The 273562-nt window shown below is 45.6% G+C and overlaps 32 protein-coding genes, 5 long non-coding RNA genes, 5 other non-coding genes and 3 pseudogenes across 57 annotated transcripts in view; 26 read left to right on the top strand and 19 right to left on the bottom strand.

The window, feature by feature from the left end:
* Positions 1-20428: 20428 nt before the first annotated feature.
* Positions 20429-24838, top strand: LOC117844573 (uncharacterized). Of its 5 annotated transcripts, none has more exons than XR_004637892.2 (5): positions 20429-21542; positions 21638-21777; positions 23370-23555; positions 23677-23747; positions 24349-24838. XR_004637892.2 is itself a non-coding variant. In XM_034725286.2 (3 exons), exons 1-3 carry the CDS (start codon positions 20709-20711, stop codon positions 23497-23499), a joined length of 1104 nt encoding a protein of 367 aa, XP_034581177.1. In that variant the 5' UTR covers positions 20429-20708; the 3' UTR covers positions 23500-24838. The 5 variants fall into 5 exon arrangements, 3 of the variants coding, with proteins under 3 accessions (XP_034581177.1, XP_034581180.1, XP_034581179.1); XR_004637895.2 differs by having other exon boundaries at positions 23370-23551; XM_034725286.2 differs by having other exon boundaries at positions 23370-24838.
* Positions 24839-28212: 3374 nt separating this feature from the next.
* LOC140222045 (uncharacterized) lies at positions 28213-31326 on the bottom strand. The gene is made up of 3 exons (XR_011897586.1): positions 30984-31326; positions 29436-29557; positions 28213-28437 (listed from the first exon to the last, which is right to left on the bottom strand). It is a non-coding gene; the product is annotated as an uncharacterized lncRNA (long non-coding RNA).
* Positions 31327-52440: 21114 nt separating this feature from the next.
* On the top strand, positions 52441-56610 carry LOC117843915 (monodehydroascorbate reductase 3, cytosolic). Its single transcript, XM_034724676.2, has 10 exons — positions 52441-52664; positions 52794-52865; positions 53466-53517; positions 53613-53693; positions 54166-54284; positions 54445-54664; positions 54841-54959; positions 55050-55175; positions 55426-55566; positions 56067-56610. The coding sequence occupies exons 1-10, from the start codon at positions 52611-52613 to the stop codon at positions 56388-56390; spliced, it is 1308 nt and encodes a 435-aa protein (XP_034580567.1). The 5' UTR covers positions 52441-52610; the 3' UTR covers positions 56391-56610.
* A 76-nt stretch (positions 56611-56686) lies between these two features.
* On the top strand, positions 56687-60521 carry LOC117843916 (uncharacterized oxidoreductase At1g06690, chloroplastic). Of its 2 annotated transcripts, none has more exons than XM_072292130.1 (9): positions 56687-57002; positions 58299-58383; positions 58475-58591; positions 59104-59168; positions 59286-59374; positions 59463-59542; positions 59628-59739; positions 59826-59945; positions 60066-60521. In XM_072292130.1, the coding sequence occupies exons 1-9, from the start codon at positions 56702-56704 to the stop codon at positions 60246-60248; spliced, it is 1152 nt and encodes a 383-aa protein (XP_072148231.1). In that variant the 5' UTR covers positions 56687-56701; the 3' UTR covers positions 60249-60521. The 2 variants fall into 2 exon arrangements, with proteins under 2 accessions (XP_072148231.1, XP_034580568.1); XM_034724677.2 differs by lacking the exon at positions 56687-57002 and adding an exon at positions 57532-57844.
* A 2052-nt stretch (positions 60522-62573) lies between these two features.
* Positions 62574-63060, bottom strand: LOC117846336 (uncharacterized). The gene is made up of 2 exons (XR_004638283.1): positions 62927-63060; positions 62574-62850 (listed from the first exon to the last, which is right to left on the bottom strand). It is a non-coding gene; the product is annotated as an uncharacterized lncRNA (long non-coding RNA).
* LOC117846335 (histidine-containing phosphotransfer protein 2) lies at positions 62962-65979 on the top strand. The gene is made up of 6 exons (XM_034727480.2): positions 62962-63305; positions 63418-63551; positions 63675-63743; positions 64649-64720; positions 65100-65172; positions 65614-65979. Exons 1-6 carry the CDS (start codon positions 63246-63248, stop codon positions 65641-65643), a joined length of 438 nt encoding a protein of 145 aa, XP_034583371.1. The 5' UTR covers positions 62962-63245; the 3' UTR covers positions 65644-65979.
* Positions 65980-71349: 5370 nt separating this feature from the next.
* Positions 71350-77522, top strand: LOC117842863 (fatty acyl-CoA reductase 1). Its single transcript, XM_034723388.2, has 7 exons — positions 71350-71574; positions 71727-71830; positions 75138-75337; positions 75512-75612; positions 75714-75918; positions 76039-76288; positions 76704-77522. Exons 1-7 carry the CDS (start codon positions 71481-71483, stop codon positions 77262-77264), a joined length of 1515 nt encoding a protein of 504 aa, XP_034579279.1. The 5' UTR covers positions 71350-71480; the 3' UTR covers positions 77265-77522.
* A 761-nt stretch (positions 77523-78283) lies between these two features.
* Positions 78284-83720, top strand: LOC117842861 (protein HIRA). The gene is made up of 10 exons (XM_034723386.2): positions 78284-78709; positions 79378-79653; positions 79818-80069; positions 80158-80555; positions 80630-81614; positions 81924-82134; positions 82256-82490; positions 82583-82705; positions 82892-83012; positions 83143-83720. The coding sequence occupies exons 1-10, from the start codon at positions 78602-78604 to the stop codon at positions 83377-83379; spliced, it is 2946 nt and encodes a 981-aa protein (XP_034579277.1). The 5' UTR covers positions 78284-78601; the 3' UTR covers positions 83380-83720.
* A 103-nt stretch (positions 83721-83823) lies between these two features.
* Positions 83824-88279, bottom strand: LOC117842864 (GDSL esterase/lipase At5g03600). Its single transcript, XM_034723389.2, has 4 exons — positions 87398-88279; positions 87023-87286; positions 84564-84844; positions 83824-84491 (listed from the first exon to the last, which is right to left on the bottom strand). The coding sequence occupies exons 1-4, from the start codon at positions 87462-87464 to the stop codon at positions 83961-83963; spliced, it is 1143 nt and encodes a 380-aa protein (XP_034579280.1). The 5' UTR covers positions 87465-88279; the 3' UTR covers positions 83824-83960.
* Positions 88280-89692: 1413 nt separating this feature from the next.
* Positions 89693-93120, bottom strand: LOC117846612 (probable uridine nucleosidase 2). The gene is made up of 9 exons (XM_034727840.2): positions 92789-93120; positions 91682-91797; positions 91534-91593; positions 90904-91086; positions 90703-90807; positions 90512-90608; positions 90310-90417; positions 90084-90219; positions 89693-89969 (listed from the first exon to the last, which is right to left on the bottom strand). Exons 1-9 carry the CDS (start codon positions 92874-92876, stop codon positions 89861-89863), a joined length of 1002 nt encoding a protein of 333 aa, XP_034583731.1. The 5' UTR covers positions 92877-93120; the 3' UTR covers positions 89693-89860.
* Positions 93121-97054: 3934 nt separating this feature from the next.
* LOC140222046 (uncharacterized) lies at positions 97055-101433 on the top strand. Its single transcript, XM_072292131.1, has 5 exons — positions 97055-97501; positions 98234-98942; positions 99536-99908; positions 100221-100869; positions 100956-101433. The coding sequence occupies exons 1-4, from the start codon at positions 97237-97239 to the stop codon at positions 100269-100271; spliced, it is 1398 nt and encodes a 465-aa protein (XP_072148232.1). The 5' UTR covers positions 97055-97236; the 3' UTR covers positions 100272-100869; positions 100956-101433.
* A 2499-nt stretch (positions 101434-103932) lies between these two features.
* LOC117844133 (large ribosomal subunit protein uL1) lies at positions 103933-106309 on the top strand. The gene is made up of 6 exons (XM_034724898.2): positions 103933-104060; positions 104191-104223; positions 104554-104773; positions 105055-105220; positions 105741-105946; positions 106087-106309. Exons 2-6 carry the CDS (start codon positions 104219-104221, stop codon positions 106138-106140), a joined length of 651 nt encoding a protein of 216 aa, XP_034580789.2. The 5' UTR covers positions 103933-104060; positions 104191-104218; the 3' UTR covers positions 106141-106309.
* A 640-nt stretch (positions 106310-106949) lies between these two features.
* LOC117841990 (uncharacterized) lies at positions 106950-109245 on the top strand. Its single transcript, XM_034722319.2, has 3 exons — positions 106950-107176; positions 108459-108686; positions 108766-109245. Exons 1-3 carry the CDS (start codon positions 106988-106990, stop codon positions 109009-109011), a joined length of 663 nt encoding a protein of 220 aa, XP_034578210.1. The 5' UTR covers positions 106950-106987; the 3' UTR covers positions 109012-109245.
* A 554-nt stretch (positions 109246-109799) lies between these two features.
* LOC117841991 (DNA polymerase II subunit B4) lies at positions 109800-111714 on the bottom strand. The gene is made up of 3 exons (XM_034722320.2): positions 111268-111714; positions 110670-110788; positions 109800-110177 (listed from the first exon to the last, which is right to left on the bottom strand). Exons 1-3 carry the CDS (start codon positions 111531-111533, stop codon positions 110041-110043), a joined length of 522 nt encoding a protein of 173 aa, XP_034578211.1. The 5' UTR covers positions 111534-111714; the 3' UTR covers positions 109800-110040.
* Positions 111715-114409: 2695 nt separating this feature from the next.
* LOC117844134 (pentatricopeptide repeat-containing protein At3g09650, chloroplastic-like) lies at positions 114410-115437 on the bottom strand. The gene has a single exon (XM_034724899.2). The coding sequence runs from the start codon at positions 115435-115437 to the stop codon at positions 114682-114684; it is 756 nt and encodes a 251-aa protein (XP_034580790.1). The 3' UTR covers positions 114410-114681.
* Positions 115438-116397: 960 nt separating this feature from the next.
* TRNAP-CGG (transfer RNA proline (anticodon CGG)) lies at positions 116398-116469 on the bottom strand. The gene has a single exon. It is a non-coding gene; the product is annotated as a tRNA-Pro (tRNA).
* Positions 116470-116616: 147 nt separating this feature from the next.
* Positions 116617-118837, top strand: LOC117845497 (ubiquitin-ribosomal protein eL40z fusion protein). The gene is made up of 4 exons (XM_034726556.2): positions 116617-116813; positions 116900-117089; positions 118400-118466; positions 118592-118837. Exons 1-4 carry the CDS (start codon positions 116711-116713, stop codon positions 118619-118621), a joined length of 390 nt encoding a protein of 129 aa, XP_034582447.1. The 5' UTR covers positions 116617-116710; the 3' UTR covers positions 118622-118837.
* On the top strand, positions 117458-117547 carry LOC117846662 (small nucleolar RNA Z266). Its single transcript, XR_004638389.1, has one exon. It is a non-coding gene; the product is annotated as a small nucleolar RNA Z266 (small nucleolar RNA).
* On the top strand, positions 117667-117755 carry LOC117846660 (small nucleolar RNA Z266). Its single transcript, XR_004638387.1, has one exon. It is a non-coding gene; the product is annotated as a small nucleolar RNA Z266 (small nucleolar RNA).
* LOC117846659 (small nucleolar RNA Z266) lies at positions 118065-118153 on the top strand. Its single transcript, XR_004638386.1, has one exon. It is a non-coding gene; the product is annotated as a small nucleolar RNA Z266 (small nucleolar RNA).
* A 1645-nt stretch (positions 118838-120482) lies between the features above and the next one.
* On the bottom strand, positions 120483-121835 carry LOC117844135 (germin-like protein 9-1). Its single transcript, XM_034724900.2, has one exon. The coding sequence runs from the start codon at positions 121436-121438 to the stop codon at positions 120677-120679; it is 762 nt and encodes a 253-aa protein (XP_034580791.1). The 5' UTR covers positions 121439-121835; the 3' UTR covers positions 120483-120676.
* A 1496-nt stretch (positions 121836-123331) lies between these two features.
* On the bottom strand, positions 123332-124269 carry LOC117846126 (germin-like protein 9-3). Its single transcript, XM_034727238.2, has one exon. It carries the CDS (start codon positions 124164-124166, stop codon positions 123531-123533), a length of 636 nt encoding a protein of 211 aa, XP_034583129.1. The 5' UTR covers positions 124167-124269; the 3' UTR covers positions 123332-123530.
* A 4989-nt stretch (positions 124270-129258) lies between these two features.
* LOC117846301 (small ribosomal subunit protein eS25w) lies at positions 129259-131033 on the bottom strand. Its single transcript, XM_034727446.2, has 3 exons — positions 130891-131033; positions 130590-130799; positions 129259-129536 (listed from the first exon to the last, which is right to left on the bottom strand). Exons 1-3 carry the CDS (start codon positions 130891-130893, stop codon positions 129423-129425), a joined length of 327 nt encoding a protein of 108 aa, XP_034583337.1. The 5' UTR covers positions 130894-131033; the 3' UTR covers positions 129259-129422.
* A 275-nt stretch (positions 131034-131308) lies between these two features.
* On the top strand, positions 131309-135109 carry LOC117845221 (uncharacterized protein At2g27730, mitochondrial). Of its 2 annotated transcripts, none has more exons than XM_034726182.2 (3): positions 131309-131531; positions 134196-134234; positions 134526-135109. In XM_034726182.2, the coding sequence occupies exons 1-3, from the start codon at positions 131427-131429 to the stop codon at positions 134736-134738; spliced, it is 357 nt and encodes a 118-aa protein (XP_034582073.1). In that variant the 5' UTR covers positions 131309-131426; the 3' UTR covers positions 134739-135109. The 2 variants fall into 2 exon arrangements, with proteins under 2 accessions (XP_034582073.1, XP_034582074.1); XM_034726183.2 differs by lacking the exon at positions 131309-131531 and adding an exon at positions 131579-131738.
* Positions 135110-141288: 6179 nt separating this feature from the next.
* Positions 141289-142691, top strand: LOC117842290 (chlorophyllase-1). Its single transcript, XM_034722680.2, has 2 exons — positions 141289-141639; positions 141858-142691. Exons 1-2 carry the CDS (start codon positions 141364-141366, stop codon positions 142527-142529), a joined length of 948 nt encoding a protein of 315 aa, XP_034578571.1. The 5' UTR covers positions 141289-141363; the 3' UTR covers positions 142530-142691.
* A 1099-nt stretch (positions 142692-143790) lies between these two features.
* LOC117846638 (chlorophyllase-2-like) lies at positions 143791-145101 on the top strand (annotated as a pseudogene).
* Positions 145102-146189: 1088 nt separating this feature from the next.
* Positions 146190-150498, bottom strand: LOC140221835 (uncharacterized; annotated as a pseudogene).
* On the bottom strand, positions 147843-148999 carry LOC140221986 (uncharacterized). The gene has a single exon (XM_072291949.1). It carries the CDS (start codon positions 148503-148505, stop codon positions 147843-147845), a length of 663 nt encoding a protein of 220 aa, XP_072148050.1. The 5' UTR covers positions 148506-148999.
* A 1225-nt stretch (positions 150499-151723) lies between the features above and the next one.
* Positions 151724-153701, top strand: LOC117845711 (5-amino-6-(5-phospho-D-ribitylamino)uracil phosphatase, chloroplastic). 2 transcript variants are annotated; one of them, XM_034726775.1, is made up of 2 exons: positions 151724-151880; positions 152157-153701. In XM_034726775.1, exon 2 carries the CDS (start codon positions 152274-152276, stop codon positions 153420-153422), a length of 1149 nt encoding a protein of 382 aa, XP_034582666.1. In that variant the 5' UTR covers positions 151724-151880; positions 152157-152273; the 3' UTR covers positions 153423-153701. The 2 variants fall into 2 exon arrangements, with proteins under 2 accessions (XP_034582666.1, XP_034582665.1); XM_034726774.1 differs by lacking the exon at positions 151724-151880 and adding an exon at positions 151906-152065.
* Positions 153702-155226: 1525 nt separating this feature from the next.
* On the top strand, positions 155227-159576 carry LOC117846563 (beta-amylase 2, chloroplastic). Its single transcript, XM_034727784.2, has 10 exons — positions 155227-155763; positions 156459-156749; positions 156839-156916; positions 156994-157197; positions 157372-157566; positions 157922-158086; positions 158196-158456; positions 158637-158855; positions 159038-159257; positions 159356-159576. The coding sequence occupies exons 1-10, from the start codon at positions 155371-155373 to the stop codon at positions 159382-159384; spliced, it is 2055 nt and encodes a 684-aa protein (XP_034583675.1). The 5' UTR covers positions 155227-155370; the 3' UTR covers positions 159385-159576.
* Positions 159577-159945: 369 nt separating this feature from the next.
* On the bottom strand, positions 159946-163665 carry LOC117846564 (uncharacterized). Its single transcript, XM_034727785.2, has 5 exons — positions 162401-163665; positions 162265-162323; positions 161471-161599; positions 160950-161085; positions 159946-160439 (listed from the first exon to the last, which is right to left on the bottom strand). The coding sequence occupies exons 1-5, from the start codon at positions 163112-163114 to the stop codon at positions 160101-160103; spliced, it is 1377 nt and encodes a 458-aa protein (XP_034583676.1). The 5' UTR covers positions 163115-163665; the 3' UTR covers positions 159946-160100.
* A 186-nt stretch (positions 163666-163851) lies between these two features.
* Positions 163852-171810, bottom strand: LOC117846562 (cleavage and polyadenylation specificity factor subunit 2). The gene is made up of 18 exons (XM_034727782.2): positions 171520-171810; positions 170499-170667; positions 170242-170338; positions 170043-170169; positions 169850-169965; positions 169276-169370; positions 169042-169193; positions 168645-168702; positions 168468-168575; positions 167831-168083; positions 167341-167522; positions 166906-167001; positions 166630-166728; positions 166106-166237; positions 165711-165755; positions 165007-165171; positions 164484-164555; positions 163852-164259 (listed from the first exon to the last, which is right to left on the bottom strand). The coding sequence occupies exons 1-18, from the start codon at positions 171666-171668 to the stop codon at positions 164161-164163; spliced, it is 2214 nt and encodes a 737-aa protein (XP_034583673.1). The 5' UTR covers positions 171669-171810; the 3' UTR covers positions 163852-164160.
* Positions 171811-171858: 48 nt separating this feature from the next.
* LOC117846567 (uncharacterized) lies at positions 171859-174263 on the top strand. Of its 6 annotated transcripts, none has more exons than XR_011897589.1 (5): positions 171859-172000; positions 172133-172232; positions 172688-172800; positions 173552-173719; positions 173989-174263. XR_011897589.1 is itself a non-coding variant. In XM_034727787.2 (4 exons), exons 2-4 carry the CDS (start codon positions 172142-172144, stop codon positions 173627-173629), a joined length of 282 nt encoding a protein of 93 aa, XP_034583678.1. In that variant the 5' UTR covers positions 171884-172035; positions 172133-172141; the 3' UTR covers positions 173630-173756. The 6 variants fall into 6 exon arrangements, 1 of the variants encoding a protein (XP_034583678.1); XR_011897591.1 differs by having other exon boundaries at positions 171863-172005; XR_011897590.1 differs by having other exon boundaries at positions 171876-172052.
* An 11783-nt stretch (positions 174264-186046) lies between these two features.
* LOC117845482 (LYR motif-containing protein At3g19508) lies at positions 186047-186635 on the bottom strand. Its single transcript, XM_034726533.2, has 2 exons — positions 186367-186635; positions 186047-186274 (listed from the first exon to the last, which is right to left on the bottom strand). The coding sequence occupies exons 1-2, from the start codon at positions 186559-186561 to the stop codon at positions 186203-186205; spliced, it is 267 nt and encodes an 88-aa protein (XP_034582424.1). The 5' UTR covers positions 186562-186635; the 3' UTR covers positions 186047-186202.
* Positions 186636-192571: 5936 nt separating this feature from the next.
* On the bottom strand, positions 192572-199848 carry LOC117845285 (uncharacterized). The gene is made up of 6 exons (XR_004638048.2): positions 199441-199848; positions 197519-198210; positions 195530-195811; positions 195228-195339; positions 193408-193770; positions 192572-193325 (listed from the first exon to the last, which is right to left on the bottom strand). It is a non-coding gene; the product is annotated as an uncharacterized lncRNA (long non-coding RNA).
* On the top strand, positions 193443-198997 carry LOC117845284 (U-box domain-containing protein 33). Its single transcript, XM_034726260.2, has 9 exons — positions 193443-193791; positions 194206-194330; positions 194648-194760; positions 195214-195318; positions 195450-195834; positions 196605-196736; positions 196931-197401; positions 197486-198226; positions 198550-198997. Exons 1-9 carry the CDS (start codon positions 193443-193445, stop codon positions 198736-198738), a joined length of 2610 nt encoding a protein of 869 aa, XP_034582151.1. The 3' UTR covers positions 198739-198997.
* A 7800-nt stretch (positions 199849-207648) lies between the features above and the next one.
* LOC117843449 (U-box domain-containing protein 33) lies at positions 207649-212494 on the top strand. Of its 2 annotated transcripts, none has more exons than XM_034724031.2 (9): positions 207649-208075; positions 208435-208556; positions 208733-208854; positions 209150-209263; positions 209421-209610; positions 210003-210143; positions 210386-210853; positions 210969-211736; positions 212002-212494. In XM_034724031.2, exons 1-9 carry the CDS (start codon positions 207664-207666, stop codon positions 212188-212190), a joined length of 2526 nt encoding a protein of 841 aa, XP_034579922.1. In that variant the 5' UTR covers positions 207649-207663; the 3' UTR covers positions 212191-212494. The 2 variants fall into 2 exon arrangements, with proteins under 2 accessions (XP_034579922.1, XP_072148233.1); XM_072292132.1 differs by having other exon boundaries at positions 207649-207970; positions 209150-209254.
* A 57-nt stretch (positions 212495-212551) lies between these two features.
* LOC117843453 (uncharacterized) lies at positions 212552-214475 on the bottom strand. The gene is made up of 4 exons (XR_004637745.2): positions 214237-214475; positions 213261-214122; positions 213058-213162; positions 212552-212962 (listed from the first exon to the last, which is right to left on the bottom strand). It is a non-coding gene; the product is annotated as an uncharacterized lncRNA (long non-coding RNA).
* Positions 214072-218899, top strand: LOC117843451 (U-box domain-containing protein 33). 3 transcript variants are annotated; one of them, XM_034724033.2, is made up of 10 exons: positions 214072-214228; positions 214323-214481; positions 214780-214901; positions 215480-215574; positions 215713-215790; positions 215894-216011; positions 216119-216181; positions 216481-216633; positions 217321-217653; positions 217910-218899. In XM_034724033.2, exons 2-10 carry the CDS (start codon positions 214340-214342, stop codon positions 218621-218623), a joined length of 1818 nt encoding a protein of 605 aa, XP_034579924.1. In that variant the 5' UTR covers positions 214072-214228; positions 214323-214339; the 3' UTR covers positions 218624-218899. The 3 variants fall into 3 exon arrangements, with proteins under 3 accessions (XP_034579924.1, XP_034579925.1, XP_034579926.1); XM_034724034.2 differs by having other exon boundaries at positions 214073-214228; positions 216493-216633; XM_034724035.2 differs by lacking the exons at positions 214072-214228; positions 215480-215574 and having other exon boundaries at positions 214469-214481.
* A 596-nt stretch (positions 218900-219495) lies between these two features.
* Positions 219496-232046, top strand: LOC117844136 (uncharacterized). The gene is made up of 19 exons (XM_072291810.1): positions 219496-219717; positions 219916-220084; positions 220224-220360; positions 220989-221033; positions 221354-221407; positions 221518-221622; positions 221704-221913; positions 222008-222093; positions 222222-223123; positions 223516-223570; positions 224016-224079; positions 227264-227474; positions 227588-227819; positions 228744-228823; positions 229060-229213; positions 229306-229384; positions 229744-229828; positions 230184-230230; positions 231645-232046. Exons 1-19 carry the CDS (start codon positions 219511-219513, stop codon positions 231801-231803), a joined length of 3081 nt encoding a protein of 1026 aa, XP_072147911.1. The 5' UTR covers positions 219496-219510; the 3' UTR covers positions 231804-232046.
* On the bottom strand, positions 224314-224433 carry LOC117846699 (U5 spliceosomal RNA). Its single transcript, XR_004638425.1, has one exon. It is a non-coding gene; the product is annotated as a U5 spliceosomal RNA (small nuclear RNA).
* A 347-nt stretch (positions 232047-232393) lies between the features above and the next one.
* LOC117843452 (probable anion transporter 4, chloroplastic) lies at positions 232394-236651 on the top strand. Its single transcript, XM_034724037.2, has 11 exons — positions 232394-232614; positions 232884-233443; positions 233572-233679; positions 233786-233941; positions 234291-234506; positions 234746-234955; positions 235071-235208; positions 235313-235414; positions 235526-235591; positions 235752-235836; positions 236078-236651. The coding sequence occupies exons 1-11, from the start codon at positions 232560-232562 to the stop codon at positions 236173-236175; spliced, it is 1794 nt and encodes a 597-aa protein (XP_034579928.1). The 5' UTR covers positions 232394-232559; the 3' UTR covers positions 236176-236651.
* A 3742-nt stretch (positions 236652-240393) lies between these two features.
* Positions 240394-244577, top strand: LOC117844137 (uncharacterized; annotated as a pseudogene).
* A 3909-nt stretch (positions 244578-248486) lies between these two features.
* On the top strand, positions 248487-259257 carry LOC117844138 (uncharacterized). Its single transcript, XM_072291811.1, has 17 exons — positions 248487-249146; positions 249258-249376; positions 250331-251161; positions 251249-251570; positions 251885-252050; positions 252621-252723; positions 252840-252953; positions 253759-253899; positions 254117-254148; positions 254567-254755; positions 255469-255648; positions 255750-255934; positions 256040-256135; positions 257431-257476; positions 257584-257690; positions 258161-258262; positions 258357-259257. The coding sequence occupies exons 1-17, from the start codon at positions 248679-248681 to the stop codon at positions 258933-258935; spliced, it is 3780 nt and encodes a 1259-aa protein (XP_072147912.1). The 5' UTR covers positions 248487-248678; the 3' UTR covers positions 258936-259257.
* A 9203-nt stretch (positions 259258-268460) lies between these two features.
* Positions 268461-273562, bottom strand: part of LOC140222047 (uncharacterized) — a 10615-nt gene continuing 5513 nt past the window's right edge. Inside the window, exons 2-3 of the long non-coding RNA XR_011897592.1 lie at positions 271607-273562; positions 268461-270231 (exon numbers count right to left, since the gene is read on the bottom strand). The exon at positions 271607-273562 is cut by the window's right edge and continues 3323 nt beyond it. This is a non-coding gene — a long non-coding RNA (uncharacterized lncRNA). The remainder of the gene's footprint in view (positions 270232-271606) is intronic.

The following is a 273562-nucleotide window of genomic DNA, read 5'->3' on the forward strand; positions in this document are numbered from 1 at the left end:
GATGTGAGGTAGAAGACCTTGGAAGGCTATATCAGCCAATTGTGCATCAGTCAGGGCCAGGGAGTAGCACTTATTTCTGATTTCCCTGAACCTCTGTACATAGGAGGATATCGGCTCGTCGCTTCTCTGCCTGAGGCTGGTCAAATCGGACAGCTTCATCTCATGTACCCCAGCGTAGAAGTATTTATGAAATTGCCTTTCCAGATCGGCCCATGTAATTATCGAGTTGGGCGGTAAGGTGGTGAACCACTGGAAGGCCAACCCAGACAGGGATGACGAGAAAAGACGCACCCGTAGAGCATCCTGCGCCGCTGCTTCCCCGCATTGGATGATGAATCTGTTCATGTGTTCCACGGTTGAGGTGTCGTCCAGCCCCGAAAACTTGGTAAAATCAGGAACTTTATACCGATAGGGAAACGGCAGTAAGTCGTATGTAGACGGGTACGGTGTCCTGTATGTGTAGGTTTGCACCTTCGGCTTCAAGCCGAATTGTTCCTGAATCACCTCTGCTATACGTGCCGACCAGTCCGGCTGTTGCTGGTAAACCGTCGGCTGAGGGACTAGTACGTGCTGGTATATTGGTGGCGGGATGACTTGATGCTGAGTGAAAGCATGTGGCATTTGATGTGTCATAGCCGGCTGCGTATTCAGGGTCGGCTGTTTGAATGCGCCGCTTGTTTCGTCATATAGTACGAGCTCTGCTACCTTGCTCATCTCTGGTGCGACAGGCTGGTACTGTGGCATGGTTGGTCGAACGGCCGCCTGGAAAGACGCCTGGAATTGGGGACTTCCATGGTTGGCCGATTGATCCTGGACGGCCGTCACTGATGGTGCCCCCCAAGGCGCTGGATTAACTGGAGGAAATTGCGCAGAGGACAACTGAATGGGACGTGGCTGAAGGTGTTGCGTGCCATTAAACCCCATAGGGATCGATGATGAGGAAGCGCTAGAACCCCCAACTGGAAATTGGATCGGCTGAGAAGCCGAATAAGGTGTATTTGGATAACTCTTGTTCGGAGCTGTAATCGGCGGAGCATACGCCAGCCCCTGGTACCCTTGAGATACACCATTAGCCAAGGAGCTGATGACGGCATTGTACACCGTATTAGAAAGCACCGAGGATTGATCGATGAAAGCTTGATAGACGGATTGGTGAACCATCTCGGACATCTTGTCCGAGTCCTCGGTGACTATGATCTGGCGGGGAGTTGGAAATGAAGCCTTTTTGATAGTCTCCCCGCTCCTGGTGCGACTGAAGGACTACAGACATGTCTTCCGGTAGTATGCCGTCTGCCTCTCTAGTTCTTCCTTCTGGTCATCCTTGAGATCTACCTCTGTCACCTCGATGATGTTATCTTCGGAGACTTCAGCAGCTTTCGACATGGTGGCGGTTGTATTTGTCCCACCGAGCGTGCCAAAAGTGTGTTGGCGCTAGAAATCATTGATCGAATTCCCAGCGTCGGACACACGACCCGGGAGAATCTGCTTAGCTCCTGTTCGGGTGATCACCCTGGTGCGGTTCGCGCGGCGTGCCAGCCAATCTGACCTGTTGATTGGCAAGGAAATAAACGTGTTAGTTCCCAGAGGTTGCGATCGGCTAAGGTTCCGATCTTGAGAAAGCTTATCAGCGAATCTGCCGATTTGCAGTAATAAGGAAATCGGCTATGAGGCAACCGATTACCAGGCAACGTTTATGAAGAAAACTACTAGAGTAATCTAAACAACGCTACAGTAGCAACACTAGGAACAGATCTAATCGGCTATGCAGAAAGCGGTAAATTAAGTAACAAGGTATAAGAAAGCCGAAAGTTCTAATTCCAAGCTGGATAACTGGTGATAAAACCAGAACAACAGGTAAAACCTAGAATTCTAGTAAATATCGATAACTGGTGAATAAATCTAAACGAAACGACAGCGATGCGCCCGAAGTTAAAGCTTAGAAATTACTCGATAAACGAAACTTACAAGATCAGCCGGAGGTCAAGTTGATGCAGCCCCGCCAACCCGTACGAACTCGTGAAAAAGGAGAAAAAGTATTGGCGAAGTCGCCTGCTTGAAAGTAAGTACGAGGAAAAAGTAGTTTGTTGTATTGAGTTGATCATGATTACAGATCTACAAGGGTGGCTATTTATAGTCCCGTACAAACGACTTCTTATCCGACTAGAACTCTATCCCTAAATTTAAAAAGAAAAACTTCTCAGCCGACTAGAACTCTATCCCAAAATTTAAACAGAAAACGAATATTTACATGTACGATTCGTACTATTTTCACGCGCTTCGTGGGCTGACCCCCTCTTCATCTTCATAATCCTCTTTAAGCCCACACCGGCCCAACTATTCCAACCTCCCAATCCTAATCGGCCGATCACCTCTTTGGCAAGGGGTAGCCGATTAGGACTCACATGTCGAGGACTCGGACTCATTCCGACGTTGGGGACTAAGGTCGAACGAGGCGGAGATCCTCCCTTGGAGGGTCGGGCGCGTCCGATCCCAAACCTCAGGGGTCGAGCGAGGTGGAGATCCTCCCTTGGAGGGTCAGGCGCGTCCGATCCCAAGCCTCAGGGGTCGGGCGAGGCGGAGATCCTCCCTTGGAGGGTCGGGCGCGTCCGATCCCAAGCCTCAGGGGTCGGGCGAGGCGAAACTCCAAGGATAAATCGGCCGATCCTCGACTGTAGCATTAATTGGCCGATCCTTGACTGTAGCACCAATCGGCCGATTTCCAATCGTCGCCCTTGTATCTCGCCGCATCTCCTAATTCCTTCCACTTCCAACGCCGATTTTACACGTGTCAAAAATCTGGCGTCAACATAAGTATATGCCTCTACTTTCCCATCCTGCATAAGGACACACCCTAATCCTTGTCAGGATGATCACAATAAATGACGAAGTTCCGCTGAATGTCCGGTAGGGTTAATACTGGGGCGGTCATCAATCTTTTCTTCAGCTCTTGAAAACTCCTCTCACATGACTTTGTCCAAGTGAATTTCTTATCCTTCCTAAGCAGCTCCGTCATGGGTCGGGCTATCTTGGAGAACCCTTCAATGAACCTCCGATAGTACCCAACTAAACCAACAAAGCTTTTGATTTCACTAACATTGGTGGGTTGCTGCCAGTTGAAAACGGCTTCAACTTTCTCAGGATCAACTGCTACTCCTTCTGCGGTTAAAATGTGACCAAGGAATGCCACTTTCTCGAGCCAAAATTCACACTTGCTGAATTTAGCATAGAGTCGGTGAGCTCTCAATTTCTCTAACACCACCCGTAGATGCTGTTCATGCTCTTGGACACTCTTGGAGTAAATAAGTATGTCATCGATAAAGACTATGACAAACTTATCTAACTCTTCCATAAACACCTTGTTCATGAGATTCATGAAGTAAACAGGTGCATTGGTCAGCCCAAAAGACATCACCGTGACTCAAATTGTCCATAGCGGGTGGCAAAGGCTGTCTTCGGGATGTCACTTTCCTTAATCTTGAGCTGATGGTATCCTGACCTCAAATCTATCTTGGAGAAATACTTGGCTCCTTTTAGCTGATCAAACAGATCATCTATTCTAGGGAGTGGATATTTATTCTTGATAGTGACCTCATTCAGTGCGCGATAATCCACGCACATCCTCATGCTCCCATCTTTCTACTTGACAAAGAGCACTGGGGCTCCCCACGGGGATGAACTAGGTCTGATAAAGCCACTCTGTTGCAATTCCCCTAACTATTTCTTCAGCTCTGCCAACTCAGACGCTGCCATTCTATAGGGTCTCTTGGCTACAGGGGAGGTTCCAGGAATAAGGTCGATTACAAACTCTACATCCCTGTCTGGAGGCATTTTAGGTAGCTCCTCAGGAAAGACATCCGGGTATTCACTTACTACCGGGACTCCTACTATGGCCTTGGCCTCCATGCTAAAAATCATCGGGTCGGGCCCACTCCCCCGGGTGTGACAAGTTACTTGCACACCGTCCAGATTGACCAGGCGTACTACCTTATTTGCACACACTATATGACCACCATGTAGGCTTAACCAATCCATTCCAAGAATCACATCTATACCCTTAGACTCAAGTACTACTAAGTCTGCTAAGAACTCTACCCCACTTAAATTGATCCTTACCTGGAAACAACCTAGTCGACACTGGATGTCGGCTCCAGGCATTCGGGTTAACAGGGGTAACTTTAGTAGTACCGTAGGTATGTTGTGCTTATACACAAAGCTTGATGATATAAAAGAATGTGATGCACTAGAATCAAAGAGTATTGTTGCCAAGACTGAGCTGACTAGAAACTCACCGAGTACCACGCCCTGAGCTTCTCGAGCCTCTTGCGCGCTGATGTGATTGATGCAGGCTCGTCCAAATGACTGTTGGGGTGGCCTCATCTGCTGGTTGTTGTTGTTGCTGGGGTTGTTGTTGCTGCGGACTGGGACATGGTTGGCTCCTGACAGTGCTGCCCTCGGTTCAGTTACTGCGTTGGAAAAGGCCGACGCCGCTGGCTTGGTGGCATATGGGCAGTTGGCGATGAAGTGCCCCGGCTCACGGCAATTAAAGCATGCCATGCTGTTATTGGTGACTTGGCTGGCACTGTTCTGTGGGGCCTTGACAGGGTTCTGGCTCCTGAATGGGGCATTGGGCTGATGAGAACCGGATGCTTGGGACTGGGTCTAGTACTGCATAGGAGCTTGGGACCTAGGTAGTGCGTGACCGAAGCTCCTTGGCTTCTGGAATCGATCCTTATGATGAGCCTTACTTTCCAGGAACCGACGGTTGTTGTCCCTCCGTTCATCTACTTTGGCCCTCTCAGTCAGGATGGCCATGTTCATCAGAGTGTTGAAGTCAGAATAGATCTGAGGGGTAAGCAGGGTCCTCAGTTCCGCATTCAAACCCTTCTTGAACATATCCTGCTTCTTCTCGTCCTTGTCCACTTCCTTTGGAGCGTAGCAGGCTACTCCATGAATTGATAGGTGTACTCCTCCACAGACTTGTTGCCTTGGTGCAGTTCACGGAACACATCCGCCTTGCGCTTCATGGTGGCCGCGGGAATGTGATAGCGGGTAGAATTCCATCACGAACTCATCCCAGGTGATAGTAGAGGCATCCTGGGTGGTGGTGCAGTAGTTCTCCCACCAAGCTAGAGCAGTCCCAGTGAGCTGGTGGGCAGCCAAGAGAACCTTATCCCTGCTCTCACAACCAAATGGCTCTAGCTTCCTTTGGAAGACTTGCAGCCAATCATCTACGTCCACAGGGTTGACAAACCCGCCAATGGTAGGTGGCTTGGTCCGGAGGAAGTCCGTCAACTTCTCATTCATGCTCTGTTCACGGGGCCTCTGGCGAGTAATGGCGTTGGCCAAGGCTTCCAGCAGAAGGGTCTGGTTGTTCATCACTTGTACCAGATCAATGACCGGTGGGGGCGGTGGCTGCTGTGCTCCCACTTGGCTTTCTCCTCTACCCTCGGGTTGATTCACTTCCTGCTCTCATGGTGCACTGCTGGTGGTGGTCCTTGCCCTTCTAGTTGCCTTTCTGCACTAGGGGTGGCATGGGCTTGACTCGGAGAGGTCCTGGTGGCACGCTTAGGAGGCATCTGCAGATTGAGCAAACTTTTTATGAGACTTGGATTCGGACTTAAGGTGATGTTTAGTTAATTAAATCATGTTTTCGAAAAGACAGAATCCACCTCCTTGCCGACCAAAGACAGAATCCACCTCCTTGCCGACCAGCACACAGACTAACAAACAACAAGCACAAACGATTTTATTATTTTACCGAGGCGGTTACAACACTTGGGGTGAGGCCAAAACACGCACTACACGGCCGGTACAACAACACAACTGGGGTACAACTCTAGACTCGGGATGACTTCTTGACTAGGGTACAACTCTAGGTGGGGCATTCTACTTGCGAGGTGATTCCCCATCCTGAACCGAGTGGTCTTCCCGCGGGATGAGGAGTGCCAGCACATCGTCCTCCACCGAGGGCGGAACGACAACTTCAGAGTCTCTCCTGGAAGTCTCTGTAGGTGGTGGTGCCGGCGGAGCATTAGGGCTCTTCCACTTGCCAGACCCTTGGGCAACGGGAATCCCATCCAAGATCAAGGCCTCGTCGTCCTCAACAACCCGCATCTTCCTTCTCGCACGGTTCGCGAGATGGGCATCCTTCAATTCCCGAGAGTGCCGATCCTCGGCCTCCTTGAGGGCCTCCATGGCGACAGCCTCATTACTTTGGGCGGCCACTGCTCGTGCCTCGGCTGCTGCCAACCTCACCTGGAGCCTCCTTACCATAACCTTTGCATCCTCGGCTCTACGAATCTGCTGCTTTAGCTATGCAGCCTGCTCATCGTAGAGCTCATCCAAGGTAAGGAGGTAGGCAGCCATGTGGAGCACGGTGGGGTCATCCTCACGCTGTCCACGTCCTTCCAAGATCCTCACCCAGGCCAGCCAAACCGGGTGGTTCTTCTTGACAGGCGGGTAAAATCTCATCGGTGTGCGGCCGATGTGCCTCTCATAAATCTGGCACAGGTAGCGCAGAGCCTTACGGGCTGCCACCTGGTAAGTGTCCTTCTACCGAAAACTAGTGGCAGACATGTTCCATGGATGAATGTCGGGGTAGCGGCTGCTTCTGCCGACGTAGATGGTCATCTCACACCGGAGTGTCCCACGGTCTTCATACTCCCTGCTGGTGTACTCCGGGCGCTCATAAATCCCGAGGCGGTCCATGCAGGTGAACAGCAACCTGGGAAAACCGGGTTCCTCTAGGCAGTGGCTGTTGACCCATCCTTCTTCATCCATCTGGAAAGAATCGGGGTGTAAATCAGTTTTGCAAATGAGCAGGGGAAGCCAAAAATTTTGTAAATCATTTATTTTGGTCAAAAAGGCTGTTCCGATCCTAATGGTCGCGTCCTACAGCCAACGACGACTCTGATACTATCTAAAGCGTCCCCACATAAATAGAGACTAAATGTGATACAAATATCAGTCCCAGGAGGCTGATAACATATTTATTCAACAGATGGTTCAAAAACCGTACAACTCCTGAAGGAGCGGGCGGGCAAGCCACACCCAAAGAAGAACTAAACCAACAATGATACAAATCCAAGTTGCAGTCCAGTCGGATTCCGGGCTGCAATCGGAACTAAGCGTCAACGGAAGCATCCTGCAAAGGCCAACACCACGGGCAGCATTGGGTGCGGAAACAACATCCTACTCGAAATCGTCAGCGACGTAGTCCGGGTCTTCCTCTGAAGCAACAAAACAAGGGTGAGTACGAAAGTACTCAATAAGTCCAACCCCACCACGGAGGGGATACAAGCAAGAGTATGCATAGGATATAACAAGGATAAGTTTAAGGTTCATTTGCAATAAAGCTAGATTTTTAACACATGCAAGGGTTCATTTTCAAAAGAGTTTTCGCAAAGCATTTCTTTTAGTAACCAAAACATTAAGTGGGGTTGATCCTACACAAAGGATCCAAATTTTATTGCTATCGGACCCCCATCTGCCATAGCTCACGGCACAACTGCCGGACACTTCCAAAATCCAACACACGCCACAAAAATTATCCATCTCCAAGTGCTAGTTATGTGACCAAGCCGTAACCTGTCCAATGCCGTGGACACGGCTACTCGGATAGGTTTTAACTCTGCAGAGGTTGTACATTTTTCCCATAAGTAGGTTACCGCAGCATGATCACCTTAGTGCCGGTGCGGATCCTAACAAAGCCATTACCCACCTTAGCTAAGCCTGACTAGTCAACACGGAAGTAACCAAAGGGTTAGTGACCTCCCAACGAGGTCTTAACCGGGACCTAAGTCACGAAGATCTTACTCCTTTTCCATGGACTCCCACTGCTCACTAGCTCTCCTGAAGACTAACAGTTTAGCTAGTGGGATTTATGCTAAGCCGTTGCCGCATACAACGGTCGAGTGGTTGCACAAAGGTTGGGTTAGGCAAGATGACACATCAACTCGATCCTTAATTTGTGACAAGATATATATCTCCCAACCTTGCTCAACCACACAGGTTCGAGCCCAACTCATTGGCATTTCACACAAGAAACACCCATCCATCCCGTCTAAACATTTCCTTCCTTTATTTCCAAAAAAAACCATTTTCCCTTTTTGAAACACTCACACCATTATTCTTTAACAAAGCACATTGTAGTCGTAATTGAATTGAGTAACAAGATCCTAAACATTCTAGCAGTAATTATCATCCAAACAGAACAAGTCATATTTAGAGATAATTATGGGACAACAAGGAATAATCATAACAATCAAGGGGTGGCTATCCAACCATGTTTCAGTAGTAAAACAATATGCAATTTTATAAAACATGCCAATAGGTTGTGTTTGAAAAATTAGGATAAATATGCATCAACGGGTGAGATTGGACTTGCCTTTCTCAAAGCCTTCTGGAAGTTCCTGCTCGTGGTACTGGTCCTCGGGCTTGGGCTCGCGGTCAAACTCCTCCTCGCACTTCTCCTCGGGTACTCCGCGATCTATGGCACACCCAATTGAGCACACGATAAATAAAAGGAAATTAAAATTTTACCCGTTGAGCTATGAATAGAGAATGCGAACGAAAAATTGAAGGAGTGAGTATTTTCATGAAATTTGGATATGCTTCAGCGGAAGTATATGGGAGGAGGCCGTGGTCGAATTTGGGATCAATTGGAGGAAGTTTGGCACATGAAATGATGAGTTAAAGGAGTGTTAGGGGCTTAAAACAAGGTTTAGGACTAAGCTGCGAGAACCAGAGATCTATTTGTAATTCTTTCTGAAAGGTGGAAGGGCGTATCCACGAGACTTCTTTGAGAGAGGTGGGAGGGCCGATTTGCGAATATGGAAAAGGAGGATGTTAGATCGAAATTGGAGGCTTTCTTCCTCCTTGAGTCGTGATAGGGAGATGGGGAGGAGGGGAAAACTGGTGGGGGGAAGGGCGACCGGCCGTGCCATGCCGGCGGTGGCCCAGTGGTGGAGGGGGTAGAGGAGGCCGAGGGGACTCCATTTTTGCCCTCACCTTGGTGGATCGGCGATGGGAAGCGAGGGGGCCGGCATGGGAAAAGGGGCGGCCAGAGCTCCGCCGAGGCGGGCGGTGCACTGGAGGGGGGCGGTGCTAGGCGGCGATGGCGGGTGTGGAGGAGGGTGGCAGGGGCTCGGCCCCCTTTTATACGTGGCGGGAGGGGTGACGGCACACAGGGCGGCGGGGCGGCGAGCTTAATGGCGGCCGGAGTTTCCGGCCGGTGGCATGCCGGAGCAGATGTAACACCCAGTGTTAATGATAACTTAAGTATGACATCAAGCAGCAAGGGTGAACTTTGGATTAAAGGAAGGTAATTTGAGTAAAAATCGAATTCGAGCCGAATTTGACCAAATTTGCAATTTGGAGATTTAAATTCGGAAAAATTTACCAAAAATATGAAGTGGAGGCCTGGGAAAGTTTAGAACTTAAGGGAATGAATTTGGGCATTAAATTAAGTCCCAAACTCCTTAAGAAATGCAATTAAAAATCAAAACCAAGTAAGTACTATTCACTATCCGAAAACAGGAAATTCAGAAAAACATGATGAGTATCCATTTTGGAAATAGAATTCTGCCTAATTTTTCAAGTAAGTGGACAAAGGAAACTAAACAGCAGTGAAGTATGATCCTTGGACATGATTAATAGGGTGTTGTTGCTCAGGAATAGTGAAAGAATCAAATTCAAATCAACGCTCAAAGTCAGCACTCTGACCATTTCGGCCTAGCTATTGACTAGCAATGTTTGGAGTGAATTTCAGAAAAATCCAGTGCAAAGGTTATGTGGTTTCTTGTGCAAAATGGAATCCTTGCTGGTTGTAGAGCACGAATGGGTAGTGGTTGGACTATATGGAATACATTTGGGCTACTGAAATTGGTTCCAAAGAAGGGTAAATGACCATGTTTTAGGACTGTCGAAACTGAATCAATAAAGTTCAGTAACAGTACATGCTGACAGAAACTTTGAGCTTCAAAATCTCGATCTTAGGGTGCTTATTTCAGTTGGAGGCCAATCTATCAAATGGAGTACTTGGACTACTCTACAAGTTCACTTAAAGGAGTTTTGCGAGTTGAGATCGAAAAGTTGGAGAAAATGAGGTCTGAACATGACGGGTGGGGGAAGATAAAGAAGAGCAGAACGGCAAGAGCCATGCCGCCGCCGGCACTTCTGTCCGCCGGCCAGCACGACAATTTCATCCGCGCCACACACACCCATGAGCCGTCGAGGTGGCCGTCATGCACGCGGTAAAAATTTGTATATATACCGCTCCCGCCTCATCCGTTCACCTGCCGCCATTTTCACTCGAGCAAGCAGAGCCGGACAGTAGCGTCGCTGCCGGCCAATTCCACTGCCCCGCCGCTCCTCACCGCAATTCCTTCCCCATGAAGCTTCGCTAGCACCTAACCAACACCCCATACACCTCCGTTTTCCAGCTTTCCACCGGCAAGCCCCGAGCCGCCGCACTTTTCTGTCCGTCGACCCCCACCACCTACTCCTCCGGTGAGCCTCCGCGCCACCCCTTCTTCCACTCTTCTGGTCGGGTTTAGATGCTTCGTGGGTCATGTAGACACCGTAGGGTGCGCCGCCGGCCGTCCTTGTGCCGCCTCCGTGCGTCGCTAGGGCCGACCGATGGCCGACCGCGGCCGCCCGTGGAGGGGCCGGCTCGGGCCGCCTCCCGGCGAGCTGCCGGTGGGCGCGGGTGCGCCTGACCTGGGTGCCGCCACCCCGGCCGGCTCAGCCGCCGGAGAGCCGCCGTTGGCCGGGCCCGCCCCGTTTGCCCCCGCCGGCGCGTGCTCAACCTTGGCCAGGGGAAGAAGAAGCCCCTGACCAAGGGGGCCCGCCCGTCAGCCGTAGGGGGGGGCGCCGGGTAGAAAAGCAAAAGGAGGAGGGGCCGGCCCAAGTGGCCCACGAGTCGGTGAGGGTGGGTAGGAGAGCCCCGGTAGAAAAAGTTTTCAAGGGTTTTTCGGATAAAGTTTGTTTTCCAGTTTTAAAAATCGATTTAAATAACAACCACACTATTTAATTCACTGTAAATTGTATAGGTACCCAAAAATAGTGAAATAAATTTCTTTAGGTTTGTTTTAATCTTACACATTAAAATTTTTAAAACTTATTTGCTTATATAAACATTTTTGGTATTTATTTAAGTGCCTTTAATTAAGGATATTAAATAAATACTTAATAATTCCAAAATACATAAAATATGAATTAATCCTTTTCTAATTACAAATTAACCATCATCTATAGTAATTAGGAGATAAGGTTAGAAAATATGTTTAATACTTTTCAAAAATAAAAAGAAAAGGCTTGCTTTTAAAAAGATAAAGATTTAAGTATTTACTTAATACATTTCCTTAAAATATTTAAATAAATGCTTAAACTTTATAAATAAATAAAATTCTGATTAATGTTTTAATTAATTCCAAATAAATGTTAATCTATAGTTCACCATTTTCTTTTACATTAGAAATTATTTCAAATGCTTTTCAAAAATAAAAGGAAAAGTCTAAAATGGGTTTAAATAAGGGAGTTTAAAATCGTAAGTTAAACGTTATGGGTAGAGTTTGGTTGGCTTGCAACTTTATCATGAAGTTAGGTTGTCTAAGTCATTATTGGCTTGCAACTTTATCATGAAAGAAGTTGTAAAGTCCTGTACTTAAAAAGCTGCATCTCCGACTCATGCATACGCTATATCGTAGGCACTGAAGCTCCCGAAGCGGAATTTCTGGAAATTTCTGAAGAACCTCCGGAGTTTGAGGAAATTGTTGAGTTGATCCCTTGTGAAGCCGGACCGTTGGGCAACGCTAACATTTTTACAGATCCAGGCAAGCCCCGGTGCATCTATGCCTATCTATTTTGGAGTTATTATTTCATGTGTCCAACTATTGGTTATTTCCTTATGAAAGCATTAAGTCTAGGAGTTGATTGAAACCTTACTTTTATGCACAATCCAACCTTGTCATTAAGAACATCTTTGCCACTTGTTCAATAATTAGTAAGTAACCTCTACTTAACCAAGCATAGTCGCGCTACCTTCACCATTCCTGAGTACCTATGGTACTCAACAACCTAAGGTAACATTGACATACATAGGTATATTAGAGAAATGACCTGTTTTGAAAGAGAGTGGACGGAAGGTGAGAGGGAATCAAGAAAGGAGTCTTGAGTTCCGTAGTTTCGTCTACTCGATTAATTTGATTAAGGACCGATCGTTGTTTTAACCCGTGATCAAGTGATACTACCTGGTTGCTTACTGCTATATGGGAACCAGCAAGCCCGGTAGGTTAGTTGGCTCTCTGATCAGAAATATTTCGTACCCGTGCTTGGCGTGCAGTGGAAGGGCAGGGCGTAGCCTGAAACTCACAGTGGAGAGCCAGACGTGGGGTTCCATGTGGGGGTGCGGCCCTGGGTTTGAGTAGTCATATTTCCGATCGTTGGGTACATCTAATCGAAAGGTCGTTATGTGCAACCCGGACAGTTGTACATGGCTGGTGGTCGGGTATCTCCTGCAGGATGTAAATCGATCCGGATCGCCGCAATTCTTGGATATGAATGCACTTGATCATTGCTTAAGCATCGTAGTGTAACAAAGAGAAGGGAACCGTTGCTTTCGAATAAATATATTGTATGACTTAGTTCCATCTGGTTGCTAAAATATTTTTCATCATCTAGACGGATCAGGTAACAAACTCAATCTGAAGTAAAAGATAAAATTAAGGTTTCACTTATAGTAAGCACTTTCTGCAAAATGTGAGTCAGCCAGTACACCATAAAGCTATCATACAAGGTATCAATATTAATTATATTGGTTAGACGGGTCAGACTTGCTGAGTACTTCGTACTCAGGGGATCCTTTGTTGTTGTTTTCAGAAACCCAGCAGGAACCCAGCGAGGAGGAAGCACCGAAGAACTAGGGTATCTTATGAGTCTCATGATACCCTAGAATGAACATAGATGTTTAATTACTTACCCCGGACTGTTTTATATCTTAAACTCTTAGCAATGGTTTAACTTGCACTATTAAGTTTCTTCAATCTATGGTTTGTAATAAATCGTATCTCTGTTATGTATGTAAAAATATAATGTTTGTTGATGCTATCCCATCGTGGAAGCGATCCTGATGTATGGCTATGGAACACACCGTAGAGGTTTTCAAGGAGTTCTGTGAACAGAATCCTTGACGGACTACCGGACTTACACTGTTTTAAGTGTGTTATGAATAATTGTTGTTTTGAATGCAATTAGGCACACTTAAGCTAGTTTAAGTTGGGCGGTTCCGCCTCAGCAGAGTTCCTCGTGGATGGCGTGGTGGGGACCGGCTCGGTCGACGAGGAGTACAGGGACGACGACCGGCTTGGGGAGGCACGTCGGTGAGGGAGCGGCGCACAGGGGCCAGGCGAGCGGGCTCGGCGCAAGCGGTGGCGCGCAGCACGGCGCGGGCTAGGCGCAGCGCGGGGTCGGGCATGGGCCAGATGCAAGCGGCGTGCGGGAACGCCCCGGGGCGAGCGGGCATGGGCGCGGGTGGCCGGGCGCCAGGCGCCATGCGCTAGGTGCCAGAAGCGGAGGAAGGAAGAAGGACAGAGAAGAAGGAGGAAGGAAGAAGAAAGAAAGGAAGGAACAAAAGGAAGAAAAAGAAAAGAGGAAAAAGTATAAGGGGAAAAAGGAAAAGATAGGAGAGGGAGAGTCGGCGAAAATTTCGGAATTGGTTGGGCACGCGCGACGGATTGACGGCCACGTGGCAAAATTTGTGGAGGACAGAAAAAGATGACTGCCGGCGTTTGGTGTCAGGACGGCGGGGTCGCCGGGAAGGGAGAGATTTTTGGGAGCTTAACGGTTGAAAGATTTTGAAACAAATTTTTAGCGAGTGATTTGGGTTAGTAAAGTTTACGGATGTTACATACACGCGAAATGATTTCTAAAAATAATCTTTCTATCCTTTTCCTTTGGGTCGAGCCTTGGGCTCGACCCACACTAGCCAGGCAGGCCATCGGCCTTTTTCATCTGCCGACCCGGCCCAACTCCCTCCCTTCCTCTCACTGACAGGTAGGCCCCACCTATCGGGCTTCTCTTCAACCTTCGGCTGGCGCCGCCGCTTGAGCTCCAGCGCCCAGGCACCGCTCGATCTTCCGTCGCCCTGGCTTCCTGACGCCCCTCGGCTCCCCACGACCCTCCACCTCCCACGCGCAAGCTACCACCCCCTCGTTTCTCCTCCCTTCGATCGGAAACTGCCGCTCCACCAACCCGCTGCCATGAATGGCACCGCCGCCACCGCGATTCAAGTCCAGGTGCCTCAACTCCCTTCCTCCACCCCTATAAAGCACCCGCGCCTCCTAGGGCCTCCTGCTGCCGCTTCTCCTTTCCGCCGCGGCGCTAACGCCCCTGCATCGCTCCGCAGTGCCGCCGCCAACATCTCCAACTACCGTCAGCCAAATCCCACGCCACCACTCCGACTGCCGCCGCCTCGCTCCTTCGCCAAGCGCTGCCACACCAAGCCTCCGGCCACCGCCTACCGCCAACCCCGCAGCTGCGCCCCTTGGTCGTCGGTCGTCGACCGCCGGAAGGAGCCCCCCCACGGGGTGTGTTAGTCAGGCTTGAACTGTCGGTTGGAGGATTGTAGGAGAAATAAGGTGTCTTTGCAATAAAGCCCCTGCAGAACTTGTAAATCTCTACCTCTTTCTTTGTGTCTTGCACCTTTCATAGAAAAGCCCTCGAAATCTTCAGTTTCCTTGCAATCTAATCCAAGCCTTGACTTTTTGCAGACCTGACCCTAGGTTTTCAGCTTTTCACGGGTCCTGTTCTCTGAGTCTTGGTAATCTTCTGTGCTAACCCCTGAGATCTACGGTTAATCTTGTTTAGGTCATTAGAACCTTGCTTAGTCCATAGATTCCACGTTTTAGCTCTGTTTTAATCTATTTAAGATGTGTTGCATTCATAACAGCTTAAAGTACACTTTAGTAGTGATATCATCCTACATTTCATGTCTTTAAAAATAAATTTAGTATTAATTTGATTAATGCCTAATGAACATGTGTTTCTCTAAATAAAAGTTACCAAGGGTCATACACCATTTTTCATAATAAAGATCAATATGATAAATACCTACTTCATATCCTTTGCTAAATAAAATCCAATTAGATTATACACCGGTTTTTCATAAACCAAAGATAAATTGATTAACGCTTATTTAAATAATTCTTCCAATTAAAAGCCATTTAGAGTTAAACCTCGGTTTTTCTTAAATCAAATTTAATTTGATTAATATTTATTCAATTTGCTTTCTAAATAAAAGCTAAATAGATTATATCTTGATTTTTTCATAATTAAAGGTTAATTTGGCTAATATAAATATAAATACATGTTTTAATATAATTTGCTTAGTTAAACTCAAAATATAAATTATGCGCTTAGATGCTTTTACATATTTCTTATAAAATTAAATGCTTAATTTGCATAAATTAGACTTAAATATTTATAAATAAAATTTGACTAGGCTCTACATCGTATTTCTCATATAAATATAAATATAACGCGATTAATTCCAAATAGGGTATTTCTCTGAAATAACCTATGTGCATGTTTTATTTAATTAAAAAGGATCAAGCATATAGCCTTTTTATTTCTTTTATAAATCAAACCTCTCCTTTTTATTTTTTTTATAAATCAAACCTCTCGATAGATTTGCTTTGTCAACCTTAGTCCCGTTTTAAGCGTTTCTTACGTTTACGAGATGTTAGATCGAGCCTTGTCCTTTAGTACGCTCTTTTGAAGCCTTTCTATTATTTTTATGTATTGTTCTTAGTTATACTTATTTGCTTGCTAGTGCCGATATTTGCTTCGAGTAGAAGGATCGCCGTTCGAAGCTTTGAAGATTTAAAGTTTCAAGAAAGTAAGATCTGAAAAGCAATAAGAGTAACTTTGCGTTGGAGAAAGGCAAGTGTCCCTAACCATCCTTCTGCCTATGCTTTATTCACAATAACATGATAATGTTAAATGGAACATGGAGAACCACCCGGAAAAACAGTACAACCACAAGGACTATCATGGCTCTGGTCTTGGCTAATTCATTAGAGACTCTAGTCTAGGGTAATCTTATCGAAAGGGCAAGAGGGGCGGCAGTTGATGGGGTATAACTCGGTCCTCTTGGGAAGTGGGCTTTGCTAAGATACTAAACCCACTAGGAAGGGTTTATGCTCTACTACTGCTCCGGAAACCTTAGCAGGTTACCACTTACTAGAGAATCTTTGTAAAGACCTCGTAGCATCCCTATGCAATCACACCTTGGAAGTGTGGTATTGTGCCTGATCAACACAGCATGGTTGGGCCCAAAATCCTCTAAACTTTTACGCGACTTGTGGGTAAAGATGTACAACCTCTGCAGAGTGTAAACTGATATATCAGCCGTGTTCACGGTTAAGAGCGGTCTGGACCCTCACATGATTAATTAAACTTGAAGATGGATTAAATCGTTATTCCGGTTAGCTCCTGTGGCCTTGCTGAGTACCAACCATAAGTGTACTCACCCTTGCTCACTACTGCTCAGAAGAAGAAGATGCTATGAAGATGTTGTGAAGATGCTACTGAGTTCTAGGCGTACGCAACCCCCAGTCGAGTGTCTGTGAAGTTTGGAGCCTCCGTTTCCAGAGTTTAAGTTGTGTCTCTCTGAAAGTCTTGTAAGTCTTTTTTATCTTTTTACGTGATACTGTTCCTTTTATTCACTTATGACGTCACTATATGTATGAAATTTGAACTTGGCATACATATAGGCAATAATTGGTTTTGTTTTAAAACCGAGTGTGACAAATCAGCCCCCTCGTAGCCAATACCTGGGTACGCCCCTGCCGATATCCATGTTTCTCTCTCTCAATATTCATATACAACTTGATTGAAGTGATCAGTAGGCTTTCAAACTTGGTTTAGTAGATGGGAGAAAATAAATTTCTGTTTACTTATTTAGGACTGACTGTAATTCTCGTTGTTGTATGTGCGCAACAAATTTCCTACTATCTCGGTTCTATTCGCAAAGCTCTTTTCATAATCCTCATTTCGAAGTACATATGCTGTTCATTGATGTTTTTTTTCTGTTTATCTTACTGACATGAGTTACACTTTTCAGATGGATTAATTCAACTAGTACGGCTTACAAAATTTCTCCAGATATATGCGTTTTCAGATCAACAGCTAATAGCCCGTGTGCACAGCTCCTAGTTTAAATAGGTACCTATTTGTCCTCGCAGCCCCGATTATGTCGCTTGGCGCCATCATGATGAGGCACAAGGGTGAGGCATGCCTGCCAGGACGGCGGGTCAGCGCTACAGCGCATGCCCCCACGCTCTACGCCCGACTGGTTGGCGCCACTGCCCACATAAGAGCTCGTGGGAGGGAGCAAGGCTGTCCCGTCGGGCAGATCTATCTGTAGCTATGTTTGAAACATCTATACAAATACAACTATGGCACTATTAATCAAACTTGACCGTCATTAAAGTGAGAGAGCAAAAATATAGTATTATGGGATTTGCTGGTATTGAAAAACCCTTTCAGTTGTTAGGTCAGTGTTATAGGCCATATAAACCGTCGACCGTTCCGAGAACGATAAGCTAAGGATAGACTAATTTCATCTGTAGCCGCAGTCGCTTTTGAACAGTACATTTGTTGTTCTGTTAGGTGTTGCACCAAAATTTCTCTTAAATTCATGTCATTGCCCGGCGCTATTACATATACTTGTCAGATATTTAGCGGATAAATAAGAAGCTGATTTGCAATTTTCTGATTTCAGCACATATTGTTGAAATAATTGGGCCTAGCCCATTAGTAATTTCATAATTTCAATTAAATCTCAAAGGCCCATGTGGGCAAGAGGTGGAGTGCAAGTCTTTAGTCCCACATTGCTAGTGGAGGGAAGGGATGACCAACTTAAATATGGAAGTTGTCTCCACTCCTCCAAGCTATGTGTGTGGGGAGGGAAGAAAAGCTCCACACACGCTCGCTCGCCTCGCCGGGCCGGGCCGGGCGGGGCGGGGCGGGGCGGGGCGAAGGGCGCGGGCGCGCGGCACCTGCGTGAATGGTCCGCCGAAATCCGGCCCCTCGCCTTGCGGGGGCGCGGCTTCCTTTTGCCGTTTTATTTTTTGGTTACTTGGTCGTTAAGTCAGCGAGATATATGGAATCCTAACCGGTTTAGATCACGATCGCGACGTGATAATCGTGGGCTCTTCTATATATGCGATCTACCGGCCTCTACCAGAAATAGATCTATTCGAGCTAGGGTTTTTGCCTCCTCTCGCTGCTGCGCCGTCACCGTAGTCTACTCCATCCCGATTGTCGGCGTGCACCGGCGTTTGGGAGAGCAGGTCTCCGGAACCGTCGTCTTCAGCGATCCTGCACCGGGAGAGGGCGAATAAGGTTTTTGGGAAGCGCTCTGCGCGACTGCTCGATCGCTTCCTCCGCTTCGTCAAGTTCTTCGTCGACTCCTTCACCACGGCTCGTCTACCTCTTCGTCGCTCGGGCCTCACTCGTCGTCGCGAACAACGTCAGACAGCTGATCGTCGTCGCCTGCTGTATCCGGTTGTCGTCCAGGAGCCGGTTTTCATCAAGAAAGAAACGTACGTTCTCTTAACTCACATTATGTCTTCCATACTAGCTATTTTGATCAGTTGCAGTCTGATAGCACTGGATAGTATGGTAGAATGCCTGATTCTGTTTGCAATGATAGACTTGTCTAGGTCTTGCGTAGACATGTCTAGTTTAATCTGCTGCTTGTTCATCATATTCATGATTTATTTATGGATTAAGTTAAAACTAAAAGTGCTTATATATCCAACAATCCAAAAACCTTATTGTAGGCACTTTAGTTTTATGGCTGGATTTCTTGATGCACTGAGGCCAGCACCGTTTGCTGGCGTGCACTTCAAGAGGTGGCAGGTGAAAGCCACGCTATGGCTTACTGCCATGAAGGTGTTCTGGGTGTCCAATGGCAAACCGGAAGGGGTTCTCGCTCCTGAAAAGGAGAAAGAATATTCGGAAGCCAACACAATCTTCTTGGACACTGTGATTGGTGCACTTGCAGAACATCTACAGGATGTGTACCTTCATCACACGGTCGCAAAGGAGTTGTGGGATGATTTGACTGCCAACTACGGTGGCTCAGATACTGGCACTGAACTGTACATCATTGAGCAGTATCATGACTACAAGATGGTTGATGGAAAATCTGTAGTCACTCAGGCTCATGAATTACAGTGCATGGTGAAGGAACTTGATCTGCTAAAGATTGTCGTGTCCGACAAGTTTGTGGCTGGGGGCATTATTGCCAAGTTACCTCCATCCTGGAGGGATTTCGCCACTTCTCTCAAACACAAGAGGACAGAAATTTCTGTTTCAGACTTGATTGCGTCTCTTGATGTTGAGGAGAAAGCTCGGGCTAAAGATGGACGATCTAAAGCTGTTGAGGGTCAGACCAGTGCCAATATGGTGCACCAATCACATCACAATGGCAATGGTGGTAAGGGCAAGGGCAAGAACAATAAGCCTAAGCAGTCCACTACCTTCAAGAAGAAGAAGAACAAGGAGAACGAGGGATGCTTCGTGTGCGGTTCTACTGACCATTGGGCAAAGAAGTGCCCAAACCGCAAAGGAAGAAAACCTCCACAGCAGAAGTCTGTAAGCATGGTGACCAGCGCTGGAGATGGAAATAGTGGGTATGGTAATTTACCTTCTGTTTTTTTCAGTGTTTCATTCTACCAATACTTGGTGGCTTGATACTGGTGCTAATGTTCATGTGTGTGCTGATGCCTCCTTGTTTTCATCTTACCAGGTCGCTCGGGATTCCTCCGTCCTAATGGGGAATGGGTCACATGCTTCTGTTCATGGTGTTGGTACGGTAGATCTGAAGTTTACTTCGGGAAAGATCGTGCAACTGAAGAACGTGCAGCATGTCCCTTCTATCAGGAAGAATCTAGTTAGTGGCTCCCTTTTGTGTAGGGATGGCTTTAAGGTAGTGCTTGAGTCTAATAAAATTGTCGTGTCTAAGAGTGGACAATTTATTGGTAAAGGCTATGAGTGCGGAGGCTTGTTCCGCTTTTCCCTTACAGATTATTGCAATAAGTCAGTGAACTATATTTGTGATGGTATTAATGAGAGTGATGCTAGTGTTTGGCATTCACGTTTATGTCATCTGAATTTTGGTTCTATGTCTCGACTTTCCAGCCTGTGTTTAATTCCAAATTTCTCCATTGTCAAAGGTTCTAAGTGCCATAGTTGTGTACACGTATACCCAAGATTTTCCGTTAAAAATAATATCATTTTAAAAAAATCTCCGACCAACGCGGTTACTCATCGGAGTCATCGCTCATCAGCAGCTCAGCACCGCAACAGAAGGAACCTAGCCCAACTGGTGACAGGTGGGGCCTACCTAATTTAGCGTCAAAATCAAAATCACTTCCAGTCTTCCACCTGAGAGTCGGACTCGGACTCTCGGAGCCAGCCAGGCATGAGGAAATGGTGCGCCGTCCGTACGCCTCCGCCGCCTTCCACCGCCGCCACCGCATCTATGCAATAAAAATCCAAATCCTCGGATCCAATCTCAAATCATCCGCGAAGCAATTCTCTCGGCAACCTAGATCGCCCGCATCGCGTTCAATTCGTCCCAGCAACCACCGCAAAGGAGAGCCTTGCTCCCAGCAACCACAGCAGATCCGGCGAACAAGATGCTCTGCCTCCCCTCCTCCTCCGCGTTCCGGCCGGCCGATCCGGCGGCGCGTGGCGCCATGGCTTCGCAGCAGCAGCGCCAGAGCTTTCCTCACGCCTCCACTGCAGCTCGAGGCATGCTCAGCTTCTCCTCCGCCGTACCGTCCGGGCCGGCAGATCCTGCGGCGCAGCAGCAGGACTTCCGCATGCGGGAGTTCGACTACTTCGTCGTCGTCGACTTCGAGGCTACCTGTGAGAAGGATTCGCGCATCTACCCGCAGGAAATCATCGAATTTCCTGCGGTCCTCGTCGACGCCGCCACCGGCGGCCTGCTCTCCTCGTTCCGCACCTATGTGAAGCCGCGGCACCACCCGGTCCTCACCGCTTTCTGCTCCGAGCTGACGGGGATTCAGCAAGAGCAGGTCGACGGCGGCGTGGATCTTGCAACGGCGCTGGCCTTACACGACAAGTGGCTGGCGGCGGCGGGCGTCGCCAAGAACCGTCTCGCCATCGTCACCTGGGGTGATTGGGACTGCCGGACGATGCTGAAGTTCGAATGCAATTTCAAGAACATCTCCAAGCCATCGTATTTCAACCAGTGGGTTAACCTCCGGATCCCCTTCGAGACCGCGTTTGGCGCTGGGCGGCGCAACCTGCAAGAAGCTGTCCGGGAGGCGGGTCTGCAGTGGGATGGCCGCCTCCACTGCGGGCTCGACGACGCCCGCAACACAGCGCGTCTCCTTGTCGAGCTGATGCGGCGGGGAGTCCGTATCTCCATAACCGGCTCTCTGGTGCCACCGCCTCTGCCAGAGCCAGAGCCAGAGCCGGAGCCGGAGCCGGAACTCCAACATCAGGTACAGCTTTCACCGGCGAATCGCAACTTAAGCTGGTGTGATGATGGTGCTGCTACTACTGACTGCTTCTACTGCTACTGTGGTGTTCCTATCAGAGGCGGTGTGGTGACCACACCAGGACCAATGCACGGACGATTCTTCTTCGCTTGTGGGAACTGGACGCCGACATGTCGTTTCTTCCTCTGGGCTGCCTGATTGCCGGCCATCTGGACTCCATCGCATCATCGGCGTTAAGGTTAGCTAGTTACTACTCACTTGTACACACACATGGAGTGCATGCTTAGTTAGTGCTCAGGTAGGTGCTGCACTTGCTCAGGAGTTTGTGCTCTGTGAATCTGTGTGAACCAGTTAAGAATTTTTTACGGTCGGTAGCAGTGTCTCTGGGGTCTCAGGGGACTAATCCTGTTGAGTTCTTGATGCGTGCAACAAAACTTGCCATTACCTTTTCTTAAACCTAACTAGCATTTGGTAAATAAAGGTTAGCAATGCCAGGGGTAAGACAAGCTAAGTGAGTTGCCTACCATTTCAGTTTATAGCAGAGAGGTATGATGTAGGAATGTGCGGGTCAAATAGTTAGCGCAGCTAGACAGATGTGAGAACAGGAAGTAAAGAAGGCGGTAAGCCAGATGAGCAGGCCCAAGACAAGCAAAGGCGGCGGAATGCCCAAGAGAAGCAAGGCGAAGAATGCGGTTACGTCTGAAAATCCATTTTACATTCCATGAAAATATCCACTTCAAAATTTACTTTCTGTTGAATGGTCCTCTTCAAAATGAACAGGTTTTCAAACAGAATAAATGATTTGAGCTAATTTCTAAAAAGTTTGATCTTCCTCTTTACTGCCATTGAAAAATTGATCTCCCAATTCCAAAAATTACCGGAAATCAGATAGGCTGGAGCGTAAAATGCAGCCATTGTCAATAAGTTAATAAATTCACATGGTATGTAAAATGCAACAATTGCTAAAAGAGTTGTTCTTTGACCACTTGGAACGTAGCAGATAAGAGGAACTAAAAAAGAACTGAATTATGAGCCCTTGATCATTGTGAGTTAACCTTAGTTTTTTTTTGTTTTTGTGTTTGTGGGTGGGGCGGGCAGGGTGGACTGGTAGAGGCAGTCTGCTGAGTACCGTGTAAAATACTTCTGGTTCATCAAGATTCACAGAGCACCAGTACGTGGTTTTGCGGTATCCTGCGTTTGATGTGAATAGAAGCACTCCTATGTGTGTGGTGAGGTGTCTAGGATATAGGGTCTTCAATCAATGTAATCCAGTTCCTACCTTGTCTTTAATCAATGTAATCCAGTTCCTACCTAGTTTTGAATCAATGGAACTGAGTTCCTATCTGGTCTTCAGTCCATGTAATCGAGTTCCTACTTGGTCTTCAATCAATGCAATCAAGCTTTGTCTTTTCAATGATTTATATGGAAGTGAATGGAGGTTGTTTGGCCCAGTGCTTCACAAATATTATCGTGTCCAAGTCATTTTTCCTTGTGACAGTTTGAATCTTTGATGCGCTCACATCCGACTCCAAGCTTCGCACACTGGGAACAGGTCTTTCGACTGGCCAAGGATTAACTATTAGTGTGTATGTGTTTGTAAATATCCAGTTCAATTCCCTCTGGTTATGCAAATTTTGAATCACGAGGGTTAAAAGTTATGGAGGCCATATGTCAAAAAATCGCTTGCTGGAAGGTGAGCAGTTAAGATAGCCTGGACCAGGATAGTTTTTGTTGGCGCAGGACAAAACGACAGTTGAAACTTGCAAGCAAGGGCATTTTTGGTTTCTGCAGCAAGGCTGACGTCGCCTTGACAAGCGATATATGTCGCAGCCGCAGGTTTCTTCATCGCCCATCCAATGGCAGGAAGCAACGCTGCAGAAAACAGAGTGGAACTGTTGGACCAGGATCACAATGCGGCCTAGTCAGATGTAAGCAGAGGAGCAAAACAGCGCGAGGATGAGAGAAATGGCATGGAGTTGATCACCGGAGGGACAAGCTGCTTCTTCAATCCTGTATGTAAGTCTTATAATTTGCCTTCTCCTGCAGTCTTCAGCATGAATGGCTCACTGGTATTGATAGAATTCCATCATCAGATTGCTTTGAATTTGATCAAGTTTCCCCTTTCCCCAATAAGCAGCCAGTTGAAATTGTATTCTGTAGTATTGAGATGGAAGAAGAGGCTAACACAGAGCACCATGATTCCAATATGTAAGTAATGCAAACCCACCTTGTTATTTCTTATGAGACATCAATGGATATTAGTTGTCCCAACCCCAAGTACTGCTATTCCTTGCTTGTTCTCTGCAATTGCACAAGTCCCTTGCTCATGTTATTTTTGTGTTGCAGAGCTATACTGCCTGATTTGATACCCCATGTTGACATGTAATTTAGAAATTCAGATGTGCCTTGGGCATTTAGATTAGAAAAAAGGTATACAGACGAAAGACCATCTGATGGCAAGATCACATTGTGTAAATCATGTAAATTTTTGAAAGCCTGTTCTAAAATAGCCAGAATGGGTAGGTCCATAACTTATGCAGAAGCCAGAACAAAAATTCCATTTTCTAAAAAATTGCAGTACAAAAGGGATCATTTAATAGAGTGCCCTCAAGCTGAAAGTGGAACCGATTGTTAAGTCCGCATGAATCTTAAAATGGACCGATAAGAAGGAAACTCTAAAGTCTCTGAACTGGTTTTGGAATACAATCACGCACTACACCATCTAGTGTATTGTTCAGTCCCATGTTTGTCTGAACCCTTACAAGCACAAGTAGCAGGAGATGATGCTTCTGTTTATATTGCTTTGCAGGGACGGAGGGGCCAATTAGTAGCAGGAGATGGTGCTTCTGTAAAATTTTGCTTTGCAGGGACCAATTACTGATAACCTTGATGGTGAATTGTCTTTAAGGGATAAGGAGAAGGATCCTGAAGAGAAGATGTCCCTGAAAAGCAGGGACCAATTACTGAAGACCTTGATGGTTTATTGTCTGCAAGGGACATGGAGAAGGATTCTGAAGAGAAGATGGCCATCAAAAGCTTCACTCAATTATTGGCTGGACCAATCAGTGATGATGTTTTTACTGGAGATTTCGTTTTATTTTAGCTACTCTGGTTTTGGTACGAGTCATTTTGCCACAAATCATTGATCTGCTCACAAGTGGATATATATGTTCAGTTTTCCTTTTTCCATTTTGCAAGCATCCTGGAAGCACGCTAGTTCTGTATATATGTTTAGCTTCCAGTGATGTGCCACCTGAATGTTTGTGCTGATAGCTGTGATGATCCATCGCATTCTCTCTTGTAGCTGTGCTGAGATCTTGACATGACATGGCTATGAACTACTGTCAAAGTGTCAATGTTTTGGTTCTTATCTGAGTTGTTCCTTTCCTCACACCTGCATTGCAAACATACATCGAAATGACAGCATGCAGGAATCTCACTCAATTCACACAGAGTGATTAAAGTCTCAAATTGACAAAAACATTTGCCAAAAAAACAGTCTTCACTTTCTCAAATTGTCATGATCCCATTTTACAATCTCAATTCACATCAAATTACATTTCGAAATTAACAATCAAGTCACAGCATCACGTTTTTTACTTTTGCTATGTCAGTTCGGCAGCAACTGAAGCTGCCATTGCACAGCTACTGGTATCTGAAGCTGTGGATTTCTAAGCATGCTGCTGTTGCCCTAAACCCTGTGGTGCGGCCGTGCGGGCATGGCAGCACCAGCCGCCCTCCCCGTGGCGGTGCGGCACCTGGGCGAGCGAACCCGCTTGCCAGCCGCAGCTGTGACCGGGCCCCTCGGCGGCGGGCCGGCGACCCGCCGGAGCCACTCAGCGATGGCGGATGGCAGGGCCCAGGCGATGGGAGCAGAGCGAGCGAGGCACGGCATCCGGCGGCGGTGGATGTCCAAGAGCGAGGCGCGGCGCTGGGCGGTGGTGGACGGCGACGAGCGAGCAGCGACACCCGGCGGCGAGATGCGCGGCACCCAGCCAGCGGCGCTGCGTTTTTTTTCTCTCGCTGCGCTAGCGAACTGAACGGGAGCGCGCGCCTCCACTCCGTGGGCTGCAACCTGGGCTGTTTATTAGTTAAAATTGGGCCTGTTTATGGGCCGCATTGTCATGTGTTCGTTTTACTGCACGTGCGCGCACCGTGGGATGTCAGAGGAGGATCTAGTTCCGTGAACGGGGACTATGGGAGGCAGAGATCATCTTAGGCCTGCTGGCAAATTTTCTGCTTGCTTGTAATTCGAAGCAATTCGAAGGACTCGGACAAAAAAATTCACAGATCGTAAATGGGCAAATGAATATGCTGTTTGTTTTAAATTGTAGGTTGTTTTGACTTTTTTATACATCATGAAAAAACCAAAACAACCAAACGGAGGAAGTAATTAATTAGCGTTTTAAGTTCGAAGCATGTTGAGCCTGAGCATTAAGAAGTGAGCCTGAAGGCACGTAGAAGGGCATTAAGAAGAAATACACGTAGACCTTGCAGAAACATTCCAAAAAATCCTCAACTTTTACTCAAAATGTGCTAAATCGGAATCGTTACTCTGAAGCGCAATGTGTTTCATATGCTTGATGTTTGCTATCAGAAAGCAAAGACTTCCTTCCCCTAGCTTAATTGAAGATTTTGCCGGGTAGACATGTATGACATCATCGACACGCTCGAATCTGACAGTCCGATCGACCTTGGCTCAATAGCAAGATTTGCCATAGCGAAGACCAGTAAGAAATTGCTATTTCATTATCATAACTAGCACCTAAAACCTGGATGGAACAAACTACACAGACACCCGTAACCATCTCTGTTAGGTTTACCCATTTATGTGTCATTTGAAGCTTACATTTTCTTTGTTTCTATCTTTGTAGCTGAGGAATTATGAGAGCAATAATATACTATGACACCAGCTAGGTCTCTGAGATTTTAGTCCGTCAACTGTCTAAGTTTTTGTCTGTTGGAACAACTCCGGCAATTGCAATAACTAGGATCATGCTCATGGGTTGCTACGGACAGCAAAATATTTATATTATAATACATGAAGTATTGAATAAGATAATAGTCACGTGAAATTAATAAGTACGAATATAAAAAAGTATTCAATCTAGTTATTGGATTAAACAAAACTATGTAAACTACACAATGATGTACGTGTATGTCTTGTATTAGAACATTATATGCACCGCTCCGAAGATTTATAAACAGAGCAGATTTATTATGAAATGCATAGAGCACCAATAAAGGCAATAGTCACGACATCAAGCTTACGAACTTTCATGAATCTCCAAGCTCAACCCCAAAACACTAACATGGATTACCGGCTCACCTCGAGGAAGACGGACGAAGCTTCGTGAAACAAAATTAGAGATTAGAACAGGCCAAAATGTCAGTGTTCTTTAGCTTTTCCCCAAAAATATTTGAACTTGTTTCAACCTCGAACACTATTCATCTAATGCGGTAAATAATACGATAATTTTTTTTAAGAAAACAAGAATATTTGTCATCCGGAAGGAAAAAAAAACCTTCCGGATAAAAATCCTATAAACTGTGTATGCAATCCAAAACACATACGTTTTATTTCAGCATGATTTCGTGTTAGTTTTGGAAAGAACTCTGATATAGTTGAATCAGTTTGCAGCAAAAAATCAAATTACAACACAAAATAAAATGCAAAAGAAAATTGCAGCGCTGAGTCTGCCTCTCTCTCGTTGGCCTCTCTCCTCTGCTCTCTTTATTTCTCCGGAAGCATCTCACACACTTTGCTCCTCTCTCTCCCTCCCTCTCTCTCAACACCAAGGGGTAGGGGCTCTGTTGCGCTCTCTCCCACAGCAGCATGGGGTAGGGGCAGGGCGTCTCGCTTTCTCCGATTTGCAGGAGGAGCAGGGCGCCGCCGTTCCCAACGGCAGGAGGTGCCCACTGCTCCCAATCGAGGAGATTTGAGGGCGGCGACATGGGACGGGAAGCGGCAAGGGCGAGCGGAGCCAGACGGCCTATGGGGCGCCCGTGGGGACATGGCGACACTACCCTCCTGCGGCTCAGGCAGATGGCGAGCATCGAATGTCGAACTCCCTCTCCTGAGCAGATCTTGGGCAACGGCGTGGCACGGCCTCTCCCAGCTCGCGAGGGTGTAACATCCGTAAAATTTACCAACCTAAAACACTCGCTAAAAATTGTTTTCAAAATCTTTTTACCGTTGAGTTCCCAAAAATCAAATCTTCCCAGCGATTTCGCCGTCCCGGCACCCAAAGCCGACAACCATCATTTTTATCCTCTCTGTAAATTTCGCCGCGTGCCGGTCGACAAACCGCCGCGCGTGCTCCGATCGCATTCCGTAATCACCGCCGACTCTCCCTCTCTTTTCCTCTTTTTGTCCTATTCCTTTTCCTCTTTTTTTTCCTCCTCTTTCTTCCTTTCTTCTTCTTTCTTCTCCATTCTTCCTCCTCCTTCTTCTTTCTTCCTCCTCCTCCTTCCTGGTTGGCCGCACGCCAGATGTGGCGGAACCGCCCAACTTAAGCTGGTTTAAGTGCGCCTAATTGCTGTCGGAACAGCAATTATCCGAAACGCACCTAAAACAGCATAAGTCCGGTAGTCCGTCGAGTGTCCCTAGGACTCCTCGAAGGATCCACGACGTGTCTCATAGCCATACATCAGGATAATATCCGCGATGGGATAATATCAACAAATATTACATTTTTAAAGACATATCAGAGGTACGATATATTACAACCATAGTTTGAAACAATTTAGTCATGCAGGTCAGTGTGGTTCTAAGAATTTAAAACCAGTCTGGAAGAAAAAAAAAACAAATATTTAAGTTTCAATCTAGAGTATCATGAGACTCATAAGATACCCTAGGTCTTCGGGGCTTCCTCTTCGGTGAGTCCCTGCTGGCTTTCTGAAAACAACAACAAGGGATCCCCTGAGTACGAAGTACTCAGCAAGTCTTACCCGACTAACCAATATAATAGCTTTTCTTTGGAATGCATGTTAGCCTTTGGGTGTGCTTGGTTGACACAATTTTTGCCGAAAAAGCTTACTATGAGTGAGACCTTAGTTTTATCTTTTATTTGAGTTAAGTCATTACCTAAACATTCTAGATGATAACAGAAGTAAAATAATCACAGCTGTTAAATCATACAGTACTTGGCAACAGAAGATTTTATATCGCATGAGTTCATGCTACGAAGCTTAACAGCGATCAAGTGCATTCATAACCAAGAATTGCGGCGATCCGGATCTAATTACATCCTGCAGGAGAGTACCCTGATCACCAGCAATATACGACTGTTCCGGTCGTATCTCACAACCTCTCGATTAGCAAAGTCAATGATTAGGAATACAACTACCCGGACCCAGGGATGCACCCCCACATGGGACCCCACGTCTGGCCTGATCTCCATGTGAGTTTCAGGCTACACCCCTGCCAATCTCCAGCACGTCAAATGCGGGTACGAAGCATTCCTGATCATAGAATTTACTAATCTACTGGGCTTTACTGGTCCCATACCCAGTAAGTGATCAGATGTTATCACTTGATCAATGGTTAAGACACGATTCGGTCCTTAACCAGATTAATCTAACAGACAGAACTACACCTCTAGCTTCTGTCCCTTTCCATATCCCAAACTGTCCTTCATAAGCAACATGTATGACTTAAGAGTTTTCCTTAAGGTTAGTAAACCAATCATGTAAGCAAGTAAGCAATTCTAGACTTGGGTAGTTTCTAAGGTTTGAACAAGTGGCAAAGATGTCCTTAAATCAAGGCATGATCATACACAAGAATAGGTTTCATTCAACTCCTAGACTTAGTGCATACATATAGCAAATAACCGATAACTGGACACATGAAATAATGACTCCAAAATAGATAGGTATAGATGCACCGGGGCTTGCCTGGGATCAACAAAGGTTAGTTCTTCGGAAAACTTGTTTATTGAAAGAGGCACTCCACACTTCGCGAACGCTGTCCATCTCCAGCTGAATTCCATGAATTCCCACTCCAGGAGTTGTGACGTCTACGATTCAGTATATGCAAAGTTAGAGATGCAAACTTTTGAATACAAGACTATACAACTTTCCTTCATGATAAAGTTGCAAGCCAACACACAAAAACCCGAAAAGATTAGCCCACCATTTATTTCCTTTACTAAACCTACCTTAGACCTTTTTATTTATTTTTAAAAGCATTATAATAATTTTCTAATCTCAAAAACCTAATTCCTATGAATTAATATTAATTTGTGGATAATAAAGCATTTTTCAAGTTTTATACATTTAATAAAGTTTAAGCATTTATTTAAATACCTTACACAAAAAGGCATTAAATAAATACCTAATTTTTTATTATTTTTCCTAGGGTTTAAGAATTTTAATGCATAAAGAAAAATAAAACAATCCTAAAAAAATTGGTTTCACTAATTTTGGGTACTTCTAGAATTTCATGTGAATTAAATGGTGAAAACAGCATTTAATTTATTTATCTAGTAAAAGAAAAACCTAAGGTTTATTTATAAACCCCCGGCCCAAACTTCTCTCAACTAACCTTCTTCTACCCACTATTACTTCCACCTAGGGCCCATCTGGTCTCCTATTTTCTCCCTCTTTTCTTCACTGACAAGTGGGGCCCACGGCCGAAATCTTCCCTTGGGCCGGTTCCCCCTTCTCTCTTCTTGTTCAATTCCGGCCGGCCCATCTCTTCTTTTTCTTTTCTTTCGCCGACAATCAGCCTGCTTAATCCGGCCCATGGCCTTTCTCTCCTCCGCCGGTCCCCTTCTTCTTTTCCACTCCACCTGGGCCGCACGGTCCATTTCCTTTCAAGCCATCGGGCAGCCCACCGGCTTCCCCTTTTCCTTTTACTCGCGCGGGTCAGCTGGGCCAATTCCTCCCCTTGGCCCAAAATGGGTGACCGGTCCCTTATCCTCCTTGCGCCTGCCCCCTTCTCCTCTTATGCCGCGCGGGCCAGTTGGGCCGCGCCTTTCCTCGGCCCAAAACGGCGGCTGGCCTGCTCCTTCTCTCCGCTTCACCTGGGCCTTTCCCACCGAGGCTTGGCCTCCCGGCCCAAGTTTACCAACCGGCCTGCCTCTCCTCCCTTTCTCCTTCCAATCCCCTGGCGCCTCTTCTTCCTCCCTGCGCTCAGAACAGGGGCGCACGCCGGCGGGGCAAAACGGGACGGGCCCCGGCCAACGGCGGCTCGCCGGCCGCCGAGAGGGACGGGGTGGCGGCGCCCCAGGCCAGGCGCACCCGCGCCCACCGTCAGCTCGCCAGTAGGTGGCCCGAGCCGGCCCCTCCACGGGCGGCTGCGGCTTGGCCAACCGCCGGCCATGGCGGCGCATGTTGGCGGCACAAGGACGACCGGCGGCGCATTCTACGGCATCCACATGACCCAAGCACCCCCTAAACCCGATCAAAAGAGTGAAAGAAGGGGCGGTGCGGAGGGCTCACCGGAGGACAGTGGTAGCGGCGGGCGGACCGGAGATGCGGCCGAAACTTGAGCTCGACGACGGAAAACTGAGCAACGGAGCGGCGTGGGGCGTTGAGGAGGATCTTGCGGAACCTCGGGTGGGTGGAATCGCAAGGAGAAGCAGCGGCGTGGGTGAATCGGTCGGAGGCGACACTGATTTGCTTGAACTTGTTCCTGGCAAAGTAAAACGGCGGGATGAAACGGATAAGCGCGGGGGATAGCGATGTCGTGATCTTTCCATCGCGCATGCGTGCCACCTCGACAATTTGAACGCCTGCGTGAGCGTGGACGTGGCCGTGTGCTGGCCGGCGATTCAAGATGCCGGCGGCGGCACGGCTCTCCCCTGTTCTGATCTTTTCTTCATTTCTTCTTATCCCTTCCCATCCGATAGGTTTACGCTTCAATTACTCAAACCTTTTGATCCCAACTCGCAGAAATCCTGTAAGAAAACTTGTAGATTAATCCGAGCACTTCAATTGATAGATGGGCCTTTACCCGAGATGAGCACCCTAAGGTCGAGATTTTTGAGCTCCAATGTCTCTGTCAGCTTATACTGTTACTGAATTCTACCGATTCAGTTCGACAGTCCCAATATGGTTATTTACCCTTCTTTGGCACCAATTTCAGTAGTCCAATTGTATTCCATATAGGACAACTACTCCCTATTTGTGTTATACAACTAATAAGGATTCCATTTTGCACCAGAAACCATATAGCCTTTGCACTGGATTTTCCTGAAAATTGCTCCAAACATTGCTAGTTAACACTGTTTCAGACTTAGAATTTACGCAGCTCGAGAGTTGGCCGAAATAGCTAAAGTGCTGACTTTGAGCTTTGTTGTAAATTTGATTCTTTTGCTATCTCTGAGCAACAACACCTTATTAAACATGTCCAAGGATCATACTTCACCACTGTCTAGTTGCCTTTGCTCACTTACTTGAAAAATTGGGCAGAATTCGGTTTCAAACATGGATACTCGTCATGTTTTCCAGACTTAGACTTAATTCGGCAAGGAGCTCGAAATCCGCTCAATTGCTGACTTTTGGCTCCAATTTGAATTCAAACCTTCCACTTTCTCTGGACAACAACTATTCATTTACCTTCTACATAGTCCATATTACACTAATGTCCAAAAACATCTGCTCACTTTTAAGGAAATTTCTCCAGAAATTGGTTCTAAAGTCATGTACTGAATATGTTTTCCAGACTTAACCAAAAATTCAGCAAAGCTGCCGATTGTGACAAAGTGCCAAATTTAGGCTTCCATTTGAAATAGTTCTCTTTGCTAGTCCTGATCAATAACATCCAAACTTTGGAGTCCAAAGCTCATACTTTAACATGGTATAGTTGTCCTGATTTACTTATTTGAGAAATTCATCAGAATTAAATTTCCAAAATGGACTCTGAGCTGTTTTTCTGATTTCTTGTTTTCGTACGGTGAATAGTAAACGTAGTCTTTCATTTCCTTCTCTGATTTCTTTTGAGTGTTTAGGATCAAATATTATTCCAAATTGTTGAACCTTAAGTTCAGATTATCTTTACACTGCTATTCTATATTTTCGCCGAATTTTTCTTAATTCCAAATTCAAAATTCAAATTTTGGCCAAATTTGACCCTAATTTGATTTTCGGTCAATTCCTTTCTCTTTTCTTCTCGACTTGCTTTCAATTCTTCAAAGTCACTTTGATGACTAAAAATGGCGGGTGTTACACCAGACCCCCCTTCCCCCTGGCGCTAGCATCCCCAGGCCGGCCCCCCTCCCTCCCCTCCATGTGGCGTGAGGCCCATGGCCACCCCTCTTCCCCGGCACGCCGCCCAACCCTCAGCGCCCGGCCCCCCTCCCTGCCGGCCTCGGCATCCGCGCACCACACCCGTCGGTGACACTAACGCCCCTGCAGGCCACGCCCCGAGCCCCCTCTCCCCTCCCACACGCCGACGCTGTCCCCCCCCCCCACCAGCACCCCTCCCCTGCCCCCACGTCGGCCCATACCGCGCCACCCGAGCTCGCCGGCCCCTATTGACGGGAGCTCGTCGTTTCCTCCATTCATCGCCTATAAAAGGGGCCTCGACGCCCGAAGCTCGTCCCCAACTCGCCCTCACCCTCTCCAACACCAGCGCCACCCCCCTCCCCCGTGCGCCGCCCTTCCCCCGTGCGCCGCCCGTCTCGCCGGAGACGCCGTCACCCCTGTCCACACCGGCCCCCTCGCTTCCCGTCGCCGATTCGCTGAGGTGAGGCCTCAAACGAACTCCCCACGGCCTCCTCTACCCTCTCCCGCCGTCTCCCCTTACCGCCGGCGAGCCTAGGCCGGCCGCCCCTTCCCCCAAGTCCATGTACCGTACGATACAGAGGAAGAAGAAAGCCTCCTCCTTTTCGATCTAACCCCCTGTTATCCCCTGTTCGCAAAATAACCCTCTCACCTCTCTCAAAGATTGTCTCATAGATCTGCCCTTCCACCTACCAAGAATATTTACAAACAAGTCCTTGGTTCTCGCAGTTAAGCCCCTAAGCCCTGTTTTAACCCCTAAGCACACAGTTATCTCCTCATTTCATGCGCCAAACTTCCTCCAATTAATCCCAAATTCGACCACGTCATCCTCCAATATACTTCCGCTGAGTCATATCCAAATCTCATGAAAATACTCATTCCTTCTATTTTCCGTTCGTGTTCTCTGTTCGAAGCTCAACAAGTAAAATCTTATTTTCTTTTATTTATTGTGTGCCCGATTGTGTGTGCCGTAAATCGCGGAGTACTCGAGGAGGAGCACGAGGAGGAGTTTGACCGCAAGCCCGAGCCCGAGGACCAGCACCGTGAGCAAGAACTCCCGACCAACTACGAGGACGGCAAGTCCAATCTCACCCTTTGATGCATATTTATTCCTAGTTTTTCAAACACAACCTATTGGCCTGTTTTACAAAATTGCATATTATTTTATTGCTAAAAAAAAGGTTGGATAGCCACCCCTTGATTGGTATGAACATTCCTTGATTGTCCTATAATTATCTCTAAATATGATTTGCTCTGTTTGGATGATAATTACGGCTAGAATGTTTAGGACCTTGTTACTCAATTTAATCATGACTACAATGGTTTATTTAAAGAATAAATGTGTGAGTGTTTTCAAATGAGGAAATGGATTTTCGAAAATAAAGGAAATGCTTAGATGAGATGGATGGGTGTTTCTTGTGTGAAATGCCAATAAGTTGGGCTCGTACCTTTGTGGTTGAGCAAGGTTGGGAGATATCCATCTTGTCACAGTTAAGGACCGAGTTGATGTGCCATCTTGCCTAACCCACTATCATGCAACCACTCGACCGTTGTGTGGGCGGCGGCTTAGCATAAATCCCACTAGCTGGTCTGTTAGCCATCAGGAGAGCTGGTGAGCAATGGGAGACCATGGAGAAGGACTAAAAACTTTGTGAACTTAGATCTCGGTTAAGACATCATTGGAAGGTCATTAACCCCTTGGTTGCTTCCGTGTTGGCTAGTCAGTCTTAGCTAAGGTGGATAATGGCTTTGATAGGATCTGCACCGACACTATCTAGATAGCCGTGTCCGCAGCATTGGACGAGTTACGGCTTGGACACATAACTAGTGTTTGGGTGATGAATGGTTTCCATGGTGTGAATTGAATTTTGGAAGGTGTCTGGCAGTTGTGCTATGAGCTACTATGGACGGGGAGTCCAGTAGCATTAAAAATTGGATCCTTTGTGTAGGATCAACCCTCTTATAGATTCGGTTACTAAAGAAAATGTTTTGTGAAAATCTCTTTGAAAATGAACCCCTGCACGTGTTCAAAAAAAACTAGCTTTATGGCAAATAAACCTTAGCCTTATCCTTGTTATATCCCGTGCATACTCTTGATTGTATCCCCCTCCCTGGATGGGGTTGGACTTGTTGAGTACTTTTGTACTCATCCTTGTTTTGTTGCTCCAGAGGAAGACCCGGACTTCATCGCCGAGGATTTCAAGTAGAAGGTTGCTTCCGCACCCAACGCTACCTGTGGTGTTGGCCTTTGCAAAATGCTTCCGCTGTCGCTTAGTTCCGATTGCAGCCCAGAGTCCGACTGGACTGCAACTTGGATCTGTATCGTTGTTGGTTTATTTCTCCTTTGGGTGTGGCTTGCTCGCCCGCTCCTTCGGGAGTTGTACGGTTTTTGAACTATCTGTTGAATAAATATGTTATCAGCCTCCTGGGACTGATATTTGTATCACATTTAGTCTCCGCTGATGTGGGAACGCTTTAGAGGGCCTGCAACGTTGAGCTCTTCTTGGCTAGCGAGTGCCGGCGATGTTGGGCTCTTTCGTGGCTCGCGAGGGCCGACGATTGCAGCTTCTCCAGGCGGTACAGTGGTGGAGCTGCGGGCCCTTTCCTACTCCAACTCCGCGCTCATCTACAATTGATCTCCACATCGTCACCCTATAGATCCATGGGGGCCGGCCAACTCTAGCATGTAGGGAACTAGTAGGCTATAGCTAGCAAAACAATTTTAATCTACCGTTCAACCAGGAAAGACGCGCAGGCGGAGTGAAAGCGTTGTTGAAGAGGCTTGGTCCAACGTAGTGGCGCGTCGATGTAGAGGAAGCAGATGATCACGTCTTGCTCCACATCCAGCCGTCTAGCACCGCAGCAACAACAGTAGCGCCTCCTTGCAGTATCCACACGTACGGGGTTGGAGCACCGTGCTAGCACCAGCGGTGTGGCCTAGGGTTTCATGGGAGGAGAGTAGAGGCGGAGGCTAGGTTTTGAACATGCCTGGGCCCTAAGCCCTACCTCTACTTATATAGACCCCGCTAATGGGTTTTCACGTAAAGGTCCATTAGTTGTCTAACCCCTCTCAGATCAATATCTATATGTCCATCAAATATGGATCAAATCCATATTGTCTCTTAGGAGCATATCCAACAATCTTCCACTTGCACTAGAGACAATCTCATAGGCAAGTTACTCGATGTTCCAACCCGTTAAGTGTGTGACCCGTTAGGTTCACATGTACACGATAATGACATGAAAACTATTTTTCAAATCATAAATCAATAGCGACACCTAGTAGCACATATTGACTCCCGTGCACACATAAAGATCATATCGGGTGAACCTTAGACATACACATGCACCGATCCCTTTGCCTCATGATATCAGTCAAGCTCAGGGCGAGATACGTGCCATCCCTGTGGTAGCTCGACCATTGACTTGAACAAATAGTGGATTCATCATGACTCACTCTTAGTCATCGTGATTAACTTTTTAATCACATTGGCATGACCATGCACTTCCAAATCCAACTATCTCGAGGGCCCCAAAGATATCTCTCCTGTTATTAGGAGGGACAAATTCCATATTGATTGCTCACATCTCATGACATATTTCATAGCATACCTGAAAGCTATCTTTTTAACTACCCAGTTATAGGGCAACGTTTGATAACCCCTAAGTGTGCTACTACATATTCTGAGAATCAATGACAATCTCAAGTCTAAGGATCCTGAAGGTACATCATATAAGACGACAACTGATGGCACAATAAATAACATCTCAGCAGAGTCTATTAGTGGGTCGATCCAACACCATGTCCTCTAACATGTGTCCACAGTATTGATTTGACATCTCTATGTCTATGATCTATGAAATGTGATCATCTATCAATACATGTGCTAGTCCATGAATCATTATTGTCCCACATAATGATAAGAGACTAGGGATCCTTTAAGATAATATCATAAGTGAACAAAGAATTTCACAAACAAGTCATGTACTTATTGATCAATGCAATGATTATTATCCAAGGGACTGAATAACATTTTATTCCATTACACATAAACATGGACGCAATACAATCTCTCACATACAATAGTCTTGATCATGCAAGTATCTAATACCCATGGATCTCATATGCGCCTCATGCTTGGGCTATGAGAGAGGCTTTGTCAGCGGATCAGCAATGTTTAAATCCGTGTGAACTTTACATATCTTCACATCACCTCGATCAACAATGTGCCGCATGAGATGATAACGTCGTGGTATGTGTTTGTTCTTCTGATGCGATCTAGGCTTCTTGGCTTGCGCAATGGCACCACTATTATCACAATAGAGGTCCACTGGACTGGAGGCACTAGGAATCACACCCAACTTAGAAACAAATTTTCTGATCCAAACAACTTTCTTTGCAGCTTTAGAAGCTGCAATGTACTTGGCCTCCGTCGTGGAATCAGCAACTATGTCTTGCTTGGAACTCTTCCAGCTCACCGCACCTCCATTGAGGCAACAAGTATCCAGTTTGCGATCTCGAATCGTCTTTCGCGATTTGGAAGCTAGCATCGGTGTAACCACTTACAACGAGCTTTTCCTCACCTCCATAGGCTAGGAATATATCCTTAGTTCTTCTAAAGTACTTTAGGATATTCTTACTAGCCATCTAGTGAGCTTCTCCTAGATTTGATTGGTATCTGCTTGTAGCACTAAGCGCATAGGCTACATCTAGCCGCGTACATAGCATGGCATACATGAAAGATCCAATGGTAGAACATATGGGATCACTCTCATCTTCTCTTGCTCATTAGGTGTCGAGGGACGCTGAGTCTTGCTAAGAGAAATACCATCCGTAAAATTTACTAACACAAATCACCCGCTAAAAATTTGTTTAAAAACCTTTCAACCGTTGAGCTTCCAAAAATCTTTTCCTTCCCGATGACCCCGCCGTCCCGGCACCCAACGCTAACAGTCATCTTTTTCTCCCTCCGCAAATTTCACCGCATGCCCGTCAAAATCTGTCGCGCGTGCCTGACCGTTTTTCAGTTTTTTGCCGACCCCCCCCACTCTCCTCTTTTTCCTTTTTCCCCTTCCCCTTTTTCCTCATTTTCTTTTCTTCTTTTCATCCCTTCTCTTTCTTCCTTCTTCCTCCCTTCTCCTTCTCTCTTTCCTCTCCTTCCTTCCTGGCGCGCGCGCTCCCTTCCTTCTGGCACCTAGCACCTGGTGCCCCGGCCCCGCGTCTGGCCCGCCCGCGCCTGGCCGACCGCGCTCGCTCGACCGGCCCCGCGCCTAGCCTGCCCGCACCTGGCCACCCACGCCCGCTCGCCCAGCCCCGCACGCCGCACGCCGCCGCCCGACGCCTTGCCGCGTGCCGGTTGCTGCCCTACCGCACACCACACCAACCACCGTCGTTGTGCATATTTATCCTAATTTTTCTCACCCTTTGATGCATATTTATCCTAATTTTTCAAACACAACCTATTGACCTGTTTTATAAATCGCATATTGTTTTACCGTTGAAACATGGTTGGATAGCCACTCCTTGATTGTTATGATTATTCCTTGATTGTCCTATATTTATCTCTAAATATGACTTGCTCTATTTGAATGATAATTACTGCTATAATGCTTAGGATCTTGTTACTCAATTCAATCATGACTACAATGTGTTTCGTCAAGAATAAATGTGTGTTTTTAAAAGGGAAAATGGGTTTCCGGAATTGACGGAAAGACATGCTTAGATAAGATGGATGGATGTTGCTTGTGTGAAATGCCAATAAGTTGGACTCGTACCTTGGTGGTTGAGCAAGTTTGGGAGATATCCATCTTGTTACAAATAAAGGACCGAGTTGATGTGTCATCTTGCCTAACCCAACCATCATGCAACCACTTGACCGTTGTATGCGGCAACGGCTTAGCATAAATTGCACTAGCTAGTCTGTTAGTCATCAGGTGAGCTGGTGAGCAACGGGAGACCATGGAGAAGGATTAAAAATTGTGTGAACTTAAGTCCCGGTTAAGACCTCGTTGGTAGGTCATTAACCCCTTGGTTTCTCTCGTGTTGGCTAGTCAGCCTTAGCTAAGGTGGGTAATGGCTTTGTTAGGATCTGCGCCGACACTATGGTGATCGTGCTGCGGTACCATACTTGTGGGAAAAGTGTACAACCTCTGCAGAGTTAAAACCTATCTGGGTAGTCGTGTCCATGGTATTGGACGAGTTACGGCTTGGTCACACAACTAGTACTTGGAGATGGGTGGTTTTCATGGTGTGTGTTGGATTTCAGAAGTGTCTGGTAGTTGTGCCGTGAGCTACTACGGACGGGGAGTCCGGTAGCATTAAAACTAAGAACCTTTGTGTAGGATCAACCCCACTCAATGATTCAGTTACTAAAAATGTTTTGTGAAAACCCTTTAAAAAAATGAACCCTTGCATGTGTTGAAAATCTAGCCTTAATGCAAATGAACCTTAGCCTTATCCTTGATATATCTTGTGCATATTCTTAATTGTTCCCCTCCATGGTTGGGGTTGAACTTGTTGAGTACTTTTATACTTGTCGGTGTTTTAGACCGGCAAACTGCCTAGGGGGTACCCTAGGTGGTCTTTTATGCAGTAAGGGTCGTCGAGAATCAAGGAATCAATGGTGACGCAAGGAATGCGATTTAGACAGATTCGGGCCGCTAGATTGCGTAAAACCCTACGTTATGTGTGTTGGTTTGTATTTGATGAACTGGAGTTGTTCTTGTGTGTCCTGGGCTTGGGTGTTGAGGTATGACCTGCCGAGCTAGGTACCCCTGCCCTCCTTTATATACTCCAGGGGGCAGAGTACTAGTCGGATTACAAGGAGGAGTCCTAGTAGGAGTACACGGGACTAGTCCTAGTCAGATTACAGGGGAATCCTAGTAGGAGTCTGACTTCTTCCTTCCTTGCGGGTACTGAGGATGTATCCCCGACAAGCCCCCGAACGCTTCATAGTCGAATGAAGCAGTCTTCGAGTAGTCTTGAGATATTCGTCAAGTAGTCTTGGTGCTCTTCGAGTACTTTGTCACGCTGAATCTTTCAATGCTTCTCAAAGCTGCGATGAGGCTATGGTGTGCTCAAAGTCTTGATCAACATGATATTGTAGTCTTCGTCATAGAATAAGGCTGAGGGTCAAAATCTTGAATCTTCCTCTTTCGACTTGAAAAAATCGATTGTTGGCTGTAGCTTATCAGCCCCCGAGCCTTGGATTGATTGAACAATCAACCCGAGGGTCTTGAATCTTCACTCAGGTCATCATTCGAGTAGTCTTGCAGCGTCTAGCCCCCGTGCTTATGCGCCAGGTAAGTCGGTGGAGCCATGTCGAGTGGTTTTGCGGCGTCCAGCCCCCGAGCCTGGGAGCTAGCTAAGCCACTGGAGATATTAGGAGTACTGATTGGTGCTTAGCCCCTAAGTTCGGGAACTAGCCTGTGCTGTTGGAGGCATGCTTAGTGGGCGTCACGACGAGCGTCGTCGCCAAAGCTTGACCTGAAAGAAAAAATGCGTACATTATGTAGCATATTTGTAGGATTTTGAATCTGCTGAAATTTATTCAGTGATCAGTATGAAAGTTGTGTCATGCTCTTATTTCGGTCATATTCTTCCCGAGTAGTTAGCCTGTTACGATTAGGCCCTCAGTCTCTGGGTAGCCGTTGCCACTGCGTGTGTGAGATCGTTGTCTCGTATACGTGTATGGGCTTAGGCGTGACAGATGCGCCTGAGGCTTTCACGAGTTAAGGCGTGTTCTGCTCGAGAAGAGTAGTGACCTTAAGAGAAGACGAAAGTGAGAAGAGTCGCTGCTGCGACAAGAAAGAGACTGCACGATTGTGAGTCAAGCTCTTGTTTCAGTCATACTCTTCCCGAGTAGTTAGCCTGTTACGCTTAGACTCTCAGTCTCTGGGTAGCCGTTGCCACTGCATGTGTGAGATCGTTGTCTCGTATACACGTATGGGCTTAGGTGTGACGGATGCGCCTGAGGCTTTCACGAGTTAAGGCGTGTTCTGCTCGAGAAGAGTAGTGACCTTAAGAGAAGACAAAAGTGAGAGTAGTCGTGCTGCTGCGACAAGAAAGAGACTGGGCGATTGCGCAAGAGTTTGCTACCCTCCGGCGAGTAGAGCGTGCGTTGTGCGCAAGAGTTTCCGGCGAGTAGAGCGCGTGTTGCGCGCAAACGGAAAATAATTTAGAAAAGTGACTTAGCTTGATTCGTGGATGATTGTTGACGAAGCCGTGACAGTCGTTGATGAAGCCGTAACGGTTGTTGACGAAGTCGACTAGTCGGAGGCGATTCTGACTAGTTGTCGGTGATCCAAAGTTTGCCCCGACTAATTTTTAGTCGAGACGAGTTGAAGTCATCGATGAGCTACTCGTAGCTGACGGAGTGGTCGGCAAGCTGATCGTGGTTGTCTTGACGTGGGCGAGGAATAGTTCATTCCGTCTCGCCCGACCCAAGGTCCCGGGGTCGGACATGCCCGACCCTTTGAGGATGGAACTCCGCCTCGCCCGACCCTTGGTCTCAGGGTCGGATGCGCCCGACCCCTTGCCGCAAGGCTTCGAATCGCCCGACCCCCGGCTTAGATGGTCGGACTTATCCAAGACCCCGAGACAAGGGTGCGTTTTGAGCGTAGACCATTCTTGGCTGAAGTAGTTGGCGTGCCTACGACATAGTCGATGAAATCATCGGTGAGCCGCCCGTAGTCGTCGGCGAGCTTGCGATGTAGTCGGACTTCCGAGTTGTAGTCAAACTCAGAGTCGCTGTCGGACTTCGAGTCGTAGTTGGACCCAGAGTCGCCATCGAACTCCAAGTTGTAGTCGGACCCGGAGTCGCCGTCGGAGTTCGAGTTCGAATCGCGGTGGAACCCGAGGTCGCCGTCGGAGTTGACGATCTGGTGCCGGAATGATCCGGCGCCGTCGGCGATGCAAAGCCAGGATCCAAAAACGAAGGTTGTGCCCGCTTCGATAGCGAACATGGGTTTGATGACGACCGTGCCATTGAGTTTGCGCTGAGAAACTCGACGAGTACCCCTACCTGGCGCGCCAGCTGTCGGTGTTTTAGACCGGCAACCCGCCTAGGGGGTACCCTAGGTGGTCTTTTATGCGGTAAGGGTCGTCGAGAATCAAGGAATCAATGGTGACGCAAGGAACGCGATTTAGACAGGTTCGGACCGCTAGATCGCATAAAACCCTACAACCGTGTGTTGGTTTGTATTTGATGAACTGGAGTTGTTCTTGTGTGTCCTGGGCTTGGGTGTTGAGGTATGACCTGCCGAGCTAGGTACCCCTGCCCTCTTTTATATACTCCAGGGGGCAGAGTACTAGTCGGATTACAAGGAGGAGTCCTAGTAGGAGTACACGAGACTAGTCCTAGTCCGATTACAGGGGAATCCTAGTAGGAGTCTGACTTCTTCCTTCCTTGCGGGTACTGGGGATGTATCCCCGACAATACTCACCCTTGTTTTGTTGCTTCAGAGGAAGACCCGGATTTCGTCGCCGAGGATTTCGAGTAGGAGGTCGCTTCCGCACCCAACGCTGCCTGTGGTGTTGGCCTTTGCAGAATGCTTCCACTGTTGCTTAGTTCCGATTGCAGCCCGGGGTCTGACTGGCCTGCAACTTGGATCTGTATCGTTGTTGGTTTAGTTCTCCTTTGGGTGTGGCTTGCCCGCCCGCTCCTTCGGGAGTTGTACGGTTTTTGAACCATCTGTTGAATAAATATGTTATCAGCCTCCTGGGACTGATATTTGTATCACATTTAGTCTCTATTTATGTGGGGACGCTTCAGAAACCTTTCTTGGAATCCTGCATATTGAACATTTTCAATACCTTGTCAATGTACGTGCCTTGGCTTAATCCAATTAGCCTTTTGATCAATCCCTATAGATTTTAATGCGCAAAATGTATGCCGCTTCTCCCAAATCTTTCATTGAGAAACTATTTCTTAATGACGACTTGATAGCTTCAAGCATTGCAATATCATTTCCGATCAACAATATATCATCTACATAAAGGACCAAAAATACAAGTGCGCTCCCACTAGCCTTCTTGTAAACACAAGGCTTTTCTCTTTATTTTTAGTGAAGCCAAACCCTTTGACTACTTCATCAAAATGAAGATTCCAACTCCGAGATGCTTGCTTTAGTCCATAAATGGGCTTTTGAAGCTTGCATATTTTCCTAGCATTTTATGGATCGACAAAATCTTCAGGTTGTGTCATGTACACATCCTCACTTAGGTTTCCATTAAGGAAAGGTGTTTTGACATCTATTTGCCATATCTCATAATCATAATATGTGGCAATTGCTAGGAGGATCCGAATAGACTTTAGCATAGCAACCGGTGAAAAGGTCTCATCATAATCAACACCTTCAATTTGTTTAAAACCTTTCGCCACCAAACATGCTTTATAGATGTGAACATTTCCATCCATATCTATCTTTTTCTTAAAAACCCACTTACACTCAATGGTTTGTACACCATCGAGTGGATCAATCAAGTTCCAAACTTGATTTTCTCTCATGGATTCTAGTTCAGATCTCATGGCTCCAAGCCATTTCTCAGAGTCCGGTCCCATCATTGCTTCCATGTATGTCTTAGTCTCATCATTATCCAACAACAATATGTCGCACTGCCCCGTGGTTAGGAGCGTGAACTTTTCAGGTGCGTGACGTGCCCGTTCATACATGGAGCTGGTGTCTCAACAACAGGTTCTATAACGTTTTGCACATCCTATTCCAATTGAGATTCAGTAGGAGAAGAAACATTTTCCAGTGTCTCATGAATTACTACAAGTTGCACCGTCCTCCCACTTACTTTTCTTGAGAGAAACTCTTTCTCTAGAAAAACACCATGTCGAGCAACAATCACTTTACCCTCTTCCCGATTGTAGAAATAATATCCTTTGGTTTTCCTAGGATATCCCACAAAGAAGCATTTATCAGACTTGGGAGAAAGCTTATCATACGTCATACGTTTTACATAAGCTTCACAACCCCAAATCTTAAGAAAAGACAGTGCGGGATGCTGCCTGTTCCATATCTCATATGGTGTCTTCTCTACAGATTTAAATGGAACCCTATTAAGTGTGAAATCGGCAGTTTCTAGAGCGTATCCCTAAAAGGACAATGGAAGATCACTTTGGCTCATCATAGACCTAACCATGTCCAACAAGGTTCGGTTCCTCCGTTCAAATACCCCATTTAGTTGAGGTGTCCCAGGTGGAGTCCATTATGGAACAATTCCATATTTTTTTAAGATGATCACCAAACTCATGGCTCAAATATTCACCTCCACGATCAGATCATAGAGTTTTAATTGTTTTACCCAATTGATTTTGTACTTTATTCTGAAATTCTTTGAACTTTTCAAAGGATTCAGACTTATGCTTGATTAAGTAGATGTAACCATATCTACTATATTCATCAGTAAAAGTAATGAAGTACTGAAATCCTCCTCTGGCCACGCAGCTCATTGGTCCACATAGTACTGAAATCCTCCTCTAGCCACGCAGCTCATTGGTCCACATACATCTGTATGCACAAGGGCCAATAACTCATTCGCCCTTTCACTATGTCCCTTGAAAGGTGTCTTGGTCATTTTGCCAAGTAAACAAGATTTGCATGTATCAAAAGATTCAAAATCAAATGAGTGTAAAAGACCATCTTTATGGAGCTTCTCCATACGTCTCTCATTTATATGACCCAAATGACAATGCCTAAGTGTAGGTGAGATTCAAATCATTAGGTCGCAGCCTTTTAGCATCAATGTTATAAATTGGCTTATTCTCAAGATCTAGACTCCATTCACAAATGGACAGTTCCCATAGAGAATATCATTCAAATAAATGGAGCAACACTTGTTCCTTATTATGACCTCATAACCATCAACTTCCTCTAACATTAGGAGGATATAATGTTTTTTTCCAAGGCAGGAATGTAATAACAATTATTTAATTCCAAAACTAATCCCGACGGTAATGAAAGTGGATAAGTCCCAGTAGCCAATGCAACAACGTTTGCACCATTGCCGACACAAGCATCCACCTCGCCTCTTGCACACTTCCTTGTCCCTTTAAGCCCCTGCAACAATTTGCAAGTACGAATCATCGATCCGGTATCAAATACCCATGAATCATCAGGACGAGCAGCAAGATTAATTTCAATAACATTGATACCTAAAGTAGAAGTTTCAACACTCTTCTTCTTCTTGAGTTCTTCCAAGTAAAGCTTGCAATTCCTCTTCCAATGGCCAATTTTCTTGCAGCGATGACAAGCATCACTTGCTGGCACCTTTGGCTTGGGAGTTGCTGCAACCTTAGGCTTAGGATTTGAGATCTCATCTGAAGACTTAGCCTTAGGCTTTCTCTTTCTCTTTCTATCCTTCTGCACCATCATCACATGATTTGCACCACTTTTCTTGATGCTTTCCTCTGCAGTCTTTAGCGTCCGATGCAATTCAGCCAATGTCTTCTCCATGCTATTCATATGAAAGTTCATAATGAAAGGCTCAAAGCTCGCGGAGAGCGACTGGAAAATGACATCCGTTGCTAGATCAGCGCTAAGGAGAGAACCAAGTTTCTCCAGGCTCTCAATGTAACGAATCATCTTGATCACATGAGGACTGACGGGACTACCTTCTGCTAGCTTGCGCACAAACAAGGACTTGATGTTGAACCTCTCAGACCTTACTTGGTTCTCAAACATGCCACGTAATCCTACAATCATATTGTAAGCATCCGAATTTTCATATTGCTTCTGAAGCTCAGAGGACATAGTGGCAAGCATGAGACAGCCAACATCGAGTACATCATTAGTATGCTTCTCATACTCCCTTTTCTGAGCGGCAGTAGCATTTTCTGGCATGTCATCAGGATAGGGAATCTCTAGAACATATTCCTTTTTCTCTTGCTTGAGAACAATTCTCAAGTTGCGATACCAATCGATAAAGTTTGTTCCATTAAGCTTTTCTTTTTCGAGAATTGAATGCAAGTTAAAACTAAAAGTGTTACTAGCAGTTGGTGCCATGATCTACAACACAAAAATATGCAACAATAAGTACTGTGTAAATATAAAACTTCTATTAAACAATTTAACAAAAGTTCCTCCACTATATGGTTGGAATCGTTTCGCTATAACGACATATAGTGGTACAAGATCCATATTCAACTAGATCCTAGTGAGCTTTGGCATCACGGCTAGAAATCTAGTGACTAAGGTAAGCAACGTCTGCTAATCACATCCTTATGACTCTTGTTTGTTGGAAGGCATCATATGCCCTTGCGCCCAACACCATACCCCAAAGCCCAAAACCGTTTTGATAACTTTGTTAAGTGAACAAATACTATGCATGTAAATGTTCGACATTTACCCTACTTATTGAGATAGCTGGGGTACTCTATTTTGGCAAACATAACACTCAACGATCAAAATTTTAATAGTTGCAGCTATTGGAAGGGCATCAATTTCAATCTTAATTTTTCCGAGAGAACCTTTTCTAGCATGAATATCAAGTCTAACCAATAAATCATGATAAATAGGATGACAGGAACATCGTCATAGGTAATCATATAACTGTGAAATAGTATGGCCCTTTAACATGATGATCTCCATCTCCATCGCCATATGCCTCCTGTCCTTGTATCCACCATGCTTGAAATCGGTCTCCACGAATGAATACAAGCTACTACAACTAATAGCTAGTATGAATTACATGAAGAAATCAAGCATCACAAGTTGACGTGCAAGTCGTTATACAATATCATGACAGCCTCAACCTAGCTGAAATTAACCATGACACGCAGGCCATGAAAATTACATACATGCATCACATACACATCTTGGGCCATACCATTCACAACATTCTCTGCAAAAACAAGTTAGGCGAGAACTGGTACTATCATATGATCAAAAAAGGGGGATAACAATCTAGGCGCGAGTCCGTATGGCAGTCCTAATAACCTCACAGGATTACACATATCATATCTATGAAATCGCAATGAAAATCTCATCGGACAGATCACATCTAGCCGATTTCGAGTCATTCATAATGCCTCGTATTTTCTTTATGTTCCAATGAGTAGACCGTGACACATAGTCATGATCACATCAGCTCTGTCTACTAGCGCACACAGTTAGTTTCGATAGTGATTCCAGCCGGTAGGGACAGGTTGTGCACGCGTGGAGAAGAAGCACGAACAAATCAATGACACATATGACAATATCATCTCATAACCTTGTGAAACCCTCCTAATGATTGATTAATCTAATCAACCCGTACTTGAAAATATGTAATAGATTGCATCTACTACACCAGCATATCATCTATATGCACATGATCCAGATCACAAACTACACAAGGTTGGCCCTGATGCCACTGTAGGGGAACTAGTAGGCTACGCTAGCAAAACAATTTTAATCTACCGTTCAACCAGAAAACCTTGTAAGAGGGAGATCATGGATCATTACCACTAGACGCGCAGGTAGAGCAGAAGCGTTGTTGGAGAGGCTTGATCCAACGTAGTTGCGCGTCGATGTAGAGGAAGCAGACGATCACGTCTTGCTCCACGTCCAGCCGTCCAGCACCACAGCAATAGCGCCTCCTTGCAGTATCCACACGTACGGGGTTGGAGCACCACATGTGGTGTGCTAGCACCGGCGGCGTGGGCTAGGGTTTCGTGAGAGGAGAGTAGAGGCAGCGGCTAGGTTTTGAACATGCCTGTGCCCTAAGCCCTGCCTCTACTTATATAGACCCCGCTAATGGGTTTTCACGTAAAGGTCCATTAGTGGTCTAACCCCTCTTGATCAATATCCATATGTCCCTCAAATATGGATCAAATCCATATTGTCTCTTGGGCACATATCCAACACGGCATGCCTCTGACCCTCCCTGAGGATGTGTTGCACGGCCAGAGCAACAGCGGGTGCGGGTTCCCTTCCCAAGCTCGACGGCGCTGCTGCAGGTCGACAGCAGCATCACCTCAGATCAAGTCCAAACTCAGTCCTTGCATCCGTTCATGCATGAAAATTTTTTCCTCCTTCGAGCTCTTTCGTGACTCTTATTCTGTGACCTGCTTAAATTTTCGATTAGAAAAAATGATGATATGTCCCATTATTATGTTCACAATCTGAACATTTTACAAACCTTCATCTTGCAAAAATCACTCAAGATACCTTATTCTCATAAATAGTTTTCAAAAAAATGTGTTCGATTCAGCACTGAAGCCATGCACCGATGTCGTCTACAGGAGTGGTCCTGTGGCAGGAGATAGCTTCACAACTATTGCTGAGATAAGGTACCGATGTGCTCAACTATTGTTCAATTGTTCTCCATATCAGAATATACCATTGAACTTCATTCAAATGAATATGTTCATATCTGTGATGGTGAGAAAAGTTTCTTTAAAAAATCAGGCTATGTTAGAATTCAACAATTTGCCACCTGTAGAATCAGTTCTCACATATCAATATGTCCATGAAAGAGAGATAAAAATAGTGTTTACATGACATTTCTCCATGACATCAATATATATATATAGTTACTGGACCACCAAAAATGATGCTGACCATGCCCTCCTTTCTCTTTGCTTGAACTGAATGCCAACCAAGGACCTGATAAGCTCCTGACCAACCTCCCTTTGTTTGCTTGAACTGAATGCTAGCCAAGGAGGCCCTAAATAAGCTGTTGACCATAACCTTGATGAGGTTGCATCAGCTTTTTGCCCTACAGTTCAAGAGAATTACATTGTAGATTGCCCAGTCCGATAGGAAATACAATTCAAGAAATAATGAGCAATGGCGGCATACGTACTATCTAGCACCAATACTGATGATGCTTGTGAGCATATGCGTATATCTGCAAAACATGAATTACTGCTTTTTTAAGTAGGACAGATACGTACTATCAAAAAATATGTATATCTGCAAAACATGAATTTACTAAAAGTATAAGGAAAATTACTGCATTTTTAAGTAGGACAGATACTTACATATGTTTGCCCATGCATTGACAAATAAAAAAAATATGGTTCTAGATTGTGGATTCCTGCAGTGATCTCCCGATTTTTAATTCCTGGGGAAAAGCATATGGAAAATGTATTCACTGCTCTCAACTGTAAAAAAAAGTAGGTTGACCTAGTAGAAGTAATAGATTGGCATCCACCACTATTGTCAGCCCAGAAATGCATGGTTGTTCAGAAATTGAGAAGAGTCCATTAGATAACTTTATTAAGCCGCATCAAAATTCACCATGATTTCTCAAATAATAGAATTTAGCAGTAACTGCTAAAAGCTTATAAGAATTTCTATGGTAAAATTACCTTTTTTTTCAATCTGGCACACAACCAATGATTAGGGTATAGAGCACACATCTTTTTGGCAAACTACTATAAGAGTGAGATGTCAATCTTCAATGCTCCTGTACCATTTCCAATAATTGAATAGCATTTCTTTTCCATGATGGATGGATGGATGTGTTAAAACATAGAGAACATTCTTTTACAGTTAAAATAATCATAGAAGACATGTATATGGAAGGCTTAACTCTGTCAAAGTTCCTTGGAATATGATTCTACCAGTGACAGTCTGAATTAGACAATTGCATGTGGGCTCCCTGATCTTTCTTGAAAAGATCAAAGCACCTATCCATTATGATTCATATCGTACATGAACTCAATTCAGAAGCACTTAAGTGATTAAGATGCCATCTCTATATTTTTTAGTACCTAATTTCACCACTTGTCAAGTAACACTCCTATCCATCATTGTTCTAATTCTTTTTGTTCTTTCTGATTACATATCAAAGCACCACACTGTCTAGATTAGCAAAATAAATGGTATGGACTGTATGCTCGCTGCAAATAATTTTCAGAAGCGCCATGATGTAAAATCTGCATGCACCAGATGAAAGCTCTTAAGATCCTAGATTTTTGGTACAAATTTAATTTTCCGAATCAAATAACTTTACTGCAAAATTTAAAATCCCTAACTGGGAGAGAAATTTGATACTCAGTCTTTTGTCTCACCTAGAAATTCCTCGATCACTGGAGTATTAATCTTGTCTTAGCTTTTGAAGTCAGATTAAACCCATTGACCACTATTTTGAAGTCAGATTAAACCCATTAATCACATGATGACTAAGAGATCTAACCTTGGTATATTCGTTCCTTAGGGTTGCAAAACGGATGGCCCTTGCATGGTGACGACATTGATGGTGATTCTTTTCCTAGAATGGTGGCGGAAGACAAGTGCACCAGCTCCACATCTCCCGGGGCGACGTCGCAGGTTGGAGGGCGCAGAGCCACATATCAGTGCGCACCTTGGCAGCGGGATCGCGTAGAGCAGCAACACCGCAAGTTGGAGGACGCAGGGCAAGATCAAACGAATAAATTGATGAATCTTAGATGTAGCGGTGATGGGCGATCCGTTCTCGCTCGTCCGGTGCCACGTGAACCATGGGCGCGTGGCCGACGAGGAGGGGCCTCCTCTTCGCATGGGTTGGAGGAGACGGCGGCGTCGGGTTGGCGGACACGGCGGCGGTGGCTTGGAGGTGGCAACGGAGGTGGGTTGGAAGCGATGGTGGTGGCGGGAGGTGCGCGCCGTCGCCACATCGGGGAGGGAGGGGAGGAGGAGGAGGAGGAGAAGGACCCTGATTAGGGTTTGGTTGGGGAAGGGAAGGCGGCAGGAGCCGAGGGATCATGGGATGGGCAGAGGTTGCTGCGTGCGGCGCATGACGCGGGAGGGAGCGGACGGTGGAGGATAGGAGGAGGATCGGGTGCGGGATCGGAGGGCTCAAAATTGTTTTTGGGCGGACCGAAACCGAGCGAAGCGCAGTACTGCGATGTTTTGTCGCCGCTCCAGTTTTTTTTAGCTGTAGAGATGATATCATGATGCATTTGGAGGAAATTGGGTTGTGTTCAGGTCTGCCATCAAGGCGAGAAAGCATCACCCAATCCTTGTGACAAAGTTGAAAAAAAGTGGCTGTTAAGTTAACAGGAGCATTCAACAACTACAAGATACTCCCTCCGTTCCAAATTATAGGTCGTTTTAGCATTTTTAGGTTCATAGATATTATTATGCATCTAGATATAGTGTATGTCTATGTTCATAATAATGTGTATGAACCTAAAAAAGTCAAAACGACATGCAATTTGGAACGGAAGGAGTATCCTTCTAGTGTTTTGTCAAAAGGGACAAGAGCTATTGTTTCCTTAATTATTTTTCTCAAATGGCCAAAGATTTTACCGTTCAATTTGGACAATCCACGAGGGGATAAAGAAATCCCCAACCAATGTTTCCCAAGCAAAAAAAAAACCGTCAACTATAAATAACTATTGAGAAATTTCATAATTAAACTAAAAAACTTTTGGCTATTTAAAGATCATCCGTAAACACTTGAGAAATGTTGTTTTTTTGTCCTAATAGGAGTTTCAAAGTGCATGTCGATTAATCGGACCCATTTATGAATGATCTATCATGCAGATGTAGCAAACTTGACTAAATGTCAAAGGATTAACCACTGCAAGATATTCAACATTCCTCGAGTGTTTTGTCAAAGGGTTGAGGATTATTGTTTCCTTAACTATTTTTCTCAAAGGACTCAATGTTTTACTGTTTAATTTGGACAATCCACGAGAGGGTAAAGAAATCCCCAACCAATATTTCCAAAAACCGCCAACTATAAATAACTCTCGAGAAATTTCATAATTAGAGTAGAAAACTTTTGGCTATATAAGGAAAATCCTAAATAAAATCGATAACCTTGCCCGAAAAAAAAGGAAAATTGATAACCTTGGGTCATTCGTAAAATGTTTTTCAACCTACTAGACGGGCGAGCGTTTCAAAGGATGTCAATTAATGGCTCATTTATGAACGATCTATCATGCAGATGTACTACACGCGAGCGGGCCAGGAGGCCACACGTACGTACCTAACGATGCTTCCATTCTGAAGGCTACTCGTCCAGATATCCATCCTCCCTTTGGTGTAGCAAAACTTGGTGACGACGATGGGGACGTACGGAGGCATGGCCGCATGGCACGATGGCAGGAGAACTCTAGTTACATCCGTGGTGGGGTAGCAGTTGTGAACAGATCAGTGTGACCGGAATAATCCTCCTGCTCGTGAGTAGTCGGTAGTTTGTGTGGCGTTCCTGCTCCGTCGTCGTCTCAATCCTCGCTTCTTCTCTCCTTGCATCGCCTCTCCACCCGCTGACGCCTTCTTCCTTCGCCCAAGGATCAGGACGACTCTCTTTTTGGATGAAGATGGACGAGAACTTGGACGCAGATGGTGCTACCGCTTCCAAGTTCCAACAACACGGTGATCCCAAAATAAAATAAAACTATAGATCCATCTAGATTGTTCTAGAATCTCCTCGACTTCTGCTCCTGCAAGGCCCTCCGGCCCGGTCCGGGACGACGTCGCCTCCCCACCCATCACGAATCCCAACGGCGCCGGCCGCGCCACGTGTTCCGCCTACCTGGAGGAAGCCAGCCAATGGGCAACCACCACAGAGGCCAACGCGCATCGACCCTCCCGGGCACCCTGCATAAACTCCCACTTCCAGGGCCAGTGTCACTGACATTTGGACCCCAAAAGCTTTCGGGCCCGCGTGGCAGTAACTCGACCGTGTACAGGGCGAGTGCTCCAGTTGATTTCTAGGTATTTTATTAAATCACCACTCGAGCCGCCCCCACCCGCTCCTACTCCCACTCGTCTTCGTCTTCCTCCTTCCCAAATCCTCCTTGTCTTCTGCGATCTCCCTCCAGGCCCGCTGCACAGGCAGAGTGGACTGACTGACTCGTCACCAGTTCGATCGATCGGAGTAGTAGAGGTGATTAGCGCCCGATTTCGGTGGGAGGCATGGCGTCCGGGAAGCACTTCAAGTACGTCATCCTCGGCGGCGGCGTCGCGGCGGTGCGTGCCCGTGTTCCTCCCTGCGCTAGGATTTTTCAAATCCTTTTCTGATTCCATGATTCCGTCTGAATGATCTCTAGATCCCGTATGCGTACTTGCTTTTGCTCAGCTTCCGGTCAAATCTTGCAGGGGTACGCGGCCCGGGAGTTCGCCAAGCAGGGAGTTAAGCCAGGGGAGCTCGCCGTCATCTCCAAGGAGGCGGTATGTGTTACTCCCTCCACGCCCTGATCTATTTGCTACAGCCTTTTTAGCTTTCTCCTGAGATATTCTTATTGACGGAGCAAATTGGGGTTTCACACCTGCAAATTGTTACACAAGTGAATACCAAATGTGCTCCACAGATGCTGTTGAACTGGTACATGACCGGATAGATGAGTGACGGGACTGAGATTTATTGTACTTGGCATGGCACCCTGTCTGCGCTTTGCAGTAGCTATCCTCATGCCTTTACTGAACTATCAGTTTCCATAACTACTTGTTAGTATTATTATGAGTCACATATAACTTGTAAAATGCTGAAACCAGCCTTGAGCCTACAGGTATTCTTTCCTTTTGAATGCCTTATTGCTCGCCATAATGCCTACTGTTGTTAACTGCTTGGCAGTACTGAGCATAATACAGGACAAACACATATGAACAGGGATGTTGCAGGAGAGGGTGCAAAATTACCTTGTTTTTCTCAATCCTTGTTCGCATTTTTACAAGCACTAGTGATTACCTGGATTCTACTAGTTCTACAAAGCTGTTCTTGTTCGTTAAATGCATAGGTAACACATCTCTAACCACAATTTATTTTGACAGGTAGCTCCTTATGAGCGTCCTGCCCTCAGCAAGGGTTACCTCTTTCCTCAGAGTAAGTTCTTCAAACGATGTGTTCTTGCCTTAATGTCTGAATCTACTCCACCACATGGGCTCATGCAAAATTCTGTTGTATGTTAATGTGAATAGATGCTGCAAGGCTCCCAGGATTTCATGTATGTGTGGGAAGTGGTGGAGAGAGGCAATTGCCTGAATGGTACACAGAGAAAGGTACAATTCAAAAATTCTCTTGCAGTGTTAATTCAATGCTTTATTTGTGATTGTTGGAGTTGTACCCTTTATTTTAGACCGTCCATTTGAACTTAGCTGCTGGGCAGTGCTTTAAGGAGCATGCTTTTCACCTAATTTTTTCCAACTTAGCTTGTAGCTATCACCTGTATCTAGTTAATTGTGTTGACACCATATGAGGGTACCTTGCTGGTGCAAATTTCTAGTTCACTGATGAGAAATGTTTACCTTATAATATGATGTGTTTGTTTGGCTGAATGTTCGTTTTAATCTTAATTGTGTGGTGTTTCAATTTTGTTACTATTGAAACTGGACCCTGAATAGAAATTATGCTGGCCAGTTCAAACACACTGCATGCCCAGGATCTATTTGGTGCTTCAAGGGTATCCATATGTTTGCTATTTTATTATTTTGGATACTGATCATATATATTTCATCTATTGGCACTTGGCAGGTATTGAGCTGATCCTCAGCACAGAAATTGTCAAAGCTGATCTTTCCACCAAGACTTTGACTAGTGCAGCTGGAGCAACCTTTACATATGAGATCTTGCTCATTGCTACTGGCTCCTCAGTATGTCTTTATTTCCCTTCTGTTTCTCATGCTTTTTTCTGGTTATCTGTGGATGATGGCCTAAAATGTTGCCCTCAGAAACTATTAGATTTTGTTCATGGAATACTTATAGTCTATTTTGCCGCATAGTGAACCACACCTGATTCCACTTGCTTTTCAGGTCATCAAGCTCACTGATTTTGGCACACAAGGAGCTGATTCTAACAACATTCTATATCTAAGGGAAATTGATGATGCTGACAAGCTGGTTGCAGCTATCCAGGCAAAGAAGGGTGGGAAGGCAGTTGTTATCGGGGGAGGTTATATTGGCCTTGAAATTAGTGCCGCACTGAAGATCAATGATTTTGATGTCACTATGGTGTTTCCCGAACCTTGGTGCAGTAAGTGTCATCATTCACATAATGCTACCAATAGTTTTCTAGTACCACTTATTATGCATCAGAGAAATGGAAATCACTTTGCTCATGCAATCAGCATGCAATTATGATATTAAATGAAATTGTAGTGGAAGAATTATTAAGACAATTAAGTAACACCGCTATTTCATTTCTTGTAGTGCCCAGGCTCTTCACTGCCGATATTGCTGCTTTCTACGAGGCTTACTATACTAACAAAGGGGTAAAGATTTTGAAGGGCACATTAGCTGTTGGTTTTGATGCCAATGCCAATGGTGATGTATGTACAATTTCCGAATCCTAATTCAGTTGTGAATTTCTATTTATAGATGCAAATGTTTACTTGTTTTACTTTGTTTCCGGCCTACAGGTCACTGCAGTTAAGCTAAAGGATGGCACAGTACTTGAAGCTGATATTGTTGTTGTCGGTGTGGGAGCCAGACCATTGACTACTCTCTTCAAAGGTCAAGTTGCTGAGGAAAAAGGTGGAATCAAGGTTAGTTTAATTTTAACTTACGTTTTTAACTTAGCACATCAGTGCAGAAAGTCTTATGGTTCTTTCCAAAAAAATAAAAGTTCCTGTGATGACGTGATTCTATATTTTTTTTGTATGCATGTGCTGTTCTATCTTGTAATTAACAGCATGGTCCTCAGTTTCTCCATCTTTAGTTCCCCCTTTGATAAACTGAACTTGTTCCTGTTCTGTTTACACCTTAACATTTGACGTGTCTAAAAATTTCATGCAGACTGATGCTTTCTTTGAAACAAGTGTTCCTGGAGTATACGCCATTGGCGATGTCGCTACCTTCCCCTTGAAGATGTACAATGAGTTGAGGAGAGTGGAACACGTTGACCATTCTAGGAAGTCTGCAGAGCAGGCTGTAAAGGTGAGGCTCTCCCACTTCTTTATCTCCAGCTTGTGTTCGTATAAGATTTGCTAGGCTTCAGATTATCTTATTGCTGCATAATAGCTGCAGCCTACAAATAAATGTTGGCCTGCATTCAGAGTTGCAGATCAGCCTGGTAGAATATCATCTGTTTTAAGATCCTCTATGCTGTGGTGTTGATTCGTGTTTTGGAAAATGCGAAATATGCAATAATAATGTGAACCTGGTTGGAATTCTATGAACTGTATATAAGCTGTGATAGGCATAGTTCAGTTATGTCAGTTTATCTCCACCTCCACAGCTCCACCCAATAAAATAGTAGGAATTAGGAAACACTGCAGCTGCACTAAGAACAATGTGAACTTAATTTGGCTTTGTGTGAAACTGTTTCACATGGCGGGAAATGCCTGAATCTGGAGTTCCCCAACAACTGTGATTCAGGCTTTGTTTTATCCATTCAGCATCTGAGCTGCTTGTGGTATCATTGCTTCTTCTCTCAGGCAATCAAGGGAAAGGAGTCCGGGGAGTCAGTTCCCGAGTACGACTACCTGCCATACTTCTACTCCCGATCATTCGACCTGGGGTGGCAATTCTACGGCGACAACGTGGGCGAGACCATCCTGTTCGGCGACAGCGATCCCGCCTCCAGCAAGCCGAAGTTCGGGTCTTACTGGATCAAGGATGGCAAGGTCTTGGGCGCCTTCCTGGAAGGCGGGTCGCCGGACGAGAACAAGGCCATCGCCAAGGTGGCGAAGACCCAGCCGCCGGTCGCCAGCATCGAGGAGCTCAAGAAGGAAGGCCTCCAGTTCGCCAGCAAGATCTGAGACGCTCCCGTTCCAGTGTGTTCCGTTCCATGTACATCTCGCGTCATCGTTTAGGTTGTTCTTGTGTGTTCATGGTCGCAGCGTTCTACAACAGATGTTGCCAGGCGTCATGACATTCGGTTTCCGATTGTGATGTCTGAAGTCTGAACTACACATACACGAATACACTTGCTGTACCATTTGAGATTTGAATAAAGCCTGCTGCCTTACGGTTCAACAAGCACAGTTTTTGCACAGAGAGTACTGCCCTCGTGTTCTTATATTCTCTCGCTGCTAGCTCGCGTGCGTCGTGGCAACTGGCAAGCGCTGAAATGGCCGCGGCCACCGGCTTCCTCGTTCCATCGGCTAGGCTGACGCCCGCGGCGAGAGGAGCGAGGCGGCGGCGGTGTTGGCACCGGCGTCGCCTGGCGCCGCGGTGCGCCGCCGATGTGGATGGGAGGCAGGCGACGGTGGAGAGCAAGGCCGGGGACGCACTGGAGGTGTGCCGGGTGGTGAACGGCATGTGGCAGGTGAGCGGCGCGTCGTGGGGCCGCGCGCAGCCGGCGGCGGCCGTGGATGCCATGCTCCGGTACGCCGACGGCGGCCTCGCCACGTTCGACATGGCGGACATATGTAAGGAGATTGTTGTAAGGCCCCGCGTCACCCGTTCCAGATTAGGCTGTCTCGGCGCCACGTTCGCGCGCCTTTCACATCCCGGATTTCGCATATGTTTTTAACTTTTTCATCCTCGCTAGAGAAAACCAGTCTGTTGAGCAATGCTCAGCTCAAATGTCAGCATGCTTTCCTTCAAATCAGTTAACAATCTATATGTTCTATTCAGTTTTGCTAATTTTCAGTAATCGGAAATAATCCGTTTTTTTTAATTAGAGTTGTATACTTCATAAACAAAAATTGTAAAAAAAAGTTAGCATTGTTTACCTTTGTACCAACATGTAGCCACTTTTGGTTGATCCAAAAGTGTGACTGAGAAGCACAGGAAAATTAGTAGCATAAGTTTTTTCCCCGTTTTTGGAGAAAACTACTAGCAAAGATTTTTTTTTTTTTCGCGGGGAGACACGAGCAGCCCAAACCCAATGGGAAGGCCCAAGGGCCAGCGGCGCCTTATCCCTTCTCTGCCTCCGTGGAGCGCGCGCTCGCACGCACGCACGCAAGACCCATGTCTTCCACCGCAGCGCGCGCCGTCTCGCCGGCGGCCGCGGCGCCGCCTCCCGTCCCGCGCCGCCTGAGGCCCGCGAGGTGCACGGGCGGCGCCGCGGCGACGGAGACGGCCACCGCGGGGCCGGCGAGGGTAACGACCGTCAGCAACCGCGATGACTCCCTGGCGATATGCCGGGTGCTCAACGGCATGTGGCAGACCAGCGGAGGGTGGGGCCGCATCGACCGCGACGCCGCTGTCGACGCCATGCTCGCGTACGCCGACGCCGGACTCTCCACCTTCGACATGGCCGACCACTGTACTAGCCCTTTCCCTTCCCCTTATCTTTGCCAATCTCTCTGCTCGCTCTCTGCTGGGCATTCGCACGAACACCTAGTGTGCATGTGTTTGCTCTTCTTTCCTGTGGTCAAATGCTACTATATCACTTACATTTTCTGATCCCGATTGGGGGTTGCCTATTGATGTGTAAACGCTGCATGTAGCTGAAATTGCTAGTGAGAAATTATTTTGTTTGAACTAGGAGCGTGGACAGTGTGTTCATAGGTCTAAAAAATTAGGCGACGTTTTATGTACTTCTTTGAGCTACAATCAGCAAGTGTTAAACTGAACATCTCGTTAGGTATTCAATGCGATCTGAACCGCAGTAGCCACCTGCTCTCCAGCTCTAATTAGCTTTTCAGGCTGAATCATTTTCAATATATATTGTAGGAGTCCAACTTGACACTGACATATTTACTTTGTCATCCTGACAGATGGGCCAGCAGAAGATTTGTATGGCATGTTCATCAATAGAGTCAGGCGGGAGCGCCCACCTGAATTGCTTGAAGAAATCAAGGGGTGAGTGAGCAATTCCTCATGACCTCTGCCACTTGGATGCATCTTAGCTATTTTTCTGGTATCTCTACTTGTTTCTGACTTACTCGTGCAGGCTTACAAAGTGGGTACCGCCTCCCGTTAAGATGACAAGAAGTTACGTTGAGGAAAATATCAACAGATCTCGGAAGAGGATGGATGTTGCTGCATTGGACATGTTGCAGTTCCACTGGTATGTTTGTTGCTCATAAAGTTACCATAATAGCCATAACATTTGAGTGCCATTTTGTGAGCATGCCATTTTCCATGCTAGGAGCCACAGCTCAAATCTGGAAATGACTTTACAAGTGATTTTGAGCGCAGTTGTATTATATTGGCACAGTCAATTGCAGTGATTTGTTTCGTCCTAAAAAGACTAGTCACTAATGTGTGATATTACTGGATTTAGAGTTGTGTCTTTGCCAATTGCCATTGCTCTAAGTTGTACTGCATGACAGATGTATTTGAAGGACATTTGGAAGTAATGTTGAGTGTTGATAATGCAGTAGTTCTTTTGAGGTAAAAATCTGATTATTTGCTACTAGAAGCCCAAAACTTCAGAGATGCCACTTCGATTTAAACCTGTTATACTCTGATACTGTGGGTTAATGGGTAATCCTTGAGGCATGCAGACCAATTTTTTTTATCAAATAACCACTGCTACAACTAGTAATTTTGCTGACCTTATATCCTAAAATAAAATAGGTGGGATTACACAAATCCTGGATATTTGGATGCACTAAAGCACATCACAGACCTGAAGGAGGAAGGTAACATTCTAATTTCTAAACTTAAACCAGATAGTGCTCTTATCTGTTATGCATTTATGCCTTCTTAGTATGAATCAATTCTTACATAACACCTTTTTTGTTCCGAGAATTCTGAAGGCAAGATAAAGACTGTAGCTCTGACAAACTTTGATACAGAAAGACTACAAATAATTCTAGAAAATGGAATCCCAGTTGTCAGCAACCAGGTATATTTCTCCGCACCTCTATAAGGAGGATTTCTTTGTCTGTTATTGTATGGCCCTCAGATAACTGAGAGATGATTGCGGTTGTCAGGTTCAACATTCCATCGTTGATATGCGCCCGCAGCAAAGAATGGCAGAGCTTTGCCAGCTAACTGGAGTTAAACTTATAACGTCTGCTCCCTCCCTTCATACCTCTCTGCCCCACTCTCTAAGTAGAACATACATTAACGTTTAAACCCACTATCCCTTGATGCAGGTATGGCACCGTGATGGGTGGTCTTTTGTCTGAAAAGTTTCTTGACACTAATGTATCAATACCTTTTGCTGGACCTCCCCTAAATACACCATCCCTGCAGAAGTATAAGAGGGTGAGCACCTTGTAGTGTTGTGATTGAACTTTTAGCCTCCTTTCTCTTTCTTCTCATGCTCATTCTTGAGGCTGTGCCTGTGACAGATGGTCGATGCCTGGGGTGGCTGGAGCCTGTTCCAGACTTTGCTCCAAACCTTAAAGAAGGTGTCACTGAAACACGGAGTTCCTATTGCAACTGTTGCTGTGAGATACATACTTAACCAGGTATCCCTTTTGCATCTTAACATCAAGTTGGCTTAAAGATTTTTCATGTCTTTATCTGTAGTATTTCCACAACTCATGACTCTTGTTATTACCATTGGTTTTTTTCCTGGTTTGGAGCAGACATCTGTTGCTGGTTCTATGGTGGGTGTGAGATTGGGGCTCTCCGAACACATCAAAGATACCAACGCCATATTCTCACTTGAATTGGATGAAGAGGACATGAACAGCATCACCGAAGTATCGAAGAAGGGCAGAAATTTGATGGATATTATTGGGGATTGTGGCGACGAGTACAGAGCTTAGTTGCTCATGCTTCTGCTTGGCGCATATACTTGTGCCCAATTTTCCATAGCTCTGAAATTTTGCTCCAAAGTCTAGCGGCTCAGCGCAGTTGAGGAATGTCTATTCTTTTGAGTGCCAGCATGTAACCTCCTTGGAGCCGGAGGAAACCCGAGCTATAAAACTGTAAATATACAACGATGCAGATGACTCGTGTTAATTTGTTCATAGTCCTGTCTGGCGAGTGTTGACTAGACCTATACAATAGTGCAATTATCGTATGTTTTATCTTCTCAATTGGTTCTGGACTAGTCAAATTTGCCTGTGTTCTGCTTTGACCATCCGGTAAAAGTGAAACCGCACTACACCAGGCATGCTGCTCCAAATCCAACCATGTGGTGAGTGAGTGGAGCTGAGAGGAAATCCCAGCATGTGGAGCAGGTTTTTGTGCAGACACCACCGAGGCCGACCTTTAAACAAGAAAAGGAGTCGCAGCAGTCATGTGAAGGTTCCAAATCCGTGGAGGCAGAGAGACAGGCAGAATCGCAGCCTCGCCGAAAGCGCGGTCGTGGCCGCCAACGTGCAAAACATCTCCCGAGCAAGCGTCCATATCCCCATCTCGAACAACTGTCAGATCACACGGCATTTTTAATAAAGATTTGACACATTTTTGTCGAGTACATGTCTGCATGACACCGAGTGAGTAAGCGGCCGGAGGGAGGAGGGCACGTAATGAGGATCAACATTCTCACAGCAGGCTTTCAACTGCAGCGTAAAAATGTTGCTAGTATATCACGGATCGAGTTTCCATTCCATATATACAAAAATTTAAGCTACAACAAGAAATGTTAAAACAGTTTCTTCGTTTGTCGAGATTTTTTCAACATAAAAAAATTGTTGTAAAAGCTTGCAAATCCAAGCTTTTACAACAAACTTTAAGTGTTTCAATAAAAAAATTAAGAAAATTGTGGATGACGTTTTCTTATGTAAATATGAAGTTACAACTTAACAAATTAAAAATAGTTTCAAATAGATTGTATGGCAAATTTAAACTAGGGCATAAGAATATTTCAAGCATATGACATGTCGGAGAGTTCGAGGACATTTAGTATTTTGCTAGCCTCTTGGGGTGTTATTGATTGTGTTACCAAGGGGCGGGCTTAGTATTGTGATAATATGTAGGTCACGTCTGAGTCGCCTAGTACATATTTATCATGGAATTTAAATTTCAGCATAGTAGGCAGAGATAGCACATGATTACAATGGCCCCACCAGGTTGCTAGAGTCTTGTGCTCGGCCCAAATCCGGATCTATGTGTCATTAAACATATGCCACTCATATTATAAAATATGGCATTTTTTCAAAACACCAAGAATTTTTTTCAACATTCTTACAACAAGCTTTCAACTGCACGTAAAAATTGCCCAAAAAAACTGCAGCGTAAAATTGTTTCGCTAGTAAATCACGAATCAAGTTTCCATTCCATAATTGACAAAAATTTAAGCTACGACAAGAAATGTTAAAACAATTAGTTTCTCTTCATTTATCGAGATTTTTTTAGCAAACATGTACATTATAAAGTCTCTTCTCAACATAAAAAAGTTGTTGTAAAAGCTTCTAAATCCAAGCTTTCACAACAAAATTTAAACTATGGCAACAAAAATGTTTTGCTGGCATTACGATATGGTATTTTAGGGTGAACATAAAAAAATTCAATAGCATATCATGGACAACATTTTCTTATGTAAACATTAAATTGCAACTTAACAAATTAAAAATAACTCTCAAATGGTATTTTAAATTTTCCATACAACCCATTTGAGAATTATCTCACTGTTGGTACAACTTAACAAATTTTAAAAAAAGTTCACGATATGACTTTAAATTTCAGTATAGTAGGCAAATATAGCACATGATTACAATGGTCCCATTAGGCTATTAGAGTCTTGTGCTCGGCCCAAATCCGGATATGTGTGCCATTAACATATGCCGCTCCTATCATAAAATAAGGCAATTTTTTTCAAGACACCAAGAATTTCACGGCAGACATTAAACCGTGGTGCAAAATCGCTTAAGTGGCATGTTGCGTGTTTTTAGAGCAAACATTAAATTACACTATACAAATATTTCTTCCACGTATCATGGAATGTATTTAAAAGGCGCACTTTAATTTGGAATAAAAACTTTACCGGCATATAGCCGATTAAATATTTTATGAAAAACTTTAAACTAGCGCATTAAAAAATTGCTGGAACATTCATTAAGGTTTTTTACGCAAACTTTAAATCAAGGCTAAAAGGATCTATTGGTGTATTACGGATAGACAAACATAACAGTTCAGCATGGAAATGTCTCACTGGGAGTGAAAGCTTTATTTTATTTTCTGCTACAAATAGTAATAAATTACAGGACCACCATACTTCATCGCAAGTATAAATATAGGTACGGTAATCCCAAATATGACTTCTTTTGCACAACATTTATCTGGTACAAAGAAGTTAGCCTAAACGTATATAACCATCGAATTTAGAAGGGAAAAAACGCCAAATAGGCAACCACCCAACGGCCTTTTCCTTTCCATGCTGCAGCAGCCGTACACGTGTACGGTCGCATCGAACCGATGACCCTGAAAAAAAAAAGTAAGACCCTGAATGAATTGAAAAAATAAAAGGAAAATGAGGAGAGGGAAAAAGGGTAGTAACCGAGGAGAAGGAAAGCACCAACGCGGCAGCAGGGAAGGCAAGGAGGAATCGAGCGAGTCCACCACCACCGGGGGTTCGCCGTGGCCACAGCTTGTTGCGGCGCTCCGCGGAATCCAATCCTCCCTCCCCCACTCCTCCTCCTCCTCCTCCTCCTCCTCACCGGCGCGCGGGTTTATAAATAGATTCCCCCGTCACGATCGCCCGCCGCTCGGATCGGATTCAACTCACCTACCCACCACCCCCTCAATCCCCCCCACAAGCTCTGCCTACTTCCTACGCCACCCCCGACTTCCAGTTCCCACTCCTCGAGCAAGCTGCCATGGCGGCCGCCGCGCTGAGGGAGCAGCTCAACGCCCTCCTCTCCTCCATGTTCGCCTCGGTGAGCCCGGCTTCTCCGAGTTCCCCTTCTAACCGACCGGATTGGGCGTTCTGGAGGATTCGACGATTTTATTTATATTTTTTAAAAAATTTCTGTTGCGGTTGCGGTGCAGGGTCTGGTGGACGACCAGTTCCAGCAGCTGCAGATGCTGCAGGACGACGGGGGCACGCCGGGCTTCGTCGCCGAGGTCGTCACCCTCTTCTGCGACGACGCCGACCGGATCATCTCCGAGCTCGCCGCCCTGCTGTACGCCCTCTTCGCCTCCCTGATGTCTACTAGTATTGTTGCTCCTGCTGGCGATTCCTCTGCTCTGCTGTGGAGTGTCGATCGATTGATCTGACCTGGTCCGGTATTTGCGTCTGCGTGCAGGGAGCAGCCCGTCGTGGACTTCGATAAGGTGGACGCCTACGTGCATCAGCTCAAAGGGAGCAGCGCCAGGTGATCACATCACCCCACATCTGATTTTGCTTTCGATTTCTGCGCGCCTTTTGTTTTTGCGATGCTATTTTGAGTGTGCATATGCTAGGTGTTGATGATTAAACTTGTAGTTGTAGGCATGCAGTTTTGACTCTACGTGCCATGTATAGGTGCTTTGATGAGTAGGCATGCAGTTTATATCGTTTATGCCATGATAGGTCAATGGCTAGGAGGATCATATAACTGTACGCAACATTTTGCTGTCGAATCCTGAATATTCTTGCCGTTACCATATATTACAGCTGTGCAATAAATGGTGAGACCAAATTTGTCGTATTGCAAACTTTTCTGAAGCTATTGTTTTGCTATAGTAAGCTATTGAAATGGTAGTTTCACCAACTGAAGTACGACAGTGACAATAGGACGTACTGAATATTGTTTGCTATCGGCAGATCATTTCAGTTTTCTTGCCTTTTGGGAACTAGGAGCCTACTGGAATGTTGACATTTTGTTTTAGATTGGTTCACGGATCACTGGATCATACCACAAACCTCCCAATATAAACTCTGCACTCTACTTATCAAGCCCAGAGCCTCATCTTTTGGGTCATGCGCTTACCAGATGAACTAGCAGTAGTTGCCAATTATCACATTTGTGCCATGCTTTAGAAAATGCTTATTACACTTACCCAGAATTGTTGTCCATACTTATTAGTAATTACCCTAGCACTGCTGTCTATTGCTTACTACCCTAATAAGTTTGTCAAGTTGTCAACATGCTGCAGAGTTGAACCTTGAGGTTAAAACTTATCTTTTTGTCATTTGGTGGTTGCTTCAGATGCTATAGATATGGTGCTTTTCAGAATCCTTTTAACTGAATCAGTTTGATGGTGTTTTGCTGATCTGTTCTTTTTTGGCCTGTTTCAGTGTTGGTGCTCAGAAGGTGAAGTTTACTTGCATGCAGTTCCGTCAGTTATGTCAGGATAAGAACAGAGACGGGTCAGTATTCAGTAACTTATAGTAGATGTCATACCATGATTTTGGTCCCCATTCTTTGTTGTTTAATTTTTCATACATGTGCTTGCGGCTGCCAGTCGGTCTTGTCTTGCATTGTACTACATTTAGCTTATGCAAATTCTTTAATATTTATAATGAGAAAATCAGTTACACTTGTTTCATTACCTCAGCATGCTAATTATTGCTTATTTTCATGTAAGTGTGCTGGTTCCATATTTCTGAGTTTACTATATATATACAGTGACTAGATACTGAGATGGATTGAGTTTTTCTTTATCAAGTTAGAATAGCAACTTTTGATACATTTTAACTATTCAAGCTCTGCAAGTTTACTGAATCTGGCGGGTTTGCATAATTTCAGGTGCATCATGGCATTAGCTGTTGTAAGAAATGAGTTCTATGATCTGCGCAACAAGTTCCAGAATATGCTTCAGGTAGTACCTTACGTTCTTACATGGCCTTTTGACTTACTAGTTTTTACTTACTGGTAACTACCATAGTAAAAATGGATCATATGCATCTTAAGGCAAAAACGAAGCCTCTCCCTGCTTCCACTTGAACTTTGTATAGAATAACTGTTTGGTTTCTGAAGCATTTACTTGTGAATTTTTGAGGTCTCTTAAAATTACACCTGGCTGGTGAATGTTTCTGTGTTCATTTTCTATTTGTAATACATGGGATAGTACAAAGTGGCAAAGAGGCATTGATTTCTCAGCTTAAATTGAATATCTGCTAGTTGTCTAAATAAGATTATAGAAGCTAGTTTTTGCACATGTTTGATATGCGAAACTATGTAAACTCATGCCCCTGGGCAGCTTAGCTTTATGAGCGCTCCTGTTTTTGCATTATTGACCTATTATCATCTTTTGATGCAGCTTGAGCAGCAAATCCAGGCTCAACAATAAATTGAAGCAGAAAGAGCGTAGCTGCATGTGATCTCACATGATTAATTGTATCTTTGGAGATGTAGGCCATGTTCGTTGTTTGCTGGATTCCTGCAATGCGTGTGAAATCATTGACATTGAGGTTTTCACGCTTACAAGACTCTGGCTGTCTAGCGTTGTGTCTACCCTGTTTGTGTTGGATTGCCAACGTATGCAAACTTGTACTGGATGCCTGGTAACTCAGCTAGCGGATTTCTTTGGCTCTTTGCTTTTGGAAATCGATGCTGGTGTATGTGTATGTTTCTGAATCGCATCTTGCTATCCGAGTTTGAGCTGTGAAGCCTTGCTGATTGTGTACTTGTGTTCTTATGAGTTACGAATAGGCAGATATTATGGGTTGGAAATCTTGAGAATTGTTGTTAGATTCACTGCAAAGTCAATTTATTTTCGTTTAGCTGGGATCCACTTCGCATGCAGAGAGATTCATAATCAAACCAAGCCAATTGTTCCTTTCGAAAAATCTGACCTGCCTCTGCAGATTTCCTAATTGTCCTTTGCACGGGACCACTGTTAGTTGGGATAAACCAAGTTGAAGGAAGCATTCGTCGTCTGCAGTGTTTGCTGGGAGAGAGTAAATACACTCTGGCCTGGATGGGGGTAACAGGTTCATTGCATGATGTTGCAATCAAAATGATATCTTGTCCAAGCCGATTGACTGATACCATATGCATACATAAAACAATGATCTTATGATCAGAAGCCATGTGCTTCCCGAGAACAAATGGTGAAGAGACAGGTAGGATATTGTTATCTGGTGCTCCCTCCGTCCTAAATTATAGGTCGTTTTGATTTTATTAGTTTCATAGATTTTATTATGCACTTAGATATACTATATATCTAGATGCATAATAATATCTATGTATCTAAAAAAGTCAAAACAATCTATAATTTAAAAAAGTTAAAACAACCTATAATTTGGGATGGGTGGAGTAGATTCCGAAAACGACTAAACAATCGATTTGATCCATGCCAACACGATACTTGTAGCGCAGCTTGGTGGTCTATCTGGGAAGGGCCACCAGTCCACTAGTTGCTCTCGTTTCCTGCTTTAACATAGCCTCGTTATCATTCCTCGGGCAAGTTTCTAAGGAATTTTCTGGAGGTTTATCTGTATCATTTATTGTTTTAAATCGCATTCCGTTGAAGGGTTATAGTAGATGATGGCTGCGCATCACCATTTGTTTTTTTTTATTTGTAGTTTAGCTCATGATCCCTACTTCATTCCTGCTAGCGATTGGAGACAGACACGAGCAGGGGCGAAAATGGGAGAGGTGAAGTACGCCATCAAGGATGCATAGCGTATTTTTATTAATCGTTATGCAACAGTCAGTGAGTCTCGGGCAGCGTCATACTCCAGAGCTGAGTCTCGTATCGGTGACAACCAGGCATGGGTTAAATTAAAAGAAGAAGAAAAGCTATCGAGGAGAAGCTTCATCTTCTTCCTAGATCTATGATCCTGTTCGTAGAGCCCCTTAAAAAGCTATGTGAATTTTTAAGCTAGATATTTGCAGCTCCCGGAAATCTTGTTACAGAGTTGGAGTGCCGTGGACATTTAGATAAATTATTTTATCTATAGTTTAAATTAAATGTATAAATACTTAAACCATTTTAATCTAGTCTACAAAATATAGATCCAACCTATATCCTGGAACTGAGCTAGGCCTACTCTTTCCGCTTGGATCCGTGGAACAGTGGATGATACTACTAAAGTCCTATTTGGATACTAGAGGTTAAATTTTTAGCACATGTCACATCAAATGTTTGATACTAATTAAGAGTATTAAATATAAGCTAATTACAAAACTAATTGTACAGATGGAGGCTAATTCGCAAGACGAATCTATCAAGCCTAATTAGTCCATGATTTGACAATGTGGTGCTACAATAACCATTTGCTAATGATGGATTAATTAGGCTTAATAGATTCGGCTCGCGAATTAGCCCAGGACTTCTGCAATTAGTTTTATAATTAGCTCATATTTAGTCCTTCTAATTAGCATCCGAACATTCTAGCTAAACTTTAGCCCAAGGATCAAGCACGTCCTAATTCACATTTGCCTATATACCGAAACAAACACACATTCTATAGCAAAGATGTTTCCGGTTAGCCTAAAACCTATCACTCCCATGAACTTCATTGCCACGAGAGAGAGGGCTTGTTTGAGCAGACATGACAGCAGCTACATTAGAACAAATAATGAATACGTTGGGTTTGGCAGGAAAATATGATTATTATATTAGGTCACCTCTCCCCATCCAAGGTATGAGACTATTATGACTCATGAGGGATTATCAAGAAGAAGCTAAGTTTCCCCGACGGGTTGGGCTTGCATTGCGGCCCAATATTTATCACTCCCATAAATCGACGGATACGTGCAGGACCTCACCATCATCGTCGCTGCAAATGCAAGTCGGCGCGTCATCATCTCTCAACTCTCATCTGGTCTCCTCCTGCTGCTGCTGACTGGCACCATGGATTGATGGTGGAGAAGGTCTCTGGTCGCCACCGGGCCTTCGTTCACGGCACCTTGAGCCTGTGAAACCGATGCACATGTAGCTACGGACATGCCAAAAGGACTTAGCTAGTGCGAAAGCTTCACGTAAAGTGGTGTTTGGGGAAAAGAATTCTTAGACAGTCTTACCCTTGCAAAATTCTTTTAAAATTCTGCAAAGAGGCTGGTTCGAACCTAGGAACTCCGGGCCACCAGGTCGGTCAGGTAAAATGATATTTTTCAAGGATGGCTCCTCACTTTTCACAGCTAAAAATAGTGTTTTGCAGGAGCGGTTGTTCACCCGCCCTTATAAATTAAATAAAAATTTTAAAAAATAGTCGAATCCTGCTGGCACTGCTGCACCCGGGCCGTGCTGGCTGCCGCACCACTGGCCACGTGCCACCGGGCACCGGTGCACCACCGCACGCGCTTGGAGACTGTGCCAGGACCCGCCTGTTATCGTCGCTCCCCTAGACATGCGTGGAGGCTATGCTGGGGCCTCACCGGATGCTCCAGCACCCCTGGCCGTGTACCCCACCGATGAGCTGGACCTCCTGGGGCCGCCGCCCGCCAGAGAAGAAGTTGAGGCAGAGAGAAGGGATAAGGAGGGAGAGGAAAAGATAAGACTAAGGTCTCTTTTGGAGTGGAGGAAAAACATAGGATTCTAGTTCCTATAAATTTGGTTCCTGTAGCAGCCTTTGGTTCATAGGAATGGATAGCAGGAAAAGTAAAGAAAAAAATTCCTTTCCCTTTCATTCCATAGGAAGAAAAAAAGAATCCACTTAAATCTCTTTGAAAATTTCCTATGCACAAGGAACGAGGACAAGCAATCGATAAATGGCTGCTGGTGGGGCCTAATCAAAGAAGGAACTGGTTACTTGTGCCTATCAAAGACGTTAATTAATTGAAAATAGCTCTTAAGATTCCTTTAAAAATCTCTATGTTCTTCCTACACCATCCAAACACCTAACCTTCTACAATTCCTCTAGTTTCAATTCCTTTGTTTTTGCATATGCATTTCTATCACATTTCTATATTTTTCCTATTCCTATATTTTTCCATTCCTATATTCCAAAGGAGGCTTAAGAGTAGACATAGAGAGGAAGAAGAGACAAGGAAGGCGTGAACATGTGGATCCTGCACAACATTTAGAACCACCACGCGCGCGTCGTTCTCCACGAGCCTGTCACCTGCGTTTCCAGGTGAGTTTTCGGGGGCGAGTCGTGGGATTAGCTGCTCCTGAGAAATAGTGGCTAGTTTCAGGTGCGGCTGATCCTGTGACCCGTTCCTGCAAATTCATTTGTAGACGTGGGTTAAAAGTTACAGTAATCGACCTCCTCATCTGTCCCTGACCCGAGCTGACCTGCAGCCTTGCATTGCATTGGCATCTCTCGTTGGACGTTGGTTGGTCTAACATGACAGAGGACTTGACTGACTGACAGACAGGGACTAGTATTTCCTTCCATGCACATCCATCTACTCATCTTGACTATTGAGGAGATGGGGGTATTGTTTAATGCAGAATTTGTGGCTGATCCCAATGCCACCTCTGGTTTTTCCTTTCCCATGGACAAGCGATACGGCACGCTTGGCCTCGTTAATCCTTGAGGCAGACGATTCCATGCTTTTCCCATGCATGTTGCATCGGATCTCTGTCTCTATTGGCTGTCACGCATCAACGTATTGCTACAAAGAAAAGGCTTGACGCTGAATGAGACACCGACTGTCTGAATGAGACACGCATTCGGGCGTTGCATATGTCAGGTAGAGAAAGATCACAACCGTTGCAGTGGCTAGCGCAATCACATGTTTCAGGTAGAGAAATAAAGATCAAAAGACTGCGATTCGATCATGTGCAACTTACTTAGCTCCAAACAGCTTCTTGTACCTGCGAGTCAGTGGCCACAAAGACCATGGCCTTGGGCCTAGCTAGTCTACCGAAGCTCAGGACAAATGAAGCCTAATATCCTAACACAAAAGGCTAAATTGATGGGTAAGCCTAATATCCTAACACAAAAGGCTAATTTCCCGTACCCAACATGCATGATTCGTTCATTGATTCCAGCCAGGTCCTAAAGGGGAAGAGGGTAAGGGCATTCAATTCAAAGAGTTGCGGCTAACTCTAGACAGGTCTTCAGCTCATTCATTCCAGTAACTTTAAATTCATACTTATAGTAATAAGTGTAATAAGATGATGTAAGTAGACTGCAAGTGCTGCCACATCATATCGATGCTGAGATGGAGGGGATTATCGATGCTGAGATGGAGGGGATCGAAGAGAAGCTAGCAATGTTCTACTCCAGACATATTTTATTTTATTTTATTTTATTTGGAGGGAACGAATACATACTTGGTGACCTACTTTGTTCTGATGAAAGATGAATCATCACGCCAATCCAAGCGTGGCGCGTGTCGTTTTCGCTGATGCCACCCATCACCCAGCCCATGTTCTAGCATGTATTAGCTTACCAAACAGGTGCCCTGCGGATTTCGTGCGTCAGAATGTATCCAGAACCCTATGGATCACGCATCCTGATGAATTATCCACGTAATAAAGATAACAAGGGAAAAGGAACCAAATGCATTCAGTGGTTGGGATTTAGTAGCTTTTTTAAAGTTGTGCTACTCTGGTGTAAGCCAATAATGCGCAAACAAATATTCGCCAGCAACAATTAGCAGAGAAGACAGATTATCTGGTAAACGATATCTCCAAATCAACCTTGTTTTTTTCTTTTCTCATTTTTTGTTGGGAAACATGCGTCAGTTTCGTCCTGTGTCATCCTACCACATGATAGTCGTGTCTCCGCTCAGCTGTATCACTAGCCTCTGCGACAAACAACTTATTCAGTTGCCAAAGCATGCAGCTAGGCTCTCTCTAGGTTCCTTCTGAACTACATCATGTGACAACAAGCTTAATCTCATTGATAGGCTGGCTGTTCATTGCTCTGACACGTCTACACATCTAAGACGGATTAATCCTCTGTTATCTGCTCCTGACAGTGACTGGAATAATCTTCTGAACTCAGTGCATTATTGTCCCTCTTGCAGCAGTAAAGTCCATCATGCCATTGCTATGCTAATTATTATAGATTACGTGTACTCAACCAAACACCCCACCCCCCAAAAGACGTGCACACATTGGTAGCCGGCTTGTGTATAAATACCCACACTCAGGAGCCTCTTTTTGTGCGGTTCCTCACACATAACCCTTCTCTAGCGCCAAAGCACTCTTACCTCTCTCCCTCCCTGCTCTCTCTCTCTCTCTACACAAACACAGAAGCACACGGCAAACGGGTAGATAGGAAGATGGTTGGAACAATGGAGGAAGCAACAGGGATCCCAGGGTACTTCAAGAACAAGGGCATCCTCATCACCGGCTCAACAGGCTTCCTTGGAAAGAGTAAGCACTGCATCATGCACGAGTCTCTCTTGTCGTCTCGCCGAACGATGAAATGGAAAGTTCAGCAAATATTTTTTCTGCCGTTGCATGCAATGCATTGTGCTCACCTTCACCTGTTCTTGTGCTTTTTTTTTTGTCATGTCTCGCTGCAGTACTGGTGGAGAAGATACTGAGGGTCCAGCCGGACGTCAAGAGGATCTACCTCCCGGTGCGAGCGCCGGATGCGGCGTCGGCCAAGAAACGGGTTGAGACTGAGGTGAGCTCATTTTCACTTCTAACAACAGTAGCTTCTCTGTTCTAGTGGATTTTTTTTTGTTTATAATTTTGGGTTGTTTCACTTCACCTGATTTTCAAGTAACCATTGATTAAGCAGTAGAGTGGCATGCATGGGCCTAATTAAGTATAGGTTACGTTCATGCAGCAAAGAACCTGAAACATTCTTCACACAAATTAACAAACTTGCAATGTTGCTCCCTTTATTTGTTTGTTAACGTTGTGCCCTGCTGCTGTTTAATTCAGTTCTTTTTTCTTCATTTCTTTATGTGGTTCGTATGCATACAAACACCTATAAACCTAAAAAGAAGTAATTTTCTCTCCGTCTGTGATTCTATATACATCTCAATTCACCCTGGCCTGAAGTCAAGTCAACTCGTAGTCTAGCTAGTACTACGAGATTTAATCCCTTATATATACAACCCTCTCGGGGGAGAATTAACTGAACCGGCCCCTCAAACAATGGACGTGACCGGCAAATCCTACGTCGTGCCCAATCACTGCAAACAGTATTGAGGGAGTACAAATGGTAGTACGCGTGCTACTGTGGCGTACTAAGAGGAGCTGTGTTGCTAAAGGGGCATCGATTTATGCTCTCGCTGCTGCCGTTGGTGAAGACTGAAAGATCAGTTTGCATTGCATAGGTGCATGATGTGTCCATGGTCCATGAGCCCTTGAACAGTTCACCATCCAATTCTGACGACAGCTAGAGTTTGTCAAAAAAGTAGATCCTTTCCTTAGGCTCCCCGACTCTGTCTGCAATCAAAGCATGATGAAGCAGGCAATGCAAGGGCCCCCCTTGCAGGGTTCAGCAGCTAGATCTGAATCCTGAGAGAGACCTGCACTGCATGGTGCAGAGACGAGAGAGCCATCTGCAGATGATGCAGCCATCCTCGTATACATGTTTAGGCTGCCTCTGCATTGGGAGTTATTGCGTATTCGTGTGGGTTAGCTGATGGTAGGTTTTGTCAGGAGCAAAGGAGTAACTGCCCTCGGCACTTGTGCTGCCCGGTTCCGTGTGCTGCTGCAGCATCATGCTGTGGGCTGGGTGAATTCGCCCCGGTTTTGCGTCGTCTCAGCCTCATCATACAAGTCCCTAGAATAGAGGCCTGACTGAACAATGAACATATAGCCAGTATCGAGAGTATAAGGTCTGTTTGGAAGGAGGGGGTTAAATTTTAGCTCCCGTCACATCGAATGTTTGGACACTAATTAGAAGTATTAAATCTAGACTAATTACAAAACTAATTACATAACCCCTAGGCTAAATCGCGAGACGAATCTATTAAGTGTAATTAGTCCATGATTTGACAATATGATGCTACAGTAACCATTCACTAATGATGGATTAATTAGGCTTAATAGATTCGTCTCGCGATTTAGCCTAGGGGTTCTGCAATTAGTTTTGTAATTAGCTTATGTTTAGTCCTCCTAATTAGTATCCAAATATTCGATGTGACAGGGCTAAAGTTTAGCCCCCTCCTTCCAAACACCCCCACTCCTATCAAGGAATTCTGACAGCGCCAAAGACACAATCTGACGGGAACTTGGTGAGCGGGGATAACTTGATTTGATTTGAGATGGATCCGACGTTAAGCTGCTCAACTACAACAACCAACAGGGATGTTATGCTTTAGCGATAGTTACACCGTCTCCAATTTGTCGTTGTTTCTTGTTGTACCAAGAACAATCTTGAACCTGCAAGCACATCGAAAAACAAGCCAGAACAAATGGACAAGCAAACAGTGCACAGACCTTGCCCAAGTGATGAATCTGGTACACTCGAATTTGGGGTTCTGAATCAAGCAAAAACAAAACCCAATCTGTTTGTTGTGGCTCTAATCCTTATTAATACCTAGGAGGACGACTAGGGAGTCCTGGTGTCGTGCTTCAACCTTAGGACGCGTTCTTATTGGACCTGACTTATACAAGGCCCATCAGGCCAAAATAGGATGACACAGCATCGTAGGTAGAAAACACCTCTGAAACAAATCAACGATTGCGGCCGCCTTAGAAAAGATATGGCCATGAGTCTCGATCCATATGAAAATAGACTTGATAAGGATTCCATGAAATACTTGAATGTCCCAATCCGAGTCCATATGCGACCGTGGTGATCATCACAGGTTGATGCTGTTCTGCAGTCCGAACCAAGTCCTGAAACATGTTGAATTTTATCTCTTTCTTTTCTTAGGCTAAAAGTGACGTGGTGGCCTGGTGGAGTACGTTGAAAATACTGTCAATCAATTTTTTTGTCCTCCGTACCTTCATATGTGTCTAACATTTTTTTTAATCCACGCATGTATTTCATCAAATGTCAAGCAAACGATGTTCTCATCACCGTCACGGTTTCAATTTCCTTTTTTGCCCGTATACATTGTTGATTGCAATATACCGTGCTCTTCAGTCTCTGACAAAGTGAAAACTCTTTCTCCTAATAAAAAAAATAACCCCCAAAGGTAGCACTAGCACTCAGTTCTAAGGAAAGCCTAGGACTGGGACCTTTATTACCACTGAAAGTTACAGCTGAGGCAGAGGCATGTGCTGCGCAGAGGAGTTAATTGTCACAGCGGTCACTTATTTCAGACAGCAATACAGTTCTTTCCTATTTCTTTTTTACTCGGATGTACCAAGACTCCGAGGTCAATATGCTCTACACCTTTTAACCATGAATGAAAAAAAGAATGCCATGTTGTGTTACTGAAGGAAAGGAACTGTATTCTACTGTACAAAAGGAGGACAAAGAAAGTTCATGCATAGGGACCCTAGCGGCAAAAGTTCCATCCTGGATCAGTATGCCATCAGATCTATCTCTGCACATAATCGCTGCACTGGCAATTTTTCAGTTTGCACGCACCTACACTAACCCCCTACTTAATTACTTTTACTATACCAAAATTGCCATTGAGAGGGGCCATGCAGGACAACCAAGCCTCGTCGTACGAAATGCATGCAGTGCAGGATGCATCTCTCCATTTGGGGGCCCATGCAAGTCGAAATCCACCCTATGAACTTGCCATCATCAAAGCGTTTGGTACGAGACATGTGTCGTGCCATGGACCAGCAAAGAACATGCCTTATGTAGCATCCAGGCCGATGTGATGGTTCAGCGGAACATTTCGTTCCTGTATGCTAGGACATTTAATTTCTGTACTAGAATGTTTCCTTTAAAAATATAATATTCCAATACAGAAATTAAATGTTCTACAGTAGTTCTAGTATAGAAACAAAATGTTTTGGAAAATTCATGCGTGGTTGCTGATGCTATAGCTGTGTTAAAAAAAATGCAGGTGATCGGGAAGGAGCTGTTTGGGCTTCTGCGGGAGACGCACGGCAAGGGGTTCCAAGCCTTCATCGAGGAGAAGGTGGTGGCGCTGGCCGGCGACATCATCCACGAGAACTTCGGCGTGGAGGGAGCCCAGCTCAGCGAGATGACCCGGGAGATCAACGTCATCGTCAATGGAGCTGCCACCACCAACTTCTACGAGAGGTCCGTCGTCGTCGTCGTCGTCGTCCATCAATTTTCTTCTTCTCAAAAACACTTCCTTTTCCCTTTTCTTTTTCCTCGAATCTTATGAAAAGGAGTTCGCTCCCTTCAGTTCTTTCATGGCAAAGTGAAAATGGCCTGACGAAACCCTGCGATCAACAATATGCGTGTGTGCAGGTATGACGTGGCTCTTGACGTGAATGTGATGGGGGTGAAGCATATGTGCCAGCTGGCCAGGCAGTGCCCCAACCTGGAGGTCATCCTCCATGTCTCCACTGGTAAAGAAATCTGAATCTTAGCAGAGCATCAAGCTGTAAATGACAGGTTTAGACTCTGATGACGAAGAAATTAAACTGAGAAACAACTGCGATGCTGGCAGCTTACGTGGCTGGGGAGAGGCAGGGGTTGATCCAGGAGCGGCCGTTCAAGTACGGCGAGACCCTGCGCGATGACGATGGCGCGCAGCCGCGGCTGGACGTCGACGCCGAGCTCAAGCTCGCCAGGGACTACCAGCGGCAGCTCGCCGCCGACGACGCCGAGCAGAAGAACGAGAGGAAGGCCATGAAGGAGCTCGGCCTCGCCAGGTAACTAAAACTAAAAATGTAGCACATTGGAATGATTAAGACAATGCAGTTTAAACAGTGTGTGAATATGATTAACCTTCTGAATTCCCAATGATCGATGGGAATAAAATTAATGTGCAGGGCCCGGGAGTTCGGGTGGCCCAACACGTACGTGTTCACCAAGGCGCTCGGGGAGATGACGCTGGGCCGGCTGATGGGCGACGGCGACGTGCCGGTGGTGATCGTGCGGCCCAGCATCATCACGAGCATCCAGCGGGACCCGCTGCCGGGGTGGATCGAAGGGACCAGGACCATTGACGCCATCATCATCGGCTACGCCAAGCAGAACCTCTCCTGCTTCCTCGCCGACCTCGACCTCACCATGGACGTCGTAAGTCGCCGCCTGTCCGTCCCATGCATCATAACTGCTGCCCACCTTCTACACTGTAGGTAGCAGCTGCTATAGCTGTGCTTCACTAGGTTACTAGGTAGGTAGCAGGTTGGCGGCGCATCATCACACATGCATCGTCTCAACACTCTTGCATTTGCGAGCACATTCATGCTAGCAGCCAACTACCACACCTACTATGGTACGACATGACCTAAATGCACCATCGATCATCCTGGCATGCAAGCAAATCGGGGTTAAGAACACACAGGATCCTTCATTATGATCGATGCTAGCAGCTGGGCCAGGGTTGGGCATGTCCTGATGATCGAATCTCATTGATATAAATCTGATCAGTTAATTTTCATATGAAGATCGATGCAAAGAATTGAATTTTCATGCAATGTGATCGATGCAGATCCCCGGTGACATGGTGGTGAGCGCGATGATGGCCGCGGCGGCGGCGCACGCGTCGTCGCCGCCGCCGCCGCCGCAAACTCCGCCGGCGGTGTACCACGCGACGTCGTCCCTGCGGAACCCGGCGCCGTACGCGGTGCTGTACCGGACGGGGATGCGCTACTTCAACGCGCACCCTCGGACGGGCCCCGACGGGCGGCCCGTGCGCACCCGGCGGATCCACTTCTTCGCCACGGTGGCGGCCTTCACGGCGTACATGGTGGTCCGGTACCGGCTGCCGCTGGAGCTGCTGCGGCTGCTGAACCTGCTCTGCTGCGGCCTGCTGGGCCGCCTCTGCGCCGAGCTGGGCCGCAAGTACGCCTTCGTGATGCGCCTCGTGGACCTCTACGGGCCCTTCTCGCTCTTCCGGGGCGTCTTCGACGACGCCAACGTCGAGAGGCTGCGACTGGGCATGGCGGACGGCGACCGCGTGGTGTTCAACTTCGACCCCAAGACCCTCGACTGGGACGACTACTTCTACAGGATCCACATCCCGGGCGTCATGAAGTACGTGCTCAAGTGAAACTACCCACACTGTCTGTCAGGCCAGGGTTGGAATCGCCATCATCAGCGAAGAACAAGAGTTGATCCTGCATGGTGAAGATTGAAGAGACATTATTGATCAGTCAGCAGCTAGCTTGCATAACTAGTTATAATTTAGCCGGTTGTTATTGTTTAATTACTATATAACACACGATGGTCAGTCATCCTATCCTCCTCATAATCTCGGTTATTTGTTGCAGACCTTCATAAGATATGACATTCTCCGACTATTTGTTCATCAGTTAGTCTGTTCGGTTTGGGTCTTTTTGATGGCCTCTGCACGACGAAAAGTCCAACACGACACATGGACCTGATCGAAATAGGCCCGGCCCGGCCCGGCCCAATACGCTCACCACCATCGCTCTGTCAGACTGCCACCTTTGCCGTCCTCCAATTACCGTCTTCCGTTATGCCTTATCCAACGGGATGAATTCACGCAACAAATTCGTCTTTTGTTTTTTTTTTTCTAAATCAAAATCTAGGGCCGACAATTTACCATCTCCTCACAAAAAAGAAAGAAAGAAAGAAAGAAAGAAAGAAAAGGATGGATCCCTCTGCATTTTGAGCAAGCAATTGCTTTTGCAGTACAGAACAAAGAGATGGGGGATTTAAGAATTGCAGATGCTCTTATGCCTTATTATTTTTCTTGGCAGTTTCAGTTACAATTTGCAAATGCTGAATTCAAACTTTGATCTACGGAGATATGATAAAGATATCAACCTTTTTCCCCCTCGAGATTACAAATATACCAACTTGACTGTCAAAGAAAAAGCTGAACAACAGTACAGAATTTTGGCAGATGCAGTTACAGTCTGCATCGAATGTACCTTATTCAAAGTACAAATATCAAAGCATGACACTTGATATACACATGGCATACGGTGGTATTCGATTGGAGATCTAAAAAAGGCCAAAAGGTGGATTAAATTCCTGACACGTCTTTGCCTTTCCTTTGCACTTTTGGTTTGAGTTCAATTTTTCACTCGAATTCGGATTCGTGTTTGTGTTTGTTTTTTGTTTTTTTTTTTCCTTTCTCACACACGAACAGGACGAACACCGCCGCCGTGTTCTTCGCACCGCCGCCGCCCACCCGCCGATCGAATCCTCCCGCCGCCTGCGATTCTCCCCCCCGAATCCCTACTCCTCCGAGCTTCTATACTATCTCGCCTGCCCGATTTGCCCCCTCGCGCCCCTGTACCAGTCGTCCCCCGGCTAGGGTTTTCGCCGCGGATTTCTAGGGTTTTGAGCATGGCCTCGTCGGTTTGGGGCTGTGACGGATGAGGAGTGTAATCTTATCTGCCTAGGAGGTACGAGGAGATGATTACGGAGAAGCCAAGCTGGATTCGCCACGAGGGCCTGCAGATCTTCTCCATCGACATCCAGGCCGGCGGCCTCCGCTTCGCCACCGGAGGTGGCGACCAGAAGGTATGTTGTGCTGTTTTTTTCCCCTTCTTTTCTATCGGAGCTCACAACTGTAAATTTTCCCATGCTCTTTTGTCTTTTGGCAATGAATTTTTTTCCTGCTAACTTCCCTTGCTTAGTTTTTTCGCATGCTGTTGTGTGGTTAACTTTTTTGTGCTTCGATGATGTTTAAGTTGAAATTATTATTTGAAGGTTAAGTATAAATAGTAGCTTATGAGCTTATGATGTTTAAGTTGAAAGTATTATTTGAAGGTTAAGGGTATTAATTTTGGGTGAATTGGCTAGTCATTGGGAGATATCTAAGGTAACATTAGAATTTGTGATGTATTATCAGGATTTTCAGCTGGAACTTGTGGTGCAGTCACTGTTTATGAGCCAAATTTTAATCTCATAAGGCCTATTTGAGTCATTTGTGTTGTTTCTAGTCCAGCTTATTAGGATGGGCTTAGTGTTAATCAAACTCAAGATTTGGTAGCTTTGTTGTTGGGTGATAATTGAAAATTTTAACATTGTGTTTGTTGTGTTTTTGTGATTCTGTTTAGTCATATTTGATGGTAACTTCATGTTTATGTGATACTGAGGTATAGCCACTCTTTCATATTTTCCTTGTCTTTCCTAGGTGATCTTCTTCTTTTACTAAGTCCCTTTTATTTGCTTCGTTGTTGAAATAGGTTCGAATATGGAGCATGAAATCTGTGGAAAAGAACAATGCCAACAATGATTCCAGCCAAAGTTTGCTAGCTACAATGCGTGACCATTTTGGATCAGTGAACTGCGTGAGATGGGCCAGGCATGGACGCTATCTGGCTTCAGGTTCAGATGATCAGGTTATCCTAATTCATGAGAGAAAAGCTGGTTCTGGAACAGCTGAGTTTGGTAGTGGAGAACCTGCAGATGTAGAAAATTGGAAGGTCGTTATGACCTTAAGAGGGCATACTGCGGACGTGGTAATTATCTTTCGAAATTGCACCCGCACTGTATATCTGCCCTTTTGTTTTTCCTTGAATAACCATGTGTACAATTTGTGTTGTTACTCTTGAGCTCGTATTATCACCTTTAGTATTGTTACTGTCTAACTGTTGAACACCTCCTTTTCCTATGCCTAAAACAGGTAGATCTTAGTTGGTCCCCTGATGATTCAACATTGGCTAGCGGCAGCTTGGACAATACTGTTCACATATGGAACATGACCAACGGCATGTGCACTGCCGTCTTGCGAGGGCATTCCAGCTTGGTCAAAGGGGTTACTTGGGATCCTATTGGTTCTTTCCTTGCAAGCCAATCAGATGATAAAACTGTTGTAATATGGCGTACAAGTGACTGGAGTCTTGCTCACAAAACAGAAGGCCATTGGGCAAAATCTGTATGTTATGTTTCCTAACTTTTACCATTTACTGTGATCGACATGCCTTTGTTGCTGAAAGCCTTTCTCATTTTCCATCTTCCTGCAGCTTGGTTCAACATTTTTTAGGCGACTTTCATGGTCACCTTGTGGCCACTTCATTACTACGACTCATGGCTTCCAAAAACCTAGGCATTCAGCCCCTGTGCTTGAGAGAAGCGACTGGTCTGCAACTTTTGACTTTCTAGGGCATAATGCACCTGTTGTTGTGGTTAAGTTTAATAACTCACTGTTCCGTAAGAATATCTCAAACGGCCAAGACACAAAGGCTGTGCCAGCTGGATGGGCCAATGGAGCATCAAAGACATCAGCAAAAGAACAGCAACCATACAACATTATTGCTATTGGAAGTCAAGACAGAACTATTACTGTTTGGACGACAGCAAGTGCCCGGCCATTGTTTGTTGCTAAGCATTTTTTCTCTCAAAGTGTGGTTGATTTATCTTGGTAAGACATTTCGATTATTCCTTTATAACCCATATACCCAAGCTCACCGTGATACTGTGCTTTTCACCTTACAGGAGCCCTGATGGTTATTCACTTTTTGCATGCTCCTTGGATGGATCGGTTGCCAACTTTCACTTTGAAGCAAAGGAGCTTGGATACAGGTTAAGTGATTCTGAACTGGATGAATTGAAGAGGAGTAGATATGGTGATGTCAGAGGACGGCAATCAAATCTGGCTGAAAGCCCAGCACAATTACTGCTTGAAGAAGCATCAGCAAAGCAATCGGTTAGCAAGAAAGGGACTTCTGTTGTCCAGCAATTTCAAGCACCCCCAAAAGTTTCTGCGGATGTGCCTAACCCAGCTCCAGTTGCGCAAAGCCCGAAAGCTCCTGAAGCTTTACCAGAAGATGGGAAGAAAACATCAGGACCTGCTGCTGGTGATATAAATAAAGTTACTCGGTTATCTAGTCCAGTGAAGCAGAGAGAATACCGGCGCCCTGATGGCCGGAAAAGAATAATCCCAGAGGCTGTTGGGTTTCCTTCCAATCAGGATAACATACCCAGCAGTTCTCAGAATCAGGTTGTGGATTTTTCGTCCTTAGATCAGCGAATGAATGGAATAAGACCATCTTATGGCGGTAGCGGTAACTGTAATAACTGTGGAGTTAAGGACCGCTCTGGTGTCACAGCCAGGGCGAACATTACCGAGAGTCTTGTTATTCAAAAAGCTTCAACCGGTGCAGGAAATGATGGAAGGCTCAGAGTAGAACACACTGGATCTGTTGTTCCAGGCTCCTTGACCTGCTCTGTGCTTTCTATCCATGTATCAAATAAGAAAGACAATGAGGATTTGTTGCCAGTCTGCCTTGAAGCAAAGCCTGTAGAACGCGCTGCAGCTGATATGATTGGTGTTGGTGGTGCTTTTTCAACAAAAGAAACTGAGATAAGGTGTACAAGAGGGACAGAAACTCTTTGGTCGGATCGTATCTCTGGAAAGGTTACTGTCTTGGCAGGCAATGCAAATTTCTGGGCCGTTGGCTGTGAAGATGGTTGCCTGCAGGTTGGTATTACTCCTTATCAGAATTCCTTATTGATTGATTCCGTTTTTCAATATGGATTTTCTTTTTGTAAAGCGCACATGCAACCCGAGATTCAAACTTTTCAACCTTTGACTAACAATTACTCATATTTGAAAACACTTTCATATGATGTCAATTTCATGGTCATAAACATTATAATATATAAGATATTAACAGTAAAAGTGTGGGATTGGAGAGCACTTTTTAGAAAGGAGTACTATCTAACCCCTGTAAATTATTGCTGGAATAGGCTTTTGTTTCCTCACAATTGGTTCTTCTGAATTAACTAGGTTTACACGAAATGTGGAAGACGAGCGATGCCTGCGATGATGATGGGATCCGCAGCCGTTTTTATAGATTGTGACGACTGCTGGAAATTGCTTCTTGTCACGAGAAGAGGTCTAATGTACATATGGGACCTCTATAACAAGAACTGCATTTTGCAGGACTCTTTGGCTTCATTGGTTGCATCTCCAGATGAGCCATCAGGAAATCATTCTGGTATGTACATCCAGTCTTTAGTTTGTCATGCACAGCCTGAGATGACTGTTCTGAACTTCACTGCGTCTTAGTATTTGCTGAAATAGTCGGTGCTTAGTAGTTGTCTTTGCCTTGTTGACAGGTGCAGTAAAGGTTATATCTGCTAAATTCTCTAGATGTGGTTCACCCTTAGTTGTCCTTGCCAGCCGCCATGCTTTTCTTTATGATATGAGCATGAAGTGCTGGCTAAGGATTGCCGATGATTGTTTTCCAGCATCAAATTTTGCTACCTCATTTAGTTCTTCTCAAGGTGGAGAGCTAGGCAAGTTGCAGATTGATATAGGCAAGTTCATGGCTAGAAAGCCTATTTGGAGCAGGTCGGCATGCACTTTTGATTGCTCTCGTATTATGACCACTTGAAATATACCAGAGTTTGCTCTAAACCAACATGTGGGAATTTCTGTTTCAGGGTTACAGATGATGGTTTGCAGACACGCGCCCATTTGGAGACCCAGCTGGCAGCTTCTTTAGCTTTGAAGTCACCACAGGAGTACCGCCAATGCCTCCTGTCCTACATTCGGTTTCTGGCAAGGTTAGTCATCTATACTTAATTTAGTTTCCACGTCTGTGGATTATCCTGAACTTGTAGCATTGCTTTTGTGAGCCTCAGCTCTATCCATTCAGTTGATTGACAAAATATGTGAATCTCTTTGTCTGATGAAAATTATTTGGTGAAGCTTTAGGTTTTAATGAAATGTCTTTTTTTAATTATATGCAGAGAAGCAGATGAATCTCGTCTACGTGAGGTTTGTGAGAGCTTCCTAGGCCCTCCAATGGGCATGCTCGGTTCTGCATCATCTACGGATCCCAAAAATCCAGTGTGGGATCCTGATGTTCTTGTAAGTCTGCATACTAGACTCGTCTCTAGCATTTTATGTCCACCAAAGATGGACTATTTCCTTTCTAAATAACCATGAGGGTCCGTGAACTGTAAATCAGTCTGGATACTAATTGATGGCAATTGTACAGGGAATGAAGAAGCACAAACTTCTCAGGGAAGACATACTTCCTTCGATGGCATCAAACCGGAAAGTCCAGCGGTTGCTCAACGAGTTCATGGACCTCCTGTCAGAGTATGAAGCTGCCGAGGCCAGAGCTGACCCGATGGATGTAGCTGCTGCTGCCGAGGCCAAAGCTGACCCGATGGATGTCGCACCAACACCGCAACCAGCAATAACAGAAGCCAATGACAAAATGATCACCTAGTAGGTGCCCCTGGCATGCTCATGCTCCAGTCCGGTTGCTGGAGGCTTACTGACCCCCCCCCCCCCCCCCCCCTGGGTAAGTATTATAGGATAGTCTTGTTTTGAGAAGTGCTTATCAGAACCAATCAATTAGTTGTGCATGTAGCTGGTACATTGTTTAGCAAGGGAGGCGACCTCGGGCGAACACTGATTTTTGAACCCGTTAGCTGTAAAACGGTGAGTGTAACAGTAGAAAGGAGGCGAGGTCGCCTGGTGATTATCGTGTAACAGTAAAGTTCTGTAGAAGGCAGGGTAAACTCATGTCCTTTTCTGGTTGATCTTGATGGTTTTTACCGTGTGTTACGTATTTTGCTTTTACTGAAAGTACCGTAGCAGCTTGTGCGTGGTAAAAAGCTTAACTCGTGTCCTTTTTTATCTCCAAAACTAGCTCTGAAATTTTTAGAGATACAGTAACAGTAGAATTTCACTGATGATCTGGTAGACAGAGCATGAACATCTTGTTAGCTTTGGCCGATTCTTTCGAGCAGTTTTTATCCCAACAGAAGAAAAAATAATGTGTAGTTGAAATCCGAGCAAGGTCGGTCAGGTGGAGGAGAGGAACTCGCGGATCTTGGGCCTGAAAGCCTCGGCGACGGCGGCCCACGCGGCCTGCGTGGGGTGCACGTCGTCCCAGTAGAAGTGCTTGGCGGGGTCGTCGCACAGCGTGTACATCCTCTTGCCGTCGTCGTCCTGCTGGCCGCAGTACCCGCCGCCGGCGCCGCCGAAGGTCTCGCAGCACGGCCGCCTCGGCTCCGCGAACCTCCCCTCCACCGCCGCCGCCGGCGACGCGCCGACGTGGGCGGCGAAGGGCGCGTTGAGGTCGAGGAGGAGGAAGGTGCGGTTGGCCGGGTCGAGCGCGGCGAGCACGGACTGGAGCGCGGCGTTGTGCTGCGCGGCGCCGGCGTTGGCGATCGGGTCGCAGCCGGTGTAGTTGAGCGCTCGGGTGAAGAGCGGCGTGCACCCCAGCGGGTGCAGGTTGGTGACCACCACCCTGCGCATCCCGGCCTCGTCGCGCAGCCGCCGCAGCTGCTCCCGGAGCTGCCGCACCACCGTCGGGATGTACGCGATCGCCGCCTGCATGCGCCATCATCGCAAAAGTGTGTTAGATGTTGAGCCTTCAAACATGTGTTAAATCTTAAAACTCACGCTGGTGCTGTTGTCTTTGTCGGCGGCGTATGAGTAGTCGTTGCCGGAGACGACGACGACGGCGACCCCGCCGGCGTCGCAGCCGCCGCCGCTGCGGTTGGAGGGAGTGCGGTGCTGCGCCTGGAACAGGTCGATCTGCGCGCTGATGTTGCGCTGGAAGTTGCCGGTGTCGAGCACGCCGGCGCCGCCGACGGCGAAGTTCATGCCGCGCGCCAGGAGCCCCGGGGCGGCGCCCCTGCGCAGCTTGTACGCCACCGGCGTCGGCACGCCCATGGCCGAAGCTGCGCGCCGCGTGGGTCCAACGAGCATACCGACACATAGTTAATTATTTGCAGGAAAAAAAAGATTTGCCACTAGTAGTGTATACTACTGTGTGCCTGTACTGCTGGAAAAGGAAAGGGGTTAAGGTTAGGTTGGAGCATGGGGCATGGGAATCGAATCTCTACTTGCCCCTTGTACTACTGCCAGTCTATAATTTCGGATGCACGCACGCGTGACAACTTCATGTGCTATAGCTATAGGGGCTTAACACTAGCTAGTGAGGTAATGACGCTGTCAAGCATTCCATTAGCAGATTCAGATTACTGCCTTTTCAAGCTCCCTCTCTCTTACTCAAAAAGGGGGGGCCACATGCATGCATGCATGGTCTACGGCATTCTACCAGTGAGATGTAGCCACGTGGGCATGCGGCACGATCTTGCGTACCCAGGATCGAGTGGCATGCATGTCTCTACATTATTCTTTTTTTATTTTATTTTCTTCACGACTTATATTAATGAGTTGATGGCGATGCACGGCCACGTAGCAAGGAAGCTAGATACGCAAATATTTACTGATGGAGATAGGTGTTTCGGACGCATCGATCCTGACCACAGATTATTAATTTAATTTAGACCACAGATTATTAAGCTAGGCTGCCTATTTAATTACTCCCTCCGTCCTAAATTGTAAGTCATTCCAAGAATCTTGGAGAGTCAAAACATCTCAAGTTTGACCAAAATTATAGAGAAAAATATAAAGATTTATGACATCAAATAGATATGCTATGAAAATATAATTGATAAAGAATATAATGATACTTAGTTGACATCATAAATATTATTATATTATCATATAAATTTGGTCAAACTTGAGATACTTTGACTTCCAAAAATTTTAGAATAACTTACAATTTGGAACGAGGAGAGTACATGCTTTTGATGGGAGCACTTACGTGCCTAGTTACATCAGCTGATCACTAAGGGGAGACAGTACCGGGAGCAGCTGCGTGCCTAGTTTCGATAGCACGTGACGACAGGCGTGGCGACGTGCGGTAGCGGGCAACTGCTTCCGGTGCACCCTCACATGGAGAGCGCGAACTGGTCAAAATGGATCCTGACATGACACAGTTGACGCGCGCATGCATGGGCCGGGGCGAGGCGGCCATGCCCATGAAGCGCGCGAGGCTGGCTGCCGGATGCCCGGATGGGTGGGTGCTGCCTGAGAATAGAAGGCGGCGGCCACGTCAGCGGCTCGATGCAGCTGCTTCAGTGGCGGCTTGCCGCAGTTGCAGGTAGCACCCACACGGGTACAATTCCTCGTGTTATTTGTCATTCCAATAAATGGAGGCTAGTGGTACGCAAGCAACGTATGGTTTCTCTGGTATGTGCCACGTATGTGCAGGTGCATGCGGTGGGGGATATCTATCTATCTACTCCCTCCATCCTAAAAAGAATGCACCTCTCGCCTCCCGAGAAGTCAACTAATTTTAAATTTGATCAAATTTATACAAAATAGTACTAACATTTATGGTACAAAATAAATATCAATAGATTAATCATGTAATATATTTACATACTAAATCTGTTTGGAGACGTGAATGTAAGTACTTTGTTTTATAAACTTGGTTAAATTTAAAACTGTTTGACTTCTCGAGAAACGAGAGTTGTATTCTTTTTAGGATGGAGGGAGGGAGTATGATCTATCTACAACATTTGAAAATGCGCAAAGGAGATACTGGTAATAACATTTGTATATATATATATAGATATAGATATAGATAGATAGATATAAGCATAGACCATGCATGGAGACGGAGTGGATTGGGTGGGCTGCGGGCGGCTGCTGCTACCAAGTGAATTGAAGCCATTCGTGCTGATACAGGCAGGCAGAGGGCTGCTGCAGCAGCGACTGCACTGGCTGGCTGGCTTCCTGTACGAGGCCCAGCGGCAGAGGCCCGCGAGCCATGGAAGAAGAGGAGGCTGCCATGGTATTGATTGGAAGCCTGGAACCCCAACCAACAAGGGGAAGCGCGCCATCAATGCGAGGGTACACTAGTGATCGATCCGCTCCGGACCTCGGCTGGCCTGAAGGCTCTGGCTGTGCCTCTGGGTACGGGGCCATTGGGCCAGCCAGCGGCATGTGCTCTGGTATTTGCTTACGAACGGAAGCAGCAGGTAAAGTCGTCGGAGCTCCCGTACCTATGAAGTCGGTGAGGACGCGGCCGTCGGAGAAGCGGCCGGTGGGGCGGCCGGGGAAGGTGTCGCCGTAGGGGTCGTACCAGGCGTGCGTCAGCTCCCGCCCGAGGTCGCCCAGGTTCCCAGTGTCCGCGTACGAGTCGCCGAACACCCACAGCGGCGGCGGCGTGCCGCTGCTGCTGCAGCCGCCGCCGCCGCCGCCGCTGGTAGGAGCCTCGTCATCATGCCTGCGCGCTGCCTGCGCCACCGGCGCGAGCATGGCCAGACCTTCATTCATTCATTGAAACGGCGAGTAAGGCGGCAGCAATCGAATCGGTTATGGATGATGGAAGGAGGAGGAGGAGGAACAAACGCAGGAGGAGGTTGTCTTGGGCTTACAGAAGACGAGGAGGAGGAGGAGCGCCGGCACGGCAGGCAGAGCCGGAGCGAGGCCACGAGGAGCCATCCCCTGGACGAGGCTTTCCTCTCGCGGCGCTGATGCGCTGGACCGCTCGCTGGTAAAGGGATGGGCTAATGGAAGATGGAAGGGGATGGCGGCCTGCTGGTCGGCCAGGAGCTCTCACTTATATAGCCAGACGAGACGATCGGCGCACGCCGTCGGCGGGGGCTGCGCCATCTCTTCTCTTGGCCTCGTGGCATGTCTGGTCCTCTCTCCTCACTTGGCCGCAGGGGCAGTTGGAGTTGCAGACACACCTCCTTCCTTTTGCCGGGTGTTGCCACCTCGCCTCTGGGATAACAATACTACTAACACTGACGCCATTTGGATTTCACTAGCAGATGAAAAAGAGAATAGCAACAATTGATCGGCTTCTCCATTTCGGATTCGCAAATCGCACGCTCGTAGCCGTGCTCTGCTCGGTGTTCATCCCAAAGGTCGTTAGTAATTGATCGATCGATCTCGCGCGTCCAGCTCATCTGCTCATGGTTCCTTGCTTGCTGCCTCCCCAATCCTCGTGCAATTAATCCATCTCGCCCCAAACCCGGCCGATTCGACTCGACGGGCAACGGCCACCAACCCCTGGGCTGGGCAGGCAGGCCGCATTAACGCCGCGCCACTCCGCGTGCGGCTGCTGGCCATCGCTAGCTGCACATGTCGTCGTCCAACTACTCAAGCCTGAAAATGGACCGGCTGTGAAGAGTATGATGTATGAACATAGCAACATCCATGTCGAGAGAGGGAGAGAGATCGTGGAGACACCAAAGAGAAGAAGCAGCAGCGTCCAAGCCCAGCAGGCTCTGCTGCTTGCTTGTTTGGCTTGTTGCAGCGTCGCATCCTCCTGCGATCCTCAGCCGCACGTATGGACTGGACTTTCTTTTCATCTTTTTTTTTTCCATTCCTCCCTCTCTCTCTCTCTCAACGCAGGGGAGGATTATTACAATCGCTTTCAGGAATTTGCAGAATCTTACATTAAACAAGGTTGGGTGTCACTCCTGTCCGGTCGCGGAATCTTGGCTCGGAGGAATGCAGTCTGGGCAGATACACTCAGCCGAACCCAGTCATTGTCGTACTGATACATGCATGCAGCTAATAAAGCTGCATGCTGCCACTGCTACTAGCATCGGCAGCAACGTACAGCCACGCCGGCCTAAAGAGTAAGGGGTTGTTTGTACAGGAGGCTAAAAGTTTAGGTCATTTGTCACATCGAATATTCGGATGCTAATTAGAAGAATAATACATAAGTTAATTATAAAACTAATTGCAGAAGCTCTAGGCTAATTCGCGAGTAGCAAAGGGTAACTGTAGCACCACATTGTCAAATCATGAACTAATTGGGTTTAATAGATTTGTCTCGCGAATTAGCCTCTATCTGTGCAACTAGTTTTATAATTAGTCTATGTTTTTTATATAATTAGTTTTTTTATAATTAGTCTATGTTTAATACTCCTAATTAGTATCAAACATGCAGACTAAAGTTTCACCAGCTAAATTAGGTGTACTCTCCTTTGCTTGCAGCGGCGCAGCTTATAGATAGTCATGTCGTGCACTGCATCAACAGTCAGAGCACAGATCATATACATGTTGAGAACCTGTGAGGCTTCTTGTGCCACTGCTCATACAGCCTAGTGCAATACACAATGATCTCCGTGGCCCGCTATTTGTAACAGCTCTTCATGACATGGGACGCAATGGCCCAGTCAGATTCGGCAGTTGCGCGTAAGAAACATCAGTTCACAAATTAGTCTACAGTCTTTGTTGCCCAAGACTGTACCTTGAATTAGACCCTTGCATTGCATGTGACCAGTGCTTAACAAGAGTAGCAGTAGCACTACAGTTAAGCAGCCTGCTGTCATCACCTCCGGATGACACTGCTAGCTCTTGTATTTTTTCTTCTATCCTCTTAATGAAAAAGCGAAAAAAGTACAGTTAAGCAGCGTGGTGGTTGGTCTGAATGTCTGATTGACCAGTGCAGCAGCAGGCAGGCAGGCAGGCGTGCCCAAATTGGCAGGCAAATATACTCCCCCGCTGCAAAAGCCAAGGAAATCAAGCTTCCAGGCTCTGCCGCTGCATCCTCCTCGATCGATCACACGATTTTTATTAATTGCTTACTGCTAGTGTGTAGTAAAATAAACAGGGTTGGCAGAATCTTTGGCGTGATGGGATGCATGCCAAGCATATACACCTGCTGAAGCTGATCCCGGTCATCTGACGGCATAAAGCATATACAATTAGGGTGCATGAATGAGAGAATTGGTTTGCAGAACCAGAACCAATGACTCTGGAAATAGCGTTTGCAGTACGTCAAATGTTTCTGCATCTCAGTTTTGTGCGCAGCGACAACGCAATGCGGAATTGAATGCTCGGATCTGACATGGTACGACGACTCATGTCAGCTAGTTTCGTCACTCTCCGGTGACGAGCTCCTTCACGAACGCGACCATCTTGGGCACGTCCACCGTCCACGCCACCGAGATCGGCGAGTAGCCAGTCCACGGGTTCTCCGAGTTCCACCTGCACCAATCGACAAGATGCAGATTGCAGAATCAAGTGACCAGAAGTGACCATCACCAAACGTCCAAACCATATGCAAACAACGCAAGGAAAATTGTGAATCAATCGCCTTACTTCTTCAGCAACATGTCCATGGAGGTATGCCCGGCGCAGATGCCCTGGGTCTCCACCCTCACCACGCCCTTCCTGAACGTGAACAGGTCCGGGCGAACCAGCGCGGCAAAGCTCACCGGGTCATGGAGGAAAATCACTGAGCCAAACGCGGAAACTATGAGCTCAAACCATCCAGGATTTCAAGACTGCAGGGTATATATGACACAAAGATACTGCTGCAGCGTACCAGGAGCGCCGTAAGACTCGATGTGCCAGTCCAGGTAGAACTTGCATACGTCGCAGAGGAACTGCGCGTGCTTCCCTTTCGAGTTCCTCAGCTCCAAGAGGTCCTTATCTGCAAAATATCAGCAGGTTCAGTATTTCTACTTCACATGGTGACTGGGCCTAGAGGGGCTGATTATACTGCTTCAGGATTCATTCAGGAGGACCTGTGAAGCTGACTTGGGTTGTGATGTTGAGGCCGACCACGTAGATGTCTGCCCCAGAAGTGAAAACTATATCAGCTGCCTCCGGGTCACTGTGGATCTGTAAACGGCAAATGAAAACTTTCGTTAGGCCCCAAAAAATCACATTTCAGGCACTTTCTCCTAGCACAATAAGGATTCTCGTTAGGCATTACATTTGCTTCAGCAGAAGGGGTGGCATTTCCAGCTGAAAAGAAGGCTCCACCCAGCACAACAATCTTTCTAACATTTTTCACAAAGGAGGGATCCTTCTTGATGGCCTGAAAAACATTGTAGTTCAATATTAATCACCACCATCAGCAATCAGTCATGTAACATGAGCTTGAAATTTCTACAACGTCAGACAAAGAACATACCAATGCTAAGTTCGTCAGAGGACCCAAGGCAAGTACAGAGACCTCTCCAGGAAACTGCGAGACCTTATCAACCAAGAACTCTGCAGCGCTTTGCTCAACTTTCTTGATAGTGGGATCAGGAAGCTCTATGTTCCCAAGGCCATCAGATCCGTGAACAAAGGCGGCAACTTTTGGTTTTCCTCCCTATTCACAATACAAAAATGTGAACAGTTCTTATATTATATATATATAAGAGATGTAAACGGTCCTTGCCACACAACTGAATTAACTATTCAACTCCAGCAGATGATGTATAAAGGTCACTTTCCATGGATTTTGACGTCAAGTACTCAAATGATACATACAAGCAGGTGCTACAGATTTGTGCGATATACGAAATTTTCAGGCTTTGACTTTGGTTCCAGTTAAACTACTATCACTTTCTCATTGAAGATGGAAACATTGAACTGTAAACTCACTGAAGAAGACTTTACATATTTTAAATGCATGGTACAGTTTCATTGATTTTTCCATGATGGCTTTGAACCAGGAGTACAAATAAAAAAACATTAGAACTACCAATACCCTCTGATCACAACTGTTCCTAGGAAACGCGCAAGCAAATTGCAGTACAGGTAGTATGACCAGTACCTTTAGAGGCTCATGGCTTCCTTCTGCTACTGGAACTTCAGGATGGCCTGCCTTCTCGCACTGTCAGTCAGTTTTAGACAAAGTGGAATTAGTAAGAAGAAACAAAGTGGAAAAGGAGCATTTTCCATGAGTATCTGCTACTACTTGCCAGGATCAAGGCGTTGCGTGTCGCGTGCTCCGTTGTGCAGTTGCCAAAAATGGTGGTGAGCCCTAGGACTTGAACGCCCGGCGACTGGAACGCCATCATAATCGCCACGCTGTCATCTGGAATCACAGCATGGACACATTAATAAGCAAGCAATTCCACAGCATGGACACATTAATAAGCAAGCAAACATTAACTGTAAGCCTGCAATTTTCAGCAGTACCCACCCTATCTCATTGTAAATTATCCACATTATAAAAGAATAAAGGTGAGCATGTGAATCTAAGACGAATGATCATGGTTAGTGTCCAGGATTCAAGGAATGGCCCAATGGCTGCACTCGTTGTCATACTTGAGTACCTCTTGAAGAAAGAGTGACATGTTTAACCTCACTATATAGATATATAAAAAGGAAAAGGGGAAGTATCCTTGGGATTTGGACAGATACGATGTCAAAAAGTGCCTCCTTTCTTGCAGTGGGGGATCCTCCCAAACTATTGTCAAGTAACGAAAATTTGCAGTGGGATCCTTAGATCAGAAAAGAAGACTGTAATTACAGGGAATACGCCCAGTTCAGGACTGTGAGGGAATATACATTGACCCGGATGGATCCCCTGTCGAGAAGTGCAGCATATACTTTGCATTTTGTGCTGGTAGGTGTCAGTGCTAACTATAATGTACTAGTAGTACTCCGATGATTTAGCTGGAAGATAAAGGTGAGCAACTTTTGCAACGCATCAGGTGTTTAATTCGCAGGTTACAGTGGAAGCACAGGTGAGAATCCCCATGGATCAAAACCGGACCCATAGCATTTGTTTGGGAACTTAATTTAGCAGAAAGGTTTCGTTCCCTCCGATCCAAAGCGTTGCTTTTGTTGCTGATCGTGCTTGTTGTGCGCGTAGGGCCAAAGCCAACAGTAACGCGACTGCGACTTGACTAGTTTGCAGCAGGTAAAATAGGGGTGAAATATGAAGAAAAAAAGGTTGGAACCGACATGAACAGAGGGAGATTAAGTTCAGTTGAGAGCCAAGCGAGTCAGGGAGGCGAGCATTGGGCCTCCCCTGCAAATCGAGAGGTAGGGAGGAGAGGAGAGGAGAGGGTAGTACGCACCGATGCCTGGATCCGTGTCGATGATGATCTTCTGCTCCGCCCTCGGCTGCTCGTCGTGGTGGTGGATCTGCCCGTTGCTGGCCTCCATCTCGTACTCCGATCGACCGCTCTCTCCCCTCCTTCGATCGCTTTCTTCCTCCTCGGTGCTAGTTGTCGTCTCCTCCCCTTCTTCTTGTTATAGGCAGGCGGGGGAGGTGGCGGAGACGGTGACCGATGGCGAGGAGGGGAGGGTAGGGGAGGGAGAGGCGGTTGCAGTCTCGACAAGTAAGCAGGAGCAAAGCAGAGGAGGAGGACACCCTCGATGAACAGATCGCACACGGACGAGTTGGTTGGTGGCGGTGGCGGCATCTTCTTGATGGCGACCGGTTGGCCGTGCACGGCAGGGGCAGGCTCATGTGGGCATCGCCGCAGCGGCGGTGGCGGCGGCGGCCAGCCATCCGATCGGGAGTCCGACGGCGGGGATCGGGGCCGGGTCTCCATCGCCCGTCACGTGCACGGGGCCTACCGGCGCCTCCGGGCGCGGGGCCGATCACGCTTTCTTTCTTTCTCTCTGTCTCTCCCGGCATCATTTCGGTTCGCCATGCGGGCGGGGACGATGTCATCATGGATGGAATAATATCCGAGTCAGCCTCGCGCGTACCTCGTGTGCTGTGGTTTCGTGCCTTCCTCTGCGCAGTTGGGATGCAGGAACCGTCGTGCTATGCTAAACCTGATATAGATAATTCTGTACGAAATTACCGGTGACACGTTGCCCACATGCTATACTTACGGATCTTAAACTGTGTAACGGCGAACCCAACGTCAGCTAATAACGTTTCTTGTTGTGCAACCTACCTGCTCGCAGTTTCCTAAATTTGTTTCAGAATTTAACCGACGTGACATTATGCTTTTAGTGGTGGACGGTAGGTTTGTTGTCAATCTGATTTATGTGTGTATTCATAGAGGTAAGTGTACGTAAATATACATGTATCGTGTTAAAAAAAAAGAGTATGTGTCGGTTGCTACTTTCCTACATGATTCGAGTATTACCATCTAAACACATTTTATTAGCTTGTGGTTAGAGAATGAGAATGGCATTAGCATATAGTATGTTTGGTTGGTGGAAAGCGGTAATCACGGCGAACTTTCAAAACGGCAAGTTGCCACATGGGAACGTGCTCGTTGTCATCAGCTTTTTCGATTGGTCGATCGCATGATGTTCTTTCGGATCTGGTAGTTATAAATGATCAGCGCATAGTCACATCAAAAAGCGAGAGGGGGATGAAATTATCTTATCATCATCGTCATCATGACATCATCATCATCATATGTTGGTACATTTGACACTTTCTTTGTTGCCGCTATGATTATGTATGTACATAACGACACATGGGACCATATGAGTCGATAACATATAGGCCATGGAGTGCCAAAAGTATAAATCGCTCATTTCGAAGAGGGGGAGAGTGAGACTGAGCGAGCGTCTAAGTTACTAAGCACTTTTTTGTCTCTCGTGTAAACAGTAATGCAACAAGCATGTTTATACAATTATACCATGTACAAATATTTTTGTGCAACTTAAATGGTATACTCCCTCCGTTTTTATTTATATGGCATGTATGGCATGTTTCGTTTCATCAGAATAAGTCTTTAATCAAAGGTATACTTTGGAGAATATTTTTAAATGCAAATCTAAATAGAGTAATTATTCTCTTCATCTAAAAAAGAATGTAAGTCTAATTTTATCCTAAGCCAAACCATATTAAGACCATTAATATATATTTCATGACATCCTATTGGTTGAAAATTTGTCCAAGAAAATAAGGTTGCCCTTTTAAATGGAGGGAGTACAACTTGGGACCGGAGAATAGAAACCATATATACTGCTAGTAAATATATGCATGCAAGCAAATGGTTGTGGCAAAGTTGCGTGTAAACTGTTTGGATGAAACATGCCCCCTATGAAACCCCATTATACAATATGGTATTTATATTCACGTTTTGTCTTCATGTATTTTTTTCTCTCAATTTTTTTTGACAAAAGAGCATAATTTATATCTAAGTTATATTAATATTGAGGCAAAAAATAGGAATCAATATAAATATCATATTAAAAAGGAAAATTGTAATCATTGCCCGCGGCTCAAAATTGTTGAAACTAATTTTCACATAATAACAGGGGTGCGAGAATCTCGTACGTGTAGAGGAAAGAATCCGCACATAATAATAGGCCGAGTAGGGATTGAGCAAAACTAGTATTGCGTTATTTTGGAATGAATGAAGTATTGATTAATAGCTTGTCCTAACAAAACAAGAGCATCTTTAGAATTTTAAAATACTCCCTCCTTCCATCGTTTTGGTTTTTCTAGATACATAAATTTTACTATGCACCTGTATATAGAATTATGTATAGGGGAAAATGTTCGGTGCAGACCACCTCCTCAATGGAAACGTGAAAACCTTTTTGAAACTATACTTAGGTCGTTTTGGTTTTTTAATACTCCCCTTCCAAATGTAGGTCGTTTTGATTTTTTAATATATAAATTTTACTATACACCTGTATATAGGATTATGTCAAGGGGAAATTATTCAGTACAGACCACCTCCTCGATGGAAACGTGAAAACCTTTTTGAAAACCATACTTAGGAGTTTCCAAAAAAAATTGAAATGATGCATATCTATTGTGTATGCACAGATTTACTTGGTTGCAAATTTTGAGATGCAAATTCAATGTAGAAAAATTCTTACAAAAATTACAAATTTCGAGTACATGTGCACTAGAAGATAAAATTCCGGACATTCATATTTTAGTGCACATGCACTTGAAATTTGTAATTTTCATATGAACTTTTACAAAACGAGTTTGCATCTCAACTTTAGCAACAAAGTACATTTATGAATGGATTATAGATGTACATTGTTTCAAATTTTGTGGATACTTGTAAGTATGGTTTTTATAGGGATTTTCACGATTCTACCGAAGAGATGATTTCCACCTAATATTTCCTTTATGTCTAGATATATAGCAAAATCTATGTATCTAGAAAAGTCAAGTCAACCTGCATTTTGAAATGGAGGAAGTAGAGGGAGTGTAACTTGAGACCGGAGAATGAATCATTTACAAGGTTAGTAAATGAATGGGAGCCAAATGGTGGTGGTAAAGATGTATGTAAATGGTCGGCGGTGAAATGTGTTCATGTGCTTTTGTTTCTTGACAAAAAGACTACCTAATCTTGTACCTGATCTATGTTAGGTTATCAAGAACCATTGCAGAAAATATCATCTCAAAGAAGAATTGTACAAAGAAGAATTGTACAACCTATGTCCGCAGGATCCGTCTCAAAAAAAGAAAAGGTCGCTGAAACTAATTTGCAGATAGTATGCGAGAGTTTTGTAGGTGTAGATGAAAGAGCCCGCACATAATGGGCCCAGTAAGGACTACTGGGCCTTTGCTTTAGGAGGGAGCGCTAGGGAAGCAGCCCATGCATTCTTTCTCGTTTTCTTTCTTCCCTCCTTGGTTTGTTTACACTGTCGGCACGTTTTTTAAGTAGACGAGGACAACACAGCGACGACGAAACGTACGCATACGGGCATGTGGTACAGTAGTCACTTGGCCTCCAACTACCCTGCGGAAAGCACGAATCTTTTGGGTAAGATTGAGGAGTCGACGCGATCCAAACGGCACGGTCACACGGCGAAGTAAAACATATTCCTTGCCACCGGCAGTCCTGAGCAAACTCATCATGTACCCAAGAAGGCACGTATACGTCTAGCGGTTAGGACACTTTACCCGGTTAGGACACTTTACCTATCGTATCGGATGTTTAGATACTAATTAGGAGTATCAAATATAGTCTAATTACAAACTAATTGCACAGGTGGAGTCTAATTCGCGAGACGAATTTATTAAACCTAATTAGTTCATGATTTGACAATGTGGTACTACAGTAACCATTTGCTAATGATAGGTTCAAATTAGTATGAGGTTCTGCAATTAATTTTATAATTAACTTATATTTAATCTTTTAATTAAATCCGAACCTCACCCTCCAAAGTTTAGCCCATCCTATCGACCAACCCCCTCAGTCGGTCGCTAAATTAGATCCGGTAGAGGAGAAAGCTTATCGGGAAATCAATTATTTCCTCACGTGTCGGTTATTAGCGTCGCGGCTTTAATTTCTCATACAGCGCGTGAAGGGCACTCTCGTAACTTCCCAAGGCGCCACACTGCTCCTCTCTCTCCCTCTCCCTATCCTCCTCGCCTTCGCCTCAGATTCCTCCCCGTCCCTCTCTATCCCCACCCCCGTTCGGGTTCCCCTCCCCCTCCAACACCACCTGACCAACCCAACCCTAGCAGCGCTCCCTCCCTCCAGATCCCCCGGCCCCGACCCCATGGCGGCCCTCGCCCCGAGCTCCAGCCTCCTCTAGCTCCCGGATCGCCCGCGCACGCAGAAAAGGCCAGCCAGCCATGGAGCCCGCCGCCGAGGACACCGCCGCCGCAGCGCCGGACTCGTGGGAGACGGCCGACATCGACGGGCCCATGAGCCGGCTCATCCTCTCCGCGCGCCGCGTGTCCTCCTCGCCCGACCTGGCCGAGGAGCAGCAGCAGCAGGACCTGCCGGCCCCGACGCAGCCGCAGCAGGGCCCTGCTCCCCCTCCGCGCGACGATTCGGCCGCGCAGGTCGATCAGTTCCTCCGGGAGGCCCTCGAGAAGCCGCGGGAGAGGCTCTCTGGTAAAATTCCAGCCGTCCTTTTGCCGACTCTGGTATAATTTGTTTGTGATGCAAAGTTACTGAATTCACGATTGGACAACAGAAGGATTCAGTTAGGAGTCGCGCCGATTTACTCTATGCTTGCTTTGTGCTTTTTATCCGGTCGGGGTGCTTGATTCCTAGTAGTGTACATGTCGCGCATTCCTTTTACTTGCAATTGTGGTCCTTCAAATCATATGTGCACGTGGGCTATCTTTGTTTCTGCTTCACCCCTTGATGGCTTCGTGCAGTAGCCTGTTGGCTTCGTATCTGGAAAATTCGACCAATGTACTCAACGCATCACATCTGCTTTTAAGCAGTGCACAAACATGCTTGACACATTAAGGATGACCAGCATCATAACACACTGCTTTTAATTTAAAGTATAAGACATTTAAATACAGCCCTCAAGTAGTAAAATTCTGAATTGTGAGCCACCAATGGGGCCTGCAGCATTTACACAAGCTATTGACTGTTTGGTGCAAGCAATCCGTACATCCAGTGCTCGGATGTCTCAGCTAACACTATCTCAGTTGTCACGAATTGATGTTATACAATTTACATGCTTTATTAATTGATTTTTTCCCCTGCTGTTGTGGTTGCCATATGCTGCCCACACTTGGTGCGTTGCATTTATGTGTGTTACTTCTGAGCTACGATTAGGTTCATGCATATGGTTGTTGTATCTTACACCAATCTTCTGCCTTCTTGCAGTGCTAAGAATGGAGCAAGATATTTTGAAGTTCATCCGTGACCCTAGACAGACACAGTTTGAATTCCCGGCTCTCCCAACTTCTTATCTGCGTCTTGCTGCACACCGCCTGGCACAACATTACTTCCTCCAGTCCATCGCCATACCAGACAACAGTTTGCCTGATGGAACTGGTTCTCGTATTATCCTCCGTAAGATGTCGTCCGAGTGCCGACTACCTGCTGTGCGCCTTGCAGATATCCCAGTTAATCTGCCACAAGAAGAGAGCAGCACTGTGGCCAAAGTAGCCATCAAGCAGAGGCCTCAAAAGAATTTCCATAGCATTAACAGCTCAAGTGCTCACTCTTCAAGAGACAACCTCCAGAAAAGTGTTGAAGAAAGGAAAGAGGAATACAACAGGGCACGTGCACGGATATTTAACAACAGCAGTAGCAGTAATGCTGCTGATGGGAGACCAGCTGAGGAAGCAACTTTGCCCAATACTCTGCATAGGTCCACCTCCTTGGAGTTGAACTCAAGCAATAGAATGGGCCAAGGGGCTGAAATTACTCTTGAAAGGAGTTTGACTACCACTTCGGCCAGCAGGTCAAACAGAAGCAAGATCGAGAAGGAGCCTGCAGTCAATAGAAACAGGCAAAACAACAGGGTTGCAATTTTCAGAGACCGTGAGTCAGAGCGCAAAGATCCTGATTATGACAGAAGTTATGACAGGTCAGTTTCTCATAACATACCTCTTTGCTGCTATCTTACCTTGGGAAATTCCACCTGGTGTGCTATGTACAAGATAGAGAGCTTCTGCAGTTACTTTTACATGCTTCTGCTGCATAGTTTCTTATGAACTGTATGGCCCTGCCTTTTAGTTTAGCGGTGTTCTAAAGGCGACAAGGCGAGCTTTGTATGCCTTATCGCCTAGGTGATAAGGCGGACCTGTTTCCCAAGGCGAGCTGGGTCTGCCCGGATGCCTAGGTGTCCCCTTTGGAACACTGTAGTTTAGTAAGTTGACTCCTACTTCAGTTAACTATTACCTAAACATTCAAGTGAACTGCTAAAGTATTTGTGTGATTGCTATTTACTAATGATGGTATGCCAGTGAAACATGCCAAGGATCATGTGAGGAAATGTAAAAAAAATGAAGTAGGCCATATTTGGAAACTCAAAGTAACCTTCTGATGTATGTACTCCTGTCCGATGAAAATGATTTAGCTAGCCTGGCTTGAGTAACACATTTCAATGTTTTCTCCTTGTTCACTGTGATAGGCATACTTGATCCCAGAAATTTAATCACACTATTAATGACTTTACAGGTACATGCAAAGATTTGACCCTGGATTTGGATTTAATGGAGGCCCATACACCATTCAGCCCCTGTATGCCCCTGCTGTTAACTACAACACTGAATTCCCCCAACTTGGCTCAGCACACAGATCTCCTGTTGCTGTTGAACAGCAGCCTCGTCCAATAGCTCAGCACATGCTGGGGTCTTGGTCAGCAGGACAAGCACCTAATGCAATCGGCTATGGACCTCCAGATGGTGTCATGGCACCTTACAGTCCTGGTCACGCAGGTGCTCCTGTGAGATCATCTGTTTTCATGCATGCTTCGCAGCAATATCCCATGCCTTCACGCCCTGGAGTGCCATTTGTACATCCACCTGAATCCATGGGACAGTTTGGACAGGTCTGTATATGCATTTGTCATCCTGTGTGATTTCTTTGCTGGTCAAACTTAATTGATATCTGTTAGATACTTAGATTATCATTGTAGTGGCTTACTATACCCTAGTATATGCTTGGTACTTGCTATGGTTGCATGATATCCTCCTAGATATGTAGATATTATATTGCATGATATTCAAATTCCTCTTGTGAATCGCTATGCATGTTTTAGCAAGTGTGTTGTAAAACATGTAACTTGAACGAAGCGAAAAATCCCAATATGCACTTGTTAAGATTTATTCATGCTTGACGCACAATTTCTTTTTGGGTGCAGACTCACCAACAACAACCAGAAGCTAATTTGCGCTTTGCCCGGCCCCGGTGAGGGGCCCGGGCATGCCTGCACCTGCCAGCATGTGCTCAACATGTGAATTGGATGAGGCATCCAATTTAATTGCTGCTGGCAGACTGCAGGCATAAAATGACCAAGAAGCGCTGGGCAGAGGCATTCATCCACTCAATCATGCCAGCTTCTGCGCTCTTGGTGTTGTTGCTCCCTGCATATTGGGATGCAGGAGGGGCATACGCTGTTGAGAGGTACTTCAGATTCATTGGACAGACCCCTAGGTCCAATGCGCAAAAGAAGCTGAGAAGTGAAGGGCTGGGACCAGTCACCTCAATGGTCTTGTCAGCTCTATTCTTGGTGCTGTTGCTAGCTCCTCTCAGATTAAGATGCTAGAGGTTTATTGGACAGATCCAATGCGCAAAGAGCAGCATCAGTGACCTCCGTGCTCTTGCCAGTGCGGTTGTGTGCTGCTCTCATTCAGATGCTGGAGGGGCACATCTTGTTGCTTACTCCTTCGATGGGCCCTTGACTGACGATGATGATGAAAAAAGATTGGGATGTGGGATGGTATGTGGGTGCTGGACCAGAGAGAAGAGATTGGGGTGATCCAGCATGTTAACAGGCCATCAGGATGCGGGTAAGTGCAATTCTTGTTGCTTTTCTTTCAACTTATTAAAGCTTTGGTTCTTGGCTCTTGGTGTAACGAAGATTAACCACATGCAGTTTCTGATGGGCTGGAATGAAGATGAGGCGCTTGCTGTGTTGGTGTCTCTGAAGATGAGCTAAGGTTCTAGCTTGCCTAGTGCAGCCCTGGCTCGACCGAGACTGGAAGATACTGGCGCCGCTGTTGAAGCTGATTTGGAGTTGATCTCGTGGCTGTAGTTGATGAGGTCTAGTCACTAGTGAGTGTTGTGTTGTACATGAATGTGCCTTAGTTGAGTGACCCAAGCATGTTTACTGTGCTGTCTACTATGTGAAGTGACGACTCTAGGTGGTAAACTAAGATGGTGACTATTATGCTACAGTGATTAGTGTTTTCCAATTCCACAGTGGAATTTAGTGGTTAGGGGGATGGTGCATTGCTCCCATCTTTCTTCGTGATGTACAACTCTGATGGTTTATGTTCTGCTGGGTTGAGTGATCCTTTGCCTGCCTTGTCCGAGTGGGCGGCTGCCTGGAGAAGGTAAAGGGTGCCGATGCATAGTTTTTTGCTATCTAGCTAGATATAGTGTATCTAGATACATAAGTGTATCTAGATACATAATAAAATTTATGAACCTAGAAGTTGAATTTGAAACGGAGGACGTAGTAGAAGAATTTGAAACGGAGGACGTAGTAGAAAACAGTGACAAGGTCACCAAATAGACGAGGTTGCGTCACTAATTGACTGATGTTCTAGTAGTACTCGTTGAATTATTTGTTATTTTAGGAAATTGAATTATTTAGTTTTTTTTTGGAGCAAGTTGAATTATTTAGTGGGAGGCGAGAAGCATGTTTGGGAGCACTCCACCTCCAAAAAACCAACTCCACCCACCAGCTCCACACTTTTCCAGCTCCAGAAAAGCATGGAGCTTACGTACGTGTTTGGCTGATCGCAGTGCTCTAGCTCCAAAAATATGAGAACTTATTATAAATAATCTATTTTACCCTTTGTGAATGGACCCACGTGTCATTGTCTCCTCTTTTCTCCCCCACCACTTCCTCTCTCCCATTTCTTCACGCCTGGTGGTGACCAGCCGAAGCACAATCCCGACCATCTCAACATGGGCGCAGTGGCTGGCCGGCAGGCTCGGCGCGCAGGGGGCGGTGCGGTCCGCCGAGCGAGGGGGCGGCGAGGCCCGGTGCGCACGGGGCAGCGTGGCCCGTCGGGCATGGGGCGGCGCGGGCCCCCGTGCAGGGGGCGGTGAGGCTCGGCGTGGTCCGCTGGGCGAGGGGGCGGCACGGTCAGACGGGCAGGAAGCGGCAAGGCTCGGCGCGCAAGAGCAGCGTGGTCCGCCGGATGAGGGGGCGGCGAGGCCTGGCGCACAAGGGTGGCGAGGTCCACCGAGCAAGGGGGCGGCGAGGCCCGGCGTGCAGGGAACGGCGCGGTGGCGCACGGGAGGTCGAGGGCGGCACGAGGAAGAAGATAGTCCGTGTGAGTCTCACCAAAATAGAAACGAAGGGGTAAGTTGTGTAACCAGTGGCAATGGTGGGTAAATACCCACCAACTCCACGAGGAGGTCTGAAAAGGAGATTTTTGGAGAACCTCTTGAGGTACTTAGGCCCTGTTTGGCATGGCTCCAACTCCGGGTGGAGCTGCTCCACTCCTGAACTCCACATGGAGCCAGCTCCGCTCCAAAACTCCAGAACAACAATGGGGTGTTTGGCTAGATGGGTGCTCTCAGCTCCAAAAAAAGATCGATTTCAGTGTGGATTGCCATTGTTGCCCCCTAATTAAGGCCCCACTTGTCATCCTCTCTATCCCATCTTCTTCTTCCCCTTTTTCCACGGCACTGTGCTGCACACGGGAGACCCTCCACGGGCGGCGGGGTGGGTGGCGGGGTGGGCGGCAACGGGCGGCGGGGGTGGGTGGCGGGCTCGACAGCGGGCGGCAGGGTGGGTGGCGACGGGCGGCGACGGGCGATGCCGGGCGGCGGGCGGCGACGGGCGGCGGGCGACGGGTGCGGCGACGGGAGGTGGCGGGCGGCGGCGGGTGGCGGCGGGCGGCGACGGGCGACGGGTGCGGCGACGGGAGGCGGCGGGCGGCGGCGGGCGGTGGCGGGCGGCGGCGGGCGGTGGCGGGCGGCGACGGGCGGCGGGGGGCGGCGACGGGCGACGGGCGCGGCGGCAGGCGGCGGCGGGCGGCAGGCGGCGACGGGCGGCGGGCGACGACAGGCGGCGACGGGCGACGGGCGCGGCGGCAGGCGGCGGCGGGCGGCAGGCGGCGACGGGCGGCGGGCGCGGCGACGGGCGGCAGGCGGCGACGGGCGGCGGGCGCGGCGACGGGCGGCGGGCGGCGACGGGCGGCGGGCGGCGACGGGGGGTGGCGGCGGACGGCGAGGCCGGCCGGCCACGGGGGCGGCGACGGGCGGGGCTCTGACGGCGAGTGGGGCTCGAGAGAATAGAAGAGCGAATAGAATGAAACGTTTTTTGTGTAACCAGTGGCATTGGTGGGTAATTACCCACCAACTCCACGAGGAGGTTCAAAAGAGAGGTTTCTGGAGCAGCAAAAGAGGTGCTCCAAAACTCCACCTCCATTTGCACTACAGCTCTATGGAGTTGGCAACTCCATGGAGTTTTGGAGTTGGGGTGTTTGGCTGAATTTTTTGATGGAGTTGCTGGAGTTTAGGAGTGGAGCCGTGCCAAACAGGGCCTAAAAAATGTGGATCTACCCCCATGATCCACGTTTTTCCTGGAGCCGGAGTTGCTGAAGCTAGACGTGTTTGGTTGCAAAATTTTTGAAGTTGGCGGAGTGGAGCAATTTTTCCTAGAGTGGAGTGCTCCAAACAGGCCTAAGGTCCCTCCAACGAAAAAAAAAAATCCGCGGATCCAGCTGCTGGACCACAACAAATTCAGTCCACAAATTCACAAGCCATCCGAAAACCCAACCACAATCGAGTTGTCAGCCCACTGCATTTTCAGCCCACAAAAGGCCCATGACCGGGTAGCGGAGAACGGATCCGACGGCTGGCAACGCCGCAACAGGCAGACGAGCATGCATCGTCGTCCGTTGAAATATCCAGGTTTCGGCCATCTCCTCTATCCTCTTCCTCACGCCCTCTCTTCTCGCGCCGGCGCCGCACTTGCCGTGTCTCCTCGTCTGATCTGCCCACCAAGCCCTAGCACCAGGTAGCGAGCCATCCGCCTGTCCTCTCCTCTTCTGCTCCTGATCCGCTTTCCAATCCCCGTTGGATTTGTTCCGCGGTGTTGACATCACCGCCTCGCCTCATCTTTGCCGCGTTTGTTTTCCTGTCTACAGGTGGATCGGTGATCGACGGACAGCAGCCATGAGGTACCTACCCACCACCAATCTTTGTGCCCCCGTTCTTCCTCTCCAGTTTTTTCTTGTTGGATCGTCCATTTGTCACTTGATCACCCTGGATCTTCTTGGATCATGATTGAAATTATTAATATTCAGTATCACCCTTGTCCGTCGCTTCTGAATTCCATCTGTCGCTTCTGAATTCCCACGAATAAATGCAATCAGGCACCGCTAAATATCTGTGATTCGAGGTGTGATAGAGTGATAGTTGCTGTTCAGTTGCCCCGTTAGTCTTGCACACACCACATCCACTTCATCTCTGACACACTGTACTCATTTTGACTGCGCTCTGCTTTGCAGTAAGTTGCAAACCGAGGTCCTCAAGGATGCCATCTCCCAGGTCGTCTCAGAGGCCAGGGAGAAGAACAGGAAGTTCACAGAGACCGTCGAGCTCCAGATCGGCCTCAAGAACTACGACCCGCAAAAGGACAAGCGTTTCAGTGGCTCCGTGAAGCTGCCCCACATCCCTCGCCCCAAGATGAAGGTCTGCATGCTTGGCGATGCGCAGCACGTGGAGGAGGTACTTATGATGATGCTGTTCTTCCATCCTTTTCCTGAGGCAAAATGTCGTTGCTATTGGATTGTGATTCTCAAAACTGTGGTAGAACCTTCTTAGCATGCAGTTGACTATTGTGAAATGAGACTGACCATCTTACTGCATTTTGATATCCAGATACATGCTACAAAACATGTACATTGTTTGAAATTTGATCCCAAACCTTTGAACTGAATATATGCTGTCTTCTCTGTACAAAGTTTTTTTTAGATTGTTTGTGATGTTGTGTTGTCTTCTGTGTGCAGGCTGAGAAGATCGGTCTTGATTACATGGATGTTGAAGCTCTTAAAAAGATGAACAAGAACAAGAAGCTTGTCAAGAAGCTTGCCAAGAAGTACCATGCTTTCTTAGCCTCCGAGGCTATTATCAAGCAGATTCCTCGTCTCCTTGGTCCTGGTCTCAACAAGGCAGGTAAGTATTCTGCTCTGTCAACATCTGGCTGTCATCCTTCATAGTTAGAAATGAGCTTTATCTGTTCTTACCGCATTCTGTGTTGTACATTCCTACTATTGTAGTTATATCTAATATGTAATGGCTCTGGTACTGTTCTGTGGAAAGGTATTTATCAGCCTCATTTTGTTACTATGTTTTCTGTTTCATGTGTGGCATTCCCTTAGCCTATGCATATACGAAGATATAACTTATTTTTGTACAGCTTAGCTGTATCTGCAAGATTTTGAAGCTTGTTGGCTTTTTGCAGCTCCACATTACATGTGAAACTTACTCTGTAATGGAAGCTCGTTTTCTTTAAAACTAGAATCTACTGTTGGTGGTATAAGATAATGCAACCGCTATATTTTCGATACATTAGCTAGCATTGTATCACATTAGATTCCCAGGTGATGAGAATGTAGTGTCTCATATCAGAATCGCATTTGACTTGCTGGTGTTGATTATGGTTATCGATCGTTTTGTTTTCATGTCATCACAGGCAAGTTCCCAACTTTGGTTACTCACCAGGAGTCTCTGGAATCAAAAGTGAATGAGACAAAAGCTACAGTCAAGTTCCAGCTGAAGAAGGTTCTTTGCATGGGTGTGGCTGTGGGCAACCTGTCGATGGAGGAGAAGCAGATCCAGCAAAACATCCAGATGAGCGTCAACTTCCTGGTTTCGTTGCTGAAGAAGAATTGGCAGAACGTGAGTCATGCATGCTTTTAACCCTACCTTGTTTTACCTTTTCTTTCTGTTGCATCTTGTGTGTCCACTGAATACGTGTCAGAGCAAACAACTGATGTTAATCCGAAGCTAACTCAGGCCTGTGATTTTTTGTTTTGCAGGTGAGGTGCCTGTACATCAAGAGCACCATGGGGAAGCCAAACAGAGTGTTCTAAGTCGCTGTGTCCATTGCGTCTAAAACCAGTGCCGTAGACAGTATTGAAGTTTGTTATGGGATATATGTTTATGCAGTAATCTGTCGTACTGTTATGCAAATTTTGTGTCTGAAGTGAACAAGAGTGGTTTTGTGATGCACTAATGTTTTTCACCTTGCACTTGAGCTGACGGGACAATTGTGCATCTGGTGACGCGGCTGCTAGTGGCGTAGGGTCTTGTGAATGGCCGTGTACGCTATGCTGGGTTCATGCTGCTCGGTGCATGTCTGAATGTTGATCGGTTGCGTGCTAACTATGCCGTCATGCTATTCAGAACGATAGATCATGGTGCTGTCAACTTAGGTGCAAAAAGATTGTCAACTTAAATGGGTATCTCTTTCCTCGCAGAAAAAAAGAGAGCATCTCTTGTGGGAAAAATTGTAGAAACCATCCCTAGTATCACTTTGGTTTTTGAGTTTCACCAAGATAAACCGTTTTGTTTCCCGCAAAACAAAAAGATAAACCGTTTTGTTGCAAATTTCCACCCCCACTTCACCTGTCCGGTGGAAACCTAGAGGCTTAGCAAAAAAGAACCGGAGCCGTTTTGTACGGAGAAGTCGAAGCTAAAGTCGGTCTAAAACGTAATCAAACTGAAACTGGAGTTGGAAGTGGGGTGTTTTTCTTTTCAACTTTCTTTTTTCAATAGAAACGAATTTGGGTCAAACTCAAAATCGAAGTTACATAATGGCTCTGATGGTTTTGGGCTGCTAGGAGGCCCATAACAGACGCAGCCCAGTGTAGAAGCAGCCCTTCACCGTAACGTAACCCAACCCACCCACGCGACGCCAGTACGCCACCCTACTGAGCAATGTCGCTTGCGCTGCCTCCGCCTCCTTCCCTTCGCCTCCGCGCCTTCCGCCCCGACGGAATCCTCTCCGCCGCCGGCCGATTCCCCAGTATCCCCGGAAGCCTTTTCCCCCGCAGCAGTATCCGCTCCGGTAGCCGCACCGGACGCGCCTACTGCCTCTTCTCCGGCGGCGGCAACCGCAAGAAACAGGTGCGCTCAACGCAGCATGCCCTCTCATTTGGTTGATTGGCCCGCGAATTCCGCGGGTTCCTTAGTTGTTGGATCTACCTGGGAATGATTTTTCGAGGAATCCCCGTCGTGAATCGTCGCCATATCTGGTGATGACCATAGCGTTGCAGGGTTGAGTTGTCTGTCCATGGGACCGAACATATTGCACAGTAGATAACGGGATGGACTAAATGTGTTTACAGTATTTGATGATCAAATGAAAACGTACATGGGGAATCAGGTGGAAGTTTCTATCCGAAACCCCTTGTTTAGCACCAGCTCGTTTCTATACGGGTTTTTTTGGGATGCATATAATATTGAATGCAGTAATGTAGGGAGATGGTGACTGAATAAAGTCGGATATATTGCAATGCTTATTCTGCTAGTCTCATTTCCCTCCTGCTTGTTCATTGTGGCTAATGTTTGGACAGCCGATTGTTGCAAAATTGTACATTTCCTTGGCTTTAAAGATCTCCTTGGCATATGTTGCTGATTTTCTTTATACAAAAACCTGGCACTGTTATATACAAGACTATTGAGTTAAGTAGCGCTGCTGATATCTGCGACAATCCTAAATTACATACTCCCTCTGTTCCAAAATATAACTACTTCTAGAGTTTTTCAGACAGATTAAGGATGTAGATTAAAAGTCTATATTACCCCTCATTAGAATAATTATATACCTTTTCTATTTAATTGGTGGTAGGCTTGCATGCAGATCTGCATGCCATAATTGATATGCATGCATGGAGGGCATTTTAGACCTCCTATGCCAAATAAGCCACTTAGGAACTCAAAAATAGCTATATTATGGGACAAATTTTGAATGCTAGAAGTAGCTGTATTCTGGAACGGAGGTAGTACACAATATTAGCTGAAATGGACCAAAAATTTCCTCACAGGATGAAGCTAGGGGAGTGCTGGAAAATCCTATTACTTTGATCCTTATGGGGATGTATATAGTGCTGAACGATGGAATGCGACCACAAAATAATAGAATAAATTTGGTGACAGAACTTATTCTACTAGTTTATTTCCCCCTTTCTTCACTAAAGTTTGAACTTTGAACAACGTTGTGCTTGCTGTAGCAAAACTGTAAATTTCCTATGATGTAATGGTCCCTCTTCGGCAAGCAGCAGTTTTCTGTTTTTTTTAAGAAAAAAGTGTTAGTATTAGCTATTAGACTAAGTAGTTTTACTGTTTTCTGTGTGAATAAAAAATTAAACTATAGATTATCGGAAATTGAACAATATTTTCCCTACAGGATGAAGCTAGGAAAGCGCTGGAAAATGCCCTGGGGCAGAAGAAGGCAGAGTTTGACAAATGGGATGTGGAAATTGAAAGGAGACGGCAAAGGGGCCGGCCTGGAGGTCCTGCTGCTGCTGGTGGAGGATGGTCAGGAGGAGGCCGGTGGTTCAGGTGGCTTACCAGTGGTGATTTCTGGGATGCAGCAAAACAAACTGTTCTGACAATCCTTGGCATTATTGCAGCGGTAAAGACAAAACAGCCTTATTACCTTGTTGAGTTCCCAATACAAATCTCTGCTAACTGTTGCTCAATTTGCTTTGCAGTTTTTCCTGATTGCCAACTTCAATGTACTGGTAGCTGCTATTATCAACTCATTGCTGCTTGTGCTGCGTCTAATACGGCGCACACTCTCCTTCATAGCTCACTGTGTTTTCCAGGACATGTTGGTTAAAAGGCCTCGACCAAAATCAAGTACCCTGGACAACAACAATGTGGCTACTGTGCCTGTGAAAGAAAGAGCTGGAATGTCTGCGAGAGAACGAGTTGTAAGGAAATGGGGAACGGACTGAAGTAGGTCACAGTAGTGTCTTGTGAGCTATCATCTTTGTTCAGATTTTTGCAGTCACCGTACCACCACTGTTTGTCATGTTCTTGTCAAGGTGGAAATCGTAGTTCTAATTAGCCTTTGTGAATTATACCTTGGGCATTTCACAGTTTTCTTTGTAGTTTATGATTGATCTGGTCACTGAACTTTGTCCTCAATACTGAATAGAAGCAATTTTTATATTGACTTCACCCGCTCATTTATAAGTATTCAGAGTGCAGATGCATTTTGGAATTATTTTACTAGAAACTTTCCTGATTCATCTTGTAAGCTCCTCCACTATGTAAGGCTGGCTCTTCCCTATGTGTTTTATGAGTTCTGGTCTTCTGGATTGTCTCAAGGGTTGTTTCTGAAGAGGAACTGTAGACAGTTTTGTGTGGATGGTTTTAACAGCTACGATCATGTTCCATGTATACACACATGAAACCATGAAACCACTGCAAAAATAAAGATGAGTATTTGGTGACCCTACCAGAGACTTAACAGTCAGTGTTCAATAGTTAACTGTAGTAAGCAACACGGACCTTCTAAATATTGTTTAATTAGTGCCGGACCATCTAGATAAACACTAAAACTTGCTGGCGGTAGCCAGTAGGCTATACCAGAATGATAAATGCTCTACAGTGTGCTCATGGATATTGACCAACCACCAAAAATTATGGAGATACAACAGCAAGAGGCACACAGTGCATTCAGTCTGAACATTTAAACGAGATATGGTGCATTCAACTAGTGGTTGAATAAAACCAGTAATTTGCAACCAAGATATTGCTGATGTCATTCAGAAAAACATTATCAGGAACAGAATTCTAATTGCACCACCAGACAGAGTCGGAACCTGATAGCAGCTGGGCACTTGAATTATACAGCTCCCTATCAAGTCTACAGAAAGTGTTGCAGTACTGAGGTAACATGGAGCACATAGAGCATACAACTTACAACATAAACACTAACATATGTTGTTTTTCCGCATGTAACTATCACTTCTGCAGAGCTAATCGTCATCCTCCTTGGCATCATCAACTGGATCATTTTCGTTCTGCGGATGAGGCTCTTCATTTAGTTTCCTTCTCTTTTCCTTTTGCTTTTTGTTTGCTTCTGACCTTCTATCTGCATTTTTGTTTCTGAACTCTGGAACAGAAAGAATGAGGACAGGAAATGAGATAAGACGGCTCATAAGCCTGAAAAGAATCTTATGGAAGCTCATAAGGATTGGGTCATTGGCAAATGTACATAATTGAAGCCATGAGCGCAAAAGCTAGAGGAAAAAAGGGACAGAATCCCCTAGAAATTCTGAACGTACTGTTAGAAACCGTTTTGTTAATAAATGCACCACGGTGAAGCTTAAGCAGGTATAGAAACGAGTAAAAACAGATGCCATGTTATTGCCTTTGCATATGGATAACCCCATGGAGCATCTAATAAGGTGATTAACAGGATGACAGTAACAAGATTGATCTTGCAGTGAGGTCTAAGGGGGTTCTACAAGACATTGAAGCTTAACAAGCATGGAAATTAGTAAAAGCATATGCCCTTTTACTGCCTTTGCATATGGATTGCATATGGATAACCCCATGGAGCATCTAAAAAGGTGAGTAACATGACGAAGGTAACAATGCTGACCTTGCAGTGAGCTCCTAAGGGGCTCTACAAACTCTGGAAAGTCCATCTCGTCAAGCGCATTGAGGACATCATCAGCATTGATGGTCTGCCTCTTTGATTCTTTGCACATATCATTGGCACTGCATACAAAATCATGATATTACGATCCCAGATGCCTTGATAAGGAGAAGCTGTTTATGCTGAAATTTGAAGCCTCTGGGAGCCTCAGGCACAATATGGAAGAACCCTTGCTTCAATTCAAGTTTTTAGATTACGCAAGTTTCCCTTTCCATACCCCCTTTCTAGTTACCAACAAGCAGAGATCATTATCAAACAAAAAGGTACTGCTAGTTACTCTACCAGTCTCACAGTAATTCTACAAATTTCCCCCAAATACCCCAATATTCGATTAAACTAAATACTCCTGTTCAAACGAATGATAACACTCTGCTAATGAATGAATAAGTTTATTTCTTGATTTCTCCCCCAAGTCCCGAACACCCAATCCAAACAGAGAAAGGGAGGGTGAACCGACCACAACAATAATAATCACAGTCAATCGGGGCCAATCTGAATCCGAACAGAATGTACCGAGGAGGGAATGTGGGGAGGTACGGACGTGGCGGAGAGGTAGTGGATGAAGATGCGGGCGCTCTCGGCGAACGCGGCCATGGCGTCCTTGTTGACGATGACCTCCGCTCCTTCCCCGCCGCCGGCGATGTGGGCGAGCTTGTCCTTGACCAGGCGGCGCACGATGGCCTTGGGCAGCTCCTCCACCTCCGCCTCGGTCATCGCGGCCGCCGGCGCCGCCGGTGCCGGAGCGGGCTCCTCTTGCGCGGCCGCCGCCGGCTGGGGTTCGGCTTCCTTCGTCCGCTTCCGCGCCATCGTCCCTCCCTACTCTCGTGGCGCGGGACGGCTGGTGGCGGTGGCGGTGAGCAGTATGGAGTATGGAGTGAGGAGCGGAAGCCGCGAACCCTAGCAAAATCGGTGGGCTTTCCCGCCCTCTTTTCTCCCTTTCCCGCCCACCGCTCCGTGTCGGAGTTTTCAGGCTGCGACCGTGCGGTGCGACGGGACGGGAAGGAGAGGGTGGACCGTGGACGAGCAAACTGGCGTCCACTGGGCCGTTAGTGAATCCTGTTCGTCCATTTGTTTCATCCAACGCTGTATGCAGCACGCAGGTTGGCACGGGAGTACACGACATTTATCTCCAGGAAGCCTGCTTATCAGTTTGGGCTTAATAATTTTATAGGTTAGATTTATGCTTTGGGTTTGATAGGATTGGTTTCATTGGGTTGTCCCTATCACATAGTTGGAGTCCATTTGGACTTTAAGAGGAAGCACGCTAGAGTGTTTGTACTGTGTTGTATCTTTAGATCTTAACGTCATTCCACCCATGGATTACAAACCACATCCCTTGCGGGCTTACCCCGACACCTTACACCTTCCTCTTCAGGCTGGCTGGCTCCTTCCTCCTTCCAGCACCGCTACAAGTAACTGCTCCGCTCGCTCACTACTCTCCTCTCCGGCTGCTCTCTCCCTTCCTGCTGCTATTGGTTACCTTGCCGGGCTGGTAAGAGCAACTTCAAAAACTCTCTTAAAATTGCTCCAAAACTTTTTTAGGGAAAAGTAAAAAAAAACTTACCTCCAACAGCTCCCCCATCCTTCCCGTAAAAATGTGCGGATGCTAAAAACATCTCTGTCGCCCCGCATATATGTGGGGACCGATCCTTTCCCAATCGTCTCGTCCTCGGAATTTCCGGCGCAGGTGGCCGCTGAGCGAGACGCGGAAGAGGACGAGGTACGCTTCCGCGGCCGCGACGGTGGGTTCCATGGACAGCTCGGTCGGTGGCACCCAGGGCAGCAGACGTGCAAGCAGCAACCTCGCAGTCGCAGAGGTTGATCGACAAGCGGAGAGATCCAAGAAGACTGCAAACATGGGACGTGATGTGTCATCAGCACACCCCTCCCTCTGCCCGCCTTGACACGGTCACCCTCTCGACGACAGCAGTGCTCCGCCATCGAGTTGGGTCCTCCTCGACCTGCATGCCTACACCACGAGAACGCCACCTCCGCTTACGGCCAGATGAGCAACGGCACGGCCATCTGGGGCACCTTCTGCACGGGGCCCCCACCGCTCGTCTCCTACATCTGCATCTGCTACCCTGGGCTACCGTTGATCGAGCTGTCCATGGAGCCCATCGTCGCCACTGGAGCTTCAGTCCCTAGCGCCCGGGACCATGGCGCAGGGCAAGGAGAGGTGGAGGAGGTAGCCGAGTAGGTGAGGCAGGTGTGGGCGGTGACGAATTGGAATTGGTAGAGTAGGGGTGGCGGATTTGGCCGGCGGGTGGAGCGTTGCTCACTCGTTTGTTTATGGCAGAGGAAGAAGAAAGGAAAACGAGAAGGATCCACGTGCTGACGTGGCCAGTTTTGAAGTATTGGGGAGTTTATTATTGGGGATCTGCTGTGGGATGATACGATTTTGGAAGAAAATTTTTTTAGTAGAGCCCCCAATAGATAATTTTGGGGGAGATTTTTTGGTAGACTCTTGACGCATAGTTATTAGGACCGGACTAGCCATTGAACTGGTGAGAATTTCGGTTTAATAGTTCCCTGGTTGAACTGAACCAGCTATAAAATTTTTTGAACCGGTGCAATATACACTTGCACAAATTAATATTTAGCAACTAGCAAAATACCCGTGCGTAGCAACGGTAAAAGATTAATTGTGTTTTTCAAACTAATGATATTTTTTATTTTCATCACTAAATTTTTATTCCACCTTGGTGGGCAAGACGGCGTTTGGTTCCTTACCGCCGCTCGCCTTGCTAGCACCCAAACCGGTGATGGAATAGCTCGATCCAACAGCGGAGTGATCGAGGTGGTGGCGAGGCATGATTCAGTAGCGGCGACGCCTGATTCGGTTGCGGGGAGCTCCAATTCGGCGGTGACAGGGCACGATTCGGTGGCGCTAGGGCTCGATTCGGCCGAGGCGAGCTCCGATTCGGTGGCGGTGGGACGATTCCATCCAAAAAACTGGGATCGGACCAACCCATCCCATCTCACACCCTAAAAGTCCGGATCGAAGCTTAGACAAACTGAGGAAAAAGAAATTATTTGGCAGCACGTTACATTTCAAGAACCCAACCAAAAGTTTTATCTGCATCAAGATCTTTTTTCATTGCAATTGAAACATTCACCCATGTAGGTGCAATCCTTGCGAGAGATTCCTAGTAAATCAGGGAGAAACTATTAGTTACGGAAATCTGAGTAGATGCTTAGAAGAAAAAAAATCCCACCTTCTCAATTATCACAGGAGAATTTGCTATAGGATCAATCTTATTCATTAGCCCCTCGTCCTCAGGGAAGAACTTACGCAACACTTTCTCATCTTTCTCCGGCTCAACATAGAGGAAAGGGAAAGCTGCTGCGCGACCATCCCTTGACAAGTTTGGGATAGGCTTGACAATAATATGATCAGGCTCTGCCATCAAGATATACCTGCACATAGTATAAGGTTAATTGAACTATTGAGTCTGGAGAATGATCACTGATTATCAACTAAACTTACTTACTCTTCCTTTATGTCTACCTTCTGGAGCCACTGAACAAATGCCCACGGCCGATTCAGAACAATGTATCCCGGAGATGTTAGATGAACTATGTTATAATGACAAAAATAAAAGCAGCATCTAGTTTCTAGTAATAAGGGTCAGTCATAAAAGCATTTATGCTCTCGAATTGTAAATGCTTTGAGCAATACTTGAAGTTTTAAATCATCAGTATACAATTGCAACAAGAAAAATAAGCATCAACAGGATGCGGACAAGCAGCAACAGTTGCAGTTCACTTTTTTTAAAACAAAAGTTGCAGTTCACAACAGGATGGCAAGAAGCCTGCAGTGCACACCCCACAGGATGAACCAGTGGTTTTAACTTGGTTCAGACGCAATATGATGAAAAAGGCTGTTATCAGCAGGTTACCTTGCATATGATTCATTGATTCTGGAGGAGTATTATCACCACAACACATCATTTCAATCATCAGAACCCTTGTCATGGACAGTTCGGTTGTCCTTATGAGGCTGGGAAATCCAATGCAACCCATCAAGCAATTCTGAGTACATCCTCTGGTCCAATGGCCCTCGCTTCCTCCCTTTCAGCTCCTCCAGCACCTCAAACGCCTGCTCAGTTTGCCCAGCCCAGCACATCTCCTCCAGCAGTGTCCTGTATGTGATCATATCCAGCTTCCTCTTGCAATCCAACATATCCAGCAGCACCCGCCTCAATACCTCGAACCTCCATTCCAATGCCAACGCCAACACAGCGATCATGTACATGCCTCCGGATGGCACAAATCCCTTCTCCCTCATCTCTGCAAAATACACCATGCCCTTGTCTGCCCAGCCCTTCTGAAACATGGCCTTGACAATGTAGCCATAGGTGAACTCGTTTGGCTCGCAGCCATACAGTGGCATTTCACGGAACACCTTGAGCGCGTCGTCCACCTCCACGCACCGCGCGTAGGCCTTGATGATGAGGTTGAGCAGGAAGGTGTCTGGGACAACATCGGAAGCCTTCGTCTGGCGGGAGAGGGACCAGACGGCGTGGAGGTAGACCATCGACGAGGAACGTGACCCACGCCGCGAACTGCTCGTCCGGCGGAGCTCGGACGGGGGACCGCTCTGGGGTGGCGGTTTCGGGGTCCGGATGGGGAGAGGATGGGGAGGTGGTGGTGAGGCGGCGGGGGTAGAGCAGACGGAGGTGGCGCGGGAGGCGGCGAGCAGCGCCATGGTGCGGTGGGCTCCGCCCATTCCAGTTCCATTGGATTTCAACAGGCTCGCGAGAGGGGGTGGCGGAGGGGGCGACGCCGCGGTGGGCGGCAGAGCGGGTGGCCGGGGCTGAGGCCGAGGCCCGTCGCCAAGCGCCCGGCTGACCTTGCCGCCGAGGCCGCGCGGGGTAGCGGCGGGGCACCCGGCTCTGGCCGCCGCCTGCGCCCAATCCCCTCCTGCGGCTCTGTTGTGGAGAAAGGAGAAGCCTTTTCCCCTTAACCCCCTCCCTTCCCTCTTTTTTCCATCCGAGCCCCCAATCTATTAGCATTTGGACTGCGGGTTGATTACAAAAAAGTCAAGGGACTTTTTTGCAAAATAGCCACGACGGACGAAAATTGCTGGCAGAGACGTTGCTTGCTTTAATAATAGGTATAGATATGTAGCCGAGCCCCCAATCTATTAGCATTTGGACTGCGGGTTGATTACAAAAAAGTCAAGGGACTTTTTTGCAAAATAACCACGACGGACGAAAATTGCTGGCAGAGACGTTGCTTGCTTTAATAATAGGTATAGATATGTAGTTGACGTAAATAACACAAATATATTGCCCGAACAATCCATTCAAATTTCCAAGTTCTATTATCTTTCTATCTTTCTTCAGAGTCCAAAGAAGCACGGAGAATATATCACTAAAATATCACAACCAATAAAAACTTCCATCTTGCCAAAATCCTACTCTTGTTAGATCTCCACGTCAAATCCACACAAGCAGCCAGCAATATACAAATCAAGTCATTTTAGACCCCGTTTGGTTTTTAGCACCCGCAATAATTGTTTACACGTCCCATTTATTCGACAGTCGACCCCGTTTGGTTTTTAGCACCCGCAATAATTGTTTACACGTCCCATTTATTCGACAGTCCGATCACATGCCAAATCCATTACACAAACAACGAAAGTTTTTTAAAAATTAAATAGTACGGGGTGTTGCGAGAATCGAACTCGCGACCTCTCGCACCCGAAGCGAGAATCATACCACTAGACCAAACACCCGTGTTGTTTAAGGATGGTAATCAATTATTCTATACTTACTAACTTGGGCGGCCTTATTCAAGTCGGCCTGAACTCGGCCCGGCCCAATGAAAACCCTAGCGGGGAAGCTCCTAGCTCCCCCCCTATAAAAAGAAGGGGCCGCCGCCCTACCCTCCTCACCCCGCCCGTTCCCGCAATCGACGAGCCGCCGCCGCGCTTAGCTTGTTTCGAGGAGCTTCGGAGGAGGGCCGGGTAGGACAAGATGCAGATCTTCGTGAAGACTCTGACGGGGAAGACCATCACCCTCGAGGTCGAGAGCAGCGACACCATCGACAATGTCAAGGCTAAGATCCAGGACAAGGAAGGTAGGGTGCTCATCCGTCCTTTTTTTTCTGAATTTGTCTAATGTTATCGTCGGTTAGGCTGATTGCTCTTGCCTGGGTTGATGCAGGCATCCCGCCGGACCAGCAGCGCTTGATCTTCGCCGGAAAGCAGCTGGAGGACGGACGCACCCTTGCTGATTACAACATCCAGAAAGAGTCCACCCTCCACCTCGTCCTCCGCCTCCGCGGTGGCATCATTGAACCCTCTCTTCAGGCGCTCGCCCGCAAGTACAACCAGGATAAGATGATCTGCCGCAAGTAAGAACCTTTTCATTCATCCGAATGACCCTCACTCCGTTCCTGTAATACCTTTTTAGTTATCTCCGTCCCAGCATAATGTAGATGTCTACCTAGATTTTTTTTTGTTTATAATTGCTTTCTTGATAGAATAGTATGTTTCTTGCGTTGGGATGCAAGCGGAACTGTGGGTTCGTAACTCCCTGACCAGTATGTGTGGCATTGGGTTTCCCCATGGGTCCGGAGATTGATCCCCACCCATACTTTGTCACCTGCCTAGTCCACTCCAGCAGTTGATTTTCACGGGTGGTAAATTTGATTATACATATGTTTTTTTTGGCATCTGCTGTGCCTTTTTGTTGTCTTTATTACGTTTCAAACAATTAGTGGTTTGGCAGGAGTGATGAATCAATTAGATGTGCTAAGGTCTCCTTATGAGCTTAACTTTTGAGGCATACATTATGTCTGACCTCCCAAGCCACTGATTAACTTTTCACTGCAACTGTTGGTGCTTGTTTTGTTCCAGTACTAACATGTGTAGCCTGCCCTTGCCTTTGTTTCTGCCTTTTACTTGATAGTGCTACCGTTTTGTGTTCTCTCCTGGCAGGAGTGATGAATCAATTAGATGTGCGAAGTTATCTTATGAGCTTAACTTTTGAGGCATATAATTTGTCTGACCTGCCAAGGCACCCGTTAGTGTTCTGCTACATTCTGTGAAACTTGTTTAATTTAGTGCTAGGCTTCCTCTTGGGCTTTTGCCCTGTTGTCTTGTCTTTTTGGTTGGAGTGTCCATGTGATGCATTGAACTTGTAGATGTTCAAATGTGATTCACTGTGTTACATAAAATGAAATGTTATTTTATTGCCAACACTTTTTATGTGTGCAAATGTGTTCCAAGTTACCTCTACTTCTACTGACTTCTATAGGTATTTGGTTTCTTGATTTTTCTGAATTGCAGTTTGTTTAGTACTGTTTTTGTGCTTTTGTGGTGTAATTGATTGGCAGGGATGATGAATCAATTAGATGTGTGAAGCCACCTTATGAACTTAATTTTTGAGGCATAAATTTTGTCTGACCTGCCAATTGTGGAGACAATGCACCACTTAAAAGATTTCTGGTCCTTGTTTTGCTGTGATGCTTGGACTATTTATGTGTCCTGTTCTAAGATTTATATATTTGCTTTGTTTGTAAACATTTACCTCAATGGGCAGTGTATTTCTAAAATGGATAATGCAGTGTATTTCTTTTTTGTAGTATTGCTTTTGTAATTGAAGGTTCTTAGTCAGTATGCATAAGCTTATCTAATGGATTGTTTTTAAATCTTCTCCCAGGTGCTACGCACGCCTTCACCCCAGGGCTGTTAACTGCCGCAAGAAGAAGTGTGGCCACAGCAACCAGGTAACGAACACCTCTCCAGTGCCAAATTCTTGTTTCTGGTGCTTACAGCAATAATTTACCACCTTTTATGCTTGAAAATAACAGCTATTTGGTGAATGTCTTATGTGTTGTTTGTTCAATTTCAGCTGAGGGCCAAGAAGAAGATCAAGAACTGAGGCTTGGAGTATGGGTTCCGCGGGTCGTTCGGATCGACAAGAAGATCCGAGTCTAAGTTTTTGCCGCCGCATAGTGCTGCTTCTGTTTCTAGTCAGAACTCCGTTTTCTTTCTGTTGAGGGTCTTGAGCATGTTATTGCTGGCATAAATTGTGACATAAGTCTGGGTCATATAAAATGGTAGCTTATAACTCTATAAATTCGTGGTCGTTAATTTTGCTGCTGTTCTTGTCCTGTGCTGTGTCTTCGATGGATATGCCAGTCATCTGTCTCGCCCGTTGCGGTCTTACATGTGATTAGAAATTCGACGCGACTGCTTGTCTGCCCTGCACGAGACTTGCTCGTGGTGTAGCTTGAGTTCAACCCGGCGCTAGCGGCACGCCAACACCCAATCAAATCTGGTGCGCCTCGTGGGCTACCGTGGGCCGGCGGCCCTGGCCATTGCGCGCTGATTCGTAATTGTTTCTAGTCCCACATCGCCCGCCAACACGTACAAGGCGCGATACGGTAGTTAGCAAATCTCATGCGTGTATTCTGATACCGAGTTAAGGTACAGTGCACTCTCCTGTATCGCCTCATCACCTATGACACCGATAAGCAAATCTCATATCGTGAGAGAGAAACACTGTTTGGTGACTGATAAACCAACTGAATAAACTGAAAGCGAACGTACCTCAATTTTGCCCTGTCCCCGTGCATGCCCGAAAGCAATACTTCCGATGATGGTGATTCTCCCAAGACTCCGCATAGGGTGCCAGCGTACATGCTCTGATGAAACCTGTGCACGAGATACATATGTTGTGCTAACCGATGAACAGGCACATTTCATTGCAGGTGGCAGCTTTTTTTTTTGGTGGTGTGCCGATCTTTATTTTTAATAACGTTATAAATAAAAATGTAAAATCAGAAGCTGGCCGGATTGGTTTCAACGTGTGGAATTTTCGATCGGTGAAGCAGGCCGCGGGCGTAGCAAAGGATTGCAAAATCGATCCGTGTCGGCAGATTTGATGAGTGCAGTATGCGCGCGTGTGGGCGTGTTACTTGTGCAACCGATGATGGACTGAAAGCACGCCAACACCCACGAACGTGCTAAAGCATTCGGCAAAGCCGAGCTAGCAACTCGCGCGCAGGGCCGCAGCGGTCCGCGGCACGTGCATCCCGCTTGTGGTCGTAGCTCAGCTAAAACAGCATCACGCAACTATTATTGTCAGCACCCAACGGGCTTTTGCGACAACCAACATGCAAGATTGCAACTCAGGCGACCTAGTGCTAGATAGCTCACAGGGTAGCAGACGATATACGAAACACCTTGTTTCGGGCCCTCATCGAATTTCAAAGAGCCCGAAAACAACCTCGATTATAGCTAATTTTGATTTTTTTTCCTAAAACAAACTTCTCTAGTTTCGATTAAGTCTCACATTTACAGCACCGAATTAGTTTTTGTTAAATATACCATCTATAAGTATGTCTTGGTGCACTTATTTGTATTGCAAATTTTAATATATTTTTTTCTAAACACGTATTTCGAAAAAAAAACTGATTTTTGATGCACATTAAAATGCTATTTTCGTTTCCAAATTATTATATTACCTCTTCTCCTTCATTATTATGAAGTTCTATTGCCATTAGAATACAGACAATTAATAAAAAGAAAAACTCTAATAGGAATTCCTATATATGAAAATAAGATCTTCCGTTTGTAAAATTTGTACAAAATGTCGACTGATTCGCAGGCGTGAAATAGAGTCGTTTGTTCCAATCCAAATTATAAACAAAGAAAGGGGGTAATCTTTCGAAAAATGAGCTTTTCTTTCTAAAATTTTTAAAAAAGTACCTACGGATCAAAACTAGTGAACTAATAATTTATGAAAACAGAGAGTACCAAACGACCCTTCTAGCGACCAACAAAATTTGTTGCCATGAGCGTGAAAGAAGTGGCACATTAATTCGTTGCCATCATGTATTCACGTTCATCTTTATTCAAGAAGAAGCACGCACAAGAACAACATCTCCCGTCAAAACCACCAGCTTATTCGTGACAGGGCCACGCACGCTCATCACACGACGAGCGAGAATGCGGCGCCGACGCAGAGCAGCGCCGCCGCCAGACGCGGCAGCAGCGCGCTCCCTCCGACCGCGAGCGCGGCGGCGGAGTTGGCAGGGGTGGGCTCGGGCGCCGGCCCCGGCGCCTCCCGCAGGTCGTGCTTGAGCTCCTCGACGGTGGCCTTGTCGGTGTGGAACGACTTCTCCAGGACGGCGTCGTCGATGCCGGTCTCGAAGAGCGCCGCCGGCAGCGAGGTGGTGCCGGGGCTGGCGCTCCCGAAGGCCGAGAAGGCGCGCGCCGCGGTGGTGCCGTTGTTGAGCTGGAAGTGCACCATGCCCTTGGGGAACACGAACACGTCGCCGGTCTCCAGCGCCGCCGTGTGCACCGCGCCGCCCCGGGCGGAATCGACGAGGCCGACGACCAGGGGGCCCTGCACCACCACCAGCAGCTCCGAAGCCCTGGGGTGGATGTGCGGCGGGTTGACGGTGCCGGGGCCGTAGACGAGCGCGGCGTAGGAGACGGACTGCCCCAGCAGCGCCGGGAACTCGGCCGCCGTGGCCTTGGAGACGGTGAACTTGGCCGCGGTGTCGCCGGCGAGCCCGCTCACGAGGCGGGTGTAGGTGAAGAAGGAGCCGTTGATCTGGGCCGGATCCGCGCCCGGCGGCAGCACGTAGTCCGTCAGGATGTCGGGGTCGCCGGCGCGCGCGGAGCGAGGCAGCTGGTGGATGACCACGACGGCGAGGAGCAACACGAGCGGCCGGAAGGCGAGCGCCATTTGATGCGTTCTTCCCGGAGGTGAGGTGGACGCGACGGAGGTAGCTGTTGCGGTCTCGTTTGCTATTTTATACTAGGTAGCTGGTGGCGTCCCCGGCCTTGGAAGAGCTGTGCTGTGTGTCAGTATGTGTCTGTACATGGGCGAGGTAGCCCTGCCGCGCAGGGGAAGCTGGAGTGAGCTTTCTTTTGTAGTTTCCTAAGGCCCCACCCCATTTGGATCAATCGAAATCTCCAGCTTATTTGTCTTCGAAGATGGCATTCCATAACTTTGAGATATAAGTTTATCTTAAATTCATTCATCATTCATGAGGTGGGAGATATAAATTGATTCTACAGATCCTTGTACTATGTTTCTAATGTGCAACTTATAGCATGCTCTTTGACTCGCTTCCCTATAGCAAAAGCATAGCATATAAGTATCTCTCCCCGTATGACAACAATAACATACAAATATATTCCACGTACAATTATATTAACTTAATTAATTTTATCTAAATTATGATTAAACGAGGCCTACGCGGAAATGGGAAGAAAGTGTCGTGTGTCATTCACAACAGTTCAACAGCTAAAACGCAGAGTATGCCTCAGGCACAATGCATCATGTCTTACAGCTTACAACCGTCAGGTATATTCCTGCGTCACGACATAGATGTGCTTCGGAGATAACAAGAGTTCTCATGCACAGGCTGTGGCCTGTGGGTTGCACATTTCCTTCAGAACAATCGCTCGCAATTTTCCCCGTAAGCTGCAGTAGCTGCCCGTTCAGACATGGAGTTATCGGCTCTTATCATTCAAATAAGATAAAACTGCACGAGATAATAATTAGAAATATTAAATATAGGTTCATTACAAAATCAATTGCATAAATAAAGACTAATTCGCGAGACGAATCTATTAAGTCTAATTAGCCCATGCTTTGATCATGTGAAGCTACAATAAATATATGCTTATCATGGATAGATTCGTCTCGCGAATTACCCTTCATTTATGCAATTGGTTTTGTAATTAACCTATATTTATACTCTGAATTAGTTTCAATGTGATGTGGACTAAACTTTAGTCCTGGAACCAAACACCCCCTAAGAGTTTCCTGATAAACAACTTCCTTTTATTTTCTCAAGAGAAAAATTGTTTCTTGGATATTATAACCCAGAGTCTGTCGAGTATATGATGGTGTAAATGTGTTTCTTGATTATAATCCCGAGTCTATTGAGTATGATGGTGTAAATGGTAACGCGTCGGCATCATTTCGGACATGTTAATTTGTATCCATTATATCCACATCAAGCTAATTATTGAAGCACAAATATCTTCATAAGAATGGCATGCTCATCGTTAGGAAAAATTGTTTCCATTACGAAGTCTTGTACACTCCGATCAGTGTATCAAACCAATGTCTGCTTTAGGTTCCCATATTTTGCTTTAGGTTGGGACAAAGTTCCTTTAAAGTCTGCAAAACTTCTTTGATACCTGGCTTCCTTTACGTGTGTGGAACATTATAATTTGAGGAATTTTTTTTTGCTGTTATTTCTAGCTTGGTAGAATTCAACTACCAGAAAATAATCAAGTAGAATTCATTTTACTAGTTACTGGATTGTCTCTGAATTATTATTATGTTGCTTGAGTAGAGCCTTGAGCGAGTGATGTTCGACAAGTCTTCGGGAGAAATTAATCAATCATCTTTAGATTTTGGAATACTTTCAGTATGTTGGATGCAAGTATGCAGCATATAAAGAACTAACTGCAGTAGTTATCATAAGCTTGCTGCATGGCTGGAAAGATCCTGAAAGGAGCTAGATACCATCATTTACATCACAAATAAAGGGGGAAAAAAGACAGCTTTAGGTAGCTCAAAATGTTGACAACAAATTTTAGGATTCCCATATCACAGATAGGTAGAGCAAAACAATGCATTACGATAACTGATCAAACATAATACATCGCACCGACGATTCAAGATTGATTATTTTGACCCCACATTCCCATACAGACTCATCACTCAGTCACAACCCCACCATTTTACCCTTGGCAGGTTATTCAAGAACGACGCGGCCGGAACACACGATTACGAAGGGCAGATGCACGCGAGCGACTCATGGCTTCTTGGGCGGGGTGAGGGCGGCCTTGAGCTTCTCTACCGTGGCCACGTCGGTCTTGAAGGACCTGGCGAGGACGGCGTCGTCGATGCCGGTGCCGAAGACGGTGACGGGCACGGACACGGTCCCCGCGGCTGCGCTCCCGAACGCCGAGAGCGCCCTGGCGGAATTGCCCCCCTGGTTGTACTGCCAGTGCACGGTGCCCTTGGGGAAGACGAACATGTCCCCGGTGGCGAGGTCCTGGGTGAAGAGCTTGCCGGCGGTGTCGACGAAGCCGACGGAGAGCGTGCCGTCGACGACGAGCAGCAGCTCGGAGGCGCGCGGGTGGGTGTGCGTGGGGTTGACGGAGCCCGGCGGGTACGAGAGCACGGCGAAGGACACGCTCTGCCCGTTGAGCGCCGGGAACTCCGCCATGGAGGCCTTGGTCACCGTGAAGTTCGCCGGCGCCTGCGCCGCCAGCGCGGCGCGCAGGCCGGTGTACGTGAAGAACTCGCCGGAGATGTTCCCGGGGTTCGCGCTCAGGGGCACGATGTAGTCGGTGAGGATGTCAGGGTCGCCGCCCACGACGGCCAGCGGCGCCGAGAGCGCGACCAGCACGAGCACCAAGGAGCTCAAGCTGTTGATCACTGCCATTCTCGTTCACTAACCTGCTAACAATAGAGAGTGACTGAAGGACAGTTGTTTAACTAAATGCGATGTGTGAGTGATGAGGAGTAGCGATCACGCGTCCCCTATTTATACAGAAACACGAATGCATCTGGTGGTCGGTTGGAGTAAATGAAAAGAAGACGACGATGGATGTACCCGTTGCTGCATTGGGAAACTAAGACAGATTAGTTGATTATTTCCTCCAGCTTAGAGATGATCGATCATTGATAAAACTTATGATGACTGACAGCGATGGATATATGAGCTGAATGTTTCCCCAGGCACCCAGGGTCCTGGATACTCCTGCACTGCTACGTTGCCGCGCGAGTGAGATGCCTGACGGGGCCAGCTATATATTCTGGCCGCAGCTTGCACTTTCCCAATTGTTTGCGAGGAAGAAGACGCGAATTGAGGCCGTACAAGGAGCTGTCGATGTAACTGTTCTTCGTACGGAGCATACAAGTCGCACAGCTGCGAGAATATCTCCCATGCCACCAACAGTTACAGCTGGAGACTTGGGATTCACAATGCAGGTGGCCTGCCTTGTTGTTTGCACAAGGGATGCACGCTGCCATGAAAAGGCTGTTCTTCACTGGCAAATTACTTCAATTAAGCTAACGTTATCCATCCAGCAAGGAGGTGTACGCAGTCAAAACATGTATGTCCAGAACTCCAGATGCATGCTGCGTTCGAACTGTAGGGATGTTCATTCCCAAGGCTCATTTCCATGGCACTTTGTTGTGCTAGGAATGCAGCTTCTGTCTTGCCCTTTTTTTTTTAATAAAACGTGGTAATAAGTAAATACTTGCGAAAGTAAATACTTGCCCTTTTTTTAAGAAATCTTTAGAAGAAACTCCATGTTTCGTTGTTTCTGATTTGCGCGGTGCAGAAGAAACAGGGATTACAGGCGCGATGGTAGCGGGGAGGGGGTTGTCCTAGCTAGGGGCCATCCGGCACCGTTTCGTGCACTTAGAACTAGTTTGATTCCCCCACCCGCACCATGTCTGCACCACCTCGTTCACTTGTCCTCTCTTATCTCGTGTCCCTCCGTCCGCAGAAATCTAACTTCCCTCACGAGCTAGGATGGCTTGGTGCACGCATGGTTCATAGGCCCATATGTCAGTCACCTAAAACTTCGATACTTGCATGCATCCAAACAAAATCTCATGTCATACAGGATCAACAGCAAAAACAACTATCTACACGAGCGCATCCTGATTGCTTTCAACCTGCACTGTCCGGCCATCCTGGCCCGAGGCACGCACCACAATGCGTTCTAGTGCAATCCAAACCATGGAACTCTGAACTTGAGAATCTCATGTGTGTTGCTGCCAGCATTGTGTGTACGTACCCAAAGGGAGTCCTGCTTGCTATATGTATGCAAAAGTGGCAAAGTGACCTAAATTCTTAATCCCAGAAAAACCCAATCACATCAGATCAATCACCAATGCAATCTAGAGACTTGCATTTGGCTATACCCGCTATTTGTTTTTCTTTGAAAAAGGTACAAATCTGCCTGTAAAACCATGTAGTTAACTCTCACTGGATACACATATAAACTTTCATTTGCCATATAACACTTCATTTGACCCGGCCGACAACAGGCCTACAAACTCAAGAACATGCATGGAATTCTCTGCGGGACCCAGCAGTTTTACAAAACCCTGCTTATTTCCAGGCCCAATGTCATTTGGAGTTGTACGCGCGCGCGAGAGGCCGGCCCAGCAAGGCTCCGCTTGGCTGTTGGCTGTGGCTTAGCGCTCGCTCGCGTATACTTCCTTCGTTCTATTTCACCTGACATAATGATCAAGAAATAACTCTACTTATCATCTAATTAATGCAAACAATTTTTTTTACATTAGTCCTCCAATGGTTGCCACGATGACTCCTCGTTGTTGATGCAATTTATTATCGCGGTTCACATTGTTGGTAAATAGGACTCTTCATTTGTGAAAATCCGAATTTTAGAAAGGACGCAACTAGGCGAAGATGATGCTCCTGTTAAAAGCATTGGGAGAGCCCCTCCCCCCTCCAACCTTATATGTTTGCGGGACCCACCATGATAAAGGCCATCATGACGAACACCAGTATGCACTAATTTCCCATTAAGCAATATTTTAACTCTTCCTTTTCCAAATAGTATATCATATCCAACATAATTCAACTGAGAGACAGAGACTAAATTTCTTGTGAATATAAAGTGTCATTTAACAATAACTTTCCTCCACCAGGAAGTTTTAGGACATAATTTCCAATTCCAAGTCTATCGGCTCTAGCATTAGTGCCTAAGTATATCTATTTCCCCTTGGAATTGTTTGCATGGAAGTAAAAGATTTATGATCTCTAGCAATATGTGATGTAGAATCAGGATCGACAACTCAACTATTTGGAAAAGTGGTAGTAAATAAAGATTCAGTGCATACAAAAAATAGAATGCGTACCTCCCTTTAGAATCATCATGGCGTCCTTCCTGCTTCTTATTATCATTATGCTTCCTCTTCTTCCTGCAGTCAGTTCTAAAATACCCATACAGACCACAGTTATGACAGGCGAAATCCTTTTTATTCATGTTATTCCTCTGAGATGAGTCATAATTTCCACGATCATCACGATTGCGTTTATTATTAAGTATGTCTCTCAAATCAACTCTAGATTTGTTCTTTTGCCAATTCCTTTTATTTGCATTGTACATTTCCTCTCCAAGGTGCAACTTAGAATTATTTGAGTTTCTTTCCTTTCCCTGGGAGAGTTTCCTATCTTCTCCCATAAGCGAGTGATGCCTCAAATTGCGCATATTAAGACTACGCTCAGAATGACAAAACGACATCTTAAATTGTTCCCATCAATTTGGCAGAGAGTTCAGAACAACCATAACTTGCACTTCTTCCTGAAAAGGATAGCCAACAATTTTTAATTCCTCTGGTAAAACACAGAGTTTATTGATACGCTCATTAACAGAACCACCATCGCTCATCTTGGTAGAGAGAGAACGATTAACAAGAATGAGCACTTTTACAAGAGATACATCACCAAAATCTTTTTTTCAGTTTGCTCAATATTTTCCGAGCAATCTGTTCACCCTCGTACTCAGCAGCTAAAGAATATGTGATAGATCCCAACATAAATATACAAACCCTTTTATTATCTTTAGCCCAAACTTCATATTCTACCAAATAATCTTTCTTTCCTCATCAGTGGCATCATTCTTTGTTTTTTTCGGTTCAGGCACATCAATGACATAATCAATCAATGACATAATCAATATTCTCAACAGTAAGCAAATACATGATTTTTCGTTTCCAAACTGTGAAATTGAAGCCATCTAACTTGCAAGTTCTAAGCAGCTCAGAAAAAAACAGTATTAGATGCATTGAGAGTGATGATATTCTATACCAGAGAGAGGACGATGTGCAGATTGATTAAAAAAAAAGTTCAACTCTTTGCTTCCTCGATCCACGTGCGTAGAGCACCAAGTGAAGCCCCCGCGTGTTTGAGCTCCTTCCCTAATCTTCACGTGCACCAGCAAGCAGCACGCAGGTACAGGAGCTCCTTCCTCCAATCTTCACGAGTGCGGGAGCAGCACAAATCGTAGGAAAAAAACAGTTGGGACTTCCTCGATTTACACGTGCACGGCGGGAGGGGATGCAATATACGCTCCCCAGCTTCCACGCGGAAATCGAGTTGCGACGGCGATGTGGTGTACGTGACACCACGACGGAGAGGCGGCGGCGGCGCAGAGAATTTTCTCGGAGCTAGGGTTTGGTCCGAGTTTGCAACGAAAAATTAGATGGAACTAACCGTATCCCTCTGATACCAATGTTGGAAATTGTGAGCTATTCGGTCTACCCTCTATTCCTCTGTCTTATCCGTGGTGCCGCTCACAATTCATAATGAGGGTGGAGGGTACGCATGTCACCAACCACGATCATACAAGTCAGTTTAATGAGTCTAAAATATATTAGTCCCTAGCACACATGTGTGAGCCATGTTGCCATGATCAGTTGTATATATGAGATCAATTCCAATCTGATCATGTGGGTTAACAACCTGCAGAGTCGATTCTGCAAAACAAACCTAGCTCTTCTGTCGTGCTGTACCCTGTATTCTAGTACAAACATCCTTGGCACCTCGAGTTAGATTCCGCATCAATAATTTTCTTGTCACTCGCATCAATAAATAATTCCACATTGAGGTGAATATATATAATGACCATTATTATGATATGAAATAAATGTTGATAGACACAGATAAAAATCCAACAGAAGGAACGCTTCGCTACGTCCTTACCAGAGACTCGACCAAAGAAGAAGAAGCTCAGGGGTGAAGCACGCCTTTCTCGGGACATTGCTGTCATCGATGGTCGGCTCAAGTTTGTTGAATTGCAGCTCCACTGGAAAGATAGTGTGGTCTTCAGGGGCCTCCGCCTCAGAGATGGTTGGATCGCTTCGCTGCCACGTACAGCCGGGCTGCAACTTGTTCCTTGGAGGATAGATGGAGCAAGGACCATGAAATCGACTCCAACTGCATGGACTTTGAGCATGACCCACTCACCAAGCTACTCCCCAAGATGTTCAATGACGAAGGCATGGCTCTCCCACCCTTCAAGAGGCTTGACGTGTGCCAACCACCCTCGCCCTTGATCATCATGACACCGTGTACTTCATGACGAGGTTCGAGCGGCAGGATGCCAAAGCATGGGTTGCTGCTGTGGATATGAAGAGAAAGGTGCTGCAAGCAGTGTGCCCATTTTCTGCTGACAGGAACACATGCATCACCTTCGCCTACATGCACAGTAGGATCTCCAGTCACTTGTATCCCTTGTGTCTCACTACTAGTCAGGTTATGCGTCACTAGTCCGGATGGATGCAAGAGGAATAGATGCGGTCATGTGGAGTTGGGTTTGGTCTAAAGTTGTGTTGTTTCAATGCTGGGGGTTTCATCTAAACTTGACAGAACAGAAATCGTAACGGGAAGCAGATATAGCTTCTGAAACATCAGTAAACTGCGTTTCAGTCGAACGAACTGCAGAACACCCACGATAAACAAACGACGACCACTGTCTGATAGACTGACAGACTAGGCTGGCAACATGAGCTTAAAATAGTACCATGATCTCAAAAGTATTAAACATTCTCAACGGCAATGGTAACATCAACTGAGTCATGATTGAAATAAACTTAGTGCAACAGCAACTTCCAAGCCCCCTAGACTAGATAACTTCAACAAGATGCAAAACATCCCTCATGTGTTTGTTGCCCTGGTGTATATCTGCTGGCTGGAATGAACGGCGACCATCCTTATGAGCCCCCTTGCCATCAGGTCCTTGATGGCCCTCCGAGCCAGGGATCCATTGATCTGTGGGCGAAAAGAAACAAAACTTGCCTTACTCACATGCTGATTTAATGAGATTGATTGAGGATACAGCACAAGCAGATAGCTCAACACATTGCAAGCTAACAAATAGGTGATGAACAAACATAATGTGCATATTCTACCTGCCATAAGAACCAAAAACTTTGTAATATGAACCAGAAATAGTCTAGCTTACAAATCCAACCTCAATTGAATCATACATGCAAACAACAAAGGCATGGATAGTAAGTTGGTAACAACAAGCAGTTCCCGTACTCAGGAAAGGAATTCCAGCTTCTATGGGCAGTCCTAAAGTCATGACTTAATTTTAAAACAGTTCCAGTTCACCATTTATGTTGACAAAGTGGAACTGAGGTCTGACAAATGGTGAATGACTATCTAATTACCCAAACACTTGTTGGGTTCCAACCACTGAATATAAAAGTAATCACAACTACACAGAATATCAACACACTTGACACTACAAACTGATCATAAGGCCTTTCATATCCTACTTCCTACCAAGTGGACATATTTGCACAGATAATGGTGTTGAATATTTACCCATGTGATTTTGCATTCCAAACACTGAATATAAAAATTATCACGGCTACACATAACATTTTGCATTCCGAAAATTGAATAGTTACCAATGTGATTTTGCATTCCAAACACTGATGAATATAAAAATTATCACAACTACACAGAATATCAACACATTTGACACTTCAAACTGAACAGCCTTTCATATCCACCTCCTACTGAGTGGACTTGTAATTGCACAGACAAGGCGCAAGCAGCTCGACATCATCAAGTTTGACAGCTCGCGTCGAAAACTAGCACATACTGTGTTATCTGACATCTACACAGACCTATACAGACCAAAGTTCGAGACTCATGCTAGCATCGATTCTCGTAATGCTAATTGATATTCTACAGCCACATATCATAAACAAAGCTTTTAAACCGCACCAAATATGATGTACCACTGGAAGACGGGAAGGCGCACAAACAGGGGCGAGATCCATAATAATTCCAAGTGAAGAAGATGATTACCCTGAGGCGCTCGGAGAGGATGGATGGAGTGATCTGCTTGAACTTGGGCGCCTCGGTGAGCAGCTTGTCGTAGGTGGCCTGGTCGAAGAGCACCGCGTTGTTGACCTTCTCCTTCTGCTTACCCTTGCTCCACTTCTTCTTCTTCTGCTTGCCGCCTCCGGACTTGGCCGGCTTGGACGACGGCGGCGGGGCCTTGTCCTTCTTCGGGGCCTGCGAGAACAAGCGAGACGGTCAGCAACAGTCGAGCAGGCTGCGCGGCGGTGCGGATGGGTGGAGCGGAGAGGAGCGGAGCGAGACGTACCATGGCGGAGGTGGCGGCGGCGCGAGGCAGGCGAGGCGAGCGACGAAGAGGAGGGGTGCGGCGGCGGCGGGAGTCGAGGAGGGTGGGGATGAGCAGCAGGTATATGAGTCGGAGGCTAGGGTTTTCGGCGGGTGAAGCGTGCTCTCCACCGTCCGATGCGATTGGAGGGCTGGGACCCCGCCTTGGGGCTCATCTACGCCCTCAAAGTTGACAATATTACGAAAGGACCCCTGTAACTGCACGAATTGGCGAATTGCGCCACGACGCATAACATGTAGGAATCTCCTCACACGATCTGTATATTGCATCATACCCCTTAAAAGGACCGCATATCGCGAATTCAAACATCTTTCGGAGGACAAATCTGCAAAAATAGCACAGCCTGGGTCTTGTTCAAAGAGGAGGGGAGGGGGCTCCAGAGACAGTTCGCAGCAACACATTTCTTTCTTCGCGAGAGGGCAAAGGCAAGGGGAGCGAAGCGGAGAGCGAGGGAGCGGGTGACGTCATCGTCCTCCAGGGTTTCTCGATCGGCGGCGATGGCGGCCAGGACGGCGGCGAGGTTCGTGCAGCGCAGGCTCCTGTCCTCCGGCGGCAAGGTCCTCGGCGAGGAGGAGAAGGCCGCCGAGAACGTCTACATCAAGGTCCAGATTTCTCCCCTTTCTCTCTCGCTTCCTTCCTCTAGTGGTTTCTGATCGGGAGCGCGATTCCTGCAAGGCGTGTGGGTGTGCGACTGGTGATGCGATCTAAGGACTCGCTTCTAGTTCCGCAAGTGTTGGAAGTGGCTCGTGATGCGGTCTCTGTGCGTGAGCCGCGTGCTTCTGGTGACCTCCGCGCGTTCCGGGACTTGGGTAATTTTTGTCTAGGGTTTCCTTGTTGTAGTGTAGTTCCAGGAAAGGAGTGTACTGGTGACTGGGGTTTTGTTTTGGTGCAAACGTTTGCTAGTTGCTGACCTTGGAATGGTTACCTGTGGCCCTGTTGCAGTATGGCATCAATTTATGTTGTTAATTTGTTGATTACCTACCCCGGCCATGCTTTTGGCCTTCTTAGTACTGCTTTGGTTGAGATGCGTGCTACCTGATTATGTGATGTCTCAAATTGTGGAGTTTTTAGCTTCCTGAGGTTCATGTGCAACTGTTGCTGCGGTGACTCATGCTGCTTATGCGTGTGATTTACTTTTATCAATGTTAAATAAGGTCCCCAAATTCTTCTAGTTGAAAAATCATACATGCTGCAATGTTGTAGTTTTCCTTCAGCTATGTTTGTTTGCTCATCCATCTTGTACTGCTGTTGGAGAACACCACTAGTTATGAGCTGATAGAATCACAGTTTATTATAGTTTCAGAAATCTATATATGCTAATTTCATGTTTTTTTTGTGTGTCTGTGTACCTGATCAGCTTCGTTCTGCTAAAAAGTTATGTTAAAATGGATGCATATTTGTACTGATAAACTGGTAGGTAGATATATTGCGATGATATGATCTGCATAAGCATGTGTTTCTGGAACCATGGATGTGAAAATTGTGGCCATAGCAGGTTTTCTCTTTTAGCCTTAAGCCATTAAAGATTACACTAATGCTTGGATAAATTATACTGCTTGTATACTTGAGTTGTCTACTGTCTGTGCAAGCTTGGTGCTTATGGTGGGCTTCCCCAAGTATTGTGACTTGGGAGCTTACTCTAGGTTGTCTTGTTATACTGGTCAATGTGGTTATGTGATGGTATAAATTCTTTTCGTTGGTGACATGAATAGAATCATGCACCGCTGATCCAGTGACACATTGAATTGTGGTGGTCGTCTACCTGGCCATAGTTGTCCTGTTGGTACGCATTTGTATGATATGCATGCATATTGTTTTCTGGGATCATGGCTAAGGGTTGCTTTTGCATCTGGAAGTTTGAAGGTCACTCTGTTGGGTCCTGTTACTGTTTGATAGTTGCACTAATTGTAAAGCATATACACTATTTTCTTCTGTCTATCTGCCAAGTTTCCAATTTCGACTGTTTGGCTGTCTATCTCCCAAGTTTCCAATTTCCATCACCATCTTCTAATAAAGCAGTCCATAAATATCTTGTGATCAACATAAGCATGCCTTTCTGGAATCATGAATGCGAATGTTGTTAGCATGCAGGCTTTGACTTTAAGTCTTAAGCTGTGAGTTATACTCTGCATTGCTACTGCTTAGACAATATACTGACTATTATATTTGGATGTGATGCCATCTGTTGGTAGGAGCCCATGCTCATATGAGCTCCGCAAGTGTTGTCTTGAGGATTTTTTATAGGTTGTCTTCTTATACTATAGTTTGAGGAGGTACGAGTATACTGGTGAATGAGATTTTGATGATGTATACATGTTTTTTAGTGATAATGGGATACTATTTTTCATCCCTGGTCCAGTAATGCACCAATTTATGTTGAAAATTGGGTTCATACATGGTTGTGTTTTCTGTCTTGTGGGTGCACATGTGTGTGAGATGCATCGTTATTGATTTTTGCAACCTTGACTGCAATAGTGGGCTGTTTTTGCTTCTGGAACTTTGAAGGCCGTGAATTTTGTAAGGTCCTGTTAGTTTGTCTCGTGATGACTCAGACTCAGAAAAGCCTATACACTATTTTCTTCTGAGTTTGGTTCCGTCCCAGATTGTGATGCTTGTGTGTTGTGACAAATTGTTGGTATATTAGGACACTGTTGATGCCTGTCTCTTGCTTCTGATTATACATTTCATTGTCTGACTCTTTGCAAAAACTTCTATCACATTCTATGACCATATTTTTGGTTATAGTATTGAGCTTATACTTTTATTCCGAGTTCTTTGAACCAATCGTGAGCTAAGTTAGTTTTATTTTATCACCTGCCTTCTTCATCTGTACATAACTAGTTATGAGTACGTAATTAGGTGATACAATTAGTGTGTTCCGGAAGCTTGAGAATTTCTAGCATGAATGTGAAACTTATTCATTTGTGTGCCTGACATGTAAGATAGACCTTATCATTGAAGATGACTGCAGAATTGGTGTGAAATATTTGTGCATAAACTCAATCCATTAGGCTTGTTTTACAATGAATTATTGAAGTTAATGCTTCACTGCATTTCTTATAAGCTGTAAAAAGTTTATACACTGCAGTGCCATGAAATCCTTAAATCTGAAGTGGTATTTGGATAAGCTTTTTCATTGCCTCTATCAATGTAGAAATCCTGTATATAGCTTTTTTTGGTGGTTATTTATGGCTCTTTTGATGTCTTGATATTATTTTCTTGATACTATGATAATAACATGCCATGCAAATTTTGTTTTACTGCAGAAAATGGAACAAGACAAGCTGGAGAAGGCCGCACGCAAGGTATGAAACACATCATCTCAAGGCCCAAGCATTGAATTGGGCAGCATTCCTTTCGTGTTCGATGATAACCTTCTGTTTTGTTGATGCTTTTTATGGGGAATCATGAATTCTTTACATAGAACCATGAATGTATCAATTCTTTTACTTGGAATCATGATCGCGTTACTGGTATATTTGTCTTTGCCTATGTATGTTAAGCCATGCTAAGTTGTAAGTAGGAGCGCTGCATATCTGTTTCACGAACTCATGAAACTGTGTGTCGCTCTAACACAAGATGTTACATGATTCCAGGGTCCCAGCTCAGGAGAGCAAGCTTCGTCAACCACAAGCTCTGCAGCAAGTGACGTGAAGGCCGCGGGCGGGCCAACAGAGTCAGCATCTACTGGTGCGTCCACCGACAAGAACAGGAACTACGCTGTCTTGGCAGGCACAGTTGCTGCCCTGAGTGGCCTGGGTTGGTATCTCTTGTCAAAGCCTAAGAAGTCGGAGGAGGTTGTGGACTGAAGGGGCGGTTGTGAATGGGATCCGTGGATGGTCTGCCTTATCAGTTTCACGTTTCACCCTGGTTTACTTTCTGCGCATAGACCTGCACCTTCTTCGTGGAAATAATTGTTGAAATGTACTCTGCACTACTCGTTCTGAGGCCGCATCATTGAACTTTGAAGTATGCGCTCGAGACGTTCTGTAGTTCTCCCTCATGTGACGAATCGCAATGTTGTCTGATGCTAATGCTACATCGCTGCTGAAAGAGGTTTTTTGGGTACTGTTGTTCTGAATGTATGGAGTCTGTTGTCTCTAGTCTTTAATCAGCACCTATATGCCTTGGTGCATTCTGTGATGCTGAATGGGAATGACATAATACATGCGTTGCCGTTTGCCTCGGTTTTGCCACAACAGTCATATACTCCGTATGTTCTTTCGATAGCGTTTCTGTAAGAATAAAAAGTTGTTATATGCTTTCACTAGCATTTCTGTTCTGGGATGCCTCTATGGAATCAACCTGTGTCTATGTTCGCGCACTTCCAAAAGCATTTCCGTACTGGGATGCTTCGCGTAGTGCAAATATGGAGAAGCAGTCACAACACAAAAGACAGCAGAAACGTACTCTTTTTAACGTAGAAATTTCAGAGCTGTGTAGATGACTGGCGCACAGTTTGATAAACAACAAGACTGACTTGCTTCATAGTAAGTTGCTAAAACTCGCATGGCAGCCTCCACAGAAATTAATCTAGAACTGGAACTACCGGAACAAAAAGTTGCCTGCCCAAACTGATGGTGCATCATGCATGCATGTCACCAAACCAACAACCAAAGACGTCAATCATTTTCTAGGTGCAATGAAGTCTCCATGGTCATGTGGAACACAAGCTCTTGAGCTACTTCTGTGAGCCAATTAAAACCTACAGTTATCAGGAATATAAAATTTTTAATTCAAGAAACTGCTGCCGTTTTAGATGATAGGTAGTGTACTTTCTTTTACACTCTTTTGAAACTGATGACAACTAATTCCATAGGAAATGTTGGAAATTAAGTTTTTATGGATGGTTGAACTAAATCCTAAAACTACCCCATGAAAAAACTACAAAAACAAGGCCTGAAGCAATTGGAAGTTGGAACCAGACTATATTCATTCTCTACTTCTTAGATAGGAACATTATACTCTCTCTGATCCAAACCTGATCTTATTCACAGATTTCTATATAACTCCGAACAGGCTAAGCAAACATTACGTACATAGTTAGACTCTTCCTTTAGAAGAGAACACATGGGACAGAGATCACTCCGAGAGACATGCCTAAGATGCTAAATTAAAACCATCTGACAAGGACTAACATTGCACTTTGTATTCCTATGTGATATTACAATGTTTATTCCTTATTTCTTTGAATGGCAGATTTTCGTGGACAAGAAGTAGAGGTTCCTTGATCATCCAGCATTATGTAATCCTTGCATGCAGATTCTATTAATCTTTCACAGAGGGTATCTTGGTAGCGCAATTTCCCTGTGGCCACTTTCCTACATCAATCAAAGCAACGGCCCAAAATTTTTGCAAGTGATGTTTCCTTGATTCTAGAAAAACTTCACATGGTGTGTAAGTGGCAAGCAAAATGTGCATGAATGTTTGCAGAAATAAAACCTGGGCTGGATCGGCCAGCTCACTTGGATCCATGGACTAAATGAAGGTCTGAAGGGGGAAATTGAATGAAAGAGGAGCAGTCATGACGACCCTATGCTCCTTGAGGCCTCCTCCTTGGGCGCCTACACGCCGCCTGGCTCTGCTCAGTCCTTGGGGACGCCGCACGCGGAGGTCGCCTCTCCCCACCGCTTCCTAACGTACTTGCGGCGTGCGCGCCTGCAGTCATGTGAGCCTGCACCTGACACCACCCCTCTAGCGGGCCCCTCGTCGGTGGGCGCGGTTGTCACTCCTGCTGACCCTGCCACCCCGCCACACAGCTCCCCGCCAGCAACAACCCCACATCCAAGCTCTTCCACCACCGCGTGGGAGAAGGCGACCGCTTTCATCAACAGCGTTCGCCTTTCTTTCCAGTTACCCCTTGCGGCCCGGCCCACCAACTCTGGCCCTGCGCCGCCTCCCCCCCCCCCCCACTGCAACACCTCGCCGTAGCAGCCGCCTTGCTAGTAATCCCCTCAACGTTGCCGTTCGGCCATCTCGCAAGGGGGAGATACTGGCCATGAAAAAGCTAGGCGTCATCTCACAGGACGCGGAGGGAGACTGTGTCACACCCTGTGACTTTGACAAATTTCTACACTCCGCCGTGCAGCCGGAGCACTTTGCCGCGCTCCGTGATATCTTCCCGCTGGCTAACGAACTTTCTGACCACGAACTCATGCAGATTGCTGGTCGGGCGGATGATGCCTGCATATAGCCACCAGGCGCCCGTGATGCCCCACCGCCGCCCGCGTGCCCCATGCAAGCTCCCAACATCAATATGCTTGTCTGAAATGTGCGAGGCCTCAATGCACGTTCCCGGCGCGACGCCCTGCGGGACCTGGTAGCTGAGGCAAATGGTGCGATTGTATGCTTACTGGAGACAAAGTTGGCTGTACTCTCCCCATTTCTTATTGCTGAAATGCTTGGAGGCGACTTCTCCTCCTCCTACGATTACCTGCCGTCTGATGGCACGCGCGGAGGGATCCTTGTTGCCTACCGGAACTCCGTTGCAACTTGCTCCCGCCTGCACTCTGGCCGTTTCTCTCTTACAGTATCCGTTAGCTTCCTGTCCTAGGACACGCCTTGGAGTCTCACCATCGTCTACGGGCCCCAATCGGAGGCCGATAAAATCGATTTTCTGGACGAACTCCGTGCCGTCCAGCCCCATGCTGCGGCCATGTAGGTAATTGCGGGTGATTTCAACCTCATTCTCAATGCGTCGGACAAGAACTCGGGTAACATCAACCGGAGGAACATCTGAAGGTTCAGGCGGTTTGTTAATGATATGCAGCTCAAGGACATTTATCTGCACGGACGGCGCTATACTTGGAGCAACGAGCGTGAGACTCTGACTCTGGCGCGGCTTGACCGTGTCCTGGTCTCCACCGATTGGGATGCGCATTATAGCTTCGCGTTCCTACAAGCTCTCTCCTCTGGCGCCTCCGACCACTGCCCGCTCCACTTGGCGACTAATGCCTACTTCCCTTCTAAACGCCGGTTTCACTTCGAGCCCTGGTGGATTGCTCTGCCGGGCTTCTCTGAAACTGTTGCGGGAGCCTGGTCCTCGACCTGTCCCTCCACGGACCCTTTTGTCCGTCTAGACCACAAGCTCAAATGCACAGCCAAATCCTTGCAACGCTGGAGCTCTAAGAAGGTGGGGCAGATCCGCGCCCAACTGCTGGTGGCGAAGGCGGTGGTTCTCTGGCTCGACAAGGCCCAGGAGCTTCGCACGCTGACTGCAGAGGAGCGGAGCCTTAGGACGCGGCTCAAGTACAAAACCCTCGGACTGTCCTCCCTCGAGCGCAATATGGCAAGGCAGCGGTCAAGGCTACTGTTCCTTCGCGAGGGGGACGCCAACACTAAACTTTTTCACACGACCGCTTGCCATCGAGCGAGGAAGAAATTCATCCCCAGCCTTCAATACGACGGGACGATCGCGATCTCTCAACCTGACAAGGAGGATCTCTTATATAATTACTTCCACTCCATTCTTGGCTCCTCGCCAGAAGGGACTGCGGGAGTGGATCTTGCTGCCTTGGGCTTCCAGGCAGCTGACCTGCATCACCTCGACGCCCCCTTCTCCGAAGACGAGATCTGGAGTACCATCAAAGAGCTTCCCGCTGAGCTTGCCCCGGGCCCGGATGGGTTCACGGCCGAATTTTATCGGGCGACCTGGACGGTTATCAAGTGTGACATCACTGCTTGTTTCAATGCGTTCTTCCGACGAGCTTGCGCCCAGTTTGGCCGTCTCAACACCGCTCTCATCACGCTCGTGCCTAAAAAACGGGATGCGGCGTCGCCGGCCGATTATCGCCCAATCAGTCTGGTCCACAGCTTCGCAAAATTGGTCGCTAAGCTGCTCTCCAATCGGCTTGCGCCCGAACTGCACAGACTAGTCGACGTCAACCAGAGCGCCTTCATCAAGACTCGCTCCATCCATGATAACTTCAAGTTCGTTGAACTCGCGGCCAAGACCCTGCATAGGAAACGGAAGCCCAGCCTGCTTATCAAATTAGACATTTCGAAAGCCTTCGATACCGTCTCCTGGCCGTTCCTCTTGCAGGTGCTCCAGGCGTGTGGCTTTGGGGGTAAATGGCGAGAGTGGATTGCGATCCTTGTGTCCACAGCCTCAACTCGAGTTCTCCTCAACGGAACCCCTGGAAGATCCATCCGGAATGCTAGGGGATTACGGCAAGGAGACCCCCTTTCCCCTATGTTGTTCATCCTTGTTATGGAGGTCCTTCACCGCCTATTGGCTGCGGCTGCCCAGCAGGGGGTGCTCTCCTCCCCAGCTAACTGTGGGATACACCACCAATCTGTATGCTGACGACGTTGTCATCTTCGCGACGCCGCGCGTCCAAGACGTCATCACGATCAAGACTGTGCTTGACTTCTTTGGCCAAGTCTCTGGCCTCCGGACAAACTTCCACAAAAGTCAGCTGGCGCCGATCTACTGTACTGACGAGTAGATTTCCAGAATTAGGGACATTCTTCCTGCACAGATTGCTACATTCCCCATCCAGTACCTTGGATTACCTCTATCGGTGGGGCGCTTGAAGAAATCCTATTTCCAACCCCTTATTGATAAAGTTGCTAGCAAGATCCCCAGTTGGAAGGCACAACTCATGAACAAAGCTGGGAGGCTAACGGTCGTCAAATCCGTGATGTCCTCGGTTTGCACACATACACTCCTTGCGCTTGACGTCCCAGACTGGGTGCTGCACGAGATCGACAAGAATCGAAAAGGTTTCCTCTGGGCAGGGAAGACCAAAGCTGGGGGGGGGGGACTCTGTGCCATCTCCTGGCCAACTGCATGCAGGCCATGTAGGTTTGGGGGCCTGGGGATTTCGGACCTCAAGCTCTCCTCTCAAGCTCTTCGGCTTCGCTGGATGTGGCTCAAAAGAACGGATACGCAGCGCCCGTGGATCCAATTAAGCACTGATTTCGACAGGGACAAGAACCTACGCATTGTCTTCCAAGCATCGATCCTGGTACAACTAGGGGATGGTAACGCTGCTCTTTTCTGGGAGGACAACTGGCTGGGGGACTCCTCACCGTGCTTCCTCGCACCAGACCTTTGTGCTATGGTTAAGCCCAAAATAAGAAGAACCAGAACCGTAGCGGCTGCCCTGACAAACAAGGTGTGGATTCACGACATTGTCGGACGAGCTACAGTCAGTGGCCTCACGCAGTACGTCCAACTTTGCATGTTGTTGCCACTGTCCATTTGCAGAGCGGCATCGAGGATGTCATCTCCTGGCGTTGGGAAACCTGTGGGTCATACTCCGCCCGATCAGCATACCACATGTTCTTCCACGGCTCCACTGTTTCGCTGATCTTCAGGACCGTGTGGCACGCTTGGGCACCTTTGAAAGTCAAGTTCTTCATTTGCCTTGCGGCCAAGGGTAGGATCTGGACCGCCGCAAGGCGCAAACGACATGGGTTGCAGGTCACCGATGAGTGCAATCTCTGTGGCCAAGCTGCTGAAACGGTGGATCACCTCTTCAGTCACTGTGCCTATGCCCGTCAGGTGTGGCTTCAGGTTGGACAAAGAACTAACAATCAGCTACCGAACCTCACCGCGGATTCCAACTTGATTGATTGGTGGCTCTCTATTCGGGCCAACATGACCAGCGTCAAAGCTAAAGGCCTAGATTCTACGGTCATGCTGGTCTGCTGGCGGTTATGGAAAGAAAGGAACGGCCGAGCCTTTGCCACTACCGTCGCTAGAACGCCGCAACAACTTCTGCTGCTCATTGCTGAAGAAGCGTCGCTTTGGATTCAGAGTGGTGCCCGAAACATGGAAGCCTTTGGTTGGCAGCCCCCTGACCTCTAGCTAGCGTTACGGCTCTTCTGTCTTAAATTCGGCTCCTAGACGCCCCCCTTAACATATGTAATCACTGTCTATTTCCATTACCGTGTGCGAGTGCCCGGTTAACGGTCCGCGTTGTACAAACTTTGTATTAAATTCCTCTTAATTGAATGATGCGCAGCTCTCCTGCGTATTCTAGAAAAAGAAAGAAAGAAAGAGGAGCAGTGTCAGTTAGCACACTGTGCAGAGCATAAATGCAAGATGATAGCCAGTCTTATTCAAGCATGTGGATGGATGGTTGGATCCGATCAATATTATTTATTATGATGCAAGACAGCAGTACGAATGCAATTATGCATAGGTTGGAATACTATGGAAACCATGTCCTTTTCCATCATGTTCTTCACGATGAAGAGTTACAACGCGAGGTAAGATTCGTACTCGAGTTTGGCAGCTGATGGAACGTTGATTGTGAAGTGATGTGGCAATTCCTCAAAATTTTACCAATCTACTTGCAGTAATTTTTTCCCATCCTCATACGGGCCGGGTCTATAAATTTGCCACCTTGATCTTCCTTCTCATCACAACCAACTCAAAGCTCTTACTAGTGAGCACCTGCAGGCTGCAGTGCCAGAGAGAGAGGTATGGCAACATCAGTAGAGATCATGAACCCCAGCACTGAGGTTCTTGAGACTGCAGCCACCTCAGTGTTCCAGCCAGGGAAGCTTGCGATCGAGGTGATTCCTGTGGATCATGACACAAATCCGACACCACCAATTCCGATCTTGATTGCCTCTCCCAAGGATGCAGGAACATACCCGGTCGCCATGCTCCTGCATGGTTTCTGCCTCCAGAACCATTTCTATAAACAAGTTCTCAAACATATTGCCTCTTTTGGCTTCATCATGGTTGCACCCCAGGTTAACTATCACTGCCTTCTAATGTATTTTACATGCACTGTATAGTCTATGTTGATTCAGAAACGTAGAAACTGTGATGATTACAGCAAGATACCACACTAGATCACAACTGCATAATCACGATGAGAATTCATGTACTGACTTTTTTGGGATACGATTGGTTCACCCCATGTCTGTTGGCTGACATAAATCATGCAACTCTGTAATTCTATTGGCAGTTCCATATCAGCATATTGGCCAAAGGTGACACCGAGGACATAGCCGCAGCAGCTGAAGTGACAGATTGGCTCGCTAAGGGGCTACCATCCATCCTGCCCAAAGGCGTCGAGCCGAACCTTTCCAAGCTCGCTTTGGCCGGCCACAGCCGAGGTGGCCACACAGCGTTCTCTCTTGTCCTGGGGCATGGCAAGACCAATCTCAAGTTCTCTGCTCTCATTGGTCTTGATCCTGTTGCTGGCACAGGCAAGTCTTCGCAAATCTCACCCAAGATCCTCACCTACGAGCCCTCCTCTTTTGACATAGCGATGCCCGTCTTGGTCATCGGCACTGGGCTGGGAGAGGAGAAGAAGAACATACTATTTCCTCCCTGCGCTCCCAAGGATGTTAACCACAGGGAGTTCTACCACGAGTGCAGGCCACCTTGCTACTACTTTGTGACCAAGGACTATGGACATCTCGACATGCTAGATGACGATGCTCCAAAGTTCATGACCTGCATGTGCAAAGACGGCAAAAACTGCAAGGACCTGATGAGGAGGACCGTTGCTGGCATCATGGTAGCGTTCTTGAAGGCTGTGCTTAATGAAGAAGATGGTGATCTTAGAGTCATAATGAAGGACCCTAAGCTCACACCAACCACAGTCGACCCTGTTGAGCACCGTCTGGCATGAGCAGGAAGACCATAAATCATAAGGACTTATTGAGTTAAACATAAGTGTCAGTTGCTTGTTTTTTTCCATGTTTCCAAAAACTAAATGTCACCTGTTGCTGTATGTCCTTTCCTAAGTCCAAATCATAATGAACTGAATAAAAATAATGGACAGAGTTACATCCGTGCATTCTGCTTAATGATAATGGCAAGCCCTTAACCCCAAATCTATTGGGGAAAGCTATACTGGGCTATGCAAAAAAAATGCTCGGGTGAGCAGTAGACAGCCCCAATCTGTTATTCTCCTTTTTGTTCCAGGAGTTGTGTTTGTTTTGTACTCTGTACTTTGGTTTGTTCCCCTTTTTTAATAAAACACGTGCTATGCAGTTCTAAGCAAACAAATCTATTGGAAGATGCTTCCTTTGATATTCAATAAAAATGAAATCAACCCAAGTATTTCTTTCAAAAGAAGCAATGTGACATTTTTTTCCCCTGCTGCATCCATTGGCAGCACTGTTGGAAACTGCAGTATTTGCATCTCTTGGCCATATCTTCTAGGCTGTCTTTCTAGGTTGCCTACGAGTACAAAGAGACCGAACTTCGCAATCTCAGGTTGCAAAAGAAGTACTACTAAATATGCCAGATTACAAGGTTAAGGGTGCCTAATCTAAACGGGGTAAAAAATGAGGGGCATTCGAACCTGGGAGTACATGTTGTCGAGAAATTGCTTGGTGTGAAACTGATAATAATGCGCACAAGAAAGAGACTTGAGAAGGCAGTTTCAGTCATACCGCGCGGTTTCCGTGGAGTACAGAGCACCAGAATGACACTTGGATCTTTGCGTTTTCCGTGGCCTAGATGAGCCGACAAGTCTTTGAAACATGGCCCTTCGCTCCTTTTTGTTATTCAAACCTCCTAGTCTTTGATCGAGAATTAGCTTGAGAATTGGTAAATTATATTATAACATACACAATTATTAATGTTAAGAAATACAGTCAAAATTAGTTCGAAAATGAACTAGGTAGCTGGTCTCAAACACCATAAATTTGACAATGGAGATAGTACGTGCCAAGGTTCGTCACCATACACACGTATTGCATTTCTGTAAGATGTTGTTCCTCATTTTTCAGACGTTCGCCCGTTTCTTCCTAACAAAACTGACTTTCAGATTTTACATCCAGGACAAGACCACAAGAGATTACATGCATGCCATGCACGCGTGATGAAAACGTGACTGTTTTATTTCACAGCATGTCCCTTGCAGTTCTTCTGCTGCAGAAAGCCAGAAATTCCTTAGCAAAGCTACTAGACAACAATTCACGGAGCAGAGAGCTACTCAAACTCACTTTGCCCACGCTCCTCAGCTCGTACGTACACGTAGGGCCAGCCGGCAGCGGACTCTATAAATTTGCCACCAAGCTTCATCCTCTTTTCTCATCATCACCAGTCATCAGTTCATCAATTACGATTCACAGCCAACTCCAGCTTTTACCCGCCAGTACCTACATTTGAGACAGCGTGAGCAAGAGATAAGGTGGCAGCACCATGGCGACCCAGCAGGTTCTTGAGCCTGTGGCGGCAGTCACCTCGATGTTCCAGTTCCACAACGACATCGCCGCGGCGGCCAGGGTCACGGACTGGCTCCCCGAGGGCCTGCTGCCCGTGCTCCCGGCGGGCGTCGACGCGGACCTCGTCAGGCTCGCCCTGGCCGGTCACAGCCGCGGCGGCCACACGACCTTCGCCCTGGCAGTTGGGGCACGCCGCCAAAACCACCACCCTCAAGTTCTCCGCGCTCATCGGGCTCGACCCCGTCGCCGGCACCGGCCGGTCCTCCCAGCTCCCGCCGGCGATCCTACGAACCCTCCTCCTTGTCCTTCTCCTTCGCCGCCGCGGCGCTGGTCATCGGCACCGGGCTGGGCGGCGACAGGGAGAACGCGCTGCTCCCTTTCCCTCCCTGCGCCCCCGGGGAGGTGAGCCACACGCGGAGTTAATTCTACCGCGAGTTCAAGCCGCCGTGCGCGCTACCACGTCGTGGCCGGGGACTTCGTCCACCTCGACATGCTCGACGACGACGACGCGCCCAGGCTGGAGACCTGCCTCTGCAAGGAAGGGGACGGCTGCAAGGGCGTGATGAGGAGGACCGTGGCCGGGATCATGTGGTCGCCTTCTTGAGTGTTCTGAGCGAAGGGGATGGCGATGATGATCTGAAGGCCATACTCTCGTTACTCGGAGATCCCGGGCTCGCACCAACCGCGTTGGACCCTGTTGAGTACCGGTTGGCATGAACAGAAAAGATCGTCATCGTTACCAGGCCTCGTCCGATTCCTTCGGAAATAGTCCAGGACCATTCCAAATCCGACTCCTTCACTCGATCATGGTCTGATTCTATTTCTGTCCAGGAACTATTCCAACCTTCAAAATTGGTGTTGTTCGGCTGGACAGAAATAGACTGTCCAGGGTTTCAGTTAAAAACACAAAACAAAATCTGTAGCTCTAAAATTAAATTACTCTGAAACAGAATAGCTATCAACCTGTAAAGGGTTCTATCTTGTAGAATAGCTTAACATAAGCTGGCACAGAACTGTAGTTTAAACACTAACAACAAAATAGAACCAGCCAAATTAGATCATCGACGGTCAGGCACCAATGAAACAGGAGAATCACAAACAAGACGAGCAAAACAGGAGAATAGCTTTCGAAAAGGTAATGATACGAAACCCAAGCGTTTGCAAAGACTATTATACCGGAACCAAGGTATCAAGATAGCACAATTTTTCTGCATATGTCAGCACTCGCCGATCCGGATAACATTACTAGTACATAATAACTGTCCTTCAAAATTAAACACCTCGCGCAAAGGGAAACACCATGTCCAAACTAGGGGCAACTTCACTCCATGGATGAAGAGGTTGCGCTAGCAACAAAGCTGCTGCCACCGCCACGGCCAAAGCCAGGTCTTCCACCAGAACTCTGCAGAGTTTGCGGGATGGAAATAAACATTAGCATTCATGAAATAGATGGTGATCAACTCATGTTACACATTGCTAATTCGTCTGACAAGTTACACAATGAAAAGGGTATGAGCATATAAAAAATAGAGTAAACATTACGATCTATGATTTAAACCATGACGATAGCTTCTTGGTCTGACCGTTCATTTTCACAAAGACTAATCCATCTGAACGAATGAAAAGATCAACGAACTAGCCAACCTTAAAAACTAGGCTGTTTCACAAAATTGAGTACCAGCGACATATGACTACATGTAGCTACTTAATTGCTTTAGCTAAAACAGTAGTATAAATAGACAACGAATTTATGAGGTAAGTAGACAACAACTTTACCTGCTAGGTCATCTCATTCCTAAGCCAAATCAAAGTGGATTCTTCATCTTCTTCACTAGCACAAATAAAAGTCTCCCTGTTTTCTTTGCTCTTGGTAAAGATTGCATAAGCTTTGGCCTTTTCCTATTTGGCCACTTTCATTGTGTTGATGATTGATATGCACCTTTTGATGGAGTATTCATCACCTTTAGCAGCCTCCTTATCTCTTGCCTTCTTTTCTCTTGTCTCATTTTCTCTTGCCTCATTTTCTCTTACTAGCTGTTTAGTTTCATTTTCTGCTTGCTTTGTCCTCATTTCAAGGAATCTCTCCATCATAGCTTCAATTTTTACACTCTTTTCTAGGCCTTTGTCCTTTTTTTTTCTGATTTCTTTCTTGATGCAGCCATTCTTCGTTCTCCACTTCTTGCCTCCTCTTCATCTCTTACATCCTTTTCTTCATTCTCTTCATCACGTATCTCAATTTCCTGTAGAGCCTCTTCCTCAGCTTCTTCCTCTACATCATCAATTTGGTGAAGGGGCTCTTCCACACATTGTGATTCAATAGAAGCGAAATTGTATGTCCCTTCAGCCAGATGACCTACATTTGGCACAATACATTTAGAGAAATAGTACAAGTACCTATTTTACATCATAGAGATCTGACTGGGAAATAGCTTATTATATAGAACTTACGATCATAGAGTTCTCCCAAAGCATAAAAAAGCGGAAAGTTTGCCTTGTTGTTTTGAAACTTCTTGATTTTGGGGAAAGTCTGCAATTTGAAGAAAATATTGATCAAATACAAAGTTATCACTATGAGGTTATCCATAAAATTACTTCAAGAAATTAACTTACCACCATGAGGTTCTCCCACATTGCTGCTGATCCTTCAACCATATTTCTTTGTTCATTCTATTTTGACCCACTTTGCATTCTTGCCACTTTGACCATTTTGTAGTCTCTCTTAAGCTGACATTCTTTATCTTCAATTTGTGCCTTTGTATATAAGACAGACTTGTTTCTCAGATGGAACTCTTTCACCATCTTGTTCTATCCTTCAGTGTTCCAACCGTTGTCACTTTTATAGCCACTATCTTTATACTCATGCAAAATTTCAACAAGTGATTTCTCAAGAGTTGTGTTCCAGTCTGCTCTTTGTTTTCCTACATAAACAATCATCAAGCATTAGTAATAGAAATTTCATAGCATCAATAATACAAAATTGACAAGAAAGCATGAAGAAACATTAAACACCATACCTCGTGGTGAACCTCCACTCCTCTTTGCCCCACTGCATTTAGGAGAAGGCTTCTTTTTAGTAGCACTTGTTGTAGGCAGGAACCTACTTAACTTTGGCGACCCCCTTGCAATCACATTGAGCTTTGGGGAGCCTTTTCCAGCTATCATTTTCAAAGAAAAAATTTATTCATCAACTTATTTATGATACAATCTTATTAACTTATTCATCAACTTATTCATGATACAAGCTTACATGTTGGTGGTACTGAACCCACATTTCTTGGATGATGGTATCTCTCAAAGCATTGCCTTGTGCAGTGCCTGAGTCATTGATTTGATTGTCATTGGGTAGAGAAACAAAGTGTGTTGGATCGATATTATCCGGCTGATGATCCAACCATTCCTCATCTCCATGAAGTAATCAGATTAGATTGTGGAAGATGGTTACAGCTACTTGGTATTTTCACTTGATTTTCCAATGTATGGAATGTGGCAACTTTGAGAATGGGGAAGCGCTTCTTAAGCACTCCCAAAGTCCTTTCGACATGGTTACTCAGTAGTGCATGGTGGTGGTTGAAGAGATCCTTTGAGTTTTGTGATCTTCGATGTCCAGCTCCAAATTCTTTCAAATGGTATCGAACCCCTCGATATGGAGCGAGGAAAGATGGAGTATTTGTATACCCTCCATCAACCAGATAGAATTTGCCTGGAGGTACCTGGAAGCCCGTTCTCATAGCCGATCTTAGCACTCTAGAATCTGTAGCTGATCCCTCCTATTCACTAGAAATAAAAGTGATGTTGAGATCGAAATCACATGCCACCATCACATTAATGCTGAGTGTGCCCTTCCTATTCCTAAAAGGAGAATGCTTCTCAGGGGATATGGAAACGGGGATATGAGTTCCATCAATGGCACCAAGACAATTCTTGAAGAATGGATATAATCTAGGATTATCTTGGATTTTCGGATGCAATTGATTAGGATTGGGGGACTGGAGGAAACGACGAGAAAGTGTGGGAATGACCTTCTTGAAGAAGTGATTGATGTGATGATGGTAGGTGTCGTTGCTGTGCCCAAAGGTCATTGCAAGATCCTCATATGAGGCGTTACGACTTAACATGTATAGGAAGAAATCCAACTTCTCCTCCACCGTAATCCTTGTATCAACAATGAGCCTTTTCCTTCTAAGATAAGTCACCAACTCTTTGAAGATGTGGGGTTTCATCCTAAATGTAACTTGACAGTTCTTGATATGTCCCTCAAGGAGTTGATGAACCTTAACCTCTCCTGTTTCTTCTGATGTATGACGTTTCTTCTTTACTCCCTCTTCTCTAGCAGAACCCATCAGATATAAGGCAGGGAATAGAAACATCATCATGTCATCATCTTCTTCCTCCCTCCTCTTTCTAATACGATCTCTCAATGAGATATTCATTGTAGAACTAGAGCATATAAATTTATAGTCAAATAGAAGCTAAATAGATAAAATGGAAGGGTAAACATGTTTCTAAACAGGTTTCTGTATCTATCGGATTCTGTACCTATTTTGAATAGAAAAAAAGAAAGATTTAAACATAGACATAATTCTGTACCTATTGGAGTTGGTACCGAATCCCAAGAAGGTGGAGGTTCACCTTCCCCAACTCTTAATTGTGCTGGTGGGATCTACAAGTAACAAGAAAAAAACATTAAGTTATTTTGTAAAACAGTGCACTAATACTAGTACATTAGTAAGTAGCTATGGCAAAAAGAATTGAAAATCTAAAGCTTGAACTGCTTGACTGCAAGGGAGAATACAATCTAAAACTTGGATAGCCAAGAAAATCTTGGATACAAATCAGATTGCAAATGGTACATTGTTTAAGCCAAAATATGTTATTACTGCTACAGATCCCAAATGAGCCTTCAAGAATAAAAAAAAAATCCGACCACCACACCCACGTTACATACTACAGAAAAATGATGACGCCCACCCGCGTTCCAGAATACAGAAAAATGCCGACCCTACAAACCGAGCAGTGCTATAAAGCACCAAATTTCCAAGGATGAACATGAGACTGAGAGCACAAGTCTGACTAACACAAGCTTAATAAAATAACTAAAGAGGCCGGGGGGGGGGGGGGGGGCACCGGACAGATTCACAACAGGGTTCAGGTTTAGAGTAAGTTATACCCTACTACAACCTATTGCTCCATATTATCTCATCAGATTAGCCAGTTTCACTAACAAAAGTTTCTGGAACTCTGCAATTAATAATTAGTACCAAAACACAATTGCATATTGCCATATTGTGATAAGCACTATAGCTTGTGGTAGTACAACGCAACAATAACTGACTAACAGGAATCCACGTACGGATAGCACAAGAATTCTTAGAAACTAGAAAGTGTCAAAACTGGATTTTCCCAATACACTTTCAAGGCTCATTGTTTCAGCCTTCAAGGTACAACTGCAGAATGGCAAGCCTTGCAATCTTGAATCAGCGCTGGCGATTCCTACCTATGTTTTCAATCCCTGGATCGCAACGAATCCTACCTATATTTTCAGCGCAACGAGGAGTCAACTACACCCCAAGAACAATCGAATCCACTACACCCTAGGCTTGGAAACCTCAAGAACAAGAATGCGAGGATGAGAGAGGGGGAGGGAGAGATGGCGGCGCTCACTGGGGAGAAGGCGGCGGAGAGGGTGGAGGCTGGACGGGAGCTAGTCGCCGTTGGGAATGTGTTGCGCCGCCACGCCGTCACCTCACGTCACCACACCGCCACCTCGTCACCTCGCGCGCCGCCAGCGGAGCCGCGCCTTGCGTCGCCTCGTGGAGTCTCGCGCCTCACGCCGCCAGCGGAGTCTGGCCTCACGTTCGTGGGTTTCGATCCGGGTGTGAGGAGATAGGGTTCCAATCCGGGCCATCTAGTGTGGGAGAATTCCAATCTAGGCCCGTTTTCATTCCGAGCTGTATCTAACCGAACAACCATTTTTTATCCGGCCTGACTTTGAACCGGGCCTATTCGATTCGGGTGGAACATGCCACATTCCGGGCCGTTCCAGTCGAAACGAACGAGGCCTTACTAAGGGCGGATCCAGCACCAAGGCGGATGGGCCTAAAGCCCCTCCTACCGTTGGTAGAGCCATGGAGCCCCTTCTAAGCTCCCCTACAAATTTACACCCATTGAAGTTTGAAAGAAGAATAAGTTCCTCCTGCTAAATTTGTTTGTTTCTTTAGCTTGTTATTCCTGTATACGCAACTCTTTATTTCATTCGTTCTTATACACTGACACTGTGCAAACAATTGCAGTAAGAAAATTGGATCAGTTTGTTTGGATAAAAATCGTATTGCTTCCACCACTGATTGACCATGTTGGGCCGGGCCTTTGATATTGCTTCCACCACTGCTTCTTCTCCGGCAGCTTCCTTACCGAGTTCTCCATCTCTGACCACACCAAAGTTACAGCTTTTGCGCACGTGCAATTTCTGTGAAGAGAAAGCCTGAATACTACGTACGGAGTGCCAAGGATTGATCGATCGATGTAACAGCGATTGCTTCTGAATATTACTTATGTGCACCTAGTAATAATCTAAAAAAATTACTTACTTTTTTGCAGCAAATAATGTTTTTTCCTCGGTCCATCAACTGAAGAGAAAGACCAACGTAGTGTTCATCTAAACGGTCATGTAGCCCGTCTGTCTAGATGATGTTTAAACGCTAGTGGACAAGTTTGTGTCTAGTTTTAGCAGCGGCAAAATACTATCTCAACGTGCTCTCTATAAAAAAAATATATGTAGAGGTCTCTTTTGGAGAGAGAATATCCTAGAAAGAAAATGTTATAATTATGAATACCAGCCCTTCCACCATTCTCCGTTCTTCTTTGCAGGCGGCTCTACCCACTATTTGTATTTCGAGATAAATTTCAAATAATGTTCCAAAATGATTAAAACACCTATCGCAGCCTTTTACAAGTTTTGTTGGTAAAATAATTATTTCGTTCAAGAGGCACTAACTTTCACTTAAAAATAATTTAATTATATTTTTTCAAACTGCGAAATGTGTATTTTTTTATTTTTGCGCATTTTTCATATATAAAATATTTCTTTGGCTGACCAGTAATGTAAATACAACACATGAGGGGGGGAAAAATACAAGGGGTAGTATTGGTATTTTGAATTTTCTCCCTCAGAAAGGTCTATATCATTTGTGTCGCTACGGAAAATGTTAGAAATGGTATTTTTTTAAAATCATTTTGTACACACCGTTGTGATGGAACCGTGTCTCTTTTATGATGGCACTATGCTAATTGGCTCGACCAAATCAAGATAACGCCTAGTGGCAAACATATCTTTTTTCTAACCTGAAAGAACCAAACAAAAACCGAGTCATATTGCACATTATATAGTATATAATTACATATAAAAAAAGTAGTAGCACTCGTACTACATATGGTTAATTAAAAGAGATAGAGAAAGCGAGATAAGACGAGACCGCGATTCCAAGGCCGCGGGAGGGCAGGGCGAGGCGCAGCCTCCACCTCACGTTTCCCCCATCAGACGCTCCTCGTCGCGCCACGCGTCGCGCATCCAGCGGAGATTCGTCTCCCCTTCCTCCTCCACGTCCGCCACGGGACAACCGCGGCGGCTTCATCACCATAAAATCTCCCACACGCCACGAGATGGGGGAAGAGAGAAAAAAAAAAGAAAGAAAAGAAAAGGAAAGGCGGAAGCTAAAACAAGGTTGGCGGCTTCCCGACGAAACCTCCCGTTCCTCCGCGACCCCGCGAGGCCTCCGCCGCCGTCCGATCCCTCCCCATCGCCGCCGGTACCGCCTCCCTCCCCCTACTACTCCTCCTCCTCCTCCTTATCTTCTTCCTCCCCTGCCTTGTGCGCCTCCCTTTCCTCCCCCCACCCAATCATTGCTCGAGCGCTTCCCCCCCCCTGCAAATCCCCACCAGCTCGGGCTCGGCTTAAACTTCACCTTGCTGATTGGCCCCTCTTGCTAATTAGGTGCTTTGTTCGGTTCTTGCCTTCCTCGCCTCGTTTCCTTTTCGATTTCTCTTCGATTGGAGCCTGAGCGATTCGTGTCTTCCTCTTGCAGTTCAATCCCCATCAGGAGAGCAGGCGATTCAAGCGGCTTGGCCCAAGAATTTGGGGGCTCCGGGATCTCGGTTCCTGATCGGTAGTTGTGTGGGTGCCGGATCCAGCGGCCGTCATCATGGTTGTCGATACGGTCAGCGCGAGCACCTCCATTATTGCGCCCCACCTGTTCGACCAGAGGTCCAGGGGCCCCCACCGCCCCCTCCGCCGGACGTTCCATGTCGTCGCCTGCCGCCCCCTGCCCACCGCCTTTGCGGGCCGCCGTCTCGTGGCCCGGGGCACCAGGCAGCCGTCGCCGCGGCTCGCGGACTGGTCGGTCAAGGCGCTGGCTATGGGGGTCACAAAGGAGGCTAGCCCTCGCAGGGAGTACCGGGGGATCCCCGGGGACGGCGGCGACATGGGGGATGTTGGGGTCACCAACCCGGCCCCGTCCTTGCCTCCGCGGAACAGGGCAGATGACCCCAAGCTGCACAACCCGCTGCTCCGTCTCGAGCGGATGGGCTGTGGGTGGCTCGGCGTCATCTTCGAGTGGGAGGGGGTCATTGTTGAGGATGATGCCGAATTGGAAAGGCAGGCGTGGTTGACCCTGTCACAGGAGGAGGGGAAGTCGCCACCTCCGGCCTTTGTGTTGAAGAGAGTTGAAGGGATGAAGAACGAGCAGGCGATTTCTGAGGTTCTCTGCTGGTCTCGAGACCCTTCGGAGCTGAGGAGATTGGCCTCACGAAAGGAGGAGATACACTCCAGCCTCCGTGGCGGCTCCTTTTACCAGATGAGGAATGGTTCCAGGGAGTTTATGAGCACGCTTGCCAATTACAAGATCCCTATTGCCGTGGCCACCACACGCCCACGGAAGGTTATCGAAGAAGCCATCGAAGCTGTTGGCGCGCGGAGCTTCTTTGATGCTGTCGTGGCAGCAGAGGATGTTTATCGGGGCAAACCTGACCCTGAAATGTTCCTGTATGCTGCTCAGCTCCTCAGTTTCATCCCAGAGAGGTGCATCGTGTTTGGGAACTCCAACTCAACGGTGGAAGCCGCCCATGATGCCCGCATGAAGTGTGTCGCGGTTGCAAGCAGGCACAAAATCTATGAGCTTAGTGCTGCAGACCTTGTGGTGAAGCAACTGGACGAGCTATCTGTTGTTGACTTGAAGAACCTCACTGATATCGAGTCTCCAGAGTTTGGCATGGAACCTGAACCAGAGATGGAGGAGGAGGAAGAAGTGTCCCGACCATCATCGTCAGTGGGTGTAGATGACATATTCTGGTAAGAGGCTAGATTGTACATTTGATTGATTCCTCTCCTGCACAGATGTATTATTGTCAACTGTTGTAGCGATCAGGAAGAAGGGCTTATCATCCTTCTAATCAGTAGAATGTGATATGTAAAAATGTTGTTTAGAGCTCACACACTGTATATATTACTCAGAAAGAAAGCAGGGAACTGAATATATCAATCAGGACATTTGAAACTGCAGTTCCTGAAAATATGTATAACACCACAATGTTTCTATCGTTAAATCAGTATTCCAGGTGCTACTGTTCTATTCTCTGCAGTCTTGTTCGTTCAGTATCTAATAAAAATTCTCTGCAGTCTACTCGATTGAAAGTAGTGTTTGGTCACCATTGTGGGTATTCTTGTTAGGACTGATGATTATGTTTCCTCTTTAGGAGTTATCCTCATTAGTGGAAATGTTTGTTCGAGGTTATGCCTAAGGCATTAGTTTGCTTGAGCTTGATGCTGGCACTAAATTCATATAGATGGCTTTGGGACAATGATCCTTGAGCTTGTTTCTGAAAAATGTTGTGCTTCAGCACGAAAAGGTTGATGATGGCACTAAATTCTAATGCTGCAACGCATCTGTTTAGGCATTTATGTTTGCTACTTAAAAAGTTGGATACATGGTGTCAGTTCATTCCATGCAGAGATGCTAGACTTTTTTCCTTCCCCTATGAGTTGATCAACTGCCTGAAAATTGGCCTTTTGTCGAATGTTATGCTACGGACCTGGTACGCTAATTCAGCAAAATATGCATGGTATTGTTTGCAGTCGGCTATGATGTACTGAAGGGCACTGTAGTCGTGAATCCTGAGTTTAACTCTTTTGAACTCAAATGACACAGTTACAGCATTTTCTCCTTTGAGCCAATTTAACTGTGTAGCAGGAAAGAAACGATCTTTGTCTCAAATTGTGGTTGCCCTTTTGAACAAATCATTCAACATTGTCCAGTTGCAATGATAAGGGAGTGCAATGATAAGGGAGTGTTTGGATACGAGGTGCTAAACTTTAGGAGGGTCATATCGGATGTTCGGACGCTAATTAGGAGGACTAAATATGAGGTAATTATAAAACTAATTGCAGAACTCCTATACTAATTCACGAGACGAATCTATTAAGTCTAATTAATCCATCGTTAGCGAATGGTTACTGTAGCACCACATTATTGAATCATGAACTAATTAGGCTTAATAGATTCATCTTACGAATTAGACTTCATCTGTGCAATTGGTTTTATAATTAGACTATATTTAATACTTCTAATTAGTATTCAAACATCCAATGTAACAGGTACTAAAGTTTAGAAGGGTAAGCACCCTAAGACCAACAACTACAACTAATCGACCAGTCCAACATGCCGCTTTGCCTTTGTCTGGAACTGTAAGGATCGACCAGTCCAACATGCCGCTTTGCTTTTGTCTGGGACTGAAAGGATGCCAATGGAAGCAAGCAATCAAAAGCTGAAACGCAACACCAACCGTCTGACGGTAGCCAAGCAAGTCCCTGATGGCTGCTGCTTGCTGGCTCGCTCTCTAGAGGCATGGCGTTGGCGTGGCAGTGCCAATGGGCGTTGGCAAGGGGAGAGGCGCGTGCGAGCATGTGTGCGTGCGCCCCTGGCCACTGGGAACGGGAAGGGAGGCGCCCAATCACATGCGCCCCATGTGCGGCGCCAATCCTCCCCCTCGACCGGCTCGTCCCTTCCGCGATGGTGGCGAGGGCGAGGAGGCGACGCGGAGGCGCTCCCAAGCGTGCGCGCCTCCTGGCCATCGCGGCCGTCCATCCCTCCACACGTGTCGCCCCCGCGCGGCCACCGTGCCAACCATATCACTCCAAGCACGCCGCCGCACGGCTCGCACGCGTGAGCGACCCCGCTGGTCTCCCCCCTTGTTCCCCTCCCCTGCATCTCCCTCCCTCCGTTCCCCCGCGGCGCGAGATCCGGGATGCAGCAGGCGGCGGGGCCGGCCGAGGACGAGGACGAGGAGATGGGGGTCAAGGAGGAGGACGGCGACGAGGAGGAGGAGGAGGAAGACGACGGCTACTACATGGACCCGTGCCCCGCGGCCGTCGCGTCGCCTCCCGGCGTAGGCGGCGGCAGGGCGAACCCGGCGAGCCGGCGGCGCGCGCGCGAGGAGAAGGAGCGGACCAAGCTGCGGGAGCGGCAGCGGCGCGCGATCACGGGGCGGATCCTGGCGGGGCTGCGCCAGCACGGCAACTACAGCCTGCGGGCGCGCGCCGACATCAACGAGGTGATCGCGGCGCTGGCGCGCGAGGCCGGGTGGGTCGTCCTCCCCGACGGCACCACCTTCCCCTCCTCCGCCGCCGCGGCTGCGCAGGTTGGTCGCTCTCTCTGCTGCTTCCTTCTCAGTCAGTCAGTCAGTCAGTCAGCGATGAGTATGCGATTGGGAAAGAAGGGAATGAATGAATGGCCTGCTGCTGTGGTGTGGTGTGAACTGGCAGCTCGCCACTGGCTCTGCCTGGCAGCCAAGGGAAAAAGCAGCTTGGGAGTCAGTAGCTATCCAGCATCCACTGCCATTTATGACGTCATAAATGAAGGCCCGCCGGCTCCGACAGTGTGGGCAAATAAAAATGCTTCGGGCTTCGCGGGAATGGAATGGACTAGTGTGAAAATACTGTAGAAAGGGACGGTTTACACGAGGTAGTAAATAAAAATTTAAAAAATGGATGGTGGAATACCGTATCGTAGTTGAAAAATTAATACGAGCAGGAAAAATAATTACCAGCGTATTCTGCCGTCCATCGCACGGAAAGGGAGAAAGGGCGGAGGACAAGCGGCCAAAATAAGCAACAGAAGCCAGCCGCAGGCCGCAGCCCGTCACGGGGCTCACGGCGTTTTTCGCTGCTCGGTTGCTCCTCCCCCGTTCCCGCCTCCCGAGGGCGCGCTCAGCCACCGCCCACCGCCCACCGCCGCCTCCTCCCCGGTCCCCGGCCTCCCTCTCTCAAATTCCGGGGCCGCCTGATCCGGATCGGAATGCTGACGCGTGCGCCCCCTCGTGTGTTCCTCCTCCAGCCGGGCCCCCGCCCCGTGATGGTCGCCGCCGCGCCGCTCGCGCTCCCGACCTCGCCGGCGCTCCCCCTCCGCGGCATCTCGCCCGTCGCCGCCCGCCCCATCTCCCACCGCCCCGCGCCGGCGTCCTCCCTCCTCCTCTCGCCCCCGCGCGCCGCAGGAGCCGCCGCCGCCTCCTCGCGTCCCCCGGCGGACGACGTCCCTGACGGCGGCAGCTCCTCGCACCTCCTCGCTGTCCCCGTCAACGTCCCCATGGACCCCGCGGTCGCCGAAGACGCCGCCGTCGCCAAGCAGGTCAGCGACTCCCGCCGCCTTACTTTCGCTTTGCGTCCCTTGCTTCGGCTCATCTGTCTCTCACACGATTGTTGGGCTTCCTGCTGCAGGTGCCCGAGGTGGCGCCGCGCCCGCCGGAGCGGGACTTCGCCGGCACGCCCTACGTTCCCGTCTACGTCATGCTCCCCGTAAGGATGCATCTCCTCCATTTCCTTGTACTGGACTTGCGCGATCGTGTTCCGATTCATGCTCGTGTGTTTGGCAGCTTGGGGTGGTCAATGTCAGCGGCGAGGTGGTGGACGCGGACGAGTTGGTGGGCCAGCTGCGGGTGCTCAAGGCAGCCGGGGTGGACGGGGTCATGGTCGACTGCTGGTGGGGGAACGTAGAGGCGCACAGGCCGCAGGAGTACAACTGGACTGGCTACAAGCGCCTATTTCAGATGATCAGGGAGCTCAAGCTCAAGTTGCAGGTAAGATGACTCAGCATCTCAATGCAAACTTCAGCAATTTGCTATTCTCTGATTGTTGTGTGTCGCTTGATGTAACACTTCTACATCGATCATCTGTTGGTGAAGAATGTCGTACTTCAGCGGCGATTTCCTTTGCTCATGTGGCTTACATGCTGCTCTCGTTGAATTGCTTAGGTGGTCATGTCATTCCATGAATGTGGTGGCAATGTTGGCGACGATGTGTCAATTCCTCTCCCACATTGGGTAACAGAGATTGGAAGGAGCAACCCAGATATCTACTTTACTGACAGGGCAGGAAGGCGTAATACTGAGTGCTTGTCATGGGGGATTGATAAAGAAAGGGTTCTCCAAGGCCGAACAGCAGTGGAGGTACAATCATTTTGCTGGATCTTGCTCAGTACTTATCGCTCTGAAAGTTTGACTAAAGGTTATCTGCTTGTTGATTTCCACTTGCCTCCTATAATTCTGCATCTTGATCTTGTTGGCTAGTTTTGATACTACAAGCTGCAGAGTGGCTTCGCATGAAACTGTTATTGTTATGTATGCATTGTCATGTGTTGCACTTTCATGATAATGTTATAATATTTTAGGATGGTTGAAAGATGAAATTGGTTTTGTTCTAAAGAAAATGCATGTTCTGTATACGCACACCTTTCAATTCATTTTCAGTGGAAGGCCAATTGTGTTTACACATTTCTTATTTTATTCCCATATATCAATGTAGGTATATTTTGACTTTATGAGAAGCTTCCGAGTGGAGTTTGATGAGTATTTTGAGGATGCGATCATCTCAGAAATTGAGATTGGACTAGGGGCTTGTGGAGAGCTGCGATATCCATCTTATCCAGCAAAACATGGTTGGAAATACCCTGGCATTGGGGAATTTCAGGCAAGTCTTCACACTTTGCTCTTTCTGTTGCACTTGCATTATTCTCAGGGTTTAGTAAATACCTATTGGTATATTTTTATCAGCCATTGAGAATGTATTGCCTCTTCAGTGCTATGACAGGTACTTACAGAAAAATTTGAGAAGAGCTGCAGAAGAACGGGGGCATACTATATGGGCAAGAGGACCAGACAATGCTGGCCATTATAATTCGGAACCAAATCTCACTGGGTTTTTTTGTGATGGAGGAGATTATGATAGTTATTATGGCCGTTTTTTCCTCAACTGGTACTCTCAGATGTTGGTGGATCATGCGGACCGTGTACTGATGTTAGCAAGGTTGGCTTTTGAGGGTTTAAACATAGCTGTTAAGGTTAGTTATCACTGTTAACTTCACACATCCAATTCCAGCACTTTGGTTGTTTTGCAGGCATTCATTCTTTCTTTTAGAAACCTGATCTTACAAGTGTTAAAGTGGACTGATCTTTACCATTTACATCCCCAAATCAAATAAAATGATTGAATACCCTATCCACTTATGTGATATTTACAGGTCTCTGGAGTGCACTGGTGGTACAAAACTGCCAGTCATGCTGCTGAATTGACTGCTGGGTTTTACAACCCATGTAACCGTGATGGCTATGCTCCAATTGCTGCAGTATTGAAGAAATATGATGCTGCTTTGAACTTTACATGTGTTGAATTGCGCACTATGGACCAGCATGAGGTATACCCTGAGGCATTTGCAGATCCAGAGGGCCTGGTATGGCAGGTAGGGATCCTTTCTTCCATTGCCTGTTTTTGCATTTCCTTAGCAACAGCTTACTTGCTGATGTATTGAATTCTCTAGTGAGCAAATACTTGGCAGCTGCACAGCATCATATGTTCGCTATTTAATTACAAACACATTGATGTTGTATTAGTGTCTTATCAATTGGATGCATTGTTTTTCAGGTGCTAAATGCTGCGTGGGATGCTGGTTTACAAGTGGCTAGTGAGAACGCTCTACCTTGCTACGATAGAGAAGGATTCAACAAGATTCTGGAGAATGCCAAACCACTGAATGACCCAGATGGACGGCATTTGTTTGGATTCACCTACCTGAGGCTTAGCAAAGTTCTGTTTGAGAGGCCCAACTTTTTCGAATTCGAGCGCTTCGTCAAGAGAATGCATGGTAAGATATACTGGCCCACTGGAGTGGTCTGAGTCTGACAGCAATCCTATTTTAGCGCCAGTTAATCAGATGTTGACCTCTTGTGACGTTCTTTGCAGGTGAGGCGGTTCTTGATCTGCAAGCATAGATGTGTAGCTTATTACATACACATATACAAGTGATTCTGATTGGCTTAGGCCTTACGGCCTACATTTTTGCTCCTTTTTTTTGGTTGCGTAGGTGGTAGTATCAGCTGATTTTTGACCTGTTACATAGAATAGAACTCGCTGCTCTATTTGTAAAGGCTATTTATATATGAAGACCCGTGGGTTTACTTGAATTTTGGTGGGTAAACAGTGAATTCGCATCCATGGATGCCGTTGGCAACACTACATCTGCCTTGCATTGCATGGCACATTGGGCGCGGGCAGTCCCGTAAAGATTCATGAGGCTGCGCAGCGTGGTCTTTGGGCGTGAAACCTGAAAACCCAGGCATTCTGGAACAAAGTGTTTCGATTGTACTGTCCGCATGTAAATGATGCTCAGCAATGGAAGTTGAGTTTGGACTTGTCAAACGCCTCATTTGCAGTTTAAGCGTGTGTTTGGTACTGTGCTTACTTCACCTATAGGTACTGGCCTGATTATTCCTTCACAAAACTTGTCTGCACGGGCCTCATGTCACCGTATGATCGAGCCGCGCAGAAAGGGGGAAAAAAGTGATCATCTTCTAGTATCAAATATGAATGAATGGTACTAAACGTCTAAACCAATGACACAAGAGTGCAGCTAGCTACTGCTGGGAGTCTGCGACACGGGGGCACCAAAGCAAAGCGAATTTACAACAGGTGAGGTGCGCGGGGGTGTTCAGGAGGGGAAACCCGAGCTGCGCAGCACGATCTGGCCGTCCTCGTCCTTGTCGAACACCCGCTCGATGAGGTCGTTCCAGCTCATCCGCTGCCTGGCCCCCGCCGGCGGGAAGCTCTCGCTCCTCTCCGGCTGCTGCTGCTGCTGGCGCCTGTCATCGCCGTCGTCATCGTCGAACGTGCCGTACAGCGACGGCGCCCGCGCGTCCGGCACCGACAGCGTCACGGCCCGGCGCAGCGCGGCCCTGTGCTCCTCCACGTGCTCCCTCTGCAGGGTCTCGTTCCGCTCCATCCGCTGCTCCGATGGCACCGACATCGTCTCCTCCTCCTCAAGCATCAGCTGTACACCAGCAGCGGAACAATGTTACTAGTAGCACGAAGAAATCACAGAGGCAGCTAAGCGACCCCAACTTGTACCAACAAGTAATCCTATGTGGCTGTGTCTACCTTAATGATCAACAATCTACATTTTCAAATCTGAAAATGTTTCCTTAAGAAAAAACCAAAACAATGGTGCAGCCGGAATTGCATCTCAAAAACGTGTAACTGAATATCTGAACAAGATTCTTTTTTATCACTACCTCAGTTCCTCACAATTTGTCCTTGTATTTTAACATCTCAGTTTCTACAATGCAAATATAAAAAATCTGCCCCACAACATGAGGGGTTACATTCTAGTTAGCCTGCACAATTTCAGAAAAGAAAAAAAAAACAGTGATATCCAAAGTCCAGTTTACCAAAGATAAAGCTATCCCTTCAAAAGAGCTTATGAGAGAAGGTTACTCAGGCAAGAATACAGTGGTAAATAGAGACTAGAAAGTAAAGATAGCTAGTAGCATAAGCAACTCACATCCAAAGCCTTCTGGGCTTCCCTCTCAATCCAAATAATGGCATGGTCTGCTGTGGCGTTGCAGGAAAGAACAATGTGCTCAAATCTACCATCCACAGGCACAGCTGTTTTAACTACCGGTGGATATCTTCCGCACCTGTGTTATTCAAGGAATTCAATTTGTTCATGGAAATATTGGACACCTTCGTTATCGACACAGTAATCTGACCAAAGGACATAAAACACAGAGCAAGATCAATATCAAATTGTAGAAGTATCAGTATGGGTTCACAGTCAGTGGTGAATATAATACTAGTTGAACAAAATACTGACTACATGACTAGTTACATACAAAGTGACACTTGATGGTTCTCTTGAAAGAATTGAGTTGAATATTCAAAAACTATTAGCATAACTTGTTCTCTATTTCCATCAGTTGTGAGGACCTCTCCTGCAGTTAACTGATACTATGCAACAAGGTTGTATATCAGGGGCCACATGAGGATTCTTGCATTATAGAACACCAAATCAGGAAAGGGTACCTGCACATTTTTCTTTCCACTATGTGATATATCCGGCCTGGTGCATAAAGCCTCCTTGGATCCTTTAGCATTGCGTCTTCAGGTATACATGTATCCCTCAAACATCTCAAACATAGGAGGCACGGCAAGCTGTTCAAGAAGAGAACACGGCTTAATTTCAGACTCGCTTGAGCCCAGTAAGCAGTAAACATACTGATACATAGCTACAATATAGCTAGCACAAACATTAACTGAAAAAAAATATTAGATAAACCACCACCAGGTACAATAGAATCCCAGTTATCTGTCCACAGCTCATAGGACTTACTTGCAATGCAGTCATGATGTTCATTAGACATAACAATGATATGATTTATCATCAAACAGAAATACAGGGGCCGTTCGGTTGTTTTGCTGCTTTGCCTGGCCTTGCCTTGCCAGGCGAGCGAATTCTTGCCGGCGCAAGCGAGCTGGATTGGCTCTCCCGCATCGGCAAGGTGAAACCTTGCCAGCACAGACCCTGAGATAAGCTAGCTGTTCTTCCAAACGCACAGCCCTCATCCCTATCCTTGCTTAGCAAGGCTAAATAGTACCCGGCAATGGTTCCAAACGGCCCCACGGTTTCTGTTTGACAAATAGACTGGTTTGTGTAAAAAACAGAGTAACTGGGGTAATGCAAGGGGAAAGTATGAGCCAATAATGAATCACATTATAGTTTGAGAAACAAAAACCTTTTTAATACTAACCACCAAACATGTAAATCATCAGTTCATAATCAAGAAAACAAGAGCACTATATTAGTGGCACGGCCGTACCAGAGGATTGACTTGAAAATGTCTTCCAAAGGAGTAGCAGTCCTGGGCAAGAAGTCGTCCTGCCATTGGGAAAGAAAGATGAAGAACGGTTGAAAGCAGTGGAGTGCATAATACGAATTAAGCCTGAGTGACTGACCTGTAGGACGACGGAGTTGATGACGTCGGCGTATCTGACGGCGAGGTTGAGCGACATGCACCTGGCCGGCGCCATGGCGTAGCAGCGCGTGCGGCTCCTGTCGACGTTTCCGAGCTTGTCGAGGTTAAGCACGACGACCATGGTGAGCATGGCTGCGATGCCGGCGCCGAGGGAATGCCCCGTGAAGGTGAGCGTGTAGTCGGGGTACCTCTCGAGGAGTTCCCTGAGGAGGTCGCACTCGGCGTCGAGCACCCATCCGGCGGCCCTGAGGAGGCCGTTGTGGACGTACCCGCCGTCGAAGCGGCGCTTGCCGAGTCGGTTGTCGAGGAGAAGCGCGTAGTCGGACTCCTTGACGAGGTTGAGGCCCCGGAGCGCGAGGACGATGTCGGCGTGGGCGTGGTCGAGGTAGAGGAGGTAGGGTGTGACGCGGCCCTGGGTGTCGGCGTAGTTCCGGCGGCGGAGGACGCAGGCGGGGTCGATGCCGTACCCCCCGGGGGGCGCGAAGAGGAGCGGCGCGGTGGCGGAGAGGTCGGGCTCGTAGTTGGCCATGACGAGGCGGCACATGCGGGGCACGGGCTCGAAGTCGGCGGCGGAGGCGAGGCCCCAGGTGGCGCTGTCGGACTCGCCGGTGTGGAGGCAGCGCTTCCAGGCCCAGCGCGCGCAGGCCAGGCAGTAGACGCACTCGAGCAGCGGCAGGCCGCAGGCCAGCGACATGGCCGGCAGCCGCGCCGGGGCACGAGGCGGCTATCAGTCATCCATCGGCCGCCGGCGGCGGTTGTCGTCGCTGGGAGGGAATTGCGTCGAACAGGTGGTGCGCGGGCCCCGGATTGAATCCGGAATCAGGATTCGCGGGTGTTGCCAAGGGGCGGAGAGATCCAAATCCAACCAACTAACGATCGGGTGGGAAATTGTTTTTGACTTTGCGAGGCGCATACCACTCGTGATTTTCTTTTTTCCCTTTTCGTGAACCCACTGGTGATCTGATCTGCGGACGAGTGATGACCAGCTGCGGAGGCAACTGGCGATGTCAACCGCTGCTTCAGGAGGTTGACGACGAATCGGAGTACTAAAATCCGATCGGAGTGACGAAGAGAGCTAACGAATAACGATCCAGGCTTCCAGGTCATGCCAAGGGAACGGGTCCAGGCCTCCAGGGACCTCTGGTCTGGTCACTGGTGCCTTCTGGATTCCTTGCAGAATTGCAGTCCTTCCATACAAGACAAAGGCATGATGAGTGCGTGGCATTGCACGGCGCTTGGGCTGGACATGTTCAGGGAAGCCATTGAAGATGGTATATCCTTCTTCATCTTCCAACCGCGGCAGCATATACCTTTCTTCCGAATAATAATAGCGCTAATGATGGCTATATTCAATTCAAACGCAAGTCTAAGCTCGAGATTCGAGAATCATATCTGATTTTGTGACAGGTAAGAGAAGTGGGAGACCAAACGTGTCAAAACACCAGGATAGTACGCGACAAGATTAGAAGTTTTGTGATGATGTACAAGTCTAATCTACAGACAAAGTCCAACAATCTACAATCAACGGGAGCCCCGGGCATGTCCATTGTCCTGTACTACAATTCACTGCGTGCCGTTCCATTAGATCCTACTACAAAAAGCAGGCTCCCGGAGAGCCCCACAAGGCCCACAAACATCAGCTCCTCTCTGTCTATCCGCTCATCAATTGCAGCATAGCAGACCGCGTGTACCACGAGGCACGACCGCACGAGGAAATGGAGCCACCCGTGTACGTCGGCCTCACAGCAAGTAGAACTGCGAATAAAGATGCTCCCTGATCTTGTAATAGTCCTCGCACAGGGGGCCCTCGATCACGATCTGCTGAGAACCCGTGCTGCCCTGCAACACACCACCACAACAAGCATAGCTGTGTAAGCGTGTGCCAGCCGAGGTTCCACGGAACCATGCTCTTGCAGCCTTGTTGCAATATTTCACAAGAAATTCAAAGTGTCTGCTTTGCCATGGGCAGTTTGTCCATGAACAACTGCAGCAGGTCCAAGCTTGCTGATTAATATATGCGCGCCATAAGGTAAGCAATTGGTCCTAAAGGGAAGCTATGGTACCTTCTGGGAGTCACCAATCTTGCGCACCGTGATGTGTTCGCCACACCGTAATGCACCACCGGAAAATTCAACCTGCAGCAACTGTTTCCTTAGCGACGAATGTCAATGGCTTCAGTATACATCAACAGAGATTAGCTAGCCCTGCCCACTTAACATTAGCCACCCAAAAATCATATGTAGCGGCTTTCGTCAACCTAATCTTGTAATCGGCTGTAAGCATCTAGAGGCTATGCGTGTTCAAGGAAAAAAAAACATGTATGGGCTATTAGGCTATGTAAACTAAACAGCCTGTGCAGCTGACAACGTGCCATCTAATATCCTGCAGGATGCTAGAAATAGAGAAAGTTGCCACTTGCCAGCTCCAGTTTTTTCTCAACATACTAATACCACATACACATTTGATCCACTTGTGTTCAACTGAACCCTACTTAGTAAATAAAAGTAAACTAAAAGTTTGGATAAATCATAAATGTCATTTCAGGTACAGTGGAAGATCGAAGATTCAGGAATGCAATAAACCTACCTGCCAACCTTTATTTTCCAGAAATTGTTTAAAATCAGACAACTTTAGATCACCCACAAGAACTGGCTTGTGGGGTGGCGGTTTTGACGATGGGGGAAGCAGAATAAGCTTTTCATCTTCTTTTCCAACTTCTGCATCCACCCAAGCAATTTCATGCTCACCCAACTGCAGTCCATGTTAGTGTTAGCGATTTCGTAATGATGATGATCCATAGTGAGGCAAGTGCATAACAAAGAAAGGTATTTAAAAATTGAGGATGAAAAACATGGTTACTTGCCTAAAAAGGAATCTATAACTACCAATTCAAACTAGGTGGGTTTACAGTGAATGGACAACATTTTGGCATGCAAGGCCTTTGAAGTTGACTAATAAATTCAAGTATTCAACTATTTCAATATTATTAACAGCTAGCAACTGAGCACGCAGTAAGCAACCAATCACCCTAAAATCAAAAGATGCCACATAAGGTCCGGAAGCAGCAACATTTAGATTTCAACACGTAAGGAGGTAAAACCCTTAAAGAACTTGCAATTTTGCAAAGGACATTTTTTTTTCTATAACAATTTCACAAGGGCTTAAGTTGGGGGCTAAACAATACAAAGTGAGAACTTGGACCGTTAGATTGTCATAACAAAGTTCTCTTGAGTTTATTAAGAGCAACAGAAAGGATAAAATATAAAAATTTAGGGAAATATAACTCTTACCTTTTTACAAATAATGTTACTCATTAACTTCTCTGAAAGTTGTACCTGAGACAAGATACCACAAACATCACAAAGATTGCAAATGGAAGGTTGAGGGAATATGCAACATATAAATTGTACTGTACATGATATAGTTATGTCACAAATACACGCTCCTAGCTTTATAAATAATGGCATGTACACGAGGGTCTCACTGCCGCCCACAAAAGGATCATAATTTTGCATAATAACTTATAAATTTGAATGATTGGTACATGAAAGTGGTTTGGTTTTTCCTCTACTTGCTCCAGACATCAGATAAGAAGTAGCACATTAATTTTTAGGCTGCCTGACCTTCACAACCTCCTAAACCTTCCACTTAATATTTAAAAAGAGTTTGCAGTTAAAATACGAACCTTATAGGCACATAAATCCGATGTTACATCAATTGTTTCCTCAATCTGAGGAGCATAAACATGCAAGTCTAAATTCTTTGCACAATGCATTTTCAAATGTTCAGTAGCTTCCGCTGATCCATGCACCAAAACCTGCAAAAAGTCATGCATGCTTCAGCATGAGGTAACAACTTTTTATGCACAGGGCAACCACTTAGGCACTGAACACAAGCATAACAAAAAATTTCTATGCACAGGGCAACCACTGACCACAAGCATAACAATTGCAGGTCACTCAAATCTTGTTCTAACTAATCAAACAAAGAAGCAACAGGCACTTGCGATTTAAATAAAGTTTTGCTGTTGGCATGTCAACCCTAGAAAAAATGCATAGAAATGACTTAATATACCTACCATCTTTGGTGTCAGCTATGAAGATAAACTACACGTACTATATGTCCCAGAAAGGAGCATGCTTTAGTTAAATATGTAAAATCTAAACCATGCAGGTATAAAAAGGAATATCTAGAATTGAAGTCACATACAAGTTTCAGTGGAGCCACATGAGCTATAACTGACTTTACAGAACGCCCATCAGAGCGACCTTCAAAGTCCATATAAACCAATGAGCATTTCACTTGAACCTGGAAAAAGAATCAGTATAGCTCACATGTAAATTCAAATCTGGATATATATATATATATATATATATATATATATATATATATATATATATATATATATATATATATATATATATATAGCTAGCTCTGCAATTGACGCAGAGACTAATGAAAGAAAACAAATAGGAAAGAACTTACAGTCATCTCATTGGAAATAACTTTTGAGGGCGTTGAATCAAGAAGCAGGCGTGCTGAACCATCGTCAATTTTACCATCTAAACCATCTCCAGAACCCTGAAGAATAAGATATGCACGTAAGAACCGAATGAACAATTGAGTTTCTTCTTAGTCCAAATATGGCAACAAGGGTTTCATGTATTTCCAGTTATCGTTTAAAGCATTTTTCAGCTTCATGAAGGAATGCACAAAGTTAAGTAACAATGAACCGAACAAAGTTCAGCTTCAAATATAGCTAATATGCTCCAACAGAACCGCTGAAGTATTCAGCAGAAGCATATGAGCCAGTCATGCAACTTAAGTAACAATGAACAAGAATTATATGACAGCCAGTTCATTTACAAATGACCAACTGTCAAAATTCAAGAGGCATAGTGGGTGCGTAAGCAAACTTACAAGCATCAGAGTACTATCCATTTCTTCTTGTTTCATCGTATAATCATCAGGATTGATGACCTCACCAAAGTCATCCCATTCGGCAGTATTTTCAAAGAAGGGAAACATTGGAGCAACACTGGTTGAAGGAGGGACAAATCCATCAATGAAAATATCATTGCTCCCACCAAAATGTGAACCAGCTGGTAGTACCACAAAATAAAGAAGGATAGTCAACTAACAAATCACCTAATATTAAAACCCTTAAATCATAAAACAAGTTTGAGGAAACTAAATGGAATAGCAGATATGTTCTTATAAACATCATCGTCCTGGCTGCTAAATACAGTCGAGAATCATGAAAGGGGATATTGAACTTGATCAGGTCAATGCTTAAAGGCAGAAAAAATTAGAGCAGGGTCAAAGAAACAGCAAGTGTACTCTAGATGTGTGGTAAGTTCTGACGGAGATTGACCAGCAAAGTTCATAAAAATGTCTAGCCATAGTATACCCTTGGTGGATTTACGAGATGAGCTTGAATCAATGAGCATTGGGTCTGAAGCCTTTGCATTTGATCCATGGGAAGCCTTTAGTTCCTCTTCTTTGACAAGGCTAGCCTTGATTGCTTCTTCCTTTTTGATCCGTTCCTGTTCTTCTTCATAAGCTTTTAGCTCATCACCCACCAAAGGAATTCGCTTGCTCATAGTGACCTTTACAGCTTTAGGGGGTGGGTCCACTTGAAGCATTCGAGCAAGTGTACCAAACTGGAGGGCAAATATTTTCTAGTCAGATAATTGTAGAAAGATAGTACATGCATTATGTTTGTAAGAGAAACAAACATTAAGACTAAAAGACTGGTAGTTTAATGAAAGTGAGGCTTCGTAATCATATATATTTTGTTCACAAATTATAAAAGTTCTATTTAGCATCTAGTTCATCTGCTCTTTACTTTAAGAGCATATTCATCTTAATATCTGAAATTTCAAATATGCGCGTGCAAACTGTCAGAAGCCATAATTTAGAAGCCTCAATAGTTCTTGTGACAAGTCATTTCGGATTACTAGCTACTGAAAGCACATGAAGATTGATGACAAGACTAACACATCTGCATAGAGTTATAGAATTATATGCCATGCACAATAATGTACCTGTCCCTTCTCAGTAAAGAGCACTAGATTCCTTGCTTCATTCGCCATCTCAACAAATATGTCATGAGAAAAGCCAACCTCCAAACTTGCCATGGACGCCAGAACCACCTGCTAAATAACTGTTAACTTCAAGGTTCCAACAGTATGGTGGAGAGCAGAGAAATATGTTACCCTAACCTTTGGAGTATCTCCCAACTTTTCAAGATCTTCTTTGTTAATTATCAGTGTGACCTTTCTGCAACACAGAAAAATCGACTATTGTTAATGATAGAATCAGATGGACTTCGGTAGTTCAATTTATTTTTTGAAAAACTGTTCACTTGATACAAATATCCAAAATTAGTGTAACATTGATTAAAAGAGATACGTAAGTATGGCTCAAATGATAGAATTCTAATAACAGAACAACTCAGACGAGATATAGTATAACTATGACTACATAAGATGCAATAAGAGAGTATTATTCTTCGAACTTAAATAGTGAACATAGAGCAAAAAGAACCAAACAAAGTTTTGCCCTAAAAAAAAACCAAACAAAGTTTTAGTTAGAACTTATAGCTGTTTGAGGTCATACTTTAATAAGAAGGCATTAGCTCTACTGCTTTCAAAAGATTTTGCAATATGATCACCCATCCATTCAAGAAAACTCTTGACATAGTCGACTGTACTTGTAGAAACATTTGTCAGAAAGTAGATAGGGTACTCCAAACGCCGGTCACCCCAATACTGCAACATATCAACATAAAAAGTTAGCACATTATTGAAATAACAGGAATACAGAGTCTCGTGGTAGTATCAGAGATTTCACCTTATCCAATATCAAAAGAAGTTCCAACACTCTACCAGCAGTATCAACAGGAAGTAACACACTTCCACCACTTCCTAGAACTTTAACTAATGAATCTGCATGAAACATGATGGCATTAAACAACACTGGCTAGGATGCATCACATATATAAAAAGGAAAGTGTGGTAAACATATCATTTTGGAACTATAAATTTAACCATGAAACTTCATGACAAGACAAAATGGTACTCCCTCCGTTCCAAATTATAAGTCATTCCAACTTTCTTGGAGAGTCAAACCATTTTATGTTTGACCAAAATTATAGAGAAGATCACAAAAGTTTATGGCACCGAATAGATATACTATGAAAATATATTTAATGAAGAAACTAATGGTACCTATTTGGTATCATGAATGTTAGTACTTTATTGTATAAATTTGGTCAAACTTGAGATGTTTTGACTCTCCAAAGAAAGTTGGAATGACTTATAATTTGGAACGGAGGGAATAGAAGCTAGCACTTAGGAATACTATTAAAACTGCAAAATCTAAAGAAACCAAATAATAAAAGCATGCCCAGCGCTGAGTGATGTACCAATGAAATCTTGATCCTGTTTCTTTCTGTAGCCTTGATTGTTCAAAGCGTTGTAAGCATCAGTTATCAGAACAGCTGGCCGCACAAAAGATCCAAGAACAGTACCATTCAAATGCCTGGAAATACGATAATTTTAGTAGTTTATGCAAAAGAGAACACTAAATCTGTTCTGGAAAAACACAGAGGATCTAACATCTCTTTCCGATGGTTGAAGTCAACAGCGTACACAACATCCTCTCCATCTTTTGTTATCTTCCACACTGTGCCCCCCAAAAGATGCCCAGCCACATGGGGAGCAATAACAATTCCTTCACCTTTATCTGTCAAGAGATACAGTATGAGCAAATGTAGTGGAGCATGCTAAAACGATGTAACAGCATGATCTTACTGACCATTCAGAAGGTAATTTTGTGAGTATTTCAATCTCACAATGTTTTGGAATGCAGCATCAACATCATCCAAAGTAAACAAGTCAAAGTCTGAGACTTGCTGCAAAAGAAGGTAAGGGTCTACTGTGAACAGATATAGACTACAGAGTCCAGTTTTCTCGAACAAATTGGGAGAGAGGGAGGGAGACTGTGTGGTAATGCAAATGAGTGTGATTGAAAAGTGTACCCCTTATGGAAATATTGGGCACCAAGAAGCTTACCCATCGAGATAGAAAATGGTCGTACATGGTCAAAAGGCCAAGTCTAAACACAGGTTCTGTTGCATAAACTGGTGCAGAGAGTCCAAGATGTTTCATAGCATAAGGCAAAGCTCCTAGATGCATCATGTCAGGATGTGACAAAAGAACAGCATCTATAGTTGGTGCAACCCTGAAACATATAGAGTGCTCTTATGAGTGCAAGTGAAAAGTACCAAACAATTTGCTTCGACCATAATAGCATATTGACAGCAATGGCATCTATGCATTCTGCAATGATGGAAAGTATCTCCTTTACTCAACGAGTGAGGATTTTGGAAAGAAATATGTAGGAGTGCATCCTTGCATCTGTAAGATGTGTAAAGGTAGTATAACAAATGGCAGGAAAATGAACTGTCAACGTTCAGCACATAAGTCACTGGAGAGGCTATGCTCAAGGTGGCCAAAGTTGCAGTCATGTTTTTACATGCATCCTTGTTACAAGAAACAATAGGCAGAGACCACACATTTACACCAATTACACTAGACTACACGTTAGGCATTAAATCTACATAAATAACAGGCCACTAAGCAACAGACACACATCCAAGCTCATTCGTGAGCATAAATGTTAGTATGGGCTCACAAGCATTCGCCCTCCAGCACATAAGCACGAAAGCACAAACTCGGCAGTCAATTTTCCAAACAAGCTGGAAATCACACTGGTTGTAGCACACAAATTACAAAACCCTAGGACTTGCCAAACCGCGAGCGAGCCTCCATCCTAGAAACGCAGAGGCACCAATCATCAGCCAGAATTTACACTACTCCCCCGATTTGTGCAATTAAACCAATACGTGGTTCGCATTTCATCAGGTCCCGACCCTATCTGAGCTGAGCGCAGCGCCAGCCGAACTCCAGTCTCACTCTCGGAGACAATTCGTCGAACAGGTGTACTAATGTGGCGTCGGGAGCGTGAACCACTCCCTCACGAGGCCATTGAATCGACGACAAGCTAAGTTCACAAGGGTAAGGAGAGGCATACTTGGCGAGGGCTTGGAGTTGGGAGGTGTCGCAGAGGTCGGTCCATCCGCAGTCGAGGAGGAAGCGGAAGCCGTCGACGGCGAGCAGGTAGCACAGGGGCCCCTCCCCGTACGCCCCGCTGAGAGGCGTCACCTGCACCGACGTCCCCATCTGATCTGATGTCCCCTCCGGCGGCGCCGGTGGCTCGACGGCGAGCGGAGGCGGAGGATTCGGCCTTGGTGGGGTTGGAGGAGTGTTCAGAGTCGGAAGCAGCGAACCTTTGCTAAACCCGCGCCAGGTTCACTTCAGGGTAACTGGTCTGGGCCGTGTTGGGCCGAAAAAATCAGGCCCGTATGGCCCTCGAATCCTTTTGTGTCCACGTGTTCCCCAGCTCCGGTGCGGTGAGCCCTTCCCTCGCCGCCGGCGACCCCGAAACAATTGACGCGCAGTGAGAAGACGGCCACCCAATCCGCAAGGAAGCGAAGCTCCTCTGCTCCGGTCGGGTCAGGTCCCTTTTCTGGTTGGGTTCTCCGGTCGGGTCAGGTCCCTTTTCTGGTTGGGTTGAGATTCTCGTTTGGTGTCTCTGGTTGGATGGATCTAGGCAAAACCCTAACTCGCGCAATATCTCTACGCAGTTGCTTCCGATGGACGGCGCCGCCGCTGCTGCAGGAGGTAGTGGGGAGCCGGCGGCCAACGGGTCCAAATCTGAGGGGCAGCAGTTCGATCCCAGCCGGAGTAAGCCGGAGCTCCCGTCTCAACTGGCTTCAATTCGTTTCTGTAGATTCTTCTGTATTTCTAGTTCGTGCTGTAGGTTTGTTTCTGCTTTGTCCGTAGGAAATCAATCACAACCTCTCTCGCCATGGTAATGGAATATTGAATTATTACTAGCTTGCTTTTATGTTGGTTATTTGCAGACATATTTATTCCCTGAATTATTGGCCTTACAAAAATTGTTTTTGGTTGTGGGGTCATGTTCAAAAAAAAATTCAAATGTTTTTTGCTAGATTACTTTATGGTACTATAAAGTGTAAGGACAGTATCTCTAGAATGTGGTTAAACTGAATGTTCAGTTGTATTCTTTGGCATTATCTCAAAAAAGATGATCCACCAAATCTTTGAGTTTTTCAAATGAGTTGCATACTTCATTAATCTTGGGGGTGGTCTGACACCTAATTTCTTGATGTTTTAAGTGATTGGGATAATCAAAAGGAAGGCCTTGATTAAGGATTTGGCTGCTGCGTACCATGCTGAGTGTATAGCATCCTGTAAAGAACTCTTGCAGCTTCAGAGAAAGTGGGAGGAGGTCAGTATCCATCTTCCAAAATCTCACCTGTGGAGCTCCCTCTGTTCCTCCGTATTGCATAGCACTGTAATTCAGGGTCCCTTTCTTGTTTATTTGCAAAAAATATTTGTTAATTCCCTTGGGAGTTTAGTTATTTTGAATTCAAATTATGGTTGACTAAACTGATTGAAGTCAAGTCATTGAGTTGTGAAATGAACATTCATATTGTTCTTCAGAGACAGTAGCACATAGGCCTGGACTTTTGAATAGCAAGAAGAATTCCCTAATGTGATTGAATTGCAGCAATCAGTGGTGCATCTATATCATTGTGCAATGTGTCAAAAGAATATGTGCTGGACCCTTCTTTACTTTTAAGGAATCCATTTTATCAACTCATACTTGTTAGCTAGTTTTTCAATTTCTAACTTTTTTTTGAGCTTTGGGATCATGTGTTGAATTGTATGAGTTGTTGAGAAATATGCTAATTCTAGCATTGTGGAATTATATGTATGCTTTACAGCAGTGAAAAGTGTCCCAGACTCTTTACTATTACATCAACACATACTTTAAGTTAGTTTTTCAATTTATAGTTTTTTTTGAGCTTCGGGATCATGACTTCTCTTGTTCCTGTTTTTGAGAAAGATGATAATTCTAGCACCCTAGAATTATATATATTGCTTTACAGTAGTGAAATTTTGCTTTTGCCAGGTAGTCCTGCAGCACCTTTTTTTTTGTGTGCAACGAGTCTCAAAATGTTAATATTGATTCACAGGAACAGTATGTGGAAGTCAAAATGCCTGAAGAACCAAGACTGATGACAATGAAGACCTCAAAGCGTAGGAAGAAGTAGATTTAGGAGATTAAGAGCACTTTCAGCTCTGTCAACTGCTGTGGTAGTTAGCTTGACAGTGAACTAAATACAAGGAAACATTGCCCTCAGGTGGGCTTATGCTCTAAAGTATCATTTGCCTGCTTCCCATTGCTCTTTTAACTACTCCCTTCGTTTCAAATTGTAGGTTGTTTTAGCTTTTCTAGACACATGATTTTTGCTATGCACATAGATATACATTATGTCTACATACATAGTAAAATCTATGTATCTAGAAAAATCAAAACGACCTACAATTTGGAATGGAAGAAGTAGATTTTTTTTTGTTCTTTAAAGATAAGGCTCACAAAGAAATACTAACACCTCGGGTCTTTTTGCAGTTGCGTCCAACAAAGAAGGCATTTATGTATCTCACTGATTTTCATTCCAATCATCACAATGTTTTGTTCTTCAAAGATGAGGCGTACAAAGAAATAACACTTGATTTTTTTGTAGTTTGATTCACCGAAGGCATTTAGTTGTCTCGCTGATTTAGGTCTAATCATTACAATGATTGCAGCTGTCAGGATATTTGATCTAACTGATGCAATGTTATATTCATATGTTCCAACATGCTTTCACCTTGAATTGAATGAAATATCATGTTTTAACGCAAGTAACAGAGATGAGGTTGAAGCAACCCCATTGTACGGTTTTGCAGTGCCCGTTGCACAGGGCAAAGCATTGTATGTCCTAGATGATTACATGTGTAAAGGCTAGTAGGTGGTGCAGTGTCCTTCCACGCCTCCTTTGCTAGGTTGTGAGCAATTCTGTTGACTGCTCTGTAGATCTTTCTGCAATCAAAAGTTTTGTTTCTGTTGACAAAGTCTGCGTTTCATAACTAGACAACACCAATTTTGAAAGCATAAAGTGGTATAATATGCATGCACCCAAAAGAAAATCAGCATCCGCAGCATTTTGACATGCATTTCCACTCACCTTGGTCTTTTTCTCTCTTTCCTCAGCTTATTGATTTTCTCTTGTGGTGGTTCCTCGTCTTGGTGATCGCTAAGTTCTGTTCGATAACAACAATTTAAACACTAACCAAATTTGCAAGAGAAACATGAATGGACCACTGATGGATGTTTATTTGAAGTATATACCTTATTCATGGATCGCAATGCAGGTTTGAGGTACATGCTTTGCCATTTGACCAAACGAAGATTCAATATGGGGCATCTGTTCATTTGGCTTTCAGTTTTCTTCCTCCTCTTCTTGGTCTTTACTGAATCTTTAATCTTGTTCTGATCTTGATGATTCAATCGCTCTAAAGCAGGGCACCTCGTGATACTGCAATATAATATTATATTAGTAACACAATATTATATCACAATGCATCTCATCAAGAAGTAACGGCCTAAATTAAATTCTATCACATAATATATATGATAATCTAACAATATCTGTGCCACATCAACAGGATGGCTGCACTGTCTACCTTGAAGCAGCAGTAATGCCATTCCCACTACCACCATTGTCAGCTTCACTAGCCGATACTCCATTGTCATCAGACTTCACAGCAGAAGCAAATGAAGAAAAGGAAGACTCTTCCAGCATGGTGACCACAAAATTCAAGGTCCTGCGCCGGATCATCTGGTACTGTATGAAGACTTCATCCATCTTTGTTGAACAGATTCAGATACGATAAACAACAAGGATCGTTCGTAGGAGGTTTTGGTTTAAGGCAGCGCCGCTTGTGTGATCGGGAGCAAATTAAACAAACAGAAGGGTCACGTCAGTGTGAGTACAGTATGCACACGACGGAAAAAATGGACCAGTCTCTGGATCAAATCTGAATCTATCTGATGGCAATGCAAGAACCATCCGCCAAGTCGCAAAATACTTACCTGGGTACTTGACGAGGCGAAATGGCGGTATGGTCTTCTCACTGTCCACCGTCGCATCCACGAAGCATAAACCTCCCTGTCGCCGTCAGTTAGGAGGAAGGCGCGAACGGAGGCGCTGTTGGCCTCCCAGTAGCCTTCCGAGTGCTCCACGGAAGACTGGCTCCCGAAGGAGAGGTGGTCCTCCATCAACTGCCCCCCGGCCGAGCCCGACCACGAGCTTGCGTCGTCGTCGTCGCCGACGTCCGCCCCCCTCGTCTTGCTCTCCGACTTGGACATTGCGTCGCCAATCGACACCACCCCGACCTCATCTGATCTACGGTTTCCTATGGACGACCTGAGCGGGAGATTTAAAGTTGGACACGTACTCCCTCCATCCTAAATTATTTTTAAGCTTTTCTAGATACATCATTTTTGCTACGTATCTAGACATACCTGTATACATAGGTGCATGTCAAAAGTTATGTATTAGAAAAAACAAAACGAATAGTAATTTGGGATAGAGGGAGTAATTCACAAGCTTCACAACATTAAAAACTAATTCGCAATTATTTATGAATCTTTTTTTTTTTGAAATATGGTGTAGATGCAGACGCTTGTATAAACGCACGCACACTCATCCCTATGAATACACACGCAACCTAACCTCTATGATCGAGCACCTCGAGACTAAAGGTAGGTACATTGCTACACCTGCACGTAACCAGTCTCATGCAATGCCACATAGGACTTTTGGTGATGTGGAGGAGGGAGAGCGAGGTGAGAGAAAGTGATCGTTATTTCGCAAAACAACCATCTCATAAAGCTAAATTTTAGGACTATGAGATAACTCCATAATCATTGTAAGAGTTATTGTTGCCATACAACTAACAAATTTCATTTTTTATATGTACAAATTAAGAAATATATTGTTGCCCACTACTTATCACCAATCATGCCACCCCGCGACGCCCAACTACCTTCAAATTCGAAAACTTCTGGGTACGGTTGCCAAACTTCCAACAGATCGTCTCCACGGCTTGGAACAGACCGACTCACCACACGGAGCCTTTTCACAGACTGGGCCATAAGCTTTACGTGACCTCGCAGGCGCTTAGACGCTAGAGTGAATCCATGCTCTCGGACATGAAAATGAAGATGTACATGGCTCGAGAACTCATTCTACTCCTTGATGAGGCACAAGATAACCGTGCCCTTTCTGCGGAAGAAACGATTCTAAGAAACAAACTCAAAAAGCGACTCATGGGATCGGCAGTCATCGAACGAGCTAGGAAAAAACAATGCGCCAGGGTCACATATCTTAAAGAAGGGGATGCTAACACAAGATTTTTTCACCTGAAGGCCAATGGTCGAAAGAGAAAAAAACTTCATTCAAAAACTGCGTAGCGACAATGGCTGGGCTTTCACCCATCACGACAAACAACACATAGTACAAGATCACTTCAAAAATATTATGCGAGAGCCGCCACACAGAACGCTTGACTTAAACTGGTCGGCCCTAATCTTCCCGTCTGTTGATCTGTCTTCGCTCGATAACCCATTCACCGAAGATGAAATCCGACGGGCCATCTCACTGATGCCAAAAAACAAGGCGCCCAGCCCAGACGGTTTTACAGGTCTCTTCTTTACAACCTGCCGGGAGACAATCAAAGGAGACCTCATGGCGGCAATAGTGTCTTTCTTCAACTCTCGCTGCGCAGACCTTAACCTGCTTAACAAAGCAACTATAATCCTAATACCCAAAAAGGATGGGGCAGAGAACATAGCTGATTACAGACCCATCAGCCTGATCCACGCAATTGCGAAGATTATCACTAAGACCTTAGCCCTACGTCTAACCCCCTTCATGAACCAGTTGACCTCACCGGGCCAAAGCGCTTTTATCAAAGGACGAAGCATCCATGATAACTTCCTCTACGTCCAGAACCTGGCACGTCGATTCCATAGACACAGCCAGCCAACACTGCTTATGAAGCTGGATATCTCCAAGGCCTTTGACTCCGTACGATGGGACTACCTCCTCTCCATGATGCAACGCAGAGGTTTCCCACCAAAATGGAGGGGCTGGATTGCAGCTATCCTGTCCACATCAACATCGCGAATTTCACTAAACGGCCTACCCCTAGAACACATACAGCATGGAAGAGGACTACGCCAAGGGGACCCGCTCTCACCACTCCTTTTCATCCTAGCAATAGACCCACTACAATATCTGCTGTCGGCCGCCACGGAAAAGAGACTGCTCCAAAAACTAAATAACAGAGCGGCAAAAATGAGAACATCAATTTACGCCGACGACGCGGTGATTTTCATCAAACCTACCACAAGGGACGTCACAAACCTGAAGAACCTCCTGCAAAATTTCGGAGAAGCGACCGGCCTCAAGACGAACATCCAAAAAACTAGTGTTACAACAATAAGCTGCTCCCACATTAATATCCCAGAAGTGCTCTGCAATCTACCAGTGACACAAAAGAATTTCCCGATAAAATACCTGGGCCTCCCTCTAACGGTTCAACGGCTTCGTCGAATAGACTTCCAACCTCTAATCGACAAAATGGCGAGCAAGCTGTCCAAATGGAAGGGAAGAAACCTTACACAGGCCGGCCGGTTATGCCTCACCAAATTCGTCCTATCCTCACAGCCGATATACACCCTCACGGCTCTCAGAACCCCCAAAGAAGTGCTAGAGGAAATCGACAAAATCAGGAAACATTTTCTATGGGCGGGAGACAACGAACTCACCGGGGGAAAATGCAAGATCAACTGGATAAGGACAACTTTACCGAAAGAGAATGGCGGCGTGGGCATCCTCGACCTCCACAAATTTGCACGAGCACTCCGCCTCAGATGGCTCTGGCAGGAATGGGTTTCCCCGGACAAGACATGGGTCGGAACCGCAACTCCATGTGACGACCGGGACAGACTGCTGTTCGCTGCATGCACGACGATACAACTCGGCAATGGAGACAAGACCCTTTTCTGGCAAGATGCGTGGGTTACAGGCCGAAGACCGAAAGACATTGCTCCACAACTCTACGCAAAAACCAAAGGAAAGAAGAAGTCAGTGCGAGCGGCCCTCGACAACAATAACTGGATCAGAGATCTTCAGCTCACATCAGGCCTTACAAACACACTTTTGAACGAATTCATAGCTCTCTGGCCCCTAATTCAACAATCCAATTTAAACCCGACCCAGGAGGACGCCATTACATGGAAATTCACACTAAGCGGGCAGTACACCGCTGCGTCTGCATATAAGGCCCAACTCCTTGGCAACATGAAGACGCCCGACCTAGCAACAGTGTGGCAAACCTGGGCACCAGCAAAATGCAAGATTTTCGCATGGCTAATTCTCCAAAATAGGGTCTGGACTTCGGACAGGCTAGCGAAACGGGGTTGGGACCACACCCCAACATGCACACTGTGCAGATGCACGATGGAGACTGCCCACCATCTCTTAGCTGACTGCAGATACACAAAGCAGACTTGGAACCTAGTAGCACAATGGCTGTCCCAAGAGAATCTGAAACCAAACCAATGGAAACACAGCACAACGGCCATCGAGTGGTGGACAAACATCACATCAACGACAGGAGTTCCGCGACAAGCGTCCCGAAGCCTCACTCTCCTTATTATGTGGGAAATATGGAACGAAAGAAACTCGCGCATCTTCCGCCATCAGGGTTCCCCGACGACATCGCTATTTGCAAAAATCAAACTCTCTGCCAACATGTGGATAACAGCAGGGGCGAAAATCTTAGCGGCGATCCCGCCATAGATGTCTCACAGGGGGGGACCTCTCTGTCTTTTCCTGTATCCTTTTCTCTAACCGGCTAGCCGGCTGTAACCCATCTCTATCAATGAAATAGGCATAATCTCGTGCCTTTTCCTTTCAAAAGAAATATATAATCCTATCAGATAACTTATAAAACAACATGTACTTGTTGTCCGTTAAGCCATCTCAAAATTATGTGCCGGTCACCGCTAGCGTGTCGCTGTCGAGGGCCATGTCACATACTAGTATACCACTGAAAAATAGCGTGAACTAAATCTTGGAATAATTTAGAAAAATACAAACACTCGTGCCAAGTCAAGGTGGCCATGTTCCATCATAAAGAATATACGCTCTCTTCGCATTTATGAATTCTTTAGTTATCCGCTGCTCGGAGGATTATACCAGGCAACACCCATCGGCCCTTCTCTTGTATTACTAAAATGGGTCTTGCTAAGGTACTCCCAGATAAACATGGATCTATCCTTAAAAATAAACATGGACAGTAGATCTAAAGACATATTACCGGTAATAGATTAAATATTTATTATATATGCATAGGGGCAAATATATTCCTATTAGATGTAACTTCCATGTATTATTGTATTGGATCTAGTGATTCCTTTTTCCCCCTCACGTGAACATGGCCCGCAACAAATCTAGAAATTTCGAAATTTCGTATTCCTTGGTCCTCACGAGAGACATCTTAGGGATTATTTTTGTTCACGTTATAATTTGGGAAAAGCTATAGCTCATCCAGGTGGAATAGAGCTCTCCCTCACCCAAATTTTTCTCCCTCTCCATCTGCACACCATTTCCCCTTTATTCTCCAACTCCGGCGAGCTTAGGAGCACGGGGCTAGGGGTTAGGGGTTTCCAGGGTGGGTGCTCACCGACGATCCTAGAGGGAAGGCCGGCAGCGGTAGGCCAGCCCAGCGGAGGTGGCGGGCGCAGGGGTGGTGAGGCGCAGCGGCGGGGGCGCCGCCGGTTGGGCAATGGTGGAGGGCGGTTGGACGGTGCCAGGGCGGGGGCGACGTAGCCGATGGCGGCGGGGGCAGGGGCGGTGGCGGGATGGGCAAGAAGGCGGCAGAGACGACAGTGGTGTCTACTAAGAGGGCGGTGGCGTTGGCAGGGGCGGAGGGACGGAGGAGGGAGGGGCGGTAGTGGGAGGGCGGGCCTCGCTAGCGCCAGGGATGGTGTCGATGAGGCAGCAGGCTGTGTCGGGTGGAGATAGGAGGCAGTGGGCGGCGCCGGGTGGATAAGGTGGAGGAGGCCGGTTTGATCTCGGCCGTTGATTTCAGATCGTATGTTCAAAAAATTGAGTGAGGGAAGAGTTATTTTCACTCGGGTGAGACATAGACAGCCTAATAATTTTGCAGACTATAGGTGCCATGTAATATAACATATGGATGTGTAACGTCGTTCTAAATTTCAACATGAAAACTGTGGAATTTGTTTTAACTTCAAATGTGTATGGAATTTCAATAATTATTAACAGCCGGTGTAATTGTGTTACTAGCAAATACGTCATAGCTTTGTACAAATTTTGTGTAACCGCACACATGATTTTGTGCACCAAACACCAAACACGTAGATGAAAAGTTTATGGCGGCAGGCATGCATGCATGCATGTGTATGGCCGGGAGGAGATAATGCTCAGATATATTAACGGCTTGTGTATGACTGGACTAAATAAAGGAGATAATGGCGCAGATATATTAACGGCATGCATGCATGTGTATGACCAGGACTTGAGGAGATAATGGCGCTGCGATTTTTTTCTTTATTTTCTAATTGATTTAATTCACATCTTACCTCCTTAGAGGTAAAAGGAGTATCGTAGCATTGCTTTACTAAAATTTTATAGTTGGGTTTAGCACATAGGTAATCAATCCATTTAAATAATCTTTTTTTCCATGAACTTGGGTAATTTGTTTTAGGTATATAAAATTCTGTGCCACTTGAACAATTTTTTTTGAACAACTTTATCATAAGTTGAAATAGTTTTCTCCTTAACCTTGAAAATTTGTTCCAATGTCATCAAAAAAGTATTTCACATTCATAAAAAATGTTTTGAAGAATATATCATCCTAACATAATTTAATTTGGACTTCCAGTTTGGAATACAAGCTAATGATATCACAAAAATTTGTTTTTCCTTGCACGCAAGAGGGAAAGAGAGTGATCTAGAGGAGGGGTGGGTACTATGCCTGCTATAGTGCTATAAATCGTTTTTTCACTAAAAAGAAGTTAGGTATTACCATGAACACCTAGGAATTAGGGGGCAACCCCTCCTGATTCCTCCCCACCATCAACTTGGCCGCAGCGATGTCCTTTCTTGTGCCGACGGCACAGCTAGTTGACGACCCGAGTCCCTAGTGGTTCCCCTCACCATCATCACTGTCGTGGGCCAAGCAGTAGCAGCAGCGCCGTGATGGTGCTTGCGGTGGCTCCAGTGGTGACGAGATCTCGGCTGGGAGACCACTATCGGGGAAAGAACCTTTCATCCCGCACCTTAGTACCGGTTGGTTTTTGACCCGGTACTAATGCTCACATTAGTACCAAGTCTAACACGGAGCCTCCCTGGACCCCTTTAGTACCAGGTCGGAAGTCAATCCGGTACTAAAGGCCACCCTTTAGTATCGGGTAGAGGCTCTTCCCACCCGGTACTAAAGAGCTTTTCCGTCACTCCCCCGACCCATTGGCCTGCTCCCCTCTCTCCTTATCCGCTCCCCCTCCCTCCCTCCCTCTCTCACTCCTTATCCGCCTGGCACCGGTCTCCCTCCTCCCTCCCTCCTTCTCTCACTCCGCTCCCCTCCCCTTCCTCCACTTACCCCCTCCTCCGCTCACTCCGCTCCCCTCCCCTTCCTCCACTTACCCCCTCCTCCGCTCACTCCGCTCCCCTCCCCCCTCCTCCGCTCGCCCCAATCCCCTCCCCTTTCCGCTTGCCCCTCACCGGCAGTGAGGAGCAGCGGCGAGGCGAGGTGAGACAGCGGCGCGGATCTATGGGAGGGTGGCGGGAGCAGCGGGATGGCGGCAGCAGTGGGAGGGCGGGGGCGATAGTGTCGAGCGGGCGGGTGGATGCGGTGGCGGCGCTCGAGCCCCCCTCACTCTCTCTCTCTCTCTCTCTCTCTCTCTCTCTCTCTCTCTCGCTCTATCTATCTATCTATCTATCTATCTATCTATCTATCTAGGATGCGGTGGCGGAAGGCGTGGCGGGCAGCAGCAGGAGAGCGCGGTGGGAGGACGGCGGCGAGAGGCCTCGATCTCGGGCAGCGGCGGGGGGCTCGAGCGAGGGGGGGGTGCGGTTCGGGCTCGGGCTCGGGCCGGCGGGGTGGGATTTCTTTTTTTATTTCTTATACCTCTTTTCAACCGGTACTAAAGGGGCCTCCTTATTTCTGGAGTAGCAATACCGGTTGTGAAACCGGTACTAAAGGGGGTTCCCAACTGGTACAGAAGGCCATTTCCCCAGTAGTGGACTGACGACTGCCACCCTTGTGCAGCCCTCGTGATCGCCATCCCAGAGCAAGAGCAGCATGGCGAGCGCGATGATAGGAGCCTTCAGGAAGGTTAGGAGATAAAATAGGAGAAGGGAGGGAGGTGAAACGACTCATCAACTTGGACCACCAAGGCTTGTGCGAACATGCATTAGTGGCAAGCTCACTGCATTCCCATGAAGCCAGGCAACAGCCCTCATTTGCACTATCAGGGCCATGCTTAGGGCAATCCTAACCCTCACCTCATCTAGTGCCCATAGAATTAATTAGTGTGCCACGTAAGTAAAAATATGATGTGGCAAGAAAATTAATGAGGAGAGAGAGAGGAAAAGTTGAAGACCTGAACGGTGTCGACACATGCATCAAGGAGAGAGGAAACATCGATCTTGCGATCAGGGCGAGGGGAGTTTCTTTTCCATGCATTTTGTGGGCCCCATCGCTTGGAAAAGGGTAGCCCTGCCGTTGTCTGCGCCGGAGGGCTCACCGCCGATGCTTGTGACCCCATTGCCACCGCCCGTGGCCCTGAGGTACATCGTGACGCCTGCGAACACCTGCTCGGGAGGGACCCATTGCGGCTGGTGTAGGTAGGGTTGCTCTAGGTCGGCAGGCCACCGACAGCATCCTGAAACGTCATAGAGAAGAAGAAAGAACAACACGTATGAGATTGGAAAATCTAGGTCAAAGGAGAAATAGTAAAAAAGATAAAAGTTGTAGATTTGTTTGTGTTTGATCGATTGGACACCCTAAATCGGCTGTGGCTCTTTATATTTATAGGGTGAAGAGGTCGTACCCGCTTGAAGATTGTTTACAAATCAAATCCCATACAAATCTCCAATTCCTACCTGGTTTACGTAAAAACCGGTTTAGTCTATTTCCAAAATCGGCTTAGCTGATTTCCCACTGAGGCAATCTTTCCAGGGTCTTATCTCCCTCATCTGAACTTTAAATTGCACGTTCTACATATGCATTCAGATCGCCTCGACGAGATCTATACAATGGTGGAGTCCAATTTAGTGTTTAGCAATATTACCAAAAACCAGTCAAGCCAGTTTGGGAAACTAGGCCGGTTTCCCAGGTAGCTCCGGCAAACCTTCACCACTGAAGAATTGACATTCCATCCAGCCCCTTTAATTCTGGTTAACATTAGACCCGTAACTAAAGTGACTTTAGTCCTAGGTCAAAACTATGCTACCGAAGGCCACGGGGGGGGGGGGGTGAGGGCTTTAGTACCAGTTCTAAATACCAATCGGGACTAAAGCCCCTCCTTTAGTCCCGGTTTTAATGGCTAGAAATATCACACCGAAGACCGCATCCAACCGGGACAGAATGGGTGGTACTTTCTCCCTATAAAGGGGTGGAAATTTCAACCAGGATAAAATCTCCTCCCCTATCAATCCAACCAACCCAAGAGTCCTTCTTCCTCCCCCAGCCCGAGCCACCACCAGAGATCGAGCTCCACCTGTCCTCCTCTCCATGGTGAGCAAGCAACCTTAGGGGAGGTGTTGCCCAAATTTTTTTCCTCATTTCCGTGGGGATTTTACTCATCCAAAGTGTTGTGAAGGTTAGCTACTTCATCCTCCCTTCATTTATTATTATTATGCTTTGTTTTATGCTTTAGAGAGGGAGAAAAATAAGCTTTTTAGAATGAGGGAGAATGGAGAGGATTTTTGTTTATACATGTTTTTGAGCTAGAATTTGATGGATAGCTGGCTTATTATATATGATTCATATTAGTTAAAAGAACTTGATCAATATTAGGTATGGGAAAAAATAGAGTAAATGTGTTTTTAATATTTAGTCATTGCAATAAAATTAAGGTAAATAAATTGTAGGTCTAAGAAAATAGAATGTGGTCATTGCTAAAAATTTTCATGTCACTGTAATTTAACAATAATTGTATTTGTTTAATCAATAATTAATTTATCTCATGTTTAATGCAAAAACTAAATATTATAAACACAATTACTCTATTTTTCCCTACCTAATATTGATTAAGTTATTAATGTAATACGAAGCCCTATATTCATTTTTCATGTAATACGATGCAGATGACCAGCAATTGATGTACCACCTCCGCTCCTCTAATCCCAGAGAACAGTGTTTGCACATGGTATGAATGTGCTTACACTATTCTCTGCACATAACTCAACTTTCTACGAAGTTTATGGAGAGTCATCTTCACTCCTCTAGTACCAGAAAATAATGGTAGAACAGAAGAGCTTCGAGTCCACAAACTCAGGCTGAATATCATAAAAGAATCTTAAAATAGTATTCCAAACGTTGTTGTATAAGATCAGATGAGATGATCCTGGTGATGTTGAGGAGCAGCCTCCCAATAAGAGAGTTCTCACGATCAGATCTCTTAATACACTAACTAAAGCACCACAGCTAAACAAACGTACCCATCGATCTAGCTCCGATCATGACCAACATATCCATAACCCAATAATCCTAGCTAAACCGATCGATGTAGCTTTGATCATGACTATTGAGAAATCAACGTCCAAATCTTGACACCAACTCACTAGAAGTGGCACCAAAGTGGTGTGACACCACCACTACTAGCGAATGGACCTCTTGTCCACTCCCTAAGTACCGGTCATATTTGTACCTAGTACTAATGTTAGCATTAGTACCGGGTCTAAATTTGGGATCCCCTAGAGGCCCTTTAGTACCGTGTAGGAGCTCCACCCGGTACTAAAGCCATCCCGCCACCATCCCAAAGAAATTAAAGCAAGGCATGCACGGTAGGCCCCTTATCCTCTCTCAGCTCCTTCCTCTCTCCTTATCCTCTCTAGCTCCTTATTCCTCTCTTCGTTCGCAGCAGGAGCTTGAGCACTGCCTCCCTTCCCCTCCCCCCTTCGCTCGCCCCTCACCGGCGCAGTAAGGAGCAGCGGCGGAGCGAGGTGAGGCAGCGGCGGCGGCCAGCGGTAGGCGGCGACGGCGGGTGGGAGCGGCAGCGAGCGGGCAGGCTGGCGCGTGCGGCAGGAGCGAAGGAGGGTGGTGGGAGGCCGAGGCTGGCGCGGGGGCCGGCGGCGGGGCGACAGGGGCCGAGCGGGGATTTTGTTTTTTTTTAATATCCTTTAGTACCCGTTATTTCAACTGGACCGGTACTAAAGGACCCCCTCTAGTACCGAATTGCCAGTACCGGTTGCGAAACTGATACTAGAGAAACCGATACTACAGGGGGATTTTCAACCGGTACTAAAGCCGTTTTCTCTAGTAGTGCATTTCTTTTGTGAATCTTATACCCATACTACTTTGAGGAGACCTTCACACCAAACTAATACGGGAGACCAACTCTTTATAAGGAATTATTCGCTCAATTTGATACACTTCGACACAGAATAATGCAAGTCCCTTGACAAAAACAAGCACAAGCAAACGCTAAACTGAAGCATTAAGCGCAGAACGGCATATGGTCGAACACCCTGCGCGCGTCAGTGCCCGGCGGGGTGGCCGCCGCCGAGATCCTTGAGCCGCGCCGCAGCCTTCTCCCCGTCTATTGAGTACTGCAAGGCAGCCAGGAAAACGTTGGTTGCTTAGACGACAACTCGGTCGAGATCGGTCGGGGTGGTGAAGCAGCGATACTACGTGGGGATACCTTGGAGAGGACCCATGACGAGTGGGTGTAGGCGCGGCGGAGGAGGGCGGCGAGGTCGTCGTCGGCGGAGAGGTCGCGGTAGTTGACGAAGTTCTCGCGGGCGTATTTGGCGTAGTAGGGCCGCGTCTCCGCCGGCAGCCGCCGCACCAGGCGGAGCACCTCGCGGTACGCGCGCAGCCCCGCGTTCATCGGCATCGCCGCAGGTCGTCGAGGGGAGCTGCTGACAGCTCAGGAGAGAGTGGTTTGGAAGGGGCACTGCTACTACTTTTCCAAGGCCGGCCTAGTCTACCCAATTTCGCGGCCCGGCCCATTTGGCGCCGGCCCTTTCTTCCGTCTCCGAAGAAAGCAATCCAACTCCACGGAAAAAGCGCGCGAAAATGCAAACACCCATTGCTCTACATGGTCGCTGCTCTCTGCCACTGCAATTGGCCCAGGACGCGGGCAGTTCGTCCTCTATCTCTATGACTCCAGGCCCGGAACATGGGCGACGCACGCCGTCTCCGTGGAGGACCGGCAGTTTCAGAAGTATCAGCAGGAGGAGGGCTACTTCCTGCACAACAACAGCAAGGTGATCGCTATCGGAGGAGAAGGCGGGACCATGGGCTTCGTCGACCTCCATCGCGGCATCCTGCTCTGCGATCTGCTTCAAGCCAAAGACGGCCATAGGTTTGGCTACATCCGGCTTCCACGGCCACTCCGGTCAGACGCAAAGCTCCAGGGCGATGCACGGCTTGCTCGGGACATTGCCGTCGTCGGAGATCGCATCAAGTACGTCCAGCAGCAGCTTCACTGGAAGCCTTGCCCAACCTACGTGAATCACTACATCCCAGATGGCTTGCTGGCTGCCACATGGAGCAGGCTGGCCCAGTGGAGGATCCTTGGGAGAGCCACCACAAGATCCAGTCATCCGAGATGGACATCAGCAACCCGCAGTTCGAGCTCCTCCCGAAGCGGCGTGACGACGAAGGCAGGCCAGTGCCACCCTTCAAGAGGCTCAGCATATGCCAGCCCACACTCAGCTTGAAGGAGGGTGATGATGCTACTGTTTGCTTCATGGTCAAGATGGACATACTGGACGAGGAGGCCTGGGTGATTGCTGTAGACATGAAGAATAACAGATTACAAGGAGTTGTTGAGTTTGACGCAACGAGAACCGCCTGTTTGGGTTTCGTCTATATGCACAGCGGGGTATCCAGATATCTGGACAGGATTTCAGATAATTCTGTCGGTGTGAATCCCTAATTTAATTGTGCGAACAAATGTACAGATCTGCAGGAAACAAATGCATACACATAAGCACGTCTCTAGCTACTACCAGAATATAAGTTGTACATTCGTATTGCTTTTTTTTAGGTGATTGTATACTTGTATTGCTGATTGATACATTGGATGATTGCCACAATGTAGTTGGAAGGGGGGAAATTAACCATCATTTATACATAAGAGAGACTTATCTCATCAGTTAGCTCAAGCACATGAAAAGCAACCAATTTTCCCAAACTCATTTGATATTGCTAGAGAATACGAAAGTATATTGCAGCTACAGTCCTAGGTGAGGACATCATTGATACTAGAGCAATCTGGTCAGCAAATAAAGACTTAGGGGTCGGGTATGGACACAAGCAAACCATGATGTGAAAGGATATATGCTTGATGCCCAGTTAGATCCCATTGGAGCATGTAGGACTTTTACTGATGACATCTAGAACTTTGAACAGCCACCGGAGCAGTTCTCTAAAATGTGTCTACCAGGCTACAAACAGGGAACCCTACTTGTTACAATATAATTGCTAGTTGGGGTAGGAGGTGGGCGAGCAAATGAATACTGGATATTTCTGTACTTTTTGGATCAAAAGTCTGTGGGTGCTCCCACAATAATAAAATGTTCAGAGTTTTAACTAGAGACTCTGGCAATGAAAACAGCAAGGTTGCTTAAGCTTTGAAAAAAGAGCAGATCATTTGAGTGGTGTGCCCTGCATTCTAAAACTAGACTAGAACCATATCAAGCAGAGTACTCATATTAAAACTAGAACCATATCAGATTTAGATATTTCGAATTTAGGTAGAGTCAGAATAGTCAAGTATATATGGAATGCACATTAACTATCATTTAATCAATGTATTTGTGATTTAATTGTGTCACCATAATTTCCAAAATACTGGGCCGAATGGGGCTTAAATTAACAAAACAATGATCATGTAGATAAGCAACTTAACCTTGATATTCATATTAGTTTCATTCAGTAAATCCAAACAAATTCCTGGTTGCCATAGTTTGTAGTTTTCTCAATTTCTGGTTGACATGGTCACATTGTCAGAATATTGTGCAAGAAAATGTGGTGCCCTCTCCAGGGCCAAACAAATATTATGCATAACTCAAAATGCCTGGAGGTAATCACAAGTTCACAACAATAAGGGACCAGACTTTTCAGTTCGTGAATCTTACCTGAACCCATTGTTTTAATTTGTTGATCTTACCTGAACCCATTGTTTCAGGAGTTCTGAACCACTTGGCTTCAGATTTCAGAAAGAAAGTAAACATGGTGAACAATCTGGCAGTTAGATATGTTTACTCTTGCATATAGATTATCTTCATCTCATAGTCATGTTCTAATTAGATAGTATGACATGAACAATGGGTAGCCTTATCATTTCAAGGTCCTACACGGCAATAACTACGGAAATATCGGAGCGGAGGGGCATGCTAAACCACTGCACAACAAAAGTTTGTGCCCCTTCTTTTCTTTGCTTTCATTTCTTCAGTAGTCGGTTCTTCTTATATGTTGGACTGTATCAGGCTGTTTTTGAGGCACAACTGAGGGTCAACGGCCCTGATAGCAGCAATTTGTTATAGCACATATGAGAGTTCAAATGCGGATATGAACTTGTGTCATCTGATTAAATGCGATGCCTCACACAGAGTGCCTATGGACTACGGCCACATACAGATTCCATTAGGCCATAGGTACGGCACTGTCCCAAAATAGAGATAGTAAAATTTCTTAGGATGAGAGCTCAATGCAATTTCACAGTTTTCAAACTCAACTGGTCAGCTTGGTGTCTCAGGAACTCAACTGGAGACCGACTGAATTCAGTCTGGAGCTCTATGTAGCAGAAAATCATCATGTATGATAGTGCTGTGAGGAACAACACGATCATGTTTTGGTCTGTGGATTCCCCTTGTCCAGAGCCATTGATGACCCAAAGCAATGAATCATACATCCTAGCATCTTATTCAGAAGAAGTGTGTAGATCTACAGAAGACATGTAAGGGGAAAGGGGGAAATGTTTTGATTCCGAGGAAGCACGAGCTCGTACAGCGATCTGAGATGGCGGCCGTCCTCTCCTCTCCTCTCCTCTCTAGGAGGACTGCGTCTTCGACGTGGTGTTGGGGCCGGGGGAGCAGGATGACCGGAAGGCGTCGATGTGCGCCTGGCACTTGACGCGGTCGCCCTTGTTCTCCTCCAGGCACCTCCGCAGCGCCTCCACGTCGCACGCCGCCGCCCTAGGCTGCTTTGTCTCGTCTCTCCCTCTACTGCCGGCCACCGAAGCAGATGGCGCCGCCGCCGCTTCCATGGTGGGACACTGGGGGTCTCCCTCGCCGTCTCCAGATCGAGTCTGGGCAAGGGAGTCTGCTAGGGACAAGATGACGTAATAACCAAAATACGCCTTCAGACCTTCAGAAGAAAAAACGCCTTCAGAAACCCGCAAACCGCAATGCGTGCATCCTGGACTCACAAAATATGGAGACCTGCACCAGACTTTCTTCACCTGAGTGAGTAGCAAGGAGACGAATTCATCAACGTATCAATCTACTGCCTGCGTTTGTTTTTAGTAGATATTCGGAAAAAACTTTAGAGCTATACTCAGTCTGACCACCAATTTTTCCTATAATATAATACGAATTGGTACCAAAAAATTCATTGTATGTTTGAAATATGAATCTATTCGTATAAACATATACGCTAAGCATGCATTTAATTTGATTAGTTGTCAAATCTTCCCATTCTAGTTTAAAATTCCAACTCTTGCTTCGATTTCTTAGGGTTACCTTTCAAGCGTTGGTCAAAGCTTACAAAATTTTAATACACTTTCTACAAAACGACGAGAGTGTGTCCTTTTTTTAGAATGCCGATGCATCTTCGGCCTTGTTTAGTTACCCCAAAATCTCAATTTTGACACTATGTAAAAAGAAGATTCCCCATCACATTAAACTTACGGTACATGCATGGAGTACTGAATGTAGACGAAATCAAAAACTAATTGCACATTTTGGTTGTACTTTGCGAGACGAATCTTTTGAGCCTAATTAGTCAATATTTGGACAATAATTCACAAATACAAACGAAACGCTACAATATGCTACAGTGCTGATACAGTAATTTTGGTTGTCCAACTAAACATAGCCTTAGAGAGTTTTCACGGAGGACAAACAGGGCCTTGAGAGTTTTCACGGAGGACAGGTCGGATCACGAAGTGAAAGTCGAGTTTGGGCGGCAGGTCTTTTGGGAGAAGGCAGCAAGGCCCCGTCCGTGAGCAGGAAGCGGGACAGTTATGGACTCATAGTGCAGGCAACGTACGTACTAGCCGGGAGTGTTTACAGGTGTCAGCGTGTAAACAACAAGACCGAACGATGCATTCACCATTGAGTCCATGTTTGTGTTGACTGGCTCCCCTTCCTGCTGGCTGACAGTCTGGACTGACCCCCAACAGCATGCGGCCAACGACCGGTCAAACTAGCATCCGAATATCTGACATGACCCTTCTAAAGTTTAGCACCTCGTATCCAAACACCCATTTAATCCATCATTAGTAAATGGTTACTATAGCACCACATTGTCAAATCATAAACTAATTAGGTTTAATAGATTCGTCTCGCGAATTACACTACATCTGTACAATTAGTTTTATAATTAACATATATTTAATACTTCTAATTAGCGTCCAACATTCGATTTAACATCCTGAAGCCAAACATGAGTCCATGAGTTTGACCGGTCGTTGGCCGCATGCTGGTGGGGTCAGTCCAGCCTGTCAGTCAGCAGGAAGGGGAGCCAGTCAACACAAACATGCGTGGGCGCAGCGCAGACGACCGACCGGACTGACAAACAGTTGGGTGGTGCATGAGCGGTGGTCCACCGACGAGACGACGTGCGATCCCCGGCCGGCCATCAAAGCCGGTCGCTCTCGCCGGCCTACTTAAAATTTAAAACCAAATTGAATCACCCGATGATTATTATTGGTCGTTTTGGTTGACCCTGCAGAGATTTTATTTGTACATGTAAAGATATATACTGCAACCGCTAATTGGAAGTTGCATTTGAAACCAGTGATGATGCCGATGGCCTGAGACGGACACATTATTTGGGCGGCTGGCTACACATGAATGTCGGCTCACACAATGCAGGACCGACGGACGCGGTTGCTTCCTGCACTGCCACACTTGTGCGCCTACAGTACTGCATCGTGTATTTTTTTTTTCTTTTGACCGAACGGAGCACAGGATAGTGCTCGGGGTGTTTTGATCTTTCTCGACTAAAGTTCATGTCACATCGAATATTTGAAGGCTAATTAGAAAAACTAAATATGAACTAATTATAAAACTAATTACATAGATTGAGGCTAATTCGCGAGACAAATCTATTAAACCTAATTAATCCATCATCAGCACATGTTTACTGTAGCATCACATTATCAAATCATGAACTAAACATTTAATGTGATAGGAAGTTTAGAAGGTACTAAAGAAACAAACGGAGCCTAACGTAGAAGAAGAGTACAAGTGCACGGTCTGGCAGACCACGTAAAGGCCCCAAAAGAGGAACAATGGAAAGCACGCAGCTAGACGCCTATACAACAAGAGCAGCTAGACGTCCTCGTCAAATACACCATCCAGTCAGTATTCCATAGGCCATAGTTCGACGAACAATACGAGCAGCATTGTGCAATATACTCTGGTATATACTACACAAGCATTGCTAGCTCCACACATATATAAAAAATATAGAAAAGGCATTGCAGGTACTATGGATCAGATTAACCCCAACGCGGTGCAGTTGCAGAACAAAGGTTGCAGGCTGCTCCAAGCGTTGACCTTACCAGGCAGCACCCTTTTTCCGCCGAGGCTACAAAGGTTACAAGTGGATCAGCCTCGGAATACGTGCATCCACCAAGACCAAGCTCTTGTTTTAGTTCACTCCAACTTCCAACTTTAGCACTATGCAAAAAAGAAGATTCCCCATCACATCAAACTTGCGGTACATGCATGGAGTACTAAATATAGACGAAATTAAAAACTAATTGCACAGTTTTGTTGTACTTTGCCGGACGAATCTTTTGAGCCTAATTAGTCAATGTTTGGATAATAATTCACAAATACAAACGAAACGCTACAGTGTGCTACAGTGCTGTAACAGTAATTTGACACCTCCAAACTTTGGCAACTAAACAAGGCCCAAGGAGGGTGACTGGGTGGCAACAAGTGTACGATGAGACGAAGGGGATCGATGACCAGACCGGGGGTATATTCCCAGCTTCCAGCTGCGCATGAAGAAACCACGTTGTACTGATGTTGTTGACCGGTAAGGAAACAAAGAGGCCAATAGCATCCCAGCAGGAAACTTCTTCGAAAATTCTATGTCTTCAATTCTCGCAGCGAATCGGCCTCCTTTGCTATGTAAACTTGTGCGTCTTCGCCGAAGAGAGCCTGCGCACATCCCTTTGTTTATCACCATATCTTACCTGCACAGCCAAAAAGTGATGGATGTTCCTTGGCAGTACGATGAATCCAACACCCGATAGGCTGAGAAAAGCATGGACGAGCCCTTGAAGACACGCACATAGGACAGGAGCGGCCTTTTAGTTTTGTTGCTTCATTCTTGCCTCTATCTGCTGCTCAATTGTCGCCTTCAGTAAGCCTCCCTCCACCAGCAAGAAATGGTGGTATATCCTCCTAGCTCCTGCATGACATATATATGTATATATTTCTTTATATATGTATGTATATAAAGAGCTTGCGTCTTCTCTGGTGCTAGGTGCTACCTGGAGTATAGCACAATAGCAAGCCCTTGCTGCACATGGCTGTGGCCAGCGCCCGCGGTTCTCCCCATTCCGACTCATCGCCGTTGCCACCAGTGTCACCTCAGCCTGTAGCTGAGAGGTTGTTCATGCGTGGAGGGAGCGGCCGCTCACCGGGCAGTAGTAGTAGCAGCAGCAGCAGCAGCAGGAGCCCCAGCCTCAGAGAAATTGACGAGGAGGCTGCGGTGGTCATCAATGATGGCGGTGAGAAGCTCTACGTGGCTGTTGGGAAGGACTTCAAGGACGGCAAATCCAGCCTCAGCGCAGCTCAGAGCCTTGGGCTCCTCGGAGGTGGTCTCAGCCTTGTCCTGCTGCATGTCCACCAACCTGCTGACAGGATTATGAGCGGTAAATAAACCATCATCTTTTGATTTGTTTAAATGTCACTTCGTATCTAGCTCTTGTTCTTTTCTAGAGCCTAACTCAAATTACAGACGCAATAAGGCCCTAGTGCAATTTTCAGTCTCCAGTTGTTATGTCCGTTAATGTTGCAATCACTTTCATTTCAGAGAGATAATAAGCCATAGCCATCTATACAATTGGATTAGCGTAATTGATTTGACCCACATCTCCTATTGGTTATTCCTTCTTTTTTTTTCCCCCCTTTAACGGCCCATCTAGGGGGAGAGCAGCCTCGACTAAAGTTCCATTGAACTTAACACTGATTGTTCCACGCTGGCTATGTACAAAGATTGCACACACTGATACACATACATGGAATTAACATCGCTACATGTTTTCTCTCTGTTAATTGCTCCTTAGGATTATGCAAGGTTCCTGCAAGCCAGCTAGAAGAAAAGGAACTTAAAGCATACAGAAAGATCGAGCGAGAGGAGATGAACACACTTCTCAACCAGTACATGACATACTGCAGGCTGTATCTCAAGGTCAGTCAATCAGTAGTTCTATTTCTTATGCCATTGCAAAGTTTTACTTCTCAAAGTTCCTATACCTTTAACTCTGCATGCTGGTCAACTTGGGATTATCTCCAGGGGAAAAGAACAAATTTTTAACTTACCATGAATTCATGCAAGGCCTAGTTGAAAAATAATTAAGTGACGCGCATGGAAAAAAATTAAATCATTTAGTAATAAGAAATATGCTAAGCTAACATTTCTTCTTTTTTACCTTTTCCTTTCTCACTAACCAGGAGATGTTTGTATTTCTGTTATATGTCATCCCACTAAAACACTTAACTTTCCAGGTGCAAGCAGAAACACTGGTCATTGAGAAGAACAATGTCCCAAATGGCATTGTCGAGCTAATTAATCAGCATCGCATCACAAAGCTTGTCATGGGAATGTCTTCCTTCTCAACGTATGCAGAGATGCAATTATTCATATGTTACAATGAGGCTGCATCATAAATCATATATAATTTATTCTAAATTGCATATTATAGACATAAATGCACCACCTTTCTTTTATTGGAATGCCAGGGCACCATATGAGTTATGCAATTATTATGTTACAATTTGTTAATTTCTGCATCTGTCACTTTTTCATGTTAATAAGGCAACAGGATTGACAAATGATATAACCAACAGAAAGATACTTCTTGGTTCTTTTGCTAAAACAAAATATCTGTAATGAAATCCAGTGCTTTTGTTTCGTGCATACTTGTTACATGGTAAATGGCAATCACAAGGTGGCATTGATAAGCAAAATATGATTTATTAGTTATCATCACCCCGTCTAAATTAAAGGTCAGCTCTTGCACTTAATGTAGAATACTAAGTTCTTTATGTTGACCATTAATTTCCATGAACAGGAAGAGGAAAGTACCCAAGTCAAAAGTTGCAGCCATCGTGCATCAACAGGCCAAACCGTATTGCCAGATCTCCTTCATTTGCAAAGGGTCTCTTGCTTGGACTAGGTATGAACCCTTCATGTGTCCCTGCAGCATGCAAGCCAATTATATAGCAATCCCAACTCAAGCAATGACTCACCATTATTTTTTGGGCAAACTGGTAAACCAATTTTGTTGTGGTTCATCATAATTTTCAGGGATGCCAATCTGGATTCTATAAAAGCTGATTCACCCAGAAGCAGTTTTGCAAGCACTCTGTCAGATGAACCTGAGTTACCTGCAAGATCAGTGTCACTGCCACCTGGGCATCCTGGTTACATGGGCTCTCCTGATCAACAATTCCTTCCTCGACGGTCAAACTCAGTTAGTTATCCCTCACCAGGATTTATAGCAAACAATGTGGAGAGGATGTTGCATATAGCGCAGCACTCGATACATGTGAAACCAAGAAATTGCTCTCCAAACTCCAGCCTTCCAAGCAATGAAGGGTCCTCCTCATCGAGTCTAAAGGACTCGGACAGTATGGATGGATCACCCTTACCAGCTTCAGTAGTCAGCTCTGAAGAGCAACAAATGTCCATGGTAAGTCATACAAGACTGAGTAGTCATTTTAGTGTTAAGCTGAAACTAACTGCTACGTGTTAAAAAGAAGTTAAAGTACGAGGTGCCCCTGTGCTGCAACGGATCTTAAAGACATAAGTGCTACATGTTCTAAACTCTACCAGATGATCTATTCATCATTCGCAGATAATTATTCTTAAATGGAGACATTGCATGTAAAACTTCCAGCATCAAGCCATAAAGATTTTCATATCCTTAGATATATGACTGTAACTGTGGACAGATGGTTAATCCTCTACAATGGATCTTGCGTAACACATGTAAAGGCATAAATTAGCAGTAACAAGATGTAGGTATCAGGAAAGTACCCAAATCACCATCATGACATTAAAATGGTGTTAAACCAAAGGCAATAGCTCTGGAGCATGACCAACGGCCATAACTAGTTCTAGTTTCAAATCTCCTTTCTCTGTATTAATCTAGGAACAAAGCCTCTTGAAGTTTTGGGAATGCTGACTCGGGATGCTAAAGTAATGTAGCGTTGTCTACATGGATGTAACTCAATGTTTACATGTGGGAGAACTCCCTTTGTTATGATTATTGGTGTTATCTGGTGTCAAAATGCTCGCTTTTATTGAGAACTTAGAATGTGTTGTTTGCTCTATCATACATTTGCAACAGGCATGGAAGATTTTGATCAGTAAAGATTTTTGCTTTTGCAAAAGGTACTTAAGGTAGTTGGATAATGCTCTGATATTTATTGAACTCAAAGCAGATCATAATCTTTATAGGTGGAAACTGGCATGCAAAATGAAGTGTTTGAGCAGCTGCAGCAGGTCCGCAATGAGCTAGAACACTCAAGAAAGGAAGCATCTGAGGGCCGGCAGAAAGCCGAAAGGGATCTGTTTGAAGCTTCCAGGATGGTATTACTTTTGTTGTTGGCTAAATTTCTTTTGTTTTATGTTCTTGTTGCTTAATCATAATGTTATATGCTCACCTTTATCTTTTAATAGAAGCAATCTTTTTTTGAAAAAAATATTCAAGTGTCAGCTAGGTTTATGAGCATTCTTTTTCTTGACCAATTGATCTTTCAAGTATTCAAATAACTTTTGTGCAGTTCAAAGCACGGGAAAATTCACTCCTGAAAGAAAAAAAGGAGGTAGATGAAAGACTGAACAAAGAAAAAGCATTTCTTGAAAAAGAGAACTTCCAGATATTCAATGAACTGAAGAAGGCAAATGAGCAAAGGGCAGATCTGGAGAATAAGCTTCTCCAGACCAACTCTCTGTTGGAACAGCTCCAACAGCTGCAAGGAGAGCTGCAGCGTGAGAAAGAAGATGCTCTAAGAGAAGCTGAAGAGATGCGCAAACTATATGGAAACAGCAATTTTATCTCTGCTGGTGAAGTTTCCTTGACAGAGTTTAGTTACAGTGAGATTCAAGAAGCAACCAAAAACTTTGATGAATCTATGGAGATTGGACATGGTGGATGTGCAAGCGTCTACAAGGGTTTTCTCCGTCATACCACTGTAGCCATAAAGAAGTTCAACCGAGAAGGCATAGTAGGAGAGAGAGAGTTCAACGATGAGGTAATTTTCAACAACTTCAAATGTAAGCTTATTTGAATGGGAGGAAACATGTATCTAAACCTGCGATTTTCGTAAATAATACAGGTGGAAATTTTAGGTAGGATGAGACATCCGAACCTTGTCACTCTCATAGGAGTGTGCAGAGATCCGAAAGTGTTGGTTTATGAATTCTTGCCAAACGGAAGCCTAGAGGACCGTCTCCAATGCAAGCACCACACTGAGCCACTCCCATGGAGAATGCGCATCAGAATTGCTGCTGACATCTGCACAGCGCTTATCTTCCTCCACTCCAACAAACCAAAAAGCATCGCGCATGGTGATCTGAAGCCTGACAATGTCCTCCTTGACACTAACTTTGTTGGCAAGCTAGGAGACTTTGGAATTTCACGTTCCTTAAATCTGACAAACACCACTGTCACCCCTTACCACAGAACGGACCAAATAAAAGGCACACTAGGATACATGGATCCAGGGTACATTGCTTCAGGGGAGCTCACAGCGCAGTATGATGTCTACTCCTTTGGAGTCGTACTGCTGCGGTTGCTAACTGGTAAGAGCCCCCTAGGCCTTCAGAGTGAGGCAGAGGCAGCCTTGAACAGTGGAGTCTTGCACGAGATACTTGACACCTCAGCAGGGGACTGGCCTCCTGAGTTTGCTGAAGAGTTGGCAAGCCTAGCTCTGAAATGCTGTAAGTATGAAAGAAAGGAGCGCCCTGATCTTGCAAAAGAGGCATGGGGTATCCTGCAAGCTATGATGAATGAACCAACACCTTCTTCATCACTTCCTCTGGAGGCACCATCATATTTCATCTGCCCGATGACACAGGTCAGTTAGCCACTGTTGAAGCTGACTATATGTTATCGGTTCAAAAAATCTCTAGTACTCATCACGGGTAGAATAGATGAAAAATAAATCTCCACCAAGTCAATATTGCTAGCAAATCAAAGAACCAAAGCAACTGAATCATGTAATGTCTCATGTGACTCAAACTCATCATGGTAATAACATACAACTCTTAAAATTCAGCTACCGCACTAACGCTTTATTTCCTTTTGAGCAGGTAGTCTGCATCATAATCGCATCCACCTGAATTTGTGTTGTACTTTTGGTTCCAACTAATATAATGTTGCATTATTGCATTGTTTCAGGAGATCATGCGAGATCCGCACATTGCTGCTGATGGATTCACATATGAAGGGGAGGCTATAAAAGATTGGATCCAAAGGGGGCATAGAATGTCCCCCATGACATACCTTAATTTCCCACACCATCAGTTAATTCCTAACAACGCCCTTCGTTTCGCTATTCAAGAATGGCAAACAAAACAGCAGCAGTAATTTTGAGTTTTTGACACTACATTTGGTCTGCACTTTGTGTCATGTTTGTGAAGTGAGACAAGTAGTTCCCAAGTGTGTACATGTACATTCTAGGAAGCATTTTTTTTTTACTTAACCAGTCAATATTTTACCAAATTTTGGAGCTCGGAAATTAAGCTTCATGAACATGCCACTGTGAGGGCTCACACATTTGGGATGAATTGATATGTAACATGATGTAATATATTAGCAAGAAGATGCAACGTTGCAATTGCCAATAGATGTTTGTGCCCATTTCTCTCCATTTTTGCAAAGTTAAAAGATCGCTCACAACAAATGGACAATCGGATGAATCGAAAGCTTTTGATTAAATGGTAAATGAATACCCATCAGCATGGGTGATTTCTGATAATGTTACTACTTGAGAAATTAAATACGAGCAATGTGATTTTATAGCTAGAAATGGTGTCGTTATTTGATATGCCGTATTCGAGCATTGAAGTTTGAAGATGGTGGCACGAAAGGGACTTTGGTTTGATTGTGTGCACTGAAAAACAAGTTGGTTTTCAGGAATCAGGAACGGGGATTATCGAGCGTGATTTCCCTTCCCATGACTTGCTGGATAGATTAGCTTACACAAAAGTTATATTGCTCCATGGAGCATCGGCATGTAATCAAGTTTATACAAAAGTTAAGAGAAGCAGTATGAAGTCTAGCGCATACCGTCGAACACCTGGCGGGCGGCAGCGTCTTGTCACTCCCCGGAGTGGCCGCCACATAGGTGGACGCCCCACCGCGTCAGATGGAGCTGTGCAAGCCGCGGAGCTCCGCCCCCTGTTGGAGGAGGGAGGGCGGCGACATCACATCCATTGCTTCCTTCAGCGGGGCTGCGGGGGAAGATGTGGCCTGTGGGTTGCTGATCGATGTTCGGAAATTCATTAGGATCCATCTGCCCACAACTGACAGGTGGGACCGGTACCATCCGATTCGTCGTGGCGGCCATGCATCCCAAATGCCCAAATCCAAGCTTGTGCCTCCAGTTTTCGGCCGCTGCAAGCTTTCGGGCGTTCCCGGCCATCCATCATCTGGCGCTCATGCAGCGGATCCATGAACGAAACCCATACGAAGACCTTAAACTGAAAATGCGGCAAAACCAAAGAATATTTTTAGTTTAAGTATAAAATCTCTGTAAATGTTGTTTCTAACGATACTTAGGATCATATTAAATATTAATGCAAAACAGTAAATGTAGTACTCAAGCAACTAATTGACCTCATATTCTATTGAAAAGCATCCTCCTTTTGGTATTCCTTGAAATGAAATTCTCAATTATATCTTCATACCTAATCTTTTCTAAGATATCATTTTCAAGTGCTATTTCAAGTGCTATTGTCGCCATCGAGTCTTCAACAACTTGAGTTTAGAAAGACTCCTTTCACCGGATGCAACAGTCACAGGGATTAATCGTGCGATGGATTGCAACGAAAGAAGTCGAACCGGCAAAATCAATCAACAAGGGCATTCATGCGTGTGTATTGGCTATTGGGCTTTCATACGTACATGTGCAGCCTTTTTTATATTTGATTAAGCATTGTCAATTAGTACTAATTGAAGATTTGGAGGTCCTGAACCGTCGTCCATGTTGTACCTGCTAGCGTACGGGCCTGAGCGGATCCAGTGTGAGGGCTAAGAGCCGCACAGGTAGGGCTTGTTTGGATTGAGATCTGGCAAGCAGCTTGCCGGCAGCGATCTCAACCCCAGACGACTAAAATCGGACGTCTGAGAGCACTGCCTGGGTCAGGCAACTCCAAGCCCAAAGCAAACAAGTCCTTAATGAAGCCCCTTAAAAATTTCAGCTAGGGATGAAGAGCAGGAGGATCAAAAGGATGAGGAGAAAGAAGAGAAAGAGAGGAGGAGGGGCAAAGAAGGGCAAAATAAGCACTCTTTTCCTTAAGTTGTGGATCCACTATTGTTCATACCTCTTGGATTTGGAGCGCCTACCTCGGTGCCACTAGCCGCCAAGCGTCTCCTCTATGTGGGTTTGGTACTTTAGGTCCCATTTGGCTGCAAGAAACGTTTCAGTTTCTTCTCAGAATCACTAGAATCCCTAGTATTTTTTTTGAAGCGTTTCGAATCAGAAATGGGAGAAACGTTTCACTTTTTTACACTATAAGGGAGAATCAGGCAAAAGGGTGTTTCACCCGTTTCTGATTCACTTCCTTATCATTTGAACTATCATCCTTTATCAAAATCAGAATCTATCGAGTGAGCCAAATGATTTTAGTGATTCACCGAAGAAACGTTTCAAGGTAGAAACTGAATCCGAAACGTTTCTAAATGAATCCGGAACCGTACCAAATGGAGCCTTAGTAACTGGTAGATACGGCAAGATTCTCACGATTTTTTCAAGACAGTTCGCACGATCTTCCTAGTGTTTTAGAGTGGTCCATGATTAATAGTTTTCTTTATTTTTTATTCTCAAATTGACAAAGCTTTTTAACCTAAATGAGGCAACGATTTGGTGTTGGCCGGCGGTTTTTCGATTGAGAAATGTAGGGTGATTCTTTTGATGATAACATGTTTTTCGTCTTAGAAAATTTATATCCCAAACAGACTAGAAAACTCCCGATCGACCACTTGACAAGGAATTATTATGAAAAAAAAATTACAATGATGTTGCTTTGTTGTCTTTTTCGATGAATATGCACCTTCTGTAACAACTAGGATACCAACTTTGAGAAAAGATGGATGTCATAGCACTATTGTTGACACAGACTCGCTTTACAATCGATCAACCGACCATCATTTAGTTCACAAATAAAGAGTTGGATAGGTGGATCGAACATATTACTTGTTGCATTGTTCTTCATCGTCGTACTCTCTCTAATCAACGAAACATCAAGAAGACACCGCCTTTGTGACTTTTATCCTGGTGGAGAATATTGTCATTGTCAAGAGTCCCATTCCAAACTTATGCCTCTCATAACCGCATCGTTGTTGTCAAGACGCGCTTACAATCACAAGTCGCCGTGACATGACTGGCTTCTTGTGATTTTGGCGCGCTGTTTTCGTGACCTCCTGTCCACGGATCACCGTGGTCAATCTCCATGCATCTTCCCGATCCGGAAGGAATAAGGTAGACCTGAATGGAAACAAAGGCAAACCGACGAAACATCCCGACTAGACGACGACGTCGTGAACCATGCGAGAGAGGCCAGGCCATGCACAGGCCGGCGGCCAATTTCCACGCGTTTCCTCGGGTCGCTTGCAGGAAACCGGACGGTAGATTCCTTGGTTCCTTTTTATTTCATCTTTTTTCTGTTTCTCACATACAGCACTTCTCAGGCAGCTGATCTGATTTGCTACCTACTCCTAGTATTCTGTACCACGTAGCTGATCGAGTGCGTAGAGAGTGAGGTAGTGGAGTGAGAATTACTGTAAACGCGTCGAACGTTTCTTGTCCACGTAACACCCTAATTTTCAACTTTTGCAAATTAATAAAATTTGTTAGAATTTACAAGAATTTAATTACTTAAAGATTTAAGGACTTTCTAAGGTTTTATTTAATTTCTTGGGCATTTAAATCTTTTCTAAAATGAATCATAGGAGTTAATTATTGCATTCAGGCGCATTGATTTTGGTCGTTTGAATTCAAATTTGTATTTGAATTGATGTTTGAATCCTTTTCAAACAATAGGAAAACCTTTTCTTTTTCTTTCTCTTTCTTTCTTCTTCTTTTGGCCCGATCCTTCTTTTCGGCCCAGCCCGCAGCAGCACCTCGCAGACAAGCCAGCCCAGCTCGGCCCAGCTCCCGCGCCTCCTCCGCACCGACCCGCACCCAGTGCCTCACCCGATGATAGGTGGGCCCGCCTGTCATCCGCCACCTCTGGCCACCTGCGCCCGATGCGAACTCGGCGCGGACTCGAGTCCGAGCTCGAGTCCCGGTCGCACCCATGTCCGCCTCCGGCCTTGGGCCCGCACGCCTAGGCCGCCTCCCCAAGCCTATAAAACCCACAGCCGCTTCCGCAGCCCCCACCGAACCCTAACTCCGCACCCTCGAGCTCTGCAACCCGCCGCCTTCCCGTTGACGAGAGCACCGCCCGGAGGTGAGGAAGCCGCCCGTGAAGATCTTGTGTGCTCCCGTGCCCTTTACCGCGTCTCTGGGTTCGCCGGAGTCGCCACTCCGCCGCCGAGCCGCCTCTCCGAGTTCACGTCGCCGTCGCCGCTCCAGCCACCGCTCCGAGGACCTAGATCGATTCGCCGTGCACCCAGCATTGTCCCGAGCCACTTCCCATCAAGGATCGTGAACCGCCGCTCGAGCTGCACTCATTTCCGGTGAGGCAGCCGCCTACCGCCACCACGCGCCGCCGCTCTCCGTCGCTCGCAGCACCGCCACTCCCGCCCGTCGCACCGCAAACGCTGGATCGCGAGCCTACAGCTCAGACTGAGTCAATCGGCCGGTGTACCGATCAACTCGGGTCAATCCGAGTCAACCTTGGCTATTTTGCAAAAGAAACCCCTAGCTTTCCAGTTTTTGCGCCCGCAGTTTTGTAGTTCAAAGATCATTAGAATTAGGTCATGTTTCTTTTGTTTAAGCCCTTAGCCTTTACAGTTTTCGTGCCCGAAGTCATGCTTAAACAGTGTTAAGTCATATCTTTAGTGTTTTAAATCCGTTTTAAGCGATTCTTGCGTTTATGAGTTCATGTTGATGCATAGATTAGTTTTATGGTCTTGTTTTGCTCTGTTACTACTATTTTATGTAATGTTTTCTTATTTAGTCCTTTGTTTGCTCGTATGTACTTGCTTGACGCGCATAGAAGGACCGCAGTTTGAGGAATTCAAAGAGTAAGGCTTTGAAGACTTTGAGCAGCAAGAGCAAGTTCAGGAAAGTAAGTCGTACCCTTGATCATAATTTGATCATATGCAATCTTTACTTTTATGTTCTATACACATATGCTATGCACTTTAAGTATATAAACATGATGGGTTTTATTTAAGGTGTGCCTAATTTTATCCCTACACCTTGATCAACCTGGGTTTATATGATGTTAGGTAGTTCTTGCTTAGTTTCTCTAACTAGGTACGGTGGTATTAATGAACCAATGGTTAAACTTTTTTTATTTATGCTATACCTTCTATTAATACAAGAGCACTATGCTTAATTGGAACATGGAGAACCACCCGGGAAAATAGTGCAACCACAAGAACTACACAGTTCTGGTCTTAGCCAATTAATTAGAAACTCTAGTTCGTAATAGCTTTACCCGAAAGGGGTAAGAGGGGGAGACAGTAGTTGGTGTATAGCCCGGCCCTCAGATTGATCTGCTCTATGGTAGCTTCGCAGTTTGAGAGAGGTTTATGTATTGTGTTGATCATGAAACCTTAGCGAGCTATCCATAATAGGGAACCTTTGTAAATGCCTCGTAGCGTCCCTATACAATCACACCTCGGAAGTGTGATATTGTGCCTGACCTGCATAACATGGTTGGGTCTACAATTTTTTTAAACTTTTACGCGACTTGTGGGTAAAGATGTACAACCTCTACAAGTGTAAAACTGTTATAACAGTCGTGCTTATGGTTAAGAGCAGACTGGACCCTCACATGATTAATTTATCAGAAGTTGAATTAAATTGGTGTTATTTATTGCTGTTATCTTTATTTATGTTCATGCTCAACGTGGGTGGTAACAACTTGTTGCTAATAAAACTTGACCAACCAATTAAAATGCTGAAATGCTATTAAACCATAGCCTATCCTTGAATAGCCTTACACTACACATTCCTCACGCTTGCTGAGTATCAACCATAAGTGTACTCACCCTTGCTAAAACCGCTGCTCAGACCAAGTCAACTTTTAGGAGGTTCTTCAAGATTTCGAGGAGTTTTAGGTGTACGTGTGCCACCAGTCAACTGCCTGTGGAGTCGTCGTCATCGTTGGAGTTCCGCTGCTAGAATAAAGACTCGTTTTGCTATTCGTATTAAAGACTTTTGGTCATGTAATAAATATAATACTCTCTTTACGTTATGGCACTGTCTATAGTATTTGCTGAAGTTGTTGTATGTGTGAAACTTGATCCTAACGCACATGTAATTTATTCATTTGATTTTGCCTTTAAAATTGGGTGTGACAATCCATCTTACAGTTGGTTATTATTACATCATCATTTTCCTTTTTTTTTTTCGTTTGATACTCCGGCAAATATGTAGTAGTAGCGTGTGCATCGTGGAGAGAGCTTGAAAGGAACTGCACCGTTGGCCAATGCAAGTGCAAGAAATTCACCGGCATTCGCGAGAAACGACGGTGTCGATCACTTTACGACTTGAAGTCGCCGCTCACGATAATTTCCAAGCACGCTCGAGTGTCTTCTTGATACAAATATACAAATATATACATAGCTCTTGTGCATATTCTTGAAAAAAAATAGTGAGTATTCTCGGAAAAAAATAGTGAGTGACACTGCCTGCCTGCTGTATGTCTCACCTCACAATAATTACTAATGTTATTTAGCCATGCATGTCATGTGCCTATTGCCTATGGAAATTTTCTGTCCGTTTTATGTGTCCCACGTACTCCGTATTTGACTCCTTTCGTCCTCTAGGTGACTAAATTCGACTCGTAGAGGATTGAAAACCTGAGTGGTTGGGACGATGCAAAATCACGTTTCACTCCGGTAAACACACACTTGAATTGTTATGTCTGTGAGTTTGTTAGCGCTAGGCAGTAGGAGGAGCCCAGATACGTGAGAGTTTTCACGCAGCGTGTGAGTTTGCCTATACTTATCAACGCGCCTGAGCTTCATGGAGTATGCTTATCAAAATATTATTCTAATCGCACACGCTGCGTGCGAACATATGTAATTGCGTGTGTGGAATCAGATTGACGCGCAAACTAAGGTAGTACATGATCAATTGCAAAATCATAGTGACACACTCACAAGTCACACACATCATCGTGAAGGAAAGGAAAGTGACCACCTGATGAACAGTCAACGGCAATGCAGATTACGCGTCTTCATGTCAACCCCGCCTGCTTGTGCCATTAGTAGTACTTAACTAGTCAACTGAATTATAAAAAAAAATAGCCAAGTGCAAGCGATTTATTACCCCGGCCCGTTGAGAAATCAAGCAAAATGGTAAATGTCAACAGCCCGTATTAGTTGCAGTCCACTTATGTAATTACCACAAACTTTACTACTACCTCAAATTTGGTCTGTTTTTGCACAAACAAATTAGTACATTATCCACAGCTAAACCACTGTATGTACATGTATTCCGTATCAATTAGTGTCACGAATCAGTAGTCACCACAATACAGCCACTACGGGAAGTTTGTTCCCCTTGCTTATTTTTAGCACGTGTCACATTGAATGTTTAGATACTAATTAGGAGTATTAAATATAAACTATTTACAAAATTCATTACGCAGATGGAGGCTAAACGGCGAGACAAATCTATTAATCCTAATTAATCCATCATTAGCAAATATTTACTGTAGCAACATATTGTCAAATCATGGACTAATTAGGCTTAATAGATTCGTCTCACCGTTTAGCCTCCACTTATGTAATGGGTTTTGTAAATAATCTATATTTAATACTCCTAATTAGTATCTAAACATTCGATGTAACGGGTGCTAAAAATAAGCCAGAGTAACCAAACGACCCCTATGCTGCCGTTGAACCGGTTGTGAAGTGATGCAGCCATCACAACTAAGTCATGGACTCATGGCTGTGAGTGCATTGTCCTTGTTCATTAATTGTTCATGTGCACCGGCAAGCATGTATATAATTTGTTCCTTAGTGTCAAAATATACTTGGATATATGTATATGTTGGAAAGCAGCGATACACAACTAACCAATGTTTATACTAATCAACGCGTCTGAGCTCCATCGGGTATACCTATCAAATAATATACTAATCGCAAATGCTGCCTGCGAATGTATGTAATTGCGTGTGTAGAATCAAATTTGGCGACCAAACTAAGGTAGTGCGTACGTCATCAATTTGAAATTAAAGGAAAGGAAAGTCCGGAAGTGGCCACTTGATCAATTGCCAATGGCAATGCGGCGGATTTACGCGTCTCCATGTCAACTCTGCGTGCTTGTGCTACTACTACTAGTAGTGGTAGTACTCAACTACTGTAGTCAGGTACAAGCAATTTATTACCCCGTTGAGAAATCAAGCAAAATGCTAAAATGTCAACAGCCTGTATCAACTGCAACTCGCTCATGTAATTACCGCTTTACGACCGCAGAATTGATTTTTGTTTTTCACAAACAATTTAGTATTATCCACGCCAAGGTCAGTCTGTGTGCACCAAAACTTGGAACTAGTTAATTGTGACGGTTGAGTGTCATGGGGATGAAACTCCTCTCACATATTATGAAACTCCACATTCTCTCTCCTCATTAAGACTTTGTCAAGTCAGCAAAATTGCTAATATGGTATGAAATTTAACGTCCATAAAATCTTTCACACCCTCCATGAAACTCCCACTGAGACTATTCTAAATTAAATTAAATAGTGTAACCTTAACAATTTTACTTGGGATCATGTGGCCCTATAATGTATCACGGTCCAACTCAGTTTTTAAATATTTTTTAGCTCATAAACGTATAAAAATTTCAGCTCAGTAAAATTTTCTATCTAAATTCTAGGCCCTTTACTATACACAATTTTACTTTCAAAAGAAAACATATGTTAGATGCTGCACATCCTCAAAACTCATGATCAAGCAGGCACTTTTCTTCCTCGCAAAAAAAAAAAAACTATATTATACTCCTTTGTCCTTTCTACTACGACGCGTGAATTGAGGAAAGTAGGGGGAGAAAAGGAGATGGTGATTTTAAGCACTGTATGATGAGTGCAACATACACTAGAGAATTTTCCGCGTGTTGGGCGGGTAGATGCCAAATGCCATTATAAATGGGTACAGGGGCCAGAAATGGAGCCGCCGGGACAGACAGCTCCAAGGCAGCACGGGCCAAACAGTAGAACGAAGCAGCCGCAGCAGCACACGGACATGGCTACTGCCACGGCCGGCTCCTCCTCGCCGCCCACGCCTCACGCCGATGATTCGCCGGAGCCGTCGCTCGCCGGCGAGAAGGTGTACGTGGCCGTGGGGACGGAGGTGGCCGAGTCCAGGGCCACGCTGCTATGGGCGCTGCACAAGTTCCCTCGCGGCGCCGGCGCCGGCGCCGCCTCCTTCGTGCTGATCCATGTCTACTCGCCTCCCAAGTTCCTGCCCTGCCGTACGCTCATCATCCCCTTCTTCCGATGTTTCTTCTCCGCTGTTAATGGAAGGGTCTTTCTGTTCTCCACTGCAAATGGAAAGATCTTTTTTTTTTCAGGAGATGGTATTGTGACTGTTTTCTCATGCCGATCGTTGTGTTACAGCGTCAATTCGTGTAGCTTCACGGTTCAGTTGTCTATTTGAGGAGCCAAATTGAACTTATTTAACTTATCTAAGCATCTAACAGCTTTCATGTTCCAATATTCCTGCAAATTCACTTGCACTAGAGTTCCACTACTGTGTGGTTGTGCAAGCCCAATTAACTCAAGAGGGGAACCTCGTTTGGGGTTGCAGCACCATTCGTACTAAATTGGGCTCTGTTTTGGCATCAATATATAGTGACTCTCATATTCCTGATTCTAATTTTCATTCCATGTATATGAATGCAATGTTTTGATGTTTATGCTCCAACGTTGTGCGCAGTGGGTGCCAGGGTTCCTGCTGCCCAGGTTGAGGAGCAGGAGCTAGCTGCATACAAGGAGATGGAGCTACAAAGAGTCAATGACAGTTTGGATCAATACCTACACTTATGCGCACAAGGAAAGGTCTGCTACTCTGCTTATTCCACATAGTTAGTTATGATATCCCCATTTTCAATTCTAGAAATGGATAAAGTGCAGAATGATCATTTGCAGCACAAATGTACTGATGCATGATTTATATCGCAGTATGTCATCAGACTAATCCATCATTTTAACTTACTGCACTATAAATCTCGCAGATACATGCTGAGAAGTTGGTGGTTGAATCAGATGATGTTGCACAGGGACTAGTGGAGCTCATTTCTGAGCATCATGTTACCACGCTTGTTATGGGTGCAGCAGCTGATAAGCATTATACAAAGTATGTGGCAAAGTTCTTAATGCTATTTATATTGTAGTAACACTTCTTTGTATGATAATTGTAGATAAGCACTATCTAATCATAGCAAAGACCAATGTATTTGAAAGATTGTGTTTTAATACATATTCTCCAGAAAAAAAAAGTTGGTTTCTAGTCTATGGGATAAACAACTAGTCTATGCTTTGCATAGGAAGGAACTTTTGTGTTCCTACTGCTTCAGTACATTTTTAACTCTGAAAAATAAGTTATTTTCTATTGATTTGCTAAAACCTAACTCCTGGTTTCAAGTGTTCAGGAAAATGAAGACTCTGAAGTCCAGGAAAGCACGATTCGTAGAACAACAAGCACATCCTTTGTGCAAAGTTTGGTTTATTTGCAAAGGAACACTGATTTACCGTAGGTATTGTTGGTGAGCTGAAGATACACTTTACTTTTGTGCTTGCAGTTACAATGACAGTTCCTAGGCTGCAGTCTATTTGCATATGTGAAATGAGTAAAAAAGTTAATGTACTTTCTTGAATCATACATGCCTTGATATGAATTTGATTTTTTTCCCTCTACACTAGGAAAGCTGTTCAGCTTAGCCATGAAGAAATGCAGGAATGCAGACAAAGCTCTGGGGTCAGACATTATTCAGTGGAGAAATCAGCAAGTTTATCAGAAATGTGGTGTGTTGCAAACACATGGCTATGCAAATCAATCGGGGAACCACAGATTGAAAGGACTAAGTCAGACCCATTATACATCAGTGGGAAGGTAATGATGGCGCTGAAATTATGTCAAAACTTAAAATCAAGCAACGAAGCAGCTATGTTTATTTCTTATTAAGAAAACATTCGAGGCTGTTTGGTAAATGATAATCAATATGCATAACTCCTGGCATATGATCCATGATGAAACAGTCAATGATTCAACCTGCACCTAAAACATGGTCCGTGATGGAGAATTTAGTTGGCAGATACGCTAAGATGATCTTTTAGATCATACCACTTTAGCTGGTGGTCCATCACCCCTTGATCTTCAAACCTAACTTCTAGAATTGCAGTGTCTTAACAGCACTGGCTTACCTAGTCTCGTGCATCAGCAATGTCTAGTTTGTAGTTCAAAAGTGGACAAAAAACATGATGTGTGAAATTGATCTCTTACAGGACAATATTGAAGAATCTTGTGAGCCCTACTATAATTTCCAGAATATCCTCAGGGAGCTAGAGAATGCAAGGCAAGAAGCTTATGAAGAGAAATGCAGACATGTGAAAGCGGAACGAGAGTTATTTGAGGCTTTACAGAAAGTAAGTATCTTAATTTATAGTTATCGTTCACATTGTATTGACTATATCTTAAGAGGACTTAATTGACTTGCATTGTTGTTTGCTAGTGAGGACTTGACTGGAAGTAATTCTTTTTTACTGTGAACGCAAAGCGCTTTAAGAAACATAATGGTGGATTAAAAAGCTGGAGACATTGTTCTGGATAAGTAGCAGCTACAGGTTTGAAAAAGTTCTTTATGTCTCACATTTTATTTCCTCAACAGGCACAAGCCTCCGAAAATTCATACTTCCGCGAAATGAAACAAAAGAATGAACTGGAAGAAAAACTTACAACAATAATGGAAGAATTTGAGAGCCTCACAGTAAGGGTTGATGAACTTTGTGCGGAACTTCAGGGGGAACGTGAACAAAGAATGGTCCTGGAGAAGAGAGGTGAACATGCTGACCGTATAATCAAGGATTTGATGTTGCAGCGGGACAAAGCGCTGAGAGAGACAGAAACGCTACGTGCAAGGAAAGGAGAGTCTACTGCAACTGAAGAGGGGATGATGCACATAACAGAGTTTCCCTACTCAGAGATTAAGGAAGCAACTAACGACTTTGACCACTCAATGAAGATTGGAGAAAGTGTATATGGAAGTGTATACAAGGGCTTTCTTCGGCACACCAACGTAGCTATAAAGAAGTTGAATCCTGAAACTACACAGACACAGTCGCAGTTCAGTCAAGAGGTTGAATTCTCTGTTTTTATCACTTGCCTTCATATAAACTGAATTAACATTCTGTTGGTTCAAATAAATTACTGTCTTGCAGATCCTGAAAATTTTTCTTGCTTTTGCTTGACAGGTGGAAATTCTCAGTAGGGTGAGGCATCCAAACCTTGTTACTCTTATAGGAGCATGCAAGGATGCTCAAGCCCTTGTTTACGAATACATGCCAAATGGAAGCTTGGATGACCGTCTGGCTTGCAAAGATAATTCCAAGCCTCTTAGTTGGCAGTTGCGTACCCGCATCGCTTCTAACATTTGCTCTGCACTAATTTTCCTCCATTCTAATAAGCCTCATAGCATTGTTCACAGTGACCTCAAAGCATCTAACATTCTTCTTGATGGAAATAATGTAGCTAAACTCAGTGGTTTTGGTGTAAGCCAAATATTAACTGATCAGTTCAAGGCCACAACTACTCTATATCGTCATACCCACCCGAAGGGTTCTTTTGTGTATATTGATCCTGAATACCTTATCTCTGGTGACCTGACACCCCTATCTGATGTATATTCTTTTGGCATCGTGCTCCTACGCCTTTTGACTGGAAGATCAGGATTTGGTCTATTGAAAGAAGTGCAACAGGCTATGGAAAAGGGTTGTTTGCAAGCAATATTAGATTCATCTGCTGGTGAATGGCCTGCCATGTATGCTGAGCAGTTGGCTGGGTTGGGTTTGAGATGCTGTAAAATAAGAAGGAAAAATCGTCCTGACCTGCAAACAGAGGTTTGGACTGTACTTGAACCAATGTATAGGTCTGCTTCGGTGATGCTATGTTCATTGTCATTTAAATCAGTATCAGAAGACCTTGGTGGTGTGCCATCCTACTTCATCTGTCCAATACTGCAGGTGAGTTTTACGCGAATATAATTTCCTTACTTTCTCAAAAAAAAAATCCTTAATGTGATTCCCTCCTTGTTATGTTTACGATTGGCATATTACCACATCCATTTCCCTATTTTTTACCTTAAAACATTTAGCTGGCCTTAAGTTTCTCTTGAACTTTTCTTTTCCATTGTTTATTCTAGTCATTATACAAAAAGCATTGCCATATCCAGAATTTGTGATTCTGATATTGTTCTACATGTTTCACCTTTGCATTTATGTGTTACAGGATGTCATGAGGGACCCTCTAATTGCGGCAGATGGTTTTACCTATGAAGCCGAGGCTATAAGGGAATGGCTGGACAGTGGTCATGGGACATCACCCATGACAAACCTTGAGCTACCCCACCGTGATCTTTTGCCGAACCATGCTCTCCGTTCTGCAATTCAAGAATGGCTGCACACATATGGAGATTAATATACCTGCCTCATTAGGAAACATAAAAGGTGTTACTATGGGAATTTTCACGTTTTGGTTCAAATGTAAATTAAATCCGAAGGATTTGAATTTGATTCTGTCCTACCCACCATGGCCTTAGCAAGGATGTTATCGTCCATAGCATGTTATGCTGTAACTGTAACACATACCCAATACTACAAGAATGAAGAAATATAGTGGGTTATGTAAATGAAATGTAATGAACTGGGATCCAACTGCTTCATTAGTGCCATGCTATTGGACAGGAGTTTACAGAATGAAAACTGTTTTGGTGATCACATAATTGTAATCCCTGTTCTGAGTTAATGGCAAACTGGCCATGCATACTGCTTGAGTGAATATTAAATATATGTGGGAGGGACCTTTCTGATAAATGGTAAATGGAAGCAAAATGACTGTCTGATTGAACTATCAACTTCAAAATGTCTGGTTTCAAAAACAAAGTGTCAACTTCTAATGCAGTAAATGTGGGCATATTAGGACTTAGACATTCCGAATATATCTACCGTCGTGTCACATTGAGACATTCCGAATAAATCTGTCGTAGCACATTGATATACTATTTGATCTGAAAGTTTGGGAAAAAAAAGAGAAGTGTCAAAAGTAGTACCTGAGGTAATTAGCCATGAAGTCGTAATGACCTTCCATCAGTAATGTCCACTTTTTGATGGCAGAACGTCATCGAGGTAGACAAAAAAAGATCTTCGTTTGAAAGGCGTGTCCAGTGCCCAGGTTTGTCAAAGTCCCACCCCTGTGCAAATCACAGGAAATTCAGAAAGGCACGGTGTCACAGTCTCAGACGACTGACCAAAGCTGCCAGTAGCAATCTGCTTAGAAGAAACTTACAAAAAGGAATTGCGCGTGACGAAAGCAACTGGGATGGATCCTCTGAAGCCAGCAATCAGGAACTATTTGTGGTGCCTTGCATTTGGAATCGAATCGTTTGTCTATCTGATCGAAAATTCAACATGAATTATTTCAAGAATTATCTTTTTCCAACGTATCAGGACCACACATGCTCATGTGCAGTATCTTCTGGAACTGTGTACCTGTTCAACGCCATGACCGTGAGTAACTCCCATGGAGCTTCCAATGCACAGAAGTTTCGGCCACAATCTTCACGTCGCCCAGCTCGAAGAATGATACCGGTATATGCTTTACAGTCTGTTAAAAAATCTGAAAGAGATGTCCTGACGTGGATTGCTGTATTGACAGCTTTGAGTGCAAGAATGCTATGAAAGGCACTGCTGGAGAAAGAACAAGGTCCAAATGTCCAATCGTCATTCACTGGTGCACCAGAATTCAAAGTTCTCATACCAGATAGACATATCCTGGACATTTCTTCTGCAGCTTGAAAGCAGCCACTTCGATGCTGTGAAAGCATGGTTGCCTTGCCGGCCAGGGAGATGCGATTTAACTGTAATAATCGCCATCTAATGGGACGACTTCATCGCGAAGCATCAAAAGTCAGTCGCCGAGGACAGGCACGTACTGCAGCTTCTTGGATTGGTGTAGAAATTTTGTGCACAACTAATGGGCTGTACTGAAAAACACCACGCTAGCTTCCAACCGATTTTCCATAGATGAAGAAAAACGTTTTCCTTATTGCAAATCATAGGAACGATGATGGAACTACTCCAAAGAATTGGTTAGTGAAACAGCATACCACAAACCATTAGGAGTGAGGTTTTCTTTCTTTTTCTTTTTTTTTTGCAATTTGAGTTGGCTACTGAAAATGTTTCCTAATTGAAGCAAGACTTTTCTAATCCAATTATATACTTGGGGCCCGTAGCCAGATACTGACCTGACGTGCTCGATGATGCTGTACCCAGTAGACCACCATAAGTAGACCAAATCCAAAGGCCACGCTTCCAGCCTCTCGTTATTTAGCTCTCTCTGAACTGGCGATTCCTAGGAATAATAAGGCACAAAAGGGACGAGGGCGACGCTGATACCAATACCAATACCAACACCAACACCATGCGGTTGATGTAAAGTGGAGCAACACGAAAAAAAGGTAATTACCTCACTTTCCCCTGTTCAGGCCATGCTCCTGCTGAAGCAGATGGAAAAAGGCAGAATCTTAGCTTGATTCCTGATGGTACATGTAGGGAGCAAGCTAGGAAAGATGGATGAGGAAGAGGTTCATATAGCGGTCGGGAAGAACTCAAGAAAGGAGAAAGCTAACATACTATGGGCTGCTGCGAATTTCCCGAGGGCCACCATAGTTCTTGTCCACGTTCACTGGCCCTCAAAGTGGATGCCCTTCAGTAAGATTCTTATAATCCTTCAGGCAAATCCTTTCCATTCTTTGTGCCACAATTCATTAATTCGGTGTTTTTTTATCTTCTATCCTGTTGAATATAAAGTAATATGACCATCCATCCCAATGCTAGAAAGGATTAAAAACTACCAATAGATAGGAGAAGATGATTTCTCCCAAAACTCCCAACCTTATATATGCACAAGGATTGCATAATTATGGCCATAGGCATTAACAGCGCGCACACGCTATTCTTACTATCATGAGCTGCACCTTATTGTTTCTTTCCTATCCTCCAACTGTAGTGGGTGGTAAAGTGCTATACAAGTTTGCTGACGAAAAGGAGAAGGAGATGCACAGAGGCAGAGAAACGAAAGCTATGGTCAACATGTTATCACAGTACAAAAATCTGTGTGGTACAAGAAAGGTAACGCTACATTATTCTTATATTCAAGTTCAGATTCATAGAAGTAAGATTATAGCTGTTCTTTTTTTGAGTTTATTTGGAAATACATTCTACTCTGATACTTAAACTCTTGGTTCTTTTGCTATGGGACCTTATAATTTCTCCAAGCTGAGTTAGTGTGCTAAACTGCTATAGTCCTAGTGGGTGTGGGTGTGGGTGTTTGGGTCTGTGTACGACTCCTTCTACTATTAGTACGATGATATGCAGTTCTCCTGCGTGTTCGAGAAAAAAAAGTGTGGTAAACTGCTAATAGTAGTACGTATTCATGTCTGTCGCCCTCCTTCCTACAAGGGAAAATAAAATGAGCTACACTTTAAAACCAAGACGTTTCTCTTTGATACACTATTTGAAATTTTGAACACCATCTGCAATTGTAAACAAACTTAGTATAGCAGTACCATAAAAGTGAATATTTTATTTAATCTACACTAATAATTAAGCAAGCAAGTCATGTGGAGCAAGGGATCAAATTAATATCGCAATAGGCAGATATTTATTTCTCAGGGAACATGCTTTGAAACAAGTATGTGTTCCTGCAGGTTAGCGCACATTACCTTACACATGATGACACTGTTGCCGGTGTTGTGAACCTGGTAAAGCAGCTCAAAATTAAGAGAATCGTCATTGGTTCAAGGTCAGAACTGAATCTGCACATCAAACAATTCAATGAAAAATATAATATCTCTTCACATATGCTGCTCTTTCTACAATCTGTACAATATTAAACTAATGTTCTATCTTAGCATGAAAAACTAAAAACCAAGTTGTACAGGAACATGTCAAGGAAAGTGACACTTCGCCAATGCTGTCAGGTTTGGGTGGTGCTCAATGGCAAACACATCTCCACCAGGTATACTTGAGATCTACTAAGTTAATGACAGATATGGCCTACTTTTATTAGCTCTGGATCACATTTGGAAATGACTTGATGGATACAATTTTTCTAAATCCAGCAATGATCACCTGGAGCACAGTGGAAATATTGGATATGGAGGGAGCTCAGATATTTTAGCATCTATACATGAGCTAGGTGAGGAATCTGATGGCTACATGACACCACCAAGTGACCTCGTAAGTAATTTCCAGTGAAGAATAGACATTTTCGACCAATAAGTCTATGCCCATAGTTCAAAGTCAGTCCTGATTTCTGTTGTACTATCATATTTGATTTATTTCAGGCAGAAGAAATCTTGGATGAGGAGTCGTTGATTGAAACGGATGATTCTGATCAATTAGCAACGGTATACTTTCCAACAGTTATGCTTTTACAGTATCTTCTAGGATATGTGCATTGAAATCTCTTCTTAACTTCTTTGATATGTGCATTCAAATCTCTTTTTTTAGAAATAAATGACATATTTTTTTGAAACGAGAAAATAATAAATGACATATAAGTTCACTGTCTACTTAAATATGTTTAGGAGGCCTTAATTTATGTCCACCAATATATGTTTATTAGCTGAAGTAGTACTAAACCACCATATTAATAGATTTCTGAAGGCAGCAGTTTGTGTAGGTACAGTACATTGATTTCTTACAGCCTGATGTGCAGGAAGATGAAACATTGACTGAACAAGGCACAGAGGAATCAATTGCTTCCGAAGAGATCGAAAGCATTGCTGAAGAGGATGCTGACCAATCTGATGAGATACAGAGTTTCAGGAATATAACTGAAAAGACAGCAAAAATCATGGTAAGAATTAAACGGCGCAACCCTCCTCAGATTCCACTACTGTTAACAGAGCCAGAGATGCCTTAGGCCCTGTTTGGATACAAACTTCTAAAATTTAGTAGTGTACTAACCCTCAAATTGCTAGTCCTAAAGTTTAGTACAGGGCTGTTTGGATGGACTACTAATCTTTAGGACCTCAAAGGGAAAATGTCATTTTTACCCCCCAATTATTCCTCTAAACTACCTCTGCACTGTTCACGTCATTAATGCATGCAAGGGTAATAGGGGTAAAGGGGAACTTGGGACCACTTTTAGGAGAAATAGAATCCATTAGTACCCCTTGGCCCTCCTAATTAAAATGGCCCTCCTAAAGTTTAGGAGTGCACCTTTAAGATCCATATTTGGATGCACAAGTCCTAAAAGTGTCTTAAAAGTGGATTCCTAATCTTTAGGAGGGTGTATCCAAACAGGGCTTTAGTTAACCTTAGGGTTTCAACTTGCAATAATGATTCTTTGTTTTTAAAAAAGGCACTAATGAAAGTAATATCAGGAGACACATTCAGAGAACTAGAAATCATATGGTAATAAAATGTCACACGACAGCATTAAAGTATTGAATTTCTTTAGTGCTGACGATAAACGGAAAAGAAATAACCTTGGTGCATCATATAAGTATGGTATTCAGCACCTCTTTTTTCTTTTGGTCAGGAGGAAATAGACAGACTCCAAAAGAAACTGAAAGAGCTGCAAGGAGAGGGCCATAATCATGGTGTGAGGAGCTTGTCACCCAGACAAATGGCTGCTTCACTGAAGCGGAAGAGCTTATCAGAACCTAAATACCCAGAGCTGCAAATCCCAGAGAACATTGAAGAATTCTCGATGTCGCAGATTGCAAAAGCAACGGATAACTTCCACTCAAGAAATTTCATAGGAGAAGGAGGTTATGGCCCTGTTTACAAAGGAAATTTTGGTGGCACGCCAGTGGCCATCAAGATGCTGAAGCCTCATGGTAGACAAGGTTTCCCAGAGTATCAGCAGGAGGTAAATGATTCTATCTGGTCTTCCCTTTAACTGTATGCCAAAAAAGTTATTATAATTGCACAGAGCATATCCTAGCACACCGCGAGGCATTCTAACTCAGATGCAATTGCACTGCAACAATTAACAATAAGAAGCAAAGTTAAACACCTTACTACTGAAGACACCTTCTTGAATACCCCAGACAAGGAAATGCATAGCAAATGGCATACCATAACTGGAGGAAGTTAACATTTGTGTTGGGAATTCCAATCCTCAGGTGGTGGTGCTGAGCAAGTTGGAGCACCCGCACATCGTGAGGCTGATGGGCGTGTGCCCGGAGTCTTGCGGCCTCGTGTACGAGCACCTCCCCAACGGCACCCTCCTGGACAGGCTCTCCAAGGGCCTCCTGTGGAAGGACCGCGTCCGGATCCTCGCCGAGCAGCGGTCGGCGCTGGCGTACCTCCACTCCCGGCGTCCCCACGCCATCATCCACGCCGACCTGAAGCTGACCAACATCCTCCTGGACGCCGGCAACGCGAGCCGGCTGGGGGACTTCGGGACGGCGCGGGCGGTGCACGTGAAGCCGCTGGAGGAGGAGACCATCGGCCGGCGCACGAACCCGATGGGCACGACGGGGTACATGGACCCCGTCTTCTTCATGACCGGCGAGCTCACCACGGAGTCGGACGTGTACGCGTTCGGAGTGGTGATCCTGCAGCTGCTCACGGGCCTCCTGGACCTCAACGTCGCGGAGCAGGCGCGCGAGGCGGTGAAGATGGACGCCGTGCACAGCGTGCTGGACGCGTCCGCGGGGGCATGGCCGGAGGTGCAGGCCGAGCGGCTGCTCAAGCTGGCGCTCAGGTGCTGCAGCCTGGAGAGGAAGCGGCGGCCGGCGATCACGTCCGACGCCGAGTGGAGGCCGCTCGACATCCTACGGGCAATGGCAAGGCCAGCTAGTAAATCCTGGAAATGGAATTCCCATGGAAGCTGAACTTACCGTAGTATTTATGTACAGTATCCACATGCCATCAAAACAGTAGTATAGTATCAGTAGCTAGTCATTCAACAGTAGTGTTATCTAGTCATTCTCTTGAGATTAGACAAGCATATCCAAGCATAAATGTGCATTAGAATGTAAATATTTAGGAGTACGGTAGAAGCAAGAGATGGGAGTGTGAACAGAAGATACAAACGCTAGATGCAGTTGCAATTGGTTAACCAAGATAATGGTGCAGGTGCACGGTGATTTTTTTGGAATGTGCACCAACGTAACGTCTCTTCAGGATCACTTCCAGTTCCAGGCTGCAGCATGCAGAAATTGACAACATTCGGTAACCTCAAATTCTCAATTCAACTTCAGTGATCATAGTATGAAATCGACAAACATTTGATCATCACATTCAATGTCCAGTCACAACATGAATTTACAATCTCTCAATCCAACATTCAGGAAAGCTGATTCTGACAGCCACCATGCATTGTACGCTCCCACGTCTGCAGCCCGGTTTGGGATGGAAGTCCATGTGACAGATGGCAACGATTTCGTAGTTGGCACGCAGCTGAAATCGAGTTCTCGTAGAACTATCATTCAAGAATCGCAACCAAATAGACCAGCAGATTACGCCGCGAGAAATTCAGCTCCTTTACCTCATTTTTCGCTGCACATAGAAATCTGAACAAGCACCGGACGGGACTGAGGTGCGGCACCCGGCGGCGAAGTAGACGGCATCCAGCTAGGCGCGGCACCCAGCAACGGCGGCGCGGTGGACGGCTGCGAGCGAGGCGTGGCACCCGCCCGGCGGCGTCGCCCAGCGAACCAGCAGCGTCCGCGAGCTGCGGAGAGCATGGGCTCGTTCATGGGCCGCAAGGTGATGACTGATGCGAGCCCGTCGATCGGATGACCATTGGGCCCGGCACGGTCCCGAGCGCGCGTTCCTTTTTCTTTCTCCTCCGCTGCCTTCCATTTTCCTTGTCCGCTCCACTCTCGGCCTCCCTTTCCTAGCGGCGAGCCGGCGACGACAGGTCGAGCGGCCGCCCTTGGCCAGTTCTTCGTCGGGCGCTTCGCCGGTGACGAGCATCCGACAGGTATGCCCGCCTATTCCCTTCCCTTCCGTCCCTGCTGTGCGAAATCGAACACGCAAAACCCTAATGTTTGCTGTTTGTATTCGGATCTGACCATGTATTTGCCCGCTAAACCTCGATCCTTCGCAAAAATTATCGGGTGTGCATGTGTACGCCCATGTCCGATACTGAGTCCGCCCCTGATCGCTCCCCTACTTGCAGTTGGAGATGAATGCATCTAGAAAATCCAGTCATGTCACCACCAAGGACAATGCAGAAACAGCGAGGGACATCATCTCCACGTCCAGCCAAATCCAATCCATGAAGGTCCCGGACGCCGTCGCTGCGATTGCTCAGGCTGCTGCAAAGGCAAATGGTGAGACTGAAAAATGTATGTCCTGTCAAAAGCAGGTATTCTATTCAATTGCGATATTGGCTGCCGCAATAGGTGGCGTTGCTGGATAAGGAGAAGAAATCTCATCATCAACAAATAAACCTGTATGCCATCTTTGTTTCTTTAAACCTCGCAGATCTTCCAGGGTGGCCGTTGTTCTCACCTCCGAAGGTGCAGTTGGACAAGTGTACCAAGTGTTCAAGAGAATTCTGTTCTTCAATCAACTTTCGGCGGCATACACGTGTTCATCGCCGAACCCTGAAAGTAGACAAGGTCTGTGATTTGTCCTTTTGTCTTTTCCCGCCAATTCTGTGCCAACTTACCATAGTTAGATAAATGAGGGAAACGTAAGAGAACTGCAGATCTTTTGAATTAAATATGAAGATAGGGCTCAAGCCTGTGACCTCAACTATCGCACCCAACTGCTTCACCATAGTCCGTACTCCGTAACGTACTTTTTGCCACTGTATTTAGATAATGTAGTTCTGAATGTCATTAATAGAATTGCATGCTTCCTATTTCCATATGTGTATGGTCATTTTAGCATAAGTCATTTAATTGTGAGTCGGAAGAATGCACTCTGGATAACTTGCTAGTTTCCCGAGTCCAAATTCCCGTCGTATTCATTCCTTTTCTGGTGGTGTTGAAATGCTGGCTGAGTCACCTATTATTTTCCCAGAAAGTATGCAATTTGTTGTTGCTGCCACACCAGATATTAAGTGTTAATCTTTTCCCAAGTTAGACAAGTTTAAATATCACAGGGGTGTACAACTATTATCAATGGCACAGAAGTGTTTGTTGTCATAATGAACTTCATTTATATTGCATATACGTTTTTCCCCTATGAAGCTGCTCCTCCATCTCATTGCCATATTGACATGACATTGTTTATGCTCTGCAGGATTTTCCCAAGAATAGAGACCATCTCGCCGCATTCTGGAATAAAGTAAGTTATCTGCAATACATTGCTTCTTCCTTTGCCAATTTCCTAAATTTATTCTAAGCTTGATCGTGTATTACTTGATACATACTAACTGCCTCACAGGTTATATACTTGTTATTGACTTTTTAAAGGAGACAATATGCTCTGTTTCCTTTGTAACTTTTCATGTAAAAAGATAAGATATGGCCAGCAACTTTCAGTACAGTTTTTGTTCGTGTCAACTTGAATCATGAAGTATATCTAGATTAGTTCATTGGCTTGTTTATTCAAGTGACTCCCTTTATAGATTGCAATTTTTTCTCATAACTTTTTTGTTCCTTTAGCTGACTGTGGATGATGCCAGCACAATTTTGTCTTTGTCCGATGTTGTTGTGGAGGTAACTATCATACTATCAGATTGTTCGTTTCGTTTTTCCAGATAACATGCGATGCATATTTGGACCAGTTTCCTTTCAAAACAGTAACTGGGAATATAAATTATTTTCAGGGTGTCACTGGTTCATCAATTTTAACAGCACTATCATCATGGATGTGTAAGCCAGGGTACGCCTCGTTGCCAATGGCATATGCAAGAGCTGGCAGTGAGCTTCTGGTATGATATTTGAACTTCTTTTTCCTGATCTACAGTGCAGATTTGGATTTTGTAATGTTAAGTTCTTTTTGGTCTCTACAGGATTTGATTCAAACAAAGGTTTCAATGCAGCTGCCTGTATCATCGAATGAACTATTTAGTGTTCTCGATGAAGCAAGTGAGAAAACATTTCTTTGCACAAACACGGCTGCTTGTATACAAAAGTTTTTGTTTGATGGAGAGGCAGACAAAATTGCAACTGAGTTGAAAAATGTTGTTGCATGCGCTAGTTACATGCTCGAACAAAAGCTGGTAAGATAATGCCTATTGCGCAAAAGGGAATTTGCATTTACCCTTTAGGTATAAATTCGATCAATTTATTTTGTGACTACAAATCAAACAACAGGTTGAAGCATGGTGTGCTGAGAAGGCTGCTGAAGCATTAAGATGCCAGAAGTTGCTGGTGGAGGAAGAGGAAGCTGCTCAGAAAAGGTTATTGACTTACACTCTAAGCGCACTATAATTCAAATATCTGGCTAAGTTATTTCTTGTATAAATACAACATCATATAATTCTATCTTGATTTGGAATTTATTTTTATGTTCTACTATAACTTGAAGGCAAGCCGAACTGATGGAAAGGAAGCGGATGAAGAAACTTAGGCAGAAAGAACAGAGGTTAAAAGACCTCAAGGACCATGATGTGGCAATTCAGTTACCCAAAATCATGGATGACGCAACATGTTCTCCTGGCATTCAAAGTTTCAAGGCTATTTCAGATCCAGACCTTCATGAGCAAGAAGGGTCACAATATATTCAATTTCCACCACCAGTTACTTCAGAAACTGACAATGGTTTTAATGCGAACCTATTGGTAGAAGATGTCAGCTGTGATTCAGGGCCTGTAATGGATAAAGGTGCTGTGTTACGGCCACAAGTTATTTCAAGGCATCATTTAGGAAGAACAGAGAAGCTTGCTGAAAATAGCATTATATCTGGTTCCGCAGTTGCTTCAAAGCAACTTGCTTTAGCGAGGTCTTCAAATTACAGGGATCCAAATGTCTGTTCCTCGCCAAATAGAAACAAAACTTGGGCACGGAAAGTGCAAGCTGAGATTGAGAAACAGTGTCCAAAACATGGGTTAGATGTAGATGATGAACACAACATGGCTCCTAGCAAAAACTCTCGTGTGCTAATAGGATCTATAAGTGTTGCGATTGAAGATGGTAGTGAACACTTGAAGGACTTCCGTTCCAAGGATGACCCAGTCACTCCCAGCACAAAGACTGTGAAACATGCATCAGTCAAGATGATGCGACCGGTTACGCATGTGGAAAACAAAAATGAAGGTATTCCTCATAGTGATGGAAATAGTGTGCCAGCTGAAGAGAAGCATTCTTGCTTCAGTGGTATCACAGATGAAAAGAGTTATTCAACCTGCCGCAGTGCAGATTTGGCAGAGGGTGAACATTTACGACGAACTGTATTTTCCAGTAAAGAAGCTACAGCCTTCCTTTCTCAAAGTAAACATCTTACTGCTGTTATATTCACATGCCCTTCAAGCTTGGCTAACCAATAAGTTTTCCTAACTTTTCTTAACCAAGTAGTTTTCAGTGTGTTATTAGTTCTTACCCTTTTTCATTCTTAGAAAAAGCATGCTCGACTTGAAAATTGCATTAAGTATTTTTGTATCATGAGTAAACTGTACTGGAAACCATCTATATATTCTACTATGTAGAGGAGGGAAAGAAAAGAAGTGCACAAATTTACTTGTGAGTAGGCATACCGTTCTTTTTTTTTTGTATGTTTATTTGCCTTAGAGTATAAATAATTTTTTTATATCTTCTGAATAAGGAAAGTTTATTGTGATTCTTCCTTATTTAGCTCAGTACTGAAGCGTGGTTGTATTTTGCAGGGTGGAAAGAAGCAATTGCAGCTGATCATGTGAAACTTGTTTTGTGTCATGACAAGTGAGGAATGGCAGGGTGAAGAAAGTTTTGTCAAGGTCTAGCTGAGTTGTCGTTGGATCCTACAGCCCTACAGGGAAGGCCCTGCTTACCCAGCAGGGCGCTATGAAAGTTTCAGGGTCAAATTTGTTTCGCTTGGATGATTGTGAAATGGCTAGTGCAGTTTGCAGCTGTGTTGACATGGTCGGTGAAGCAGAGGGTCCCAGTTTTAGAAGGGGATAGCCGGATAGGTCTTGTGCGCGATTGGTTTTTGGTAAAGATGGAACGTGATTGAAATATATGCTTTGATCATGCTAGTTACTCTCCTTTTGTATTCATCAGAGTGCGCTAAACAATGTCGAATACGTGCGGTCTGCACCTTGCCTCGATTCTGTGTTTTTCTTTGGAACGAATTAGTGAGATTTGGCTCTATCCAATGAATATGGCCCTGCTGTTTGCATGCGCACAGATCTAATGGCCCTGCTTTGGAACGAATTAGTGAGATTTTAGCGTTGCTGCACTGGGACGAGTTAGTGAGATCTGTCTATGGTCCTGTTGTCTGCTTGCCAATTACAGAAGCACGGATCCATATGGCCCTGGCACCTGGCTGTTTGCTGAGAACAGATAAGAGTAAAGAAATACAAAATTAGATAGTACTCAAAATACTTTCTGGATTGTAGGTAGTAACATTGAGATTGCACATGTAATAATTTACTTTCGTTGGATTGTTTCCCTTTTGATGATAAATTTTCCGTTGGATTGCTGGGGCCCTCCCAAAATGGGAGAGCGCCCTCCAAAAATAGGCGTATGCTGCTATTTGCGGCGCGCACACGGTATTCTTTAGTAAAAGGCGAAAGAATAGTTCGCTCTGTGCGCACCGCGCAGCTGCGTGCTTCCGCTCGGTAGCAATGCCCCCGTTCTTATAGCGGCGTCTGCCTTGGTTCCTGCTTGCCTCGGCGAGGTGGGATTAAGCAACCAACAAACGAACGCAGAGCGCACCACCTGCTCATGTTCCCCATTCCCGTGCACAGGTTGGGCCTGAAGGCCCATTTACTTGCTTGTGCAGCCCGTGTACATCAATTTTGACACTAGGATAATCTCAGGCCTATGTGGGCTAGTTTCGTGTTTTATTGCAGGCTGCGTAATAAGCAGGTGTTTGGCATGGCTCCACTCCAAAACTCCAGCAACTCCACCAAGGAATCCAGCCAAACACCTCAACTCCAAAACTCCATGGAACTGTAGTGCAAATGGAATTGGAGTTTTGGCTGCTCCAAAACAACCTCTTTTGAACCTCCTCGTGGAGTTGGTGGGTAATTACCCACCAATGCCACTTGTTACAAAAAAAACATTTCGTTATGTTCCTCCCGAGTTCCCACTCGTGAATATTTCCCCACCCCCGTCACCTGTCGCCGTCGCCTCCCCGCCGCCCGTTGCTGCCCCGCCTGCCGCCTCCCTGCCGCCCGCCGCCCGTCGCCGCCTCGCTGTGCTGCCCGTCGCCGCCCCGCCCCCGTCGTCGTGCCGCCCGTCGCCCGTGGCCGCCCGTCGCCGCCCCGCCCCCGTCGCCTGTCGCCGCCCCGCTGCCGTTGCCCGCCCCCGTCGCCTGTCGCCCCTCGCCGTGCCTCCCCGCCGCCCATGGCCGCCCCACACCCGTCGCCCGTCGCCCCGCCGCCCGTCGCCGCCCAGACCTGCAGCCCAAGCCCCGCCGCGGAGCTTGACGTGGACGGCACCGAGCCGAACGTGGCAGGAGAAGAAGATGGGATAGAAAGGATGACAAGTGGGGCCTGAATTGGGGGCAACAATGGCAATTCACACTGAAATCGATCTTTTTTGGAGTTGAAAGCACCCATCTAGCCAAACACCCCATTTTTGTTCTGGAGTTCTAGAGTGGAGCTGGCTCCACCTGGAGTTCTGGAGTGGAGCAGCTCTGCTCGGAGTTGGAGCCATGCCAAACAGGATCATATAGCTTGTTGGTTTTGTTCTTTCTCTTTTTTTTTTTCTTTTTTGCAAAATCCTATCATGCTGTTATAAACTTATTATGGACTTATGTAGGCTATCGTACAGTAATACATATGAGCACGTGAATTCTCCCGATCGCCAAAGAGTTTAAAAAAAAGAGCGTTTGATTTTGCAATGTTCAAGATGCAGCGTGGAATCTGCTCCCGTTGAAGACTGGTTTTCGAATTTTCGAGCGTGTTTGCGATGCGCAAATCTCACTTGAATCCTCGCGGTAATTCATAGGTGCACGACAGAACACCTAACACGATGGAATTGATGAGCGGTAGCTATGCACCAATGCATACGCGACCTGTGAGTGTCTGCACACACCATTCCATCCATGCCGTGTTTGCTCACCTACTTCAGATGGTGCCGCACGACTCAGCGTGCATCACCCTTTCATTTTTCCTCCCCTTTTCCTGCTTCTTTCTAGAAGATCTTTGTTTCTTCTCCGAAATGGTCCGCCGCCTCTAGAAGCGTATCGGCCACCTCCTCTCCGGGTCCTCCCCCGTCCCGGACCGGGCCGAAATAGCGCGCACACGCACACAGCGGCAGATCCTCCTCCCCCAAGAGAATTTTTGATATTTGACCCTCAATACGCGCGTCTTATCGGATTTACATCCAATTCGTATGTCTTTCGATATTTGACATTCCACACACGAATTATTTTGATTCAAAGATGTCTCTTCATTTTTCTCAATTTTCATCTTTTCTTTTTTCTTTTCTCTCGTTAGCCTTAGTGAATGGATGATAATGCCCCTACCCCTTATCCTTTTCTCTCACATGCGTCTCTTGTTCCTCTCGGTGATGGAAAAACTTGCCGCCGCCATTGGCTTGGAGCCTCGGAGGTCTCCTTGCCGCAGCCAAGCAACAACAAGTACATAGCACCCGTCCTCCGCCTACTGCCCCGCAGCTTGCTGCATTCTGACGACACCGCCACTTGCGAGCCTGCGCGTGGTGGCGCGCGGTGCAAGCTGGATGGCAGGCGTCTGTGGAGCGGGCAAGGCAGGTGGAGGGCGGAGGCGTCATGGGCCATGCAGGCATGCAGCGCAGGTGGGTGGAGGTGGCCATGGGCCGTGTAGCGTAGGCGGTGGACCGAGGCAGCTGTGTCAGGGACGAGCCATGAAGGCCAGCGAGCCAATTTCAGGCGCTGTGCACCACCGCAAGGAATCCCGTGCAAATCCAGCCAAAGAATCTCGTCCCTTCCCTCGTTCTATTTCATCTTTCTCCAGTTTCATTCCATAGTTGAGATTCGTGCACCATCGCAAGGAACCCCGTGCAAATCCAGCCAAAGAATCTCGTCCCTTCCCTCGTTCTATTTCATCTTTCTCCAGTTTCATTCCATAGTTGAGATTCTCTGGTTCTATGGGTGAGCTCCATGATTGAATTTGTGAAGTTGGGGAAGAACTTCCATGGGAAGAAGAACCAGTGAAAACGTATTCTTGCTTTTACGTTTTTCCCCCTGCTTTTACGTTTTTGGCTCCTGCAAAGCGTTAAGAACAGGGGTACTATTGTCCGTTCAAGGCCTAACGAGAGAAAACAAAAGGAAAAGATGGAAATTGAGAAAAAAGGAAGAGAAACCTGAATCGAAACAATTCACGCGTAGTGTGTCAGATATCAGTATCGAAAGCAACGCGAATTGGATGTTAAATTCATCGCGCGTATTAAGTGTCAAATGTCGAAATTTCTCCTCCCCCAGAAAGCCACAGACCAGTTGAGTAGTTGACTGATTTGCTGGCGGGCAGGCCGGCAGGCAGGCCGGCAGACCCTTGGCATTGCAGAGCGCCAGAGCGAGAGAGAGGGGGAAGACGGGGGAAGATGATGACGTCGTGGCTGCTGAGCCGCCGGGGCCCTTCCGGCTTCTCCTGGAGCTCCACCGCCGACCAGGTCACCGAGGGCATCTCCGCCGCCGGCCTCACCGCCGTCGTCACCGGTCCGTACCTTCATCCCCGAACCCCTCTCTCTTCCTCCTCCGACACCACTCCCGTCCGAAACCTCCCCGCCGTTCCTCTCTACTAACCCGACCCGAACCCCCGTCGTCGTCAGGGGCGTCCAGCGGCATCGGCGCGGAGACGGCGCGGACGCTGGCGCTGCGCGGGGCCCACGTCGTCATGGCCGTCAGGAGCGTCCCCGCCGCCCAGGCCGTCAGGGACCGCGTCCTCGCCGAGGCGCCCGGGGCCAGGCTCGACGTCATGGAGCTCGACCTCTCGTCCACGGCCTCCGTCCGCGCCTTCGCGTCCGAATTCGTCTCCAGGGGGCTCCCCCTCAACATCCTCGTGTACGTGTACTGCTCTGTTGCTATTGTTGCCTGCTCCCCAATTTGCTTCCCATGCTACCAACCGCACCTGCCTTCAGGATCAGTACGAGAGCGACCTGGGATGAGTCCTACTGATAAATCAGTACTTCAATCAGGGAAAACTACCTACTACGTAGGAGCAGTTGATATAATTAATGCATATTACTGCTACTACCACATCAGCCAATATATTCAGTCAATCTATTCAATTCTGGATCTCTCCTAGTACCACACCACTAGAACGACAGTTATTACTTTTACTTTTAGAACAATATCTTATAATACACAATCTGTAACTCGACAATGGGAGAAAAAGCTTATGAGTTGCTACACAACTTTTAGCCAACATGTATTGATGAATGACGACCCAGTTTGTCCTTGCTCTATTCATCAGTCCTCTCTTGCTTAATTAAGTATTGTACCTTAGGCTCTAAGCGTCTATTTTCCTGTGCATTTTTCTTCATTGCTTTGAGCAAATACTGTATACAAAGATATCTAGTTATTCATGCTTGGATAATCTTTCACATTTCCTTGGGATGTGGTAGAAATGGATGCCTTTGTTGAGTTGGAGTGGTTCGTGTGATGTGTTATATGCCTGAAAGCTATCAAGTCACTCTTTGCTTGCAAGTTGCAACTCTGATTGGCTGTCCATCACAGGAAACAGGAGGAGGGACGTGTTAATTGTATACTTGTTTGTTTTAGCTAGCAGTTATTTAATATTGTTCTTGGGTTTGAGATTTTTTAACAATAGATTGTCTAGGGCGCCTTCTTATGCCTGTTGTAACAATCTGACTCGGTATATTTATAAGTCTGCTATTTCGGTACTGGTTCTCTTGCATGTTTGTTCAGAGTATTGCCTCAATATCTCTTGGCATTTAATTGATTACTTGGCACTTTTGCTGGCAGCAACAATGCAGGAGTAATGGCAATACCTTTTGCACTTTCAAAGGACGGAATTGAGATGCAGTTTGCAACTAACCATGTTGGTATGCATTCCATAAATCTGCTTGGTTAACCTGCTGTGTGTTTATGCATGTTTACTACTTTGAATCGTATACATTTTTTTTGCTGGTGGATCATATACATTTGCATGTACAAGTACTCTACTTCAACAACATGCTGCAATTTTCTATCTCAATTGACAATCAAAATGTTTTTTATTCACCATGTTGTTTAGAGACACCAGTCTACTAAAGTGCAGTTCTAATTTCATAATCTTCAGGTCATTTCCTGCTGACACACCTTCTGTTGGATACTATGAAGAAGACCTCCCATGAATCAAATGTGGAAGGAAGAATTGTCAACGTTTCATCAGAGGGGCACAGATTTACATATGGGGAAGGCATCCGCTTTGATAAGATTAATGATGAATCAGTGTATGTCATTCTTGTCAAGTTGTTACGTTATACAGTCTGTCTACTCCATTTCAAGGCAAATCTAGTAACTTGTTCAAGCTTGTCTTGTGCAGGTATAGCAGCATTGGAGCATATGGGCAGTCAAAGCTTGCAAACATCTTGCACGCTAATGAACTTGCCAGGCGATTCAAGGTATGTCTTGCTCTCTTGCTCTGCCTAACACATGACCATTTTCTTGATTTTTTAGTGTATGTTTTGTACATTTGTATGCATTCCAACATGGATACCTATGCTTGCCAACATCAGTTGCATTGTTTTCCTAAGATGTTTGCATCTGAATTTGGAATTTGTAACTTTTTGGACATCTTGAGTGAGTCCATTCATTGCTAATCTTGGTGTAACAAATTGAAGGAACAATCATCATCCAATCACAAGTAATGTGTCAGATTTCTGCTGATTATGTTCTCTTTACAGCTGTCATTCATTTTCCGATTTATTAGGATGTTCAACTATTTTTCAGCCCAACTATGATACAATATTTTGTCTAACAGGAAGAGGATGTCAACATAACTGCAAATTCTCTTCATCCTGGCTCCATTGTCACGAATCTTCTTCGCTATCACAGTATCCTAGATGGTAAGTATAATTATCATTTTTTTTGTCACATCATTTTGTTCCCCTGGTCCCATAAACTAAAAGGGGAAAAATATTTGGCTGGTTAAAAAGTAACTTACTGGATTATGTCAGTTGATGCTTCTTATTTATATGAGCAAACCATTGCAATTAGGAGGGGATAAAAGGAACATTGAAGGTTAGATCGACACGCATAACAGAGACAAAAATTGAAACAAGTTAAATGATCAGGAATTGAGAAACCGAATGATGTTTGCTACTTGATTGCAGTAATGCATGGCCTGATGAGTTGGAATTTATTCCCTTTTGAAACTCTAGCCATGCTTCACTGATTGCATTGAATTTCTGCTGTGTGCAGTTCTCCATCGGACTCTTGGGAAATTGGTGCTGAAAAATGCTCAGCAGGTAATTTTTCTTAATGTGCTTATAATCTTCAGAGTATTTTTGGATGTTATATATCTCTAGGCGGTTGCCTCGTGAGACTTGTACATGGCATTTTTCTAATTTACTGTTTGATGGTAGTGGTAGTATTGGGATGTTCTAGAATATTCCATGTAGAACTCTCAGGGTGTGTTTGGTTTTGGGGTTCAACTAGGTTGGGATGGGTTCGACCCACATGGACCCGCGTTTGGTTGAAAAGCGAAGTGGGCTGGGTCCATTCCTGAGGGGAATCAGATGCGGGTCAAATGCATCCGCCCAAAACAAGCGGACGCACTCGACCTAGATGGATGCCGTTGCTCATCCGTTCGCGCGTGCAAGCCTGTAGGCGAGTGGGAGAGGTCGGGGCCGGGGGAGCTCCTCGTGGCGCGCGGCGGTGGAGGGTTGGGTGGCTTCAGGGTGGCCGACGAGGAGCCGCGGGCTGGGCAGTGCATGGCGGCGGAGGGCTGGGCGGCACAAAGGAGGGTAGCGGCTGGTGCGGGGAAGAGGGAGGAGCGGTGGGTGATGCTGGGAGAGATGGAGCGGCCGGGGAGGCGGGGACGATGGCGTGGTGGAGAGAGGGAGGGGCCGTCGGTGGCGCGGGGAGAGAGGGAGGGGCCGTTGGGGGGCGCGGGGAGAGAGGCAGCGGCCAGGGAGGCGGGGACGACGGCGTGGTGGAGAGAGGGAGGGGCAGCCGGTCGGCGTGGGGAGAGAGGGAGCGGCCGAGGAGGCGGGGATGACGGCGTGGTGGAGAGAGGGAGGGGCCGCTGGGTGGCGCAGAGAGGCGGGGATGGTGGGGAGAAGATAAGGATGGTTAAAAATATTATAGAGGATGACATGTGGGACCCACGTACAACTGCTGCAAACAGTTTTACAATGGCATCCAATGGATCCCCGTCAACCCTTTCAACCAAATACGAGATGGGTTGGACCCATCCCTCTCAACCAAACACACGAGATGGGTTGAACCCAACCCAAAAAACCCATTCCATTTGATTCCAAAACCAAACACATGCTTACATTGCATATGGCACCACTGGCATACCGTTATGTTAATGTGGACAGGACACAAACATATCTGAAGTAGTGGTTCCATATTGTAATCTTACGGTGCCATCACAATGCCTCAAGTTGCTGTGGTACTCATAGGGGGAAAAAATCTTCATTTGTGTTGGAAAAGGCAGTTGGCCCTTTTGGATATTAGGTCATTCTTGTTCTCTTAGCTTACACTTGACCAGGCCGTGCAACTTAACAGTCTACTGTACTACTCTCCTAGTCTTTACTAAAGTTTTTTTTTATCATGTAATCGTCTTCTGGTGGCTACACGTTGCTGCCTAAATGAGTGGCTGATATACTATTTGCGGATCTGATTGATTTCATGATTTGTATGGAACTTAAACAGGGGGCGGCAACCACATGCTATGTGGCCCTCCATCCACAGGTGAAGGGCGTGTCCGGGAAGTACTTCTGCGACAGCAACCTGTATGAGCCGAGCGAGAAAGCCAAGGACATGGCGCTGGCCAAGAGGCTCTGGGATTTCAGCATCGAGCTTATCACCTAGCTAGCTGATGCATCGTCACCGGGCTTCCCCTTGTTGTGGGACATGGACACAATGTAAAGAACTAAATGGCACCTCCCTTTACGGTTGGTGAATTCCACGACTACGTATCCTTGACTCTGGTGGATGCATTGTAAATTCCTTGACGGAATGGTAAATTCCATTGGCCAGCATGGAGCTCGGTGTGGATCAGCAAACATGTACTCTGTTTTATCACACGCTCAACATTTGGTTGGTTGCCTTTCATTGCTTCCAATGGTTCGAGATGCATACTAGCAGAATATCCTATTGTGTTTGACTTTGTAAGATGAGATTCCTATTGTGTTTTTGTCTCTGGTGGAAGGGATCCTGACCTAGAAGACGATAACCAGTAGTTGGGCCCACGTGGCAGTGACCCACCCGGGACTGTACGGACAGCCCCGTGATCCAGCTTGGGACACGCCTGCCGACCAGGCGGTCGTGGCTAGCGGACAGTTACGGGTTACCGGTGTTGGCAGATCCGTCTGGCGTGGCCCCGGAGCACGGAATCTGCTGACGTGGACAGACGGCGGCCGTCCGCCCGCTCCAGCAGCGAGACTTGCTGATGCTGTCACCATGAGCTGCTGGTCCTTTCGCGCTTTAGATAAGCCGAGACCAAGCAGCAAGCACCCCGAGCGGCAGGCAGAGGGGGTCATGACCCGAGAGGGTTCTTGAATCTTGCGCTCTCAGCTGCCTGTACTTGCTTGGTACTATCTCCTATTTTCCGGACCAGATTCCATCATGGCCATGGGAGCTGTGCTCTCAGGTAGAAGCTTCGCCTCTCCGCTCTCTTCAGGTGACATTCGATTCTCAATGCATTTCTTATTTTCTTTACATTTTTTTTCCATCTCAGTTGGTCGATTTCCTGGTTTTATTCTAAGTAACTCCAAAATACTACAAGTGCATCTCCTGGTTCTTGCTACTGTTGGGGGCATGAACTTCACTTCACCATTGATCTCCTCTATGCTTCCTTACTCCAAGTTCTAGTTGGCAGCACCTACGGACTATGGTGGGATATGATGCGTGGGTGCTACAGAATTGACGGGTACTTTTGCGGTTTTGCAGTAAAGAAACATGAGATGAAGTATTTCACATCAACACAGAACAAGTGTGTGTGTTCATCGGTTCCTGGACAAAGATTTCATCGACACATTACTGGGACCAATCTTTTCCCGGCCCAAAGTCATTCAAGAAGCACTGCAACGGCAAGGCATCAGGTATCTGGGCGGTTTCAGACCCCTGTGCTGGAATCCTGCGGGGACCATCTGAAGATCTCCAGTGCAAGCATCAAGAGGAGAGTTCTATCCAGGGTTGAGTGCTTTCTCACTTCAGACCCAGCGAGCGGTGGTTCGCTAAAACCAAGGAGGCGGCAGAATTCCACCGCTACTACTTCGGAGAGCGCTTGTGTCCACCTGGAGTACAGAGTGCCCATCAGAAGACGCGCTGACTGCAAAGCCGAGCAGTATGGAATCACAGGGTCACCGTTGAGCCCTTCTGACGGTCCTGCTGATACAATTCTGGTTGGAGATACAAGCAACATTTCCCCCTGGTGGCAGCAGTTCCCAAAGCGCTGGACGATCGTTCTCCTTTGCTTCTTTGCGTTCCTGCTCTGCAATATGGACCGTGTAAGTTACAGACTAGTGCTTTGATTTCCATATACTTGTATGTGATAACAGCGTAAGGGTAGTAGTATTGCACACTAATCCTTGTCTTTTGCTCCCTAATGTCCTCAGCAATTGCTAACTTCTGCCAGGTCAATTTGAGCATTGCGATACTACCAATGGCGTCGGAGTTCAGCTGGAATCCAGCAACCGTTGGCCTAATCCAATCTTCTTTCTTTTGGGGCTATCTTCTTACTCAGGTCTGTTGATATTGCTTTGTAATTATAATCTGCTGATTGGTTTCTTACGGTGCATTTTGATACTATGTAGTTTCTGACAATTTCATTATGGAAATCGGTGCTGCAGATTCTTGGAGGCATTTGGGCTGACAGGTTTGGTGGCAAGGTAGTGCTAGGATTTGGGGTTGTATGGTGGTCAATTGCAACAGTTCTTACACCCCTTGCTGCCAAGATTGGGCTTCCATGCTTGCTCATCGCACGTGCCATCATGGGGATAGGCGAGGTTTTTGTGTCTTCTTCTTGCCTCTACATTATGTATTGTATTGTTACTTTGCATCGTCTGCTATGTATGAAATGTGAAGGGAGTTCTTGTCAGTCATAATCATCAGATATTCAGATACATTACTAGAAATTAAACCAAAAAAGATATCATTGTACTATCTAATATGCTTGACAGTATTTTCTAGAAATTTGTGCAAAACTTGAGCATTTGGCATCCAAGTTAGTTTTCTTATACTGTCAGTGGTTCAGGTGCAGTTAATAAATCAGGTTTCTTGCTGCCACAGTACAATGTAGGGGCTTTTGTTTTTACCTTTGGTTTCATAATTTTTCCAATATCTACGATTTTACAGGGTGTTGCCATGCCTGCTATGAACAACATCCTTTCCAAATGGATCCCAGTTTCAGAGAGGAGCAGATCTCTTGCTTTAGTTTACAGCGGAATGTACCTTGGTTCAGTCACCGGCCTCGCTTTCTCACCTCTGTTGATCAGCAGATTTGGTTGGCCTTCTGTTTTTTATGCATTTGGGTCCTTGGGAAGCGTCTGGTTTGCACTGTGGCAAACGAAAGTAAGTTACATCAAGAATTGCATTAGTTTATAATCCTTGTTTCGTACAAGTTGACTCAGTACACATTTGGTATAAAATTTTCTTTAGTTACCATTTAGTTTTATTTTATCTATTGACACGCATAAATGTCTCTTGAAATCAGCACACTACAACCTTTTTCCTTGTTGTCGTTCTCTTGTCTTTTCAGATATGGTACTTATTTCGTACTCAGCTAACAGCCCGTGTCTATGCTTGATTAGGCACACAGCTCTCCAGATGATGATCCAGAACTAAGCAAAGCTGAAAAGAGGCACATACTAGGTGGTAATGCCTTAAAGGAGCCTGTCACTTCCATACCATGGAGACTAATTCTTTCAAAGGCTCCAGTATGGGCTCTCATAATATCGCATTTTTGCCATAACTGGGGAACATTCATTCTTCTAACATGGATGCCCACATACTATAACCAGGTTGTTACAATTTTATGCTGTTAAATGTTTGGCATTCCCAATTCCTCATTGCTAATATCAGATAATGACACCACATCATGCCATTGATTGTGGTCCCAAAATGCCTGATAACCAGGTTTTGAAGTTTAATCTCACCGAATCTGGGCTGCTGTGTGTCTTGCCATGGCTGACAATGGCTGTTTTTGCGAATATCGGCGGTTGGATTGCTGACACTCTTGTTCAGAGAGGGATTTCTATAACAAATGTTCGTAAGGTAAGTCCTTGAGTGTTTTTATTTTCTTCATGGATGAATTTGTTGGAGCATTTATGCTGAGAACTAGTGATCTTGAAATACTTGTGCGCCATGTGTCTTTGCAGATCATGCAATCTATTGGTTTCCTTGGACCTGCCTTGTTCTTGACGCTGCTGAGCAAGGTCCGAACTCCAGCCATGGCCGTGTTGTGCATGGCATGCAGTCAGGTTTGATGCACTCCAGAAACACCATTCATGTGGATTTGTATGTAGCTTGTTTTTCTTCTTCTCTTTTTTGGAGATGTGTCTTAATGGTGTTACTGTCCTATTTCTTGGCAGGGGAGTGATGCTTTTTCACAATCTGGGCTGTATTCCAACCACCAAGATATAGGACCACGTTACGCGGTAATGACCTGATGTAGAATGTCACTGCTCTGTTCTTTGTTTTTACATAAGAAATTTTAGTGCCATCGCCTGTTGTATTGGTGTTCATTGCTTTTTTTTAAGGGTTTATGATCCGAGACAACTGCATCTAATTCGATAATGTCCCCGAAAACATTGGCAGGGGGTACTTCTTGGACTGTCAAACACTGCTGGCGTGCTTGCAGGAGTTTTTGGTACTGCTGCCACTGGCTACATTCTTGAGAAAGGTAAGGAAAACACGAATTCAAAAATAATTTCTGGAGACTTTTCATTGAAAGTTGTACATACCTGTTACTCCAAACAAGACAGGTCTGAATTAGGTAGCGGTGATCAGGTTGGGTGCTGACATAATCCAAGCTCCTTGAAGCAGCTTCTGAATTTGCTGTCGATGTAGCAGAATTACAAAGTTTCTTATCTTCATGCTATTAACTTCCTCCTGTCTCTTTAATTCGTTCTTTTGACTGGCAGGTTCTTGGGATAGTGTGTTCAAGGTATCTGTTGTGCTGTACATAGTAGGAACAGTGGTGTGGAATGTCTTTTCAACCGGAGAGAAAGTGCTCGAATGACCTGTGCTGTGGATAAAATTAACTGATTTTTAGATCCATTTTGCGGATAATACATTACAGCAGGGAAAGCTCTTCATGAGACAATAGTCGAAAACTCCATTGTTGGCTGGAGATATGATGTTTGGGCTACTGAAAGGATGAACCACAAACTAAGTGATGTAATAACCCAGGGAGTTTTGCTGAGAATTTGAGAACGTAGATTAGAACCAAATAAACATGTGCAGAATGCAGCCGCAGCGAGGGCACGCCAGATTTTGAAGCAAGCCTTTTGCATCTGTTTCTTGAGCAGTCCAAGACTCCGAGTCCAAGCTTGTGCCTGGTCCCCCATGCATCTTCTTTTCAATTTTTGTTGTACAATAGTGAGCGATGAAACTATGTGCTCAGCCTCCCTCCTGAGTTTTGAGGAAGGAGCCAAACAGTTGTGTAATGGTAGTAATATTATGCAAAAAAAAATTGAATGAAAATTCTTGCTTGTATTCGTCTCAGTTATCTTGAACGTAAATGTTTTTGCGGTGCAATTGCTCCGTTCGTTCCGATCCCGCATAATGATATTTTGTGAAGATGACACGATTTTTTTGGCATTTAGCGGACGAATCTGTCAGGTGATGAATTAAAAGTAGGCCGAACAGCAAATTTCATCTCTAAGTTTTGTCAGAGGCTCTGTTTCGTTTCTCACCTTTCTCATGAAATTAGCAATAATCTACCTTGTTTATGGGGTCCTATAATCACTGGTACTATACGGAGCATACCAAGCTAGCTAGTTTTTCTGTTCATCACACGATCCCATATTCCCATGTGCACATATCCAAAAGTTCGTATTACTCTCCATCCCCCTCATCATCTCAGGCTTCTATTTGACGAACCACCTCCTCTATATTTATAGTCCTCGGCTATGTCGGCTACGTGCTCACTTGTCTCTAGTCTCTGCTACGCGCTCACTTGGCTCTACTCCCTAAGAGCATCTTCGTCCAAACCTCATTCCCCAATCCAACTACCATACTGAGAGAGTTGGTGAAAAACAATGCTCCAACAAATTCCCTCTACTTTTCCCTCTTCCTAATAATAATTATTGGGACAACTTAATAATTCATCCTAACTCTTCCTAAGTAAATGAGAAGTTGTGACTCTCCCAATACGATAGTTGGATTGGGATGTGATTATTGTGACTCTCCCAATATTTATTAGAAACTGCTGGGATGCTCTATGGCCGCTCCACATTCTATTGGATTTACTTTTTCATCCGCTTGTTATTGCCTCTCTGTTGGTCTCATAGCTTCAACATCAAGAGTCATTAAATGTAAGTAGCCTCTCTTTATACCAGGCTAGTCTCGGTGCATATTTTCATCACACTGTTACCAAGACTATCATGTTATGTTTTCAACAAAATGAAACCGTCACTCTCAGCACACAATTTCATTGCACAGTTTCATAGATAGCCTGCATCATTTAATTTTTATATGGAGTTATGATCAAATGTGTCATGCAATGAAAAACTATAACATCCTCAATGCAAGTTTCATTGGATTTTATGGGACTTGGTAATTGTGCCAGCTGGATTTCATAGGGATGAAACTCTCTGTCGGATTTAGTAGCTTGACAATCCACCAGGGGGTTACCCAAGTGGTTGATTTGTAGGCATAGAGGATTGTGAGACAAGAACTCGAAGGTAATCACGAGAACACGAGGATTTAGATAGGTTCGGACCTCCGAAGAGTAATGCCCTACGTCTTGTATTTTGCTGGATTGTATTACTTTGCGCTGGTGCGTGGAATAGTAGAGTTGGCCTAGGGAGATGCCCTTGGCCACCTTATATAGGCTGGCGACCTAGGGTTACAAGTTGGTTTGAATCTAATCTAGTCGGTTGTTACATGGAAAGCAATCTGAGTCGGATTACAACAAACATCCCGCAATATCCGGGATGATTTCAATTGCCCGGTCTCTGTAACTTATGCTCCAAGTATCTTCACATCCTTGGCCCATACGTTTTGGTCGGGCGGGCCCACTTGTCAGGACCAGCCAGTATCCTGATCGGTGGGGACCCATAAGGTACCTATATCCCTTAAACCCCCGAGCGATGTGTAGGCGAACAGGAACTTAGACATCGCAGCGAAGCTTGAAATATAGTCGGCTGAAGCTACAACAGCGTCATAGTGACGGAGAGGCTACGCAGTGTTCAAAAAAGAAGAAAATCCGATTGAACGCAGAGCCATACGCAGAGCGAAGTCAAGTGTAGAGTTGATGGATGACGGGCATCCAGTAAGTCGAAGCGAAGGACATGGAGGGCGTCGCAAGACGCACTCCATATGGAGTATCGCCCGAGCATTGAAACGATTAGTATAATTGGTCCAATGGTCAAAAAGGAAAAGAAAATTGATCCCAGAAGCAGGTCCTAGTGCCTGAGCTCAAGGATAGGTGAAGCCACGGAGGTATGTCGACCAAAGGTAAGTGCCCAGCCCTCAAGTACGAGGACTGGCGGAGCCACGGAGGCACGCTAACCTGAAATAGGCGCCCAGCCACCGAGTACGAGGACTGATGAAGCTACGGAGGCACGCTGACCTAAAGTAGGTGCCCAACCCCCGAGTATGAGGATTGCCGGAGCCATGGAGGTATGTCGAGTCGCCTCCCACCCCAAGCCAGAGAGGTTGGCCGGGCGACGGGAGGCATGCCGAGTTATTTGCGGCGCCCAGCCCTCGAGTTGGGAGCTAAACGAGTCGTATAAGTACGCCGAGTCACCTCCCGCCCCGATCCAAAGAGGTCGACCGGGCGACGGGAGGCACGTCGAGTCATCTGTGGTGCCCAGCTCCCGAGCTGGGAGCTAGCCGAGTCATAGAAGCACACCAAGTCGCCTCCCGCCCCGAGCCAAAAAGGTCGGCCAGACGACGGAAGGCACACCGAGTTATTTGCGGCACCCAGCCTCTGAGCCTGAGAGCCGGACGAGTCAAGGAAGCACGTCGAGTCGCCTCCTACCCCGAGCCAAAAAGGTCGGCCGGGTGACGGAAGGCATGCTGAGTTGTCTGCAGCGCCCAACCCCCGAGCTTGGGAGCCGAACAAGTCGTGGAAGCACGCCGAGTCGCCTCCCGCCCCGAGCCAAAAAGGTTAGCCGAGCGACGGGAGGCACGCCGAATAGTTGTTGAGCTGTAAAAGGACAATACAAACATTATGTAACATAGTGAAGATCATTTAATAATTGAACAACTCAGAAGTTTAATTCGCTATAGAAGTAAATTCTTGCACATCCTGCTCTTGTAGGTCATGTAATTTTCCCGGGTAGTTAGCTTGTTATGTTTAAGCACCTAGCCCACTGACCACTGCTCACGGAGAGGACGGCTTATCTCAAGCTATAGCGCTGAAGCTGACTTGATGCTCGCATATAGGAGACGTGTAGGATGAGTCAAGGTTTCACGGATTAAAGCGTGTACTACACGAGTACTTTAGCAACCGTTAAGAGAGGATGTACAAGACATGAAGGAGATCGCAAAGTAGTCGGAACTGTGCAAAAAAGCGAGAGTGTGCATTGGGCACTCATAGGTCGCAGTCCCGACCGCCCGTGTAGTGGACAGACCAAGCTGTATGAGCAATCGGGGTGTGACCAAGATGGTCGGTGAAAGTCACATAGACACAGAGGAGCCGAGGCGTTCAGCGAAAGTCACGGAGACATGGAGGAGCCGAGGCGTATGTAGGTATATATTTGATTGTAAATAAGACTTATTTTGATTCGTGATCGAGTCGGAGAACCCGCATGTCGTCTTCGTGTTTAGGCTTAGAAGCCCTGAGCATCATCTTGGTCGTCGTGGTCAGTGGACAGTTGTTGATGAAGCAAACTAATCGGGGATTTGCCCCCGACTAGCTCCGCGTGGGGTCTGAGTCATTAGAGTTGTCCTCGGCGCGTCGGTGTCGAGTGTTGACGCTGCCTCCGAGTGCACCAGGTATGCACGAGCTGCGTCCCGCAGCATGCCGGCTTCAGGATTCATCGTCGGGTGCCTGGCAAATGCAACTCCAATCTATGCATGCGTGCAATCGGAACACAGACATTAGCCAACGAAAACAATTAAGGGTACGAATTGTTGACCTTGAATTAAACATAAGAACGAAAATCTGAAATAGAAAGAAAGGAGAATGTTCTTCTCGTACGTCTGTTGTGGAGGTTGGTGTTGCAGACGCTCCGGTAAGGCGGCGTCTTCCTCCATGCAACAGTGCGGCACCCATATTAGAGATGTCATGGCGGTCCGCGGCTCCTGCATGCTGTCCAACGAGCTGCTGCGGTCGACAGCTGCAAAGTGCCCGATGACGGCGATGGCAATGAAGTGCTCGACGATGATGATGATCGCTGGAGCTCCGGCGATGTCCTCAATTTAGGGGGTGTTTGGGAGCACTCCACTCCATAAAAAATTCTCCACTCTACTAATTTCGAAAATTTCGCAGCCAAACGCGTCTAGCTCCAGCAACTCCAGCTCCAGGAAAAAGGTGGAGCAGGGGGGTAGATCCACGTTTTTTGTGGAGTACCTCAAGAGGTGCTCCAAAAACCCCCTGTATAGACCTCCTCATGGAGTTGGTGGGTATTTACCCACCATTGCTACTCGTTACACAATACCGGTTCGTGAAATAAAAATAGTCCTCCCGTTGCCCTGTCCCACCCGCGCACCGACCCCGCCCGCCGCGCTGCCCGCCCGCCGCGCGGCCGGGGCGTAGGCTGGCCGGGGCGAGCTCCCCTGCAGCGGCGCGGCCGGGGCGCGCTCACCCTGCCCCGCACGCTCAGCGTCAAGGCGGTGGATGAGGTCTGGCGGGACTTTGTCTGCGAGGGCCCGGCACCGGGGGCTGCGGGCGGCGGGGCGGAGCCGTAGCCCAACCGGCAGCCGACGCTCGGGGAGATGACGCTGGAGGAGTTCCTGGTCAGGGTCGGCGTCGTCCGGGATAACCCCACCGCGGCGGCGATGGCGGCGGCGGCGGCGGCGGCGGTCCCCGCGCACCCGGTGGCTCCGCGGCCGATTCAGGCGGTCAGCAATGGCGCCTCCATCGTTTTCGGCAACTTCGGCGCCGCCAATGACGCCGGCGCGTGCGCGATGGGTTTCGCGCCGGTGGGGATTGGGGATTAGGCCATGGGCAACGGGCTCATGCTTGGGGTGGTCGGGATAGCGAGTGCTGCTGTCACTGTGAGCCCCGTGGATACGTCGGTGGCCCAGCTGGATTCCGTGGGCAATGGGAACAGGGACCTGTCCTCGTCCATGGCATCGGTGCCATACCCATTTGAGAAGAGAAGAGGAGAGGAGAAAATAGAAGAGTATGACATGTGAGTCCGTTCACAAAGGGTAAAATAGACCATTCACAACAAGTGCTCATGTTTTTGGAGCTGGAGCACTGCCATCAGCCAAACACGTGCAGCAGCTCCATGTTATTTTAGAGTTGGTGGAGTGGAGCTAGGAAAGTGTGGAGCTGGTGGAGTGGAGCTAGGAAAGTGTGGAGCTGGTGGAGTGGAGCTGGTTTTTCTGGAGTGGAGTGCTCCCAAACAGCCACCGTGCATGCTATTCCTCGTATAGAATAGATCCAAAGCAACTGGATTAGAGTAGAATAAAGATAAGAAAATAAATATGCTTCCTAATCATGCGATTAATTAGATCCAATCTAATTAGATTAGCAGCTAAAGATGAGAAAAAGCTTTGCGTGGGTAAAAAATAAGAAAGACTCTTCCCTATGAGCTAGTGTGTGTACGGATCCTGATCCATTTCATGCATGTTTTGGCAATTTATGATCAAAGCACAAGCTCGTGGCATCTTCATGCCTCGCGCACGTTGCGTCCAAGGCTAACAACTCGCGTAGGCCTGTGGCCGAGTGGTGCTTGATCCGGAGAAGATGTGTGCCGCTCGTGCAGATCGGAAAAAACAATTCAACATGTAATTACCTACCGCAAAACCAGATCAATCTGATTTCAACTTTAAGGACTTACCCGGTTAGGTTGGAGAGTGTGGGTGGGTGGGCGCTTACGAGAAAATCCTTCACGCTCTCGGGAAGGAAGATGACGCCGGTGTGGAATACCATCAAGCTCGCTGGGAGGATCTCATAATCACCCCTACCTGGCGCGTCAACTGTTGAATTTAGTAGCCCGGCAATCCACCAGGGGGTTACCAAGTGGTTGATTTGTAGACAGAGAAGATTGCGAGACCAAGAACTTGAAGGTAATCACAAGAACACGAGGGTTTAGACAGGTTCGAGCCTCCGGAAAGTAATACCCTACGTCCTGTGTTTTGCTAGATTGTATTACTTTGCGCTGGTGCGTGGAATAGTTGAGTTGCCCTAGGGAGGCGCCTTTGGCCGCCTTATATAGGCTAACGATCTAGGGTTACAAGTCGGTTTGAATCTAATCTATTCGGTTGTTACATGAAAAGTAATCTGAGTCGGATTACAACAGACATCCCGCAATATCCGGGCTGATTTGAATTGCCTGGTTTCCTTAACTTGTGCTCCAAGTATCTTCACGTCCTTGGCCCGCACGTTCTAGTCGGGTGGGTTCACTTGTCAGGACCGGCCAGTATCTTGGTCGGTGGGGACCCATGGGGTTCCCATATCCCTCACTCCCCTCTCCTATTTTCTCATAATTAGGTTGTGAAGTCAGCAAAATTACTGATGTGGCATAGAATTTAATGTTATGAAAACATCCTACGGCACCCACTAAGACTGGCATGAGAAACCATTGGAGTGGCACGTAACGAGCATGGAGGAGGTTCATCGGAACGAGTGGGCCACTTAGGTTGCACATAAGTTCTTATAACTAATAAAAAAGAGAAAAATATAATTTTTCATACATAATGACTAAACTAATAATGTCCGAGGCTAGCACGGGCACGTGAAAAAAGGCCATTTAGGATAAGGATCGGATACAGCACGCAAGACAACTATAGTTGGTATTAGGTTTTGGCCCATTTAAACACTAGATATGGCACAAATAGCTATTAGATTTGTTTTCTGTTGTTCCATGAATCATGTGATTTATTTTTATATCTAGTATGTATTTTTGTTCCACGAGTCACGCGGCTTGTTCCATGTGTAAATTGTTTTATTTCATGAGTCATATGATTTGTTCCATATGAGCAGTGGGGTAGGTTTGAGGGTGAAATTGACATTTTTGCCTTAAGAAAGTAAGGATTGTTTTGTAAATAATGGTTGAGGGGGATTTCATGCCATATATTTTATCAAGAGTAAATTGCACCCATCATACAATATTTTATAGGGCTGTATCACTTTGATCCAAGTTGCAAAATTTGCAACCGAATACATGAATTTGTCCAATATGTGCAAGTATGGCAACTGTAGCTTAGGTTACTATTATTAACTTTAAGACAAAAACCAAAAAATGGCATTCCTAGGCGCTTTTGCGCCACCTCCAGTGGCACTTTTTTTTTCTTTTTGAGTTGGTCAGATGCATTTGTCAATAAAAAAAATGCAAGCTGGGAATCAATTCCAAAACTATTGCATTATGATACGTGTCCATCTATACTTATTGGATCTGTAAGGCGCCAGCGCTGCGCCGCCGGTCCTGTCAGGCGCCAAGCGCCGCGCCGCCTCTCCAACATTTTTTTAGGATAGGCAAGGGTTCCTCCTAACCCTAGAACCACCCTAGAACCCTTGCCTATATATGTGTACGTGCTATGCACCTTCATAATCAATCTACAATTTCCCTATCCATATTTGCTTTCATAATATCATGAGTCTGGATTTCTACCCCGTTCCGCTTCTGCTTATCTAGCGCATCGCCGCCGCTATGGCCGGGTCTATGGCACTCGTCACCGAGCCGTCTGACGCGTAGTGCCACGCTAAGGAGGCTAGGCGCCAGGCCGATCGCGCCGCCGCCCTTACCCGCACCCTCCAGGCCGAACAGCTGGCGGCTGCTGTAGCCCAGGAGCGCGATGCCGCCGACGCCCGCCTCCGCGACGCCTGGCCCTTGTTGCCAAGGAGCGTGCGGCCGCCGAGGCGGCCGATTCGCCGCCGAGAATCCACGACGACGACGACGACCACAAGAGCTGCGCCATCCCCTCCGTCCATGACACCATGCTGCTCCAGAGGCCGCTGCCGTCTTGAACCTACACGCCTAGGTTGTTGCGGTCCGGAACATCCGTAGCCTCATCCCGATCATCGCTTCCACCAACTACGCCCGCTGGCGCGAGCAGTTTCTGCTCACCGTCGGGAAGTTCTCCCTCGACGCTCATGTGCTTCAGAACTGCCCCGTCCCTGGTCATCCAGATTGGGCGCGGATGGACTGCGTCGTCTGGTCTTGGATCTACGACACCCTCTCCAACGACCTCGCCGACACGGTGATGGCGCCCGGCGCCACCGCCCGCTCTATATGGTTTGCCATCAAGTACCAGTTCCTCGGCAACTGCGAGACACGCGCCCTCCTCCTCGACGCCTAGTTCCGCACCTTTGTCCAAGGCGACCTGTCCATCACCGACTACTGCAGGCGCCTGAAGGTCATGGTAGACGCCCTCAGTGATCTCAGCGAGCCCGTCACCGACCGGTCCATCGTCCTCAACGTCATTCGCGGCCCCAACGCCAAGTACACGGCCATCGGTCTCCACCTTCGTCGCGGCCGCCCGTTCCCGACGTTCCTGGAGGCCTGCAACTGGAGAAAAATAAAGCTCTTCGATAAACCGAGCCAAATAAGTGGTTGAAAATTCGTTAACCGCCATCCAAGATTAAAATTATATCTGAGTTATTTTTGTACTCAAAACCGGTCTACATTTTAGCACGTAGTATTTTCACTTGAAGTATTCGTATGAATCATCCCATCGCTCTTTTGTGTTTATTATTCTCTACATTTTCTCTCATCTAGTTTGAGATAAGTAATGCGCAAACAAGCTTATTGTTAACTTATTTTTCTAGCAACTAAAGATTTATATTGGCACATCGATCAAAGATAACTAAATTTGTTGCTTGGAATAATCATGTACTGAATATCACATTACGGAAAAGTTATTTGAGTGGTAGGCTTCAAACAAAATGTGAGAAACTTATGCTGTCTAAGGGCCTCTGTTGATTGTAATCCAGAACATATATTATGATATCTAGAAAAAAATCACAAATACTTAACATCTATACTAATGTGGCCTACAGGGCAGTAAAAAAATACTCATATATGTTTGTCCACGTGCTGGTTGAGAGCCATACAGTAAAATAAAATATACTCAATTTTTTTTGAATCACTAGTGAAAATAGTGAAAAATACGAATTTTAGAGCCTTCCTTCCTGCCACGGCGGAAAAATACGCTTGAGAGCCATACATGTTACCGTACATGCACACGTTTAACAAGTTTATATATCTATTTGTATGTTTTGCAACTTGTTGGACCAAATGGATACAACATACAAGTTGTTGTATGGCGGGCGCAATTTACTCTTTTATCAGTCTATAAAATAAAAAGGGGTGAATCTATCATATCATCCATCAATAAAAATCTAATGGTTCAACTTACTTGGAGGGGTTGAGTAGGGACTTCTACAGCATAGTCATTAATGTAGTTAATTGGTATACAAATCATTAATAAAATAGAGCAGTGAATATTGTCACGACAGTTCTAGGCTTGCAAAGACGAAATGAGCATTTTGGTACAAATATACGATCTTTTTTATCCACATAAGGTAAGAAAACTCCTCCGATGACACAAACAAATAAGTAAAATGCATGGATGTCCATTGTACTTGCTTGACTGTGTTGATACGGTCATTGACTCTCTAGCAATACGCATTCGGATGACATGGCATAGATTTGAGTAATGACTTGTGCTCCAGCATGGACAAATCAATATACCTTTCCATTTGTAATTTTTCCTTTTACTCCCCTCTCTTAATTCTCTTAATTCCATCTATAAACGTCGTCATATGCATTATGTTCTCTTAATTCTCTTAATTCCATCTATAAACGTCGTCATATGCATTATGTTGCCCACGTTTCTTTATTATGCGGATAAGATCGTGACTATCGTCGCCAGCGGCGATTTGCGAGCGGCGGCGGCAGGAAACAACGAACCCATGCGAGGAGCGAGGAGACTTCTATCCCTGGCTGATGATGGCTCCTGTCATCCAAATACGTATTGTTGGAGAGTCAATGACCGTATCGACAGATCCAAGCAATCTTAATGACCATAATTTACGCTTTTTTCTAAGTACGGTGGCTAAATTGAAACAAACTAACAATTATAATGACTGCTCATGCATTTTACTCCAAACAAATTATACCAAGTTATTGATCTAGTCCTGCTAACTATATATTATTATAGTATGCGTGACCTGTCGCGCATAAAGCAATCGCGCGACTCCCGATCCCTGCGTAGAGAAAACACCAATGGTACGCTTCTGTCCAGCATGCATGCGAGCAAAATGTCAGGACAAGCAAAGCAAATTTTTTTGTCGTCACGTGGAGAAATTCCTCGACTCGGGAGGAATAACTAATAAGACATGTAGTGATAGCGTGTGGATAATATCACTCTAATGTAATACCATTTACTTTGTTTACTTTGATCGGAGATAACTTTCTCAATGATATTTCGTTTTTTAATCTGATTGCACCGTTGTGTTCCTTATAATTTTATCTACAAAACAAGATTCACTTTCCATAGGTTTTCAAGTAATTTTATATTTACTATCAACTTATGTATAGGGGTAGTAGCAACTGATGTAGACATGATGTACCAATCTTATGTCAACTATGTAATCAATTTGTGTTAGACACTATGCAGCAACTTATGTACTAATAAGCTATATGAGTTTCAATAGCAAACATATGAAGAGATAATGTATCAACTTGTATTGCACGTTTATTTGGTGTCAACTTATATAAAGATAGTGTACTGACTCATGTTGCATGGTATGTTGTCAACTTACTGTAGAACCATACTACAACTTACGCCGTATTTTCGGTATTAACTTGTATAGAAAACCATGCAGTAACTTATATAGAGATAATATATGAACTTATATATGGTGCGACTTATGTATAGACTATATAACAGTTGATTTATAAAATAATCGTTATAAAATAGGTTTCATGGAACAAGTTTTTCCTATTGTATAAATTTTTTGTGTGAAACTCATTTTATCTATTTGAACACATTTTACGTAAAATATATGTTGTAGTCTATATGAAATATCATATAACATCTTTCATAGTATGCCATCTAGCAATTTACGTGCAAGATTTATTGTTAAGTTTACACGTAAGTTACTGCCACTATATATAAGTTGATGGAACAAATTAAATAACTTTAAAATATACGTAACAATGGATCTTGTTTTGTAGATGCTATTACAAGGAACAAAACGGTGCAAATACAATTAAAAATAGATATCAAATAAGAAGTTTATTACAATTTCATGAAATGAAATGGGCTGGAGACATCAATTAGCTTTCATGGTCCATCTGGCCGGCCCAAAGTTCATGCACGTGGAACAGACCCCATCAATCAAAGATCATATGCACGCATATGAAAGGGAACAGTCCATAACGCGGGACAGATTTAAGGGTGTTTGGATACGACGTAGATTTTAGGAGGGTTACATTAGATGTTCGGACGCTAATTAGGAGAACTAAATATGAGCTAATTATAAAACTAATTGTAGAATCCCTGTACTAATTCGTGAGATGAATCTATTAAGTCTAATTAATCCATCATTAGCAAATGGTTACTGTAGCACCACATTATCAAATCATGGACTAATTAGGCTTAATAGATTCGTCTCGTGAATTAGACTCCATTTGTGCAATTAGTTTTATAATTAGACTATATTTAATACTCCTAATTAGCATCCAAACATCTGATGTGATAGGTACTAAAGTTTACGAGGGTGTATCCAAACACCCCCTTACAACCATGCCGTTTAAACGCGTAACCACGCCGTATAAACGCGTATCTGGGCCAGCAGCCGTACGATAGATTTTTCCCAATACTTCCTCTGTTCCAAATTATTCCAAATTGTATGTGCATAATAATATCTATAAATTTATAAAAGTTAAAACACCTTACAATTTGAACGAACGGAGTATACTGAAAGCTGAGTAGAATTTGGTAGCAGAACTATTTTTTTCTCCTTGAATTACAAACCTTATGATTTTTTTCTAAAACAAAATTTGACAACCGGATGACAGGTCAAAATAATTGTTTGACACCTGGAATGACATGTTCTGGATAAATACCTAATATAGGCATAAAAATAAACATAACAATAATCTAGAACTTTTAGTTTCCCTCCAGAAAATATTTTTTGAAAGAAAAAGAGAAAAGAAATGAGAAAAAAAAAATGGAAAGCCCTTTACCCGCGGGGAGTGGTGGCGTCTCCCCGTTGGGAGGGAGGGGGGAGGGAATTGGACTTGCTTCGTCTCCTCCACCTTCTCCCCTCCGTCGTCGTCTCCTCCAATGCTGAGACTCTGGCGCGTTGCGTTGGGGGATTGACTTCGCCGTAGCACAATCCAATCGGCATCAGCTTCCCCACCGCTCCATGCCTCAGCGCGGCCGGCGGCGATGGGCGACGTCCCCGTTCCAGCCCAATCCCCAGCTCCCTTCCTCCTCCCCGACAGCGACATGACCTCGCGCCGCCGCCGCGAGCCCTCCGAGCCCCGCAGCGACAGCGACTGGGACGCTGGATCCAGCCGCGAGGGGTCCCCGGACTTCCTCCGCCGCGCGCCCGCTGCGCAGATCTCGCGCGCCTCCACCTCCTCCTCCTCGTCCTCCTGGCTCCGCGAGATCGAGCGCGACCGGGTGCGCCTCGTCAGGGAGTGGGTCCACATGGCCGCCCGCGACCGCGACGACGACACGGGGCCCCCGCCGTCCCCCGTCCCTGACCACGCGCGCAGGGACGCCCCCCGGATCCGTGGCCGCCAGGCGCGCCTCGAGCTCGTCATGCGCATGGCTGCCGACCGCCAGGCCGAGCTCCACCGCCTCTCCCAGCACCGCGCCGTCTCCGACTTCCCGCACCGCAACCGAATCCACGTCGGTGCTCTTCTTCCTTTCTCAACACACTGTTCCATTACTTGCTTATTACGCGCTGCTTTGCCTTTCGTTTCGGATTTCTGATACGATCAGAATTCCCGTCTAACGCAGGCACTGCTCCGGGGCCGGTTTCTGCGCAACGGCGGTCTGCCAGAGGAGAGGAGGCCCCCATCCGTGGCCGCAAGGGAGCTTGGCCAGCTGCGGCAGCGGCATCCTGTCTCCGGGTTGAGGTATGTGTCAGCTCGCGTGCTGAGACATGAATGTTGAGGCTCCTGCTGCTGCTTAATGGATGTATTATTATTATTATCTTTTTTTGGGGATAAATGCAAGTGCATACTGGACCAATGTGTCACTGTCACAACATTCCGATGCTGTAGTTGGACGGGTTACATCTTATAATGAGTTCATGATGCTTGATATTGCTTCAGCTGTTGCTTCATTTAGCTTTTCTGTTGATTTGCAAATGTTTTGCTTCGCGAAGCAAAAGCTAGTAGTATACAAAGAATGGTTACTTAGTAAGGGTTACGCTGTTATATGATGCAGGTAAAGCACTACAAGTTGTGTGTTTTAGTAATGTAAACTTTAATTCACTGAGCACCAGTGCTTAGCTGTATATTAGTGTTGCTCATATTGTATTATTGTCCATTTCTAACTCCAAAGTGCTAATTGTCATGCCATCCTCGCACGACAGTTTTGCTTGCCTGGCTTTGGTTTTCTGTTGTGTCAAATTACATATAAGTGAAGGCTGGTATTTTCCTTGTTTAAAAGCACACCATAAGTTTATACTAAATGTTTGAAACTTGAAAGCTATCCAGGCATTTGTCATCTTCTTACCTTCTTGCCATATTTGAAGCTTGGTGCCTTTTTAGCATAGACATGGAGTACATCTGTAGTTAGTTGGTTTTGGTTGTCCAAAGATATGGCTACATTCTTTCTAATATTTTGCTAGGACCTAACATATCAGCTAGATATATCGACTTGCAAGCCAAGCCACACGATTACTTTTGTTATATACGTTATTATCACCTTTTTTCTCTGATCATATTTGATAATTTCAAGCTGGCTCGTTCACTTACTATATGGATGAATCTAATTACTGCTGTTAAAATGTATTTTTGTAATGTTTTTCATCATGTGCTAAGTTGCTAAGTAAAATAATAATACTCATTAATTTTAATAACTAGAGAAGAGTTCCGCTTCAGATTGGAGAATCTTGTCCGTGGTCAAGCAGTTAGCCAAGCAGATGCTTCTTCAACTCATGATGTTGAACTATCTACAAATGATCATTCTGAATCAAGACCTCCTTCTGAAACTACTCAGGAGAGACATGAACAAACAAGCGAGAATATCAGTCTTCAGCAAATTGAAGGTACAGCAACAACATCAGGATTTGAAAGCGGCAGCCCTAGCGTTGCTGAAGTCTTCTGTGGATCTCATAGTCAAGTAGAAAGTCAGGAAGATTTGGAACAGGAGAGAAGAGATTGGCAACGATTTTCCCATGCTGTGATTGGAGAGGAATCTGAAAGAAGTTGGCGTGAGAATGCAGACATCTCATCCCGTGAGGGGACAGCAGTTGAGGATGATCACGACGATCGTCTTCCAGTAGCAAATGAAGAGTCAACCAGTGTTGATCGTCTTCCTGAAGCACACGAAGAGTCAATCAGTGATGATAGTCTTCCTGAAGCGCATGAAGAGCAGCATGATAGTGATCATCTTCCCGAAGTGCTTGAAGAATTGCATGATAATAATCACCTTCAGGAATCACATGGGGAGTGGAGCAGAGATGATCACCCTATAGAAGTATATGATGAGTGGCAGAGTGATGATCATCTCCCAGAAGTCAATGAAGAGTGGCAAGATGATGATGAGTCTAATGATACTGCCGACAATTGGCATGATAATACTTCTGACCAACCAATTGACCATGGTGCTGCTCTTATTAGAAGAGGTAACACATTCATCCCTGGGGATGACGAGAATGTGTATAGCACAGAATTGAGGGAACTTCTAAGCAGGTGATAGTTTCTTGCTTAAAGGAAGTTGGTATAAATAATTTATTTGCTGTTGGTCTAAATACTGATTTTTTCTTAATAATTATGCAGAAGGAGCGTTTCTAATCTTCTTCATAGTGCTTTTCGTGAGAACTTAGACCGGCTTATCCGGTCATATGTTGAACGGCAAGGTCGTGGTCCTCTCCCTTGGGATCTGGAAGGAAGTCAAGGAACAACTCCTGCCCCTAACTCACCAGATCAAAATCAGGAGCATCAAAGAGATGATGATGACCAGGAACTGCAGCACCCTGTTGACAGGCCTCCTTTAGTGATACCACCTCCACCTATGCCTCCTCGTCAGCCACTTTGGCATTCAGAGTTGCATCGTAATAATTGGATCAGGCAAAACATTCATCGTTCTTCTTCTGACATTGTGAGTTATTGCTTATGATATTCTTACCACAAATATTTATTTTTTACTTTGCTCAATTCATCTTTCTGGAGATTGGAATACATCTTTCTTTATTGTGAATTCATTAATAAACCGTATGTTGTAGGCTTTATTTGCAGTACTCTATTGCATTCACTCTTGTTTTTAGGTTACTCTTGTGGTTTTTTTTTCTCAAATGCGCAGGAGAGCTGGGTGTCATTTCATTAAGACTCTTGGGGTATTATTTTATGCGCACTTCACAGAAGCTTCTGAATTAAGCGTGGTAATGGCTCATTTATTTTGGTTTTTGTGTCCAGGAATGGGAGGCCATCAATGATTTAAGGGCTGATATGGCTAGACTTCAGCAAGGCATGAGCCATATGCAAAGGATGTTGGAAGCTTGCATGGATATGCAGCTAGAGTTACAGCGTTCTGTAAGGCAAGAAGTTTCAGCGGCCTTGAATCGTTTCATTGGGGAGCAAGGTTAGTAAATCCACAAGCTTTCTGTTTGCTACGTTTCCTCCAGGGTGGTTTGTTGCTTGAATTTAGAGAGGTCAGGGAAACAATCCAGAGAGAATCCTTGCATGTTTGCATGTAATCTCACCTTTGAAATTTGCTGGCTGACCTGTTGATTCTTGGTGTAGCTTAACTGATCTCTGTTAAGGTGTACAGAATCCTAAGGGGCCTAACTATAGTTTATCTTTCTTGAAACATATAGCAAGGATGTTGCATATTGGTGTTACTAATTATAGTTTCGAATTGGCACATAGCTTAGGATAATAAGGTTCTCTAAATGCATTACTTGTATCTTTATTCCATTGCATTGTGCAGCACTTGTCTGTGATATTATGTAATACTTGTTTGCATCCATATGGCAAGCAAGTGGTATACTACTGATTAAATTGGTCATGCTCGTAAGTAACTATGTCGTACTTGAGTTGGTATTTGTTTATATGGTTGAACAGAAAGGAATCATGTTCCTAATGCTTAGCTTTGCATTTCAGTAGCAATGACACTTCATACACCTGCCTAAGCTATGTGCTTAAATTTCAGGTGAGAGTAAAGAAATAATTGACGATGGTTCGAAATGGATAAATGTGAGAAAAGGGACCTGCTGTATATGCTGTGAGACTCCAATTGACTCCCTTCTGTACAGGTTGGCTTGCACTGATCACTTGTTATTTAGTGGATGAAAATGGTCTAGTCGTACTAGTCCATGAATAAAATCTGCATTGCGCTAACTATTGACTTGTTTGGGTGTTAACTGACCAGATGCGGACACATGTGCACATGCTCAAAATGCGCGAACGAATTGGTTCGGGGCGGAGGGAAATGCCCACTGTGCCGTGCGCCCATAATCGAGGTGATCCGAGCATACTTCATCATGTAGATACGTGGAAGAAAGCAAGAAGATAGAGGAAACATTTGGTGTTTGTGGGCGCAGGTGTGGAGTTGTTAGTGGGTGGTGTATGGTTGTATTCAATTTTGTTCGTTCTATCTAATTCTTTGGGGGTTTGGGGGTTCCTTTCATTTTTGCCCTGCCCAGCCCTGCCGCGGTGTAAGTAATGTATGGTTTTGGGTGTGGCGGCAGATGGGGGAGGTGGCCTTCTCTGATTGAGACTTGGGTCACTACTAATTTTTGTTTCACAGCGACTAATGGGGTTGGGGTGGGTTGGAAAATGAGATGGAGAAATGAAGCAAGTTACTGCTTATCTTGTTTGTACAGTACAGAGCAGTTCAGCTTCGTCGCCTTGGAATGTTGCGTTTGCAATTTTGCTGTGATCTTCGATTCCTTTGGACATGGGATTTCATGTCTCTACTTTGTACTACATTGATGTGCTAGTGGTGCTTGTATGTGCATCTGAAGCTAGTACGTTTTTTTGGGAGGAAGTAGGGAATTTTAACAATTGTGAGGAAATGACGGCAATGTCCCAAGATATCCTTGCCCTACCTATTGGGATCCCCATTCATTGTTCATCTACTGTGAAAAGCAAGCAGAATGATTTCGTTTGCAAGCCCAACAAAATTGGTTTGGCGGTCCATTGCGGCCCATGAAGATTCGGGGCTTCGGCAGAGAGAGCAGAGCACCTGTGTGATCTGTGGGCGGGCCCATTGTCAGCGAGAGATTCACGACAGTAAAGGAGCATAGCATGTCCATCCAGGGTCCAACTTCCCACGGTGAAGACTGAAGAAGAGAGCGGCGGTACGGGGGGAGTAGCGAAGAGAAGTTTCGCCGCTCGCCAGTGAGTGGGCAATCCTTCACCACCATGGCGGCTCCGGCGGCCAGCACCTCCGTGTCCGAATCCGACGACTCCGACTCCGACTCCTCTCAGTTAGTCACTCTCTCTTTCTCTCTCTCCCCCAAGGGCCGGACCCTTCCGATTCCCCGCAACCCCGAATTCAATCTACTCCATAGGTGACGATCGATTTGGTTCGCTTCCCTTTTGTGGAGTTGAAGTTGGGTGTTCGCCAGAATGGGGATCGCATTTCTGCTTGCGCGCGCGGTGTTTGCTGTTGCGGGGATTGATCTCGCTCTTCCGATGTTGCAGGTGCAGCGAGGCAAGCACATGGGATTCTCAAGGTACTTCATACAACTTGCTGCTCCCCTCCACTCCTCTCCCCCATTTCTGTTTGCTCCCAGCATGTCTGTGATTTTGGTGCCGCGGTTTGCATTGCACAGAGATGCAGTGCCTGGCCTGCATTGCGGTTCAGGCTTCCGTGCGCAAACGGACCCTTCGCTAGAGAAATTAAGCAGCCAAAATGGATTTCCTGTTTTCCAACTCTTTTTTTTAATGTAAATGTCGATCCATCCCAGAATTATTTTAGTACGAGCTACAGTGGGGATGGGGGAATGCAACTATAACCAGTTTTTGGCAGTGGGGAATTATTATTTTGTAACGACAGAATATTTGTCACTATTATACGTGTAAGTATCATATCCTTAGATTTGAATTTTGGGTTGTTTTATACGCAAGTGTTTCCTGTCTTCCCCTGTGCAGTGTTACAAAGGCACGCTGAATGTCTGGAGCTGGAGGAGTTGGCAGCAATCTCAGTCAATCCTGCTCTGCTTCGAACTCTCAATCATTTGCTTCTTGAGGTGTATGCCATTCTGCGTCCGAAGCCACTTGACTATGGCCAGCGCAACACCTTGGTTGATGCCTTCAGGAAGATTACGAAACGAATATTTGGTATATTTCCATTTCTTGTAGTTGTGAGTTGTGACTATTCGAGTATTTGAATATTGCCATGAACTTCTAGCCTCCAAATTTACCCCTACTAAGTATTTGAATATTGCCATGAACTTCTAGCCTCCAAATTCACCACTACAAGTAATATAAAAATGCTGACTGGTGAATGGTGACTATTTATATAATTTGTGATTAATCTCTTTCAACAACTCTTCATTTTTGACTCTGTGAAGTCAGTCACCCCTGGGGGAAAGAATATATAGGTGATTCTGCCATTCTGGTCTACAACACCTACGATTATGATAGTCATAGATTATGTCCTGGCCTTATGCGTCAAATATCTTTGGTAACATCATGATATCATCATGTACCAAATGTTGTTTCAACATGTACTGCTTTAAAGAATTCGAAAACACATACATGTCATATTGATCTATTTCTAATCAGATGGAAAAGCATACAACTTTATTGGGTGGTAAAACTACTAGCAGAGGACTCTTGTTGATGTGCAAATCATATATCAGTTGCATGTTATGTGGTATTTTAACGAGGGGTGTGTGTGGGTGTGTTGTATTTGAACCTTTTTTCTATCTCAATTGTGCAGTTCTTCTGCATGTTTGCAAAAAAAAAAAAAAGAACACTGTTATTTTGATTGTTATTTCAACTTCTGTCTCTTGCATGTTTCTTTGACCTTTGTTTATCATAACTTTCAGGTAGCAACGATGGGTTTCCAGTTGTGGAACCATTTGGATCATTCACGATGGATTTATTTACTCCTCGTAGTGACCTGGACCTCTCTGTCAATTTCAGTGCTAATACTGATGATCGATATACTCGCAAGCAAAAGATTTCTGTAATCAGGAAATTTTCCAAAGTTCTATATTCTCATCAGAGTAAGTATTTCCTTAAACAGAATATTTTCAGATATTCATTGCACACCCATTGATCTTTGTGAACAATCCATCCTTTTCTTATATGAATATGATATATCCAGGGAATGGAATTTTCTGTGGGGTTTTACCTGTTGTAAGTGCTAGGGTGCCTATTCTGAAGGTTATTGATTGTGGCACAGGGATTGAATGTGACATTTCAGTTGAAAATAAAGATGGCATGACAAGGTCAATGATCTTTAAATTTGTTTCCTTGCTTGACGAAAGGTTTCAGATACTAAGTTACTTGGTAATGCAATCTTCTTTTCCTTTCTAATTAGTAACTTAGCAAAGTCATATGATCAACTTGAAATCATGTGACAACAATCTTGTCATTTTCCCATTTTTTCCTCAGGTTAAATTCTGGGCTAAAGTACATGATCTGAATAGCCCAAGAGCACTAACAATGAGCTCCATGTCAATCATTTCATTAGTTGCTTTCCATTTGCAGGTACCATGGGTTTATTATTATTTTGGTCTGGTTATTAAATTGCAACCAACTGTTTCCCTACATTTTGTTTTTATTAATTGACTTGCTTATCAATCTGTAAATTTGAAGGCAAATTATCTTTAGTGTTGACTAATGTTTGATAGGCTAGGTTAGTGTTGACGCTTTTTTGGGGCCAACACACGAACGCACTCTAGCGTGCAGCGCGCGGAGGAGCTCGATGCAGCGCCTCTGCACAGGCCGGTCAGACCGGTTTGATGGACCGGTCAGACCGGTTCGCCGGTGAGCTCGGCGGTAAACCTTCGAACGCTCGCCTGGGAAGGATCCCGTTGGGGCAAGCGCACGCAGGGTTGCTCTAGGATCGGAAGGCCACCTAGAGCGCCTTCAAACGTCACCGAGACGAAGGAAGAACAACAAGTAGTAGATTGGAAAAGCTTGGGCAAAGAATAAAGGAAAAGATACAAAAATAGTAGATTGGTTTTTGTCGATTGGGTTCTGTTGTCCTCAATCGGCCGAATCCCCTTACATTTATAGGGAGGGAAGGTCTTACCCACGTAGGAGTCGAAACCCTAATACAAATCGTGTCAAATTACAACTCCTACTCGGATTACACAGATGCAAACCGGTTAGACTGGCCTAGGCAACCGGTCTGACCGGTCTGCCCGGGTGCAGATCTTGCGAAGGTCGTATCTCCCTCACCCGAACTTCAAATCGAACGTTTTATATATGAATCTTGATCTACTCGACGAGATCTACACAATGGTGGAGTCAAATCTTCATTTGGAGCACTTTGATCCATCCGGTCTGACCGGTTTGGTCAACCGGTCTGACCTGTCTGCATGGGGTGCTGATCTTCCCGAGGGCATAACTCTCTCATCCGAAGTCCAAACCGGACGTTCCATATATGAATTTGATCGTCTCAACGAGAGCTACGCCATGGTGAAGTCCAATTTGCATTTTGGGAACTTTCCCCAAACCGGTCTAACCGGTTGGGAGACCAGTCTGAACAAATCTGACCCGATTCTCCCAAGCCTGCCACTTTTGGGCGTCAACAGTTAGAAAACATGGTAGATGCCCTACTACACTTCCTCAGTCTGTATTCTTTTGCTACACTTCAGACTACTGCATTTTGTGTACCAGAAATTGCATTTTTGTTCCCTTCACCTTTATGGTAGTGCGAATATTGAGCCGTGGCTCGTTAGATGCACGTCTAAGAAAATAAGCACCAGTATTTTGTATTTCATTCTTTCTTTAGCTGAATAAGTTTAAATTGAATCTTTGTGCAATGTGCAGTGCAGACCCGATGTCCTCCAATATTGCCTGCGTTCTCTGCCTTGTTAAAAGGTTATCTTCTGTCATGCTTGCTCTTTGTTTTTCCTTTTATTGGCATCATTTTGCTAACTTTCTCACATTGAAACTGAAGATAACTGTCTAGATTCTTGCTCTTACAGATGGTTTAGATTGTGCAAGCGTTGAGAGGAACATTGTACTGTTTAAGGAGTTTGGGAGCAGAAATACAGAATCTGTGGCTGAACTGTTTGTGTCACTGATTAGTAAAGTGAGTAATTATAAGGTTCACCTTCTACTTATGTTCGAAGTGGAAATTACTTTCTGTAATTGAATCTATAAGAACATGTTGTACCTTGTTATGTTGGATGTCTCTTCTAACATACACAACATAGGTCCTTTTAGAACCCACAACAGATTTGAGTTAGACATGCTCGAATTATATCTGCAGAAATTCTCTTATTTACCCATGGTGACATTGTAGCCAGGAATTATGATATGATAGCTTTTGCATTTGCCGACATTGTGGCGATGTACTGTTCCCCTGAACCTTAGCAAGTTTATTTTCCCATTTTTGTCAGTATTGCATTGGTCTGTGTGTTAAGAATTATTTAGTGATTTATATTCCTATTAGTTTGCCCTGTTTTCTGCAACGGTACCAGGTTTCACTTTTTTTTGTTTGCACATTATTGCAAATAATTGTGCTCACTACTAACGCCAAAATTTGGCCTTGTCCTGCAGCTGTTATCAGCAGAGAGTTTATGGGAGCATGGGTTGTGTGCTAGCAATTTTGAAGCGTCATGGATCTCCAAGACATGGAAGAAGGGAGTTGGCAATTTAAGTGTAGGTATTCATGCATCGGGTACTAACAAGTAGCAAAGGTTAGGCTCTTACCCTGAAAAGGCAAACAACAATATTTTTGCTTCTGTTTGTGCAGGTTGAAGATTTCTTGGACCGGTCGCAAAATTTCGCAAGGTCGGTGGGGAAGGTGCAGATGCAGAAGATCTGCAAATGCCTTAGACAATGTGCTTTGAATTTGTTGGATTTCATGAGGGGGAAAGTGAACACACAGAAGCTGAAGACCCTTTTGTTTGGGCGCCTTAGCCCAGATGAGTTGGTCAGCAAACCTCGTTTGAAGCATGGCAAGAGAAAAAAGAAGCGTGAACTTTTCCCGCAGGGTGGATATGCATTCCAAAAGAGAGCAAAACATGGTGGTGATGCTGCAACCAGTAGTGACTTGTTACCCGCTCCTGCGTCTGACAAGGTCTTTCCTCCTGCCCGGCATGATCGAAGCCCCATCCAGCAGTCTAGCATTCATCATTTTGTGCCCGTTATTCCATGGCCTCGTATCATACCTTCTGGTTTTGGCTACGGGTCATCGCTTGAGTTTCCATCCATAGCTAGTCCTCACCCTGGCAAAGGAATACTTGGCAGGCCGCCAAGTAACCCCGGCAAGGGGATACTGGGCAGGCCGCCAAGTGATGTAGTTCCCTTGAAACCAATGGAGCTCAACTAGTTCAGGGACAGCAAGGTCCACATGTCCCGACGCCACGCCGGCATACATTTCAGCAGTCATGTCGCAGAGCTTATGAGGAGCCGGTGATGACAGCTGCAAGTAGAGCTTGGGTTGTGTTGCTTTAGATTAGATTAGTGTGCTAGTTAAATGTCTGAGATGCAAAAGCTCAGGATGTGCTGTAGCAGCTAATATGTTCCTCTGTCAACAGAGCCTTACTGGCTCATTTTTAATTACTCTGGTCTCACGTGCCAGAGACACAGGTAATTGACCCTGGCATGGTACTCGATCGATGAGCTTCAACGTGGTGTTTAGCTTGTTGTTATTTTTTTTTGACGTGGGCTTGTTCTTTTTGAGGGGAAGCTAGCTGGTGATTGCAGTTGCAACCCTGCTGCGCCAGCAGTAAAATGCTATCTGGTGAAGGCCGGTGATTCCTATGCATGGCATCCACAATGTATGCGTGGAGCGTCAGGTGAGGTGACACCGCGACAGCGCCTCCGGCGATTCTTCCTGGAGATATATATTCGTTAGGTGTACGTGATATTCACTTTCTCCGGCTGACATGAGTGCTTTCGCTAGCTCAGATATGTCGCAAAAATTACACAGTGATTGCACCAGCACCACATCTGATGAATCCAACAATTAGCTGTAGCGGTTTACAAACTATTTTATGGCTGAAATGCAGCGTACGGTTCTTAAACTTGTCTTGAAAATTGCAGATAAAGGTCTATAACCTAGTTACTCGCGCTCTATGATTTTTGACTTGTCAATATGAGATCTCCACACTGATGTCACCCGGTTTTATAAGGCTAAAACCGAATGCAAACCATATGTATGCTAGGATCAGTTTATTCATACATGCGGCGACTTCATCATTGAATATCATTACAATGTCATACATAAATGTAACTTTAATACAAAATGATCCTTGGGTAAAAAAAATACACTTAAGGGTTCTAGCGGAGTGGGTCTTTCGAGCTACAGGCAGTCTTCTAGGGAATCGCCAGCCTAGTACGGAGCATCCAGGTTAAAGCTATCGTCTTCCTGGTACTCCACTTCTTCTCTAGCTTCTAAGCAGTGGTGGGGGAAATATAACAGGGGTTGAAAGGAAAAACGGTAAGTACATCGAAATGAATCATATGACATGAGGCCAAAGCAAGGAAAGGCTTACAAACTATTTTATGGTAAACTTGAAAATTGCAGATAAAGGTCTATAACCTAGTTACTCGCCCTCTATGATTTTGACTTGTCAATATGAGATCTCCACACTGAGATGCCATATCTGCAACCATATGGGTATTTTGGAAACTACCTAAATGATACATTTGACAAGTTTGATAATCTGGAATATATATTTCTTATGTGTACTACTATTATAAGATTAATGTATTTTTTGTATTTCTTGAAAATGGGCTTTAAATTGTTATGCCCATTGTAATTTCTAGTATATTTTCATATGCTCCTATTATTTAATTTAAATTATTCTTGTGGCTCATTTGAAGGCTCAGTTGTATTTTCTACTTTATTTAATTATTTTGCATTCATGATATATTGATGAAATGTTTTGTTCCTTGCGTACAAACTTTTTGTTCCAGGTGTATTCATGATTTGTTCCTTTCATACTTTTTTATTTTGTTAGTATCTAATTTGTTCCATGTATATAAATTGTATTTCCATTTACGTAATTCCTTAGTTCCGCTCGAACAATTTCTATTCTCACTTTAGTAGGAGCAATTTTATCCCAGATCTCGGACAAATCCCTTGTGAACTTGGAACATTTGTTCCACAGCCATAAAAAGTATTCCACCTTCATAAAAAAGTTTTGAGAAAATATACTCAAACATGATCTTGTTTTAAAGATTTTATCTTAAAAATATAATAGCGCATTTGGAATTTGATTTAGGACATATTAATTTAGGACATATGACCTTTTATGTTAGATGCGGATGATGTGATCAATTTTGTTCCCAGGTGCATGCAATAGCTCACCTAACATAATGAGGGGGAAGGAGGGGGTGGTCTTTGGGATATCTTCTGCCACCCACGCGGACTGTATCAACCCCTAAGTAGGGCACAAGCGTTTGTCAAGCGGTGAAGTCACGTTGTGTACTTGATGAGAAAAGAGAAAGTTGAACAATGACACGAAACGAGCGAGATGCCAAGATGGTTGCCGCCTTGTTTTTGGTTCTCAGTCACAAAAAGTGCTCAAAAGCTTTGTTTAGTTGGACTGAGGGGGTGTTTGGATACCAGGTGCTAAACTTTAGCAGGGTCACATCGGATATTCGGATGCTAATTAGAAGGACTAAACATGAGCTAATTACAAAACTAATTGCACATATGGAGTATAATTCGCGAGACGAATCTATTAAGGTTAATTAATCCATCATTAGCAAATGGTTACTGTAGCACCACATTGTCAAATCATGGACTAATTAGGCTTAATAGATTCGTCTCGCGAATTAGACTCCATCTGTGCAATTAGTTTTGTAATTAGACTATATTTAATACTCCTAATTAGTATCCAAATATCCGATGTGACAGGTGTTAAAGTTTAGCACGGTGTTCCCAAACAGCCCTGGAAATTGCTACTCTTCATTGTGAGTATCTGTTATTAAGTATAGTGCGATTATCAAGATATTCTAATAATATTTTGAGGCCGGGGTGGGGTTGTATGTCTTTCACAGGGAGAGGATATTTAGGTTAAGTCGAGGAATATGGATACCCGGGTACTCTCATTAAGGGCTTGACTGACTACCAATGGGCCGGTCCAACACAAGAAAGACAAGATGGGCCAAACCGGCCTGACTACACAAAGAACCCAGACTACATAGGTGCAATTGTCCCTCCGAAGTGGTTCATATGACCTCGTTGTAGCCTGCGATTGCTTTGTGAGGTTTGTTCCCCACTTACTCATGTGTGCGAGCTGGTGTTCTTCAGTTACCCTTGTGGGATTGCTGCTTGTCGACTAGGTGTTGCTGGTGAGGCGACCGACGACTAAGCCCAGTGAATGTTAGGACTGCCCGGAGCGTACAGCGGATAAACATCATGCTTATAGTGTGACGGGCTTTAAAGATCTTTTCATCGATTCGGGTTCTGACCGTGAGTTTCATCGTGGGTTCTTCTTCATTGCGGGAGATGGAGAAGGCTCGGGCAATGGCAATGGCAATCGACGGAGGCGAGGATCGTCGGGTGCTCCTGTTGTGGAATTCATTGTATTTTTCCTTTCGCTAGAGGCACCCTGTTCAAGGGGTTGGATGTAAAAGTATTGATAATGAAATCCAACCCTTCTTCTAAAAAAAAAAGCATGTACAATTGTCTATAGTAGTCGATTAGGGGACTTTCCATGTAACCATACCCTCAAATTATATAAGGGGAGGTGGAGTACCCTGGCACTAGGGGATGACTCATATATCACAATCCAAGCCCTAAACCATTTGAGCGCATTGCACGATACAATCCCTGAACAAGACCTAGGGTATTATGCTACAACGGTAGTTTGAACCTGTATAAATCTGTGTGTCTTGTGTCCCTGTACATATGTTAGTATCAAGTTCATGGTTTTGCAATCCCCTTCCCTCGAGTGGATTGCCGAACTAGAAATCCGACAGGATCAAAGAGCAAGGAAAGGGTTTTCATAGTATAGGATGGTTTATATAGAGTAAGAGAAAGTCACAAAAGCAAGCAAGGCACAATAACATCAAACGACAAAGGCTTGAACTCAGCTAAAGCTTTGGCAAATTCTTTTCACGAATTCGAGGTGTTACAACAAATCATGAAATTAAACATATCCATTGAGCAGAAGAGTTGACTTATATATGTTTAGAGACATTTGTTGTTAAACACACGTTGTACTCCGTCCGTTGTTAAATATATGACATTTATGACAAGCTATTTATTAGTTTATAGATGTTTCTTTTTACAGCATTTTCTTGTGAAATTCTTTTTACTGCATAACTTGTGTAGAACATTTACGGAGTACTCCTCCTTTTCAAATTGTAGGTCATTTTAGCTTTTCTAGGTGCATAGATATTATTATGCATCTAGATATAGTGTATGCCAACACTACTAAAAAACAATTTGTAGGGGCGCCCTGATTTTTCTAGGGGCGGACGAAATTGCCACCCGCACCTACAAAATGGGGTCGTTACTATAGCATACGGCCTGCCCCTAGAGAACTATTTGCAGGGATAGGCCACGGGATGATCCGCCCCTGGAAATGAGGGCGATTTCCACGGGCGGGCGATGGGGTGACCCGCCCCTAGAAATCACAATTTGCAGGGGTGGGTAACCCCATCACCCACTCCCAAAAATTATTTCCAGGGGCGGGTGATGACATGGCCTGCCCCTAGAAATGGTTACAATCCTTGATGCAATGCGCCATGTCCTTAGCAGAACATTTGGCATAGTAACTCACTGCCTTCCTGAAATGTGACTATAGCAGGTGTCGGTGTTTAGACCTGGCAACCTACCGAGGGGAGTGCCCGATGTGGTGTTTAGTTTGTGGGGCTCGCCGAGATTAGGAACTTGAAGGTGAACACAGACACACGATTTAGACAGGTTCGGGCCGCTAGATTGCATAATACCCTACATCATGTGTGTTGGTTGGATTGAATTGCTTTGGAGGGGGTCTCTACCTCACCTTATATTGTCGGGGTAGGGTTACAGGTCAATTGATTTACAAGAATACTAGTCGGATTTGACTAGGCAAGTTCTACTCTGATTGCTACGAGTACTTTTCCTAATTCTCGACTAGTTCCCATCTTGCCACGTAGACTGCGCTGTCCTGCGCCATAGCCTCCATGTTAGATATGTCTTAGTGTCCAGTCCTATATTTAGGACTATCCAAACCTTTTGGTGGGCCCACAGATGTATGTACAACAAGCCTCCGAGTACTTTTTAGTCAATTGCAGCAGTTCCGAGTACTTTTGTAGGCTTCACAATTAGTTTTCGTGTTCTTCGAGCACTTCATCAGGTTGAGTCTTCAAAAGTATGTGAGCACTGCCATGCGTCTAGAATGTGCTCAAGCCTCATTTAACTTAGTCTTGAATCCTTCATCTTTGAATTTTATATGGAAGTGCAACGAAGGTCGCATTCGATATGGAGTAACCTCTGAACCTTAGGTTGAATCGAAGAATCAAGCTGAGGTTCAATCTGTAATTTGCATTGCTTTCCCCTTAAAACCTAGCGAAAAAACTTTTTTTACCGATGAGCACGTGGCACACAGCCTCCGAGCCTTTTACCAACCAGTTTGGTGGGTATAAGGGTCAACCTTTGGTTAACGTGACCATCTCTAAATGGAAACCCTATCTCTTCCAAAAATAGAGGTAACTGCCAATCAGGTGCGGAATCTTTGGGTCCATTAAACCTGAATATTCCTTTATTCCCACTGTTGTTACAGCACCGCGGTTATAAATAATAGAGGAAAACATCCCTTCCGATTTACCTTTGCTATCTGCCATTTCATCTTCCACATTGTAGCTCTAGCACCACCGCTACCCAATCTCCGAGTGCTAGGGCCACCGTCCTCCTCCACTCAGCCCCCGAGCGCATGCGACAGAAGACACTCATGACATCGAGAATGTGGAGGAAAGCTGCTGCATCCAATGCGGTTGAGGGTGGGAAGAAGAAAGTGGACAAGAAGAAAGAGCTGCAACTGTTGGCACCCAAGTACGGGAAGATAGACCAAATTGCACCTTCGACTCCTGCGTGTGCTTGGAAACGATCGTCGCTGAAGGAGGAAGAGATTAAGGTCCTGGTGGGCGCGAATCTGTTTCAAGATCGAGATTTCATCAATTGGAGACCCGCCTTTGGCAACTCGTGGACACCGGAGGAGTACCTGGAAGAAACGGTAATCTTCACGCATTTCATTGAGCGTGGTCTTGCTCTTCCTGCATCAGATTTCTTCCGAGGTTTGTTGGAGTACTATAGATTGGAGCTAGTGCACCTGAACCCCAACAACATTCTACACATCACTATCTTTGTGCATCTTTGCAAAGGTTTCTTAAGGATTCGGCTCCGCTTCCAACTATTCTAGAAGTTCTTCCGAGTGAAACCGCAGCCGAAGATGGAGTGCAGCCAAGTAGTCGGAGGCGCCAAAATTCAAATGCGGGAGGAGCTCAATGGCCTCTACTTGGATTATGAGCGAATTGATTCACATGCCGGATGGAAGGAGAAGTGGTGATACATTGGCAACCATGACCCCAAGCTTCCTAAGCTAATAGGGCATCGCCCTACATGGAACAACAGATGGTTGGACGAGCCAAGCCATGGAGACTGCCTGCAACTACCCGAACTCCTGGACAGGATATCCAAGTTGAAGCAAGAAGGCTTGACTGGAGTTGGGTGGTATTCAACTTCATGAAGCGGCGTATTCAACCCCTGCAGCCGCGATGCCACTTGGGTTACGAGTACTCGGGAGTCACTGATCCATCAAGGCTATCTCCCAAAGAACTTAGCACATATGAGATTATGGCGAAGCTGAGGTGAATGTTCAAGAATGCGGGTGAAATCCCCACTATTGTGCGAGAGTTCTGTGCGGCCAACCCGCCACAAGCTGTAAGTACCCGTTGTCGCAGCCCCCGAGTACTCATTTTGTTAATGTTGGGGTGTACTAACTTGTCTGTCTGTGTAGGAAGATGTACATTTGTACTGCTCTGCTCCTCCTCCCGGATCAGAAGACATATGTGAAGCTGCTCCTCACGTCCATATGGCGGCGATCGCGGAAAGTGATGCCGAGGAGGAGGAAGAAGTAGTCAAGGCCTCCAGCAGCTCTAATTTTGATGTCGCAGAGGGCTTTGAAATCAAGGCCCGGCCATTTGATAAGGCCGGGTCATCCTCTAGGTCATCGAAGTGTGTAGTTGAAGACGATCTTGAGGCTGCACTTCCTCCACCTCAGAGGAAGAAATGGTCCATTGCTGCAAAGCGGGCCGTGAAGAAGCCTGTTACTACAGAAGATGTACCCCCCGTGGTAATAGCCTATGAAGAAGGACAAGATCCTGATGATCGAGTACTCACAGTAGGTAATTCCAATACCACCATGTCTACTCAAGATGGCATTGGTGGTGTGCAGGTACTTGAGGAGGTGACCGAGGCAGAGAAGGCGACTGCTGAGGCTACGCAACACAAGCTGCCGATCATCGAGGAGGTCATTGGAATCGAAGATGATCCAAAACCTCCCGTTGCTGAGGTGGAGCCTGCTAGTGCAAGAGCTACTCAAGGAACAGAGGCGGTAGCAAAGGTTGGTGATGATCAAGCTGCATCTACTCAACTCGCACCAAAGAAAGCCCTCTCTGACCATCAAGCCACTGCGCCTGATAGAGGAACCTTCCCTTAAGCTAAGGAGATCTTCAAAGTAAGTCTTGCTACTCCTTTGAGTACTAATTACAACTTGTGATCGACTTATTTCATGTCTCAAAAAACTTGTGTTATGTAGAAAATCTTCTAATGTGGAACTTGGAGGGCCGAGCCTAAAGCCTGTGACCGATGGTAGCAGCCACTTGGTCCAGGACGTTGCCCTGGCTCCAACAAGTTCGCAGCCAGAACAACATCTTGCACCAATAAGCAGCCCAGGTGCCATATCTCTCATAGCAGCGTTGATGTAGGATGTGGTATCTTCAAAGGTTTTAATAAGTCATTGAACTAGTAGATGAAAGGTAATTGATCTTCTCCCTTGGTCTTCGAGTACTGATTTTACTTGTAATACTGATCTTCTGGTGGATTATTTGTGCAGTGCTCGAGAAGTCGAAGGATGATCTCCAGGGACAAGTCACCGACTGGAAGAACTCTTACTACTAGGTGACGGATCAGCATGATAAGCTGACTGCATTTTATGAGAACCTGGATCATCACTTGAAGAAGGAGAGGAAGATGCGCGAAGACAGGGAGGTCGACTTGGTTAATGCCATGAAGACCCTTCAAGAGCGTGAGGCCAAGCTGGAAGCTGCAAGACTTGCTTTGAAGGAAATTTCTGAAGCATCCTAGCCGATAGCGGACATGGTGGAGCCCCCAGTTGAGGGTGTAGAGCCCCGCCCTCTATCCGAAATACTCAAGGATGTGACAGCGAAGTTCACTAGCTACATTCAGAAGATGGCGAAGTCTGTCTCTAAGCAGCTGCTGAGCTTCGTCAATTCATTCTACCCTTCAGCTGATCTGACGCCTGTGGTGGAGGGTATAACGGAGGATTGTTCGGATGAGCTCTTCCAGCAGTACCTGCAAGATCATTGAAAACATAGAGAATCATTTAGACCTTGAGTAGTCTTGTACAGAAAAGCAAACGTTAGTTCTTGTACTGTAAACATGATATGAATGCTCTGAAATGTAAATAATTCTAAGTCTTATTGCAATTACTGCTGCTTTCGACTTGTGTTTTTTTAGTGCCTCTTACGAACTACCCTGATAATTACTCGTACGGTAGATGTAAGTGTCTGCACACAAGGCTTCTTTGATGAGCCTCTTCAGATACGCAATTTAGTGTACTTAGGATGCGACTCCTTTCTGTAGAGTACAAGTACTCAAGGTATCTGGGTAGTTAGACCTCTTGGGCGAGTAGTCTCCTCATGGTTTCTTCAACTAGAGCCTATCTCTACAATGTCTCTATTGTATTGATGTTGTGCTCTTAAAAACCCTGGAACTGCAAACTTGTTATTACAAGCCGCGACTAGACAGACTTGCCTAGTAGAAAGTATCTTAGGTAGTTTAGTTAACCCCCGAAGTAGCGAGCCGCTAAGGGACAGATTTTTCCAGTGAGTTAGTAAAACTCTTTTAAAATTTTTGCAAACTTATTATTACAAGCCGTATGTGGGCAATTTTACCCAAGGAGCTGAATAGCTTGCTGTAGTTGTGCAGACTTGTTATTGTAAGCTGCGATTCGGGCGATTTTGCCTAGAGAGCTGAATAGCTCCGCAACTTGCTTCTGCAAGCCGTAATTAGGCAGAAATAAGTAGTCATATTACGACAAAAAATAAGTCTACTTTATTGAATTGAAATTCTACAACTAAGGCCGATGATCGATGTACATGAATGTGTAAACTAGGGATAAAATTGGCAAAGTTGCTCGATGTTCCACGAGTTGTCGATGTCTTCACCAGAGATGTGTTGGAGCCTATACTACCCAAGTCCAGTGACCTTGAAGACGATGAACGGACCCTCCCATGGTGAGTTTAGCTTGTGCAGCCCCTTGATGTCTTGAATACGCTTGAGGACCATATCCCTATATTGAACGAATGTTGTTTGACATTGCGATCATGATAGTGGCGGATTCCTTCAAGGTACGTTGCGAACTGGACGAGTGCTGCACAGTGAGCTTCTTCGAGGCTGTCTAAGTCTAGATGCCTTGTTTCTTCTGCTACACCCTCCTCGTACTGCTCAACTATTGGAGATTTCCACATGACGTCTGCAGGAAGGATAGCTTCGGATCCGTAGACCAGAAAGTAGGGAGATTGCCCTGTAGGGTTGCACGGTTGGGTATGGAGCCCCCAGAGGACATTGGGTAGTTCTTTGAGCGACCTGCATCCTTTCGTGTTTCCAATATCATGCAATCTTTTTTTGAGAGCTTCTAGTACCACCCTATTGGTGTGCTCAACCTTGCCATTGGCCCGTGGATGAGCGACAGAGACATACCAGATGCCAATCCCACTATTCTCGCAATATTCCTAGAACTCGTGATTGTTGAAGTTAGAGCCCAGGTCTATGATAATGCGATTGGGGAAGCCGTAGCGGTGGACGATTTCATCGAGGAAGTCGAGTACTCTAGCTGCCTTGGGGTAGGTTACTGGCTTCACCTCGATCCACTTAGTAAACTTTTCGATTGCCACTAGTACTCAGTTGAATACTCCAGGCACTGTAGGTAGTGGGCCAGTCATGTCAAGTCCCTAGCATGTGAAAGGCCAAGAGGGTGGTATGGTGATCAACTTGTGTGTAGGGACGTGCTGTTGCCTTGCGAAGAATTGGCATCCTTGGCATCTGCGGACTAGTTCCTCGGTGTTAGTAAGAGCTGTAGGCCAATAGAACCCTACACTAAAAGCTTTATGTCACACCCAGTTTTAAAGGTAAAACCGAATGCTACCTATATGTATGCCAGGATCAAGTTTCATACATATAGTGACATCATAAGTGAATAACAGCAACAGTATCACGTAAAAAGATACAAAGACTTACGAAACCATCAGAGATATACACCTTAATTATGGAAACGGAGGCTCCAAACTTCACAGGCAAACGACTGGGGGTTGCGTACGCCTAGAACTCAGCACCATCTTCACAACAACTTCATAGCAGCTTCTTCTTCTGAGCAATGTTGGTTATAGCAAGGGTGAGCACTTGTCGTACTCAGCAAGTGTGAGGAGAATATGAATGCAGGGGTTAAACAAGGAAAGGCTGACTGGTTGACTGCATTAAGCATTTTTAGTTGGTCAAATTTTATTAGCACCTGATTACTAAGGTATAAGTATATACCAACCCACAATTAATATAAGCATAAACATAAGCCATAAGCATATGGCACAACCATAACCATAGCATAAACCACAATTTAAATCCATCTTCAAGTATATTACTCATGTGAGGGTCCAGGCCGCTCTTAACCGTGAGCACGGCTGATCGATCAGTTTTACACTCTGCAGAGGTCGCACATCTTTACCCACAAGTCGCGTAAAAGCTCAAAAGAACTTTAGACCCAACCACGCTTGTGCTGATCAGGCACAATACCACACTTCCGAGGTGTGATTGCATAGGGACGCTACGAGGCCTTTACAAAGATTCATTAGTCAGTGGTAACCCGCTAAGGTTTCGGTGTCTGGCGTGCACCACCCATCCCAGGTAAAATGCAACGACTCAGTCCCCCCTCTTGCCTCATCACGAGTAAGGTCACCCCAGACTAAGGTTTCTAATTAATCAGCCAAGACCAGAGCCATTTAGTCTTGTGGTAGCACTGTTTTCCTGGGTGGTTCTCCATGTTCCAATTAACATTGTAATCTTGTATTAACAAGAGGTGTAGCATAAATAAAATAAGTTCATCATCTTTGTTCATTAGAACCACCATAACCCAAATATAGCAGCTAAGCATAGCTACCCAACAGAAAGGTAAACCCAGGTTGGCAAGGAATAATCACGAAAACTAGGCAAACCTTAATAGGACCCATCAAATTTAATGCAAGCATATGCAATAGTGATTAAACAGAGTTATTGGGATAAAAGCACAAGGACACACTTGCCTTTCTCCAACGAAAAGTTACTCTTACTTCTCTTCGGCTCTTGCTCACTTGAAACTTGTACTCTTAAGAGCTTCCGAACGGCGATCCTTCTACTCGGAGCAAACATCGGCACAAACATGCAAGCAAACAAACAAATACAACTAAGAGCAGTACACCAAAATAAAAGACAGACTTTAAAAGAGCGTACTAACGACAAGGCTCGATCTAAGGTCACGCGAACGTAAGGAACACTTAAAACGGAACTATGGTTGAAAAGATAAAGCTATCGAGAGTTTTGAATTATAAAAGAAAGATAAGAGCTACAAGCTTTATTTATTTTAGTTGAGAAAAGCAATGTAAAGATATTTCAGAGAAATATCCTTAGTTAGAATTAATCAAGTCATATTTATATTTTCATAAGAAAAGACGGTGTAAAGCTTACTCCAATTTTATTTATAAATATTTGAGTACAATTTATGCCAATTAAACATTTAATTTAAAAATAAGATACATGTAGACATCTAAGCGTATAGCTTTACATCTCGAGTTCAACTAAGTAGATTAAATTAAAAACACATTTACATTTATATTAGCCAAATTAATATTTAATTATGAAAACTCGAGATATAACCTATACAGATTTTATTTAGAAAACAAATTGAATAAACATTAATCAAATTGAATTTAATTTATGAAACGCCGAGGTATAACTCTAAGTGGCTTTTAATTGGAAGAATTATTTAGATAGGCATTAATCCAATTAACTTTAGTTTATGAAAAACCGATATATAACCTAATTGGCTTTTATTTAGAAGAGGGTATGAAGTAGGTATTAATCAAATTAACAATTATTATGAAAAACGATGTTTAACGCTAAATAGATTTTATTCAGAGAAGAACTCGTTTGTCAGGCATTAATCAATTTTAATATAAATTTTATTTTCAAAAACATGTGTGAAGGAAAACATACCACTAACGTGTAATTTACATCATTATGAATCTAACGCAACTTGAACGGACGAAAACGGAATTAAAACGTGGGTTCTATGGGTTAAACAAGGTTGTAGGGGCCTAAACGTAATTAACCGTAGACTTGGAGGGTTAGCTGAGAAGATTGGCAAGACACAAGAAATAGTGCTCGCGAAAAGGTTAAAGGACAGGGTTAGATTTGCAAAACCGCAGGGGCTGGACTGGATCTAGGGAAACTAATAGATCCAGGGGGTTATCTGCTAGTTTGCCAAGACACAAAGGAAAGAGGAAAAAATTACAAAGTTCTCCAGGGGCTAAACTGAAAAACGGCGCTTCATCTTCTTCCCCACGCCAGGAGCAGGCGGCGGACAGAAACAGAAGGCAAGGCAGTCTGTTACGGTTGCAAAAACAAGGAAAAGAGAGAAAAAGAGGGAATCGCCGGAAACGAAGTCCGATCTCGCGCATGAACGGCAAAATGGAACGATATCGACGAGGCGAACAAGATGGTGTGCTCACCTTCGGCAAGAGATGAACAATGGTGGCGGAAAAGCTCGCCGGAGTTGGGGAAGACGACGGAGCCGACATCGGATTCATGCAATCCACCACACCACGGCGTAGAGCTCGAAGAGAGGAACTCCATGGTGGTGTCGGTTTTCGCCGGAAGTTCACGGTTTCGCCGGAAAAGCTCGCCGGAGTTTGACAAAGACCGAACTTTGACTTCAGATCTACGGAGTTAGGAGATGCAACTCGTAAAAAGGTTTTCAGATCTGAAATCCTCGCGTCGAGACGAACGCGGTGATATATATATACGCCACACTCGGAAAAGATATTTTCGAGTTGACTTTTTGATTTTTCGGATTTTCTGAATTTATTTATCTGCGCGAAAACAATTCCAAAAATAGCTGGACTCGTTTTCTAAAGCAAGAAAAATATCTAGAAAATTCTGAAAAATCTGAGATAAATCTCAGTGATGAATTGGGATGCAAGGAATCCAAATAAAATACTTGGAGCTCGTGAAAAGGATTCTAGAGCCTTCTAAAAATTAGATTTAGCTCTAGGAAAAGGAGAATAATTTCCGGAAAAAGATGGAAAATTCTCACAAGGGTCTGGGCAACGTCTAAACGTATTTTCAAACTTTTGCACTCAAGAAACGCCAAGATGCAGCGACATGAATGTACAGACATAGAATAACATTTTTAATTTATGAAAGCAAACAATTATTTTTCCTATACTAAATTTCCTGTAAAAGAAAATTAAATATTGGGAAAATTTTAAAATTATGAGAAAATCATTGTTTATTTATCCCTTTTATTCACAACCTGAAATTCGGAAATTTCAGGGTGTGACAACACTACCCCCCTTAACAAGAATCTCGTCCCGAGATTCGCAAAGGCTAGCAAGAGACAAAGGTTTAGGTGGGTAGCATCCAACACTTATTAGCTTCTTCCTAGATCGTTCATCCTTACGTAAGCCCCTCAATCATGCTTCTTTATGCTTCACTACATCACATAAAACACTTCAGGGATACTTAGTCTAATTCCTCTTTTAAGTATCCTTTCCTTCCCTCTGCTTCTTTGGCCCATCTTTGAAGAATTTTCTTCATTTCTTGGTAAAGTGATTTGAATAGAGCTGAATTGCTTCCCTCCGGCTCGACTGTCACCCTTCAAGTCTTCATACGCATCCTTGAGTCTTCTTATCCATCTGGTCCAAACGCTTGTTGGGGCATTGACTAATGAAATGTCCCTCTTCTTTACGGTAGAAACATGTTTTTCTTGCTTTGGTACTTTGGCAACTGAATGTGGTATGGGAATTGGGCATTGGAAATTGATGGCATTCTTTCCTGATTGAGGCGTCTTGATCATTCGTCCTGACAAAGAGGCCAACTGATGTTGTCGGGTTGAAGGCAGAGCTTTTGGGTACTTGGTCCTGGGGTTGATCATCTTTCTCTTTTGCACACCAACTAATCAAGATGTCCATTTTCTCCACACTGGAGCCAATACAATTTGGCTCTAGCGGACTTGGTCGACTTATGCTTTATTGGACAGTTATTGGCATAAGGCCCTTCTTCACCGCATCTGAAGCACAATACTTTTACACATCCATCTTGGTTTCCTTTCTACTCCCTAGTAACTCTCGGTGGAATAACTGGTGCATCAGGATTCTTATTGATGGGGTTACCATGTGGATGGTGAACAACTTTAGGCTGTGGTTGGTGGAAACTAGGCTGAGTATTGTTATCTGCCAATGGTTGTGGTAACTTCATCTTCTCTTGACTTGCTTTACTAGTTGGCTTCTTGGCTCGCCTACTCCTCTAGGGCTGAAATTCTTTGAAAGAGATACTCCAACACTCAAGGTTCATAGTCTGAGTACTATCTTCATCTTGGGTAACTTCCTCTAGGGATGGCCCTTGGGCATCCAACTTCCTCCTCTTATTGATATCTAAATGATGATGTTGTCTAGCTTTAGCTGTCA

The sequence above is a fragment of the Setaria viridis genome, chromosome 2, assembly GCF_005286985.2.
Source record: "Setaria viridis chromosome 2, Setaria_viridis_v4.0, whole genome shotgun sequence".
Classification (NCBI taxonomy): domain Eukaryota; kingdom Viridiplantae; phylum Streptophyta; class Magnoliopsida; order Poales; family Poaceae; genus Setaria; species Setaria viridis.

Bases quoted from the DNA above. Each gene is read 5' to 3' on its own strand.
- LOC117844573 (XM_034725286.2), top strand. From the start codon at position 20,709: ATGCTCTGCCTCCCCTCCTCCTCCGCGTTCCGGCCGGCCGATCCGGCG. The intron at 21,543-21,637 runs GTACAGCTTTCA...TGTTCCTATCAG, and splicing joins AGCCGGAACTCCAACATCAG to AGGCGGTGTGGTGACCACAC. The intron at 21,778-23,369 runs GTTAGCTAGTTA...TATATGTCGCAG, and splicing joins ATCGCATCATCGGCGTTAAG to CCGCAGGTTTCTTCATCGCC.
- LOC117843915 (XM_034724676.2), top strand. From the start codon at position 52,611: ATGGCGTCCGGGAAGCACTTCAAGTACGTCATCCTCGGCGGCGGCGTC. The intron at 54,285-54,444 runs GTATGTCTTTAT...CTTGCTTTTCAG, and splicing joins TCATTGCTACTGGCTCCTCA to GTCATCAAGCTCACTGATTT. The intron at 54,960-55,049 runs GTATGTACAATT...TCCGGCCTACAG, and splicing joins ATGCCAATGCCAATGGTGAT to GTCACTGCAGTTAAGCTAAA.
- LOC117843916 (XM_072292130.1), top strand. From the start codon at position 56,702: ATGGCCGCGGCCACCGGCTTCCTCGTTCCATCGGCTAGGCTGACGCCC. The intron at 58,384-58,474 runs GTGAGTGAGCAA...TTACTCGTGCAG, and splicing joins TTGCTTGAAGAAATCAAGGG to GCTTACAAAGTGGGTACCGC. The intron at 58,592-59,103 runs GTATGTTTGTTG...AAAATAAAATAG, and splicing joins GACATGTTGCAGTTCCACTG to GTGGGATTACACAAATCCTG.
- LOC117846335 (XM_034727480.2), top strand. From the start codon at position 63,246: ATGGCGGCCGCCGCGCTGAGGGAGCAGCTCAACGCCCTCCTCTCCTCC. The intron at 63,552-63,674 runs GTACGCCCTCTT...GTCTGCGTGCAG, and splicing joins TCCGAGCTCGCCGCCCTGCT to GGAGCAGCCCGTCGTGGACT. The intron at 63,744-64,648 runs GTGATCACATCA...GGCCTGTTTCAG, and splicing joins CTCAAAGGGAGCAGCGCCAG to TGTTGGTGCTCAGAAGGTGA.
- LOC117842863 (XM_034723388.2), top strand. From the start codon at position 71,481: ATGGTTGGAACAATGGAGGAAGCAACAGGGATCCCAGGGTACTTCAAG. The intron at 71,831-75,137 runs GTGAGCTCATTT...AAAAAAATGCAG, and splicing joins AGAAACGGGTTGAGACTGAG to GTGATCGGGAAGGAGCTGTT. The intron at 75,338-75,511 runs GTCCGTCGTCGT...GCGTGTGTGCAG, and splicing joins ACCACCAACTTCTACGAGAG to GTATGACGTGGCTCTTGACG.
- LOC117842861 (XM_034723386.2), top strand. From the start codon at position 78,602: ATGATTACGGAGAAGCCAAGCTGGATTCGCCACGAGGGCCTGCAGATC. The intron at 81,615-81,923 runs GTTGGTATTACT...TGAATTAACTAG, and splicing joins GTGAAGATGGTTGCCTGCAG to GTTTACACGAAATGTGGAAG. The intron at 83,013-83,142 runs GTAAGTCTGCAT...GCAATTGTACAG, and splicing joins TGTGGGATCCTGATGTTCTT to GGAATGAAGAAGCACAAACT.
- LOC117842864 (XM_034723389.2), bottom strand. From the start codon at position 87,464: ATGGCTCCTCGTGGCCTCGCTCCGGCTCTGCCTGCCGTGCCGGCGCTC. The intron at 84,845-87,022 runs GTACGGGAGCTC...CGCGGCGCGCAG, and splicing joins CGTCCTCACCGACTTCATAG to CTTCGGCCATGGGCGTGCCG. The intron at 84,492-84,563 runs GTGAGTTTTAAG...TGGCGCATGCAG, and splicing joins ACAAAGACAACAGCACCAGC to GCGGCGATCGCGTACATCCC.
- LOC117846612 (XM_034727840.2), bottom strand. From the start codon at position 92,876: ATGGAGGCCAGCAACGGGCAGATCCACCACCACGACGAGCAGCCGAGG. The intron at 91,087-91,533 runs GTACTGGTCATA...TATTGTGAATAG, and splicing joins GAAGCCATGAGCCTCTAAAG to GGAGGAAAACCAAAAGTTGC. The intron at 89,970-90,083 runs GTAAGGCGATTG...CGATTGGTGCAG, and splicing joins ATGGACATGTTGCTGAAGAA to GTGGAACTCGGAGAACCCGT.
- LOC140222046 (XM_072292131.1), top strand. From the start codon at position 97,237: ATGGAGCCCGCCGCCGAGGACACCGCCGCCGCAGCGCCGGACTCGTGG. The intron at 97,502-98,233 runs GTAAAATTCCAG...GCCTTCTTGCAG, and splicing joins GCCGCGGGAGAGGCTCTCTG to TGCTAAGAATGGAGCAAGAT. The intron at 98,943-99,535 runs GTCAGTTTCTCA...ATGACTTTACAG, and splicing joins TATGACAGAAGTTATGACAG to GTACATGCAAAGATTTGACC.
- LOC117844133 (XM_034724898.2), top strand. The intron at 105,221-105,740 runs GTAAGTATTCTG...ATGTCATCACAG, and splicing joins TCCTGGTCTCAACAAGGCAG to GCAAGTTCCCAACTTTGGTT. The intron at 105,947-106,086 runs GTGAGTCATGCA...TTTGTTTTGCAG, and splicing joins TGAAGAAGAATTGGCAGAAC to GTGAGGTGCCTGTACATCAA.
- LOC117841990 (XM_034722319.2), top strand. From the start codon at position 106,988: ATGTCGCTTGCGCTGCCTCCGCCTCCTTCCCTTCGCCTCCGCGCCTTC. The intron at 107,177-108,458 runs GTGCGCTCAACG...TTTTCCCTACAG, and splicing joins GCGGCAACCGCAAGAAACAG to GATGAAGCTAGGAAAGCGCT. The intron at 108,687-108,765 runs GTAAAGACAAAA...TTTGCTTTGCAG, and splicing joins TCCTTGGCATTATTGCAGCG to TTTTTCCTGATTGCCAACTT.
- LOC117841991 (XM_034722320.2), bottom strand. From the start codon at position 111,533: ATGGCGCGGAAGCGGACGAAGGAAGCCGAACCCCAGCCGGCGGCGGCC. The intron at 110,789-111,267 runs GTCCGTACCTCC...TTTTGTATGCAG, and splicing joins ATCCACTACCTCTCCGCCAC to TGCCAATGATATGTGCAAAG. The intron at 110,178-110,669 runs GTCAGCATTGTT...TTTCTGTTCCAG, and splicing joins CCTTAGGAGCTCACTGCAAG to AGTTCAGAAACAAAAATGCA.
- LOC117844134 (XM_034724899.2), bottom strand. From the start codon at position 115,437: ATGGCGCTGCTCGCCGCCTCCCGCGCCACCTCCGTCTGCTCTACCCCC.
- LOC117845497 (XM_034726556.2), top strand. From the start codon at position 116,711: ATGCAGATCTTCGTGAAGACTCTGACGGGGAAGACCATCACCCTCGAG. The intron at 117,090-118,399 runs GTAAGAACCTTT...ATCTTCTCCCAG, and splicing joins GATAAGATGATCTGCCGCAA to GTGCTACGCACGCCTTCACC. The intron at 118,467-118,591 runs GTAACGAACACC...GTTCAATTTCAG, and splicing joins AGTGTGGCCACAGCAACCAG to CTGAGGGCCAAGAAGAAGAT.
- LOC117844135 (XM_034724900.2), bottom strand. From the start codon at position 121,438: ATGGCGCTCGCCTTCCGGCCGCTCGTGTTGCTCCTCGCCGTCGTGGTC.
- LOC117846126 (XM_034727238.2), bottom strand. From the start codon at position 124,166: ATGGCAGTGATCAACAGCTTGAGCTCCTTGGTGCTCGTGCTGGTCGCG.
- LOC117846301 (XM_034727446.2), bottom strand. The intron at 129,537-130,589 runs GTAATCATCTTC...TTTCGCCCACAG, and splicing joins TCCTCTCCGAGCGCCTCAGG to ATCAATGGATCCCTGGCTCG.
- LOC117845221 (XM_034726182.2), top strand. From the start codon at position 131,427: ATGGCGGCCAGGACGGCGGCGAGGTTCGTGCAGCGCAGGCTCCTGTCC. The intron at 131,532-134,195 runs GTCCAGATTTCT...GTTTTACTGCAG, and splicing joins CCGAGAACGTCTACATCAAG to AAAATGGAACAAGACAAGCT. The intron at 134,235-134,525 runs GTATGAAACACA...ACATGATTCCAG, and splicing joins TGGAGAAGGCCGCACGCAAG to GGTCCCAGCTCAGGAGAGCA.
- LOC117842290 (XM_034722680.2), top strand. From the start codon at position 141,364: ATGGCAACATCAGTAGAGATCATGAACCCCAGCACTGAGGTTCTTGAG. The intron at 141,640-141,857 runs GTTAACTATCAC...TTCTATTGGCAG, and splicing joins TCATCATGGTTGCACCCCAG to TTCCATATCAGCATATTGGC.
- LOC140221986 (XM_072291949.1), bottom strand. From the start codon at position 148,505: ATGAATATCTCATTGAGAGATCGTATTAGAAAGAGGAGGGAGGAAGAA.
- LOC117845711 (XM_034726775.1), top strand. From the start codon at position 152,274: ATGGTTGTCGATACGGTCAGCGCGAGCACCTCCATTATTGCGCCCCAC.
- LOC117846563 (XM_034727784.2), top strand. From the start codon at position 155,371: ATGCAGCAGGCGGCGGGGCCGGCCGAGGACGAGGACGAGGAGATGGGG. The intron at 158,457-158,636 runs GTTAGTTATCAC...TGATATTTACAG, and splicing joins GTTTAAACATAGCTGTTAAG to GTCTCTGGAGTGCACTGGTG. The intron at 158,856-159,037 runs GTAGGGATCCTT...ATTGTTTTTCAG, and splicing joins CAGAGGGCCTGGTATGGCAG to GTGCTAAATGCTGCGTGGGA.
- LOC117846564 (XM_034727785.2), bottom strand. From the start codon at position 163,114: ATGTCGCTGGCCTGCGGCCTGCCGCTGCTCGAGTGCGTCTACTGCCTG. The intron at 161,600-162,264 runs GTACGGCCGTGC...CTTCTTGAACAG, and splicing joins ATTTTCAAGTCAATCCTCTG to CTTGCCGTGCCTCCTATGTT. The intron at 160,440-160,949 runs GTGAGTTGCTTA...GCTGGTGTACAG, and splicing joins AAGCCCAGAAGGCTTTGGAT to CTGATGCTTGAGGAGGAGGA.
- LOC117846562 (XM_034727782.2), bottom strand. From the start codon at position 171,668: ATGGGGACGTCGGTGCAGGTGACGCCTCTCAGCGGGGCGTACGGGGAG. The intron at 170,339-170,498 runs GTAAGCTTCTTG...CTTCTTTTGCAG, and splicing joins ACCATTTTCTATCTCGATGG to CAAGTCTCAGACTTTGACTT. The intron at 168,576-168,644 runs GTTAGGGTAACA...GTTATTTAGCAG, and splicing joins AGTTGGGAGATACTCCAAAG to GTGGTTCTGGCGTCCATGGC.
- LOC117846567 (XM_034727787.2), top strand. From the start codon at position 172,142: ATGGACGGCGCCGCCGCTGCTGCAGGAGGTAGTGGGGAGCCGGCGGCC. The intron at 172,233-172,687 runs GTAAGCCGGAGC...TGATGTTTTAAG, and splicing joins GCAGTTCGATCCCAGCCGGA to TGATTGGGATAATCAAAAGG. The intron at 172,801-173,551 runs GTCAGTATCCAT...ATTGATTCACAG, and splicing joins TTCAGAGAAAGTGGGAGGAG to GAACAGTATGTGGAAGTCAA.
- LOC117845482 (XM_034726533.2), bottom strand. From the start codon at position 186,561: ATGCCGATGAACGCGGGGCTGCGCGCGTACCGCGAGGTGCTCCGCCTG. The intron at 186,275-186,366 runs GTATCCCCACGT...GCTGCCTTGCAG, and splicing joins CGTCATGGGTCCTCTCCAAG to TACTCAATAGACGGGGAGAA.
- LOC117845284 (XM_034726260.2), top strand. From the start codon at position 193,443: ATGGCTGTGGCCAGCGCCCGCGGTTCTCCCCATTCCGACTCATCGCCG. The intron at 196,737-196,930 runs GTATTACTTTTG...ACTTTTGTGCAG, and splicing joins TGTTTGAAGCTTCCAGGATG to TTCAAAGCACGGGAAAATTC. The intron at 198,227-198,549 runs GTCAGTTAGCCA...GCATTGTTTCAG, and splicing joins TCATCTGCCCGATGACACAG to GAGATCATGCGAGATCCGCA.
- LOC117843449 (XM_034724031.2), top strand. From the start codon at position 207,664: ATGGAGCCGCCGGGACAGACAGCTCCAAGGCAGCACGGGCCAAACAGT. The intron at 208,855-209,149 runs GTATGTGGCAAA...TCAAGTGTTCAG, and splicing joins GCTGATAAGCATTATACAAA to GAAAATGAAGACTCTGAAGT. The intron at 209,264-209,420 runs GTGAGCTGAAGA...CCTCTACACTAG, and splicing joins ATTTACCGTAGGTATTGTTG to GAAAGCTGTTCAGCTTAGCC.
- LOC117843451 (XM_034724033.2), top strand. From the start codon at position 214,340: ATGGATGAGGAAGAGGTTCATATAGCGGTCGGGAAGAACTCAAGAAAG. The intron at 214,902-215,479 runs GTAACGCTACAT...GTGTTCCTGCAG, and splicing joins ATCTGTGTGGTACAAGAAAG to GTTAGCGCACATTACCTTAC. The intron at 216,634-217,320 runs GTAAGAATTAAA...TCTTTTGGTCAG, and splicing joins AAAAGACAGCAAAAATCATG to GAGGAAATAGACAGACTCCA.
- LOC117844136 (XM_072291810.1), top strand. From the start codon at position 219,511: ATGCGAGCCCGTCGATCGGATGACCATTGGGCCCGGCACGGTCCCGAG. The intron at 227,820-228,743 runs GTACGTGTACTG...TTTTGCTGGCAG, and splicing joins CTCCCCCTCAACATCCTCGT to CAACAATGCAGGAGTAATGG. The intron at 229,829-230,183 runs GTAAGTATAATT...TGCTGTGTGCAG, and splicing joins CTATCACAGTATCCTAGATG to TTCTCCATCGGACTCTTGGG.
- LOC117843452 (XM_034724037.2), top strand. From the start codon at position 232,560: ATGGCCATGGGAGCTGTGCTCTCAGGTAGAAGCTTCGCCTCTCCGCTC. The intron at 233,942-234,290 runs GTTTTTGTGTCT...ACGATTTTACAG, and splicing joins CCATCATGGGGATAGGCGAG to GGTGTTGCCATGCCTGCTAT. The intron at 234,956-235,070 runs GTTGTTACAATT...CCTGATAACCAG, and splicing joins TGCCCACATACTATAACCAG to GTTTTGAAGTTTAATCTCAC.
- LOC117844138 (XM_072291811.1), top strand. From the start codon at position 248,679: ATGGGCGACGTCCCCGTTCCAGCCCAATCCCCAGCTCCCTTCCTCCTC. The intron at 251,571-251,884 runs GTGAGTTATTGC...TTTTGTGTCCAG, and splicing joins ATCGTTCTTCTTCTGACATT to GAATGGGAGGCCATCAATGA. The intron at 257,477-257,583 runs GTTATCTTCTGT...TTGCTCTTACAG, and splicing joins GTTCTCTGCCTTGTTAAAAG to ATGGTTTAGATTGTGCAAGC.